Genomic DNA, 288,358 nt, shown 5'->3' on the forward strand with positions numbered 1-288,358 from the left:
AGTAACCTGGCGTTGCAGCACACTAAGGTGGCATTCGGCCACTCCTGGTGGGGCCCGATGATGAAGCATGTCACCAACCAGGTTGGTGAGTGAGGGCTTTCAAAACAACCTAATAAGGTTTCCTTAACAGTCAACCTAGACTGTGAGCTAGGCTACTTGCTTACTCTTATTGTAGTCATTATTGTTGTGACGCTCCTCTGTTGTTCTTTTGAATATTTTCATACACAATTTTTGCACCATGGTGGAAAGGTGTGGTAATGATGTCTAGTATAGGTTTTGTACTGGAAGGGTACCCTTCCCATATAAGATACTTTGCTTAGACATACTTTATAGGTTTTTCCACATTCTAGCGTGGTGACAGTGCAGCACACATGCAATGTGTGAAAAAGTAAGAGATATGAAAACAAATCTCCTAGTTAGGGCCTACCTCAAGGAGGCATTACTGATTGGAGCAAATCCCTATCTTCCATTGATAGTGGATAGGACTTTCAGTCAGAAACCATGGGTGGGAGCATAGGGAAGCCAATGTACCACCCATAGTACGCCCCCCTTGATGCAAAGTGATACGAAGCAATGCAAAGGGGATCAAAGCTTAAGGTTTACTTTGAAGGGTTTGCGCTGGAAGGTGAATTCTTTATCAACACTTTATAGCGATTTGAGTCACTTTTAGTGACTTTTCACTCAGTCAAAGTGTTGATAAATCTGACCCCTATTGTTTCCGGTAGCCATTCCATTTTCTTTTTGTGTTCAAAAAGGCTTTTTTTGAGAAACTTACATTACATTGTGAAAAATACACAGTACATTATTTCATCTATAGCAGGAAAAAAGGAAATTAGTAAATCATGCATTGCAAAGGTAAACTATCAAATGTTTGAAGTAAAATGACCTAAAAAGCCATTTTTAAAAACACTCTTGGATCTTTGAATACGAGGAAGAAACAGGAAAGAGGAGTGTGGGTAGGAAATACAAGGATAAATGTAAGAAGCATGCATAAGCTTAATAATACCTATAGTCTTTAATACCGTAATACATTGAGGACCCTAAAGAAAGGTTATCCAATGTAATCTAACCATGCGTTAATATATATTGTGAAAATGAAGATATATCATTTATCATCAGAGAGTTCAGGGTGGTTTTGAGTTCTCTGATAATACACAAGCAGTGGCTGGTAGTTCAAAAAGGAAGAAGTAATGTGTAAATGGTTATAAATAAAAAATAGGGTTTGTGTTGTGTTAGCCGCTCTAGATGTGTTATACATTTCCCCCCAAAGCTTATTTCAAAGCATACTGGACCAAGTAAAACCCAAATCTGCTTCCAAAAGTAGTTCTATTCTTGATTTGTTCCTCAGAGAGTTAACACTGGAAAGATATTTATAGATCTGAGAAGCTTTTGTAATAAAAATGAAAGGACCTAACACATCCCGATCAGAAGAAAAGAAAGACATCACATATTATATTTATCAAAAGGGCAAAACGAGACTGGAAGGTATTAGAGTATTTAAAAGACTGCTGAAACTATAGGAATACGATCAGCATATTGTCTTGAAGCAAACCAGTGACCCAAATGATATTTTGTTCTCTCCAAGACTTTCAGGACAATGATTCATTCCCATGATTGAGCAACTTGTTGTACCACAAAGGGGAGTGCAAAACGGTATCTAGAGAAGTTTCCCAAGGGCAAGAACAAGAATTTAATAAATGATAAGTATGTTTAAAAAGTGAAGATGTCATTAAATGAAAAAGAGATCACCTCAACTGGAGTAAAAGGGAGGATCAGTGACTGTTCCATTCCCAGTCAAAGTGGAGAGAAATGGGAAGAGCAAGTTTGAAGTCATAACATTGCATGTCGTAAACTAAAGGGCTGATTATAATGACAGAAATCCAGAAGTTCACTCCACCCTCAAATTTAGATTTTTTAGTTTAAATAACGATATCCTAGACTTTACATTTCTCCCTATAAATTTGGAAATAGTAGAATAATTTTTTTAAAACACAAATTGGGAACATGCACAGGTATCATGGAAAGAGACTATAACAACATGGATTATATCATTATTTTAATCGAATACCATCGGCCCCACCGAGATAAGAACAGCGGACTCCATGAGGCTAGTAAAGACTTAATAAAGAGAATTTTACTCAAACTCTCTTTTAAGTTGATATGCACTGTGTCAGGGATAGCAATGGTAAACCAAATACCTAGTTATATAATCTTGGAGGAAGTCCACTGAAATCCAGAGGAAGTAAAAAAACATTCAAAGCAATAGCTGTGAAGGGGCAGTACCTCAGATTTCTCAGGATTGATTTTATAACCAGAAACTTATGAAACAGCTGAAATTTCCATTGGAAGAGCTGGCATACCACTATATGGATCTGAAATGAAAAAAAGAATATAATCTGCATAGGCCGCAAATTTCAACTGCTTATCACCATAATCAAAATCAGATATCAATGTGTTGTGTCAGGTACAGAAATTAAGAAAATGTTCTAGTGCAAAGATAAATAATAAAGGCGATAAAGGGTGACCTTAACACACTCCTTGTTGTGGAGCAAAATATGGGGAAGTCGGTAATAGAGGGTCTAATCATAATACTAATACTTTAGCTAAGATCTTATAATCAACATTAACAAGAGATATAGGTTGATGATTCTTACATAATATGGGATCTTTACCTTCCTTTGAGATCAGGCACATAGTAGCCTCCTGAAATGTACCAGTCTCCATATAAGATGTATTGAAAAAATGAAAGACATGTAGCAATAAAGAAATCAGGAGGCCAGAGAAGTGAAGGAAAAATTCAATACTAATACCTTTGACCAGGTATTTTCACTTAAAGGAGAGAGAGTGCTATAAGGATTTCTTGTAAAGAGATATCTGGTTCTAGAGCAGAAAAGTTCAGCTGGGTAGTTCTTACTTTTGGGATTTGGTGTAAATATGATGTAATACGAGATTAACAGGGTGAGGCTCTGGTGTATAAAGATCAATGTAGAATTTTGCACATTCTTATAAAATATACTCCTCTTTAAACAATGAAACACCTCCAGTACCAGAAATAGAGGCAACATGAGAATGCTGTTTCCTAACTTTGAGAAAAGTTTCCAATACTTTCCCAACTTTGTTATTGTGTACTGCTCTTAAGTAATAAAGAGGAATACTGCATTCATGGAAATCTCATTTACATGTAATTTGGCTTTGATAAACCTTTGTAAGGTATCTTCGAATTTTTAAGAATAAAATTGGACCTCTAAAATTTTAATAGAAGACAATAACTCTTTATGCTCTTCATCCTGTATACAGTTTTTCGGGCAACAAAATAAACAATAAATCTCCTTGCAGCTGCCTTAAATTTTCCCCATGAAATATGTAGGTAGATGTCAAGGGTTCTATTAAGGAAGAAGAAAATTGTGCATCTTGCACTAAATAATTGTTACATCTTCACCTATTTAATTAAGAAGTATCAGAACTCAAATCCATATATGTGATCAATGTGACATGATCTGAAAGCACAATGGTGCCAATACTAGCAGTGACAAGACATTAAGACAAATGTTTGTTCAAAAATATATAATCCAGCCTAATGAGTAATCAATGAACAGGAGAGTAGAAGGAATGATCTCTAGAAGTAGGGTGACATAACCTCCAAGAATCAAGTGGAGCGGTATGGAAAATAGTAGAACAACATTGTTTGTGCATTTCATGTGGTATACATCTAATTTAATAGTGTTGGTCTCGAAATGCGTTGATAATCTGATTTCAGTCTCCTCCCAAAATGAAGTAAGGATCATCATACTGAAGACATTTTTTGGTATAGTAGCCTAAAAATTATAATCTACATGAGTAGGACATTAAACACTGTTTCTGGAATTTTTATCATAAGGAAACATACTATAATCCATCTACACATTTGAAATGGTATGAGCCAGTTAGGCGCTTGAGATCTGTTCATGCAAAACTTTTACAGGTACCTAAATTCAAGCAGGTTAGGTGAGGGGGGAGAAGATTCTTGTGGCAGACAGCCAAGACATTGAACCTTCTCCCAATTACTATAAAAAACAGCCCCTCGCTTATGTCTTTCAGAAAAGCCATAAAAACTTGGCTTTTTATCTCCTCGTCAGATCACTTCATCTTCGGCAGTCCTTCTTACATCAACCCTAGCGCCAAGACGCCTCGGGGCATTTGCGCGCTCCATACATTTTCAAATCAATCAATTAAACTATAATCCATCTGAACTCAGTGTAAAAAATCTCATTTTTTACTACAAAGGATAACAACTCCATTTTTCTTTTGCAAAGAAGACAAGATAGAACGTACACATCCATGTTGAAGTTTCAAAGCTTCACTTTCTGTGATGTGGATTTCTTGTAATAGAACTATATCAGAATTGTATTTAAACAGGTGAGATAAAAATCTCTGTCGCTTCAAGGTAATTATAAAACCTTTACCATTTCATAATAATACTCTGAATGATTTGAGAATATACAATCATAAAATAAAAACAGTCCACAAAGACCATATGTATGAATTATAGACGAAAACAGGAAGAATACACTGAAGAAGCAAGGTATAAGGAAAAGAAAGGCTAGGAGAGGAAAACATAGGAGAGGACCTAAAAAGAAGGAAAAAGGAAAGAACAAGATAAATAAGATAGAAAAGATAAAGACAATGCATATCGAACAAGGGATGATTGCAATAACGTACCTTGATAAGTTGACTAAAAAGAGGAGGATAGAGACAACACAGAATGAAAACGGCACATCTGCGGAGCAAAACACGCTAACAAAAGAACATAGCAGAAATGGAGAAGACTGAGAGACAAAGACAAAAAGTAGGAATTAACACACAAACATATTATCAGGAAAAACCTAGAAAAAAACATTGACATAAAAAACATTTAGTAACCGCCGTAATCAAAGGAGCAAAAGCCAGCAAATACTAAAGATACGTATGACCCAAAGTCTCAATTATGGGAAGGGCCTGCAGTATCCATTGTGCCAGTTGCATGAGATAGGAAGAATTTCCTAAGCTTAATGGGGTCTTCATACATCATAGTGTTATTTTGATATCTCACTTTTAAGGAGCAGGGATGTAAAATCCATAGCGTGCACCCAAAGAGCGAAGCACCTGTCGAAATTCCAGGCACTCTTTCCTTCTAGCAGCAGTGACTTTAGAGACATCTTGAGAATTAAAAAACTTTTTTTACTGACCAGAGAAATTGTTTCTTAGATTTTGCAGCATTAACTACTTTCAAGAGGGCACACAATTTCAGAAAGAAAACAATAACTTTTCTAAGCTTGGTAACAGCACATGTGGCAGATGAACATTGTCCATTGTCTGCGTGCTCTCTGAATGTTAAGTATAGTAGAAGGTGGCATATCTAAGAATTGTGGTAACCACAAGACGAAAAAGGAAATAGGATCCTGTCCTTACAGGCCTTCTGGCACACCATAGATATGTAGATTGTTTCTTTGATCTCTCCAAATCCTCCAATCAGCACTTCAAAAGAGCAATTTTCTTCTTAAAGGAAAAAAGTTTATTTGTTGCATCTTGGATATCACTCACTCATTGTTCAACAGAAGACACTCTGTCCTCCATGACCATTTGTCATCAATATTTTGAATATGCTTATTGGTCTCTTCGACAAAAGGTCTCCGTATGCGTATTTTCTCAAGTAAAGGTTACAGAGAGATGGGTGATGACAATTTATAATGTGAGGGAGGGTCATGCTTAAGTTTCTTGTTGGCAGAGGAGGCACATGTAGGTTTTAATGTATTTGAAGGAGGAGAGGGTCTGGAATGGCAGAGGGATATACTCTATTTGAAACTTGTGAATCCATTATTGAGGAATTGACCAGTGAAAATGTGAAGGGGACAGACCTGGAAGAGGCAGGTGGTAAAGGCTTAATAGACACTTTAAGTTTTCTGGATTTGCCCATACAAGATAGCGACGCATCACAATTAAGTAGTGCACATAAAGGAGCACTACCACTGTGCTCCATCAGTTTAAAAATGCAGGGATGTGCCATATTCACAACAATGCGGTGCACCTCTTCATTTTCCCTATTGCTGGCACAAAATCTAGCTCAGACCAAAGTCATAAAAAGAGTCCCCATCGGGTAAATTTCACACTCAACACATCACTTTGCCACATAAAGCCATTATAATGTGACTCCTTGTCTGTTTATCATTGTCATTGTTTTTAATATTATTACATATGTTAGGGAGGGAGTACAAGAACCCTATAAAATACACTGCACACTGTGCTCCTTTTGGTTTTAACGATTTTCTGAATAAATTTGTATTTTTTTCCACCTATGTTTTTATTTGTTTGATTATATTTCCTCTTTGTTCATTTTCATCTTACTGGTGTATAATGGCTGTATGTGGCAAAGTGATGTGTTGAGTGTGAAATTTACCCAAAGGGGACTCTTTTTATGACTTTGGTCTTTGCTGGTACCCTTCCCCTTTGGTTGTCGGGTCCCTCTCTCTTTCTTTGAGACAAAATCTAGCTGCCCAGCACCAACACAGGCACCCTTGCACCAAAGTACAAAAGTGTCTGTGTTGCAGGCAATGATTGTTCATGTGTAGGAAGGTATTTCTTACTGCACATAAACAATAAATTATGGTGATTTGTAACGTCTATGTGTGTTGCTTTGTGCAGCACACATAGAAGTTGCAAATCTCCTTTATTTAATGACGGTTTAAATGCAGGAAGGAAAACCTTCCTGCACATGAAACATCATATGATTTGCTCTTTCAATGTATGCTGGATAATGCAGCACACATAGAAACAACAAAAATTAATCATTTCTCCTTGTTTCACCAGGTTTAGACCAGGTTTTCCCTCGGCTTATGTTTGATGCTGCCCCATATTTATGCCACCCTTCTAATTAGGGGGCTGCATCAAAAGCAATGGGTGTTGTGGAAGAACTGAAAAACAACTATTTAAGGAGGGTCAAGGGGAATATATTTATAGACCGTCCAAACTCAAATACCCCTAATAGAACTGTGAAGAACAAGAGGAGTTGGAGGGCCTGTGAACAAAAAAGCCGAGTCTACAAAGTCCTCATTAGAAAACTACACAAAATCACTGTCTGCTTTGCTGTGTTGTTAAATAGGCCTATTTAACAACACAGCAAAGCAGACAGTGATTTTGTCACACTGTCCTACATTTCTTTTTAATCTGGCGTCTTGGTGAATATTATTAAAGTTTTTCTTTTGCCTCGACCGTCATTTTAACATCACTCTTTCACTTTCTTTGTTTGCACTGCACTTTACCAGCACCGCCCAGTGGCGTGGACACTTTGACTGTATGAACCAAATTTGTGTGCTGTCTAGCCAATTCATCTAGGCTTGGACACACCATCCTGGTTCTAGACGTCCTACATGACGAGGCTCCGCCAAATGGGTGGGCTGATAGGATATCTATCATGCGTTTAGTGTCTTATGACCACTTTGGTCTGGTTCAGTGCAATCCAAAAGTGTAGTTTTCTAATGAGGACTTTGTAGACTCAGCTTTTTTGTTCACAGACCCTCCAACTCCTCTTGTTCTTCACTGTTGTGGAAGAACACCCACTGCAACACCCAATGCTCGCCCCTTTCATGCGTAGTGCCGCATGAAAAGTGTCCTTATTTAGAAGGCGGCATTAAGCCACCTTAAGTGGCTTAATGCTGCCTTGTAAATAAGGCAAAGGGGTTATCGTCACGCGAACGCCATAGAAAATGACATCCTGGTGGTGATAAGCCCCTGAAAATATGCCCCATGGTTCTTGAAAAAAGAGATTTATTCCTTCATGGTTGATTGCGCTACATATGATACGAGAAAGATGCTCAACATGCCCCCCACTCCTCTCACAGAACACAGGAGTGGGAGGCAAAGCAAGAAAAACACATATGTGCATGTAAATACGTCAGAAAAGAGAGGCTATCTCACCTCCTACATTAAGGAGTCTGCAATCCTCTCTTGCCAGAAGAGGGGTTCCTCACCGACTTTGGCGAGGAAACTGGCATTCAGACGCGAAGCAGAGCTCTGCAGTAGGCAGCCATCTTTCCCGGTGCATAAACCACACCCCCTGGTCATTCCATTTCTTTGCAGACATACAAGTATTGTTGTCTGCAAGGGTTTAATGACCTTGAGAACAGTGGCAAACCCGGGAATATGTATAACCTTTACTCCAGAAATATCACAAAACATCTTTTCCAGATTTACAGAACATGTTTCCAAACTACAGATAGATAATGAAGTGAATTTTCACAAACTAAATAGTTTTCCCACATCCAGTACAAAGTGCCTTTCTGCCTGCTTAAATACCACTGTGTGTAGCACTGCATGTAACCAGTTGAGAATGGGATTAGTAGAGTTAACTGTGAGCTCTAGGCTTTACAGAATAATGAAATTACTCATACCACACAGTGAAATGCTTACAGCGTGTGGTATTACCTCACAATTCTGATTTCCGTACCTCAGATTTGGCACAAAACAGTAAATCTTAATATTCTGTAATTACCTGCAAAAAATCCCCTAGGTTTGATATGGCAAAATATGTGCGGTGAAAAAGTATGATACTACACCTTAAATTGTAGTCTTAAATTGAGCACCAACTCCAGTTTGGTCATGAATCTGGATTACAAGGTAGTTTGTAAGAGAACATTTTGGGGTGGGAAAGAGGAGAGAGTCAGGTATCAATGGCTATGACTCTACCCTTCTAATAACTGTTCAGCCACTGGAGACATGTCCAATTTTGAGAAACTGGTAAAGGCAATGGATGAGTATAAAGGCGAGTGTCCCAAATATATGTCCAAAATATACAAACTGCTACTAGAAGGACTAACATTCCAAGAATGAAAAAATATGAAAACATGAAAATAATTACTAGGGTGAGACACCCCAAAATAAATTTGGGGGGATTTCTAGTGAGATACAATAAAGTGTATTTCACAAGGAATCAATATTTATGTAGAATGACATACTGATATTGACTCTGGATATACTCAAGCTATATAACGGAGTGTCTGATGCAGGCACGGCCCGTGCAGGGCGTTATACCGGGATGGTGACGTCAGGCAGGGGAGGGTCAGGGTGGTGGGTTGTAAAATGCGGGATATGGACCATTACAGGTAAGTACCGAAAAAAAAGTAAAAACGAATTTCGTTGCCCACGCTGCATCGCCAAATGTGATGCAGCGTGGGCAACGAAATTCGTTTTATTTAGCCCAAGAACAGTGCATACCACCTAGCCTATCACCTACAACAACCACTGAGATCCCAGACAAAAATGACTTGGTATTTACCGCCAAACTCAATCCCCAACTGACCCCTCTAGATTTGATCATCAACCCCCATCTAAACATGGGGACATAGGGGTAACTATTTAATACATTAGATTTCCCTGCTAAAGCACTGCAATGCCAATTCAATAAGTTTGACATTCAAATATCCCAGTACATCACAACCACAGACTCTTGTTTCGAAAGGCTCAACACAACCATAAGAAGCCTATTCCAAGAAGCTCAAACGCCACAAAACATATTCAGGCTTCTCCTCCCTCTCTTCTAATAAAAAATAACAAAGACTGCATATGCTCCATCCTTATGACAAAACTGACTGCTCTACCCTCAATAGTAGACAATCTACTACAGTAAGTCAAAGTGACCAGTTAGACGCAACCCCAGATTATAAATTCCACTAATACAACACAACCTCGGGCCTTGCCATAATCATCAGAAAGCATAGGGTCAGTCCATATATTTTTTTATAAACATTTTTGTGTTTTTATTAGATCTGACATTTCATCAATACAAACCATTCAATAAATATGTACATCTGATTCTATTCTGTTGATAAAATTGATGGGAAAAGGACATTCATGTGATTGATTGACCCCCTGGACATATGAGTGTATGTGAAAGACTCTTTTTGTTGCCCAGGAGTGTACGGAACACGAGTATTTATTAAACCCTCTGAAATTTATTGTCCTTTTCCCATCAATTTTATCAATGCTTTCTGATGATTATGGCTCTGACACATAGTTAACGCCACCCCTTTTATAATTGTTGTGGATCCCTCAGGGGACCTCCTTGAAGTATCTAGGCAGGGTCTCTGTTTTTCTATTTTTACTATGAACCACAGGGAAGTCATGCGAAAGCATATCTTTAACATGTCTCTCATGCTCCTGGCCTCCCCAGCCCCCAGACAACATAATGACTGTCTGTCTGTGATGCTGCTTGCCGTTCTTCTTTGTTCATACCCAAAGAGCCTACATTCCCCATACATACCGCTTACACATTTCTTTTATGGCTAAAACTTTGGTTAAACTTTGCCCGTCCTCTGTACTACGTTCTCAGAAGCAAAACAGAGCCCTGCTCCAGCTGGGAGCATCTGCCATCCTGACACCACAATAATGAAAAGGTCTGTAAAAAAATTATCATGTCCCATTAACAGCAGCACTGTGCATTTGTTCAGAGGTATAGTTTTCACCCTTTGACCAAATATTTACCTCTAATTATATTATTATCCAAATTGAGTTATATTCTTAGTCTTAATGAGTCACACTGATTTTAATTGGTGACTACTTCTGCAGCCCTCAAGAACGTTATACATTTTGGGTCTGTAAATGAAAAGGAATGTTGGTGAAAGTTATTGTCAAAAGCGATCTCACTTTGCACTGCCATCTATGGGTTATGAGAGATGCCGAAAACAAGAATAAGCCATGAAAAAATGAAACTTGCACGAAAAATGATATTAGGAGCTGTCTTTATGCATCGTTGTTATGTTTCTTTACCGTTCAATTCTGTCATGGAGTAACTGTGGGAGTTCTATGCTTTTATTAGCAGAGTAAAGCAAGTTTACTGTTGAGGTGCATTGGTATAGAAGCTGCGCGTGTGTGCCATATTTTGAATCTGGATACGAATAAAGTGCATTGTGTTCAATGCTTATTTTGTAAAAATTTTAAGTGCAGGAGCCTCAAGGATTTCTGGGGCCTGTCGGCGCAGCCCAATGACAAACTTGTTTAATTTCCCTCATTCCTCTTTCTGCACCTCGCTCCACTTCTTTTCATTTTCTCGCACTTTAAAGATGCTCTATTCTTCGCTGGCAGCGCTGGCAGGGGTAATGGGTGGTGCAGGCTGTCGTGATCTCCCGAAAAGGGCCCTGTCACTTATTTTTATTTACAAATTAAGTACTGGGGTGGAGTAACTAGAGTAAGTGGGTGGAGCCACTGGTGGTAGTGGGTGGAGCTGAGAGAAGTGGGTGTGGACTCCTAAAAACAAATTGAGCGCCTGCACTTCATATTTTACAAATCAAGCACTGCAGCCTGGGATATTCCAGACCCATTAAAATATCTGCACTCCACAAGGTCTGCCGAGCAAGGATCATTGAACAACCTTATCTGGCTGAAAGTTGCGTGTCCCTACAGCACAAACCACTCAAATGCTTGGTCACATACCCTCTCCAAAGCATTGGTGCAAACACGCTCAATGGAGCTGTGGAATTTAAAATTACCACACTTTCAGTTCAAAACAGCCCTGAATAGAAAAGTAAAAATTACATCTCTCAAATCTGACCAAAGAGCATTTGCCAAAGGAGAACATGCTCACTTGGACTTAGCAGTTATGATAGAAAAGGACCAAAAAAATACATAATTCTCCTCCTGTTATAAAATGAAATACCTGCAGCTGCAGAAGGGCTCTTTTTCGTCTTTAGATCTGACTCCACCATGTGCGGTTAAACCAGAGTCGAAAACATGTTGACTGTGCGGTCTATTCCAGGATTCCTTAACTTACTTGATCTGCATATGTCCTATATTCCTGGAATATCACAGAAGATTGCTCCGGCATCTGTGGACTAAGGAGGGGACACGGACACTACCATCTGCCGTTAGCTTCCTGCTGAACAACACGCAGCCGCAAGTGATTACCAACTGGTAGAATTCTTGAAGAGCATTGATAAGCAACTAAGAAGCAACACAGAAGCCCAAAATGAAGAAGGGGAGGAACCTTGAATCCCAATAGCCTCCAAGACTACCTTCAATAGATATATAGGGGCCCATTAGGATGGCGGTCGGAAAACCACACCAACCGCCATGGACGCGGATAACAATCGTCCGCCGAGACCGTGGATAAACCGGCAGCCAAATTAGGATCAACCGCCAGAAAAGACTGACCGTGGTGGTAGCGGGCAAATAAAAAAAACGCCCGACACGGACAGTGACGTCCAAAAAACGACTGCGGTGGTCAGAAACACAGCAGAAAAGCTACAACCCGCTGCAAGCATAGCGGAGACACCGCAAGGGAAATTAGGATATCCCCAATGGTCACGCGGTATGACCTGCTGTTTCAGACCGCCGTGGTTGCACACTGGAGTGAATGGGAGAGCCAGTGGAAGAGTTGCAGCATAGCTACCACAGCGGACGATCCATACAAAATATGGCGAATTATGCAAAAACACCACAACAATGCTAAACATTCGACAAATAAAAGTAGCCAAGCCCCCCAAATACACAAAACACATCCCAATGACACAAATAAATGCCAAACAGAAACATACAAATCCCAGGACAATTCCCACAACACACCTGACAGCAAAACCCCATTTGGACACACCTACATAGCTGAGTATAAAACCTGCCTCTTCACTGATCACAATCCTTTGCAAGACTCCAGAAGAGAAGGGCATACACCAGACCTGACAGGAGAGGCGAGAGAACACAGCACACTCATTACCACCACCATCACACCAGCAACAACAATCTCCCAGCACATAACACACCTCACACACAAACACCACAGCCACCACCCACACCCTTGCACCCACAAACACTTTGCACACTACACACCATGGCATCACAGAAAATGCCCAAATTTACAGAGAGTGAGTTGATAGTCATGGTAAATGAGATGGTCAGAGTGGAACCACAACAGTTTGGTAGCCTGGTCCAACAGACACCATTAGCCACAATGACTCAAATGTGGCAAAGGATAGTCCAAAGGGTCAATGCAGTAGGGACCACCCCGCGATCCAAGAAGGAGACCATGAAGTGGTGGCATGATCTCAAGAGGGTTGTCAAAGAGAGGAGGAGCAAAAACTGGGAGATGGCTAACCGGACTGGCAGAAGCCCTCCCATCCCACAGAAAACATTCACACCATGGGAGGAGAAGGTGCTTGCCATACTGCATCCCGAGAGCCTCACAGGAGTATCCGGGGGAGTGGAGGCTGGTAAGTACAAACAAATGCTAACCAACACACTGATATGTACTGTTTAGCACTCTAAAAAACACACACCACCCCAAACAAATCACATCCATCTGTACCAGACACCCACAAAAGCCTGTCCCACAGATCCAACAGTCACTCACTCCCATTTACCCTAAACGTAGCTAGCAATATTACCATGGGAGAATGAGCATAGTGACCCTGCACTACTACTCCCACCATGCCCCCTGTCCCACACCCCAGTAGGATGGAGAACTCCCCCACCCGCAAGCATTTGGAAGCCATTGCATTGTTCACCTTCACCTAACAGGTAGGCAACCATCTTCTCAGTGAGGGTGTTTGTGGGTGGGAGGCCTGCACTACTACTCCCACCATGCCCCCGTCCCACACCTGAGCAGGATGGAGCACTCCCCCATCCACAAGCACTTGGAAGCCATTGCAGTACACCAAACGACCTAACAGGTAGGTAGCCATCTTGCTTGGGAGGCCTGTTTGGGGAGGGAGGACTGTACCACTACTCCCACCATGCCCCCTGACCAACAGCCTAACATGATGGAGCACTCCCCCACCCGCAAGCACTTGGAAGCCATTGCAGTACACCAAATGACCCAACAGGTAGATAGCAATCTTGCTTGGAAGGCCTGTTTGGGGTGGGAGGGAGGCCTGCACCACTACTTTCACCATGCCCCCGTCCCACACCTGAGCAGGATGGAGCACTCCCCCACCCGCAAGCACTTGGAAGCCATTGCAGTACACCAAATGACCCAACAGGTAGATAGCAATCTTGCTTGGAAGGCCTGTTTGGGGTGGGAGGGAGGCCTGCACCACTACTTTCACCATGCCCCCTGTCCCACACCCCAGCAGGATGGAGAACTCCCCCACCCATAAGCACTTAGAACCCATTGCAGTTCACCAAACAACCTAACAGGTAGGTAGCCATCTTGCTTGGGAGGCCTGTTTGGGGGAGGGAGGCCTGTACCACTACTCCTAGCATGGTCCCTGTCCCACACCCTAGCAGGATCGAGCACTCATCCCACCCACAAGCACTTGGAAGCCATTGCAGTACACCAAACGACCTAACAGGTAGGCACTCCTACTGCTTGGGAGGCCTGTTTGGGGGAGGGAGGCCTGCACCACTACTCCCACCATGCCCCCTGTCCCTCACCCCAGCAGGATGGAGCACTCCCCCACCCACAAGCACCTGGAAGCCATTGCATTGTTCACCTTCACCTAACAGGTAAGCAGCCATCTTCTCAGTGATGGTGTTTGTGGGTGGGAGGCCTGCACTACTACTCATACCATGCCCCATCCCACACCTGAGCAGGATGGAGTACTCCCCCCACCCACAAGCACTTTGAAGCCATTGCATTGTTCACGTCACCTAACAGGTAGGTAGCATGTACGTGCACCCACACATTTGTCACCAATGAAATGGTGCCCGATGGCAACATCAGCCCTCTAATTGCACAAATATGCGCACCGACCCCGCTTGACACGCACAGTGTGCACACAGGTAAGCAAAAGGAACTGTCACAGCTCCCAAAGAGTCACACACCAATGCACATGCACAAGGAAGACTGTGCACAACCATGCACAGCCCACACTGATGAGTGCCTTGCCATGTGGCACAATCAGCAAGGGCCTTTTAAAATTACAGAAAGCATGTGTGGGCTTATAAATCCAAATATATATATTACAGGACAAAGTCATGCATTATAATACATTGGCTACTCCACGGCCAGATTTGATGTCAGCCAGGTCATACGAATCAACAATGAGAGAACCATGAAATTCATTTGTGCTTGCCCCTACATGGCAACTGGGACCTGTGAACATGATCACAGCACGATTTGCATGATATGCATTGATACCTGACAACATGTACGAGTAATGTATGTACCTCTGCATCATGTTATGAGGCACAGTATTGCACATAGAAAACGATGTGAAGATCAGTCAATTGTGTAGTGTACAGACACTGGATGACACACAGCTAACATAATTCTTGCAGAGTGCACAACACTGACCATTCCCATCTAATCCATAGGTGACCAAGAACTCACTGCTGAGGACAAGATCAACAACCAGCAGAGCCAGTCTCCACCCCGGTACATGAACTCTCGGATGTAGACTTCCAGGATTCTCAGGACGATGAGCTTGAGGCAAGCCCATCTGGTGTGCCAGGGAGCACCAGGTCCCAGGACCCCATCCTCCCCACCACAACATCTGCTGCAACAACATCTACACAGCTGAGCCCCGCTGTTACGGCCTGTGCGTCCACCACCACCATCACCAGTGCCACCTGCAACACCCTCCCTGTCCCAGGGGATGACCAGCCCACACCAACAACTGTGGATGGCAGGAAGAGTGTGCGTGGACCAACAGTGGTGAGGCAACAGGCCTGTGGTAGCAGGGCAGGTGGGAGGGCCAGGGTCACCCCCAGACATCAGGAGGTAGGGACCCCATCCCTGGACAACTTCACAAGAGTCATTGGGGCCTACGAACAGGTCCAGGGACAAAGTGGCGGGTCTGACAAACTTTTATGCGAGCTCATCCTGCTGATGAGGTCCATCGACACCCGCATTGGAAAAATGGTGGACCTCATAGGCCAGCAAGTGGCATTACTGAGGGACAGGCCTGCGTCCCAACCAACACCTCCACCCCCCTCTGTTGTGCTGCAGGATGACAGTTCCCCATCCTCCCCTGCGGCCACTTGAGTGGTGAGTCCTCAGACGCCGCTGGCACCACAGCAGGGCCAACGCTAACCACGTCCAAAGAAGAGCCTGGGAGTCTCTGAAGGTAAAACACCAGCCAAACGCCAGTCACGGAGCCAGCCCTGATGGCAACCCTCTTCCCCACTGCATTGACTGTTTGGACTGTCCTTCCCCACACTGCCTTGTAAATGGCACATGTCTGTTGAACTGGGTCACCACATCAATGTGGTGTCTACTCATTCATCTCATTTACCATGACTGTCAACTTACTGCTCCATCACCACCTTTATGTAAATCTGCCCGCCCCCTCACATGTCAACTTTGTAAATAAATACCTTACACACTTTCATTGTGTCAGCTTTGTCTTTAGTGCAAGATGTACAGTCTTCTAAACGTCCATAATGTATCAGGAAGATGTACTGTATGTAGGTATGGATACTTTTGAGGCACTTAGGGAAACACAACAGAACAACATTCACTGGTGTGAGTGTGGCATCACAGGCATTACTCTACACCAACCATCTACATAAGCCAACATGCAGACAACACAATGGGCAACAAGTGTCCACAAACACGTCCCATATACGTTCACATATGACATGTCACTGTCACATATCCACACACAGGTGACTTTACATCTGGATGTCTGTACCATTCACACATAGCCCTTCATGACAACAGCAATCATACCACACAATGTACATGTTGCACTTCATCACCCACCTTCAAGTGAAGTAGCGGGTGATGAGATGTCACCTCCTTCCTCATCTCCACTGTCCTCATCACTGGACTCAGGTTCTTGTGCAGGAGGTGGCCTTGGGTCCTCATCATCATCCAGGAGCAGGGGAATATCCTTGTGAATGGACAGGTTGTGGAGCATGCAGCATGCCACTACGATCTTACACACCTTCCCAGGAGAATATGACAGTGCACCTTCAGTTTTATCAAGGCAACGGAAATGTGACTTGAGCAGGCCAAAAGTACGCTCAACCACGCAAAGTATCCTGTCATAGGCCTCATTGTATTTAATTTCAGCCGGCGTCCTGGGATTACGCAGTGGGCTCAGCAGCCATGGACGGCTGGGATATGCAGAGTCACCTAGGAATGACAAACACACATTGCAATGTTGCACAGGCAGAGGGCAGCAGGTCACACACCCAGCACATTATATGACTAGGCATACTCACCCACAATCCAAGCACGCTCTGGAAGCAGATTAGCCATCACCTGGGGCACAATGCTTTTCCTCAGGACGTATAAGTCGTGGGCAGAGCCGGGGAATCAGGCACACACATGCGAGATGGTCATATCTGCCAGGCACCCCACCTGCACATTGATCAAGTGGTAATGTTTTCTATTCTGAAAAATGTGCTCACTTGCCTGTGGTGACAAATGCAAAAACAACAGGTGATGGACAGAATGCAGAACAATGTCATACATTCACCCCAGTACAGAGATCTGGGCCTAAATCCATTGTTTTGTTGGTCACCATGCCATTCCAGTTTGAACCGAGCAATATGCAAACCAGTCTTGACCCTGTGCCCCATGGGAACAGTCCAGCCTGAACTGCCAATGCCAGGTCCTCCCTGGACTGGAAACAAGCATCCAAGGACCGGTTTCGGGCTTTCAGCCCTCATCAGCCTGGATAGCTTGATTCCAGTGGCATGGAGAGCACGGGACTCACGTCTGAGAATACCCGTCTCACTCGGGGTGACAAATGCAAAAATAACAGGTGATGGACAGAATGCAGAACAATGTCATACATTCACCCCAGTACAGAGATCTGGGCCTAAATCCATCGTTTTTTTGCTCACCATGCCATTTGCGGAGGGTGAGGAGGAGCCTAGCACTTCCGGGCTCGGGCGGACAGGTCAGCGTTTCTAGTTGCCCCTACTGCCTATAAATGTGTGTTGGCCAGCGACCGCGCAGCGGACGCGTGCAGCGGGCGCGCCGGAAGCGCGCCGAAGTCGAGCCAAAGTCAAGCCCGTCTGCGCCCGTCCGCGGCCGGACGGGGCGCGGGGCCATACACCCTGGTCAACCAAAGCCCTCTCACATACGGTATGATAAACAAACTCTGCTGAATCTCCGTCCTGCCATAACTCTACCTTGCCTACATTCTATGAAGGCTCTATCATTACACAACTGTTCTATGTGCCCTTTTACTCCAGAAACTGGCTCTTTAAAAGATCCCCCTAAAAGCCTGATAAAAGCAGCACTGCTTAACTGTAGATCTCTCAGTAAACACTGCATCCAAATATATCATTTACTCAAGGATGAAGCACTCGAGATTTTACTATTAACTGAAACCTGGCTTGGCGAACACTCTGACCCTGACATCATAGAGGCGTTGCCTCCAGGCTATTCTCTCGCCAGGCTTGACAGGCAGGACGGGAGGGGCGGAGGAATAGCTATCGCTGTTAGAGCCCCACTGGAATGCTCCTTATCTCCCCTGACAATTGATCACTGCGAAGCAGCCTCATTCACTATCACACTGGGGCCCCAACACTCCCTATCAGGCATTCTCATATACAGACCCCCAGGCAGACTGTTTGATTTTACAGCTAGCCTAGTAGAGGCTACAGCACATCTTGCCTTAAGGAAATCTAGACTCCTGGTGCTTGGTGACATGAACATCCATTTTGACGATGACCTAGATAAAGATGCCTCCTGCATAAAAGCAGTATTATTCTCCTTGCAGTTAGCTCTTAAAAACCAGGACCCTACTCACAGACAAGGTCACCTGCTCGACCCTATATTTGGTAACTGGAATGGAGTAAAAGCGCTTCCTCCAATACCCGTTCCCTGGTCTGACCACTTTGTAATTCCCTTACAAATATGGGTGTCTGAGTCTGAAACAAGGAACGATAGCACGCAGATCTACCAAAGTCGAAAGTGGAAAAACTTTAACTTAGACACTTTCATGGACAAACTTGAAGCGGCAGGACCTCTTGGAGGGCCCGATTGTGAGACCGCCTATACTTGCCTTAAGAACTGTGTCCTAACTGCCCTAGATAATACTGCTCCCATTCGTAGGTCAGTAATTAACAAGAAAATGAGAAAACCCTCCCCATGGTTTACATCAGAACTTCAGGATGCAAAATCTGCATGCAAAAAATTGGAACGCGAATGGCGCACCAACTTCTGCCCCACAGCTAAAAGCCACTATAAAAAAACGCAAGCGAGCTACTACAAACTAATTCGCTCCGCTAAAGCACTTTATTATAAGACCCGCATTGGAGAAGCGGAGAACTCCTCAAAGGAGCTATTTAAAACTTTTAAAGAAATCTCTGTGGTAACCAATGAGAGCACTGCCCAGAATGACTCTGTTGAAACGTGCAATAATATTGCTAAATACTTTGCCAGTAAAATCACCAACATATACGCAAACTTCTCTAATGAGTTGCCCTCTGGCTCTGACTTCACTGAGAACTTGGAGATCACTCATGCCAAGACATGCCTCAACTGCTTCTCAGTTCCTCCTACCACGATTTTAACTAGTATCTGTAAAAGCATCAAATCTGGCTCCCCTCGGGATCCTGCCCCTCCCAAGATACTAGCAGCTAGCCTTAAAGTCTTAGAACCACACTTTAGACACATTCTCCAACTCTCCTTTTCTACGGCCACCCTCCCTGCGGAGTGGAAGAAAGCCATTGTACTTCCGATAAAGAAAAAACCTAACATCAGTCAGGACATCCTAGAGAACCTACGCCCCATCTCGTTGCTACCATATCTGGCGAAGGTGGCCGAGAAAATAGCTAACAGCCAACTCATGGCCCATCTAGAGTCTAATAATGCCTTCCACAATTCCCAATCAGGGTTTAGGTCAGGATATTCCACTGAAACCGCCGTTCTGAGAGCTACCGAAACCTTACGGGCAGGTGCTGATGAGGGCCAGACCATGGCACTGATTATGCTGGACCTTAGTGCCGCGTTCGACACTGTGGCACACTCCATCTTGCTGCAGTGTCTGAACAAAGCCGGGGTCACCCAGGAAGCATTGGGCTGGCTGAAAGCTTTCCTCACCAACCGCGGCTTCCAGGTTCAGAGAGGCATGTACCTCTCTGATAGCATAGCCTTAGAACAGGGGGTACCTCAGGGCTCGGCCCTGAGCCCCACCCTGTTCAATCTTTACATGGCCCCCCTGGCTGAAGTGGTCCAATCGTTCGGCATTGAATTAGTTTCATATGCCGACGATACCCAACTTCTCATCTCCCTGTCCCAAGCCCCCTCCATTGCTGCAGACAACTTTAAAACCTGCATGCAGGCTCTGGCAGGATGGATGACCCAGCACTGTCTGAAACTAAATGGCTCAAAAACGGAGGTTCTGGTAATTGGAGGCAGGGACACGAGCTGGACCAAGGAGTGGGAGCCATCATGTCTGGGGCCGTTACCCACCCCCTGCAAAGCAGCCAAGAACCTGGGGATCTGGGTTGATCCCAGACTCTCCTATGACAGCCATGTGAACAAAGTGGTAGGGAAATGCTTCGGGGTCATGAAGACCCTAAACCGTACCCTAGACCTCCTCCCTCTTGAAGCCAGGCGCACTATGACCCAAGCTCTAGTGACCTCGAGGATAGACTACGGCAATGTGCTTCTGCTCGGAACAACACAAAAAAACATCAGGAGACTCCAAGTACTCCAAAATACAGCAGCACGCCTAGTCCTTAGACTTCCAAAAAGAGCAGCCTCCAAACCAGCCCTAGCCACTTTGCACTGGCTTCCCATAAAAAAGAGAGTCCTATTTAAAGCACTTCTAATGTGCTATAGGATCATCTCACAAAAAGCTCCCCCCTACATGACTGATCTGGCTATCCCCTATGAGCCTAACAGAACTCTCCGCTCTGGGGGAACTGGACTGCTTAAAATTCCCCGTATCAAGAAAGCCAGAATGGGTGGTCGCTCCTTTCGTGTAATGGCCGCCAAAGAATGGAACTCTATCCCCATGAGCATCAGACTAGCGGATTCAGAGACCACTTTCAGAAAACATCTGAAAACCCATCTGTTTTCCCTGTAAGTCCCTCTCCTGGCCCTGACTTTTCTCCACAGCGCGGGGACACGCCGGGATGGCGTCACCATGCGCTTTACAAGCCCCTTTATTATTATTATTTTATTTATTTCAGTTTGAACTCAGCCATATGCAAATCAGTCTTGACCCTGTGCCCCATGGGAACAGTTAAGCCCGACTTGCCAAGCCAGGTGCTCCCTAGACTGGAAACAAGCATCCAAGGACCGGTTTCGGGCTTTCAGCCCTCATCAGCCTGGATAGCTTGATTCCAGTGGCATGGAGAGCACGGGACTCACGTCGGAGCATACCCGTCTCACTCAGGGTGACAAATGTAAAAACAACAGCTGATGGACAGAATGCAGAACAATGCCATACATTCACTCCAGTGCAGAGATCTGGGCCTAAATCCATCGTTTGTTTTGCTCGCCATTCCAGTTTGCACCCAGCCGTAAGTTAGCAGGGTATGCTCAGACGTGAGTCCCTTGCTCACTTTGCCACTGGATTCAAGCAAGCCTGGCTGAATACTGCTGTAATGGCAGAAACCGGTCCTAGGAAGCTTGAATCTGGTCCAGGGAAGGCATGGCTTGGCAGTTCGGGCTGGACTGTTCCCATGAGGCACAGGGTCAGACTGATTAGCATATGGCCATGTCTGAACTGGGGTGGCAGAGTTGGCTAAAGAACGGTGATGGATTAAACCCAGATCTGTTGCCTAAGTGTGAGTGTTTGATTGGTTCAGATGCTCCCTCCATCACCACCCCCTTTTGTACCGCTTTGGCCGCCATAAGTTGGCAGGGTATGCTCAGACGTGAGTCCCTTGCTCACTTTGCCACTGGATTGGAGCAAGCCTGGCTGAAGATGGCTGTAATGCCAGAAACCGGTCCTAGGAAGCTTGAATCCGGTCCAGGGAAGGCATGGCTTGGCAGTTCGGGCTGAACTGTTCCCATGAGGCACAGGGTAAGACTGATTTGCATATGGCCATGTCTGAACTGGGGTGGCAGAGTGGGCTAAAGAACGGTGATGGATTAAATCCAGATCTGTTGACTGGGTGTGAGTGTTTGATTAGTTCAGATACTCCGTCCATCCCCACCCCCTTTTGTACGGCTTTGGCCTACCATAAGTTGGCAGGGTATGCTCAGACGTGAGTCCCTTGCTCACTTTGCCACTGGATTCAAGCAAGCCTGGCTGAAGACGGCTGTAATGCCAGAAACCGGTCCTAGGAAGCTTGAATCCGGTCCAGGGAAGGCATGGCTTGCTAGTTCGGGCTGGACTGTTCCCATGAGGCAGAGGGTCAAACTGATATGCATATGGCCATGTCTGAACTGGGGTGGCAGAGTGGGCTAAAGAACGGTGATGGATTAAACCCAGATCTGTTGACTGGGTGTGAGTGCTTGATTGGTTCAGATGCTCCGTCCTTCACCACCCCCTTTTGTACCACTTACCTTTGGTGGCACAAGACCGACATGTGTGCAATCTATGGCCTCAACAGCATGGGAGATGTGCCCAAGGGGATAGAAGTCTCCCTTCACACCTGCCAAGTCTGCACCCCTGGGGAAATGTATATATCTGTCCTTGTAGATCATCATGGCCAACAGAACATCCCGGAGCACCATGCTAAACATGGGTTGAAACATCCCTGCAGCGCTGGCCACGGTCTCCTGGAACGATCGAGTGGCAACAAAATGGAGGGCTGCCATCACTTTGTAAGTTGGGGTGAAAGCTTTTGGGTATGTGCGGTGAGGCTGCAGGTGGGGCTCCAAAAGATCACAAAGGGTCTTCAGAGTGGCTCTATCGATACGGAATTTGCGAATGATCTCCATATTCTTCATGTCCTCCAGCAGTGTCAAGTGACTTTTCAGATTAGGCCTCCTCCTAGTTGAGATGAAAGTGGACACATGTCAATGACATCCATCATGAGATGGCCACAGCATATCCCGTTCAGTATGACACAGGAAAAATAAAGACTGACTTGAGGAATGCTTGACACACCAGGTCACATGGGTGGACGTTTGAGCCACACAGAGGGCACACCTCTCTATTTACGATACATAAGTGCCTCAAATACCACATAGGTCAATGTGAATGCACATATTTTCTGGCCCACATTTCACATGTGCACGCCTGGGAGCGTGGCAGCCAGTCATTGTGCGACAAATCAACAAAACTGTCTCCTACTCATCTGCTGTACCTGTCACACCTCAATGCATCAATCGAACTTTGCACACATCCACAACACAATGATCACAGTTGCAGGTGAACTGACAATTGCGTGTATGAGCAGACAGAAAAGCACAAGTAAGTAACAACATCATGCAGTGAGACAAGCCTTGCCGAGGTCATCACTGCCCCACAACACATTGATATGTGTACACATTGTTGAGTCTACTACAACACTATCCTGCCTCATCAAGCATCTACTGCATTCGTGAATTGGTAGGGACTACAGACTAATGTACATCACACATACACAACAATGGCACGCAAAAGCACCTCTGGAGTCAATGGGACATTGGCATTGTGTGCACGATGACGTGCCCTTCACCATGTGGCCATTGTGTACTGTTGAAGTGTTCCCGATGGACATTGCCATTGAATGTGCCCCAAATCGCGGTAGCTACTGCCTGACCCCGGCGGTGTGTCACCAGCACCCCCTCTGACACAAATGCAGTAGTCATTGGCATGGAGACATGCCCAAATGGTGGTAGGCATGCTCCACCACCCAAATCGTGGTAGCTACCGCCTGTCCCTGGCAGTGTGTCACCAGCACCCCCCCGACACAAGTGCAGTACTGATTGGCATGGACACATGCCCAAATGGCAGTGGGCATGCTCCATCACCCAAATCGCGGTAGCTACCACCTGGCCCCGGCGGTGTGTCACCAGCACCCCCTATTCACACAAGTGCGGTAGTGATAGCAATAGAGAAATGGGAAGATGGTGGTTGGCATGCTCCACCACCCAAATCGTGGTAGCTACTGCCTGGCCCCGGTGGTGTTTCACCAGCACCCCCCATTCACACAAGTGCAGTAGTGATAGCCATAGAGAAATGGAAAGATGGCGGTTGGTATGCTCCGCCACCCAAATTGCAGTTGCGCACCCCGGGCCCCTGCGGTGCATCACCACCATGGACATTGCCTACAGCCAATGGGAACGATGCTTGCGGTGGCATGATTCAATTTTGAAAATCGCAGTAGGCGTGTTCCGCCACCCCGGAGGTGGACATTGATGCTTTTGTGAGATGCACCATCACAGTAGTGCACCCCGGGCCCCTGCAGTGCATCACCGCCATGGAGCATTGCCTACAGCCAATGGGAACGATGATTGTGGTGGCATGATTCAATTTTGAAAATCGCGGTAGGCGTGCTCCGCCACCGCATAGGTGGTAATTTGATGCCTTTGAATGAGGCAGACCTGGACAATCAATTGTTGCAGTTTGGCACCTTTGAAACAACTCCAGGGGGCTATATATGTGTGGGAGTGAACCTCACATTTCCACTGGTCACAGAGCGTTCTGCCTGAGACCCTCATCTGCTGCTGCCTCCAGAGCCTGCTGCCTGAGACTCTCATCTGCTGCTGCCTCCAGAGCCTGCTGCCTGAGACACTCATCTGCTGCTGCCTCCAGGGACAGCTGCCTGAGACCCCTCACCACCCACTTCCACCACAGGTGTTCCATGTCCACAGGGATGGCAAGGACAGGAGCTGGAGGTCCTGGTGGACGAGGTGCTCTCACAGTACCCAAGCTGTATGGTGCCCCAAATGTCGTGGTACGTGATCAAAGACGGAGGTGTAGGGCAGGGGGGCACACATGTAGTTGGACTGCTGCAATATATGCCTGGGGCTGTGGGGTTGTGTCATGCACTGACAAACATGCTGTGTCCAGGGTGAAGGAGTGTATCTCCAAATGTCACAGATTTACATGCCTGCAGTTGTATATACGAGTGAAGTGTGTGACATAGTCAGCCATACAGAGACATAGTATGTTGGACATGCAGGTGCCAGGTCAGTGATTGCTTGGCTAAATGGCTCTGTGTGCACCTGTTGTCTGTCTCAGTGTGTACCCAGATGCTCTGAACAGTGCCCGCCCACCAAGACGAGATCACCTCACTGCACTTACTGCGTCCTTACTCTTGTTTCTTCACAAAGAAAGCCAACTATGCACCATCTCAGCCCTGTATAATTGTACACAACCACACTTGTGTAGATCTATATTTTGTTGGTGAGTCCCCCGAAGCCACACACATGACATACAGATATGTTCACAGGACATGCTCATTGAATGCTGCACAGTAATGCACACAGTGAGTCTCCCCACAGACCCAGGTCGATATGTGATGTATGTTGTGGCCAGACATGCATAGGACTGGAGATGTGTGCAAGCCACAGAGGGGGTTCAGTGCTGTCATCATGCATGTGTGTGAGATTAGCAGGGACTCTGTATGCCCTCATAAATGCATGCAATCACATCAGCTTAGCCCAGGCAGAGTGTCCATGTGAGATGTACCCCAGGGTGGGATGGGCAGAGATTACATTTGGTAATGAGTCTGTGTCTTGCTACTTTACTGATAGATATTGGTACATGACTCTGTGTCACTGATCATTTCCCCCTCTTGTCTCCCATACCTGCAGCTCAAGGTGCACCAGCGTAAGGCCATGTGGAGGCCATTGCAGCAAAGGTGCGAGCTCTGGGGGTATCTAACCGACGATGCACCCACTGCCACAAGAGGTGGGACGACATCAGCCGGCTGGCATAGAACGTGGCAGAGATGACCTTAGGGCTGCTTCCACGCACTGGGCGTTTAGCCCAGCACAGCATGACACCACTGATGGGCCGCATTTTGGCAGTGACTCATCCTGAGCTGGATGCGCGTCTGAAGGAGCATCGGCAGCAAGGCAAGGGTGAGTATTTGGGGAGGGTGACTTTGTCTGGGAGCGGATGTATATGTACAGGGCCTGTGGCAGTGGTGGCCTATATGTTTGTGGCGTGGTGCAGTGCTGTGTCATGTAAGTGGCTGCTGGGATGGTTGCCAGTGTTAGGCATTAGCCCAAACTGTTCTTACAATGGTGATCCTCCCTGCTGTGCATTCCCATGGCCGTATGTGTTATGATCTTCATAGTTATTCAGCATTGGGATAGTCTGGGGAATGTATTTGGGAGTGAACAGCAGTGTTCACAATCTGAGTGTGACTACATCTATGCGTACATTGCATGCACCATGAATGTTGAGGCCTACACATCTGACAACAATGTGCTCCAGAGTACAACATGGTGTTTGGCATGGGCTATTTGCCATTGTGAACTGTCATGGTGTAATAGGTGTCTGTGTTGTCCCCTCCTGTTCCCTCAAGGTCTGTCAGAGGCAACAAGTGGTATGCCAACATCATGTCCCTAGGTGTGGGAAGAGCAAAATGTGTGTCTGGTAGACTCCAGCCACGGGCAGGGTATTGTGCTGTGTGGCCTTAACATGGCTCAGTAATGGCAGATAATCAGGGTTACATGCACTGCTATGGTCTATGTAGTGAGTTGCTGCAATGTGATTGCAGAGTGTGGTATGCAACAGGTAGATTTGGGCATCTTTTGTACTGCATTGATTGCATAGCTGTGTCCTGTTGATGCCACTAACCTGACCCTGCATCTCTCTCGCATGCAGATTCGCCAGTGTTCAAAGAGGGACAGGATCCGGACACCAGTGGGGGTGAGACTAGCACTACAGTTGCACAGGAGCCCAGTGACACAGAGGTCACCAGCACCTCAGTGGGGGATCAGAGTATGCAGGAGGAATCCCTGCCTGAGACACAAAGTACCACATCATCTGATGCCAGCGGGGATGCAACCATGTTTTCAGGCACAGGGAATGGGGACTCTGCTTCATCTTCTACCACACAGCGGCCAGTGCCCACCCTCCCATCCACTTCCTCTGGTGCTGCCCGTGTCCATGTCAGTAAGAGGGGACGTGTTACATTCACACCTGGCACTGCTGAACCTGCACTTGTCGCCCCTGCTGCCCTCAGTGCTGAGTCTGTTGAGCTTCTGAGCCAGCTTTGTGTGGGCCAGACAGCCTTACTCAATGCCTTCAGTGACAATGACAAAAAATTAGGCCAGGTCGTTACCTACATGGAGGGCATACACTCTGACGTGGGTGGGCTGCACCGTACTGTCCAGGCTTTGTCGTCCACAGTGATGTCTGCCCTTCAACAGGTGCTTGATTAGCGCACAAACCTTGTTAGTGCGTCCCTGTGATTGGGCACATCTTTGGGTTCGTCACAAAAGGACAGATTCCGTTGTTTCTGTTTATGATTATTTATTGTTGTTATAAATTTAACATGTTCATTTGTGTTGTATTTCCATAAGGCAAATATTTATTTCATATCCTTATAGCTGAAGAAATCAACAGGCACATACTCCCATTCTTGCTCCAGGACTTTTGCCCACCCCCAGTTAGTAGCCACATCTGATGATAGTGACCACGCTTCACATGCGTCACAGTCACGATACAGCACAAGAAGCACCCAGCACAAACAACCCAAGCGGTCCCGCCCGCAGGCACCATCCCCACAGAAGAGCAAAGCCACCCTAAAATGAAAAGACAAGAGCCCGTCAGGAAAGAGCAAGGCCGAAAAAGTAAGGAAGCAGACCTCAGGCTCACATGCCTCAGAGGCATCCCCAGCGAAGGACTCTCCTCTCCCTAAAACTTCACGCAAAGGTAGGCAATACGTTTCTGTGCCCACTTAGGAGGTGTTGTATGGCAAGGGTACACCTAGGAAGGACTCAGACCCACATTCCCCCACCAAATCGACTCAGATTCCAAGCCCTGTGAAGCAGGGGAAGGAGGGCACTGTAGGGGGCACACCTGGCAAACAGGGGAAGAAGGTTCAGAGGCGTAGCCAGATGAAGCGTTCCACAGGATCCAGCACGTCACCAGAGGGAGTGCCAGTGTCTGCACCTGATGCGGCTATGTTGGTGTGTGTGCCTGTTGTGTCATCAAAGAAAACCCAAGGTATTGGGTTTTGAGACCTAGTTTAAGAATGTGGCTCCTAACCAGTATGATCAGGAAAAAAACAGAAAGAAATAAAAATTCCTTTCTTGAGTCCTCTCACTCACCAGGGTTTCCCCACGGTGACATGCTTCATCATTGATGCCATCCCAGTTCTCTACGAACGTGGGCGTGCTACGACTTGAGGAGTTACGTAGGAGCACTTTATTGTGGAAGACTATGTGTGGTGCAGTGTGTGGTGGAGTGGGTAGAAAGTGATTAAAAATACCTTACTAGTGGGCCTAAACAATTTTATTCTTACTCCTAGGTTGGTATGTCTAGAAATGGGGTTGACACTGGGAAACCTGACCTAATTGAGAATGAATTCTGTGTATGACCACATGTTTCGAGCTTCCCCTAGCTCTTCGTCAGGACCACACAGGGACCAGCCCTGTGTTTGCCACTCCTAAATAAACCTTAATAGGAAAATAAAGATGGTGAAAAAATAAGATGAATGCTGTTGCTAATAAAGCATGCGTAATTAATACATACGAACGCTAATTCTCGTTGTATATCTGCAATGGTAGAAATGGAGAGAATGCGTTAGAAACAAAAGAAAAACCTCCATCGAGTGGGGGTACCCATTATGTTCTTCCATACTGCACTCCTAATGGGTGGTATGCTCCATACTGCTGAGTGCAGGATTCCAAGGCAATAGTGGTTGTGCCTAGAAGGTTATCAAACATGCCGGATAAATGAGCGGCGTGAATTATATACATATTAACACAAAACTCAAGTGGTGACTCACAAACGACACACATTACACTCAAACAGGTAAAAAAGTGGTTAGAGTACTTCCAAATCTATACCAAGTTATGTACGTGGTTGCGCTTCATGATCTCGGGGGAGGGAGGTGTCTCCCTGTGAAACAAACCTGCCGATATGAGAGGGTAGGAAAAATTAGCGTACATATTTAGAGGTCCCAAAATAGCGACTTATCTTGACTCTTGTTGCGTTACAAAAAGGTGCATCTGAATGACACCCTTTTTAACGAGACCTGTGGGAAAGAAATCACTTACTTCAAAATAGGGGACACCGCGTCTGGGCACCTAGAGCTCTCCCCGCCGCACCGCATCTTAGCGTGTCTCCGGCGACGAGTTGGTTATAAGGCTTCCGGGTTTCGCTGCGTAATGGTCTACCGTGACTAGACCGCGCGGAACCTTCAAAATGGCCGCCGATGTTAGGACAGAACGGTGGCCATGTTGGAAGGATACTCGGGTGGGCTCCGCGGTATCCTATTCTAGAATATTAGTTTGGCGAAAGGTTATTATGGCAGAGTTCGAGTGTGAATAGGAAATCTTAATTTATGGCCAAAATAAGTTCATGGCAGGGCTAGTTTTAATTTTATGTTTTAAAAGTATATCAGTTTTTGAGGCTTTTGTTGTTTAAAAATAAATAAAAGGTAGTGCATTGGGCGCAGAGTATTTTTATAACCAAAATAGTTACTCCAAACCGATCCTTCGTTTATTTATTAATGACGCCACCTAAGGTACATTACTTGTCTGTGCTTCATGTTTTACATTCAATGGTAGGTTTTCTTCCATTAATTGGAGGCTTGCAGCCTTCTGTATCTGGTGATGTCTTCAAAGCCCGTAGAAGACAGATAAAGAGGGTTTTTCTATAAAACCAATCAGCGGGGGTCACCACTACAGTGTCTGGGCGCTTTTAGTTTAATTTGTCTCTGCCTGCATTCAGTTTTTGTATCTGGCGTAATTAGTAAAAGTCAGAAAGACAGATAGAGATGGTTACTTTTTGGGCCCTCGGTGGGTGTTGCATACTGCAGCTAGATTCAAGCCCACACTTGCTGGCCCAACAGATTATAGCTGAAGAAATCAACAGAATAGACCCCAGGGTATATGGTCATTGAGACCATTGATGTCAGTGCAGAGTTTAAACACCAAGAGTTGTTCTCTTTTGCGTAGCCTCTTGTCTAGGTTATCCTTGTTGCTAATGTGTTCTAACACCACCCATCTCAAATTGTTGGGTGTGTGTTGTTTTTCAAGGAAGTGGGCTGTCATCCTTGTGGTGGCACGTTTACATTGTATGTTGCTCCTGTGCTCCACTATGCGAGTGCTCACTTTTCTTGTGGTCATACCCACATAGTGGAGGGTGCATGTAAATGTGATGAGGTATACTACACCTACTGTGTTACAGTTTGAAAACTGGCGTAGTTCCCAAATCGTGATGTTATTCAGTGTGACTGATTTTGTCGCTGCGGTTACGTGGCAAACGCTGCAGTTGCTGCAGGGGTAGTGCCCTGTGGGTAAAGGATATAGCCTGTGGAGGCTGCCATCATTGGTATTATTAGATCTGGGTCGTGTGTGCACTAAGTGGTTCTTCAGATTCATGCCACGTCTGTGGCTGAATATGGGTGTGGGTATGTTCAGACCCCCCACTATTCAGTGTGTGCCAGTGTTTCTTCACTATTTTGGTGACTTTGTCGGAGGCCATGCTAAAGATGGTTATGCAGATTGGTCTTTTGGTTTCTGAGTTGTTGGTTATCTCGGGCTCAAGTAAGGCCTCCCTGTTATTGTTGGCGGCCCTCTTTTTTGCCTTGGATACAAGATGTTTTGGGTAGTTGCGTTTCAGGAGTTTCTCACTGAGATCCTCGGCCTGAGTGTTGTAATCCTGTTTGTGGGTGCAATTTCTTCTCAGACGGCGAAATTGTCCAAAAGGAAGGTTTTGTTTTAGGTGCTAGGGGATGGAAACTGTCATAAATCAGGATGCAGTTCCTAGCTATTGGCTTGAAATTCGTGGTGGTAGCGAAAGAGCCCTGTCTTGCTAAAATGTTAAGGTCTAGGAATACTAGGTGTGATCTGCTCATGGTGTGCATGAATTTTAGGTAAGGGTATTGTGTGTTTAGCCATTGTAGGAATTCATTGGCTTCTTCCTCAGTGCCATGCCAGATCAATAGAACATCGTCTGTAAATCTTTTCCACATTTGGACATGATGTAAGTAGGGGTTGGTGTTGTTTAGTATTTTGTGCTTTTCCAGATGGTGCACATAGAGGCCGGCCACACTCGGTGCAAAAGTGCTCCCCATGCAGGTGCCATGTTGTTGGCGGTAGAGGTTGTCCTCAAATCTAAAGAAATTCTCAGTCAACTCCAGTCTGCAGCATTCAAGCACTACGGGTCTGGGTGAGTGGTAGGTCCAGTCATTCTCAAAAAGGACCTCGTCTAGTATCCCATGTTTCTTTGTGAGGAAGACATTTATAGAGACTCTCCACATCCAAGCCAATGAGTATGCTAGATGTGGGATCAAATTCTAGATCTTTCAATAGGCAAAGGACTGCCTTAGTGTCCTGTAGATAGGTGTCGGTTTTCTGTATGATGGGCCGTAAGAATGCGTCTGCAAACTTAGACAGTGGTTCTAGAATGGACCCTATCCCAGACATTATGGGTCTCCTTGGTGGCTTATCCAGATGATTATGGATTTTCGGGATGTTGTAGAAATAGGGAGTGATGGGGTTGGTGTTTTCAAGAATGTCTGCTTCTTTCGTACTCAACCAGTCGTTGATTTCTGATTCTTCAATAAGGAATGCAATGTCAATCCGAAGTCGTTCAGTTGGGTCTTCGTTGATGCGACGTAATTTCTTTCGTCGGCTAATAAGCGAAGGCACTCATTTCTGTAGTCCGTAGTGTCTGTTGAAGATTTGAACCCTGTGTCAGCCCGTGTGTTGTGTGTTGGATTTGTGTAGTTGCGTACCTGCGGCGGCGTCCGCGGTGGCCCATGAGTTGATAGTGCTGTAGCAGGTACAGCACCGGGAACATGTGTAGGGCAGGGTCCATGGCGGTCGTGACCGGGTGGTGTGGACCGGGACTCTGGTATCGCGCTCCGATGTCGTGTTTCCGCCGTCTTTGGTTGGGCGGTGTCTCCGCTGCGTCTGCTTGTGTGGGCCATCCTAATTTGTGGAGCAGGCGGACGTCATTCCACATGGCAGTGACTCACCATTGTCTCACACCGCCGCAGTGGTGGGCGCACTTTGATGGCGGTGCGCTTCGCACCACGGCGGGTGGAAACATTTGGTTTTCCGCCCCGCCAGCACCACGGTGGTGCCACCGCCGGATATCCTAATGGACCCCCTAGTGCTGATTCTTAAAGTATTGGTTTCTATTCAAGCTGACTGGACAGCAATAGCAAGCTATGCACTGAGAAATTTTAACTAAAGATTATTTTTACCAAGTTATTCATTGTTTATTGAATTGCATTTTACAGTGTTTAACCCTACCACCATTGAGGAAACCTGCTGATGATCTATCAGTTATCTGTCGAATCACCAACATTTTCGAAACACACTTTGATAGACTTCATTGTCTAAATAAAGTATTTGTATTGTTGTTTATATCAGGCTGTGTAAAAGGGAAGGGGAGAGATCAAGAGGCCTCCTCCAAAATGGGGGAAGATATTCGGATATGGGTGGCCTACTGTTGGGAATCCATAGGGTTACTTGGTAAAATCTTTGATGAAAAAAACCTTAATAACAGAAAGAAATGGTTAAAATTTGATTAAACCTACTAATTAAAAGAGAACATTCACTGAAGTTATGGTTAGGATCACAATTCATAACCATGTAAACCATAACTTTCACATGAAATGCATTGCTTATGTCCTCACACTTTTTAAACTAATACTTAAAAACACCTAAAAGCTCAAGGCAATTTAATATCATACTCAGACCAGTAAATAATAATACATTTATAGTCATCTCTTTAATAGTATTGGGGTATGTAATGACATATGTAGATTACTTACAACAATTGTAATTGCAACTGTTACATCAAGTGTGAGATCATGAGCATTGCATTTGGCGGGCACCTTACTTCCCTTGGATAATGCATTAACTGTCAGGAATGATCTCCATGAAGACAGATTTGGTTTCACCAGAACCAAAGTAAAAAAAACGATAGATATAAAAATTTAAGGATTCAGAGCAGAAACAAAAATCCATCCTTGAAGCATGACGCCTACAGCGGTATTGACTGTTCTACAGACCCAGCAATTCCAGTTCTTACACAGCATCCCATATTTGCTAGCTCCATTTGCCCCTGAGCACATTTTAATATTTGAGGCATCTATGATTCTAAGTGTAAAAGAGGAAAACTTGTGCTTAACAATGACCCAATATCCTAATGGTATTGTGGTGGATGTATTGGTGGAATGTGCATTAGTGATCATGATTTTAGTGTCTGTGGTACTATCAATAGGGGTTACAGTGAAACGTATAATATGTTAATGTGGACCATTTCCATATCACTAGCATGTGGCTGTCTGTGAGAGGCAGTGTCTGGGACAGACGTATTCCCTAATTAAAGCAGCTTTAATTCTAACCCTTACTGAGGTGCTTGAAACAGACTATGAGCATAAAGTGGAAGTTAAGAGATTGATTTGGCCTGGTGACGTGACAATATATTTGTGAAACATGTGTTTTTGTAGGTATAGGACACCAAGTTGGATTGGATAACTGTTCAATAATATCAATAAATCACATCTGAGATAATATCAAGGACTTGGAATATTATTTCTGACCTTATGCCCAAACTGATTGTTTGGAAATATAGGAAGGATTTATGGATTACAGCAACTCTCCACACTGAAGTACGGGTCTACATGTGGTCACCAAAGACTTGACTATTGTCAGTATTTGAGGTGGTATTGGTGATGGAAGTGGTGATGATATTGGTGGTGGTGTGGTATTGGCAACATTGGTATTGGTGGTGCTTTGGTAGTGATAATGGTGGTTCTGATCAAGTGTCCAACATAATAATACATCAAAGTCTATCATATTCACCTTCTAACTACTTTGTATTTCCCTTATCACTATGCCCTACCCCCAAGATTTCTCTCTGTCATAGTAAACAAAATGCAAATAGGAGACTATGTTAGGTTCAGGCTTTCTCTTGCGCCATGACAAAAGCTTTTAAAAATGTGTCTGCATTGAGTAAAAAATGTTGTTCTCTGTATACAATGAGTAAATAAAGATAAAGAAATGAATGTGATAAAAGTGTGATGACTTAATCTAACCTTAAATGTAAAATAGTCCCTCATGCATTGCAATACAAACACTCTAAAGGAGGTGGAATGATTCACCAGAGAAGCCAATAGCATCACAGTGAGAGACAAATACTCCTCTTGGTTTATATAAGATGTGGCTAACAAAGTCTCATGCTTATGGGTGAAAGTAGCTAATGTAAATAAGGTAATGGTTGAAGGGACATGCTCCAAAGCCCACTCTTTGTATGTTGCAAGCAATAAGTCTTGTAGACAGGTGCCTCATCCTAGGCTCAAAACATTATATGGGATTCGCAAGACTGCTTTCCAAACACAGCATACAAAAAGGCTGGTAGATTCTTTATGAATCTGATTGCTGGAGTGCATTATTAGATAATCTGATTTGTCATGTTCCTGTGGACACCTTCCTGCACACAAATAATCCTGAGAGGCATTGTCCTTTTTCTGTGAGTGTTGCAGAATACAGCAGACATAGAAAGAAGAAAAAAAGAAGAGAAAGAAGGATATTTCTCCTTGTTAATGCTGACCTGGGGAGGCGTAGCATTTTACTGCATTCCCAGGTCTACCGGTAATGTTAAATCTAGGAATGCACCAAAATCCAGTGGTGGATGTGTGGGAACACCCCCATTCCACCCATGGAAAGCCTCCCTGGGGCAGACTAACCCAATGCAGTGATTTGCGCTGCCTTACTTTACTCTAGATTTATCAAGCCGCACAGGACCACACAAGGTAGCCTTGCGTGGCTTGATAAATCTTACTTAGTAGTTATGTCGCCGTTGCGCCCCATTGTGTTGTGCAAAGGCGAAGCAACTGCTTAATAAATCTGCCCATCGGTGTGCACTGACAGAGGAATCACTTGGATGCAACAGATTGCACTAACCCTCAGCATCTGGGGAGCAAGAAAGACAGTGTGAAATTGCAGACGTATAGCTCTAGTTTATAAAAGAAATGCTGTCAGCCATAAAAGGTGGCTAAGTGCCACCCAGAAGATTTCTTATAAAGTGATTTACAGAGTTGTGTGTACTAGCTGGATGCCTTCAGGGCAGACTCCTGCTCAGAAAGCCACACACATAACACCGTAAATGTTGTGCTATCAAAGGAGCTAGATAAGCTAATATTTAAACCAAATTGTTTAGACTTTCGAAATATATGAAATCATAAGGAATATTGCTGTTTGCCTCTTTAGAAAGATAGATGATTAGCCATGGTAGGTAACGACTGCATACAATGCATCGGGCTTTTCCATCTTTATTCAGGTAAGAAGATGGTATTCAGGTAAGAAGATGGTATTCAGGTAAGAAGATGATATTTGCCTCTTACTGTACTACTTCAATCATTGAAGTATTTGGAGTGAATTTTCAAGTTACTGCAACAACACAGGCAAAAGAGAGAGGAAAGTACAATTATGGATGCCTAATATGAAAGTGACACCAGCCTGGGGCTGGTCCAAGTAGGTTTTCAACATAAAGAAAGAATGCATGACTAAGCCTAGAAAGCTGGAAATAATACAGATGATGTTCCACTGCTGGCACGGAGTGTTTTATTTGAGCTAACAATTTCTAAGGGTTTACATTTTGTTAATACAGCGGAAGTGATCTAGTATATGTACAGACCAAATATCCTCAGGGGCTTCATATTTTAAAGTAATTGGAAATCGACAGTAGTCATTCATCAAAGTATATAATAAAAACAAGTACCTTTACTAAGAATTTCCATGCAATGCTCCATTTCTCTTTAGATGTCTGCTATACTGCTCTTCTGCAGGAAAGGAAAGAATTCACAACTGACTTGAAATAATATTTTTCCGAGCCTGCAACGTTGTGCAGTCCTCATTTTGTTCCAGCATAAACTTGAAGAAGCTGCGCTTTGAGTACAGACTGATGCTCTTGAAACAACTAAAACCTGGTAGATTCATCATGAATCTGATAGATTTGATGCATTATGGGAATCTGATCTTTTATGTTCCTCTATGGTGGACAGCCTGCTGGGGTATAGAAACAGCAGCTATTGGATAACAGATTGTTGATTCAGATTGCAGTGACAGAAGAATCCCCTGTCTGGAGCATATGTGTGCTAAATGACAACGTGAGAGTAGCATGAAACTCTCTACCCCTATCAGGGATTAACTTGGAATGTCAGAGATGAGACCTAAAGTGAATTCACAGCATAAACGTGTGTCAAGTGGGTTTCTCAAAGTGATAAATGTGTAGGGGGTTGTGCAGTACCATAATATCGGTATGCTGTATTCTACATTGTCAGATATGAGCTATACATTTTACCACCATCTTTTCTCCTACAATGGTCAAAGGGTATGTGGAAGTTAGATTTATAAATAATAATGTCCTTTGCAAAGTGAATGATACAAAAGTCACCCTTACCCAATTAACATAGCATCACAACATAACATAACATAAACATATGTTATTGTCTGCATAATGCAATCTCTTTACTTTCAATGGCAGAGTTTTTTGTAGCCTTCTTTCAAGATCAGGTCTAATATGGGATCATCAGTGTTCCCAACAGTGTTCGTTTTTTACTTTACGATTTACTATGTGATTGTTAAGTACTTCTAGAGGAGGACATTGTCACTTTTTAAGGAAGCGAAAAATGTCAACTACCCGTGTACTTACTTTCTGCTGGCTGTGATAGACTCCCACGTTTCAAGAAGAATTGGATAAGGAAAGGTTGAAACTTGTACATATATTCTTTGCAATTGGATGCTGCACAATGCACAAAGACGGAAGGCATATATAGGAATGCGTGTAGAAAAGAGAGTGAGAGACCTCTTAACACACCAGGGGAATAGGGTACTAATCAACAGTGAAGTAACAAGATATCCCTTGATGAAAAATATAAGCCCATATATTGGTACCAATACCTAACACATATACTTCATAAACAACAAGATTTAAAAAAAAAAGTTTTTCACAGTTTATTAAGATCACATTGACAATACAATACATTTGTTAAAAAATGCAGCAGAACAATTTGTAATTTCATTAAAAACATCAGCAATGTATATCACAACTAAACAGTTTTTCATAGATCAACTATACACCACATTGGATTTAAGAGAAACAGTACATTGAATTTCAAAACACAGACTAATTATCGTGCTTGTCAACTAAATACAACAAAAGAACATAATGAGAGAGACAAACATAGACACTATTGTCATCATGATTGCACATCAAACATCGACCAATATTTGACTAAAACCTCGACTTGCTTAAGGCGTCTTGTCTAAAGGAGTTAGTTTAGTCTCGTGATTGTGCTGGTAAAAGCGTCGACGCGTTTCGATGGTTCAATAGATAAATACCATCTTTTTCAAGACTATTCGATGTGTCTCTCGTGTATAACGGCACTGGCTGGTTACCATTTAGATAATGTCCTTATTTCATGTTATACTAATAATTCACTTTCGTCCCTCCTCTTTTTGTGAGTATCGACATCTATTGTTTGTTAGGACTTAAGAGCATGTTCTTACTTGTTGACGGCCGGTACGTCCGCAAATGTATTATTCATATGTATCTTCCTCTTGGTTAAAATCCACAAAGTTCTGGAAACAGTTTTTCTTTTAACACCGCCGTGTCACTTCCTGGGTCACTTTGCTCTCCTAGAATTGTCTGCAAACAGAGCTGACACCAGAAGATTACCGGTTGTGGAGAGACGAGGTACCAGGAACTAAACGGTCCAGAATAAAAGACCCACAGACAAGGACTAGGACCACCATCTATTATCCACATCTGAGACTCCTCAGTTAATCTAAATTGAGAGGAAAACCTGTAATGTGACAGGCAGTGACTAATCTAGGAGAAGACGAATAGTCTTGAAAAAGATGGTATATATCTACTGAACCATCGAAACGCGTCGACGCTTTTACCAGCACAATCACGAGACTAAACTAACTCCTTTAGACAAGACGCCTTAAGCAAGTCGAGGTTTTAGTCAAATATTGGTCGATGTTTGATGTGCAATCATGATGACAATAGTGTCTATGTTTGTCTCTCTCATTATGTTCTTTTGTTGTATTTAGTTGACAAGCACGATAATTAGTCTGTGTTTTGAAATTCAATGTACTGTTTCACTTAACCCCTTCGGGGCTTGTGACGGAACCGTTCCGTCACGCGCCTCGGGTGAGCTGTGCTAGTGACGGAACGGTTCCTTCACGGCCCGCTCGACGCGCCTGCGCAGCGCTGATTTCGCACCTGTGCGGCGCGTTCTATTGAGCGGGCGCATTCGTGACAGAACCGTTCTGTCACTAGCACAGCTCACCCGAGGCGCGTGATAGAGCGGTTCCGTCACAAGCGCAGGTGAGCCGTGCGACCCCCCCCCACCGCCTAGCACTGCGGCGGAAATGTCGCCGCAGTGAAGGGGTTAAATCCAATGTGGTGTATAGTTGATCTATGAAAAACTGTTTAGTTGTGATATACATTGCTGATGTTTTTAATGAAATTACAAATTGTTCTGCGGCGTGTTTTAACAAATGTATTGTATTGTCAATGTGATCTTAATAAACTGTGAACAACTTTTTTTTAAAAACAAATCTTGTTGTTTATGAAGTATATGTGTTAGGTATTGGAATCAATATATGGGCTTACATTTAAGTTGTTTTTCATCAAGGGATATCTTGTTACTTCTTCATATAGGAATGCCACAGCACCCCACAGGATGAGTACTACACATAGTTGCCCAAGGGCTCATAGGATGGCAACTGCTTTTTACCCATATGTTATGCACATGGACTTTATGGTTTATAACCTCTTCACAACGCTGTCCCGAGGAGGGTTGGAAAATCAATAAAAAGGCCAGCCGGGTATTGCTACCTGGGACCACTAGAAGAGGCGTCAAACGTGGAAATGCTGTGATGCTCCTTCCTCCTCCTTTATATTTTTTATTATTCCAATGTTGTATTAATTGCTTTTTACTGCTGATCTGCTAAATTCTATATTGTCCTTTTGTCTTAACCGTGTACGTTCTTTTATATCAACAGGTGTTTTTTATAGCTTTTATGGCACGAGTTGTCGAATAAAAGCTTACACAATAAAAACAATGTGCAATGCAGTGAGCATTGGTTGGCATATCAATGTCAGTATACTAGGAAAACAATACTCGCCCTTTTATGCTAACTATAGTACCATACCCACTAAGTTAAAGTGGCAAGGTGTGTCTCTGCAATAACTAACCTACTTTCTGGGTTCACATTGTGGTTCATCCTTTTTAATGCTGACCAGCCTCTTCTAGATAGTAAAGTTACACAATCTGGATTTCTAAATGTAGGCAGCAATTAAAATCAATATTCTTATTTTTTCTAAAATAGATAGTGCTATTTGGAAAAGCAATTGAATCTCACTTCCATTTAAATGAATCATAAATGGCCATATATATTGAAATAATCTTTCGTTAAAATGTAAAGTTTGTTTTTAGCACTAACATGAAAAAGTCTACCTCTATTTTTTAACAAGACATTTACTATTGGTCAGGGAACTCCTAAGTGTGACAACTAAGTTGAAAGCAATAACAATGAATATGTTGACCAAGAGTTTATTTCTCTGTTCCAATATGTCCCTCCTTACTAGGCAAATATAAAAATTCTTATGAAACTAATACCTTCATGGGCTAGAGATAAATACTTCTAATGGGTACTGAAATTAAAAATACTTAAAACAATTTATGACAGACACAATGCTGTCCCAGATCAATCTTTTATCGTCTAATTGATGAGAATGAGCAGATTGATGTCTATCCTCCAGAGGAGAACTGGGGTGGTGTGGAGTGCAAAAAAAACGATGGATTTGGGCCCAGATCTCTGTATTGGGGTGAATGTATGACATTGTTCTGCATTCTATCCATCAACTGTGGTTTTTGCATTTATCCTCCAGAGCAGCAATTTTACGAGAACCTACACGTTCAAGCATGGGAGAAGCCCTTACTAATCTCAAAAGATCTGCCTCAGAATACTCACAATTGCAAATCAGATAGCAGTAAACTACCAAATGCTGCATTTTGCTTAGCTCCTAACTGGCCAATTTATACCCAGGGGCATCATTGCTGGTACCAGATACAAGGGTCATTACAGCATCAACCCACATATCACTAAACCATGTTCCCATAACAACTGCCTGAGATAAACACAAAGTACTAACAAAAAAAACTAGATATATGGGCCAGCACTGGGAGATATGTAGCCAGTAAAGTTGCTTTAAAATAATTTCATTTAGTTTTCTAAGCGGAAGACTAAATATGTACATGAAAGTGGTTCATCTCTGCTGCTACAAGTTTCTAAAATGAATGCGCCCCCTTAAGCAATCCTTTCTATTTGTTTTCATTATATACTTAAAACGCTCCCAGTCTGTAAAAATTGACCTTTGAATGTAGGTATTTGTAAGGTATGCAGACGGACAGTTATGTACTACACCATTTTCTCATATTTAATTATTAGGAATTGATTGAACATTAGTGGATTGAGATGCAACTACTGACACAAGGAAGTGTGAAAAAGGAAAGAAAATGTGAAAAGGCTGAACAGTAACCTCTTTGAAGGTGTCACTACTATACCTTAGCAACACACATCTGTTCATATTAATATTAAGATCAGTTTGCACATAGTATCTTGTACCTCGATATAATCTACTCAAATGCATTTAAATATAAGTATTAGGAAAAACTTCTATGCATTCCAAATTGTTGCTATTTACAACTAAGAATCTAATAATCAACACAGAGTATCAGTAGTCCCAGGAAACAGATGTGGAGTTTGGTAGGGATTATTTTCATTAATTCTTTTTAGCCCTTCAAACATACTTTAATGTCTAAAGGGCTCATTAGGATGGCGGATGGCCCGCCACCGACAGCCAATAGCTGCTCCCTGTGGGTGAGAGCAACGCAGGTTCACCCAGCATGCGGGGAGCTGGCTGGGGCTGCGGGATCCTTGGGGCTTTTCTCATGGACCACAACATTGTGTATGGTGGGTGTTGCAGGTGGGCACCAGGGCACTCACCAATTTAAAATAGAGGACCCGGGGTTTAGGGTTAAGGTGCCAGAATATGCTTGGGAGGTGGGTTGAGCGGCCCACTCCCCTTAACAAAACACAGTCCTGTCGGATGAGGTACAAAGTCCTTTTTAAGGCATAGGGAAGGGGGTTCTATGGCCCCCTTTCCATTAATTAAAATATTGGGCAGTGATGGATGGAGTCCCCTAGGCAGAAAATGGCAGTGAGAAAAAAATATGGCCCTGGGGTTTGGAGTCTCCAGGGCCTAATGAGGTTGGGGGGCCATGTGGACCCCTTTTCACATAAAGTAGCTAGGGCTCAGGGATGTGGTCCTTAGAGCCAAATAAGATACAGGGAGTTAGAGTTAGGATTGATAACTTTAGTGCCGTTTGACAAATCATCAAGCAACTTTAAATAAAAAAGCAAATTCACCACAGCTCCTTCCTGGAAAGTTTAGGATTATCTGGCACGTGAGTGTCAAAAAAGGGGGGTCCCAAAATCAAATGTCCCCAAGCATATTCAATAGACTTCTTTACGCAGCGCAACCGCAAAAACTGCTGAACAGAAGTACACCAAAAACACATACTGTGCCTGTGATTTGGTATTAATCTGTTAAGTAGTTATTGAGAAATTAAGGTTAAAAATAATTGTGTATCTGGACAGTGGGGTCCATCAAACTCACCCCTTAAAAAATAGAGTATTCTGGTTGGCCCACGTTGATTTTTCCAGTTGAGCCAATTCACTCCTGTTGGAGCCAGACTCCAGCAGGAGCAAGGACTCTGATTGGCTGCCAGCAAAATGAAAAAAATTATGGCAGACATTACAGGACGTGGGGACTAAGGTGCTCATTATGATGGCGCAAAAATAGCCACCGCCGGTGGCGATCATTCCGCCATCGTCATGAGATTTACCCCGCCACATTATGATGGCGGTGGGTATCGCGGCGGATGGAAAGTCCATCTTCCGCTTTTCCGCCGGTAGCAATCGTCACGATTGCCTGACGGTGCAGTCAGCATGCTCACAATGGCAGCGCAGCCTAGCAAGCTCTGCCGGCACAATTATGATGTCGGTGGAAGCCAGCCTTTCCGTGTCGGTTGAACCGTCGTTGAAAGGCTGGCGGAGAATGTCTTCAGGGGCCCATTGCGGGCCCCCCTTGTGCTGGGAGCATGTGTGTGTACACCCCTTACATTTTGCTACATAATGCAGTGAAATGCGCAATAGGCTCTTTTTAACATCGCGGCAGTGCTGCTGTCAGCAGCCAATGCTGCAATATTAAAAGTGCAGAATCTGACTGCAGTGGTGGCGGTCCCATCATAATTGTATATGTGGGACCACCGCACGCATGGCGGTCGGACCCAATCACCACCTGCTCACCATTGTAATGAGCCCCTATATCCCCTGTCCTGAAGCAATAAAAGAAAATATGTTAGTGGGTAGGATATTGATACCCTGCTTCCCTAGATCCTGTGTGTGGGATGCAGAGGGAGCCCCCAGGGCCAAAGATTAAAAAAATCAGCAATTCGTGCTGCAATCCTGTTTTAGTACCTAGGGATGGAGTTACCAGGGCCTAATAATGCTCAAGGAGGGTGGCTGTGTGGCCTTTTTTATCCAAGCCAGGCCCAAGGGATGGGGTCCCGGGGCCTAAAAAAGCTCGGGGAGGGTGGCTAAATGGACCACCTCTCTTTTTAATTAGAATTTGGTCCCAAGGATGGGTAGCCCAGGGCCCATGAAGGCACAGGAGGAGGGACGCACATCCCTCTCCCATTAATTATGGAATTTGGCAAACGGGTTATTGAGCCCCCCATTAAAAAATAAAATGCCCCAGGAATGGGATTCCTGTGGCCCGAAGTCCAACTGAACACCAACCAAGCCTGCACGGGGTTGGCTGCCTGTAGGGGTGTTGGCCACAGGGCCTGGCCATGGCCAGTCTCCCGCAGTGCATTGGGCAAAGGCCATGCACAGCATCTGGTTGGCTGCCTCTGGGGGGGCGGTCACAGTGCTTGGCCACAGGTCGTGCGGCCTCAGTCTACTTTTGATTTACTTGTGGACCCAGGAGATGGGGTCCCTAGGCAGAAGAAGGCTTGGGGAGGGTGTCGGGACACCCCCTCTCTTTTTTTTAATTAGAGATCTAGCTCAAACTAAACCTAACCAAGCCAAAAGTACTGTTATAGTCTTCCAACAAATGCCAAATCACTAGGATTTGTCATGGACACCAGCCTCTTCCTCAAGGATCACAATGCCAAAAACCAAAGACAGTCTGGTCCAGTTCTCTCTTTTAAAGAACGTTACACAGTTTATTCAAGAAAGTAACTTCAGAACTGCTGTTCAAGCCCTGGTACTCTTGGCATAGCTGCAGCCAAGACACCAGCAGACGTCAGACCAGAATGTGTACAAAACTAGAAACAAGACTGCCCTCTGGATCTGGAACAATTCCCATATCCATCTGGATCTGCCCAATGAAGCCCCAATTTAAGAAAGAGTTGCAGATTCACCTCTTTAAAGAATACTACATCACAATGCAATAACCATCCACAACCCCTCTATGGGCCTGATTCTGATGCGTTTTGGAAAGCTTCCCAACCGAATGGGTTTGGGAATGGTTTCTAACTAAATCGGATCGGGGGAGAGTACAACCAACCGAGTACGGTGCATCCGGATGCTTCCAGATAAGATTTGGTTGGACTTCCATTGACTTCAATGGAAGCCTTTGTTCCGACCGAATGCATAGGAAGAAAGGGGTGGCTGGAGATAATCGGGCACTCAGTGGCGGACACCCCCTGGTGCCTGCCATACTGTGCATCGCTGGTAAGGGAAGACACATGAGTACTCTCACAAGGATGATTGGGAAGGCTCCAGGTGCAGGGAGGCCCACTACAGGCCCCCAAAGTTTGATTCTGACTGCTGATTCGAGTTGGACGGCATGATTCGGAAAGACTGTCCAAACACAGCATCGTACTAAGTTCTTTAGAAACGCGGCCCATAGAAACGAACAATTCTGCTCCGTAAAGCTGGGTCATTCCAAATGCTGTTGCGTTTAGATTGGGATATTCCTAACGCCTAACTTGCATCGTACTCGGTCAGTTGGAAACCTTTCCGAGTCGGTTAGAAAGACACATTCCCGATCTGATTTGGACGGACCAAATGCCTTGAGGAGGCCTTCCAAGCCGCATCAGAATCAGGCCCTATGTCTCTTATCACTTTTAGACTTTAACTTGCTTTATCTTTGCCTTTTGGCTAAGGTTGCAGTATAGACATATCACGCACGTCGGGGTTGGCTTTATGATTGGCAAGAAAATATTGCTTACTTTACATTAAAAAAAATTAGAAATGCACAGAAAAAGCTAAAGTAACGATATAGAGCCTAATTACGGTGTCAAGCGGACATCGTATCGGTTTGGAACCACCCGACCATATGTCCTGTGGCAGTCACAGACATGCATTTTACACAGAAGCTTGTGAAGTAGGCAGAAAAGGCCTAGGCACATGCATCCATTATAAAATCAGGCAGGCACCTACGGTGCAGGGATGTTTCAGGGGGTACCATGGGTGCCTCCCAGGCCCCATAGCAAAGGGCCAAGTGGGGCCCAAAGTCACTTTCCGCCTGCTTTTTCATGGCGGGCGGACTATGTTTTTTAAAACTAAAGGATTCCTTGCTACCAAGAAAAGAGGACACATTCAGCAAGTGTAAATCACTGCCTGTGGTTTCTAATTGCACTTACCTGCCATCAGATAAGTTTAAAAAACAGACAGAGCATAAATACAATGACAGTTTATTTTGTTCAACATTTCTGTGGTCACTGAATTTGGCATAAACTACTGCATATATTTTCCAGCATTATTAAAGTGGCACTGTCCCTTTCAAAGCATTACATTCATACAGTAATTGGCTAAACGCTCTTACAGGCTCCACAACTTTGATTTTCACAAAAAATCTAATTTGTTTTAATTAGATAAAGTCTGTTCCTGAATTGGAAGAAACAACTTCAGTCTCCAGGAGCAAGTAAACATTGCTGAAGTCTTTGGCAGGGGCTCATAAATGGAGAGCCGCAGAGCAGCAAACATGCACTTTGCAGACAGATGCCAGGCCACCATAAGTGCCTGGCTAAAATCAATCTGAGAGAGAGGATTTAAATGCGCCGATTATGGTACACTAACAATCTAAATTGTGCAGTAGAAAGTGAGAAATGGCACACAGAAGCAATAGTCCATGGCGCCTCAACTGAATTTTGGGAGAGGAGTTGGCCTAACAGCTAGGGCGGTCAACCTCGAATCTGGGGAAGTGGGTTCGAGTCTCGGCAATTTTATTTATTTTATTTATTACATTTGTATGGTGCAACAGCTACCCTGAGGGTTTCCCAGCGCCTTGGATCCGTACTCTACCAGAAGGAGTAATATTATTGGTTGAATAGCCATGCCTTGATACCCTTCCGGTATCTTATGTAGCTTGGTTCTAGACACAGTTTCAGCTGGATCGAGTTCCACAGAACAGGCCCCAGATAGGCGAAGGAGCGTCCGCCCATTCGTACCCGTTTAAACTTTGGGACCACAAATCTTTCCTGATGTAGTGATCGAAGATTTCAGGAAGGGGTATATTTCTGAACCAGTTTACATAGGTAGGCTGGGGCTTCCCCTTTGTTTATTCTGAACATGTAACACAGTGCTTTAAATTTAGCTCTATTGCCCATTTGAGCCAGTGTAATGTACGTAAATGTTCAGAAACATGCGACCGCCTAAGGAGATGGAGGAGTACCCTGGCTGCCGCATTTTGGACGACCTGTAGCTGACGCGTGATCTCTTTGTTGGCGCCTAGATATAAGATGTTCCCATAATCTAATCTAGAGCCAATCAAGGCCTGGACTATGTTTTTTTTCACCCCTTCAAGGAGTTGCCACAAGATTTTTCTCAGCCACTTTACAATAGCAAAGCAGATCAATGCTGTTTTGGCTGCTTGCCCGTGCATGGACAGTTTGTTATCGATTATCACTCCTAGGTTGCGAGCAGATTGCACCGCTACCGGGGTAGGGCCCATTTCCGTAGGCCAATGGGCTGGTCCCCAAAGCTCTTTTTGTTCTCCAAAAATGAGCAGTTCAGTTTTTTCCCCATTTAGTTTTAATTTCTTTGTGTGCATCCGATTCGCCATTCTCTGTAGCCCAGAGCGGAGAGAGGAGGTGTTAGCTTTATCTGTTGTTGACAGTTAGAACACCAGCTGTGTATCGTCCGCATAGGAAAATATTGTGAGGCCAGTTTCTTCTGCTATTTTCGCTAACAGGTTTATATAAATATTGAAAAGTAGCGGGCTCAAGATTGACCCCTGGGGTACTCTATATGGGGAGGTTAGAATATTGGAGGTATTATTTTGGGAGAAAACCTGATAAGACCTGTCTGATAGAAAATCTTCTAACCATTCCAACGCTGTACCTCTCACCCCTATTCCTTCTAGGGTCTTAATCAGAGTTTCATGGGATATGGTGTCAAAAGCGGCACTCAAATGTAAAAGAATGAGTGCCACTGTGCCACCATTATCCAGCTCTTGATAGATAGTTTCCGTAACTCCTAACAGGGTGGATTCAGTGGAGTAACCAACTCTGAAACCCGACTGAGAGGGGTGTAACAGCTTGTTGGTATTGACAAATTCCGCCAACTGTCTATTCACATGTTGGGGTCTAATGGCTGCCAGACTGTAAGCAATTACCCTGAAGTACCAATCAGCTCGCTTGGCCCGCTGGGAGTTGGTGCCAATATCGGGATTGGATTTGGATCATCTCCTCCACTAAAATCCGAATAAATGTTTCTCATTAAAATAGTTTGCAAGGAGATTACATTGTGTGGTGGACAGTGTTGGGGGTTCCGGTTGATGCGTTGCTCCCGCTAAGTGCTTTAATACTTTAAATAGGGTTCTGGGATTCATTTGTGCCTCTAAAATGGTGTTCTTTGTAAAATCCCCCTTTGAGATTTTACATAACAGATGGTAGGCCTTTAAAGCTTGTTTGTATGCTTCCTTACTGGCCGCATCATAGTATTTCCTCCACTGTCTCTCCAGCTTCTTGCACTTGCTTTTTTCTATTTTTAACTTTTCAGAGAACCCCAGGACTGGGGGTATACAGGACTTCCGCTTACTCCTCGTGAGAGGAATAACTGTATCCACGGCTTCAGATAGCCAGTTATTGATTTTATTCTGATCTGTGACTCTAAGGTCATTTAGATTTAGATTGGGCCTTGAGTTTGTTAGCTGGGCGTTGAGACCATCTATATTAATTTTTTTCCAATTTCTAAACCAGGCAGGCTCGGACCTGTCTAGACCTTTAGTGGCTAATATCCTGATTTCAAAGCTGATCAGATAATGCTCGGACCAAGGTATAGGCAATGCAGGCTCACACATTAGGTTACCAAAGTCTAATGGGTGGCCTGCTACATGTATGGGACCCCTATTACATAGGTGCACATTGAGGGCTTCTAAGTCAGATAGACGGTTGAGAACCATAGGGTAGTATCGGTCCTCTAAATGCAAGTTAAAATCTCCAAGAATAGAGAAAATGGATGCTTCCAACAGGAGTGGGGTGATAACCTCTAGGAGAGCCACCACCAATTCTCCTACCGCTCCTGGTTGCCGATAAATCAAAATCCCAGTGAGGGTTAATTTAAAGAGACCAGCTTCGCAATTGTCCAGTGTTAAATATTCCCATTTACATTTTAAATCTTTTTTTTAAATAATTCCTATGCCTCCCCCACTTTGATTTATCCTATCTCTTCTGACTAAAGTATAATTTGGAGGTAAGGCTGTAGCAATGTCCGGGCCCGAACTGGCATTAAGCCATGTTTCTGTGAGAAACAGCGCATCTGTTTTAAGATCCATTAGTAGGTTAAAAATATCATCCTTATGCTTAGGAAGCGATCTACAGTTCGTGCTAATGAATTTGAAGTGTCTGAATTCACCTCCATTTGTCCTGGTCTGCACCTTCTAAACCATCCGTTCTCCCCAGTTATTCCTGACTCTAAGTGAGAGTAGGAGAATTTACATTCAGGGCAGCGGGACTGTGGGTCCTCAAAGTTCAATATTTTACAGTGCTAGTGACAATTAGTTCTTAGGCTGTGCAAATCTCTATGCTAGTAAGTAAATGATTTTGGGATTTGGGCAGGGGGGGTGACCCCTGGTCCTGGCCGGGCGCGCCCGCTGTGCACATCCGCTTGGCGACGTACACATGAGCCGACTAGGTAGTGTTCCAGCAGTGTTCCCGCCCCCTGACCTCTAACCTGGAAGAATGTCGCTGTCGCGCCTTCACTCCCTCTACATCAAGCGGGAAAACCCGTGGTGGACCAGGGAGCCGGCGGACAGGTCTGCGGGTGTTTGGAGGATTCGAGCGAGGCAGTAAGTTGTTTTAAAATACTGTTAAAAACAATGCAGCTAAAATCACAATCAAATATTAAAATTAGGCGTTTCAACCATAGTGCAAATAGCAATGTCTAACTCACACCATCTATTCCTGGCACCTGGTAGACGAAAATCCAGCGAGTGTCTCCTCCGAGCCCACTAAGTAGTGTTCCAGCAGTGTTCCCGCCCCCGACCTCTAACCCGGAAGAATGTCGCTGTCCCGCCTTCACTCCCTCCACATCAAGCGGGAAAACCCATGGTGGACCAGGGAGCCAGCAGACAGGACTGCGGGTGTTTGGAGGATTCGAGCGAGGCAGTAAGTAGTTTTAAAATACTGTCAAAAACAATGCAACTAAAATCACGATCAAATATTAAAATTGGGCGTTTCAACCATAGTGCAAATAGCAATGTCTAACTCACACCGTCTATTCCTGGCACCTGGTAGACAAAAATCCAATGACGCTGAACATCCTATGAATCTGGGCAAATCACTTAATCTCCCCTGTGCCTAACAAAAATAAATGTGTCCTCATATGATGCACCTGGTGCTATCTAAAGCGCTCTAGTAAGTTTGCGCTATAAAAATTTGCAAGAGGTAGCAAGGTGCTGCTGGATATGTATATACACATGAACTCTGCACTATAATGTTGGTGCACAATGATAATGCTTTCCATGACATACTGGTTGACTCTGTCAGCTTTCCTATATGTTATCCCACCAGACTTAGCCAGCATTATTATAATAAACCAGTTTCACAGGCGGTGTGGAAGTGTGCATGTTCGATAGCCACGATCACATCCTGAGTGAAATTTGCTGTAGGTTGTGCCTGGTTCTCGGATTTGCATTGTGCCATGTGCAGCAGCTTTAAAGTCTGCTTACCACGTAAACAGTGAAGTATTACTTATCGGACATGATATGATACAGAATATTACAACTATAGAAATGGTAGCAGTTGGTTTGTTAACAACACATCCAGTGAAAAGTAAGACGGTGAGGCCTGAAACACATTATCATAACACAAAGGGCTAGCTAATTGGGGGATACATGTACAAGAAACAGCAGCAGAAAAATACCTGCATATGCCAGTAGACCAACCTGATGCAAAAACAACACAGTTACAGAGAAAGTCCATACTAAGAGGCACGTTGACAATTCATTTCTTTATTTGCAGAGTTTTACATAGCGCAGGCTAGACTCGGAGGTTTCAGAGCGCTTTACATGAGGATTAGCGAGATATAATTTGACATCAGTTACAGAAGCCTAGTTTCACATAGGAAAACAACAGTTTTACACAGTAACAGAGTTACTATGGCATGGAATACCATATACGCACATCATATGGGGAATAGAAGGTAGAGGGGGAAAAGTAAAAAAGGGGTGGGAAGAAGATCAGGCCAGGTAGAACCGGTAAAGGGGAAAGTACTTCGGGGAGCCAAAAGTCAATGTGAAAGTCAAACAAACCGGCTAGGAGATCAGGAAACATAACATCCAGTGTTGTGGTGACTTAGCAAGATGTGAGGGGTGTATGTGACCCAAGGGGGGTCAGCTCAGGATAAAGCAAGTCAGGCGAAACAGAGCATAGTTCAGCGGCATGTTGAATCGGATTGAAGCATCCAAGATGGAGGACCTGGGTCACGGGCACCAATGGCATTAACACAAAATGGCGAGACATGCCAAAATCCAAACCACAAGGGAGCTGGCTCCACAGGCAGGGCAGGGCGGGGTGGGGGTGCAGCCACCAGAACAAGGAGGGAGGAGGCTGCATGTCATTTACATGCACATGTTGGGGCCGCAGGGGCAGCAGACTCGTCGATTGGTATGCCGCAAAGTCAGCTCGGGCGCCCAGGCTGAAGCCCCGGAAAAGGGTGGGCAGCAGCGGGGACCAAGAGCACGCTCCTACCCCGACTTGAGAAGTGAAAAACAAGCTCGGGGCAATTGGATCGTAGTGCTGTGGAACACCCTCAGCTGCACCCATGATGGGGAAAACAACACTTGCTTGTCCCAGTCGCCATTCCAGAAGGTAAAGCAGGGTCAGGCCACTGCGGTTAAACCCGGGAAAGGCAGGAGATGGCCGGAGGGTTGATTCCCAGCCCATCCGCTCCAGAGCCACCCCGGAATCTCCATCAGACGTCGGCCACTCTGAATTGCATCCGTCATCGCAGATCCTCGGTGAGCCGTCGGCAGGCGGGGTGAAAGGAAACCGAACGGAGAGACGAAAGAAAGTGTGCCCAATGTCCGGCTGGGTAGGTGATGGTTGAGGGGATAATCCACAGCCAGTCTCCCGTATAGCTACCTCGGTAGCTTCACTGGGCATTGGACAATAACGCAAGGTGTCCGCGGTCGGTGGCACACACATGGTTCCTCAGAAGTTGCAGAGGCAGGTCTCGAAAATAATACCTGGGAAATAGGAGAATCGGAGGAAAGCAGTCAATAGAAGCCCAGGTGAGTAAAAAGTTCCATGGAGGGGGAAGTTTCCATGGGATATGAGCCAAAAAGGCAAACCCTAGCGGGGGAGCTCCCGTCCGGAGCTCCTCACCTGTCGGCCATCTTTTATGAGTGAAAACAATAGCAGCTCCCAAATCATTTTCCAATCTGAAGATACGCTTTGCCTCTACAAATGCTACAACGAGGTGTAAAATCGTGGAGGGACCAAAAGTTGTAGGCCACCCTAATGATTGGAACTGGTTGGCGACAACCCAAGGAGGACTCCACCGAAGCTGTTCCTAGCACAAAGGGACCACGCAGGCCAACAATAGGAGGGGAAGATAACAGTCTTAAAATAACATCTTGGAATGTCTGGGTTGAAAACAACGCAAAACAACTCTGATGCTTTTGAACGACTGCTGACTGGGGATTTACTTTGCTTACAGAAAACCTGGCTAATGTCATCACTGTTGATCCCCGGATTTGTGGAGTTCCAACACCCAGCCAAGAAGCACAATTTATTCAGGAGGCCATCAGGTGACCTTTCCATATATGTAAGTCTGACTGCAGCATCAAAAGTTGTAAAAATCCACATATGCACAGATATGGTACAGGCGGTGTACTTAAAAGGTTTAAAAGTGAACAGCAATCCAACAGTGACCCTATTATTAAATGTGTACTTCAACTGCAACGAAACAAGGTAAAATGAGGGAACTGGTGGGTACACTTGTAGATTTACCCACTAATTACCCAAATTGTGAGATAATCATACCTGGAGATTTTAACAGACATAATCTGGCATCAAACAAAGATACCAACTTCCTAGGGACACAGCTGGTAATAAGTTAAACACATTTTTAAACACACATCACTTGAGGTCTATCTAAGACATAACACCAGCCAGATTAACCTGCACCCTGTACGGTCAAAAATCAACCATTGATTACGACTTCATGCGTAGTAATCCTTAGGAACAAGTTGTGGACTTCTGCCAACCCTGACAGCAGATTAGTGATCATCTGCCTTTTTTATTACAATCTTATAACAAGTAAGAAGCCTTCAGCACGTAAACATGTTGGGCTCATCTACCGGGGAAGAAATCCACAAATTACTACGAAGACTAAAATGGGGAAACATTGACACACTGTGCCTGGCCAATTGGAAAAACAACTTTCAGTCAATTACCAACAATAGCTCAGGTAATCCACATTCTTAAAATGGCCAACTATGTCTGTAGATCTGTACCACCTGTTGCTTGGCAGATCACCTAACCTATATTCAAGATATAAAGAAATGGAGTGCTGTGGCCAGCAATAGAATTGCACAACGATACCACAAAGCAAAAAGACAATGAGGGAAGCAAACCATCATTACAAACGACTAGGGGAGACACATAGCATCGCAGGAGGCTCTCAACCAGAAATACGCACAAGAGAAACATATGACAAATCAAAAAAGAACAAGAATGTCAATGGTTATACGTCCACAGTCTTTTAAAGCAAGGTAAGCAAACATAATTTTGGCATTTTATTAACACACTTGAGGGGCATCGCCACAACAGGCGCAACGGAGTTTCAAGCCACATATGGATCAAGCATGTGAAAAAATTGTATTGCAAGTCATGCAGTGAAAGCTCAGGAGCTATCACCCAACAGAATATCACTGGAACCAAACCCGGAGTAAGTGGGACAATGTATACAAGCCTACGGACGTGCACAATCGTGTGATAACAATACTAAAGAATATTAGACTAAATGGAGCCCCTGGCCAGAATAGTCTACCAGGCCAACTATTTAAAGAGGAATATGAGTTCTGGGCGACTATATTCACCCAGTTATTTCAGTTTTGCATTACTAACACCACAATCCCAAACGACTGGAAAGGATCCCTACTACAACCGATCAATAAAAAAGGTGATACAGCGGATCCCACTAACTATGGGATGATTGCCCTGTTGAATGTTGAGGCAAAGGCATAGACAAGTCTCCTACTACAAGAATTACAACATTGGGTCAGAAGGAAAGGTTTGCTCCCGGTGTACCAATCAGGCTTTATGGTCGGAGCCTCAACACTAAATAATTCTATAGCCCCGGCTCATTTAGTCGACTGGGCCACTCTTGCAAGACAACACCCTCTTTTTGCTTGTTTTGTGGATTATACTGTGGCATTTGACTGTGTCAACAGAAATCTACTCTGATCAAAATTACAAAACCTGGGAATCCCAAGTATGCTGGTGAACACCATCACTGCTCTCTATACAAAAACATGGGTACTAGTCAAACTCACGAACAGTACTGCAACAAAAAATCTGTATATGGATCAAGGGCTTAAACAAGGCTGTGTATTGGCACCTTTACGTTTTAACTTATAAACTGCAGACCTGTGTAACTCCTTATCATCTGCTAATTTGTTTATCCCAAAAATCGGATGGGCTGAATTTTTTTTATATTGTTTTATTTGTACACAATATGATATACAACCAACAAACATTTGGCACATTGAAAGTCATCCTGCATTGCACATCTCTCCATTGTTCACACAATCCTTGCAAGTCTGAGCACAAGAATATACACACCCTTGGGAGCATGGCAGTGATTCCCACTGAGCATCTCATCTCTCCTCCCCCACTGACACATGATCATTAGTATTCTTTTCCTCCTGAAGTCTATGTGGGCTCGCAGACCCACCCTGATCATCCTCCAGCTCCGCTCCATAATATCTGAGCCAGGGTTGCCTGATCTTGAAAAACTTTTTGGGTCAACCCCTCATTTTATATGTTACACGTTCCGCCTCCATGTACATATCCATTCCTGCTCTCCATTCCGTCAAAGTAGGGAGTTCTGTTGCACCCCATCTCTTAGCTATTTCCCTCTTAGCTACCGCCAACCCTAAGTTACACAAGGCCAGGCTCCGCCTGGGCAAATCTATATTGGACGATATGCCTAACAGCACATACTTAGTTTCCTTTGGGAGCTGATACCCCAGTATTTCGCTTAACTCCTTCAGTATCTTAGCCCAGTATATGTGTATGTGTGCACAGTCCCACATTGTGTGTACAAACATACCAGTTACTGTCTTACATTGTGTACAGTTTGGGGAGTCTGCTCTGCCCATTTTTCAGAGAAGGGTTCTTGCTGCGTATGATCTATGAAGAATTTTAAATTGAATTAGCGGTAACCTCAATTTAAAGGCTACCTCTCTCGGGGACATTAGTGCCTCCTCCCAATCTTTGTCTTTCAGGATGCCCAAGGGGGTTTCCCACATCTTCCTCAAAGCTATCAGATTATCTGGGATGTTAATAATAAGTGTTGTGTATGTTCAGGATATTGCTTTTTCCAATATCTTTTCTTACAGGAAAAGATATTGTAGCGGCGCAAATTCAGGGATATCCTCAATGCCAATCTTTTCTGTATTCCAAGCATGTCACAATTGCACATATTTACTGACTCCCATCCCCCTATATATGTAATGTAAATGTGAGCGTGTCCCAAATTGTCCCTGCTCCAATGCGTATGTCGGATGAGTTCTCAGTAGATGTCCTCACTCATTGATGACTATAAGGTGTGCAGCACGATACTACGCTCTAATATCCGGGAGTGCTATGCCCCCGTTATATGGAGTGTGCTTTAGAGCACGAAGCGATATGCGTGGTTGTTCCCCGTCCCACAGGAGAGTGCAGATCCCTCATCTATAGCACTAAATACCGCCTCTGGAATTTTATAATGCGTATTCTGTAGAATATATAAAAGCTAATGGAGTGTGATCATCTTGTACATTGTCGCTCTGCCCAATAAAGTTAGGGGTAACCGTCTCCATCTCTCGAAATCCGCACAGAAGTCTGCTACCACTCTAAGAATATTATGCATGAGACATTGCACGGCATCTGTGGATATGTACATCCCGAAGTACTTGAAGCCTTCCATAGACACCTGCAGGTCCTTTGGGAGGTCATACATCTCATGGGGCCCGCCCACCTGGGATAGGACTGATTTCTTCTAGTTGGTCTTATAAACCGTATGTTCTCCATATTTTTCTAGTGTATAAAAAAGGGTTGCGATCGTAGATGAGGGGTTGGTAATGTTCTTCTACATTATCTGCGTAAAGTGATATACGCTCTTCAATCCCATGTGCTGATAATCTCTGTATCATCAAATTTGATCTTATGATGCACGTCAGGGGTTCCAAAGTCAATGGAAAAAGAATCGGCGATAGTGGGCATCCCTTTCTGGTTCCCCTTTCTATTGCAAACTCTGCAGACATCGCACCTTTACCCGCAGCCTAGCCTTCGGTGCCCAATAAAGTACCTTGACCCATGAAATGAAGTTAGGGCCTTACCCCAGCCTCTGTAATGTCTGCCAGATGAAAGGCCAGTGGACAGCATCAAATGCTTTCTCTGCGTCCAATGACAGCAATTTAGGATTTTGTCTTAAATTAAACTTACGTTTAACTTAAGTTTGCCTTAAATTTAACTTAAATCAAAATCCTAATTTAAAACAAAATCCTAATTTAGGACAAAATCCTAATTTAAGACAAAATCCTAATTTAGGACAAAATCCTAATTTAAAACAAAAACCTAATTTAGGACAAATACCTAATTTAAGACAAAATCCTAATTTAGGATAAAATCCTAATTTAAGACAAAATCCTAATTTAGGACAAAATCCCAATTTAAGACAAGATCCTAATTTAGGACAAAATACCAATTTAAAACAAAAGCCTAACTTAAGACAAAATCCTAATTTAAGACTACTAAATGCTTTCTGTGAATACCAAAAGTAGTAAGTTTAGGATTTTGTTGTATGTTAGTTCTGTGTATCGCCCCAAAGTTTTAACGGTTCGATTGTCAAAATATTGTAATTGGATTAGTATGAAGTGAATCAAATGAATTGAAATGTGGACATTCTTAGTAATAATACGTAAAGAATTGATATTATAAATTGTGTATGTCTTTGTAACCATTCTTATTAATTGAAACAAATACATTCATTCACTACCTCACAAGTATGTTGAGAAAGGAACTGTGTACTTTCGGGTGCTTCATCAGGCTGCACCCTTGTTACCCAAAGAGTGCAAACTGAGCTTGGTTAAACACAATCCTCAAAGTAATTATGAAGTAGCCTGGAGCACTCCAGATTGGCTAAAGTTCAATGTAATAGTATCAGTAATTTAACAACAATGTAATAGTGTCAATAGCTTAACAACCATCCACAGGAAATATTGTAAATCCAGTATTTATTTTTATTAAAGTTCTTAGGAATTCAAAATTGAAATAAAACCAGTGTTCATGTTTGATGTAATAGCATATATGGTGAAGTCCATTTACATACGGAAACAGCAATATGATACTACTGACATTAATTGTAGATTTGATTGAAGACTTGTTAGGTAACAGCATGTGGTTCTGAGATGTGATATATATAGTTGAAGAATGCTTAAGGAGATAATACAGCTGACATGTGTTTCTTCTAAGCAACGTTTTGAAAGCTTCCGGGTACACTACTCTGTTTTCTTTTCTCCTAAATTCTTTCTCATAACCATCACAAGATAAAATTGATAGTTTAGTGTGTTGAAGTTTATCATATATTATTAACTTTAATCACAGAGGCTTTAATGAAGGTGTTAAACCACATTTCTTCAGGGAGGACCCACTCCTGCAAGTTGGGCAGAGGCAGCTATGTTGGTTATTTCTAAACCTTTTAAAAATGTCTTAAATGGGAAAAATTAGCTGCTAACACCTATTCTAAATATTGATGCAAATTTGTGTGCTACATTTTTATTCCTATGCTAATTAGGGTCTTATTTCAATGTAGGGCGAACTTGCGTCCGACCGACACCTAATCAGTATCGGAACCACCCAACCATGCGCCGGCTGTTCCACATACAGAATGAATGAAGGAGGAAGCACTTGTAAAACGTCTGCTTACCCGAAGGCATCCCAGCGCTAAGGAGTACACTAAACCAGATTCATAACATATCAGGGAACAAGAAAGATTTTTAACTGTTTACGAAGGAGCTGGTGATTAGATTGAGAGCGTATGTGAAGGGGGATAAGATTCCAAAACTTGGCACCACTATATGAAAACAGGCGGCCTCCACTTCTTGTTCATTTGATTTTTGGGACTGTGAACAAGCATTTACCCTCTGATCTTAGGACTTTTTTAGGATGTTAGGGAAGAATCAAGTCCTGCATCAGCGGAGATCCTTTTCCAGCCAATGCTTTATGTGCAATGCACATAGTCTTAAATTGAATCCTCCCCTGGATTGGAAGCCAGTGTAGTGAGGCTAAAGCAGGTTTAGCTGAAGATCATTTGGAAACGTTTAAAAGCTGACGAGCTGCAAAATTTTGGGCCGTCTGTAATATTTTGGTGGTGGACAGTGGAGCTCCAAGATAAATAGCATTCACATAACCCAGTCTCAACAGGATTAATTCTTATACTAACAGTCTTCTGACCAAAAAAGGTAGAAGGGGGAGAATTTTCCTGATCATCCGCAGAAGGCCGTAGCAGATACCTGCCACTTTTCGCGCAAGTTCCTTAAAATCTAAGTTGGAATCCAGTACGACTCCTAAGCTTTTTATAGACTTTTTCGGAGTCGGGAGGAACCTAGGCAGTTGGGCCACCAGGAGTCTATATTGAGGGGAGGGGGCACTTTGCAGAGAAGCATTATTTCTGTTTTACCTCCATCCATCCAGCTAGCCACTTTTTCTAGACAGGATGTGTGAGCCCTTCCTGAGTTATCATTTTTATTTAGAGAGATGACTAGCTGAGTATCGTCTGTATAGGTGACGATCTGCACCCCAAATGGGGTGACCATATGTGCCAGGGAACTCGGGTTGACGTTAAACAGGGTGAGGCCTAATGCATATCCCTGGGGGACTCCGCAAGTAAGGGGTACCAGTTTAGAAATACTGTCTTCCTCAAAGACTGAAAAAACTCTGTCTTCTAAAAAAGACTACAGCCATTTCAGTGCCATTCCTTTAAATCCAACATCTCGAAGTCTGCTGATCAGGAGTGAGTGGTTGACTGTATCGAAGGCTGCACTTAGATCTAATAAAATAAATGCAGCACAGCCTCCGTTGTCAAGAATCTTCCTGGTTTCCTCCACTACCCACAGGAGAGCAGTCTCAGTTTCCTACTGCGATCTCAAACCTGTTTGTGAAGAGTAGAGCAAGTCATTATTTTCCAAGAAGCCCGATCAGGAAAAATTTACATGCTTCTCAGCAATTTTACTTATGCCAGGAAGCAGGGAGATAGGTCGATAGAACGCCCAATCTTTCGGATCTAGGTTGGGCTTCTTTAGCAGAGCCTTGACCATCACCGCGTCCACAAGGGAGGCACAATTCCTGTTAGAAAGGAGGCATTAATCAGGTAAAATAAGGCGGGGGAAATGGTCTTACTGATCTTATAAAAAATAGTAGGTGGGGCTGGGTCAGAGGGTGAACCCAATTTAAAATGGGTTAAGATTTCTACTAAGAAATTCTGATTCAATAGGGGGAATTCCTTCAGTGAGACCAGTTCCTTTATTGGATCAGTTTGATATACCAGGTGCTTGTCATTTTCCAGAGGGAAATTATAGTTTGTATCTTTGCTGAAAAAATTCCGCTAGCTGATTACACCGAGATTGAGGGTTATCTGTGATCAGTGAGGGTACAGAAGGAGTCAGAAGTGATTTAGCAACAAGAACATTTTGTGCTGAGAATTTACCGCTGATGCTATTTTCTCTTGATAATAGCAGCTTTGTGCAGATTTTATTTCTAATTTACAATATTTAATAGATTCTCTATATTTGACTTTATTGCTAGATGAGAAGTCTTTTCTCCACTTCCTTTTCAATACTTTGCATTCTTTCTTAAGTTTCCGGAGTCCCACGGAGTACCAGGGATTTCTCTTAGTACCAGTTTTTATCTGTATCCTTTTTTTGGGAGAATAGTGTTTAGCGAGGACTCTAGCCAACTATTAAAAGAATCATTGGCAATTATAGGATTAGGATGAGATATAGGTCTTGTGGTTTCCAATTCATTCTGCCATGCGTTCCATGGAAGTGTAGACCAGGTCCGAAAAAGTTTATTTATTTCCTTGGCCGGGGGACTTATTTCCTGCCTAGCCCAAGTGAATGGGAGCAGGAAGTGATCGGACCAAGGTAGTGGAATAGGTTGAGAGGCAGTCAAAGATTGAATATTAGAAAAAAATGGGTCCAATAGATGACTTTTATTATGTGTTGGCCGTGGAACTTTTTGATTGAACTGAAGGCCGCAAGCCCCTTGACAAAGTCTGCTATTTGGGGGAGTTGAGCATTATCAAAATGTATGTTAAAATCTCCCAATACCATAAAATTAGGCAGGGAACTTGCCAGATTAGCTCTTAGCACTTGCCGCTGTATTCTAGATCCCAACAACGTTACTATCAGGAAAAGCGCTCCTGCGCGGTCGCGTCGTCGGCTCCTAATGAGGCTGAGTGAGCGTGATCACGTGAGGAGGCTCTGGCGAGTGTGTGGCTTCAACTAGAGCGATAACCTAAGCAGAAATTGTCAGCACTAGGAGCATTGAACACAGCTCCGAAATCTAACAAGTAGCTGAGGCAATGTTTAAAACAATTTTAAAAGCAAATTCTCATCAGGTTAAAATCAATTGTACATGCCATCCCCTCTTAGCGCTTGCCGCTATATTCTAGATCCCAACAATATTACTATCAGGAAAAGCGCTCCTTCACGGTCGTGTCGTCGGCTCCTAATGAAGCCAAGTGAGCATGATCAAGTGAGGAGGCTCTGGCGTGTTTGTGGCTGCAACTAGAGCGATAACCTAAGCAGAAATAGTCAGCCCTAGGAGCATTGAACACAGCTCCGAAATCTAACAAGTAGGTGAGGCAATGTTTAAAACTATTTTAAAAGCAAATTCTCATCTGGTTAAAATCAATTGTATATGTAATCCCCTCTTAGTGCTTGCCGCAGTATTCTAGATCCCAGCAACGTTACAATCAGGAAAAGCGCTCCTGATGGTGTGGTCGCAAAATCACATTTACCTATGGAAGCTTGTGCTGTGGCCATAAACCAGCCGTAGCACAAGCTCCCATAGAGAAATGGGAGTTTGTCGGAATTTCTGCACTGTGTGGCAGGCACCTCACGGTGCATGCCACACAGTGCAAGAATTCACATGGGGGCACCATAGGACCCAGAGGTCGCAGGGTTAATGGGTCCTGCTAGGGGTTTCTGGGAAGCCATACATAAAAAGCCTGTCGGAAACCAACATCATAATCGCAACGGCGGAAACGCTGTCCTTTGGGATTATGTGCTGGTCTCTAACTGGTCGACGAGCTCCTTAAGCCCGTCTGAATCCAGCCTGAATAACAGGCCAGTTTCAGTTTCGACTGCCTGCATTGTAATGCAGCGGTCAAAACTGAAACCGCAATGAGGCTTGGACCACAGTTCTGAGGCTTTTGGAGCCTCATAATAATTGGGCCCTTAGTGTTCTGCCCACCATTTAAAATAAATGACTAAAGACTTTAAATCTGAGAGATATATATTGGACTTAATCCATAATTTTATTGGGGATATTGCCGTGAGCCATCAGCCATGTAAATGAGCTGCCTTTGGTAGCGATGGTCAATGATTCTTCCAAAGCTTTTGATCATGTAAACTCATTTGGCACCAATAAAAACACTTTTTTTTGTCCAGGCAGCAGAACAACAGCAAAAGTCTCTCTCTCAACTTCAATAGTGATTTACAGGTTCCTCAAAGATATTTTGTGTACCTTTTACCACAAAATATGGCAAAATGTTGCAATAATTCCATTCTGTTTCACTGACTGCTTCAGTAAGATTGTAATGTATGTGGATGGTATTCTAATTTACATCACTAACCTTGCCTCCCTGGTGTTTCCTCGAAAATCAATAACTGATGTACACAGTTAGCCAGAATTCAAGCCATGAAATAAATAATGACCAGTTGACGTTCAATGTTTTGCATCCTCTTCCTAAATCAATATTCAAATTCTTGGAAATCTATGTCACTTTTAAGAGATAAGAGATAAATTGGAAGCCTAAAATTTAAAAGCACTGACATCAGGGCTAAATTATTACATTAGAATTGTTTCCCTTTAACTATCACAGGAAATGTCAACATCATGAGAATTTCATTCCTTGGAAAGATCATCTTAATAGATGCAATTCCCTTGTAGTTTGATAGATCTGTTTTACAAAAAATATGCAATCTTATAAAATACACTATTTTGGCCCAGTAAGAGATGTTTGCTTGCTTGCATTGGAGAAGTTGTAGATACTTATGGTTAAAGGGGATTTGGACTTTCAATATCTACAGTTTTACTTTTGGACACCTACGCCCAGGTCCGTTTTATGCTCTCAGATACATTAAATAATGTGTGACTATACATTAAACTGAAAGGTGTCCCAGTGAAAAAGGGAACCTAGAAAATTAGTGACATATATGTCAAATATATACAAGGTTTCCAATGCTTCATATAAACGACCATTTACAAATATATGTACAGTATACAGCGCTAGATACAGTGATCAGTGCTGGTAAACAATGGTTCGTTTATGCACTGTTCACTCAGAAATATATGTTCAAATGTATTACTTTGTAACAGTATTTCATTTCAAGGATTATATAAATATTTATGATTCAAAAACAAATCAGAGTTGTAATTGCTTCCTTCTCTCTCCAATATCACTATAAACCAATATATTGCCATTGTGCTCATATACATTGAGATTACTTCATTAAGTGTCCATAGGAGCCTTTGTCTTTTGATAATAACTATTGGGCCTACAGCACTCAATGTGCCACCCACTAAAGTAGCCCTTTAAAACATGTCTTCTGGCCTGCCTGCCACTGCAGCGTGTTTTGCAGTTCTAAACTGCCACTTCGATGTGGCAACAGAAACCTTTTGCCGTGCCTAAACCTTTATTTTTAACACTTATAAGTCATCCCTATGGTAGGATCTAACAACTCTTAAGGCAGGATGCACTGTATTTGAAAAGTAGGACATGTGTACTTACATTTTACATGTCCTGGTAGTGAAACCCCCCTAAAGTCATTTATCACAATTGAAAGGCCCATCTCTCCCATTTACTAACTCTGAGTTACATTACTACAGTTAATAATTGCTATCTTTAGTTTGGGAGAAGATAGTGCTATATTCTTATGCATGTAACATCAGCAGCCCCCAATGTGTGAGGTCAGAGGAGTCTAGAACACTGGAGAGAGACTGTTAAGGAAGTGGAAGGACATGGTGCTGATACGGGGTGTGTACACTGCTTCTAAGAATAAACCCCTTTCCTCAAGCTTTTTTTAAATTTTATTTTTTATTAAGATCCATCAAGAGTTTACAAATTCATCCAAATAACACAATACAAATATCCAACAAAAAAAACCTTACACAATAGCCATATTGATCATAAAACGTCAGTTAAAAACAGGTTACATAGTCAGAAGAAAAAAGAATAATCTTGGAGTAGACAAGCCATTAGAGATATCATTAACTAAGGCTACTAATGGTGTTTTGGAGTACTAAAGATCAAATGGAACGTCGCCTGCCAGATCTGAAAAGAGCTAAGGTGCCCATAGTGCACTAAGTCCAATAAATTATGCAAAATATCAACATATAAGTCATAATTCATATTTTTGTCCTGTTGACTTAAACCATTTTTAAAAAGGGAAGCTAAAGTGTCTATGGTGCAATAAAGTTATCAGAGAGATGTAAAGAAGGGTCATAGCCAAGGACTTTCAGCCACTTATTGGAGTCTATTGTGATGAAACATTCAGCCTCCAGATAACGAAAAATCTCATTCCAGAACCCCGAATTGAAGGGAACTGTGATATAATATGCGTCCAATTGACTTGGATGATTTAAGCAGCAAAAACACTGACCGGATTGGCTGGGGTAAACCCTGGGTAAAAAATGTTGGGTTCTATATAGAAGCCATTTGCTGAAGAATAGCACCAGCACCAATTCGCTCCCCTTAATGTTGTAAAGTTACGTTTATTTTATTCGGACCAAATACTTGCTGTAACCTCCAAATCTCAGTGTTTTTCCTATTTTGTTATTGCTTTCTCAGAGAGATCTGAACCCCTGATAGTGGCTATAAAAAATCCATTCCACTGCTTTCCTGACTGTGATTTCCTCAAAAAAAGCATATACCAGATTTTTATCTTCATTTGTCTGTATCAGATCCATATTGTTAAGGAACCTGATAAGAATATTAAATGGCCCGAGAAGAAGTAAATAATTCAGAATAAGATTGTGCATTACGGAAATGTTCCGCCACCTATCGATCCTTATAAAATCTGAGATCTTACGGAAGCCGGCCTCAGCCATTTTTTTGAATTATTTCGATCGATTCTCTAGCCCCAAATACTGAAATGAGTTTGGATAGCAGGGTTAAAGTGTTAATAATTGGAATTGTGTATCTTCAATAAAAGTCCTGACTTTATAAAAGAGCCACTGCATGCACCTATAACGCACTAATTTTTGGGATTTCAAAAATTGGATAGCGAATCTGATGCTCCATACAGATTAAGTTCATAAAATAATTTATGAATAGTCCTGTATTTAAATTTGATTCAAACCTAGACATATATTGTGCAACATATGCAAAATAGGAATACCTGAGATTAGGGAGAGCTATCCCACCATTCTCCACCTCTTCATGTAAAGTGCTTAGTGCAATCCAGGGAGTTTTCTTCCCCAAAGAAAGGATGTAAACATGGACTCTAATTTGGCAGAGAAGGGTGCTGTTAAAACCCACAGAATTGCCGGAATAAATATTAAATTACGGGAAAACACCCATCTTAATCATTGAGACCCTACCCATAATAGTTAACGGGAGCGAGTTCCACCAAAGCAGTAAATCTTGGACTTCCAGCAGAAGGAGAACAAAATTTAAATCATACAAATCAACGATTCGAGGCAAGAAATAGACCCCCAGATAACTTTTTGGTTTAGAATTTAGACAGGACAAAATGTTAGAATGTAACACATCAGGCTTGCATTCACACTGGATTATTTCCGTTATCAGTTTGTTGATTTTATACACTCTGAGCAATTCAAACTGCTCAAAAACCTCAAAGACTTTTACTTGGACCCCCTTACCACCTTTAATTATAAGCATGATATCGTCTGCATACAATTTTTGTTTCCCCATAGTAGGTAAAGGGAGTTGAATATATGTATTGTTTCGAATAGCGATAGACAAAGGTTCAATAAAAAAAGCGAATAAAACGGGTCACACCAGACACCCTTGCCTCGTCCCTCCTTTTACACTGATTTGTCCTGCCTCGGAGGCATTAACAATATTATTGGCTTCTGAGGATATGGAATAAAGTCTCCCAGAACACAAGGTCAAACAAATTCTCAGCATCTAACAGAAGAACCAAGGCTGGTATTTTCTTTGTCTCGAAAAAATACAATGCTTCTGCTAGATAATGGGTGTTAGTCCCAAGCTGTCTTCCTGCTATAAACTCATTTTGGGCGGAATTTATCAAATTCTGGGCTATAACATTGAATATATTGGCTAAAGGTTTGGTGATGATCTTATAGTCAGAGTTTAAAAGTGTGATTGGGCGATATGAATTGGGGTCTACGCAGTCTTTTACCTTTTTTTTAAAAACAAACTACATTCCCTTTTTGGAATGAAGGCGGAATCGGGCCTCCCTCTAAGATTAAATTAGCACCAGCAAAAAATATTCTAAAACGACATCTGACATTTTTTTTCAAACTCAGCAGGGGGACCATCTGGTCTAGAGGCTTTGCCATTTGAGAGGTTTTTTATGATATCCCCAGCTCTTCTCTGGAGAAAGGGCACATCATTCTACTTTTATCGGTCTCAGAAAGTACCGGAATTTCCCGTTCTTGGAGAAACTTGTCCAAGGATGCCTTATCAATGGGTTGACCATAAATATTCTTATAGAGTTGAAGCAATATTTCTCTATAACTGCTAGATCTTCACTTCGGGTACCAGTTACAGGACATCTCAAAATACTAATCCGGTTACTTGCGGCCTGCTCCTGGGCATGCCATGCAAGGAACCTCCTGTTGAAATTGCTCTCTTCATATACCTTTTGCCTATGCTTGCTATTAAATGTTTCACATTCTACATAATAAGCTTCGGCAAGATACTGTTTGGCCTGATTGAGATTCCGTTGATTGTCATCAAGCTTGACAAACAAAGGAGGACAGCACAACTGGGAGGACGTTCGGGAACTAAGAAACCCCAAAAGAATCATTGTTCTGTTGGTTGGGGGGTGCAATACTTTACAGCCTATGTTTGTGGCAGTTCTTTTTAGCTGCATGCCGGTCATAAACCACTTGTAAACCTGTACTAATGTATGATGCAAGCAAAGCTATCCCACGAATAACCATTTGGTTGTATTGGTTACAGGAATATACATTCACCATTACATATGTTCGTGGCACCAAGACTGCCAATGCTGATCATCTCTCCAGGTTACTTTTGGACGATTCTCAACAGGACGAGGCGGATGAGTGGATAGTGGTAGAAATAGCGCAATTGTATAGAGGTGCTATTCTAGAAGAGGAATGGAGAAATGCATTGAAAGATACAAAATTAATACAGAGATTGGTTTAATTCTTACAGGAGGAGTTACCCATTAGTGTTATGAACGAGGAAGGTTTGAGTGTTTTCAAAGTGTTATGGTCAGAATTGTCAGTACTGGACAGAATTGTGAAAAATTGGTTGGCCAACTGGGTTTGTATCAAAGACTATTGCAGTATTGCATGAAGTTCATGGAGGCATGTGTGCCATGAAGTTGAGGGCCTGTGTTGAATTTTGGTACCCAGGAATGGAAAGGGAAATTGAAAGATTTGTGCAAAATTGTATGAATTGTGAATTCAGTGACAAATCTCACATGTCGGCTGAAACTCCCATAGTACCATTGTGAAAAAGTGGGAATATATATGTATGATTCATTTGGGTTTACTGGTGTGGAACGGACGTATGGCATGGCTATGGTTGATTATTTTTTCTTGTGGCCCAAGGTACCCTTTTACTAAAGAGGTTAAAGCATCTAATGTAATAGGTTTTTGCAGTTAAATATTCATGAGAGAAGGGTGGCGATAAGGGACAATGGACCACAGTTTTTGACTGAAGAATTTCAGTCTTTTCTAAAGATGTATGGAATGACATATACAAGAAAAGGGAGAACGGATTAGTAGAACGATTTAATTGTGTTCTTACTGAATGTTTGCAATTAGTGATTTGTAATGTATTAAGAGGGAAAGTGTGAGGTCTGAATTATGCTTTGGAATTATGGAATAACATCACACTCAGTTGCTGGCACGTCACCGTTCTATTTGTTGAGAGGTAGGGTCCCTTGTACTATGGTCACACCTGCTTGGATGGAAAGGCAGGGAGGTGGAGATGTTAATTGTTGGCACAAAAGATGGGACATTATCAAGAGCAATATGTTCGTAGACATGTGGAAAAGTTGAATTACAGTTACTCAAGGTTTAGGAAAGATGATTTTGTTAGAGTGCGTGTTTGGCATGTGGTAAGAAAGGTTCATTTAAATGGTCAGTTCCGAATGAGGTGAGTGGAGTGAAAAAACGTTATGGTGTACTGAAGGATGGTAAAAGATAGAATGTCACGAAAGTATCTAAGTGAAACGATTTGGAATGTCAGGCATGGTTTGGAAGTTGTAGGGCAGCACAAACGGATGGGATGAGTGGCAGTACAAGGATAAGGAAATGCCCAAAGAAGTTTGATGATTGCATATGTGATTACCCATAATGAAAATGAAGCATTAAGCTTATAAATGTTTCTCCATTTCTTTTCAGTTTAAAACAATGAGAACTTTATAGTTTCCAGTGCTCATTGCATGTTGGTGTTTTCATTTTACAATTATTTGTTGTGTTGTATCGATTACATCTAATCCATTTTTTTTAATTGTATCTGTTGAAAGAAAGGGAATATATTACAGTCTTTTGTATGTTACATCAGCAGCACCCAGCGGGTGAAGTCAAAGGGATCTAGAAAGGTGGGGAGAGACAGCTGAGAAGGTGGAAGGAAATTGTGCTTCAAAGGGGTTTTGATGCTGCTGCTAAGAATAAACACATTTTATGTGAAAATCTTAAAGTTTGGGCTACTCGTGATCGCGAACAGGTCCATTCATGCCAAAGCTGTGCTACCCGCATTGACCACCTATTTTATAGCTGCAGTGAAACCTGATCTTCAAGCTGACAATGACCATCAGTGATGAATGGCAATACGAGACCTGCATTTTGTGCTACAACAATGACGCAATGACCGCCAACACGAAGTTCCAGACACAACTGTATCTTACTCTATAGCAGTGACCGATCGTGATGCTCCACCTGCTCTTTGCATTAGAAAGCCTCCTCCTCGCGGTCTCCTCAACTGCGAATGGAAATCTTCATGCCTGACTTGAGAAGGTAACTCTTCAGTGGGAATAACCTAGTCCCTGTATTCGACTCACGCTACAACGCTTTCTATCTTAACTTGTGACTTTCGCCTGGTGTAGCGCAACCAGATGACCCCGAGAGGTGCTGTATGCTTTTCGGCGGCATTTTCAATTAAAAATGTAAAACTTAATATCTCTGATTCTACTAATTCAATTTTTTTGTTCTGATATTATTTTATTTATTAAAATGTACTCTATTTTTCTAAGTTGGTTTGTATTTTCTTTGTGTTGGGTTTTCACTCCATTACCGTTTGTGTGCTACAATAATATTTTTCACATTGCCTAAAAGTTAGGCCTGACGGCATTGTGCCAAGCTACCGAAGGGTTAAGCACAGGTTAATTTAGCAACTTTTTTTGGTTCAGCTGTGTTAATGTATCAAGCACGTCCTATGTGTGTAAGAAATTGGTTAATCTAATTATACCTGCAAAATCGATATACAGGTTACAACTTCGAACTCAGGCAGTGTCAGTCAATCAAGTTTCTTTATTTCGGTCAATAAAAACCATAAAAGCAATACAAAATTAGTTGTTATACATGGTAAAATTATAAAATTATACACATGATTGCAGTTCAATGGTTACACAATAAAATAGTTATAATTAAAAATAATTAAAATCTATGATACAAGAACAGGGTAAAATGAATATCATGAGACCATAGACCAACCCCAATTCTAGACAATCCACAGTGCATTATTAAATAAATAGGATTGGTTTAGGGGCAATATAGCCCTACAAACAAATTCAGCTATGTGAGTCTCATTTTGTTCAGGCGCGCTGCCCCTATCAAAAAGCTGGCTACGATATAGGTGACCTGGACAGAATCAAGCATTTGTAAGTGTAGAAGGGCAGGCCTCACCTGTCCAAAATTTAGTTCCTTCAGGATTGGGTTTAAGAATTGTTTACGGGGCACAGAGTAATGCTCGCAGAACATTACTAGGTGCAGCGCATCCTGTTTGGAGAAACTATCGCATGTGCATGGTGGAGTATCTTCAGGAGTCCCCCATTTAGGGTAAATGCCCAACGTAAAGTGAATGAGGTTAAACCTGAATCTAACCAGAAGGTAGCGATGGTAGGGCTTAGTAACTCAGGCAGTGAAAACCTAGGGGATCTGCTGGGGCAGTGGAGACACCGCCTCTGCCCAACCTATGGCAGGCCACCCACTCAATTTTGAGTAAAACATATGGTGGTAGGCCATTCCTGCTGAAATTGCTTCTGCAAGCATGGTAGCAACACTTTTGTTAGAAATGAAGGCCAGGTGGGCTGTCATGTCATGGAGGCTTGTTCTGCGTTCTTTTTGTTTTTAAGAAACAAACCCCAAATCAGGACATTTCTCAAATACATAAACACATTGACCTTGAAATGCAGAGAGCTTTCTTCCTTACTTTTTACCCCACCCCCAGTCCACTTTGCATCACATTGTAGACCCATGCTTAGAAAATATGCATTGGGAGGATGCCTTAAAGAGGGTGTACCTTCCGAGGCTGGGACGCCAAAGGAAGCAGATAAACCACTGTTCATGAGTGTGCATCAGTAGAGGCTCCTCTGGCACACAGTCAGTGGTGCTCACTTGCAGAAGCTATGCTGATCTCTGGCTGGTCCCCGCCTCTTCCAAGCTGCTAACTAGGGCCCTTAACATTTCTTCATTCTGAAGTTGAAGACCCCAGTACTATTGAGATTGGTAAGGTAATTACAATGATGAGATCAAAAAAGCAATTGAACTTTCCAACAAAAATATGAAGGTGTCTCTTAATAACTACAAGCAGATCCATCTGTCAGGTGTTTATGTCACCAAGCTATTCAACTATTTTTTCTTGATGCAAATTTAGAATTACAGTTCTGGCACATTCACATTGCTTTATATAAATAAGAGAATATGGTTCAGTTTGTTGAAACTATAAACAGTATGATTTGTAGGATTTATTTTTTAATTAAATGTCTTTATTAATAACGTACTTAAAATCTTTAATTGAGTGCACTCTGGTAATGGCTTTTTTTTAATTTTATTTTTTAATGCGATTTTTAGAGCGCGCAAATACCCAAAGGGTGTCTCGGCGCTATCGTAACAGAACTCTCATTGTGGAGGAAAGTGAGTTATGCTGAAAACAGCCAGGTCTTGAGTTTTTTTCTGAAATTGAGGAGTGTGGGAGCAGTTTTAATGTGAAGGGGCAACGTGTTCCAAAGTTTGGCTGTCTCAGTGGAGAAACATCTGTTACCCCAATTGGCCCTTCTTGTACGTGGGACCCTCAGCAGATGGGCTGATGATGAGCGTAAAGTTCTTGAGTGCTCAAGCAGACAGAAGGTTTGCTTTAAGAATAGTGGGCCTTGGTTGTGGATGGCTTTATAGGCTATGCATAAAGCCTTGAATTTAATCCGACTCCTCACTGGAAGCCAGTGTAACTGTCGGATGTATGGAGAGATAGATGTAAATTTGGGGATGGTTAGCAGAGTCCTGGCCGCCGCATTTTGCACCGTCTGCAGTTTGTTGAGGACCTTTTCTTGGGCATTTAGTAAGAGGGCATTACAGTAATCTGTTTTTGAGAAAACCAATGTACTGATTAGGGTTTTGCCCGCAGACGGAGGTAGGTATGGAATTAGCTTTTTGATCCTTTTTAAAATGTGAAAGGATGAGGAGACCACAGAGTTGGCATGCTGTTGGAAGGTCATTTTGTTGTCAAATATGACTCCTAGGTTGCGTACTTTAGCAACCGGTTGGGGGGGGTAGTCCCATCCATTGGGGGGATCAGATAGGTTGCAGCCTCCCGAATGTCATCATAAAATAAATCAATGAGCAACATTGATTAAAATATTGTCTTTGTTTAAATTGGTGGTGGTTACCAGAATGTAATTTGTTTTTTAAATGTGCAAAGCTCCCACACATTTATTGGTCACAAATGAAGAAGTGTTCAATTTATATTTATCAAACCCCAACCCGCACCTACCGACCTCCTCGACAAATACACCACCACCCTAACTACTGACCAATCTCCCTCCTCCCATTCCCAGCGCAGTTACTGGAATTGATCATCAACAATCAGCTCATGACACACCATGAGCAATATCGGATACTCAACGCCTCCCAATCTGGATTCCACAGCAATCACAGCACAGAAACCAGCCTGATCACAGCCACCGACGACATCCGAACCCTCCTCGACGGAGGAGAAACAGCAGCTTTGATCCTCCTTCACCTCTCGGCAGCCTTCAACACTGTATCCCATCGCACACTGATCGTAAGACTCCACCACATTGGCACCTAAGGGGATGCACTCAAATGGATCACCTCCTTTCTCATCTTATGAACCCAGAGTACCCACCTACCACCTTTCACCTCTGAACCCAAGGAGGTCACTTGTGAGTTCCCCAGGGCCAATCCCTCAGCCCCACGCTCTTCAACACATACATGACCCCACTGGCAAGCATCGTCAGATCCCCTGATCTCAACATCTTTTTCTATGCAGATGACACCCAAATCATCCTCTAACTCACCAACAACACCACCGGAACCATCTTCCACAGATGCAAAACAAACATTGCTGACTGGATGAAGACCAACTACCTGCCGCAGAACACAGACAAGACTGAAGTTCTGAACTTTGGCAACAGCAGCAACACATGGAACGACTCCTGTTGGCCATCAGAACTAGGACCCATGCCCACTCCCCCCAACCACGCCAGAAACCGTGGAATCATCATTGACAATACGCTCAACATGAAATCACAGATCAACGCTGTCTCCACTGCCTGCTTCCTCACTCTGCACATGTTACGTAAGATCTTCAAGTGGGTACCTCTACACACAAAACGCACCATGAGACAAGCCCTCATCATTAGCAGACTAGACTACAGCAATGCCAGCTACGTAGGAATCGCCTCACACATTCTACAGAGACTTCAGACCATACAAAACAACAAAGTCAGACTCATCCATAGCCTTCCCAGACGAACCCACATCACACCCCACCTCAGGAAACTCCACTGGCTCCCCATACAGTAGAGATACTAATTCAAGCTGCTGACCCATGCACACAAGGCTGTACACAACCAAGGACCTGCCTACATTAACCACAGTCTGAACTTCCACGAACCATCGAGAAGACTATGCTCAGCCTCCCTTTCACTCGCCCATGCTTGCCGCATCTACTGAAGCAGAAGTGGAGGATGCTCCTTCTCCTACATTGTAGCAAAGAGCTGGAACAGACTCCCCAAGCACCGCAAGACCATCACTGTACTTTTGGAATTCCGAATGTCCCTCAAGACCTGGCTGTTCGAATAAGCCTCAGGATCCTGCAAGTGCCTGGCTACCCTATCGGGTGATTAGCAGCACTTTATAAATCCGGATTGATTGGCTGATTCAATATACATCTCCAAAAGTCAGAGGACGGGTGTTTCCCTCCTATTATCACATTCATGCTTTTATTTCCCACGAGAGATCTAAATACAAATAAGGCAACTTTTTTCACTGCAGAAAATCAAAAGAAGGCACCTTACCAAAATAACATACATAAATTACATGGAAGACGCTATACTCTATATCAAAAGTGATGTACTAAGCCCTGTTTGCAAACTGTTCCATGCTAATTGCACACCGACTGGTCTTCAAACAGGGCTCCTTTTTTGCGATGTGACTGGGGTACTAATCAATTGCATAACAAAAGTGTTTCTACAACACAGTTGGGTCCTTAAATAAAAGTAATTATAAGGTACGTAGTCCTTTCTTTTACTTTATAAAACATGATGCAATGCCCAACATCCAGTTTTAAATACGTTTCCCTACTTTCCCGGTTGTCCTGCAAAGAGTGCTGACCTGCAGTGAGTTTATGGGAGTCTGACAACCTAAAACTTTGGATTGCTAGTAGAGGTCACTGAAAATATACAGCCACCACACTGGAACAATTTTGTGAAATTAAAGTCTGACAGGGAGTGCTGAAAAAGAGAGGTGTCAAGAGTACCCCCTGCCCAGACAGATTTTGACATGACTGCCTCACCTCCTGCTGTCATTTTGTCCTCAGCTCAAAAGCAAGTTGAAGATAATGGATGACATTTCAGCACAGGCAGCTTCCCCTCTCCACCAGCTCTCTCCTGAAGATTCCCAGAGCCACGTCGCCTTTTACTTGCGAGCAATTATTCCGACTTAATCATGAATTGTTCAAAGAAAGGATAGGGAAAAAAAACATTGTTATGAAAAAAATCCTCACCCAGAAACATAAAACATGTATTTTTCGTCTGTGAGGGGAGCACACTGTCTGCCATGTAATACAAGTTTTGTTCTTTCCTTCAGGTTAGAATTACATATGTAAACCCAGATTAACAAAGAGTTTGCACAGGGTTTGCATATAAAAGTGATTCAAGCCTGCGCAAAATGTGTTTTTTTTACTTTCCAGTGTATAGCTTTTTGTTCTCTAGAAAGTTTGGTGAAAGTAACGCAAAGCAGTGCAAACTGATGCTTTACATCACTTTTCATCAAGGGGGTGTTCCATGGGTGGTACATGGACCACCCATGGTTTTTGATGCAAAACAATGAAAACAGTAGTCCGGGTTTTGCGCCAAAAAATAATGCCACTCGAAAGCAGGCATTAAAAACGAGAGATGCATTTATTTCTCCTAACTTTTCCTACTTTACATGTGTGCTGTGCTGTATTGCACTCTTCCGAAGCAGGAACAGTTCTAAAGTTTGTCTAGGCATAGTATTGTGTACTGGAAGGCTACCCTTCCAGTGCAAAACCTATGCTATGCTCATGCAGATAGCCATTGTGGTGCAAAAGTGTGTGTGTGGCATTCGCCAGCCTAAATGTGCGCCGGCACTAAGGAGAGGTGTAACAAACAACAATGTCTCAAAGGTATTATTCACAGGTCAAGTATATGTGGTACAATTAATTGCGATATATTAAATCCAAAGGGGGAGAAAACCAGGGAAACATTTTTATGTAAATGTAAAGTATATTTTGGTTGACAAGCATGTTGGACATATTAAACTTCATATGGCTAAAGAGCTTCCTATCCGACCGCACCCAGAGTGTCACCATGGGTGCATATCGGTCAGCGGAGGTAGAGATCTCCAAAGGGGTGCCACAGGGCTCTTGTCTGAGCCCTACTCTTTTTAACTATGTGGCACCCCTGGCAAGAGTGATGCGTAAGTACGGTTTCATCCCCGTGTCTTATGCTGATGACACGCAGCTCCTCTTCCCGTTCAAAACTATCTCCGCTGAAGTGAAGAGCTCTTTTTCAGCTGGTATGAAGGCAGTGGCACATTGGATGTCGGCCAACTGCCTTCAGTGCAACGTCAGTAAAACTGAGGTTATGTTGTTTGGGGAAGCTAAACTGCTTTGGTCTCCGGATTGGTGGCCCAACGACTTGGGTGTTGTTCCCGAACCAAATCAATGGTAAAGAACTTAGGGGTCCGTCTGGATCAAGATCTGACACTCAAGCAACATGTTAATTATATCTCAGGTATGTGCTTTCATACCATCAGCCTACTGCGTAAGGTTTTTCCCCTTCTGCCTGATTCGGTGAGGAGAACTTTAGTCCAGGCACTTGTTCTAAGCAGGATTGACTATTGTAATGGTCTACTGCTTGCTGCCAATGAAGGGGTATTGGATAGACTACAAGTCATCCAGAATACGGCGGCCCGCCTGGTTCTTAATGCCCCTCCTAGAACAGCCTCCAAACCCCTTCTTGACCAATTACACTGGCTTTCTGTCCGGCAGAGAAAGAAATTTAAAACATGTTGTTTGATTCACAAGTGCCTAAATGGCCAAGGACCTGCCTATTTGAAAAATAAATTTATCCCTTACACCCCCATTCGATCTCTTAGGTCCAGCAACGATTTTCTGTTGCAGGTACCACGGGCTAAGAAAGCCAGACACAGGAGTAAGGCACTCTCCATAGCAGGACCTACTCTCTGGAATAAACTCCCTTTATTACTCAAACAATGCACAGATCATTTAAAATTCCGGAAACAATTGAAAACAATATTGTTTAAAAATGAAATTTAGCTTCCACCCACATTTATTTCTTGATGCTCTACAGGTGTCAAAGCGCAGAGATACTCCACTGAGAGTTGATTCCAACGCTATATAAACCAATAAATAAATAAATAAATGTACAGGCGCATGGGTCAGTAGCACTGCGTTACCAACAAAATACTGTGCACAAGTGCTAGTGAAGCATAGTGACGCAGTGGCGTAACAAAACGTGAGGGGGCCCACCTGCAAAGTTCATGAAGGGGTCCCCCTCCAAGCACACTCAGGAGCTCTGCTGACAGGGTACTTGGCAGAAGGGGCCCCCTGGAGCTCAGGCCCCCCTGCACCATGGGAGTTGCGGGGGCCTTTGTTACGCCACTGTAGTGACGGAGCAAGTGACATGTGACTTGGTATATACAGTGAGGGCGGTGGGTGCAACAAGTGACAAGTGAGATTTTAAAACAAAGGTTTACATATTTAGGATACTCGACAATTATTGGTACATGAATACAAATTTCCAGATGAGTAGGGTATCCATGAGTAGGGGCCCCAAGAGTTCCGCTGTGGAGGGCGACGGCGTTTCGGTCTGCAGAAGTGTTACATGAACATATTTCCCTGGTTTTCTCCCCCTTTGCATTTAATCCATCGCAATTAATTGTTTCACATATATTTGACCTGTGAATAATACCCTTTTTTGCAGCACACTCACAAAAAATACCCGCTCCACTGTAGTCAGGTGTCGCAGCACACCCGGATGGCACTCGGCTGTCCGGGTGGGACCCCGAGATGAAGCATGTCACCAACCAGGTTGGTGAGTGAGGGGTCTTCTAACAAAAGAATAATTTTCTTTTGTGCACTCCATCTCCCCACACCCCATTAGGACCTGTGCTTGGTCTTATGGTGATACTCCTTCCTTTGTTTATACAGTTTCAGAGTCCAGGGGACCAGGAGTACCCCCCTCCACTTCGTGGAAAATCCCTTACTCTCTACTTTGTTATCACATACCTTAGCACTAGCAACACATTTTAAAAATCACACACCCACTATAAGTGTAGATCTCACACTCACATAGTTTAAGGTCCTGAGGGAAGCCAGTTATTAATGAAAGGCCTGGCTGAAACATGTAGACCACCCACTGGATGCAGGAGTTCCTAATTACCCCTCCACCTCCATCCATCGCCTTGCTTTTAGCACTACCACAGGCTCAGATATTAAAGGTGACCCCGAGGGTACTGGGACCACTGGATAGCTTTTAAACTTTCACCTTCACCCCACTATCAATGCACACTCAGTAAAATACCTGCTCCGCTGTAATACAGACATTGAAGCATACCCGGGACACATTAGGTGTCACTGGGTGGGCCCGATAATGAAGCATGCCACCAACTTGGTTGTTGGGTGAGGGCTTCATAAGGAAACCAAACAGTTTCCCCTTCCTTCCCATACAGTCCTGAGTCCTGTATCACGCACAAATAGGCTAGTCCCTTATGATTACATATATTTTGGTGCCTGGCCACCTCACAAACTTTGGTAACTTTGTGACAGGACGTGGCACCCCAGGGAAGAAGGTTTTGGTGTTTTTTTGTCATGATCACAGATCTTTGGTGAAGAGGGGGAATGGGGGCTAGCATCCACAAGGGACCTGGCCCACTGTGACACTGAATCAAGCCAAGAGGCAGATAATCACAACCATCATTAGCCCAATCTCACTGGTCCTTGGTGATTGCTTACCACTTGAAAGCCCTTACATCATGAATCCCAAGCACCGGTCACTCTCCAGATCTTGGAACTGAAATTTGACTGAACAAGAACCTATGCCAATAATAGGGCAGCCCAAAACAACATCCCATTGACTCTGATGTTCAGAGATATTCAGAAGAACTACATTTACAGCATTTGCAGAATTCCATGACAGCAAAGGCCCACGTGTACAGGGCTTGGCACTATACTTATTAATATAGATCCATCTTCATCCACCAGTCTCTACAGCCTCATTTTTCCATTTAAGGAATGTCTGTGTCATGAAGTAGAGCAGAGTGAATAGCTGGGGCATCGTCCACGGAAGTAGGGTAGAAACGTCAATTGGGTTTATCAAACAAATGTCTGCCTCCCAGTAACTTTGCATACTTTTTAAGCCCATAGCTCAAAGCGCTGGTATGTGATTCATCTCTGTGTCAACATTAATGTCCTCTTCCCCACACATATTCCTCCTGGAACAGATTTTCTGCAGCTGCAAAGTGAACTAATTAATTCATTCACTGTCATCACTACTTCCTTATTCACTCTTTGCATCAACAAAGGAAGTTCCCTTCATACAACCGGAAGAGGTATGCTGTTCCAAGAGACACACCTGCAGGGTCCTGTTCTCTATGGCTCTATTAAACATTACTTGGCAGAGATCTTCTTGCATACCCTCTTCAACACTGTGACTCCTCTCTCGACCCCTCGATACCATAAGGTATGAAGCATGCATGTGGAGCGCCCACGCAATCTAGAAACATTCTAAAATGTGGGCTCAGATTTACAAATGATTTGCATTGGGTTTGCGTTACTTTTTTAATGCCGACCAGACACAAAATCCTTTTTTTGAATTTGCAAATCAACATAAATTGGGTTTTGCATTGGTTTGTAAAGAAAAGTAACGCAAACCATGGCAAAGCGTTGCTTTGGATTACTCTTCGTCACATGGGTTATACATGGACATTCCCGTGCAACTAACTATGGGGCATATTACCAACAACTAGCGATAATTTTTGTCTCTAACTTGTTTAGAGACAAACATTATCGCCGCACATCGGCGATTTTTATCGCAGATAAACCTTGCTATTAACAAGGTTTATCGCAAATGCGATAAAAAACGGCCGAAATGCATGAATATCGCTGAAAAGTCAGCGATATTCATGCATTACCGAGCAAATGCTCTTAGCCATGTTATCCACCTACCATTGGATAACATGGCTAAGAACTGCTCAGGGGCAGGTGTTAGCTTTTGGAGATATTCGCGCTTAGCGCGAATATCTCCAAAAGTTGGTAATAGGAGATAGCGATGTTAGGGACTGTTTCCAGTCGCTAACATCTTGGCACGCCCACTTTGCATGTCATTAGTGATAAATATCACTGACATGCAAAGCAAGGCCCAAGATGGTCGCTATCTCCTATTAGCTGTCACTAACTGGTGTTAGCGACAGCTTGGTAATAGGGAGATAATTTTATCTCTGCTTTCTTGGCTTTTAAAGCCAAAAAAGCGGAGATAAACCCCCTTGATAATATGCCCCAATGCTTTTTGACACAAAACATATCTGCTGACAATAGTAGACATGGTTGTGTGCTAAAAAATAATTCCACTGCTAGCCTGGCATTAAAAGAAGAAATACTTTTATTTTTCATTTCTTTTCCACTTTGTATGTGAGCTGCTCTGTTCAGCACACACACAATGTGGGGACATTTTTAAAGCCTATCTAGACATAGTATTTTGCACTAGAAAGGAACCCTTTTGATACAAAACCTATGCTAGACTCACACAAAAACCCTTTCGCCAAAGTGCAAAGGTGTGTGCACAGCGCACGGCTGCCAGATTGTGCACCAGTGCTAGGGAGAGGGGAGGAGAGTGTCATATCTCTGTACATGTGGTTCTCTTCTGCTCTGGCCCTGTCATGCAACGCAGTGCAGCAACTTAGACTGATGTCCACTCTCTTATTGTGGGTTTGATAGTCCGACATGTTTGCTGCTTTCAAGTTCACACGTGAACTGTATAGGCACTCTGCTTTTTCCACTTGTACAATGAAATGTACTACGAACAAGACACAGAGTAAACCAAACACACACAATCTCTCTGAAGGGTGCTTTGACAGCTAAACTTCCGGGTGTCTCGGGACTAAACTTTGATACTAATGAGAATGAAAATAATAATCACAAAACCTATACAGACGGAAAATGGAAACATTTTTTCCACTAAAAAGTCCAGGCACACAAATCAGTGAGCATTTTCAAATATCCTGAAACATTTTCTGCTGAATTACCTCTCAAGGAAACTCAATTTAAGGTGAAACATCAACCTCGCAGGGCACCATTAGCTATTTTAATATTAATAATAGCTTTCTGGAATGTCAGCATCACTGTGGGAAGAAGGGGCCTTATTTGCACATGTAGCCGGAGGAGTGCAGACATTTTCAGGATCACTAGCGACTACAGTGTCCCTGTATAAATATATACCCTCAATCAAAGCTACAATATAATACGATGTGATGCCTGTTGGATCGACCGCAGGAAGGAAATAAGTCCCAAATATGAAGGAAAATTCACTCTGCAATTATTTAAGGCAGAAAGAAATTCGAGAGAAGAAGAGGAAAACCCTCTCAATTCTTGAGTGATTTTGGCATGAGTTTTTTCAAGATGGCCAATATAAATCAGAATTGAATGAAAATGTCTACGTCATTCTTTATACAAAACGTTTCTGTGGGATAACAATACACAGAAAATTAAAAGGTGTATAGATAATTGCTCTTAGAATAAGCAACATCCTGCACACTTGAGAGGGCAATAGTTCACTTCGTAAATCAATTAAAGCAAAATTAGTCTTCAAAAACACTTTAGTAGTTACAGCTCTAGGGGAACACTGTGGCTATCCATAGAAAATGTACAGCTTTGATAGCCAATCGTCCATTGACATATTACTATTCGCTGAATGTTGGTACAGCCACTGGAACGCCTTTGTTTTATCATTACACATGACTTTATTTTTTCTGGAAGTATTTCAACATTTAGTTGGATTCCATCTCTTATTCACCTCGAAGACTGTTTGAGGGAGTACGCTCTTATTCCATGCCTTTGACTAACGTGAATCTATTACAAAATCTTGACCTGTGTTGCAAAAGTGGCAAAATGGTGGAATCACAGTTTTTGCATAGTTCACGCAGCGTGATATTGCCGAAGATGTCATGTGCCCATTCTGCATTAGCATGCAAGTGAATTCTCTAGTTGGCCTGCCACGTCACATAACATCACATACAGAAGGGCATCACGCTTTCCGGAAGTTGTCTTAATGTCTGTGCTTCTGTAATAGAGGTCGTTGAAAGAGGCTAAGAGGTTCTTTCACACACAGCAACAACCCCAAAGTAAGGACATTCGAAAATGTAGCTGTGGTGCTGACATTATAAGCACCACTTTATGTATTATACGCTGAGGGGGCCTTTGGTAGTAACACAGAGAGTGGAAGGTGAAATAACCACTCTCTGATGGTGAGAATGTTATCTGACATTCAAATACAGACTGGCATGGTCTTGACTGGAGTCTTTATAGCACAGATATATGCACCATTCTTGATCCTTATAACTGTTTTCTTCTATTTCACCTATTTACTCTTCATGACAACAGGATAGGACCAACTTCAGATTAAATGAAACATCATTGTTAGACCAAGCATCCTAAGGGTGGTCTTCCCCCAATCGTTTTGCTTTTTACCTCCACGTTTTGCTGTATCTTTTTGTTTGCCTTCGGACTCTGAGCCCTTTTCCACTGCTAATCAGTGAAAAGTGTATGTGCCTCTTCCCTAAACATGTGTGTAATTGGTGAAAGCCTGATTGACTTATTTAACTTACTTATTAGTCCCTTGTTTGGGGTATCCCATACACACAGAGCCTGTAAGGTAAATGCTACTAGTGGGCTGCAGCACAGGTTGTGCCAACCACAGAAGTAGCCTTTCAAGCCTGTCTCAGACTTGCCACTGTAGTACCTGTGTGTGCAGTCCTAATGCCACTTCGACTTGGCATTTAAAACGACGTGCCAAGCTTTAAACTCCCCTTTTATTACATATAAGTAACCCCTAAGGAAATCCCTAGGTAGTCCTAAGGACAGGGTGCTATGTAAGTAAAAGGTAGGACATGTACTGTTATGTTTTGAATGTTCTAGTAGAGAAAAACAACTAAATTAGTTTTTGTTTTTCCAGTACTGTGAGGTGCACCAAACACATAGGTTAGCATTGGTAATTCCCTTATAGCTGTTTATGCAGTAATTCCTTTTTTTTATATATTTTTTTATTTTTCAAATTAGTCACACTTTATACATTATACATTATTCATCATTAATTAAATTTCCATTAATTCATGCCAACCAAAGATATACAGATATACAGATATATATTATTCAATACATTTCACTATTTTATACAACATTATATAAAACAGAACAAAATAACCACTCAACCTAATCCATCCTTCCATCTCCTTATAGGGTCCCATATTCTCAAACCCATCAGTCTCCCCTCTTCCCTTTTCGAGCATATATGTCCTTCTCTATATTGTACGATGCTAATAAATTAGCCAGCCAATCAATCAATCAATCAGTGACACTTATAAAGCGCGCTACATACCCGTAGGGTCTCAAGGCGCTGGGGGGGGGGGGGGGGGGGGGGGCGTGCCGCTACTGCTCGAACAGCCAGGTCTTCAACTTCTTCCTGAAGGAGAGGTGGTCTTGGGTCAGGTGCAGGTCGGTCGGGAGGGAGTTCCAGGTCTTGGCGGCCAAGTAGGAGAAGGACCTTCCTCCTGTAGTCGCTCTTCGGATGCGGGGGACGGCGGCGAGGGCGTGGTTGGCTGATCGGAGGTGGCGTTTGGGAGCGTAGAAGTTGACTCGGCTGTTGAGGTAGCTCGGGCCTTGGTCGTGTAGGGCTTTGTGTGCGTGGGTGAGGAGGCGGAAGGTGATTCTTTTGTTGACGGGGAGCCAGTGAAGGTCTCTCAGATGTCCGGAGATGTGGCTGGTTCGTGGGATGTCGAGGATGAGTCTGGCTGAGGCGTTCTGGATCCGCTGGAGTCTCTTCTGGAGCTTGGCGGTGGTACCGGCGTAGAGGGCGTTGCCGTAGTCCAGTCGGCTGGTGACGAGGGCCTGGGTGACGGTCTTCCTGGTCTCGGTGGGGATCCACCAGAAGATCTTCCGTAGCATGCGTAGGATGTTGAAGCACGCCGAGGAGACGTTGTTGACTTGCCTGGTCATGGAGAGGGAGGAGTCCAGGATGAAGCCCAGGTTGCGTGCATGGTCTGTCGGTTTGGGTGCGGTGCCCAGGGCGGGAGGCCACCAGGAGTCGTCCCAGGTGGAGGGTGAGGTTGAGGGTGAGCCAACACTGTACTGTCGGCGGGTTCTTGTCCAACCAGGACCTAGCTATCAGTAGACTGTATACCGCCATTGCCCAAAATATAAATTCCTGCTGCACACCAACATTATCCCTGCCAACCCCTAATAAGATCCAAGACGGAGTAAGCTTAATTTGGATCCCAAATGTACTACCCAGAAACCTCTCAATATCTCTGAGCAGCGTATGGAGTTGCGGGCAGGTGGCAAATATATGTATATTGTCAGCTTCGGCGGCATTGCATCTCGAACAGGTAGTTCCCGTAGTGCCTCCCCATTGTGCTATCCTGGCTGGAGTAAAATATAGTGAATATATAGTTTTGTAATGCTGAGATTGAAGGGAGGATGCACACAATATCGATCGACCTAAATCTAATGACTCCTGAAACCAGCCTATTTCTCCCCTTATTTTATCCGCCCATTTATTACTATATTTTTCTAAATCATCAGTTTTCTCTTTTGCCAGACTCGCATACATAGAGCGTATCGAACGATCTCCTGCTATTCTTATTTTCTCCAAAATTCCATTCTTATTAAATCCCCCTGGTCCTCCTTGTTTATTAGCTAGATAGCTCCTGATCTGGAGGCACTTAAAGAAATCTCTATTGCTCAAATCATATTTATTCCTAAGATCCATAAACTGCACCAACCCCTCCGGTTTCAGTATATCTACAATTTGTACAATCTCTCTTTTCCGCCCAGTTCAACATGATTTGGTCTCCATATATTTCCAAAGGGAATGACTTATTTTTATACAGTCTTACATACCGATTATATCTCCCCAATTTAAACTTTTTCAAAAATGCATTCCATATTTTAACAGCAGCCAGAATTGTCTCAAACCTTGTTCTTTTAAAGTATCCATAATCCATACAATTTAAAAAACAATTTCCCGCATCCACCTCTACTACCGCTGTGTATATTTTCGTAGAAAAACTATCAACCCTTGGATCACAGTCATTTCCACCTATCAATCCCTGCATATGTTGCAGGGCAGCTGCCATATAATAAAGTCTGAAATCCGGAGCACCCCACCCTCCCCTCTCTCTAGGTAGGGACATAAACCTATAAGCTCTACGCGTTTTGCCATGTGCCCAAATAAACCTATTACAAATGGCCTCCAGAGTATTAAACCAACTAACCTCAAAGAATAAAGGGATTGATCTAAAAAAGTAAAGAAACTTGGGAAGGATTATCATCTTTATTACATTGGTACACCCCACCAGTGACAAATGTAAATTATTCCTTCTCTCCAGATCCCCTTTTTCTTGTGACATTAACGGGGTCATATTATTACCCACAACCTGATCTAAATTTGCTGATATTGCCACTCCCAAATATATTGCTGAGGTAACAACTCTGTCATCATTACAATTCACGTAACTATTCTCAACAATCTGTGTTTTACATCTATTCAGACTGTATCCGGAAACCTGTCCAAAATGTTGAGCCTCCTCCTCCGTCACCCTGATTGCATCTCTGGGATTGGGTGTCAACATAGCTAAGTCATCCGCGTTTGCCAGTGTTTTTACTCTACAACTATTTATACTCATTGCCGGTATGCCTGGATTTCTCTCCAATCTGCGCAGATAGGGGTCCAGATATAACGCAAATAGCAGGGGAGATGAAGGGCAACCTTGCCTTGTCCCTATCCTGATTCTAACAGCTTCCGAATGTCCTCTATTAACTCTGATCTTAGCTGTTGGATTTGTATAAAGAGTTTGTATAGCTTTTATGAAGCCTTCACCTATTCCGCTCCACCTCATAACCGACCAGAAAAACCCCCAGGAGACCCTATCAAATGCCTTTTCAGCGTCCAAAAATAGCGCTGCCATACGGTCTCCTAGGGTATTTGCTGCATCAAACATTGTTATTACCTGTCTTATATGCTGTGTTGTTCCTTTTCCTGTGATGAAGCCATGTTGGGAGGGACAGACCAGACTTTCTACAACCCTTGATAATCTTTTAGCCAGCATCTTGGAATAGATCTTTACGTCTGAATTCATCAATGTAATTGGTCGGTATGAGCCTGGGGTGGTCATTGGTTTCCCTTTCTTTGCAATTACTATAATGTCAGCTCCTCCCCAGGATTCTGGTATTGACTCTCCCTTCTGTGCCAATAGCATTTGATTAAACATATCCCCCAATAGAATTGTTTGAAATGTTTTATAAAACTCCAGTGGTATCTGATCTGGGCCTGCAGCCTTCCCTGAGGGTAGGTTACCTACTGCTGCAACAAACTCATCTAGCTGGAATGTTGTTTCTAATTGAGCCTTATCCTCCAGTGATAGCTTTGAGGGGAGTATTTCACTCAGATAGCTTTCTACATCCTCCATATCTGCTGCATTATCTGCGTCATAAAGAACTGAGTAGTATTGCCTAAATACTTCCCTTATCTGATCTGATTCTTGAACCATATTTACTTGTGCATCTATGATCTCCCTAATATCTGCTGCCGCTCCTTTCTGTCTAGTCCAAACAGCTAAAATATGGCCCACATGTTCACTGAGCTCGTAAACACTCTCCTTCCTTGCCAGGTACTTTTCTATTGTTTTCTTGGCAATCCCTTCTGCTGCCTCTGCCCTGAGTGCTATACCTTCGAGCAGTATCCGATCTAGCGGGGGGTGTTGTCTAATAGCCAATTCTAGCTCAACTTCGACTCTCGAGATGTTTCTATGCATCTCTTCTACCTTCAACTTTTCCCTCTTTTGTTTCGAAAAGACATAACTCATTGTCTCCCCTCTCACCCTAGCCTTAAATGTGTCCCAGACTACTCCCGGGGATGCTGTATTCCTATTTATATCCCAGAAACTCGTAATCCAATTTGTCATAGTTATTCTATATTCCTGATCCTACAGCAAAGCCCTTTCAAACGTCCATTGTATCTCTTTCCTCTGAACTTGACCCAGTTTTACTGTTAATACTAGCGGGCTATGATCTGATATGATACGTGGGTGTTTTTCTATTCCTGAACCTGTTACCAAACTATTTGAGATTGAAAAATAATCCAGCCTAACTAAGACCTGATGTGGGGCTGAAATGAAAGTACTACCGTCCAAATTCGGATGCCATTTTATCCATGGATCTATCAAAGCATTATTTAGCACCATTTCCGACAGAGCTCTATGTGTTTTTTTCTTTCTACCTTGATACTGGGTCCCCGGTTGTACAAATGAACTAACTGGGTCATGCAAATTAAAGTCACCACAACATATGATTGGTTCCGACCATTGTGCCAACTCCACATCCAGATACTGAAAGATATCCGGATCGTCCTCGCTGGACCCATAAACTGAAACCAACGTAATTGTCTCCCATTTATGCAGTAATTCCTGATCAGAGAGGAATAGCTTTTTCACGTTTTATATCTTTGGATTGGTAACGGTAAATCGTCCTTACTAGTGAAGTTGGATTTAACCTTACTGGTTTAGAAATGTCACATTTAGAAAGTGCAACAAAATATTCACCTATGCCTCCAGCCTCTGAGTTAGACAACACTTCGTTATGGATAAACAATAGTTTATTAGTTTACCCTTTGACATTGATTTATGTCTTTGACTTATGCTTTAGTTAGCAACAATTCTTTTCATTGTTTCTTAAACGACAGACATGAGATCACCATCAACTTCATATCCAGCCATATTGAATTCATACAGTGATTTGTACATATATACAGTGCAAAAAGAACGATAATGAAAACAATCAAACACAATTAAGGAAGAATATTCAACATCATAACATGGACAAAGATTGTCATGAACAGAACTCAAAGAATAAACAGTTCCAAGAACCAATCACAATTCAGAAGCGAGCGAGAGGAAGCAATTTTATGTAAAAGTTCTACTCTCCACTCATCTCAAACACAATCAATATGTGCTATTCACAAGAGAAAGCTCAATTTGTGCAACAGTCGTGTTGCTAACTAAAGCATAAGTCAAAGACATAAATCAATGTCAAAGGGTAAACTAATAAACTATTGTTTATCCATAACGAAGTGTTGTCTAACTCAGAGGCTGGAGGCATAGGTGAATATTTTGTTGTGCTTCAAGTGTGGCCCTACCTACCCTCTCTCCCATTGGGCCCAACCACCTTTTTGTGTGTAACATTTAGAAAGTGGACATATCCCTGCACTTATTGCTCTAAGTGCCTGACAGTCTGTCTCCAATACACGTCTGGGTTGGGCTGGGTGACAGTTACATTTGTGCATTCCCTCTAGACAGCCACAACACAATACACTCAACTGTATCTGCATTCATTGGCATATTGATGGGTCTTCCTGGACAGGGAGGACAGGGAGAGGCGGGCACTTACACTTCAATAGATAGAGTCCTGTCCACACACAAAGGGCTGGTTACCTCCCTCTAGTAGCCTGCAAGGCATGACTGGGTGGAAAGGTATCCTTGTACACTCCAGAGGGCTCTTTTGAAGTCACCTGCTACATCAAAGGCACTTTTGGATATAAGTAATGGGGCTCTGACCCCTTCAAATCAGCCCTTTCTTTGGACCTGTAAACAGACATTGCTGGCTCTACAACTGCACATTGCCAGAAGGACTGCTGAGCTGCAAGAGAGACTGCCACTTTGCTGCCTGCTACCTATTTGCTGTGCTGATTAAAGAGTGTTTTCCGTGGGCTTGCTGGCTTGTCCTTGTTCTTGAAGTCTCAGGACCATCAAATACATTGTTTTTTCATCGCTGCTTTGGGACTCTGCCATGGTGAGTCTGGCAACTACCATTTGACCCAAGGAGACCATGCTAGATCACCTGCCTGTGCTGTGCAACTCAAGCACCTAGCTGGGAGAGAGATTAGGCATCTTTCTGACTGATTTCCAATTCTGTGTGTGCCCTGCTTCATCCGACTACACTGCAGGGCCGAGAGAAGACACAAGCCAATCCGGATTGTTGCCCGGCAGTGCTGTGTTCCCGCCTCCTCTTTGGCAGCGCCGCACTTTGAATTTCCCAGTGTGGCCCCCGAAAGGAGACTACCACACCAAGACCTGCCAACGCCAGCGGCTCGCCTCTTTTTAAGCTCCCGGCGCAGGTACTGTTTCCCATTGGTTCCCTGAGGTCACGGTAGATCCACGCTCCCACTGAGAGGTGGCTGAGACTGCCTTTCCAGCTCAGTCTCGAAAGACCATCCGAGGGCTTATCACAGCCGTCCCCGCTGGGGATTGATGACTGACTTGGTGGTAGCCGTGTTATTTAACATTCCTTTAAATAAGGCAGAGTAAACGAGGGAGACAGTAGTTTCCCGATCCAATGTGTTCCTTCAACACTCTAGAACATTTATACTCTGCAATTTGTCTACCTTTAAAAAGCTTGGATAACTTTAGAAATACTTATGTGATTTTTATAATTCGGGTCTTGTTTTGTTCAAAATATAATATGCTGTTGTTACAAACATGTGTGGAATCTTTTTTGGGTGCATTCATTGTGATACTGTGTACATGTGTGTCTGTTGCACAAATGTTTTACATATTGGCTCTTTTGATAAGCTTCCCTGCTCTGCACCAAGCTACAAGAGGGTGAATACAAGTTATCTGAGGTGTGTATCTAGCTTGGAAAAGAAGCGTCTAGGCACACATAAGAGAGAGTAAAGTTCGTGTAATCACAATATACAAGAAACACAACAAGAAGTATCTTCCAGATGAAAGGAAAAGGTCTTGAGTTGATGTCAATGTATGGTTAAATCAAGTTGAATCTTTTATTCCTTTTCAAACGTAAAAGCACGGTGGAACAAGCCAGCCGACACGAGTTTCGTCGCACAAAGGAGAATTGCTCCGCGACTTCTTCAGGGCTGTAGCAAGGTCTATCGATCTGTATGAGCGCTCAGCCGGAGATAATTCCAACCCGGAATTAGGGGCATGCGAAGTATTTCTGATATGCAGCGTTGCTGGCGAAGATATATAGTGCACTGTTAATATTCAATAATTTAATTCAAAAACGGTCTTAAGTAGGTTGTGTTTGTAAAAACTCGGGTAGTGGGTAAGTCCTCAGAAAAGAAGCACCATGTTTCGGTTCGAAGTATTCGGTCTTGTCAATGTCTATGTATGCGGACCCACGCCACACCACTCGGTACCAGGTAGTGTGTATCTAGCTTATTCTGACTAGCATGGTGGGTTCTTCCTGGCCTGGGTGTATACCTTAGCCAACCAGAAACCTCATTTTTACAATAATTTATTCTCAGATTTGGCTTTTGATTAAAAGGGGATTGATGAAGCCGAGATTGGCCTTAATATATCAAAAACACCTTTCTTTAGTCACCACTTTCTCTGGTAATTCACTATCTGCCTTTTCCACTGCTGTTTATTGGTGGGATATTAGTTTGACTGATGGTGAAGTAGGACTTTCCGTTCGATTATCTAATGCTGTGTTTATGTGTATATGATGTCTCCTTAAATATTGTGTTCCTTTTTTCTACAAAGCAAAAATAGCTTGTCAACGTTGATGATGTAGACAGACGTATGTTGTTGTTAGATAATTGCCTTTATTATGAAACCTTTAGAAATTTATGTTTTTGAGGGCATGCACCCATGATGTTTGAATGACATATGTGAGGTTCAGTGAGCACATTATACCAGGGAACTGCAATCATAGTTGTAGTCATCATTGCTAGGGCTGTGGTAGCTTAGTGGTTCTTAAAGCACTTGGCATCAGATTTTCAACAGGTACATGAAATGCTTTTTAGAATTAAGGAGAACATTTGAGTGGATAAATATGGAGGACTTATCCTAAGCCTTAAACCCTTAAGTGCTGCGCACGTTCACCGGCCGACTGCACCACTACCGCCGTAGTGCTGCCGTCGGCCATTGAACGTTCGAACTGCACCTGCGCAATGGAACGTCCAGCACTGGAGCTGGACGTTCCATAGCAGCTATGAGGTTAAAGATGTTCTGACAAATTAAAATGTGGCGAGTGTGCAAGCTCTGTTTGATTACATAGTTTTCATATAGGGCACATATGGCAATTAACTTGCCCCTTAATACATATTAATAATATTGCTGGAAAAATTTTCAAACTGGGGGTGCTGCCATTAATGTTACATCACTGAACTGAAAGGGACTGTAAAAACTCCAAGCATCACACAAAGAACAAGTGTCACAAACAAGCCACACCTATTTGGCAGGAGACTGGTAAGGCAGAAGTATGTATCTTGTGTTGCATTTAGTATCACAGTGTAAAAAATATATTACTAAAGGATGGTGTGGTACCACACTCTTATTTAAATATGGCACAATTTCCATTGAAGTGAGCACTACATTTGCACAGACTTACAGTGTTACTTATAAAACCATATAGCGCACAAACAATAATATGTAGAATTTAGGTTTCAGTAAATATTTGTTGTTTGCAAATCGCCATGTAATGTGTCTTGATCTGTTTTCATCCTATTAAAATCAATGGGCTCGATTCACAAAGGTAAACTCAGACCAAAGTCTAGATTTACAACTTTCAATATTCACAAAAGACATTTACGAGCTGTAAAGTTAGACTTTTGCATCAGTTTAACTTAGGTTTTGGTCTTAAGTTAAACTGAGACTAGATTTCTGGTCCCAGTTAAACTTAAGACCAAAAATTAGTTAAACTGAGACACAAATCTAACTTTACTACTCATAAATGCCTTTTGTGAATGCCGAAATTCGTAAAGTTAAACTTTAATCTCAGTTTACCATTGTGAATAGGGCCCTTTGTTTCCATTGTGCTTGAGAATTATTAAAAAAGCGATTCATTTGTGCTTTCCTAACTTTTTATTTTATCTGAAATATTTGTAGAGTTCATTTATAGTGATTCAATTTTGTTTAGTGTTAAAAGAAAACCCCATCCTACAGCCTTTCCTTTTGCACTGGCAACATTGTCTCACAGGAGCCCATTACGATGCAGGGCAGACTGTTGTCCACCCAACACCATTGTGGTTTGGAACCGCCTGATCTTAGGTCATCAGTTCCGACCGCAGGATTAGGTTGTGACCGCCCATAGGGTGGTCGCAAAAATCAATTTTTCAATGGAAGCTTGTGCGGTGAGCGGAGACGGCCTGCAGCATAATCTTCCTTTGAAAAATGTATGTTTGTAAACATCCATGTACAGTGTGGCAGGCACCGTGCTGCAGGGAAGTTTAGGGAGCACCATTGGTGCCCTTCCAGGTTCCATAGTGGAGGGCCAGGGGAACAGGGGCTCTGCTAGGGCCCCAAAAGGCAGTTTCCAACATCCTTTCCATTTGAAGGCCAACATGGAAAGGCTGTTGGATATCCACATCGTAATCCCAACAGCATAGCCGAGGCTGGCTCTGCCATCATTCAAGGGATTACAATTCCACTCCTCTTCCGACAAGCTCTGTGAGTCCATCAAAAGAGGTGCGGAATCCCCCTGCAGGTTTCCCTCTGGTCACCATCATCATAATATGGCAGTCAAATGGAAACCCTGAATGTTGAGCGGAAATCCTCCGAAAGACTGTCAGATGGTTTTCTGCCCAACATTCAAATGGTGTTCATAATTCACTTCACAAAATCCGCACACTGTGAAGTAAGAGAACGAAAAGCAAACACCAGTCTCCATATTAAAAGAATAAGCAGTACTTTTTCAGAAGACTAGGCTGAAGCTTGACCTCTGTCTTTGAAAGCACAACAAATGTGAAAAGATAAAAACAAAATGTAAAATCTTCTTTATGGTTCAATCACCTTTGGAACTCCAGCATATGTATGTTAGGGGTGCTGCTGCACACCACGCAACTCTATTTCCAGCATCTTTGAGGGTGGGCATTAGGCCAATAGAAGTTGCAATGACACAAGCATATACCCCAAGGAGAACCTAAGCTACAGCAATAAAGCACAGGTAACAAGACTACACAAAGAAAATATGGGGGCATAAAGACCAGGCTTGAAGGAAACAATAGAGATGGGGAGCAATTCCAGCATACAGCCAAATGAGATATAAGGGCCTTTTGTAGAACACTCAAAGCAGGCCCAGTCTAATCCAAATGTAAACAGGGCACATGGGCAGGCCCACCTATAATCCCCACACTAAACAAAAGAAGTAGGAGTGCAGGAAGAGCCACAAGGCACAGAATGGACAGGGAGGCAAAGCCCCCACCCCATAAAAATCCATAGAGGTGTGCACAAGGGAACACCTCAACCAACACCACCATGATTAAAAATCATATTGGTGGAGCAAGGAAATCTGAAAATGCTATGTCCATGCAGCCCCAGACACATAAAGAGCACAGGGAACAGTCCACCACAAACCACCATTCCAAACAGAAGGTGAACGAACAAAAAGGACCATAAACTGAGACACATAGTCATAAAACCCCACATCACAAGCACGTCACCCAAAAATGGATGAAAGGCAGGCAAGACCAAGCCCAGTGTGTCACCAATTGCAGTCACAAGTTAAATCCTTGAGGCCATGAACAAAAAGGTGGAGCGGCATGCCGGAAAACCTAGCAAGTGAGAGGCAGATCCAGGACACACATTTTACAGGGCCATGAGGAGCTGTACACACATGGAAATACCCAAATCCAGGAGGCATGCTGTCCAAGGTGCATTATTTCAAACCTGCTGAAAGCCAGGAAACATAGGAACGCTAACTTATTCTTCAGTGAAGGAGGCCCAAGCTCCCACATGGGGTAGGGACACATTAGCCCCAATCTTGAAAGATTGCCAGGGAAGGGCAGGTTTTAAATGGGAATCGGTACCCCACTGCCCACTGGAAGCTGGAAGCAAAGGCACACACATAATAAATCCAGCCCCTTCATAAAATAGAGACATGGCACATACCCTACAAGCCTCCCCATCAAACCCACCAGGGAACAGTGAAGAAGCATGCTAAGCACCTGAACTGTACCAGACAGCCAGTAATATGCCCACAATTGAGGTTAAGGCACACAATTGCCAGACAAGAGGCAATGAGACAGAGAGACAAATGAATATCCTATAGACATTAGAGAACATAGTGAGAAAAACATGCCCTGCATTAAGACCAAGAAGAGAAAGTGCCCGGGGAATTCACCTGTCGGCCAGTAAAAGGGTATCTAGCACTGATCATTGAGAAGGTACCTCCAGTCAAAGTCCAACAGGGAGCACAAGGGGGAGAGCCCATGCCCATACCAAACACGTCTGTTTGAGGGTAATCTATATCAAATGACAGAGGCCAACAGCAACATCAGGGGCAGCAACCACAACCTCAGTCCCAAGCATAGTAGGGAGACAGGCAAGGGGAGGTGAAAAACCAGAAGCAGCGCCACACAAGCAGAGAATGTGCGTGCACAGATTCCCATCAGAACTCAGGCCACAAACGTAGCAGTGGCCCAGGAAGGCAGAAAAAAAGACCAACACCCACATAATAAATACACTGGTAGCATCAGTCTGAAAGGCTGAATGGTCTTGAAGTAAGGAGGAAGTTACATTACAGACAGGAAGCACAGGGTGGCTGCTTCTCAGAAGGGAGAGATAAAATAGAAGGTGTCTGGAAAGAGTTGGTCCTTTACAAGTAAATTTGAAGCGGTAGAGTGTAAACCTTTGTGTTTTAGGTAGGTAGGAATGTGTCTGTTTCCATGATGGGGACACACCACATGATGTAAGGAAAAGAAAGAAAGAAAGAAAGAAAGAAAGAAAGAAAGAAAGAAAGAAAGAAAGAAAGAAAGAAAGAAAGAAAGAAAGAAAGACAATGCAGGAAAGAGAAGGGATGAGAGATGGAAGAGAAGGAAAGAAGGATTGAAAGAAGGCAAGAAAGAAAGACAGCAAGAGAAAGAAAGAAAAGAGAAAGAATAAAGGAAAAGAAGAGAAAGAAAAAAAGAAAGAAAGAAAGAAAGAAAAGGAAAGCGAAAGTAAAAAAGAATGAATTGCAAGAAAAGAAACATTCAAACAAACAAACAAAAAGATAAAAGGAAAAAAGAGCAAGAAAGAAAATGAATGAAAAAGAATGAATTGCAAGGAAAGAAACAAACAAACAAACAAGCAAACAAAAAGATAAAAGGAAAAAAGAGCAAGAAAGAAAAAGAAAAAAGAATGAAATGATAAAGAAACAAAAAAACAAACGCATAAACAAAGAAAGACAGAAAGAAAGAGAGAGAAAAAAAGAAAAAAGTAATAGGAGGATTGCTTAAAACAGAACAGTTCCAAATAGACTCAATATGGTGTGCGGCGAAAGGAAAAGGAAAACGCCTTAAAAGGATTTTACAACAGCAATGTCAGGAGATGGGATCTGATAAAGATGGAAGGCGTACCAGAAGCATCCGGCTATCACACCCTGCTCTAAACAAAATGGCAATATTAAAGTAAAAAACATATCACTGGCACTGAAGGAACTAGCTTGTGTATGGGTATGATCCTTGTGAAAGAGCAAAATGCAGTCGATCAAAGTAAAGTTAAGCAGTAGCTTAAGTAGGCTGGCCTGTTGCCCCATGATGTATGTTGTAGTGGGCGGAAGCAAAATGTGAATGATACAAGAACAGACAAATAGATGAAGAGAGGTGGCTGAAAGCCCTGTATATAAGTATATTCTTCATATTTTAGTAAAATCAAAGGGCCTGATTTCGAGCCCGGTCTTCTTACCAGCAGACTTGCTGTGGCGGTCCATCGTCCGCCACATTATGACTTTGAAAGTTGTTGCGGCTGCACCAGGGAACAGTTGTTCCCTGGTGGTGGCGCAGCTGTGTCACAATGCAAGATGTTCAGTGGGACTGGTGCAGTCCCGCTGACCATATTACAAATACCAACACCTCCAGCCATTTCATGGCAGGAGCCCCAACATGAAAAGGCTGGCAGTGGAGGAACAAAGGTGGCCTTACAGGGCCCTCGTGGCCCCCCTGCCATGGGGATACATTCAGGGGGCACAACATGTGCCCCCCTGTCTGTATTCCCTCAAAGTTCCAGCACGGCATAGACACAGGGGCGGATTGGCAAGGCGGGCATTCGGGAATGGGCCGAAGGGCCGGTGCCTCAGTGCCCTCTGTGGGCCGTTTTTTTTCTCCCAAATCCCAGTCCACAGAGAGTGGACTAGGAAAGGGGAGAAAAAAAAACGGCCCACAGAGTGCACGGAGACAGAGACTGAGAAAATGAAAGCAGCCTCGCTGTGCGGCCAGACAGCGATTGTCAGCTGTGGGCTCTCCTTCACCCCTACCCTGCCAAGCAATCAAGCTGAGGCTGGGCTGGGGAGGGGTGATTGTTTGCATTAATCGGCCTCCCTGGGGGCCAGGTGTTTCTCAGGCCTTTGAGCCATTTGCACCTCGGCCCCCTGGCGCCCATGCAGCCCAGAAACGGTGTTAGTCTTAACACCTCGCCCACAGCCCTTCACATTCAGGGCATAGTGGGCGAGGAAGAATGGGTCTTGCTGTGGGGGCCTGGTGATATTTGGAATTTTTTTGTTTTATTTATTTATTTATGCGATTTTATATAGCGCGGACTTTAGCCGAAGGTGTCAGAGCGCTTCACACTAGGAACATATTTACAACAAGGGGTGGTGAGGGACAGAGTCTCTGAATTAAACAGAATACTCTCACCCAGTCAAGAGATCAGGGCTAGATCCAACACCGTTTTTTAGCTCACTGCACCATCCCAGTTTCAGAACCTGGCTGTATGCAAATTAGTCTGTTCCTGTCCCAGTGCATGATGGGAACAGGGCAAACCAAACTACAAAAGCCAATTCTTACACTGGGAAGGAAACAAGCTACCGGGGACCGGTTTCTGGCATTTCAGCCTCTTCGGCCCGGCTTGCTTGAATCCTGATGGTGCAATGAGCAAGGGACTCACATCTGAGTATACCCTTCCACGCTTAGGGTGGACAAAAATATTTACAACAAGGGGTGGTGAGGGACAGAGTCTCTGAATTAAACAGAATACTCTCACCCAGTCAAGAGATCAGGGCTAGATCCAACACCGTTTTTTAGCTCACTGCACCATCCCAGTTTCAGAACCTGGCTGTATGCAAATTAGTCTGTTCCTGTCCCAGTGCATGATGGGAACAGGGCAAACCAAACTACAAAAGCCAATTCTTACACTGGGAAGGAAACAAGCTACCGGGGACCGGTTTCTGGCATTTCAGCCTCTTCGGCCCGGCTTGCTTGAATCCTGATGGTGCAATGAGCAAGGGACTCACATCTGAGTATACCCTTCCACGCTTAGGGTGGACAAAAATATTTACAACAAGGGGTGGTGAGGGACAGAGTCTCTGAATTAAACAGAATACTCTCACCCAGTCAAGAGATCAGGGCTAGATCCAACATCGTTTTTTAGCTCACTGCACCATCCCAGTTTCAGAACCTGGCTGTATGCAAATTAGTCTGTTCCTGTCCCAGTGCATGATGGGAACAGGGCAAACCAAACTACAAAAGCCAATTCTTACACTGGGAAGGAAACAAGCTACCGGGGACCGGTTTCTGGCATTTCAGCCTCTTCGGCCCGGCTTGCTTGAATCCTGATGGTGCAATGAGCAAGGGACTCACATCTGAGTATACCCTTCCACACTTAGGGTGGACAAAAATATTTACAACAAGGGGTGGTGAGGGACAGAGTCTCTGAATTAAACAGAATACTCTCACCCAGTCAAGAGATCAGGGCTAGATCCAACACCGTTTTTTAGCTCACTGCACCATCCCAGTTTCAGAACCTGGCTGTATGCAAATTAGTCTGTTCCTGTCCCAGTGCATGATGGGAACAGGGCAAACCAAACTACAAAAGCCAATTCTTACACTGGGAAGGAAACAAGCTACCGGGGACCGGTTTCTGGCATTTCAGCCTCTTCGGCCCGGCTTGCTTGAATCCTGATGGTGCGGCAGGGTATACTCAGACATGAGTCCCTTTCTCACTGCTCCATCAGGATTCAAGCAAGCCGGGCCGAAGAAGGCTGAAATGCCAGAAACCGGTCCCCGGTAGCTTGTCTCCTTCCTGGTGAAGAATTGGCTTGGTAGTTTAGTCTGCCATGTTCCCATGATGCACTGGGCCAGGGACAGACTGATTTGCATATAGCCAGGTTCTGAGCTGGGATGGGGCAGTGAGATAAATAACGGTGATGGATCAAGCCCTGATCTTTGGACTGGGTAAGAGTGGTCTGTTTAACTCAGACACTCTGTTCATCACCACCCCCTTTTTGTAAATCGTTTTTGGCCACTATAGGTGTGGCAGGGTATACTCAGACATGAGTCCCTTTCTCACTGCTCCATCAGGATTCAAGCAAGCCGGGCCGAAGAAGGCTGAAATGCCAGAAACCGGTCCCCGGTAGCTTGTCTCCTTCCTGGTGAAGAATTGGCTTGGTAGTTTAGTCTGCCATGTTCCCATGATGCACTGGGCCAGGGACAGACTGATTTGCATATAGCCAGGTTCTGAGCTGGGATGGGGCAGTGAGATAAATAACGGTGATGGATCAAGCCCTGATCTTTGGACTGGGTAAGAGTGGTCTGTTTAACTCAGACACTCTGTTCATCACCACCCCCTTTTTGTAAATCGTTTTTGGCCACTATAGGTGTGGCAGGGTATACTCAGACATGAGTCCCTTTCTCACTGCTCCATCAGGATTCAAGCAAGCCGGGCCGAAGAAGGCTGAAATGCCAGAAACCGGTCCCCGGTAGCTTGTCTCCTTCCTGGTGAAGAATTGGCTTGGTAGTTTAGTCTGCCATGTTCCCATGATGCACTGGGCCAGGGACAGACTGATTTGCATATAGCCAGGTTCTGAGCTGGGATGGGGCAGTGAGATAAATAACGGTGATGGATCAAGCCCTGATCTTTGGACTGGGTAAGAGTGGTCTGTTTAACTCAGACACTCTGTTCATCACCACCCCCTTTTTGTAAATCGTTTTTGGCCACTATAGGTGTGGCAGGGTATACTCAGACATGAGTCCCTTTCTCACTGCTCCATCAGGATTCAAGCAAGCCGGGCCGAAGAAGGCTGAAATGCCAGAAACCGGTCCCCGGTAGCTTGTCTCCTTCCTGGTGAAGAATTGGCTTGGTAGTTTAGTCTGCCATGTTCCCATGATGCACTGGGCCAGGGACAGACTGATTTGCATATAGCCAGGTTCTGAGCTGGGATGGGGCAGTGAGATAAATAACGGTGATGGATCAAGCCCTGATCTTTGGACTGGGTAAGAGTGGTCTGTTTAACTCAGACACTCTGTTCATCACCACCCCCTTTTTGTAAATCACACTAGGAACAGCAATAATACATGAGGAGAAAATTATAAGTGGGCAAATTACAAAAGCAAACGTTAAGTTACATGAATCAAAAGTGACAATAGTAAGCAACCAAAATACAAGAGGAGCAAACGATACATTACAGGAGGAAAAAGAGATATGTGTGCAGGTTACAAAAGCGTACAAAATACAAGTAGAGGTATAATACTGCAATTAATGGCAGACACTCCAGCACAAGAACAAACGTTACGTAGGCAATGGTGGCACTTGTGCAAGTATCTAAAGCAAACAAAACTGAGAGGTAGCAAACAGTGTGTTACAAGAGAAAAGTGACTTGTGCAAGTTACAAAAGGGTACCATACACAGGTACAAGGGTAATACTACAGTAAATGGTAAACACTCAAACTGCCAGAGCACACTGGGAAGGCACTTCCCATGCACCAGCTTCACTTAGCCTCCCCCCTGGCTACCTGGCTACCTTGGATGACCCAGAAAGCTGTGTTTTGTGCTACCCTGCCAGGACATTTTCCCTAGGCCTGGAGGGTTGATTAATTTACTAATTGCAGGGGCCTTACCTCTGTTCATGTGCTCCTGAGCTGAAGGTCTGGGGAGGGCTCAGTAGGTTAGTAATAGCAGGGGCTTTGCTGCTTTTCAGGTGCTCCTGTGCTGGAGGGCTGGAATAATTTTGTGACAAAAAGGGGCCTTGCTATTTTTTTTAGTTGCTCAGCATGTAGACCATTGTCACCTTGGCCCTGTGTCGTGTGCAAGAACAGTATCCTCTCACTTTCATTCCTTGTCTGTGCAAATGGTGTTTCATGAAAGGGCACGTCCCTTGAATGTGGGCCACGCCCCTTAAATATGGGCCACGCCTCTTGAATGTGGGCCACTTTTTTCGTCAGTGCCCGGGCCGAATTGTGATCCCAATCCGACCCTGCATAGACATCACTGTCCATGCCGTGCTGGAACTATTTTGCCGTCCTATAGCGGTGCCTGTATTTCAGTCTCCACCATGGGAAAGGCGAAGGACTGTTCGCCACATGAGCTCAATCCGTAGCACAGCATGCGGTCCTTGTGAGGGTTTGGTATAGCTGTGCCGGCGGCGAGTCAGTGCAACTGCGCCAAACTCGTAATCAGCCCCAAAGTGTCTTGGCTAACACCAGCCCTAAAAAGCAAAGGCATTAGCCAGACCTACTAAGTGCAATGGCTTAGCATGCCTTTTAGATGCCAGGGCTACTAAATAGTGTATTTGCCGAATAGCAAGGCTGCCTCTCTGTTCCACCATCCTGCATTTCCTATATCTTTATCTCACTCTTGGGGTTTGTTGATCCCTACTTCCTCCCTTTGTCGCTGTTTGCCTGTCTTTCTCACCCTTCTTCTCTCGCCCTCTTCTGCCTTTTTCTCTCTAGTGCTGGTTTAAAGTATGGAAATGATAAATAATAATTGGTCCTAAAAAACGAGCTCTGGTGCCCACCATCTGCAACCACCAGCACAAATGATGCCATGTGAATAATGCATCCTGCATTCACTATGCTTAAATTAACCTCCTTTACTGTATCTTATGCACTGATCTGTATGTATGTATCTTTAAAATAATTATATTATTTGTGGGTAGAAAATAGGAATCAGTATGCTTAAGCCAATTCTTCCTAGTGCACTTTAAAAACCGATGTGCATATATTTTCATGCATTTTGAATGGGATTTTTTGTATTAATCGTAACAATTTGTCATTTTGTGATTTAGTGCGTGTAACTGTCGATGGAAGTCTTTATCTGAACTGACTAAAAAGATAAAGCTAAAAAAAACACTGTACTTGTGACATCGACCACTCTCCTTTATCATCGCTCGGTTACTTTCGTCCTATATAAGTACCCGAATGCATAGTGCCCCAGCAAAACCAATGAGCAAGTGCAAATGGTAAACACACTCCTTCTAAAGCATTTTAGATGGCAAATTCCTTACCACTATTTGTGATGGACAGGATGTGACCGGCCGGACCTGGTAGCTTCCCTAGCTGGCTTGTCTAAACCATGTTGTCATTGGTTAAGTAAGCTGGGTACTCTCAACAAGTTGCAAGATTGTTCAAGGGCGTCCACACTGGCGCCTGTTAATTGCATTTTTTATATCACTTTATTAACAGTTGTCGTATGCAAGCATCACAATTAATAAGCATTATTTTTAGTTACATCAAAGGTTTCAACGTTCCAGTGTATTGGCCCACTAAGGTCGCCCATCACAATATAGGTGTTTTATTATTATGACAGGATCAACAAGGGCCTCAAGAACCTTGTGAACAATCTAGTTAATATGATAAAAAAACAATGAAAAAGAGAACATTCAACAATACAACATAAAAGGAAAATAAAGACGAGCAAGGAGAGAATTTAGGGCAGAGAAGTCAGGGACAAGCTGTTGAGACAAGGCACAGAGGTTCAATCGAAAAGGTGGAGAGCCTTGAGCCTAGGAGGGGCGAAACATGAGCGTTCCAATCTCCAGAAATAAAGAATGAGGGGCTGCCAGAGGTGGGTGAATTTTCTATTGTAGTAAACTGGTCGTATATATAGCTGTTGCTCGTGGTAAATAATACATGTTTACACTACCCAGCGGAATAGTTCTTAATTTGCAGACGTGGGGCTGATGATGGAAGGCAGAGTTGGGCTGGATTTGGACTCGAAAATGTGAACCGCCTATGTGAACCGCCGATGTCAGCGGCTGGCTTTAACTCAAAGAGTCACCTTTCTGATACATAGTGCCTTGCATACTTCCTGTCCATGCTGTTTGGATTGTCCTCTAGATGGACAGTTCATCCTCGATATTTAACAAGATTCGGTATTTGAAAACGTCACCTCAGTGGGTCCGGACTACCGTTTTGGGTAAAGTTGCTTACCCGAGCGGAATGTCGTGGAAACTCTTGGCCACATCATAGGCTCCCAAATGGAACGCATTGAGCAGAGACAGAAAGCCTGTGAACAAACAGTGGACACGCGCCAGTGTAAATACGTGTGGTTCGGGCGCTGTGGTCAGAAATGTCTCTCTGTCAGTTTGCAGCGCAGAACCTCTGCCAACATTTGCCATAAAGTTATTACACAAAGCAGTTTTCCTCTCAGAAACTCAACCTCAATGAAAGGCCGCTTCTAGTCGGGCAGGCGCGAGCTGGAGTTAGGGGGGAGGAGGGACGGCCATGAAAATGGGTCACTGTGTGCAGTCGCAGTGCCTCGACCTGCACGCGCCATGTTAGTCGGGCTTTCTGCGCAGAAAGTCTCTTGCAGATATCACCCCCACTCCACCCCCCCTCCCCCCACTCCACCCCGCCGGAAAAAACATGTCCGACATGGGCATGTGTGACGTGTTACTTTCCAAATTCGAATTAGTTCCCCAGCACTGCTCACTTCAAGAACAATATTATTTTTACAAACTCTACATAAGGCATTCCCTTTTAACTGATATTGTACATTCCGTGGACCTTTACGTACACGTTTTAGGTAAATAAATATTTTTGAAGGGAGTCAATGGTTTAACGGTTTGCTTTGCATGTGTTGGTCTGGAAAACCGGATACTACCAGTATAGGTGATAATCTGTCTCTGCAATGGGCCTCCATTTGTGATGCTTGAATGCCACTTGAATTCCTTCATGTAATGGTGCTCTAATGTGTTTAAGGTATTCTATTGCAGGTATTTCCAACGCCTGTACTGTGCTCCGAAGGGTAATGGAGTGCTGTAGAGAGCAACAGGATACATAACCAACACATGAGAATGCAGAGATAGTCAGTTCTGTATAGTATGAGAAATCAGGACAATTCATGCATACTAATGTTTTATACGCAATTGGATTCAAACTAGCCTAGCTGATGTTCACGCTGATTGCCAATTGGGGAGTCACCGCAATTTCCTACGCTGATGACACCCAGTTGGTCTTCCCGTTCCATGAGGTTTCTGAGGCAGCCTTTTCCAACTGTAAGGGCTGCCTTCGCGACGTGGCCTGCTGGATGAACACCAACAAACTGAAATTAAACGCGGGCAAAACGGAGGTGATCTTCTTTGGCACAGGCGCCCACCCCCCGCTGTGTTCTGGTGGCCGGACAAGATGGGTCCCACACCATCTCCCAGCATAAAGGCAAAAAATGTGGGGGTTACATGGGATAATGGCCTGTCTTTTGCCCCCCAGATACAGAAGGTTGTTGGAAGATGCATAGGTAAACTGAGGAGCCTACGCAGATTTCTTCGACTGCTCCCGGTGAGCTGCAGCAAAACGATTATTCATGCCACGATCACTTCAAGGCTGGATTATGCCAACGGCCTTTATTTAGGCCTCCCGAAATTTCTGCTGCAAAAGATGCAAACCGTTCAGAATTCGGCGGCCAGATTACTCAGGCAGGTCCCTTTTAGACACCACATTTCTCCTCACTTGCACATGCTACACTGGTTACCTGTGGTAAATCGAATAAAATTCAAGGCGCTCACCCTGGCCTATAGAGCCCTGTATGGGACCTGCCCGAATTACTTAAAAAAACGACTGCCTAGATATTCTCAGGCCAGACTTCTAAGGTCTAACTATAAGGTCCATCTCCACGTCCCTCGAGTGAAAAGGGTGCGCTTGGGTTGCCGAACTTTTTCCGCAAGTACGGCACTGCTCTGGAACACCTTGCCGCAGGAAATCCAGCAAGCACCCTCTGAACCCTGTTTTAGGAGTCTACTGAAAACATGGCTTTTCGCACTATGACTTTCACTGCTCACTCCAGCGCTGGGACACTTCCTCCGGAGGTAGCTGTTTGCGCTTTACAAAATTCAGTATTATTATTATGATGAGGGGCGGTGCCGGAAGCCGGTCCCGGGATGCTTGTTTCCGGTCCAAGGAGGATATGGCCTGGCAGTTTGGGCTGGACTGTTTCCATGAGGAGCAGGGCCAAGACTGATGTGCATATGGTTGGGTCCTAACTGGGATGGCATGGGAAGCAAAAAAAAACAATGAATTTAGGCCCAGATCTCAGGACTCTGGGCCTGACAATGTTCAGCATTCCATCTATCATCTTTTGGTGCTGCTATAATCTACTTGAGTGGGCATGGTATGCCCATACATGGGTCTTTTTGCTCACTATACCATTGGATTCAAGCTTGCCTGGCTGATGAGGGGTAATACCCTGAAACTGGTCCCAGAATGCTTGTTTCCAGTCCAGGGAGGATCTGGCCTGGCAATTTGGGGGTGGACTGTTCCCATGGAGAGCCGGGTCAACAGTATATGGTTGGGTCCTAACTGGAATGGCATGGTGAGCAAAAGAACGACAGATTTAGGCCTAAATCTCTGTACTGAGAGTGAATGTTTGACAATTTTCAGAATTTCATCCAGTCATTATAATGATGCACATCCACCCGGTGGGCATCTTGGCGCTTTTACTCAACTCAACTCAACTCAACTCAATGGTACTCATTTCATTGGCTTTGGGAGGAAGAAAAGATCTGTGGTCCCCCTGTGCCTCAAACGTCTGATCATGAGGTCACACCGAGATTCATAGAATGGAAGCATAGTCATTGTAGCTGGCTAATGATGGTGTTTAAAACATCAATAGATCCCAGTGAAGAGACCTCACCTTGTGCACGGCACACTTATTGAAGTCAAAATCCTTCCCAGTAAATTACACCATTTCTGATCCTTCATATTGTGAATCTGCCTTTGGTTATAGGAGTTAGCAGCAAGGAGGCTTGCAGGGAGTAAAAGCAGGGTTTGGTAGAACTCAATCAGTGGGAATCAGTGCTTCTCTTATTTAGAACTGTGCAATCTAGAGGAGTCAATCGACATCAGTTGAATTAACGGCTAGAGCGGAATACCTTTAAGCTGAGGAATCAGGTTTGAGTCTGGTGTGAGGCTCAAACACCCTGTGATTCTGGGCAGATCGCTTAATCTCCCTGTGCCTAAAAAGGAACGTGCCCATCTGTAATGGAACTGGTGCTCATGTAAAGTGTTCTGATACCTTCTGGTCGGGTTCGCGCTATTTAATAACGCCAGCCAAGGCTGGGAGTTGTGCCTTTATATACTTTATGCATAGTGTTCATTTCATTTGGGCGTTAAACCAGAATCATGAACTGTAGCAAGCCTTGACCAGGTCACCATCTGCAAACGTCGTGTGGATCTGGTTATCAACTGCAAACACTGCACTGATTGAACAATGAACTAACAGCCAAAGGACTGAGATGAAAAAGTATAAAAGGATTGTAAGCTGCGGAGTAAAGCAGCAGCCTCCGCTGTCTTGTTTCTGACGAGCTTTGGAATCTGTTCCATAGCCCAGGCTATTTGAATAAATCTACTTTCCTCCTGCAGACGAAGGTTCCTGTGTCTCCTTTTACTACGTATGAAGGGTATGGAAGGCTGGAGCGGTTCCCCCGCCACAGAGACCCAGTAAGTGAGTTAATCCGGTTCTTCACTACCCCTGCACTGCTGCTTCCCCTGCACTGTCCCAGAGCTGCCTCCGGTCCCTACCCATGTGCTGCCATTGCATCAGCGCAGTCCTTGCTTTGTTTGCTGTCCTTACCCCTGTGCTGCCGCTCCCTCTGCACTGTCTGCTGTCCCTACTCCTGCACTGCTGTCCCCCCTGTGCTGTCGCTGTACTGCCTGCTGTGCCTATCCCTGGGCTGTCTGCTGTACCTACCACTGCACTGATGCTCCCCCTGTGCTGTCCCTGCACTGCCTGCTGTCCCTCCCCCTTGATTTAGAAAGTTGTAACTCAAGGGAACCTCTTTCTACTTTTGAACCTCCCCCTGTGCTGCCACTCCCCCTGAGCTGCCTGCTGTCCCTACCTCTGCACTGTTGCTCCCCCTGTGCTACCTGCTGTCCCTACCCCTGCGCTCACCCTGCCCTAACTGCTGTCCCCACCCCTACGCTGCTGCACCGCCTGCACTGTCCCTGCACTGCCTGATGTCCCTACCACAGCGCTACCACTCCCCATGCACTGCTTGCTGTCTCTACCCCAGTCTTTCCACACAATCTACAGTGCTTGTTGTCCCTATTAACGTGCTGCTGCTCCCCCTGCGCTGTCCCTGCACTACCTGCTGTCCCTACCCCTGTGCTGCCCCTCCCTCCTGCTGTCCCTGCATTGCCTGCTGTCCCTGCCCCAGTGCTGCCGCACTCCCTGAGCTGCTGCTCCCCCTGTCCCTACACAGCCTATTGTCCCTGACCCTGTGCTGCCCTCACCAGGTCCGTGCTTGGCACCCAGTGCCACTAGGGCCACCCACCAGGACCACCAATGGAGGCTGCTACACAGTCACACAGTAGTTTCAAACAGTGGACATGCAGGCAATGTATTGGCAGTTGGAGAATGCCCAGCACCAAGATCCCTGGTTCACCTGCCGTCCGACAGTATAACACCAATAACTTCTCGACCTGGACCCTGGACACCGAAACAACATCTGCATCTTCTCCTCCCCACTATCCAAAGGACGCTACCCCTGCTGCCACTGCCATTTCTCCTGTGCCACAACCAACAAAAGATCCCGAATCACTCCTGTTCACAAGACAAAGAATACCCCGCAACTGCTCCACTTTATCCTGGTTAACACCCGCTCCCTTTAGAAACATGTCACAGAAATCTGGGACACGATCACTACCCTCACCACAGACGTTGCCTTCATCATTGAAACATGGCTCAACCCTTCCTTGAATCCCCACCACTCCCAAAGGCAACTAGATGATACATCAGACCTCACCAACAAACAAGGTGTAGGCATTGGCATCATCTTCAAGGATACCATCAGATGCACCATCACCAATGACGAACACACGCATCTCCTGGAACACCTTACCTTCCTACTACAAACTGAGGTGAAGACCACAATAAGAGGCATCCTTGCCCACCAACCTCTGGGGCTCTAAGCAACATTCTGCACTGTCATCCCCAACCTCATCGCCCCCTAGTAATCAACTCTCACCACAACTTCTACACAGCAGCCTCAACTTCCAAATCGATGACCCCAACAACACCAACTCCATCACCCTCCTGGAGAACCTGAACAACATTAGCCCCACCCAACTGATTACTGATTCCACGCACAGAGTCGGACACACACTTGACCCCATTTTCACCTCCAGCGACAGAATCAGTTTCAGCCATACAACAGAACCTATCTGAACTGACCCCTCCATTGGGTGCTTCACCATCCCCAATGTACAGCTCACCATCACCAGGCATAAGATCCACCTGGACCGCAGCTGGAGCAAGGTCACGAAAGTCAGTGGTCACAGTCCCTCACCACCTCCCAAACAGAGGCCTCTATAGACCTCAACCAGGTCGTCTAGAACTCCGCAGCCTGGATCAATGACAATGCCAGCAGTCACCCCACTGAAAGCTAAATCCAACAAGACCTACTAACATGGCAGCTGGTACACCCCAGAACTCAGGACCACCAAGTGCAACTGCCACCAATTGAAGAAACAATGGCACACCACTAAGAACTGAGCTGACAAAGCAGCTTACAAAACAGCCTCAGCAAATATCAATTGCAACTCAGGAAAGGCAAGAAAGCAGCCATCACCACCTGCATCAACTCCGCTGCCAATTACACAAAGGAACTCTTCAAAATAGTCAAAGAATTCTCCAACCCAAAAGCCATAGAGAACACCATCCACCCCTCCCAAGAACTCTATGACACCCTCTTAAAGTACTTCCAAAGCAAGATCACCAGCATCTACAAAAATGTCAACCTCCAACCCGCCATCCTCAACCTCAATGACCTCAACTCAACCAACTAGCGAACATCAGCCAAACCATTACCAGCTGGCCTCCCTCCGCTCGTTGTCCTGACCACCTCAGCCATCATGTCTTCCATCCACTCCTGGGCGCCCACCAACCCCTGCCCATAATTCACCAGCATCCTCAACACCTCCATCTTCACAGCAACCTTCCCAGGAAGATGGTAACACGCAGAGGTCAGACCCCTTCTAAAGAAAGACTCCACCAACCCCAGCAATCTAAAAAATTATTGTCCGATCTCCCTGCTCAAGATCTGGCTCTTCGACGGAGACACAGCACCCAGATATCCCTAGGGATGACAGTGTTGCACTTTACAAATGCTGATTGATAAAAAATGAAGTCACTTGTAGGCTATATCTGAAAATAGTAAATGGAGGAATAATCAAATCTATTAATCAACCCCTCAATGTAAATTGTGGTTACGGCCAAGAGTTAATTAGAATAAACAGCAAGTGGGGGGATGTGACAAAACCTAAATTGTGACCTACAGATTGGTATAAGTTATGTATATGTGACTCGTGCCAGCAAAGGAAGCATAATAGCACTCATCCACAAATGCAGATGGGTTAATACAGAAATGATAATTGTAAGAAAAGTATTATGACGCGCAAGTTGTATGCTACAAAATAATCTTGAGTATTTTTGACATTTGTCTTCCCAAGAGTGTAATTGTAAGTTAGTACAAAGGAAAAATATGTCAAAGATTTAGTTCCTAAGTATTGTGTGGGTCACATCTAATCATTGGTAACTGGAGTCTCTGCAGATACTAATCACATTTGTAAGGCAATCGTAGAAGCAGTAGGGCTTCCATTTTAGGGATAGTAAAGAAAAGGACACCATGTTTTATTAGGCCCGTCCTAATAGTAATTGTAAATGGTATGTCATACAATGAGCAATGCCAATTAGAGGGCGAATACATGGTTAAGGTATTGGTATCAAAATGTAATCCACTCAGAAAAGTGGTTGTGATCCCTAAAGTGATCGGGAGCACACAGTGTTGTTTAAATGCCCCTCACACACCAACAGGCCCCTTGGTGTCATGCTTCATCATCGGGGCCTTCGCACCCCTCTACGGAGTGTGGCGTGCTATGACTTACGGCTACGTAGGAGAACTTGGTTGTGAACTACGTGAGGGTGTGTGTTTAGGGAAGAGATGTGAGTTCGTGAGGTGAGGTGAAAAAAGTGAGGTTTAAAAAAATACATGGCTCGTAGGAAAAAAAAAAATATTTATTATGCCCTCGGCTGGTATTATTAAAAAGGTGCAGAGTGAGGTTGATTGTATACGAATTAGGGTATATCAACCGGAAAGTGTCAACATGTTTCGGAGTGCCAAGACTCCTTCTTCAGGACAAGGATATGCACGTTATCCTCACCTTACTCACATGGGATGTCAAAGTGTATTCTACAAAAATATGAACTAGGTGAAATGTACCTATCAATGTTATTTATTGGATAAGTTCAGTTGCACCCAATTGGCGTTGAAGAAACCTGTGGAATAGAAAGACATAATAAACATCACAGTCGGATGTCCAGGAACTATGGAAAGAGCAATGCTTTCAAAGTAAATGGAGGGTAAAAAGAACCCAAAACCAGGTTCAGGGACCCTGTAAAAAAAGACATTGAAAAGGACACACAATAAACACAGATATATATCTACATAATGAATTGTATTCCCCCAGGATGGTTGAAGGGGGGAGGCTTAATTATAGTTCAAAGTTAGAAGACCTCATGAGCCTTAGCGTGGTATTGGGGGATTCCTTCCTCACTGCTCAGTAAAGCAACCTAAAGGATATTAAGATTGGGTTTTAGGTTGTATAGTAGTAAGGTAAACAGAACCTAAAAAAGTTACAGAGTGCTCCTCCTAGATGTGACCCAACTCAGTGTTACTGCATAGCCAAATCGCCTGCCTTCCCCTCAACGCTGCTCCGATGAAGTGAGGAGTGAGGCAGCCGGTTATCTATTTTATACTCCCATGTAGTCAATTAAGGGAACTAAATTGGCTAGTTGACCACGGAAGTACGCCCAAATATAGGTGTATTGGGCATACGAAACCGGTGTTGCGCGGTGGGAAGGGGTGCGGTTACTGGAGTGGAGTACGCACGCGTAGGTCGCTAGTCTAGCAAGATCTGAGCATGCGCGTGTGTGGCACCCGGGATAATAATAAGACGCGCATGCGCTAAAGATTAGCGCAGATGAATCGCGCCCCCTGAGTCAGTGCGCATGGCTAACAGCAGTTATTGCCGGCCGAGGCTGATGTGTTACCAAACGTGTGAGATTGTTTTAAGGAAACTGGGACCATGAAGTGATCGCGCCAGTTAACGTGGCGCTGGTAGTCTTGGCTGTCTCACTAGAGGGGCAGCGCCGTAAGTGCGCTTCTATCTTAATAGGATGTAAGACCCTGCATAGTGAAATTCGAAGGGGGCTACACAATAATCGCTAGTGTTCACATGATTTTGACTCATACTAATGGCTGGCAGTTATTGAAGTTCATCAAGAGACCAAGCTTCTAACATTGTGACTCAGGTGTAAGTTGTCACTATGTACTTAGCGTAGCTGGCTCCAAGGAATAGAGTCATTGAGCCCAGAGGTGTCAGTCCCAAGGCGGAACACCCACCGCTGTTCTTTTTCAATTAACCCCGACTCTGTGGGTAGCTGTTCAATCACTGTCCACTGTAAATCATTCACACAATGTTGGTTTTCAAGGAAATGGGCTGCCATTTTAGTGGTTGACTTTTTGCATCTAATAGTACTTTTATGTTCGTTGATCCTTATCTTGACTTGTCTCATCGTCATTCCCACGTATTCCTTTTTGCAGGGACATGTGATCAGGTACACTACATTTTTGCTGTTGCAGTCGGTAAATGTACGTTGTTCCCAACTGGTACAATTTGCAAAGATTAGAGTCTGGCTTTTTTTAGTGAAATGAAAACTGTTATAATTGCCACACGGGTGATGGCCCTGTATTCCTTGTAACCTCGTCTGTTCCACTTTGTGTGTAGGAGGTCTAGTATGGACAAGCATGTCCTTTAGATTCCTCCCACGTCTGTGGGCAATCAACGGTTTCTCCAAATTCAGTGAACCACTTGTCAGTGTCCGCCAATGTTTGTTGACTAGTTTCTGTACTTGGTTAGTTACTGGACTATAGGTGGTGACACAGACAGTTCTGCTCAGCTGGTCGTCTTTTTTAGGCTTATCTTCCAAGAGCGCTTCACGGTTGTTATTCCTGGCTCTTTTCATAGCTTTGTAAATGACATGATTTGGGTATTTTCTTTGTCTCAGTTTTATGCTTAGGTCTTTAGCCTGAGTTTTGTAATTGGCTATGTCACTACAGTTCCGGCGTAGGAACTGTCCATAAGGCAAGTTCTCCCTCAGGTGACGGGGATGGAAACTGTCAAACCTGAGGAGGCAGTTCCTCGCCGTGGGCTTAAAATGGGTCTCGGTTTTCAAGAAACCTGCTTCATGGTAGATATTGAGATCCAGGAAAATCATTGACCTGTTAGACATTTGGTGGGTGAATTTTAAGAAAGAGTTCTGGTCGTTAAGCCATTGCATGAACTCGGTGATTGAATTGCCATCGCCTTCCCAAATCACCAAAATGTCGATATATCGTCGCCATGTATGGATTCTTCCCCTGAAGGGGTTGCTGGGGTGGAGAATCTTGGAGGACTCCAGGTGGTGGACATAGAGTCCCGCCAGGCTCGGAGCAAATGTGCTCCCCATGCTGGTACCATGGCTTTGCCAAAACAGGGTGCCTTTGTATTCGAAAAAGTTTTTGGTTAGGGCTAGTGAGATACATTCCATGACAACACCACGAGGGGTTTGGTATTTCCATTGGTCAGAGTGGAGTACTTCTTCAATAATCAGAAGTGTCTCATCATGTGGGAGGCTCGTGTAGAGACTCTCCACGTCAAGGCTCAGAAGCATTTGTGAGTCAGGGTCAAAGGGGTGGTTCTGTAGTAGTTGCAGCACAGCTTTTGTATCCCTTAGGTACGTGTCAGTGGCTTGCACCAAGGGTCTTAAAAAGGCATCGGCGAACTTTGACAAAGGTTCGAGGATGGATGAGATGCCGGATACAATTAGGCGACCTGGTGGGTTTTCCAGGTTCTTATGGACTTTGGGTATAGTGTAGAAATAGGGGGTGCGAGGATTTTTCTGCACCAGGAACTCAGATTCTTTCTTGGTAAGCCAGTCATGTGCCAGGGCTTCCTCAATCATTCCCTCGATCTGTATTCGTATGCACTCAGTGGGGTCTGCTACCAAAACCTGAAAAGGTGCCGCATTACCGCGCCGCGGTTTGTTAGCGCTTAGTTTTTAATAATACCTGCTTTTGAATTATTGACCATTTTATTTTGTTTCTTCAGCTTTTATTAGTGGAACTAGCTGGGCTCTCTCCCCCCCTCATACCTGCATATAATTTTGGAAAATACACCACCGTTTTGGTGGGCCCGGGTTCTGAGGGTGGTCCGGGGATCTTCGATCGGCGCCATTTTGGTTTGGGACGCTGGTCTTTCGGCGGGCGCCATCTTGGAGCGTCCTTGCGCTCCTCCCACCATTTCTCCGCCTATTTAAGTCGATTTTAGGCAGCGGGCAGCCTGGAAAAGGTGCCGCATTACCGCGCCGCGGTTTGTTAGCGCTTAGTTTTTAATAATACCTGCTTTTGAATTATTGACCATTTTATTTTGTTTCTTCAGCTTTTATTAGTGGAACTGGCTGGGCTCTCTCCCCCCCTCATACCTGCATATAATTTTGGAAAATACACCACCGTTTTGGTGGGCCCGGGCTCTGAGGGTGGTCCGGGGATCGGCGATCGGCGCCATATTGGTTTGGGACGCTGGTCTTTCGGCGGGCGCCATCTTGGAGCGTCCTTGCGCTCCTCCCACCATTTCTCCGCCTATTTAAAGTCGCTCTCTTCCGCGCAGCGGGAACGCGCAGCCGGACGCCGTCGCTAGCCGGAGTCTTGCCAGAGTCCTGCCCGTCTGCGCCCGTCCGCGCTAAGAACGCGCTGGGCGCAGCGGGCCCCTCCCGTTTAGTACCTATTGGGAGGTAGGATGATTGTTTACACCAGTGCATTGCTCCGGGCGATTGGGCAGTCCCTCCCGCGGTGCGTTTTTGCACCGAACCATCCCTTGTGTGGCCCCTATCAATGTGCCTGCAAAGGATGGTCGCTCGACCAGCCAGCGGGTATTCGGGACTATGACAATTCTGCAGCTCCACGGGAAGGTATAAGTGTGCCTCAGCTGAGCAAGTGTCGTGTTCATGGTCTGCGGATATTAAACCTTAATACCAGATCTCTGGTTAAACATCATCTGTCTATCATGGACCTTATCACCGACGAGGAGCCAGATCTGTTTATCATCACTGAGACCTGGCTCCAGGACACAGACGCAGCCATAATTAATTTGGCCTGCCCCCCATGATATTCACTTTTTACGTGGAACCGCCTGTCCAGAGGTGGAGGTATTGCCCTAGCTATAAAATCTACTTTTGCGTGCACTTGGACGGGTCTGCATATTGCTGGGTGCGAAAGCGCCCTGTTTAAGATCACCATCAGTCCCCAGTTCACGCTGTCTGGGATGGTCGTGTACCGCCCCCCCAGGCAGTGATGTAGCATTCAGGGGAGCTTTCCCTGAGGCGGTTAGTACGCTAGCTAGTGACTGCGCCAATTTTTGCATCTTAGGTGACCTCAACCTCCATTTTGACAATCAACAGACCTCGGCTATCAGTGGTTTTCTGGCGGATTTGGAGGCCCTTCAGCTGACCCAACTTGTCACTCAATCTACACATGTGGCTGGTCACATTTTAAACCCGTTTTTTACTAACTTACCGGATGTCCAAGTTTTGGCTATTTCTCCAGTGGGCTGGACCGATCATTTTTTGGTGTCCGTCTGGCTACCTCTCCCCGAAACCCCCATTATTCCATCTCCTAAGCGGATCCCTCAGCGGCACTGGAATAAGCTCAGGCTAGAGGACCTACATTACATCATGGCTGAAGAGCTACTAGGCCCTCTGCTCAACGTCACCTTGGGCTACGACCAATTCTGCAGCTGGATTACCAAGGCGCTCAACATATTGGTGCCCATCATCTCAAGTAAATCCAGCTCCAGGCAGTCGAGCCCTTGGTATGACAGTGCCCTCCGCGCTCTAAAGGGTTCATGTAGACGGGCAGAAAGGGAGTGGCAGAAGACGCATGATGTCGTAAAAAAAAACGCGTATTTGGCTTCCGTCAAGCTCTACCATCAAGCTAGTTGTAGAGCCCGTGCGGCGTTCTATGCGACGGAATTCCGTAACAGCCACAATCCATCGAAGACCATCTTCAAAGCCCTTAAAAATCTGATGGCTAAGAGAGCGGTTCCGCAAGTGGACGGTTCTACCTCCCATTGTGAGACCTTGGCCGCTTTTTTCTTGGAGAAAGTTAAGACCATTTATCAGTCGTTCCCCAGTACGACGCTGCCACTCATTCCTCTAAATGGCCCTCGCAGCTGCCCGGCATTACACTCTCTCCCTACTCTTTCCTGGGATGGGTTTGTCAAGTTGGCACAATGAGTCAAGTCCGGTTCTCTTGCGGACCCGCTCAGACCTGCCCTCTTTAGAGATCCCTCTTTTCAGGGGCGCACTGTAGTGTGTTCGCTGATTAACCTTTCCTTGACTTCAGGGACAGTTCCTCCCAAGTGGAAGCAGGCGGTGGTTTCCCCGATCCTGAAAAAAACATCATTGGATCCTTTAAAACCGGAAAACTACCGCCCGATTTCATTGCTTCCCTGGCCGGCCAAAGTCATGGAGGCTCACGTCAACTTGGCTCTATCCGAGCATATGGCCCGGGCCAATGTCCTCGACCCTACGCAGAATGGGTTCCGTGCTGGTCACAGCACGAAGACCGCCCTTCTGGCAATGGTAGAACATCTGCGCAGTGTGTTGGATGCAGGTCAAACGGCAGCGCTTATTTTATTAGACCTTAGCGCTGCCTTTGACACGGTGTCCCATCGCATCCTCCTGCACCGCCTGGAGGACATTGGCATCTGTGGCTCTGCTCTGCAGTGGTTCCGTTCCTTCCTTAGCGATCGCTCCTTCTGCGTTGCCACCCCTCCTTTTCAGTCCAAATTCCATCAGCTGGGGAGGAGCTACGCCAGAGACCGCGATGGCCGCCTGACTCCTCGGCTCCGCTAACCTGCCCGCTTCCTGTCCGAAGCGCAGCGGATCCTGATATCTATCCTGCTTGAAAACCGGCGCTTCGGAGCCGCGCTGGGCTTCTGCCTCGAATGGTGGGCTCCCCGCCGATCAGCTCGTTGTGGAACCGGAGATTTGCCCTGGACCTGCCCTGCCTCGGCGTGTGAGGGATCGGATCCTTTGTTCTCCGGTGAGGCTGCCCCCTGACTCAGCAGCCGCGGACGCCTGTGACGAGAGGGGCCGGAGGCTGTTGTGCTACTGTTGCAAACGATTGCTACAGTGTGCCGTCCGGCCCGCTCTTCCCTGTTTGGTTCGATACTGCCTCAGGAGATACGTTGTATCCCACACCAGTCCCAGGATCGGCGCTGGGTGATTCCACTATCCTTTGGCGCTGCAGCGGACGCCATTTTACCGGGCGCCCTTCATCTTGCCTGGTACCCCCCGGGGGATCCACGAGACGCTTTCCTAAAGGCAAGTTGCTTACGGCAGGACCCTGGACGGCGGGAGTTAAACTTTCTTCGTGGCTTAGTAGTGATTGCGCCCACTGCCTACACTATCGGCTTCGCCTTTGAGATGGGCTCCGGCAGCCACTACAGTGGACGACAACATGGCGACCCCCTTTGGGTGCGGGACTCGGCTGCTGTGGAGTCCATCGCCCTTGCAGATGTCTACATTGCCCTGCACGAGCTGCGGACATCTATGCGGGCTCGCGCCCGTGATCTGAGGGACCGTCTAAATGGAGTGATGCCCGGTGGGCTCCCGGACGACTGTGCTGCTGGCGGTTCCCCGCCGGATCTGCGATACCCGGCGACCGGCGGGTGGGACCCGTGTACCCCGCCGTGTGTTGTGACACGTTACACCCCGGATGATTCGGCTGCTGGGCCCTCTACTCTGGAGACGCTGGGGAGGGCGACGCTGGATCCTGCCTACCGGCTGGAGAGCGCTTGCTGGTCGACTTGCCCCGTGTCCACCTTGGGGTCCCCCGGAGGGCCCCCCTGCTCCGCCAAGATGATGTTGCAACGGCCCTGGCCATTCGGCCTTCAGGTACTGCTGCTGGGTTTCCACCTTTGCTGGGTAGCTACTGAGTGTTCTGCACTACGTGGGACGGATTTCTGCGAGGGGCTTTTGGACTGGTGGTGGTCTTTACATCTGCACCTCATGCCCAAGATGGCCGCTGCCCGCCTGGACTTCGTTGCTGGGCTGGATCGACGGGGACAAGGCTAACACTGTATGTGTTTTAAACGTGGTTGGATGCTACATGGTTGACGGGAAAGTGGAACTGTTGGGATGGCGTATGCTATTATGGTGTCGGGTCGGGATCCGAGGAGAGATGGCCGAGGGTGGTTTTATCGACTGTATGTGCTGGAGGGCGCTACGTTCTCCTGTTCTATTGTTACCATTATGGCTGTGTGTTGGATGGACGTTTACGGACACCCCCCCGCTCTGATGTGGACACTTTGCTCGCTCGCTTCATCCAAGATGTCTACCATGAGGCTGGACTATGCTGCTGCTTCGCATCGAGGGGGGCGGGGCTGGGGTGGTTTCCTGTTGTGCACGGTCTGTTTCTGCTTACACAGCTGGGATACTGATGGACTGCCGGGGATAGTGATTATGGGTATTGTATTGGTCGCGGGGCCCGGGATCGGGCGGCTGGGGATATATGATGGTGGTCTTGGGAATTTCTACTGGTCCTCGGTGATTTCTTAAGGGTAACGTATGTATTGTTGGGCGGGGACTATGATGTGACTGTTCTTTGTTTGATTTATTCGTTTACTTGAGATTATTCTCCCCACCTACATTTCGGATTGCTACTACTCTTAAGCTGATGGTAATTTGCGTGTGTGATGTTAATAGGACCGGTGGTGACCGAGATTACGTCGAATTTAGCTCCTCCCTGCCTTCTCTGAGAGTTGGTGGGTGGGATGGCTCTTCTCACTCTATATACTCTCTTTCCCACTTGTGGGTTTCTTGGGGCGACAGGCATGCCTATGGGGGGGGGGGTGGGCCGTGGCCTTCCGCTGGTATGCAGGGTGGGGGGATGGGATGTGTTTTATGTTTCTCTTTGTTTCTATGGCCCTCTTTCTTTTTCTTCTCTTCTTCTGTTTCCTTTTTCTATATCTCTTCGCTTCCTTTGGGGTCGGGGTCCGGTCTTATTAGGGAGTTTACTATATCGTCTCTTCATATGACATAGTGGTTGATCCTGGTTCCTGGATGGTGGTCACTTGTTTTCTGTCACATGCTTCCACTATCACGCCACCTCCCGGATGCTCCCTAAATTATAATAACTATCCTGTTCAGTGAGTGGCTTTGACTCTTTTTGTAGTTTTAGGCTTGCATTCGACAAAATTATAAAATTAAACCTTTTTATATCCTTATGCTATTGTTCTATGCCACATACATTACTCTTCGCTCATTGACAGCTCTAATGGCGTTCTGTTCCATTTATACTGCTTTATTCTTTTCCCATATGTCATAGCGGCCGGCCCCTAGGGGTTGTAGGCAGACGCAGTGTATTGTGCATTTTACAAATAAAGGTTTAAAAAAAAAAAAAAAAAAAAAAATTCCATCAGCTGGACCTGGGGGTACCTCAGGGCTCCTCGCTGAGTCCCACGCTTTTCAACCTGTACGTGCGGCCGCTGGCTGATGTCGCCAGGTAATGGGGCCTAACCATGGTCTCGTATGCCGACGACACGCAGCTAGCGGTCACGATCAGCGGGAATGTCGAACAGGATGCCCCCAGGTTCCGAGATGGGCTGAGAGAGGTGGCCAGCTGGATGAATAACAACTGTCTCCAGCTGAACGCGAAAAAAAAAACGGAGGTGATGATCGTTGGGAGGGGAGCGGATCGCTGGGGGGACATCTGGTGGCATCTGTAGTTAGGGCCGGCCCCTACACCAGTGATGGAACTTAGAAACCTGGGAGTGTGGCTAGATCACACCCTTTGCTTCACTACCCACACTAAGAGAGTGGCGGCATGCTGTTTCGGTGTCCTGCGTGGGCTAAGGCCGGTGCTCAAATTTTTTGATGCTCCGACGAGACAGTTGGTTATCCAAGCGACGATTATCTCCCGGCTGGACTATGCCAGCTCGCTCCTGCTGGGAGTTAACCAATCTGAGATTGTTCGCTTGCAGTGCGTACAGAACGCGGCTGCGAGAGCAGTGGTGGGTCTGCCGAGGTCCTGTCCCATCTCCAATACTCTGCGGTCCCTACATTGGTTACCGATCAAAAGTCGAATCCACTTTAAGGCCCTTAGCCTTGCCTTCAAAATTTTAAAAGGGTCGGCACCTGAGATTCTCAATAATCTCTTATCCGCCTATGTCCGACTCGCTCTCTCAGATCTCTTGGGCAATCCCTTGCGGTTATCCCGCGGTTCAGGCTTAGCCGGATGGGCGGTCGCTCTTTTCGTGTGAGAGCTGCGGCTCTCTGGAACTCCCTCCCTTTGGAAATCCGCCTGTTAGAGGATCTATTAGCATTCCGTAGGGCCGGAAAACTCACCTGTTTTAATTCTTCTTATACTGACTTTTTGCACTTTTCTGTTTCCTTTTGCGTTGTGTTATGTTCACCTTTTCCTTGCGCCAGGACGCTCCTTAGCTGGAGCATCTGTGCGCAAAATAAATGATAATAACATAACATAACATAACATAACATAATTCCTTCTATCAGAGAGGAGTCTCCGACATTCTTTGTCATACCCAGTGGTAGTTTGGATCACTACTGCCCCACCCTTGTCTGCAGGTTTTATGGTTAGGTTTTTGTTGAGTCTCAGCTCTCTGATTGCCTCATTCTCAAGTTTACTCATGTTCTGGAACACCTTCTGCCTAGTGTCCAATTTTTTGAGTTTGTGCATGATTGCTTTCTCAAATGCCAGCACCTCCACAGGGAGTTGATTGTCTAGGGGTGTGAAATTAGACTTGGGTTTCAGACCTGTGTCAGAGGTATCTTCAGAAGGTTCTTTGTCTTTAAAGAAGGCCCTTAGTTTAATGGTTCTTATGAAATCTTGGATTTCCTTGTGTAACAGAAAGGTGTCAGGTTTATTAGTAGGGACGTACCCTAAGCCTTTATTCAATACCCTCTGCTGTAAATCGGTGAGGGGCCATGGGGTTATGTTGATAACTAGGTCCCCCTCTTGATCGTTGACGCTTGGTTTGCAGTCATACTCCTTGTGAGGACCCTGGGGTCGTTTCGTCTGCCGGTTGCCAGTTCACATTGTTGCCCTTCCTGTTCCTCCCTCTGCGGGTTCCCTGGCCCCAGGATAAAAAAGTCTGAGCATTTTGGGGTACACTGGGTTGTTCTGAAACCCAGTGGGGATACATTTGTCCCATCTGTGGTGGGCCAAATTGGTATTGTGGGAACTGAAAGGGGTTCTGGTAAGGGTTGAATTGAGGACCCTGGAAACCTCGCCAACCTCTCTGGCGGGGGAACTGAGATCTCTGTTGTCGGAAACCTCCCCTCTGTTTTCTTTGCTGGAAGACACCTGAGTTGGTGCTTGTAGTACTGCCATCAGAACCTACACTGTCTGTGTCACTCACGTTGTCTTTCATCGCATAGTCAGCTCTTGTATATGGATAGGATCTCTCAGGAGTGAAGCGGTCCTTATCCTTTTTTAACTTGTTAAATTTACTTTGTTTTAAAGTGGCCTCAAACTCCTTCATCTGCTGGTTGAGTTCTTCCAACCCTTTCTTTATGTCTGCTGATGAGATGAAGGCTTTTAACTGTACTTCAAGTTTCTGGATTTCCACTTTTAATTCCAAAGATTTTCTTGTGGCGGTCTGTACTATTAATACCAGCCAGTCTCTGGTGCAATGCCAGAAGATAAGAGACCACGCTTTTTTAAAAACGAGGTCATCCTGGAAAATAAAGGGTTCATTCTTTACCAATAGACCCTGCGGGGCTATTTTATTCCATAGGTATTCCCTCATCAAAAGGCCGTGCAGGGCAGCCCATATTTGAATTTTTCTCGTGTTCATTAATTCATCCCAGTCTGCTACTGCTGGGCTGGGGTCACTGTTGCTTAGCCCTTCAAAAGAATTGACATCTGCGAGAATTCTGACGATGTCGTCCTCACTGAAAGTCAGGCCATAATCGTCCTCCATGTTGGTATTTGGAGGTTGGGAAGGTATTCGGGGTGTTCAATGTAGTGTATGTCAAATTGTCTTAGTGTGGTCCAAAACAATTGGGAAGGGGCTCCCACAGCTGTGCGCTGTCTAGAAATTAAATACAACAAAGAGGGGGGAGAGAGAGAGAGACAAGTGGATTCGGCCTTCCTTGGCAATATGATTAAACAAAATGGAATCCACTCAGAAAAGTGGTTGTGATCCCTAAAGTGATGGGGAGCACACAGTGTTGTTTAAATGCCCCTCACACACCAACAGGCCCCTTGGTGTCATGCTTCATCATCGGGCCTTCGCACCCCTCTACGGAGTGCGGCGTGCTACGACTTACGGCTACGTAGGAGCACTTGGTTGTGAACTATGTGAGGGTGTGTGTTTAGGGAAGAGATGTGAGTTCGTGAGGTGTGGTGAAAAAAGTGAGGTTTAAAAAAATACCTGGCTCGTAGGAAAAAAATATATATTTATTATGTCCTCGGCTGGTATAAGGGATACAAAAGCTGTGCTGAAACTACTACAGAACCACCCCTTTGACCCTGACTCACAAATGCTTCTGAGCCTTGACGTGGAGAGTCTCTACACGAGCCTCCCACATGATGAGACACTTCTGATTATTGAAGAAGTACTCCACTCTGACCGATGGAAATACCAAACCCCTCGTGGTGTTGTCATGGAATGTATCTCACTAGCCCTAACCAAAAACTTTTTCGAATACGAAGGCACCCTGTTTTGGCAAAGCCATGGTACCAGCATGGGGAGCACATTTGCTCCGAGCCTGGCGGGACTCTATGTCCACCACCTGGAGTCCTCCAAGTTCTCCACCTCAGCAACCCCTTCAGGGGAAGAATCCATACATGGCGACGATATATCGATGACATTTTGGTGATTTGGGAAGGCGATGGCAATTCAATCACCGAGTTCATGCAATGGCTTAATGACCAGAACTCTTTCTTAAAATTCACCCACCAAATGTCTAACAGGTCAATGATTTTCCTGGATCTCAATATCTACCATGAAGCAGGTTTCTTGAAAACCGAGACCCATTTTAAGCCCACGGCGAGGAACTGCCTCCTCAGGTTTGACAGTTTCCATCCCCGTCACCTGAGGGAGAACTTGCCTTATGGACAGTTCCTACGCCTACGCCGGAACTGTAGTGACATAGCCAATTACAAAACTCAGGCTAAGGACCTAAGCATAAAACTGAGACTAAGAAAATACCCAAATCATGTCATTTACAAAGCTATGAAAAGAGCCAGGAATAACAACCGTGAAGCGCTCTTGGAAGATAAGCCTAAAAAAGACGACCAGCTGAGCAGAACTGTCTGTGTCACCACCTATAGTCCAGTAACTAACCAAGTACAGAAACTAGTCAACAAACATTGGCGGACACTGACAAGTGGTTCACTGAATTTGGAGAAACCGTTGTTTGCCCACAGACGTGGGAGGAATCTAAAGGACATGCTTGTCCATACTAGACCTCCTACACACAAAGTGGAACAGACGAGGTTACAAGGAATACAGGGCCATCACCCGAGTGGCAATTGCAACAGTTGTCACCTCACTAAAAAAAGCCAGACTCTAATCTTTGCAAATTGTACCAGTTGGGAACAACGTACATTTACCGACTGCAACAGCAAAAATGAAGTGTACCTGATCACATGTCCCTGCAAAAAGGAATACGTGGGAATGACGACGAGACAAGTCAAGATAAGGATCAACAAACATAAAAGTAACATTAGATGCAAAAAGTCAACCACCAAAATGGCAGCCCATTTCCTTGAAAACCAACATTGTGTTAATGATTTACAGTGGACAGTGATTGAACAGCTACCCACAGAGTCGGGGTTATTTGAAAAAGAACAGCGGTGGGTGTTCCGCCTTGGGACTGACACCTCTGGGCTCAATGATGTAAGGCTTGGCACTCCGCAGGATTCACGTGCAGCAACAATGCTCCACCTCCGGACCCTCCGAACACCCTGAAGTATAAACACAGGGTGTTCAGACGATACGGCGAGGGAAAAACCCCAAAAGGGGAAAAAACCCAAAAGAATAAAGAGGAGAAGGAAGGGGCAGCAGGGATAAAGAAACTGGAAGACAAAAATACACAGATTAGTACACGGCTAAACCCTATTCTCATAAAGTCTTACTAACACACACCAACATGTATTCACCTGAATGTAATTGGCACTAAACCTCCCTTTTGCTGTAACTCCCGTCTTCCTCCCTGATCAACACAAAAGAACAGAGTTACAATCAAACCTATATTGTGAAACCTAAAGCCTAAAGATAACAGACATACACATACCCACTGTGATAACGTATGAGCTTGGAACACGGACCCAAATAACGTAAAAATGAAAAGGCACTTCCTGTGCTTGGATGAAGGCTGTAGTTTATACTATTGTTTGTATTACACAGCAACATATAAGTTCCTCCGATATATATCAAATCCCCCACAGAATACCCAAACACGGTAGTGTGTAGTTTCCTCACTACTACACTCCGCTTTGGTAATTGCTTTGTCAAACAGTAATATATGCCACTGAACCATATGCCAAGAGTTCGTAACGGCAGTGCGGAGGTCCAACAATACCCCCCTACACTCCGCTACTTGAAAACTGCACAGCTTTAATTACCCAAATACGGCAGTGTGTAGTTCCATCACTACCACACTCCGCTTTGGTATTTGCCTTTTCTGGTGACTACACCATGCACTGTTACCCTCTGTCTTAAGTTCGTGACGGCAGTGCGAAGGTCCTTCAATACCCCCCTGCACTCCGCCACTGGAAGGGAATGAGTCCTTTAATCCTATGCTCTCCTTCCCAAGAAGCTTGTTCCCGGAGAGCGTAGCGCTGGGTAACAACAAAGTCTTCCCTTGCAGCCGTGAGGAACAATACCACAATCAACAGACTCGGTTTCCGTGAAAACGAGAAACCCTCAAAGTACAGCAAGCGCAGCACGCTAGCCAGCGCGCTTAAACCGGCACCCGCCTGACCTGAACAAAGACCAGCCGGTCAGACGACAACCTCCAGCCACGAACAGGAGCAGTAGTCGAGGAGCAGCCGCGTCCTCGAGACCAACAAAGAATCACTGGCACCGGCGTTCCTGGGCGGCCGGCAGATATCCGGAAGCCGCCGGGAACTCTGGGTAATGTAGTTCCGCGCCCAGGACCGCCGGTAACCGTAGTTCCATGCAGGCGCGTCTGTCTAGATCCCGACAGTACGCCCTCCTCCCAAGCGCCTCCTAGGCCCCGGCTTGGCGGGGTTTTTTACATGAAATGTTCTCACAGCTCTGGGAGCATGGACATTGTGCACGGGTTCCCAGGAATCCTCTTCCTCCCCGTAACCTTTCCAGGACACCAAGTACCATAACACACCCCTGCGATACTTGGAGTCTTTTATCGATCTCACCTCATATTCCAGATTCCCATCCTTGGCCAGCACCGGAGGTGCCGTTCTGCGTGAGGTAAGAGCCTTTTTTAACAACTGGACATGAAAAACGGGGTGGATTCGTAACGTGTTTGGCAACTTCAATTTGTACGCCACAGGATTAATGCGGCGCACCACAGGATATGGTCCAATGAAGCGCGGATGAAACACGCTTCGGAGCTTGAAACGTATATATTTGGTTGAGAGCCACACTTTATCTCCTACCTCGAACTGAGGACCGGGTATTCTATGTTTGTCCTCCCACCTTTTGTATGTTTCTTTGGCCTTTAGCAGATGTTTTTGCACTGCGCAGTGTATTTTCCTCATCAGAATCACCCGCTCCTTCACCGAGGGCTGATCGTTCACCTCTTCTGGTATATCGATCGGCAAAGTACGTACATCATACCCATAATTGGCTTTGAATGGGGACATACCTATGGAGCTATGCCAAGCGTTGTTGTATGCCATCTCCGCCATCCACAACAGCTCCACCCAAGACCCATGAGCCTCCTTAGAGTAACACCGCAAGTACTTCTTTAGAGTCTGATTTAGACGTTCAGTCTGTCCATCGGTTTGTGGGTGGAAGCTAGTAGATAGTGCTGCTTCTATGCCCAAGGCACTACACCATGCTCTCCAAAAACGAGCGATGAATTGCGGCCCCCTATCGGATACAATGACTCTTGGAATGCCATGTAAACGAAAAATTTGTGATGCCATTATCTGTGCTGTTTGACTAGCTGTGGGGAGGTTCACACAAGGTACGAAATGGCCCATTTTTGTCGAGTTGTCCACAACCACCAGCGCTGCGGTATTCCCTTGATCTTTTGGGAGGCCCGTGATGAAATCCAAACTAATGTTTGACCATGGGCGATCAGGCGTGGGCATTGGCATTAACAACCCTTTCTTTCTTGATGTTTCCCCCTTGCTTCTAGCACAGACGTCACAGCTGCCTACCCATTGAGTGGTGTCCTTCACTAGAGTTTCCCACCAGAAATGCCTTCTAAGCAAATCCACGGTCTTTGTGATCCCTGGGTGTCCAGCCGCAGGCGCTTCATGACACCAACTGAATGCCTTCTTCCTTATCTCCAAATTAGGCAGAAACAAGCACTCTCCCTGGAAGGGTAAACCATGCCTAATCTTCCTGCCTGGTTTGGCGGAAGCCCAACGAACCCAACATTCCATGGACCTAGAGTCTTTGATGTCCTCCAGAAACCTCTCAGCTCTTACTACACAAACCACCTTCGTGGAAGGAAGTATGGACTGTTCCTCTGCATTGTGTGTGGTAGGGATTCCCTGTCTAGAAAGAGCATCCGCTTTTCGATTCTCCGAGCCAGGACGAAATGTCACAACAAAGTTGTACTCGGAAAAGAACAACATCCACCGCATCTGCCGTTGTGTAAGGTGCCTAGCTGCGGACATGTACTGGAGATTCCTGTGATCTGTGTACACAGTTACTGCCTGTCTTGCTCCCCACAGGTACGGCCTCCACTCCTGGAAAGCCTTTTTTATCGCCAGAAGCTCTTTTTCTGCGATTGAATAATTAACCTCAGCAGGACTCAGTTTTTTCGACAAGTAGGCCACAGGATGAAGCTGACCTGTTTGTACATCTCTCTGAGACAAGATTGCCCCTATGGCTTCATCCGAGGCGTCTGCTTCAACAATGAATGGATGTTCCAAAACTGGATGGGCCAACACAGGAGCTGTAGTAAAAGCCCTTTTTAATGCCTGGAAAGCGAGCTCAGCCTCCACTGTCCACTCAAAAGACCTCCCTTTCCGTAATAGCCTGGTGATAGGGACAGCGGTTTGGGAGAAATGTACGATAAACCTGCGGTAATAGTTGGCAAACCCCAAAAAGCTCTGTACCTCTTTTACATTCTTGGGGGCTGGCCAATCCCTCACCGCCTGTACTTTCCTCTCTGACATCTGTAATCCTTCAGGACTTAGATTCACACCCAAAAATTCTACTTCATGCACCCCGAACTCACATTTACTCAGCTTCACATACAGATGGTGTTCTCTCAACTTATCCAGAACCTTGCAGACATGATTGTTGTGGCATGAAACATCCTGAGAGTAGATCAAGATGTCGTCTATGTACATCACCACGAATTGATCCACGTATTCCTTTAGCACATCGTTAATAAAAAACTGAAAAGCTGCAGGGGCGTTACAAAGCCCAAAAGGCATCACTAGGTATTCATATAACCCAAACCGTGTTTTGAACGCCGTCTTCCACTCATCCCCTTCTCTTACTCTAACCAGGTGATAGGCCCCACGTAAATCTAAACGGGTGTAAATCCTGGCCTCTCTCACCTGGTCGAGCAAGACTGAAATGAGCGGAAGAGGGTATCGATTACGAATGGTGTTCTTATTCAATGCTCTGTAGTCCACACACGCTCTCAAGTCCCCGTTGGCTTTTGATATAAAGAAAAGAGGGGAAGCTGCGGGAGAGCGAGAGGGGCGAATAAAACCCAATCGAGAATAATGTTCAATATACTGCTTCAAATGGGAGGTCTCAGGCACCGACAAAGCATACACCCTACATGATGGTAATGATGCCCCCTCCACCAAATCAATTCGACAATCGTATTCTCGATGAGGGGGCAGAGTTTCTGCCTTCACCTCACTGAACACATCACTGTAAGTAGCATATACTAACGGTAGCTTGACATCCTTTTCTGCAGCAGTGGCAGCCAAAAACGGTGTGGCTAACACGGTGACATTAGCAGACATACAAGGAGTTAAATGGTCCCTACAGGTCTCTGGTTCGAACGTAATAGTTTTTTCCTGCCAATTCACCACAGGGTTATGCTTATGCAGCCATGGCATGCCCAAAATAATCTCGTACTGAGGGGCATCGATGATGTTTAATGTTAACACCTCAGAATGCACACACCCATGCGTCACCATTGACAGCCCCAAATCACCAGTTCTCTCCGTTATCTGACCTGAGGTTAAAGGCTGCCCATCCACTGCCAACACGTCTTCGGGCGTCTCCCTAGGAACTCGAGGCAATTCTAGACGTCTTACCAGACCTTCATCTACAAAATTACCAGTCGCTCCTGAATCCACCATCACCATTACCTGACACCTCTCTAACTCGTATTCTAGCGTCATCACCACCACCAGGTGAGGCTCTGTTTCCTCATCACCCGAAGAGGACAGGGAGGTAAGTTTCCATGCTTGTTCTCCATCCCCTCCCGATAAGCGGTCCTCCTTCTGCTCGGTATCTGATACAGTTTTAGACACCGCAACTTTCTTAAATCTACTGAAAGTACCTGACGCTTTTGGTTTAGAAGGACATTCCCGGACATAATGCCCCTTCTTACCACAGTACATACATAAGCCCTGTACCCTTCTGGCTTCTCTCTCTTCTCTGGACAATGGTGCTCTAAGAGCCCCTATTTCCATTGGTTCCGACGTAGCGTCCGTACCCCCAGATGCTTTCTTAGGGTTCCTTTCAACAAAGTACGCTCCTCTTTCCCACCGTCTTCTGTTACTACCCCTGTCCGTTAATCTACTGTCTAACCTTAACACCAGGTTTACCATGTCCTCAAAGGTATTGGGCTGAGGATCCACCTGCGCTACAACATCCTTTAAATCATCATGTAACCCCTGATAAAACAAAGATAGTTTTTTCTCCTCTGGCCATGATGCTTCTACCACCAGCCTATTGAAGGCCGTTAGGTATGTTATCAACTCTCCTCTACCTTGTCTTAATGTCAACAACTCACGATCAGCACAGAAAGTAGTAGCTCTTCGGTCAAAGACCCTTTCAAATTCTTTTTTGAACTAGATAAAAGAGCATCATCACGTTTCACCAAGGGTACCACCCAATCAGCTGCATCCCCAATTAAATAAGAAATTAAAAATGCCACTCTTGAATGATTAGTGGGGAACGAGGATGGTTTACAGGAAAAGTGCATGAGCACCTGTGTCATAAACACATGCACCTTACGTGGATCCCCTGAAAACCGTTCAGGAGTAGCCAAGGGAATGGGTGGGGGTACAGTAACCTGAACGTTAGAAGAAGATGCGGAAGCGTTGAATGGGTTACCACTCAAACGCTCCACCTTCTCACGCAAAGCTGCGGTCTCAGCCTTGGAGGAGGCCAGCTCCTGTTGTACCAAAACCAAGGCTTGTAACACATCCTCCATGGACGCCATTGTGGCTACATATGAATCGGGCAGAGTGTATTTCGTGGGCCAGTGATTCTGTAAGGCTTGGCACTCCGCAGGATTCACGTGCAGCAACAATGCTCCACCTCCGGACCCTCCGAACACCCTGAAGTATAAACACAGGGTGTTCAGACGATACGGCGAGGGAAAAACCCCAAAAGGGGAAAAAACCCAAAAGAATAAAGAGGAGAAGGAAGGGGCAGCAGGGATAAAGAAACTGGAAGACAAAAATACACAGATTAGTACACGGCTAAACCCTATTCTCATAAAGTCTTACTAACACACACCAACATGTATTCACCTGAATGTAATTGGCACTAAACCTCCCTTTTGCTGTAACTCCCGTCTTCCTCCCTGATCAACACAAAAGAACAGAGTTACAATCAAACCTATATTGTGAAACCTAAAGCCTAAAGATAACAGACATACACATACCCACTGTGATAACGTATGAGCTTGGAACACGGACCCAAATAACGTAAAAATGAAAAGGCACTTCCTGTGCTTGGATGAAGGCTGTAGTTTATACTATTGTTTGTATTACACAGCAACATATAAGTTCCTCCGATATATATCAAATCCCCCACAGAATACCCAAACACGGTAGTGTGTAGTTTCCTCACTACTACACTCCGCTTTGGTAATTGCTTTGTCAAACAGTAATATATGCCACTGAACCATATGCCAAGAGTTCGTAACGGCAGTGCGGAGGTCCAACAATACCCCCCTACACTCCGCTACTTGAAAACTGCACAGCTTTAATTACCCAAATACGGCAGTGTGTAGTTCCATCACTACCACACTCCGCTTTGGTATTTGCCTTTTCTGGTGACTACACCATGCACTGTTACCCTCTGTCTTAAGTTCGTGACGGCAGTGCGAAGGTCCTTCAATACCCCCCTGCACTCCGCCACTGGAAGGGAATGAGTCCTTTAATCCTATGCTCTCCTTCCCAAGAAGCTTGTTCCCGGAGAGCGTAGCGCTGGGTAACAACAAAGTCTTCCCTTGCAGCCGTGAGGAACAATACCACAATCAACAGACTCGGTTTCCGTGAAAACGAGAAACCCTCAAAGTACAGCAAGCGCAGCACGCTAGCCAGCGCGCTTAAACCGGCACCCGCCTGACCTGAACAAAGACCAGCCGGTCAGACGACAACCTCCAGCCACGAACAGGAGCAGTAGTCGAGGAGCAGCCGCGTCCTCGAGACCAACAAAGAATCACTGGCACCGGCGTTCCTGGGCGGCCGGCAGATATCCGGAAGCCGCCGGGAACTCTGGGTAATGTAGTTCCGCGCCCAGGACCGCCGGTAACCGTAGTTCCATGCAGGCGCGTCTGTCTAGATCCCGACAAATGACTACGCTAAGTACATAGTGACAACTTACACCTGAGTCACAATGTTAGAAGCTTGGTCTCTTGATAAACTTCAATAACTGCCAGCCATTAGTATGAGTCAAAATCATGTGAACACTAGCGATTATTGTGTAGCTCCCTTCAAATTTCACTATGCAGGGTCTTACATCCTATTAAGATAGAAGCACACTTACGGCGCTGCCCCTCTAGTGAGACAGCCAAGACTACCAGCGCCATGTTAACTGGCGCGATCACTTCATGGCCCCAGTTTCCTTGAAACAATCTCACACGTTTGGTAACACATCAGCCTCGGCCGGCAATAACTGCTGTTAGCCATGCGCACTGACTCAGGGGGCGCGATTCATCTGCGCTAATCTTTAGCGCATGCGCGTCTTATTATTATCCCGGGTGCCACACACGCGAATGCTCAGATCTTGCTACACTAGCGACCTACGCGTGCGTACTCCACTCCAGTAACCGCACCCTTTCCCACCGCGCAACACCGGTTTCGTATGCCCAATACACCTATATTTGGGCGTACTTCCGTGGTTAACTAGCCAATTTAGTTCCCTTAATTGACTACACGGGAGTATAAAATAGATAACCGGAGCAGCGTTGAGGGGAAGGCAGGCGATTTGGCTATGCAGTAACCGTGAGTTGGGTCACATCTAGGAGGAGCACTCTGTAACTTTTTTATGTTCTGTTTACCTTACTACTATACAACCTGAAACCCAACCTTAATATCCTTTAGGTTGCTTTACTGAGCAGTGAGGAAGGAATCCCCCAATACCACGCTAAGGCTCATGAGGTCTTCTAACTTTGAACTATAAGTAAGCCTCCCCCCTTCAACCATCCTGGGGGAATACAATTCATTATGTAGATATATGTCTGTGTTTATTGTGTGTCCTTTTCAATGTCTTTTTTTACAGGGTCCCTGAACCTGGTTTTGGGTTCTTTTTACCCTCCATTTACTTTGAAAGCAGTTCCTGGACATCCGACTGTGATGTTTATTATGTCTTTCTATTCCACGGGTTTCTTCAACGCCAATTGGGCGCAACTGAACTTATCCAATAAATAACATTGATAGGTACATTTCAACTACTTCATATTTTTGTAGAATACACTTTGACATCCCATGTGAGTAAGGTGAGGATAACGTGCATATCCTTGTCCTGAAGAAGGAGTCTTGGCACTCCGAAACATGTTGGCACTTTCCGGTTGATATACCCTAATTCGTATACAATCAACCTCACTTTCTACGAGCCAGGTATTTTTTTAAACCTCCCTTTTTTCACCTCACCTCAGGAACTCACATCTCTTCCCTAAACACACACCCTCACATAGTTCACAACCAAGTGCTCCTACGTAGCCGTAAGTCGTAGCACGCTGCACTCCGTAGAAGGGTGCGAAGGCCCCGATGATGAAGCATGACACCAAGGGGCCTGTTGGTGTGTGAGGGGCATTTAAACAACACTGTGTGCTCCACATCACTTTAGGTATCACAACCACTTTTCTGAGTGGATTACATTTTGTTTAATCATATTGCCAAGGGAGACCGAATCCACTTGTCTCTCTCTCTCCCCCCTCTTTGTTGTATTTAATTTAAGGTATTGGTATCAACATTAACAAGAAGTCCTGGCAAATAAATTGATAACACTGAGTTATTCTATATTTCCTCTTCATAATGTTAAAATGCTATCTGCCGATATATTAAAAAGTAATTCTAAGAAGGTGCCCATTAATGGTGAATTACACTGTTAATTGGGCGCAATATTCCTGTTTTCAAATTTCTCTGAGAACCTTCTGAGGCAAACATTAGTTCCTTGTTAATGCCTCCTTTCGAAATTACTGACACTTGCTGTAAGGATAATTTATGTTGCTGGAATACCAATTTGGTATTCCTGACAGACTTGTGACGAGGCCCTTTGAGTAAAACACATCTATAATGCCTAAAATATATCATCTTCATCTAAGGGTTCACATTAAATTTCCTCCAAGTTATCCATTGTCATTGATTACACAAATATGTATTTTATTCAGAAAATGATGTTTGGGTTTTAAATTAAGTCAAAACGTTCATGGCTTCTTTACTTATTTTATTTAATATTGTGATTGTCCATGATTTGACATTTTGTATAAGACTTCGGGCCTAATTTAAGTATGGTAGATGGACTTCAATTTGTCAGTGTGGCATCCTTCCATTAACCACAGATTCTGTGGTGACACTGTGCCTTCAGATGATTCACCACTACAGCGGCTTGTATGAAGGCACAACACGTTTGGTACATATCTGCCATGTTTCTGCTGGCAAAGCACCAAACCTTTTGTTTTTTTAGAAACAAACTCCCAAAGCTGAATGTGTGTCTCCAAAAAACAAAACATCTGATTGTCCCTCCCCCTCCGTCAACCCCGCCCACACTGGAAGTTTTCTCCCAAGGTGTTAGGAGTCAATATTTATTTTGCAGGTCGTGACAGACAGAAAAAAAGTACACCAGACTATCTGCTCTAACTGCCCTTACTTCGAAAGTCCCTACCCCCTCTACCCATTGAAGTATGTTTTCTGACCACAGAGCCAGCAGGAACACGTCTATCGGTTCATCCAATTTGTAACTGAGTGGGCGGACTGTGAAATTGGCGAACAGGGTACTCCAACATGTTTGTGACAGAATAGTCTGCCAAACTCAAAATTAGGGCCTTGTTCTTGATAAACTACTGATACAGAATCTGAACATGCTCATAGTCATCCAACACTGACTTATGATCCTCATATGGGGCAGACTATTAGAGTTTCAACGCGACCATCCCGACAAAATTGCAATTGTGCCCCTTAAAACTCTGTTCAGTTGTCATTGAAGCCTGCATAACCTAGAGAGCCACTCACCCCAACACTCATAACTGTGTGGCAAACAAGTTAGCATTTCATGTGGTACTTATACTTTAACAATATGTAGGCCTTTATTCTGAGTTGAGGGCAAATTATAATTTTCCTAGGAGAAAACTCACAATACTGGGTTCATTTTGCATTGCGGAAATAGCGATCCCACCTGAATCCATCATTCTTGGAATGATGGCATCTGAGTCCAGAAAATCCAGAGTTCAGAAAAAAAGTTAATTATTAATTAGTGTGCTCTTTGAAAAATCTGTGTGCGCTGCTGTCTGTGTGGCGTATGTTAGCTGCAGTAGTTTGCTGCATTATAGGAGGCTATAGGGACAGCCGGTGACAGAGTGATACCACGAGGACCAGGTCACACTATATGGACAGTAATCACAGGCTTGTGCACTACCTGTACTCACTCTCCAGGAATATGAGTCCACACCCAGGAGTATCCATTTGTGGAATACCAAAGAATTAAAATGCATATAGGAAGTGGCAAGAAAAGATGCCTTTTCAGGTCCCATCTCACTACATTTGTGTGTTAGCTTTTTTCCATTACGCATCATACTGCTGCACCCCCCACCTTTGGCAACATTTAGGGTCTGATTACGGGGTTAGCCGTCTGTACGCCAACCTGCTGCGGTAGCTGTCCCAAGTACACTGTCAAGTCTGCGGTCTATAACGATGTCCCCGCCGGCCCTGCGGCAGTGTTTTTCAGCAGGGAATATTTTTTCATATTCTTCGATGCAAGTGTGTACTTTGTGACTAAACAAGTGTAAAATGTACACATATGCATGACGCATGACACATGTGAGAAAATGCCTTGTGCGAGTTCTCCCATCACTGGAGTCTTGACCATATGTGCCAGACCAGTCAATTGGTGATAAGTGCAAAATGGACTTACCCGGATTTAGGTTTGTTTTCTTTGGAGTCAGGTTGCTGCTGTGAAAGGGGCACCTTGAGGAGAGGATCCAGGTGGGAGACTGCATGGAAAGAAGGAAATAGGTTACCTTGCACACCATTTCCTTTGATTCCGCTGTCTCGAAGCAGATGGTTTTCCTGCCACAGCCTTGGTGGAGACATACAAAGGGGGCATGACAGGCTGGCTCAAGACGACTGGCCAAACAATCATGGGCACTTAGAGAGTGCCACCACTCCTCCTCCCTGGGCTGCCTAGCTTAACCCTAGCACGAAAACTAAAATGAAAATAACCTTGCATTATTATCAATATATTTTTCCTTTTTTGCAGGGCTGAAAGGCAGTAGGTTGAAGCTCCTCCGCATTAGCGGTGGAGCTGCCCCTGTTTGGACATTATGAGGAGTGCTTTTCAAATCATTTGGGATCGTTTTTGAGTGTGGGGTCGGCAGAGATTTACGATGATGATATTGTGATGCCCATGAATGGTTTCACTTCTCATCTGCTTTCTTATAAATCCATGTACTCACTGTGTTGCATCACACTAATATTGTGCTTACATCTTGGTGAGAACGTGGGTTTCTGTTGCAGTACCCCCTACCCCTCCTTTTTGCTGGATTTCGGATGCACTTTGAATAGATGTGCCCTGGGTCCCTGCCAATCAGGCTTTCAGGGCCTGCGTTCCTTCCCCAAAACCAAAATCAATATTGGCATCTCTGGCCATAGATCAGCCCCTGGTAAATGGTACCACAGGTTCCCAGGGCACTGTGACCAGGGAAAAACTTTAAGGGCTGCAGCACTTTTTGTGCCACCCTTAGAGGCCCTGTACCCTGACACACACACCCTGCACTCTTTACAAAAAGGTTCACAAATAGATTTCATCTACACTTGGAAGACGTAAGGAGATAGTTCCTCTGAATGACTTCACTTTAAAAACATGCTAGGAAATGTAAAGCAAGGAAACGCAACGTCATGTCAGGAGAGACCAGGGAAGGAAACCAACTTCAACAAAGGGAGTTAAAATCAACTTGGAAGGAAAACTTCAATCAAAGATTGTAGGAAAGTGTCTCTGTATATACTGCACCAAAGTAAGGCACAGTGTGCACAGAGTCCACAGTCCTCAGAGGTTTGGCAGAGGCTAAAGTTAGATATAACATTACTCTCTAAAGTGGTAGCTTGGTGGAGAAGTAAGGCAGTATCAGAGGACAATGTAAAGCATGTGTTGTACACGCTCAGTCAGCAAATGGTCTCAAACACTCGAGAACTGAACTCTAGGCCAATCGTTTTGTATTTAAAAATATATTGTTTTATTTTATAACCGCAAGTAGGTATAAAAATATTTTCTCAGAATGAGATGCTACAGTTGAATACTTTCAATGAGCAATAGACCTTTAAGGACAATAGATACAGTTGTTGCAATATGCAACACAAATGTCAACACTATAATAACATTGAGCTCAATGAGAAGTTTTAAGTAAATCCAATAAAATCACTTCACAAATGTTTTTCTTACTCAGGGCTGGATCCTGGATTCAGCCCTGGTGCATTTTCTGTAAACAGTGGAGACGAATCGTTTTTGTTACACAGGCGATTTTTAAGGAATATTTGTATGTTTTGAAAATCGACACTTGGAAGACATTTTGGTAAAAAACAAGAAATGTTATCCTATGGAGGAAAATTAGATTAGCGATAAATCACAGTTGTACTTACTTTTCATGGTCAGTGCTGGGCACAAAGATCCAGCACTAGGATCTCTCCTGGTAACAGGTGAGTAATTTCGTTTTCGTTGATATGAGGATTTTTTGTGCACTAGGATCTCTCCTGGTAACAGGCTGAGTGTCTGGGTGCAGAACAAAACAGAGAGTCAACATGGCACACATCCCTGTGTACCATGCCCACAAACACAATGCACTGGCAGTCACCCCTCTAGCTGGGTGCACTATGCCAGTGGTGTGGGTACAGGTGCATGAGCCCTATACCCCTACAGTACCCAGGTCCATTCCTGGGCACTGTAAGTGCAGTGTTGCCATTAAGAGTGTATGGTGCTGGGAGATTGTCATCGCAAACTCCACAGCACCATGATGGCTACTCTGAAGACTGAGAAGTCTGGTATCAAACTTCTCAGCACATTAAACCCACACTGATGCCAGTGTTATATTTAATGTAAAATGCACGACAGAGGGCAACTTAGAGTTGCCCCCTGAAACTAATCCACAACCCGGGTCCGGACTGAGAAGCTGCTTAGGCTGCCACCCAGTAGACATGTTGCTGGACCCCTGGGCAGAGAGCCATCCGCTCTCTTGGGCCTGCAACAATGCACATCCTGGGACGAGGTGCTAGATCTCCTACCCCAGGATGGGCAAGGGAGGCTTCAAAGGCATGCCGCCTTTGTGAGCCTCTCCAGACCACTTGCTGTACTCAGCAACTGGTCCCCACCGGTTCTGACCCCCAATCTGGCGGGAAGACCTGCAGGAAAGCCTAAGTGAGGAAAGGGGTTGTCCCAGCCTCTGACAACTCCACCCCTCAGGTGGGGGAGGCGAGGTGAAGCACAACTCCGGGCTGCCGCCATCTTGAGGATGCAGAGCACTACCCAATCAGGACTAGGCTCCTGCCCACTTTCCACTGAAGAGTGGCAGGATAGGTGGTGTTCTCCCCCCTAGGAAAGGGACCCCTTGGTCCATGACCTTTCCCTACCTGTAACGCCCCTAAATTTAGTATTTAGGGGTACCCTGAACCTTCCTTCCTCAGATCCCAATTCCAAAATAAGAAGAAGAACAAGAAGAAAGAAGACCAGCCGTGCAGCTGCTAACAAGAGGACGACACCATCTGACTTGGCCCCAGCCCTACAGGCCTGTCGATCCTTGAACCTGCTCCTGCTAAACCTCGGCTTCTCCAGTGGTCAGCAACCTCAAAAACCCCAGAGGACCTGACTGCCTTGCTCATCTAAAGCCTGGGACTCCACGAGCAGTGGTTCTGCTCAAACAGCAACAACCCCTGGTGCTAGCCAGGAACCGCGAATCCAGCACACTATGCACCAGCCAAGCCCAGCCTGTGCCTGAGTAGACAAAGACCACAAAGACGTCCCCCCCCAGTGACGGTGACCCAGAATCCAGCACCCAAAGACCCTCCTCGACACTCCTGACGGCGCTCCTGACGACGCCTGCAGCCTCACAACAAGGGATCCCCTCCAACTGCGACCAGCTGAGGGTAAGATTTCCCAACACCAAAAGACACCCCTGCACCCGACGCCCTGCAGCCCCTGTGCCCTCCTCAGGGGTGCCTACCTAACCTACAGCTTCCCAACTTACCTCTCGAAATGGTGGTCGCACCTGAAGAATCCTGGTCCCTGAGCTTGCAGCCTTTGCTCGTTTTGAAGCTTTCCTATTGAAAACCATTGGGCACCCGACGGCCCAAAAGCACCCTGCACCCAGCCGCCTAAGTGCCACTGGAAGTGCAGCATCTGTTCTAAACTATTTCCCCACTTGCCCTGTGTGAGTGACCAGGAGCCCATCTCCCACAGCCGAGTGGTCTGCCTGCTAGCAGCCAGCAACTAAAGCCCACCTGCTGCCATCGGCTAACATTGGGCCAACACTCTCTGCACCCGGCTGCCCCTGTGCCGCCGAGGGTGTAACAACTGTACCTACCTGAACCTGGGGGACCCCTCATTCTACCCCCAGAACCTTAATTCAGCCAGTCGAGTACTTACCTGAAAGCCGATAACCTACATTTTCTCCATAGGGTAACATTGACTGGTTTCACTTGGAAATTCTTTTGTGTTGAATTTTGAAACTTTAAAATATTCACAAAAAATCCTCATATCAACGAAAACGAAATTACTCACCTGTTACCAGGAGAGATCCTAGTGCTGGATCTTTGTGCCCAGCACTGACCATGAAAAGTAAGTACAACTGTGATTTATCGCTAATCTAATTTTCCTCCATAGGATAACATTGCTTGTTTTTTACCAAAATGTCTTCCAAGTGTCGATTTTCAAAACATACAAATATTCCTTAAAAATCGCCTGTGTAACAAAAACGATTCGTCTCCACTGTTTACAGAAAATGCACCAGGGCTGAATCCAGGATCCAGCCCTGAGTAAGAAAAACATTTGTGAAGTGATTTTATTGGATTTACTTAAAACTTCTCATTGAGCTCAATGTTATTATAGTGTTGACATTTGTGTTGCATATTGCAACAACTGTATCTATTGTCCTTAAAGGTCTATTGCTCATTGAAAGTATTCAACTGTAGCATCTCATTCTGAGAAAATATTTTTATACCTACTTGCGGTTATAAAATAAAACAATATATTTTTATATACAAAACAATTGGCCTAGAGTTCAGTTCTCGAGTGTTTGAGACCATTTGTTAACTGAGCGTGTACAACACATGCTTTACATTGTCCTCTGATACTGCCTTACTGCTCGACCAAGCTACCACTTTAGAGAGTAATGTTATATCTAACTTTAGCCTCTGCCAAACCTCTGAGGACTGTGGACTCTGTGCACACTGTGCCTTACTTTGGTGCAGTATATACAGAGACACTTTCCTACAATCTTTGATTGAAGTTTTCCTTCCAAGTTGATTTTAACTCCCTTTTTTGAAGTTGGTTTTCTTCCCTGGTCTCTCCTGACATGACGTCGCGTTTCCTTGCTTTACATTTCCTAGCATGTTTTTAAAGTGAAGTCATTCAGAGGAACTATCTCCTTACGTCTTCCAAGTGTAGATGAAGTCTATTTGTGAACCTTTTTGTCAAGAGCGCAGTGGTTGAACTACACCATTGGGATTTAAAGTTATTGATTTACAAAGGCGAACCAACCTCTTATTATTGCTGCATCTTTTCACTTTTGCTTCAAATGTCTTGCAAAAATGTACTTTTTCTGTTCAGTAGATTTTTAAAGATGCCTCCACGCTTTGCACCATGACATTGTTTTTAATTTAAACCACTTGGCTAAACACACCAACATCGTTTCTTATGTGAAGCAATCGGCCTCGTGCATTGACCCTTATTTTCTTTATTGGTATTTATTCCCAGCCCTTGATTGAGCGTCTGGCACGTCATACATCTCTTGAACTGGGTAACTTGGAATATGGGATTCTTGTTATTTGCAGAGTAGTGTGTCACCTTTCAAGACTTCAAAGCTCTTTGTTTTCCTTTACCCGCTGAGCATCTCTTAATGAATGTGCTGTACACTGAACATTGTCTTAGATGAAGATCAGCTTTTAAAATGTAAGTGCTGAATACACTCGTGCGTTTCAGTCAAATTGTACATAATGAGGTGATTAGGTTTTCGAATTAAAAGAAAGCCTGCCAACTTCTGGGAAACAATGGCAATTGAAGGCAAAGTAACAACCAAAGTTTCATAGGAAGAAAAAATGAAAACTAAAAAAGCGATTTATAAACTTTATGCATCGAATACACTTTTCGATGCTTTTAACTTAATGAGTAATTGTGAAACACTCAGACGTGTATGAACCATTGCAGCGGTCGGAGTAGCATGTTATTTGCAGATGTGGTCAGAGTGTCAGCCTTCAGCCTGCACATCAGCTCCTATAGACTCACAGTCGATCGTTAGTAATGATGGGGGAATTCAGTTGAGCCTCATTGAGTCAGATGTTCCTGCTAAATATGTACCTATGGTTAGACCAGTGTTACAGATAACACCACTTCTGTTCTCTGAGGATTGACTTTTGAGGTGTTGGCCATTGCATATAAGCAGAATACACACAAGCTAACTGGTTGTAGACATTAGAGTGAAAGTATTTATTGGAAGAGATGCTGCTCTGTGATATATGGGTGTGCGCCTTGGGTAAACCTCACTCAAACTCAGCACATGATCAACACGAATGACCCGAACAGAATTGTTGTTCGCAGCACTTGTGGTTCTTAAATATTTCTTTTCGTGCGCAATGCATTTTGGTGTCCAAAATGAAGGCAAGTACACGCTTATCACTAAAATATATCAACATGGGCAAGCTTTCACCTTTGTGTACTTTTTCTAAAATTGTGTGTAATTACTCAAAAAGAAATTATGTGAATTTCACGAACCTCTATTGCTGACCTGTACACTTCACTCACTACAAAAACATGGATTTGTTACCTTTTTCCATAAGTGAATCCCCTCAATTTTCATTTTATGAATGACCACCTCGCCAAAAGTCCAGCATTTTACTTTTTGATGGTCCCTTACCAGAAGTCACCCAGGTTTGAAAAATAAATCTGCACACATGCACATCTGGACACCACAAATACGCTTTTGGATACATTTCTGGTTACTTCTTTTATTTGCTCAATGTACACATTTTATGTCTTATTTTTGGGCTAAACCTCTGCAAGGGCAATTACCCTCTTATGTCAGACAACCACGGCTGAAATTATGAGCCTGCCCAGAAGCCTTCTCTGGACATCTTCAATGTTACAGGGCCTAAAGGCTCTTAGAATGTCATGCCAAGCGTTTTCTGATAGGGAAAGCTAACACTGTCTGCTTAGTTGTTGATACATCATATTGTTTCTCAGTTCAGTTGTAATCTAAGGGCTAGGAATTCACATATTTGTTTGGATCGTGTGACGTTATTAGATATAGGTGGCTGGTGCCATATGCTGGTAGGCTTACCCCTAGTGATCTGTGTTAGGGAGAATTGTTGGTAAAGGTTCTTGTTTTCGGAAAGTATCAGTGCTTTTCAAATTACAGGGAAAAAGTCTACCCTGCATAATCTGCCATGGCTTCCGTTTATGATGGTATAGAGATGGAAGTTGAATACAAACCAGTGGAGTGTGCGCTGTGTTCTTTTAGATTTTGATAAGCCTGGTTACTCTGTTTCAAGATGAAATGGTGCGTTACAGCACGTAAAGTGTTCTAGTATAGCGTATAGCCTATTTTATCCCTCGTCACAGTGCGTCTCAGACTGGCCTCCAGGGAAAAGGATGGAGAGGATAAGGGCGTCTTTCAAGTTTTGGTATGTCCAACATGATCCCCCCCACCATATCTACCCTCTGGGGACCAAAACCACCTTCCCATGTCACCCTGTGATCTCCTGAGACACACCTGTAGGTAATAGGAGGAGGAGCACTTTTTATTCCTTATTTTAATCTGGCCTTAACCCAGGTCTGACTGTTTGCAGAATGGAACATATTGTAACACCTGTTACTTTGTACATTTTTGGTATCACTTGCTGGTCCTGTTAGCTCTGTACTTTCTTGTCGCTCAAAAAAAGACAGCATTTCTTGCTGAAGTTTGTAAGAGCCCCTTCGTTCTCCTTTTTGCAGCCTCTGTTTTATTCTGTCTTCTGTTTTGTGCTCTTTCTCTCCTTTTCAGACGCCCCCTGTGTGATCCCACACCCCCCTAACCATACCCACGCGGCTCAAGTCCTAGAAAAAGAAGTGGGGGGACTAACATGGTTAACCAGTATGCAAGTGGCATCACAGCGCGTGACATCACAGCGCGTGACATCACAGAGTGTGACATCACAGTGCATGACATCACCGGAACTAGCATCGTACGAAGTGTCATTAGATCTTAAGCCCTCGCATATATGTTTAGCAGGTGTATCATGAGTACATTTGAGCACATTTCGAGTATACTTGCAAACCTTTTAGGTAGAAGATTCACACTTTTGTACGCTACACATAAAACAATGTTACCTTTTCTCAGCATTAAGCTTTCTATAGACATAGTGTTTTAAAAGAAATAGTGATATTTAAATTATTACAACCCCTCCTCAGGGGTAGTAAGCGCTATATAAATGCTAATTATTTTGTGCAAATACTTGGAAAGATCAACACATCTTACATTCTTACAGTGAATGCATATCCCCTAAACAGGGCCTGAACAAAGTGAAAAGCTGTAAGTGTTAGCCAGGTGTGAGCCTTTGTTTCCCCTCCTCTGCATTTGCATCAGGTGTGAGGCTCCTGACTGCTGCCAGCCAGGAAACTCCAACAAAAGGAGGCTTGATGACCCCTGAGATTCAGCTTTTGTTATGGGCCCAGCAGGAGTCAGAAATAAGAGAACCCCGTCCTCACCTGCACACTATTGCGACCGAAAGCAGATAACAACGTGCAGGCACTGCTGAAAGAGTCCTAGTGTTTAGAAATTACACCGGGACGAATTCAGCATGGTTTTAAGTGGGGCCCAACTCCTTGACAGGGTGGACGGCGTCCACCCTGTGAAATAAGTGGGGGATGCCGTCCACCCGCGTGTACCCTTGACTCGTGCCCTGCATATCCATCACTTACTGACACTGCTCGCCTTTCATTGTTCTGCTTTCACTCTGTGTAGCCTACTTTATTTCTCTCTTCCGCTCTGCTGCCTGTCTCTCCTTTCGTCTCCCCTCACCCTTTGTGATCCTGAGCACTTTGACTTTCCCCCATGCTCTCTCTTCCCCGATGGTTCCACCTTCACAGTCTCCACTGACTACCTGAGTCTGCCTTTCAGTCCAATAGCTCGGTACCTCTTTCACTACAATCAAAGGAGCCCCTAAGGCACCCACTGAGTCACAGCAGAAGGAGGGGGATATCAGCTTTTGTGACAAAGTGTGCTCCTGTTAACTATAAATGTTTGTGAATCTTGTGCAAATCTGCCTGCCTGTTGCTTACAAATCTTTACAGGTGAAAGACGTCGGGCCCGATTCACAGAATGAACTTAAGACTGAATCCTAAACTTACTACTATTTTGGTATTCACATAATGCACTTACTACTTTTGGTATTCACAGAATGAACGTACCACTTTTGGTATTCACAGAGGTTTGGATTTTGTCTTAAGTTTGTCTTAAGACAAACTTAAGACAGACTTAAGACAGACTTAAGTTAGGATTTTGTCTTAAGTCTGTCTGAAGTTTGTCTTAAGTCTGTCTTAAGTCTGTCTTAACAAACAAACAATGTGCACTACCTCCTCTCTGTGTGCGTACACAGAGAGGAGGTAGTGCACATTGTTTGCGTTTCCAACCTCCCACACTCCATTTTTAATAGGACCAGCCCTGGGGCCCATTAAAAGTTTTTTTGCTACCCCATGAGCCAGGTACTTTTTAAACTTCACTCACTTAGATCTAAACCCCACCATACACTCACAATTCAATACCCCATCCACACCACACATAGTCATCTCAAAGTGCTCCCGCGTATCCGTCGGTCGCAGCACGACGTATCCCGTAGAGGGATACGATGACCCCGATGATGAAGCATGACACCAAGGGGCCTGTTGGTGTGTGAGGGGACCAAAAACAACAAAGGTGTTCCCCAATTTTGGAGGACACGCCCTATACCGAATGAGTGGATTCTTTTTGGTTATTAACTTTGAAGATAGGCGTCAACTGAATTATTTTGGGTAAAAGATAAGTTCTTAATGGATTGTCCTATACATTGCTTTCAAATCTATTGTTGAAATGTATATGATTTAGCACCTCTAAGTCCATTTAAATAAGAATCCATCTCTTCATGTAAGAGTGTTATATGTATGGGATTTGTAGGGTTACAACATTGACCTCTGATGGTATTTTTATAAGTGTAACTCATTATTCGTTTTGTCATAGCCATACTTCAGAAATTTATTTTTGGAGTGAGTTTTAGCCCCATTAAAAATACTAGACAAAATTGTGCTTGATATGGGATATATCTTGATCCAGAGGAAGTTATTATTCCCCAATGTGTATAACATAGCCAAACACACAGACTTCAATTAAGGTCATACTGTAATCAATGGGAAAGACTAACTTACTGATATCTGAAGAATTTCCCAAGGTAAAAGAAACGTGCAAAGTTTTTCCTATACAAAATAAATGACTCTCTTTTGTTTTTTAAGTGCAGGATTTGCAACTGAGGTGAAATTAGCAAAGTATTAATTGTGGGTTCAAAATTCTCATAATGCAGGTTTTGCACATAAAATTACTCAGCAAACCTCACTTTTATTTAATAACTCTAATGAAAAGAAGGTTTTTGCATGTAACTTCTTCCACATGCAAAGTTTTACAAAATCCACAAAACGTTGTCCACTCACCTAAAGGCAAAGTTAGTAAACACTACGAATGACATTTAAATTTCAAAAACTTTTAAATATTTAATAAACGTGGAGTACATTTGTTTCTCATTATGCCTCATATATTTTGGAAATGGACTTTTTTTCAAGGTGAGAATGAAGTGTGATTTTTCTATTATAATTTAATCAAGTGAATGGCCATATAAGTCAGTGGAACACAAAACATGATGGAATATTGTCTATTCTATCAGCATTTGTTGACGTTATGTAAATTTAAGGTAAGGGTAATAGCACTGGGCCTAATCTAAACTGTGTTTCTGTTAGAATATTTTGTTTTTTAAAGACAGAATATCTGGGCCTTTGCTTTTTTGTGTCTTTCGAGTGTTTATTTTAACTGCCCAGCACTGTGTATTAAAGCAGAACAGCAGCATGGGTGTCAGACTAGTTATAAAAAAACTAGAATGCCAAAAGAGATGTAAATACAAATACAATTGGCACTTGTGAGTCATTAATCTTGAACTTATTTTGAAAACAGGTTTGGAGTGCATGACCTCAGTACCACTGTGAATATACAAGTCAAAGAGTTTTTAAAGAAAATACAATTTCTTTCTCTAGCAGTGTGTATGAGTCTAAGAGTGTTGAGGCATGAGGGCAGATGTTATATATAATCACTAAGTTCTGTTCACTGATAAACTATCTATAAGATGAAAATATGTGTTGTCATCTTATCTACAAGGAACAGGATAGTAATTAAAGAAGATGGGGCCCATGCGTAATTGCATTACTGAATAGTGACTCAAATATAAAGCTGGTATTGCAAACAAAATCCACTTAATTGTATTTCGTTTATAGGTTGGTGATGTCTATGGGAGGTATCAGTCTTAAAGTCAAGATGAACTTCGAATGCAATACTCTTACAATGATCCTTATCAAACTGGAATAATGTCTGGAGTAAACTGAATTATGCCAAGGTAAACTCCCCAAGATGAGGCAAGAAGTCTGCTCAAACTCCTTTAATATTATGTATTACTCTCACACCAGAAGGAATCATTTCAACACATTGGTGAGATTTCACCACAATGTGGTGGAAGCCATGTAGAAAACAGGGAGCACCCTAAAACACATGAATTGCATTGGAGAGTTAATGGTAGAGGTCCCATAAAATAGGCCTTACCTTAATAAATAGCCCACTGACTCAAAATCTTAACTTCCTCTCAGAATCAAGCCACATTCTCAAAGATCCTCACGGTCAGCCAGGATATCACTCTGATGAAGAAGGCAACACGAGACCAAGAGCATCTTAACAGCTTTTTCCCAATCATCTAATTCAAGATCCTTGGAAATACCATTGAGAAGAGTTTTATCTATCAGGCCAACACACTTATCATAGAAAGCAAAATACTAGGGGAATACTAGGCAGGATACAGAGTGGACTGCAGCACTGAAATGCCACCCTATAGATCATAGATGATTTAATGCACTTTCACGACTAAGGAGAGGTTTGCCTGCTCACTCACTTGAAGCCCACTTCAGCATTTGATACGGCAAACCACAAGACCCTCATCAAAATAATTCAATGAGGCATAGGAGAAGAAGTGTATTGCAAATATGGATGCAAAAGGTAAAACTCAAAGATTCAAAATCACCACATATACCAATAGCCCACAGAGTAATGGTAATAACAGTTAACAAACCCACATTGTTGAATGTGAAGAATTTGGAGAATTGATTTGCAATCTGTATCTAACAAAACCAATACACAGACGAGACTCAAATGGACCTCATGATTTCATAGGAACAAAATGTTATATTCCTTGCATATAGTTAAATGTTCTAAACCGTGACACATTAAATCTAGAATTTCTATTCCTGACTTGATCCACATTCAAAAGAAAAACACATAATTGTTTGTCAGTTCTGATGTTAATGAGGATAGCGCGGTACAAAACAGCCTAAAATCAAAAATGCTGGAGATCCCTCTGGTAAAAAAAAAGCTGCAGGTGTACCTACACATATAGAGCGAGAAAAGTAACCCAATATAAGTCATAACTTGAACTATCAATATAAAGGTATATCCTAGGGTCAGATTCATAGTTATTAGTACAAATGGTGGTACTATTAAAAGTGAAGCAAACACATGGATTAAAAGTGAACCATTGAAGCTCCCTAAAGACAGATCATAGGGATCCACCAACAAACACACATACAAACACTTACACATGGGGCAGCCTGATTTACCTCAGCCCACAGAGAGTATGACCACACATTCGAATTCTTGCTCTATTGGCTTTCTAGAGAAACACAATATGTATGGAAGACTGCCTAGTTAACATGCAATACTCTCCTAAATATCTACTGGTCATTGTGGGTGACCGTGGGCATTGCTCACCAATGGAAATCCGAAATTTCAAACAAATGCAAACTCTAAGACAATATGTATATTGGAGATGGTCCATGAACTTGAAAAACCATCACTACATAAAGACTGGTATAACTTGTGTTGTTGTTTGAGAAGGATGAAACCCTGCTCAAAAAACAGCCACAATGCTTGTTGAAGTGAACCACAAAATAGTCACTAAATTAACCTGTGTCTAACCCCCTAGTAGCTTGGCACAAAAGTAGTCAGGCTTAACTGATGGGCAATGTGTAAAGTACTTATGCAGCACACAAACAGTAATAAGGTGAAAACACAACACAAGAAAAATCCCACTCTGTTGGGATGGAAAAGTCCTCTGCATTGTAAGAGATGTGCACCCATGCCCTGAGTGCTCAACAATACTTGTGTCTGTATCCCTAATATTGATTATTTTGTCATAAACAAACATGGATCATGCGTGTGTGCCATGACATAGGCCTGTCTCACCGATTGCAGTCTTGTTGGGCGCCCAAAGCGATACTCTCATAGTGGTGGTAGGCTACCGCATTCACCAGGAGTTAAGCTGCACACACTAGGTTATGGCAGCATACCGTGTAGCAGGAGTGACCAGGTCCTGTTTACCCTGCGTCATTGGAGTGAGGCATATAGGGCCGCACTAACTTGACCCAGTATTCAAAACCTCTTGTGTGCGTCACTATATCTTTACAAGACTAGTCCATGTTACTGTATGCTAAACATAAATAATTTAGTGCATGCCATGAACTATGAATAGCTGATGGAAGAATTATGATGATTGCACTGTACAAGGAAGTACTATTGTGATGAAGGGTTTTTGAGGTATTGGGTAAGATTTGCAAGAATACACAAATAGAGGCTTGTTTTTTGAGTAAGACAAATATGATACTTTATAATTAAAGATGTAACCCTGCTAATCATAGGTAGGAGAATCTGTATTGGTGTGTTTGTAAAAGCAAAAACTAATTAGACTTTACATGTTCCTACTAGAGCAGATCATTAAGCAAATTTATAAAAAATCTCTATTGTGATATTTTATGAGTATTTTTGGATGTGTTTTGTACATTTTTCATAATGTCTTAGATTATCGTTATAATGTTATTTTGATTAAGATTTTGTCATTTGTTTACAGTATTTCCAAAGCATATTACAAAATCATTATTACTTCTTGATGACAGTGTCCTAAGGTTCATGGCTTGCCAAAACCTCGACTGAATCATTTGGAAATACTTCCATCATAGTTAAGTATTATTTATGTGGCTCTCCTTTTTCAGGTCTGGCCTTAAGACAGCTTTAGCTGTATGCTGGCTTCATGTTTTCCAAACAATTCATAAGAAAAATGCATGCCTATAGGTGACTTTTAGTTAACCCTCCACATCCATTGTCAAATGTCACTCAAATGATGTTTCCTTTCACTACAGCAAACAGTAACAGACATCGTGTCAGCTCACTTCAACCAAGGGTACTTTCACTTTGTATGACTGCGTTTTGATTGTGCACATGCAGCAGCGGCCGGTAGTGGGAGTACCGGCCGGGCGGTGACGAGGGGAGGGGGAGGCTGGGTGGGGGGTAGTAATGTATGGATTACGCAGTTTAACAGGTAAGTAAAAATATAAATAAATAAAACTAATTTCGTTGCGTGCACTGAATCACCAAATGTGATGCAGTGCGTGCAACAAAATTCGTTTTTATTTGTTTATATGTTTACTTACCTGTTAAACTCCGTAATCCATACATTACTACCCCCCACCCAGCCCCTCCCCCTCCCCACGTCACCGCCCAGCCAGTACTCCTACTACCGGCCGCAGCTGTGCACATGTATACATTCAATAAAATATAGTTCCCCAATCAGTGGCGTCTCCTCGGCAATGGCAAAGGAGCGTCGCCCCACTCCCTTGCTCAGAGCCAGCAAATGTAAAATAAAAGGATGTTCTTGCATCCTTTTATTTTACATGTGCCGGCTCATAGCTAGCGGTTTTTGAAGGAGCCGGACCGAGGCATGGTAGTGAGGAGGAAGAGTTCTTAGGTTTTCTCCAGCCCCGCTGCATTGAGCAGCTGGGCTGGAGAAACCTCACAGACTCCCTGGTCTGAGCAAGGCGCCTTTCCTGCCGGATCAGACCAATCCCCGCACTGCTCTGCAGCACGGGGATTAGACAGGGAGTCTGTCCTAGGGGCAGCTGGGACCAGGAAGAACAGGAGAGGCGGCACAATGAGACGCAATGCTGGAGGCAGCCGGCAGCAAAAGGTAAGTTCTGTTTTTTTTTTTAAATATTGCATTCCTGCCCGCGTGACGTCTCCTGTGCAACCCCACCTGTCCCACCACCCTTTACTTAAGACGGCTGCCACTGCCACCAATGTTACATATTTGAAGGCACTTTTATTACCAGTGGCTGCTAGTATCTTCACTTAGTAGGGTGCCATTCCAATGCTTGTTGCATTATTGTTATTGAAAGCCTACCAGATCTTCCTCCAGCTATTTTGCATGAATTAAATGCATTTTAACAATGGCGCCTTGATTTCTTTGGAACACAAATGTGCATTGTTATGCACATTTGTGTTCCAATACAGTTCGTATCATTTTCGAAATTGTTTAAATTACAGTAATCATTGTGATACATTATGCGGATGTGGTGTAACAACGTAGTATTGTGTTTCTACCTCTTTTTTCTCTGTATAGCTGTTTTTGAAAACTACTTCTTAAAGTTTCAAATCTATTAATAATTTCTTTTATTTGCGTGTTTACATATTTTTTAAATCTTCATAGGAGTTACAATAAATATGACTGCTGGTAGGTAGTGGCAGTGAGCAGGTGTTAGTTGTTTGAGGCACTTGGTATAGAGCCTAAGAAAGGGTTTCAGGAGACAGTGCTGCAGTCCCTGCAGGTCAGATGGGGAGAACCATGCTCAAGCCCCCTTGACCTTTAACCTCCTACCATTAATAGAGGTGGTGAGCAGCCAGAAGGTCGTCCAGGCATGGAACAGGGAAGGGCTGTGAACTGTTTCAGCAGGTAGCCTGAGGATCTCACCAGCCGTTGTGTTTACACACCAGAAGATGAATGAACATAACCACACTATGGAAAGAAGAAAACAAGTGAAAAGAGGTGAAAACCTAGGCAACATACAGGTTCCCCAGAAATAAAACAGGGTGCTTTCTGGCCTTTGATAGGTTATGTTAAATTCAGTGCCATGTATTGTCTCCAGTGTTGGCAACCTTTGGATGGAGGATTGTCACTATTACTTGACGACAAAGATTGTGAGGGCGAGCCCTCAATGGTAGGGTTGTGAGATCTCAGAAGGGCACATGGTAGGTAGGATGACAAAGTTCAATGAAGAAAGTTGCTCTTGGAAAAAAGTTTGCTCTCCACTCACTTGTTAACTATATATTTATTTGCCTTTGAACCTGTACAGAGCTTCAATACAATCGGTTGGTTAACAGTATACAAATACCGCATACATACATAGGTAGAAATATGGCTCCCACCATGGCAAATTGAAAGGGTCTCAGACAGCTGACTACTAGTGAGAAGAGTAATGAAGAGTCAGAGCTTAGCAGAGAATTCGTGCACGAAAGTGCTTCATAGTCTCTGCCACTCAGCATTGTAAATCAGTTGTATGTCAAATAAAGTATGACAGTTCTTGAAAGCTCGACTCTCCAGATAGTATTCAGCTGAAGTCATCTGATCTGTCTAAGAAGTGAAAAAGATCTCCCCTTTCATTCAGCTAGATTTCTCCTAATACAACAATGTTAAAAATGTATTCAGAGCTGCACATCCCTTTTCGGTAACCCTAAAGTGACATGTAGCTTCACAACAAACTCCTCAATAAATAAATACACTCTAATACAAAAAATCAAACAAATAAAAAATTTTTTAAAATAAACAAACTGCAACTAGTAACAGAAGCTGAAGTGACTTCTTCTGCGATTATTAAATACATTGCAATTATTCTAACTGTTTCACAGGGCAAGTGATATTACACTGTTGCTAAAATTAAAGGTCTGGAACATAGAGAAAATCTGAATCTACGTACAAGTTCACTATCCAAAATCATGAGTCCGTGGTGTAGCTCTAGAACAAGTAAGTAACGAATTGCGTGTAACTTTCAGAAATTTTCAAAAATATTTACTCAGGGTACATATTTTAAAACATTACACAACAAACAGATGAAAGGAAACAGATACAAGCTAGCATACTCATTGGCACAAGTTCACAATTGCCTTTAATCTTTGATGTTTTTACTCTTCATTAGAAGGCGCAGTGGTGAGTACCAGTCCCGATAGTCAACCAGGTGGCTTGATTTATGGAAACCACTGTGATTTGCCCACTCAGTAAGCTTTCTGTAGCTGCCAAGTCAAGGTTTAAGAGGTGGGCCAGTGTGGCCTGCTTCCATGCCTTCTACCAGTGCACAAACCATGTCATCGTGACCTTCCTGTGTTTTTGTGATGATAGGCCTCTTTCACTGCCTCAGCGCATGAGCCCCCCTAGGGTGTTTGATGCCCTAGGCAACAATGAACAAGTATGGCCAGGGTTGTTTTAGCTCCGGTGGCTTCAAGTGCAACAGTCTTTGATGGTGCCCCCAGTGACTTCCGTTTCTACAGATTCCCTCACCACCACTCTACAAGTATGCCCCCAAGTGTATAAATCAATACATAGAAAGTGTTGCATAAGACAATGAGGACTGCAGGGTGTTGGAGTCACATACCATCCTTACTGGTAGGCAGTATATTTTCAGCATGAATCCGGAGAAGTACAAACTCAGAATTTAAAAGGTAACACAGTGATTGGGGTTGGCTTTACTAATAAGAATGTATTTCTACCCCAATGAGCCCCTTTTAGCAGCATCAAGATAACGAACTATGGGGGGAAAACATAATGTTCGAAACTTATGCCTAGCAGTTTCCATGCAGCTCTTTTCTGCCAGTTTATAGCTCACTGTGCTATAGTAAAAGGATTATAACTCATGAATTGCAAATAACAAAAGATTATCTGAGACCAATGCATTAACCCACTGCGTTACCTACATAAATTACAATTCTGTGATCTGCATGTTTTATGTTCTTTGCAGCAGGCACATTAACCCTCTGTGGAACACTATGATGAGCCAAAGCTAGCCAGGATAAAACTCACATCTCTCCAATAGATACATTAACCACCAGAATTATCGTGACATTTTTATTATTGCCTGAAAATTGCTGGGCACAAGGAACTCTACAGAAGGCGCTTTTATTCCCATAAGATATTTCAAAACGCAGCAACCCTGGGGCGTCAGCAAAGGTTGCACTGTCCTAAAGCCAGGACTGAGTACACCTAATCACACCTCCCATTTCCTGCATAGAAATACACACAATCAGGCTCAAAACCAACAGATACAGACTCTATTATATTACCAGCTACTTTAAATCACATGTATCTCTTTCACGTTTAAATGAATAAGTGTGCTAAGAACTCACTCAAAGTAAAATATTTTAAAAACAAACAGTAAGTTACAGAAGTTAGTAAATGTGCACTGTGCACTGTCATGTACTACTTGGAATTGTTTTCAAAATGTATGTATTCTTTTGTGTATTCAGAGTGAAAGATGGAACAGAAAATCACAACTTAAAAAAAAAGCTGTGCATACCCAGTGACAGCTCGCTGAAGGCTGCTTTTCAGATGCATATAAGCAACTTGATAGCAGCCTTCAGCGTGCTGATCACCCTGGCATGTTCTTTGAGAACCAGAAACTTTGAAAATAAAGCAGCCAGGAAATCACTTCCTGGAAGCAAGAAAGAATTGTAGCCCTTCATCTTCTGTTCCCTGAGACAAATGTGTGAGTGTTCCATGTTGTAAGGTCGGCCTGCACAGCACTTCTGAAATATGCTGACGGGTGGGTCTTCAGTCCTGTTGTCGGGGGTGGCTCAAGATTGAGGCAGAAGGTGAGCACCAGATATCACCAACAGTCCTTGGCCTGCGGAGGATTTACAGGCAGAATTAGGACACTGAACCCTAGCAAACAGCAGTTTATTTTGGTGCTGGGCAGGGAGGATCAGCAGATAGAGGTTTCTGTGTGAGTGGTGCCAGGGTCACGGTTGAGCTCAGGGGGAGGGGTGGCTTTTCAGCATTCTTGATTAGTGTGTAGATAGCCTTTAGTAGCGGAGCAGCACCAGCTATAGATGAACATTCCCTCCTTTTGAGAGCTCACATGTGGGAAACAGTCGGAACACCGTGGCCTCATCCATTCGTGTTCCGAGTACGCAAGCACTACCACCCTTGCCATGACCAGTCAGCGTGTATTGTTTGAGGGGTTCAGGGTAGTATTCAGGGAAGGGGGTTGGGTAGTTTTCAGGGCTGAGGAGGTTCGGGTAGTTTCCATGGCGGGGGTAAGGTGGTGGTGGGGGGGGGTTGGGGTTGTTTCTTAAGGATGGGGGTTCGGGATGATTTCAGGGCTGGGGGGTTCAGAAAGTTATGAAAACAAGAGGGGAGTATCACCATAGGAACGATGATGAAGCATGTCACCAACCAGGTTGGTGAGTGAGGGGTTTTCTAAAAAAGGAACAATTTTCTTCTGACTTCATTCATCTCCCCACTCTCCATTAGGACCATTACCTGGTCCTATGGTGATACTCCTCTCTTTTGTTTTCATATATTTAGGTCTAGGGGACCAGGAGTACCTCCCTCCACACCGTGGAGAAACCCTTACTCTCTCTTTGTTTTTTACATTACGGGTACAGAAAGTTGTCAGGCTGGGGTGGGTTCGGGGTAGTTTTCAGGGCCAGGGGATCAGGGTCATTTTCAGGGCAGGGTGGTAGTTCTCAGGGCTGGGGGGAGGGGGTTGTTTTTTTAGGAAGGAGAGGGTAGTTTTAGGCGTCAGGGTGGGGGATTGGGGGCGTTTTATGGCTCAGGGCGGGAGGGGCAGAGAACGCAATACTTTTTTGGGCTTCAGGGGGCAGGGTAGTTTTAGTGCTCGGGGGTTCTGAGTAGTTTTGAGGGATTAGGGGAAGGTGGGGTAGTTTTCAGGACTCAGGGGGTGGTTGGGGAAGTTTGTAGGGCTTAGTGGATGGTGGGGTAGCTTTTAGGACTGGAGGTAGGGAAGTTTCTAGGGCTCAGGGTTGGTTTTCAGGAGGGAGGGGGTAGTTTTAGGACTCAAGGGCAGGGGCAAGGTCGGGGGGTTAAGACTTACCTGTCAACTCTTAACCAAGGATATGTCTTTACCATACATGCCTTAAGAACAGAAAATTCGTTGTTAAGGCATGCATGGTAAAGGCATATTTGTGGTCAAGACCTGCATTCATCAGACTGCGTGGAACAGGTAAACGCTTGGTAATCTTATGCGTGGTTCCATCACACAACCCTCACATGTGGTGCAGGTCTGTTATTGAAATAATAATGAATTACCAGCTGGTATTTCCCAGACCTGCCGGCAACAGCACATAATGTTGTTCCAGTTCTTAGCAGCAGAGGAAATTCAGAACATCAGCAATTAAAAACCAGGGAACGCTGGCAACCTAATAGTACTTTTAGCATGCTAGCCCCAGTCTGTTCTGCAAGAACTGCAGCAAACCCACTGCCTAACACAATGACTCACTGCAACCAGGTACCACAGAAACGAGCATTTCACCTCAGCTAAGGGAGTATGCGTCCATAACCTAAGCCTGGCCAGTGAACGCGGGAGCTACTAAAGCCAAAACAAAGTATACACACTTCAGCAGACACTGCCACAGTATGCATGCCACACCAATCTCTTCTGTTAAATGATTGGATGGCAGCATATCAACTCCAAACATATTGTGCTACAAAACTAAAATTGCCAGAATAGTGACTGCCACAATACCAGGAAGGTGAGTTTATACAGGGATATATAAATTAACTATTCATAACTCGACCTGTGTGTTGTTAAACACTATCAATCTATACCTACTATTTATATTTACCTTCCATAACAAAAAATCAATATACTGGCTACAATATTTTAGCAGCACAATATTTAGAACTCGATTTTCTGCTAGTATACCTATGTGGATCCCTAATGCAATATAAACAATTATAATAAGCCATAACTGCTCAAATACATAGTCGTTGTGTTTCTGAACTTGCATTTCACTCTTATTTGTGTCTGTAATGCTTAGATGTGAGGCAAGCAGAACTGTCACAGTGCTTCAGAAAATCTATGCATAAACTCAATCTGAGGAACATTTGTCTGTTTGAAAGGTAGGGTAGAAACATAATTCCCAGGCTGTGCTAATCAATGGATTACACCTCTCTGGCACAGAGCGTGTGTCAGGATATCTGGAAACTGTCAGCAAATTTTAGAACATTTCCGAAAGTGACTTTTGTTATAAGAAACAGTTTCACTTTGTGCTCATTTTGCAGCCTTGAGAAATTTCCACATTAAAAAGCAATCACATCTTTCAAAGCAGAAATGATTGTGTTTGGCATGGCATTTATAAACCCTGTGGTGTGGTGAGCATAGCTTGTTTTGACTTAAGCCAAATTAACTTTTGAAAGAAATAATCTCAAAAACATTATATTCCACAAATCTTATAATCCTATTAACAAAGTGTATATATTTTTTTCTTTTTCTAGGGCACCGACTAGATTATCCATGTTTCAACATGGAAAAATTTGAGACACTGAATGCGACCAACTAAATACAAAACAAACCTGTTTTTTGTCTTTTCACTCTCTGTGGTTAGCCGCTAGTGTGACTATTGCAAGATCTGCTTATAATCATTTAACTTCCACATCCATCAATTCTGTTTCATATCTGACAGATTACTCTGCTCTCAAACAGTGGTTTAGCTAAATAAATAGAACAGGTTTGCACTATACAAATGCCAAATACATACATTCACACATACCTACCTGATCAAATAAATGTGTACAACGTGAGGAAGTTAAAAAACATTTTTCAGCAGTAGAGACCTGTGGCTGATTTCCAAGAACAGCTTCCTCTACCCAAACAAAATACTTGCTGTTAACCTGCAGAGGCTGCATTTTCCATCACCATAGGGGCCATCAAGGCCCCGACTGTGATGCTGAATGTACAGCAGCTGGTTCTTTGGCCATCCAATCTCTGAGAGGAATATTTGAACAAGGACGTGGCTCATTGCAAGGTTATATCTTACTGACTGACACAAATTCTCATTTTACAAAGTTCTGGGGCAAACCCCACATCATGGATATACAAACTATACCCCACAACCAGAGCTCTTTAATTTCTGAGTACTATGGGAACTGCAATGAGGGTTCAAAGGATTTTAATATTTTGGATTTATATAACTTTTGATGGCCCCGCGCATCTCCACCTGAAGAATACTAGAAGCCCAACTGGTGTAAGCGGAAGATTCCTCAAAATAGGTGTTGGCTGGCTGTGACATCAATTGCGATCTAATGGCCTACAAATAAAGGATTGTCTAGAATCCAATGGCCTATAATTGAATGCAAGGACTGGAATAGAGGACAAAATGTGGTGTAATCAAAGGAAATATTAGTGACGCAATTTTGAAACATGTTATACTCTAGAAATTAAGGCTATGTAAAGTGATTGGGAACAGATGAAAACAACAAATGGAAAGTGTATTTTCTAATGATTTTTATACCATAAAACTTTTTTTTACTTTTGTAATATGTGAATAAAACACGTGTATCTTTTATATACAATGTAAAAATAACAATTTTTGCTTCTGAAGTAAAACCCTTTCTTTTTGAGTGTTCAAAGAATCGCCCAGCACCCACCCCTTCAGTGTTGACAGGAATACACTTTAGCCTATTTCCATAGGGTGAACTTGAGTCTTCTGAAATTTAGACTAGGTATTTCCCAATGCTTAACCGCGCCACGAGAAAAGGGGATCAGGACCTGCTTCAACATCTATATGGATCTGTATGTGGGTCAGCGGGGGGCTCCAGGAGAAAATCAGCGACGACACCCACACTTGCAGGTACTCTTAAGCTATCATCTCGAAAGTAGTGAGTAGCCTTGTGCACCTTGAACGTATTAGTCTGTCATGGTGCCCAACAATACCTGCTGCACAGCAGGGGTAACAGTGACTTGAGTGAAATAGCCCCTGTGCCAGTCATAGTTGCCCATACAGCACAAGTGTACATAATGTGATCTCTATATTGCATATGTTTGGCACACAAAGCCAAAACATTAACTAAATTAACAATAGGTAAGCTTTCTGGATGCAAATCAAAACTTTAATAGTCTTGTAAGAAAATAGACGGATAAAAGAAAGCAATTGTAGTGAGTATGTAGCATGTCTTGATTATGAGCCCTCACACTACACGCAGACTTTGCAATAGAATGAGAGTGGAGATCAGGCAGGGAAGACTTTGGAGTTTGCAGTCACTCATTTCAATATGGGGGAAGTCCTGGATTCTCATAGATTTGATAATCTCATTATTCCTCCAAGTAAATTGCATACAGCAACAAAGCACTTTTGACAAGAGGAAAGCATATTTTCCTTTCTGAAAGGAGAAGTCCCTGGCTCAAGAGTGGCTAATCCTGCCAAAAGCATGGGAACAGACAGATGATATTCAGGGAGTGACAATCTGCTTCTTAAAGCTATTGGAATAAAGATGTTCAAGAATGCAGCAAGTAAGCATAACAACTGGGAGACAGTTACTGCCCCCAGAACACTAAAAAATAAGAAGGAACCACCAAACTACATTTCTTGACCATTTAAAAAAACTCCTTAAATACCAAGGATTACTGAACAAGATTGGTTTCATTTTGGAGTTGAACTTGGACCTTTTACTTAATGAGACATTTAAAATTTTGCCCATGCCCACGCTGGAGGCAGATCCCTCGACTTCTAGGCGCAAAATTGTGGAATTGCCTCCCTGAGTCTCTGAGACTAACCACAGACCTACTCTCTGTAAGAAAGAAGTTAAAACGCAGTTTTTTTTAATAAAGGATGGGTCTTTTACGCAAGTTTTCCTGCCGCTGTCATGTGCCAGGATACTCTAGTGTGAGTAGCTACGCGCTTTATTAAATACACTATTACATTTCATTAGGACCCTGACAGTGCAAAGGAACACTCGTTCAAATTATAAGGGCCTTATTTACGAGGCCTTGCTTTACTTTTATGCCGCTGGTGCGTCACTTTTTGTGACGCACCGTCAGCGCAAAAAATATGCCATGTTGCGCCCTATTTACAAAGTGACGCATTTAGGCAGATGCGTCACTTTTTAAACCCCTGCACCACATTATACCTGCTCCAGGTATAATGTATGCAAGGTGGGTGTTGCCCCGCAAAAAGCCTCATAGAAGTGGTGCAGTGAAATCTATGAGAACTCAGTGCACCATTTCTAGGACGCCATTGCGTCAATATCTTACACCTGCCTCACAGCAGGTGGAAGACTGATGCAGGCCCTTTCACATGGGGCTTGCCCCATGTGAAAGGGCACATTGCTGGAGTTGCGTCTATTTTCTGACACATCCCAGCAATGCATCACTTTTGTGCCTACAGATACGTCAGATACCTACAGATACGTCAGAAATACTGACGTATCTGTAACTCCTTGCGACATGATGCGTCATACAGTAAATATGACGCATCCATCATGTCGCAAGGAGGGTGCACTAAGAAGTGACGTATTCCTGTTTTCACAGCGATGCAACACTTCTCATAAATAAGGCCCTAAATGTGTTTACATCTAATATTCAGGGATAGTTAAGTGTGTTTTCAATATTATAACACAGCAGCAGCTCACCAATATTACTGCAAATAATCTCTGTGACATCCTCCCATTTCTTATATGTTAGGCCTTGTTTTGATCTAAAAGAAACTCTTTTTATGTATATTGCATGAAACAAACACAACATCTCTCTGCAAAATGGCTGTACTAGACTCTCACACAACTGGTACATAAATTAAAGGAAAACAGTATTTAAAACAATCTGTTTAAGAAATATTCAAGGTCATTAGGGCAAAACTCTGGAGAACAGAGCTGACCCTGTCAGGCGTCCCCCTGAAAGGCTGGTGCCCTAGGCCAGAGCCCACTTTGCCCGTGCATTAAAACGTCTCCGCGTGGGACATGGAATTGTCAAGGCTCTGCAATCCTTGGACAGTGACTGGGCCCCTGACTTTTTAATGTACCATGAATTGTGCATGTTCATAGGTAGTTGTTATACCACGAAAGGAACTTGCAACTAGACATCTTTTCTTAGGTGCTTAATTTGAGCCAGTACTTTCCGGTGATCAGCACCAGCACTTAATTGTCAGCACCGGTGCTTGCGACAGCCTGCCACAAGGTGGCGCTGTCTAGCTCATTTCGAGATGACCACAACAACAGTTAATTTTGAATGCTATATTAATTTAAAAAATATTATTTTCTGCCATTCTTATACCTTTGGGGGCCTGAAATAGTCCAAATTGTCACACATGTAGGAGAGTGATTGTTAGTAGTTGTGTTGTTACTATCATTGGCTGCATAGCATAGCACGGGCAAAGTGTGGTGGAAGGTGCAGTGGTCTGTTGACCAGAGCCCTGGGGCCTCATTTATGAAAAGTGACGCATCGCTGCGTGAAAACAGCGATGCGTCACTTTTCAATGCGCACTCCTTACGACATTCCTGATGCGTCATATTTAATGTATGACGCATCATGTCGCAAGGAGTTACAGATACGTCAGTATTTCTGACGTATCTGTAAGCGCAAAAGTGACGCATTGCTGGAGTGTGTCACAAAAGTGACGCAACTCCCGCAATGCGTCCTTTCACATGGGGAAAGCCCCATGTGAAAGGGCTTGCGTCAGTCTTACGCCTGCTGTGAGGCAGGCGCAAGATTTTGACGCAACAGCGTCCTAAAAATGACGCAGTGAAATCTCATAGATTTCACTGCGTCACTATTATGAGGCTTTTTGCGGGGGAACGCCCCCTCTGCATACATTATACCTGGCGCAGGTATAATGTGGCGCAGGGGTTTAAAAAGTGACGCATCTACCTAGATGCGTCACTTTTTAAATATGGCGCAACAAGGCGCATGTTTTACGCCACCGATGCGTCACAAAAGTGACGCATCAGCAGCGCAAAACTGACGCAAGGCCTCATAAATGAAGCCCCTGGCACTTATCTGTTTTTTTTTACAAATTAAGCTCTGTAACATCGCAAGCCCTTTTAGGACCTTTGTCAGCCTCCTACAGCAGACCAGAGTTGAAGTTTGTTGAATGGAGCGCGTGATTCATCTTTTGAAAGATTTCAGCTAACAAGGTAGGAACTTCAGATATGCTGATCTGATTATTACAGAAAATATAACAGGCGGCATTCCTGTACGATATCCGCGATCAATGCACGGCACGCGGCCTTCCCACTGTTTTACGCTCGGTGTGAATTAAAACCATGCCGCCTGCACTCTGCTGCCAATGACGTGGGGCTCACGCTCAAAGCGGGGCAGCCAATCATAGCCTAGGTCCTTCGTGAGATGAGGCTAGACCGCAGTTTACTAAAAGGGGTCGGACATTCGATGGCACAAATGCTTTCACGTTTCATACCCCTCCCTCCTCCAACCCCCCCCCCCCCCCTCCTCCTCCTGCCGTACAATGACTTCAAAGGGCTGGCGATGAACAATATGTGTGCACGTGAGACTACTGGTCACAGTTTATTGGCACTCATTTATTTGCGGTAAATATGAGGTAGTTCGGCGGAGGTAGTTACCTTGAGGTTCAAACACTTTTATGCATCCTTTCTGTGACACAGCGCTCCTTCTTAAGTCTCAGCTTTGAAGTGCGCACAAACCTAATAAATACGTAAAGGGACCCATAATGCCAGAGAAAATTGAGTTTTAAAAAGGGGAAACTAGCTGGAAGTATTTTTTGACTTCCTTTACTACAGCAAGGACTAATATAAAGCTGACACAAAAATGCAAATAAAGGCCTATATTTTCCATGTTACGTTTTTATGAGTTTACTGTAGCTACAGCGGATCTCCTGTGTTAGAGATAAAACAATAAAGATGTCGAGCCTCTTACACCAGGGAAAGAAATTTGCACAAGAACTTCAAGATTGTGTAAAGAGGTTTTGATGTAAGGCATGGACTGAAAGGTAATAGTAAAGGATTGGAAAGGGGGGGGGGGCAGCGTTTCATACTTTGTCAGAATTCAAGCATCCATGTTGTACTTATTTTTGTTTACATTTGTAAGTGATAACCATGTGTGAAAGAAGTACTTATGTGAAGGTTTCCCTCTTCAACTCAGGTCTAGGATGTTTCAAAAAGGCTCCAATAATTAATGTAGATGCAAGTATGCTTTCTCTAGTCACTGGATAGTGGAAACAGGTTGAACGTTCGAAACACACGTTTCTTACTAAATCAGAGAGGCTGCCTACACCTTGGACCCACTGTAGGCCACTAGTCACCATACAGTCAGTCAAGCTCCATCTGCAATTACGTTTTGCAACGAACAAGGTGTTACGGGGACCCTCAGCATGCACGTGGGCCGAAGACTGCAGGCAGGAGCTACTGATAACATTAACTTAAGAAAGCTGACATGCGGTTGCAGACCCATTGGGTGGATGCCAAAGCAGGTTCTCGATGCCCCAGGTAGCGTCTAACTAGGTTGAACATATATAGATTAAATCTCAAGATGTGGCCTGGTGACATCATAGATAGAGTAGTCACAGTACAGAATGCTTCCTGGGGCGCTTCACTGTCCCTTCTTTCTTGTGGGCAAGTTCTCTGGGTGCCTACTAGTTTGTAGAGGTTTGCAATGACTGCACAAGCACTCACCGCTTTAGTGCACATACAAACATAGTAATCAAAAGACCAGTTCAGCTGCAGTATTTGTTAAATATAGATCAAAAAACATGAGTGTCGGTGCCCAAAGCAGTATTCAAAAGACAGCATCAATCTAGTGCCTTTGTATTTGGCATGTCCCCACACCGAAAACAATGGCTCCGTAGTCCACAATCCACTTCAGGCTTCTTTAATCCACTTGCAGACATTCTCTGCTTCTCTAACTCAGTCTTGCAAGTTCTTGCTTTCTCCCTTGTTGATAGTTTTTCAATCTTCTTTGTCTTTTTCTTTCTCATTTGTGTGTTTTTCTCTCTGTTGCTTTGGGGAAATGTCTGATAGGGAAAAATAAGTGCCAGTGGGCCCTACCAGCCCCCAAAATGAGTGCCTAAGGACCTCACTGGCAACCACCAGCTCAAATTAAGCACTGACGATTATGTTGCATGGAATTTTGATTGTCAGACACAACCTCACAACATTACAATGTATAAGCACAGTAATATTATATGTGAAGATAAGTGAAGCAAATGCCCACACATTGGCAGAACATTGGTGAACAAGGAGGTTACCAATCTGCTGATGGGGTGCAGATCCGGTTCCCCTAAGGACCCCAGTCCGGCTGTGGTCATGAAAATCTCCTTGAATGTTATTTCTAACACCCTAACCTCCTTACTCAAACTCATAATGGGGGCAGGCCACTACCCTATAGCCTGGAAAACAACCTCAATCCTGCCACTTATTAAAAAACCCAATCTAGAGCCCAGCAATCCCATTAGCTATAGACCCATCTCCCGTCTCCCCATACCTGCTAAAACTATGGAGAAGGCCATGAACATGCAATTAAGCTTGTTATTGGAGAAAAACAACACATTGGACCCTTCTCAATACGGGTTCCGCGCGGGACATAGTACGGAGTCAGCACTGAGCAAAACCACGGAAGAGGTTCGTAAGGCGGTGGACCAGGGAGGCTCAGCCATTCTGATCATGCTGGATCTGTTGGCGGCTTTCGATACGGTCCATCACAATGTGCTGATGGGTTGTCTATCGAAGGCTGGGGTCCAGGGTGTGGCCTGGAACCTACTGAAATCCTTCGTGGCCGACACAGTACAAACAGTAGATCTAGGAGGAGACAGATCAAAACCATTCTCCCTCTCCTGTGGAGTCCCACAGGACTCCTCCCTTTAGCCTAACGATTTTCAACATATATGTGAGACCGCTGGCCGCCCTTATAAGATCTTTTTGGCTACTTTTTGAGAATCAATCATTTTTATTGAGCAGTATAACATCTCATGACTCAGCTCAGCTGCCTACATCCACTGGCCGGCAGAGCAAGATCCAATGGCTTTAGACACAGCGTTCGGGCCTACACCCCGGAGGGCGACCCCGCAAGGGAGAATGCAATGCCGTGATGAGCAGGCCGTACAAACACCAATCTACTGCATTTAAGTATAGGAACGAGAACGACAAAGACAAAAGAAACCCCCCTCACCCCCCCCCCAGACCTCCCCCTGCCGCCCCACCCCCTCCGCATTAGTCTCATCCACCCCCTTATACCCTCCGCCGCCCCCACACCCCCCTAGCAGCGCTCAAACCACTCAAACTACCTTGGCAGGGTCCCAAGGCTTCAAAGGAATAAGTTGAAGAATCTGCAAATACTTTGGACACGTGACCTCCCTTAAGTCCCTGGATAGAATATGTAAGAATGGGCCCCACAATTCCGCGTATTCCGCCCCCTTTCCATCCATTCACAGCGATAGCCGCTCCATAGCTAGAAGATGTACAAAAGGGGGTGGTGATGGACGGAGCATCTGTAACAATCAAACACTCACACCCAGTCAAAAGATCTGGGTTTAATCCATCACCGTTCTTTAGCCCACTCTGCCACCCCAGTTCAGACATGGCTATATGCAAATCAGTCTGACCATGTGCCTCATGGGAACAGTCCAGCCCGAACTGCCAAGCCATGCCTTCCCTGGACCGGAAACAAGCTTCCGATGACCGAGTTCTGGCATTCCAGCCGTCTTCAGCCCGGCTTGCTTGAATCCAGTGGCAAAGTGAGCAAAGCACTCACGTCTGAGCATACCCTGCAACACTTATGGCGGCCAAAAGCGGTACAAAAGGGGGTGGTGATGGATGGAGCATCTGAATCAATCAAACACTCACACCCAGTCAAAAGATCTGGGTTTAATCCATCACCGTTCTTTAGCCCACTCTGCCACCCCAGTTCAGACATGGCTATATGCAAATCAGTCTGACCCTGTGCCTCATGGGAACAGTCCAGCCCGAACTGCCAAGCCATGCCATCCCTGGACCTGAAACAAGCTTCCGAGAACCGTTTTCTGGCATTCCAGCCATCTTCAGCCCGGCTTGCTTGAATCCAGTGGCAAAGTGAGAAAGGGACTCACGTCTGAGCATACCCTGTCACACTTATGGCGGCCAAAAGCGGTACAAAAAGGGGTGGTGATGGACGGAGCATCTGAATCAATCAAACACTCACACCCAGTCAAAAGATCTGGGTTTAATCCATCATGTGTGGACATGGCTTGGCAGTTCGGGCTGGACTGTTCCTATGAGGCACAGGGTCAGACTGATTTGCATATAGTCATGTCTGAACTGGATTGGCAGAGTGGGCTAAAGAACGGTGATGGATTAAACCCAGATCTTTTGACCGGGTGTGAGTGTTTGATTGATTCAGGTGCTCCGTCCATCACCACCTTCTTTTGTACCGCTTTTGGCCACCATTAGTGTGGTAGGGTATGCTCAGACGTGAGTCCCTTGCTCACTTTGCCACTGGATTCAAGGAAGCCGGGCTGACGACGGCTGGAATGCCAGAAAACGGTCCTCGGAAGCTTGTTTCCGGTCCAGGGAAGACATGGCTTGGCAGTTCGGGCTGGACTGTTCCCATGAGGCACAGGGTCAGACTGATTTGCATATAGTCATGTCTGAACTGGGGTGGCAGAGTTGGCTAAAGAACGGTGATGGATTAAACCCAGATCTTTTGACTGGGTGTGAGTGTTTGATTGATTAAGATGCTCCATCCATCACCACCCCCTTTTGTACCGCTTTTGGCCGCCATAAGTGTGGCAGGGTATGCTCAGACGTGAGTCCCTTGCTCACTTTGCCACTGGATTCAAGCAAGCCGGGCTGAAGACGGCTGGACTGCCTGAAACCGGTCCTCGGAAGCTTGTTTCCTTTCCAGGGAAGACATGGCTTGGCAGTTCGAGCTGGACTGTTCCCATGAGGCTCAGGGTCAGACTTATTTGCATATAGTCATGTCTGAACTGGGGTGGCAGAGTTGGCTAAAGAATGGTGATGGATTAAACCCAGATCTTTTGACTGGGTGTGAGTGTTTGATTGATTCAGATACTCCGTCGATCACCACCCCCTTTTGGACTGCTTTTGGCCGCCATAAGTGTGGCAGGGTATGCTCAGACGTGAGCCCCTTGCTCACTTTGCCACTGGATTCAAGCAAGCCGGGCTGAGGACAGCTGGAATGCCTGAAACCGGTCCTCGGAATCTTGTTTCCGGTCCACGGAAGACATGGCTTGGCAGTTCGGGCTGGACTGTTCCCTTGAGGCACAGGGTCAGACTCATTTGCACATAGTCATGTATGAACTGAGGTGGCAGAGTGGGCTAAAGAACGGTGATGGATTAAACCCAGATCTTTTGACTGGGTGTGAGTGTTTGATTGATTAAGATGCTCCATCCATCACCACCCCCTTTTGTACCGCTTTTGGCCGCCATAAGTGTGGCAGGGTATGCTCAGACGTGAGTCCCTTGCTCACTTTGCCACTGGATTCAAGCAAGCCGGGCTGAAGACGGCTGGGCTGCTTGAAACCGGTCCTCGGAAGCTTGTTTCCTTTCCAGGGAAGACATGGCTTGGCAGTTCGAGCTGGACTGTTCCCATGAGGCTCAGGGTCAGACTTATTTGCATATAGTCATGTCTGAACTGGGGTGGCAGAGTTGGCTAAAGAACGGTGATGGATTAAACCCAGATCTTTTGACTGGGTGTGAGTGTTTGATTGATTCAGATGCTCCGTCGATCACCACGCCCTTTTGGACTGCTTTTGGCCGCCATAAGTGTGGCAGGGTATGCTCAGACGTGAGCCCCTTGCTCACTTTGCCACTGGATTCAAGCAAGCCGGGCTGAGGACAGCTGGAATGCCTGAAACCGGTCCTCGGAATCTTGTTTCCGGTCCACGGAAGACATGGCTTGGCAGTTCGGGCTGGACTGTTCCCTTGAGGCACAGGGTCAGACTCATTTGCACATAGTCATGTATGAACTGGGGTGGCAGAGTGGGCTAAAGAACGGTGATGGATTAAACCCAGATCTTTTGACTGGGTGTGAGTGTTTGATTGATTCAGATGCTCTGTCCATCACCACCCCCTTTTGTACTGCTTTTGGCCACCATTAAGTGTGGCAGGGTATACTCAGACGTGAGTCCCTTGCTCACTTTGCCACTGGATTCAAGCAATCCAGGCTGAAGACAGCTGGAATGCCAGAAACCGGTCCTCGGAAGCTTGTTTCCGGTCCAGGGAAGACATGGCTTGGCAGTTCGGACTGGACTGTTCCCATGAGGCACAGGGTCAGACTGATTTGCATATAGTCATGTCTGAACTGGGGTGGCAGAGTTGGCTAAAGAACGGTGATCGATTAAACCCAGATCTTTTGACTGGGTGTGAGTGTTTGATTGATTAAGATGCTCCGTCCATCACCACCCCCTTTTGTACCGCTTTTGGCTGCCATAAGTGTGGCAGGGTATGCTCAGACGTGAGTCCCTTGCTCACTTTGCCACTGGATTCAAGCAAGCCGGGCTGAAGACAGCTGGATTGCCAGAAACCGGTTTTCTGAGGCTTGTTTCCGGTTCAGGGAAGACATGGCTTTGCAGTTCGGGCTGGACTGTTCCCATGAGGCACAGGGTCAGACTGATTTGCACATAGTAATGTCTGAACTGGGGAAGCAGAGTGGGCTAAAGAACGGTGATGGATTAAACCCAGATCTTTTGACTGGGTGTGAGTGTTTGATTGATTCAGATGCTCCGTCCATCACCACCCCCTTTTGTACCGCTTTTGGCCACCATAAGTGTGGCAGGGTATGCTCAGACGTGAGTCCCTTGCTCACTTTGCCACTGGATTCAAGCAAGCCGGGCTGAAGACGGCAGGAATGCCTGAAACCGGTCCTCGGAAGTTTGTTTCAGGTCCAGGGATGGCATGGCTTGGCAGTTCGGGCTGGACTGTTCCCATGAGGCACAGGGTCAGACAGATTTGCATATAGTCATGTCTGAATTGGGGTGGCAGAGTTGGCTAAAGAACGGTGATGGATTAAACCCAGATCTTTTGACTGGGTGTGAGTGTTTGATTGATTAAGATGCTCCATCCATCACCACCCCCTTTTGTACCGCTTTTGGCCGCCATAAGTGTGGCAGGGTATGCTCAGACGTGAGTCCCTTGCTCACTTTGCCACTGGATTCAAGCAATCCAGGCTGAAGACAGCTGGAATGCCAGAAACCGGTCCTCGGAAGCTTGTTTCCGGTCCAGGGAAGACATGGCTTGGCAGTTCGGGCTGGACTGTTCCCATGAGGCACAGGGTCAGACTCATTTGCATATAGTCATGTCTGAACTGGGGTGGCAGAGTGGGCTAAAGAACGGTGATGGATTAAACCCAGATCATTTGACTGGGTGTGAGTGTTTGATTGATTCAGATGCTCTGTCCATCACCACCCCCTTTTGTACCGCTTTTGGCCACCATTAAGTGTGGCAGGGTATGCTCAGACGTGAGTCCCTTGCTCACTTTGTACTGGATTCAAGCAATCTAGGCTGAAGACAGCTGGAATGCCAGAAACCGGTCCTCGGAAGCTTGTTTCCGGTCCAGGGAAGACATGGCTTGGCAGTTCAGGCTGGACTGTTCCCATGAGGCACAGGGTCAGACTGATTTGCATATAGTCATGTCTGAACTGGGGTGGCAGAGTTGGCTAAAGAACGGTGATTGATTAAACCCAGATCTTTTGACTGGGTGTGAGTGTTTGATTGATTAAGATGCTCCATCCATCACCACCCCCTTTTGTACCGCTTTTGGCCGCCATAAGTGTGGCAGGGTATGCTCAGATGTGAGTCCCTTGCTCACTTTGCCACTGGATTAAAGCAAGCCGGGCTAAAGACGGCTGGAATGCCTGAAACCGGTCCTCCAAGATGCTTGTTTCCGGTCCAGGGAAGACATGGCTTGGCAGTTCGAGCTGGACTGTTCCCATGAGGCACAGGGTCAGACGGATTTGCATATTGTCATGTCTGAACTGGGGTGGCAGAGTTGGCTAAAGAACGGTGATCGATTAAACCCAGATCTTTTGACTGGGTGTGAGTGTTTGATTGATTCAGATGCTCCGTCGATCACCACCCCCTTTTGGACTGCTTTTGGCCACCATAAGTGTGGCAGGGTATGCTCAGACGTGAGTCCCTTGCTCACTTTGCCAGTGGATTCAAGCAAGCCGGGCTGAGGACGGCTGGAATGCCTGAAACCGGTCCTCGGAAGCTTGTTTCCAGTCCAGGGAAGACATGGCTTGGCAGTTCGGGCTGGACTGTTCCCATGAGGCACAGGGTCAGACTCATTTGCATATAGTCATGTCTGAACTGGGGTGGCAGACTTGGCTAAAGAACGGTGATGGATTAAACCCAGATCTTTTGACTGGGTGTGAGTGTTTGATTGATTCAGATGCTCTGTCCATCACCACCCCCTTTTGTACCGGTTTTGGCCACCATAAGTGTGGCAGGGTATGCTCAGACGTGAGTCCCTTGCTCACTTTGCCACTGGATTCAAGGAAGCCGGGCTGAAGACGGCTGGAATGCCAGAAACCGGTCCTCAGAAGCTTGTTTCCGGTCCAGGGAAGACATGGCTTGGCAGGTCGGACTGGACTGTTCCCATGAGGCACAGGGTCAGACTGATTTGCATATAGTCATGTCTGAACTGGGGTGGCAGAGTTGGCTAAAGAACGGTGATCGATTAAACCCAGATCTTTTGACTGGGTGTGAGTGTTTGATTGATTAAGATGCTCCGTCCATCACCACCCCCTTTTGTACCGCTTTTGGCTGCCGTAAGTGTGGCAGGGTATGCTCAGACGTGAGTCCCTTGCTCACTTTGCCACTGGATTTAAGCAAGCCGGGCTGAAGACAGCTGGAATGCCAGAAACCGGTCCTCGGAGGCTTGTTTCCGGTTCAGGGAAGATATGGCTTTGCAGTTCGGGCTGGACTGTTCCCATGAGGCACAGGGTCAGACTGATTTGCAACTAGTCATGTCTGAACTGGGGAAGCAGAGTGGGCTAAAGAACGGTGATGGATTAAACCCAGATCTTTTGACTGGGTGTGAGTGTTTGATTGATTCAGATGCTCCGTCCATCACCACCCCCTTTTGTACAGCTTTTGGCCACCATAAGTGTGGCAGGGTATGCTCAGACGTGAGTCCCTTGCTCACTTTGCCACTGGATTCAAGCAAGCCGGCTGAAGACAGCTGGAATGCCAGAAACCGGTCCTCAGAAGCTTGTTTCCGGTCCAGGGAAGACATAGCTTGGCAGTTCGGGCTGGACTGTTCCCATGAGGCACAGGGTCAGACAGATTTGCATATAGTCATGTCTGAACTGGGGTGACAGAGTGGGCTAAAGAACGGTGATGGATTAAACCCAGATCTTTTGACTGGGTGTGAGTGTTTGATTGATTCAGATGCTCCGTCCATCACCACCCCCTTTTGTACTGCTTTTGTCCGCCATTAGTGTGGCAGTGTATGCTCAGACGTGAGTCCCTTGCTCAATTTGCCACTGGATTCAAGCAAGCCGGGCTGAAGACGGCTGGAATGCCAGAAACCGGTCCTCAGAAGCTTGTTTCCGGTCCAGGGAAGACATGGCTTGGCAGTTCGGGCTGGACTGTTCCCATGAGGCACAGGGTCAGACTGATTTGTACATCGTCATGTCTGAACTGGGGAAGCAGAGTGGGCTAAAGAACGGTGATGGATTAAACCCAGATCTTTTGACTGGGTGTGAGTGTTTGATTGATTCAGATGCTCCGTCCATCACCACCCCCTTTTGTACCGCTTTTGGCCACCAAAAGTGTGGCAGGGTATGCTCAGACGTGAGTCCCTTGCTCACTTTGCCACTGGATTCAAGCAAGCCGGGCTGAAGACGGCTGGAATGCCAAAAAGTGGTCCTCAGAAGCTTGTTTCCGGTCCAGGGAAGACATGGCTTGGCAGTTCGGGCTGGACTATTCCCATGAGGCACAAGGCCAGGCTGATTTGCACATAGTCATGTCTGAACTGGGGAAGCAAAGTGGGCTAAAGAACAGTGATGGATTAAACCCAGATCTTTTGACTGGGTGCGAGTGTTTGATTGATTCAGATGCTCCGTCCATCACCACCCCCTTTTGTACCGCTTTTGGCCACCATAAGTGTGGCAGGGTATGCTCAGACGTGAGTCCCTTGCTCACTTTGCCACTGGATTCAAGCAAGCTGGGCTGAAGACGGCTGGAATGCCTGAAACTGGTCCTCGGTAGCTTGTTTCAGGTCCAGGGATGGCATGGCTTGGCATTTCGGGCTGGACTGTTCCCATGAGGCACAGGGTCAGACAGATTTGCATATAGTCATGTCTGAACTGGGGTGGCAGAGTGGGCTAAAGAACGGTGATGTACTAAACCCAGATCTTTTGACTGGGTGTGAGTGTTTGATTGTTCAGATGATCCGTCCATCACCACCCCCTTTTGTACCGCTTTTGGCCGCCATTAGTGTGGTAGGGAATGCTCAGACTTGAGTCCCTTGCTCACTTTGCCACTGGATTCAAGGAAGCCGGGCTGAAGACGGCTGGAATGCCAGAAACCGGTCCTTGGAAGCTTGTTTCCGGTCCAGGGAAGACATGGCTTGGCAGTTCGGGCTGGACTGTTCCCATGAGGCACAGGGTCAGACTGATTTGCATATAGTCATGTCTGAACTGGGGTGGCAAAGTTGGCTAAAGAACGGTGATGGATTAAAGCCAGATCTTTTGACTGGGTGTGAGTGTTTGATTGATTAAGATGCTCCATCCATCACCACCCCCTTTTGTACCGCTTTTGGCCGCCATAAGTGTGGCAGGGTATGCTCAGACGTGAGTCCCTTGCTCACTTTGCCACTGGATTCAAGCAAGCCGGGCTGAAGACGGCTGGAATGCCTGAAACCGGTCCTCGGAAGCTTGTTTCCGGTCCAGGGAAAACATGGCTTGGCAGTTCGAGCTGGACTGTTCCCATGAGGCACAGGGTCAGACTGATTTGCATATAGTCATGTCTGAACTGGGGTGGCAGAGTTTGCTAAAGAACGGTGATGGATTAAACCCAGATCTTTTGACTGGGTGTGAGTGTTTGATTGATTCAGATGCTCCGCCGATCACCACCCCCTTTTGGACTGCTTTTGGCCGCCATAAGTGTGGCAGGGTATGCTCAGACTTGAGTTCCTTGCTCACTTTGCCACTGGATTCAAGCAAGCCGGGCTGAGAACGGCTGGAATGCCTGAAACCGGTCCTCGGAAGCTTGTTTCCGGTCCAGGGAAGACATGGCTTGGCAGTTCGGGCTGGACTGTTCCCATGAGGCACAGGCTCAGACTCATTTGCATATAGTCATGTCTGAACTGGGGTGGCAGAGTGAGCTAAAGAACGGTGATGGATTAAACCCAGATCTTTTGACTGAGTGTGAATGTTTGATTGATTCAGATGCTCTGTCCATCACCACCCCCTTTTGTACCGCTTTTGGCCACCATAAGTGTGGCAGGGTATGCTCAGATGTGAGTCCGTGAGTCCCTTGCTCACCTTGCCACTGGATTCAAGCAATCCAGGCTGAAGACAGCTGGAATGCCAGAAACCGGTCCTCGGAAGCTTGTTTCCGGTCCAGGGAAGACATGGCTTGGCAGTTCGGACTGGACTGTTCCCATGAGGCACAGGGTCAGACTGATTTGCATATAGTCATGTCTGAACTGGGGTGGCAGACTTGGCTAAAGAACGGTGATCGATTAAACCCAGATCTTTTTACTGGGTGTGAGTGTTTGATTGATTAAGATGCTCCGTCCATCACCACCCCCTTTTGTACCGCTTTTGGCTGCCATAAGTTTGGCAGGGTATGCTCAGACGTGAGTCCCTTGCTCACTTTGCCACTGGATTCAAGCAAGCCGGGCTGAAGACAGCTCGAATGCCAGAAACCGGTCCTCGGAGGCTTGTTTCCGGTTCAGGGAAGACATGGCTTTGCAGTTTGGGCTGGACTGTTCCCATGAGGCACAGGGTCAGACTGATTTGCACATAGTCATGTCTGAACTGGGGAAGCAAAGTGGGCTAAAGAACGGTGATGGATTAAACCCAGATCTTTTGACTGGGTGTGAGTGTTTGATTGATTCAGATGCTCCGTCCATCACCACCCCCTTTTGAACCGATTTTGGCCACCATAAGTGTGGCAGGCTATGCTCAGACGTGAGTCCCTTGCTCACTTTGCCACTGGATTCAAGCAAGCCGGGCTGAAGACAGCTGTAATGCCTGAAACCGGTCCTCAGAAGCTTGTTTCCGGTCCAGGGATCACATAGCTTGGCAGTTCGGGCTGGACTGTTCCCATGAGGCACAGGGTCAGACAGATTTGCATATAGTCATGTCTGAACTGGGGCGACAGAGTGGGCTAAAGAACAGTGATGGATTAAACCCAGATCTTTTGACTGGGTGTGAGTGTTTGATTGATTCAGATGCTCCGTCCATCACCACCCCCTTTTGTACCACTTTTGTCCGCCATTAGTGTGGCAGTGTACGCTCAGACGTGAGTCCCTTGCTCACTTTGCCACTGGATTCAAGCAAGCCGGGCTGAAGACGACTGGAATGCCAGAAACCGGTCCTCGGAAGCTTGTTTCAGGTCCAGGGAAGACATGGCTTGGCAGTTCGGGCTGGACTGTTCCCATGAGGCACAGGGTCAGACTGATTTGCATATAGTCATGTCTGAACTGGGGTGGTAGAGTTGGCTAAAGAACGGTGATGGATTAAACCCAGATCCTTTGACTGGGTGTGAGTGTCTGATTGATTCAGATGCTCCGTCCATCACCACCCCCTTTTGTACCGCTTTTGGCCGCCATAAGTGTGGCACGGTATGCTCAGACGTGAGTCCCTTGCTCACTTTGCCACTGGATTCAAGCAAGCCGGGCTGAAGACAGCTGGAATGCCAGAAACCGGTCCTCGGAAGCTTGTTTCTGGTTCAGGGAAGACATGGCTTGGCAGTTCGGGCTGGACTCGTCCCATGAGGCACAGGGTCAGACTGATTTGCATATAGTCATGTCTGAACTGGGGTGGCAGAGTGGGCTAACGAACGGTGATGGATTAAACCCAGATCTTTTGACTGGGTGTGAGTGTTTGATTGATTCAGATGCTCCGTCCATCACCACCCCCTTTTGTACCGCTTTTGGCCACCAAAAGTGTGGCAGGGTATGGTCAGACGTGAGTCCCTTGCTCACTTTGCCACTGGATTCAAGCAAGCCGGGCTGAAGACAGCTGGAATGCCAGAAAGCAGTCCTCAGAAGCTTGTTTCCGGTCCAGGGAAGACATGGCTTGGCAGTTCGGGCTGGACTATTCCCATGAGGCACAAGGCCAGACTGATATGCATATAGTCATGTCTGAACTGGGGTGGCAGAGTGGGCTAAAGAACGGTGATTTATTAAACCCAGATCTTTTGACTGGGTGTGAGTGTTTGATTGATTCAGATGCTCCGCCGATCACCACCCCCTTTTGGACTGCTTTTGGCCGCCATAAGTGTGGCAGGGTATGCTCAGACTTGAGTTCCTTGCTCACTTTGCCACTGGATTCAAGCAAGCCGGGCTGAGAACGGCTGGAATGCCTGAAACCGGTCCTCGGAAGCTTGTTTCCGGTCCAGGGAAGACATGGCTTGGCAGTTCGGGCTGGACTGTTCCCATGAGGCACAGGCTCAGACTCATTTGCATATAGTCATGTCTGAACTGGGGTGGCAGAGTGAGCTAAAGAACGGTGATGGATTAAACCCAGATCTTTTGACTGAGTGTGAGTGTTTGATTGATTCAGATGCTCTGTCCATCACCACCCCCTTTTGTACCGCTTTTGGCCACCATAAGTGTGGCAGGGTATGCTCAGATGTGAGTCCGTGAGTCCCTTGCTCACCTTGCCACTGGATTCAAGCAATCCAGGCTGAAGACAGCTGGAATGCCAGAAACCGGTCCTCGGAAGCTTGTTTCCGGTCCAGGGAAGACATGGCTTGGCAGTTCGGACTGGACTGTTCCCATGAGGCACAGGGTCAGACTGATTTGCATATAGTCATGTCTGAACTGGGGTGGCAGACTTGGCTAAAGAACGGTGATCGATTAAACCCAGATCTTTTTACTGGGTGTGAGTGTTTGATTGATTAAGATGCTCCGTCCATCACCACCCCCTTTTGTACCGCTTTTGGCTGCCATAAGTTTGGCAGGGTATGCTCAGACGTGAGTCCCTTGCTCACTTTGCCACTGGATTCAAGCAAGCCGGGCTGAAGACAGCTCGAATGCCAGAAACCGGTCCTCGGAGGCTTGTTTCCGGTTCAGGGAAGACATGGCTTTGCAGTTTGGGCTGGACTGTTCCCATGAGGCACAGGGTCAGACTGATTTGCACATAGTCATGTCTGAACTGGGGAAGCAAAGTGGGCTAAAGAACGGTGATGGATTAAACCCAGATCTTTTGACTGGGTGTGAGTGTTTGATTGATTCAGATGCTCCGTCCATCACCACCCCCTTTTGAACCGATTTTGGCCACCATAAGTGTGGCAGGCTATGCTCAGACGTGAGTCCCTTGCTCACTTTGCCACTGGATTCAAGCAAGCCGGGCTGAAGACAGCTGTAATGCCTGAAACCGGTCCTCAGAAGCTTGTTTCCGGTCCAGGGAACACATAGCTTGGCAGTTCGGGCTGGACTGTTCCCATGAGGCACAGGGTCAGACAGATTTGCATATAGTCATGTCTGAACTGGGGCGACAGAGTGGGCTAAAGAACAGTGATGGATTAAACCCAGATCTTTTGACTGGGTGTGAGTGTTTGATTGATTCAGATGCTCCGTCCATCACCACCCCCTTTTGTACCACTTTTGTCCGCCATTAGTGTGGCAGTGTACGCTCAGACGTGAGTCCCTTGCTCACTTTGCCACTGGATTCAAGCAAGCCGGGCTGAAGACGACTGGAATGCCAGAAACCGGTCCTCGGAAGCTTGTTTCAGGTCCAGGGAAGACATGGCTTGGCAGTTCGGGCTGGACTGTTCCCATGAGGCACAGGGTCAGACTGATTTGCATATAGTCATGTCTGAACTGGGGTGGTAGAGTTGGCTAAAGAACGGTGATGGATTAAACCCAGATCCTTTGACTGGGTGTGAGTGTCTGATTGATTCAGATGCTCCGTCCATCACCACCCCCTTTTGTACCGCTTTTGGCCGCCATAAGTGTGGCACGGTATGCTCAGACGTGAGTCCCTTGCTCACTTTGCCACTGGATTCAAGCAAGCCGGGCTGAAGACAGCTGGAATGCCAGAAACCGGTCCTCGGAAGCTTGTTTCTGGTTCAGGGAAGACATGGCTTGGCAGTTCGGGCTGGACTCGTCCCATGAGGCACAGGGTCAGACTGATTTGCATATAGTCATGTCTGAACTGGGGTGGCAGAGTGGGCTAACGAACGGTGATGGATTAAACCCAGATCTTTTGACTGGGTGTGAGTGTTTGATTGATTCAGATGCTCCGTCCATCACCACCCCCTTTTGTACCGCTTTTGGCCACCAAAAGTGTGGCAGGGTATGGTCAGACGTGAGTCCCTTGCTCACTTTGCCACTGGATTCAAGCAAGCCGGGCTGAAGACAGCTGGAATGCCAGAAAGCAGTCCTCAGAAGCTTGTTTCCGGTCCAGGGAAGACATGGCTTGGCAGTTCGGGCTGGACTATTCCCATGAGGCACAAGGCCAGACTGATATGCATATAGTCATGTCTGAACTGGGGTGGCAGAGTGGGCTAAAGAACGGTGATTTATTAAACCCAGATCTTTTGACTGGGTGTGAGTGTTTGATTGATTAAGATGCTCCGTCCATCACCACCCCCTTTTGTACCGCCATAGCTAGAAGATGCCAAAGCCGTCGGACCCAGTCCCTCTGGTCAGGTGAGTCTGGGGACCCCCACTGCGCAAGAATGACTAGGCGAGCTGCCAACAAGGCCAAAGCAATCTGTCTATCCCTCAGCGAGCGCAAGGGATACGATTTCACATGTGGAAGCCCTAATAGTGCATGCTCAGGAGCTTGAGGGAACGTGATGTGAAAAGCATCATCTAGGTTGTCATGGACCGCCTTCCAATACCGCTCTAGCTTCGGACAGTGCCACAAAAGGTGTGTCAAGGTGCCCGGGGAACCATACCCCCTCCAACACAGGCCTGAGTGTTTCTGATCCCAAGTTTTAATACGAGCTGAGGTATGATACCAATAAGTAACCGCCTTATAGACTGACTCTGTACCTACTACATTGGCAGTGGTGTGGTGCATGCGGTAGAACACCTGCTCCCATTCCCTACACGACAGTGGGCGACCAACTCTGTCTCCCAAAGAACCTGCGCTTTTGTATGTGAAGCTTTGGGGCGTGCCATGATCATAGCATACAAGTCAGATATACGTTTGCGATCATCTTTCTTGCAGACTACCCACCTTTCGAAGGCCATCAAAGGACGGGACATAGCCGCAATGTTAGGGGGTTGAATAACCCAACGCGTTACTTGTGCATAAGGAAATGCATTGACTCTAAAAGAGAGTAGTATCCTGGCAAAGCAGGGGGCACGGAATTAGGCCATCAAGATCAAATAGAGAACCCACTCTCTTGCAACCTTCTTCCCTCCAGTGCTGGAAGATCGGGGACGAACAGCCCGGCGGGAAGTCCGGATTATCTACAATGGGCGTCATAGGGGACGGGAAAGTAGTCCAGCCTTTTCGCTGCACTAATTGGTACCACGCCTTCAACGTCGGTGACATCACCGGGGAAGAGTAAAAACTCCACGCTCTATGTTTTCGTGGGATCCACAACTCGCGCCAAATGTTGCACCCCGCTACTGTCTGGTCCATGAAATTCCAGTGTTTACTGGACCATGACCTATTCTGTTCAAGGATGAATCGCAGGGAGGCGGCCTGAAAGTACGCCTTCAGCAAAGGGAAACACATCCCACCGCTGGACTTAGGAGCCGTAATCAGTGATAAGGCAAGCCGTGGCCGTTTGGGGTTCCATAAAAACGTATTAAGAAGCCCTTGTAGCTTCTGAATGGAACCCGGCGGAGAGCTCAGCGGGAGCATTTGAAAGAGGTACAAGATACACAGGAGCACCGTCATTCTAACTGCCGCCAGTCTACCGAACCGGGCCAGTTTGAGACGGGACCAGTCAGACATCGATTTGGCTGTCTGATCCACTAACAGCTTGGAATTAAGGGAAGCTGTCCTTGCTATAGATGAGGCAAGACAGATTCCCAGGTACGGGATGTTGGAGTGAACCCACTGGAAGGCAAAGTTCTGCTGCAGATCCAGTACATCAGCTGCAGGGACCGATACATTGAGTATCTGCGATTTGGAGAAGTTAACTTTAAATCCCACTACCTTACTAAATTTGTGCAGTTCTGCCGACAGGTGCCGCAAGGAGGAATGGGGCTGCGTAAGTGAGAGAATCACGTCATCCGCGTACAAACTGATTTTGTGCATATCCGCACCAAACCAAATCCCCGCTATACCTCCGTTTGACTGTACCCGCTGAGCAAAGGGCTCCATATAGAGCGCAAAAAGCAGCGAGGACAAGGGGCACCCCTGCCTCGCCCCTCTAGTGATAGGAAAAAGGGTACATCTGCATCCATTCACCCGTACCGCCACCGTCGGAGCCGCGTATAGACAGCCGACCCATCGCACAAAGTTATCTTCCAAACCGAAGACCTTCAAGTACATCAAACAAATATGTCCAATCAAGACAGTCGAAGGCCTTCTCCGCATCTATGGATTAGAAGAGGGCCTGTGCATGAGAACGGTGGACTAAATCTGTGAGGTGCAAAAGTCTTTTAGTATTATCTCCCCCCTGTCGCGTCAGAATAAATCCCGCCTGGTCCGGATGTATGATGCCATCCATCAACGGGCTGAGTCGTGCGGCCAAGATGCTGGCGAAGAGCTTGGCATCAATGTTAAGGAGCGAGATCGGGCGATACGATCCACACTCCGCAGGGTTCTCCACGGACTTGGGGATAGCTGTGATAGCAGCCTCCGACATGGAGGGGGTCACCTCCCCCACCTCTAGAAAGGAATTAAAAAGGCGCGTTAAAAAAGGAGCCAGCTCCACACAAAACGTCTTATAAAAGATGGCCGAAAAGCCATCCGGCCCCGGGGATTTGTCAAGTTTCAAACGCGCAATCACAGATATGACCTCCTCAATACGTATCTTAGCATCCAGAGCCTCTGCCGAGACCTTAAGAAGAGGAGTGACGCCGCAAGATGCCAAATTATCAGCTGCGCCCTCTCGGGGTCTGAAGGTTCCCCATTATATAAGGTTTGATAAAACTGCTGAAAGGAGTCTACAATGAGGGAATCAGTAGTATGTTCCACTGCTTGAGAATCCCTAATGGATTGGATGATTGACTCGTGCCCTCAACCTGTGCGCCAGCTTCCGGCACCCCTTGTCCCCGCTAAGATAAAACTTGTGGCGCAAGTGCAAAAGGGCATATTCCGCTCGGTCCAGGTCAAGGTGCTTTAGCATGCGTCTCTTCATTTCCAACTCCCTCCATATGCGTGGAGCCCCTGTCCTCTTATGTATCGCCTCCAGGTCACCCACCTCCTTCTCTAGCTCTGCGCGTTTTTCCCTATGCATCTGAGCATATATCGCAGACAGCGCAATAAACTCTCCCCGAACCACCAGCTTTAGGGCCTCCCAAACTGACTCTAAGGACATACCATCTTGATCATTGGTGGCGAAGTACTGGGTGATAGTGTCCCTAATGCGAGTGAAAGCAGACTCCGAGTGGAGGAGAGAATCTCGGAGACGCCAGCCAGACGACGGTGGCCGCTGCCCACTACAGGTAAGCTGAACAGAAATAAGTGCATGGTCTGACAAAGTGCGCGGGGTGATAGTTGCTGCGGACAAATGGGGCAAGAGAAAGGTCGTAGCCAAAAAGTGATCTAAACGAGCATAAGTTTTATGAGCTGAAGAGTAAAACGTGAATGTATGACGTTACTTAGCATACTATTACTTAGCATGCCTTTTCTACGCATTTTTTACTTCGCAAATGCCTATACTTAGCCGTTTTTTACTACGCATACCTTTACTTCGCAAAATCAATTTAAAGCATTAAATTGGCATTACTTGGCAGTACTTTACTTCGCAGGATTTTGCTATGCATTAAGATTTTTTGAAAAAAAAATTCCCTACACACCAACACTACCCTCCACGCCCCCTACACTTCCCAAAACCCTAAAACACTACCCTACACTACACATACACTACATCACTACCCTAAACCCTAAAACACTTCCCCTACACTACACATACACTACAACACTACCCTAAACCCTAAAACACTTCCCCTACCCTACACATACACTACAACACTACCCTAAACCCTAAAACACTACCCCCTACACTACACATACACTACAACACTACCATAAACCCTAAAACACTACCCTACACTACACATACACTGCGACACTACCCCAAAACACTACCCCCTACACTACACATACACTACAACACTACCCTAACCCTAAAACATTACCCCCTACACTACACATACACTACAACACTACCCTAAACCCTACAACACTACCCCCTACACTACACATACACTACAACACTACCCTAAACCCTAAAACACTACCCTACACTACACATACACTACAACTGTACCCTAAACCATAAAACACTACCCTACACTTCACATACACTACAACACTACCCTAAACCCTAAAACACTACCACCTACACTACACATACACTACAACACTACCCTAAACTCTAAAACACTACCCTACACTACACATACACTACTACACTACCCTAACTACACTGCCCCACTTACCTCTCTCTGCCCGTGGTCCACTCTTCTCCTGCGAAGTAACGGCATATGCTAAGTAAAGGCATATGCAAAGTAAAGGCATGCTAAGTAAAAGCATGCGAAGTAAAAGTCAATGCTAACTAAAAACTGCTAAGTAACATACCTGCGATGTAAAAGATGCGAAGTAAAGGTTGTTTCCCGTAATACGTATAGTCCCGATCAAGGGGATGTTGAGCACGCCACACATCATGCAGCCCACCGTCTTGCAACCATTGCCTCCCCCCTGCAACAGGGCCCCTGTCTGTTGTGAGCACACAGTGGACCTATCCAGCCCCGAGTCCATTACTATATTCAGGTCCCCCCCACCAGCACAAACGTATCTGGGGAAGCTAGCACTTCGGAGAGAGCCGCCTTCAGGAAGGGCTCTTGGCGTTATTTTGGCGCATACAGTGAGCCTACTGTCAAATGTGTGCCCCCCCATTGAACCCAGAGCGCCAGAAACCACCCTCTAATATCAACAACTTGGGATAGGATCTTGCAATGCGCCTGAGAATAGCCACCCCATGTTTCTTCGCTGGGCCCAAAGACCATAGCTGCACAGGGAATCGCCTGTCTTTCATCCTCCTAGTATCTTTGGGGAGGAGATGGGTCTCTTGCAACAGACACACATTACCGTCTGCATTCTTCAACAGAGAAAGGATGGCTGCACGCTTAACAGGGTTATTTAGGCCCCGAACATTCAGGCTTACAATTTTCAAATCTCTACCCATAATCTCTAAGGGGGAGGGAAGCGCTAGCCCGATTATCTAGGACAGGAGCACTGAGTGAAGCGTTGGAAGTGAACAGCGGTCCCAACCTACGCCTAGCCCCCCGGAGAACTGATTTGCAGCCCCAAAAACAACCCCCTTCCCAAAACCCGCCCCCAACATCCCCACAAAAGGACTGAACCACAAAAAAGAAGAAATATAGGAAAAGCCTTGTGAAGTGACCAATGTTCGTCAGAAGAATCACACCGTAAGGAAAACATGGTGCCATTCTGGAACCTTACCCAAACCTGATAGAGGCACCACCACCCACCGAGGACGAAAAGAAGAGCAGGAGTCATAATCTTACACTCCCATGGCCCCCCTCCGACGCTGCTATGGAACCCAGCATGGGCCAGGCAAGCAGCTTTCAAGGAGCACTCTCACTGTCGGTCACCTACGCCACTGAGTAGATAGGCACCTCCCTCTCCAAAAGGCTTGTAGAAAGACCTGGCTTCCCCAACAGAGGTGACATTCCCACTCTCCGTGGAGTGCCTGCGTCGCCGAGGGGGTGACCCGGTTGATCCAGCCTGAGCATCAGACCTCTCCAAACCTAGAGCCTCATAAGCCGCCTCCAGAGAGCAGATCTGCAGAAGTTTACCTTTCAACTTAAAGATGATGCAAAATGGGTGCCCCCTTGAGTAGGGGATGCCTTGTTCCCGTAAGTAGGTAGTAATAGGCTTGGAGCTACTACGTTTGATGAGAGTAGAGGCCGCCAAATCTTGAAAAAGAGCGGGCTGGTGCCCACAAAACTGCACTGGGTTGAGATCTCGCGCTTTGCGAAGAATCCGCTTCTTAATCTGGAAATCATGTACGTGGACTAAAATGTCTGGTGGAGGAGCCTTAGCACCCCTCGGCAAGCCAACACGATGCGCACGATGTCCGGGTCATCCCCCATCCAGGTTTCATCTGAACAACGCCGCCACATACTCCCGCAGGCTATCCCCTTCCCCCTTCCAGTGGACCGCTTGGATCCTGATGTTGTTCCTCCGTGAGCGGTTTTCCAGGTCTTCAGTGTGCGCCTGCAAGTGCAGGTTTTGTTCTGTCAGGCGGAGAACCTCTTGTTGGAGCTGATGGATCTCCTCGGCAGCGCCCCGGTCATGCTCCTCCAGAGTCGCCACTCTCTCCCCTACGGCTGCGCCGCGGGGGAGTTGGCCCCAGAACCACCAACCGCAGACAGGGTCTGCGAGGGCCTCCGCTTGCACACCTCCCTGCTGCTGCGGCCGTCACGGCAATCCACTATCCAGGGCCCCCGGGCCCCACAAACGTCCTCACAGGCAGTAGCGACTGGGCCCAGGCTCCACAAGCTCCACAAAAGCCCCGTCTCAGGCAGGCTGTCGCCCCCCTCCAGCTCTCTACTCACAAGCTCTCTCCCGGGCACCTCTGGGGGCCTTTCAGAATTCTCTCCACCTTGCCATGCCCCGACCTCCACGAAGGCCCCGCCGTCAACCACTGTCCACTACCCTCGAGGAGGGCCCTGCAGGGAAGCTTCAAAGCAGAGAAACGCTGAAAGGAGGCCCCACGCCTGCCCCACGTGATTGCGCCCTCCATTCCGTGGGGGGGAAGGGCCCCATCGATGCGCCGCCCGCCGATCTGCGGCCCGTGACAAAGCTCTGCAGGGCCACAAACCGGGAAAGCAGCACAAACACATGCAGCACGGTCCAGGGGGGAGCCAAGACCAGGGGGGGAGCGCACTCAATACCAATACTGGGGCCCATTGCTGGAAACGCCCGCGTGGGCCCCACGCCATCTGCCGACTCGCGGACCTCCGGCCGACTGCCACCTCACTCCTCACATCCGGGATGTAAGCAGGCCCCATCCGGGGAGCTCGACCGCTGCCTACGTAGCGGGAGCTCGCTCACCACTCCAGCCTCCCCGGGGCAGACCTCAGCGCCGCAGAGAGGCGCCGCACCAGACCCAGCAGCGGCTGCTTCACTCTCTGCTCCTCTCGTAAGCCCCGTATCCAGGGGCAGCCGCACACAGCATGCGATGCGCCGCACCGTGGCGTACCGGCATCCGCTGCGCAGGCCACGAGGCATGTCGGGCACAGGGGATGTCCGGCCCGCTCTGCACCAATCGGCTAAATGCCCGCACCTCGATCAAAAAGAAGGGCACCTCCAGAACAAGGATAGCAAGAGGGCATAGATGCACCCCGTCAGTGGCGTGGATGGGCACCAGGTAGGGCGCTACACAACGCTAAAAGTTGGGCGGCGCCGGAGGGACTGGGAAAGACGTCCTAGTCCGCCGCCATCTTAGCCACACCCGCATGGGCTACTTTTAACCTCCTACGCAGATGACACGCATATCGTGCTATCTCTCTGCAGAGAGGCAAAGAAGCAGAAAATGACCCCAGCTGCCATGACTGCATGGTAGTAATAACCAACAGGATGTCTGCCAATTGCCTGAAGTTGAGTGCAGGCAAAACAGAGGTGATTATTTTTGGGAACAACCCCAACCTCTGGTCTCCAGCATGGTGGCCCAGTGAGATGGGCCTCCCCCAGCACCTGCACGTAAGGTTAAAAATGTGGGGTGATCGTGGATACACCCTCGCATTTGGGGACCAGGTCAGCGGAGTGGTGTCAACCAGCTTTTTTCCCCTGAGAACACTGAAGAAAATAAAACTCTTCCTCATGGAATAAAGCTTCAGAATAGTTGTCTCAGCCCTCATTGTGTCCCATCTGGATTATTGTAATAACCCTGACCATTAATAATAAACATCTTAACAAATTACAGATGGAACAGAATGCGAGAGCCAGGCTGCTTAATGGCACCCCGAAGTTTGTGTCGGTCAGAAATGGCCTACATCACCGTTACTGGCTCCCAATCAAACAACGAGCCCAATTCAAGGCTCTCTTCATGGTCTTCAAGTCCCTGAGGGGGACTGGCCCGGAAGACCTAAAAAAGTGCATTCACTGCTATGTCCCCGGAAGAATGCTGCGCTCAATGGAAGCAAAGCGGGTGGTTGTTCCTAGGGCGAAAAAGGCCAATTAGGGAGAGAGAGCTTTGTTCTTAGACCCACCAATGCAGGAATGACCTTACGTTTTATCTAAGGTCTGCCACGAAATTCCTTTCATTTAGGAAAGGTCTGAAGACATGGTTGATTTCAGCTTAGTCTCAGTCGGGGCTCAGGGATGGAGGGTTACAGGTAGACATTGATCAGCGCCAGGACACCCTTGGGGAACAGTATGCTTTATAAACTCATATAACATAAAATAACATAACATAAGATAAAACAATTTCTGGAACCGGCCCTTTACTCCATTCTTATCATACTGCACAGCTAAACTGTTATTGGATGCCTGGAAATAGATCAGATGTCAAACCCACACTACATCTCAGTGCATTGGCCTAATCACAAAATATTTTTGACTGGCTCTATTTCATATCCTTGTTGGTAAGTTAAGGCAGTGCTTGGTCTAACTACCTTTTACCAAAATCTTATGAAAACAGGATGATGGAGATGTCAATGTGATATATGAAGTTTGTGCATAGTTGGTGTGTTGCATTTTGTCGTGGTGGTGATGTGTTCTGTTGCTTTTTGTGTTGCTGGATATTTGTGCTGTATTGTTGCAATGTAATGATTCTGTTTTAGGTGTTTTGTTGTGATATGGCCTGTGATATTTTCATTGTGCTGTTCTGGTGCTTTGTGTATGCTATGGTACTATGTTCTGTTGTTTAATTTAGATATGTTATATATTTTTCAACAAATGCTGCTACATTTTCAGACAAATTCAGCACATGCCTTGAATGTTCCCAGACCAAGCAGCCATTTACTACTTTCTAAGGTGGTAAAACATCTCTACTCCAGCTCTTCGTCTATTTAAGACAGCAGTCAGCCCAAAACTGGCAGACACCGTGTCCTAAATGGGAGCTCCCAGTGCTCGCTTCATATAACACGGCCCATTGACTCCACATTACGATTTCACAGGGACTGATTGCTCCGCTGGGCACTGCTCGCTGGGAAATTGGATGAAAGACAAAAGAAAATACCTGAGATTAGTGTACGAATGATCGACTGACTTGCAATTGTTCTTTTTAACTGCGCTCTCTGAATACAATGCAAAGCTTAATAACTAACAAACAATCTGGAAAAAAGGGGTAAGAACATGTATTTTCCCATTTAGAGACAATTCTTTGATACTTTGAGAAACACAGTTCTTCTAAGCTCTTTCTCAGGTATGAGCCGCTTTCTTTTCCTGTGCAACTGGTAGAGGAAACTAACAGCCTGCCTGCTTGATAAACAGGATACAATATAGATCCTGCCAACTACTACATATTTCAGTATCTTCTTCTGTACCTTCTATTGTCTTAACCTACAGAGCAATTGATGGCATGTTCTTCTTCTTTATTATTATTTGTATAGAGTTTGACGTCTGCTCTTCTAAGTGCTGTAAATAACCAGTGTTACCGCGGCTCCACTGTATTCAATTTACTGACTTTCAAAAGAATGGATGGCTGAGTTGGATTTGCAGAGACTCAAGCTTGTTCGCAGCACGCTGTAGCAGATATTGGTACAATTAGAACTTAGAAAATATGAACATTTTATTCTGGATAAATAATAATAATAATAATCCACATTTGTAAAGCGCACAATCACCCGTAAGGGTCTCTAGGCGCTGGGGGCCGTCGGGAAGATTAAGCAAGCTATTGCCCAGAGTCACATGGTCCTGGGCTAATCTGCCGCCGGCCCTGGGGATCGAACCAGATTCCGGAGTCAGTCACCCTGGCCCCGGCGCCACACCTCTCCCTTAAATACATTAAGTAGGAACCATCTACAATATCACTAAAAAGATGAGCTTCATAAGGTTATATTAAAATCCAAACTCAACCGAAATAGAGTGACCTCATGAATATGTCGCTATTTTTTGCCAATAAGCTCTTGAATCCCTCGCTCTAGACTTACTATGCAGAGTGCAGGTCATTTAGAGGTAATTAGATCTTTTTTTCGCAGTAATACCATGATCATATTATTGCATTATCACTGGTAGTCATAGCATTACTACAAATATTAATTTAAGAGCTTCTGTCTTTTTGCTGGGGCATATGGGCAGGGATTACCTATGCGGAGAAACAGAATTACTGCACTTTAGTTCTTGCATTAGCCAAGAACTTTTGATTTACTAAATCCATATGTTTAATATACATTCTCAATAGGGCTTTCAGCCAGCCTTTTCATCCATTGGAATGGTATTGTGTAATCCAAATGTTTCTTCTGTCCACTACAGGTCAAAGACAACAGGGGTATACCCAAATGACCCTTATATACCTGGGTATAGGACGTAATTATAAGTAAAACAGGTGGTCTAAAGGAATAGATACAAAACAGTTCTTCGGAAGAGTACATTTAATTTACCCTCACCGCACTTATTATTCACAGTGAATATATCAAACAGAGTTATATCCCATATGGACAATAGCACCTAATCAATGAAAAACACCAAAAATGACATATATCACACCTTTCTAAACATGAAGAACAACATGTGATTATAACAAAATAACCCTACAAATAAATCTTTACTAGTGTCTTCCATACAATTCTGGACAGACCACTAGAAGGTAGTCCAGGTGACACACTTCAAAGTTAGTCAACTGATCCAATTTATTCTAGTGTGACACCCAATAGTTTTAAAGCATCACAATAGTTCTATTGACTCCTCCTTATCAGTGTCGTCGACGTGACCACGTTTCTGCCTATCATCTTCTTAGGCCTCCTCAGGACAGGGTTAATACACTACTGTACAAAACACAAAACCAAAGCATTGCTACCATCATACGCCATGCATTGAGCAAGCTGGCCGAGAATCGTGACTGCCCAAAACCACAGGAAATGCACCAAGTAACTGACTCTATAGTATAGAGACATCGCGATTATGGCATTGCCTGTAAAAAGTGTATTGAAACAAATTTGCGGCCGAAACTACTAACACAGCTAGTTGTAGACAGCGGAAGGGAGTTGTTTATTTCCATGCCCCTGCTGCGTACCACGCACGCTCCTCAGAGACGTCATTAGATGAGGAGGCAGGCTTGCGTATGTTGCTTATCTCATGTACATGCATATGGAGCGCGAGCGTTAGTGGACATAACAATTAATTTACAGATTAAGGTGAGTGTATAGAATGGAGCACTCACTTAGTAGTGAAATCATTCTGTTCCTTGTCGGATGGAAGGAGGAATAGTGCCTGAATTTTTTGTGTTCACGATTTAAGGAAGACCGTTTCGTATGTAGGCCCACAGATAGTTAGAATGCGAGTATTCCCGCGGCGGGTGGCCGCCTTTTGAGGATTTCCCTTGGAGTGCGGCCATGAAGTAAAACCCAATGAAGAGACTTTTGGACTGTGGTGAGTGTAAGCGTACAAGTTAAATAACTTTACAATGGGAAGGGGGACTACTTTTGAAGCCCTCACACTTTCCTTGTGTATGATGGTTTGAATTGAGATATACTTGTGTATTGGTTTTTCCAAACGTCCTGGTTCCAGTAGAGTATTTAGACACTTCTGTGGCGCAAGGTGCAAAGGACATCATGAGTCTGTGTTTACCAGATGCAATACAGATGTAGGTTTTTTAGTGTGTCGAATACGGCAGTTGTGTAGGGGGCTATAAGGTGTTTATTGTTTTTGTCACGAGATGACTACACAAGATATTTGCGTAGGAGAGTCACCTCATAAGGAGGGTGTAAGTGGTAGTGTGAAGTTGTTGTGTATAGCACTCAGTGCATGTTTGGTTTTTGCACTTTGGAGTTGTGGGTATTAAGGTATTGATAGGACTTCTGGTTTTTATGTGCATTTCCCGTGGTTTTGGGCAGTCACGATTCTCGGCCAGCTTGCTCCACACATGGCGTATGATGGTAGTAATGCTTTGGTTTTGTATAGTAATGTATTAACCCTGTCCTGAGGAGGCCTATGAAGATAATAGGCTAGAGGTTTTATGGCATTACAACGCAGGCTTTTACCATGCGTGCCATTACAACGCTGTTTTTACAACGCAAGTCGTTACAAGGACTTGCGCTGTAAGCGCTGGATAGTGGAATAGTTTTCTATTCCAACTCCAGCCCACGTTACAGTAGGGAAGGTGTTAGAATAGAAAATTAAACTATTCCCTATCCAACAGCGCCCTCCAGCGCAAGTCGTTGTAACGACTTGCGTTGTAATAGCAGCGTTGTAATGGTAGCGCGTGGTAATACCCGCGTTGTAAAGGCTGTTCCCCAGGCTGAAACATGGTCACGTCGACTACACTGACAAGGAGGAGTCAATAGAACTATAGTGATGCTTTAAAACTGTAGGGTGTCACATTAGAATACATTGGATCAGTTGACTGACTTTGAAGTGTGTCACCTGGACTACCTCCTAGTGGTCTGTCCCGAATTGTATGGAAGACTCTAGTAAAGATATTTGTAGGGTTATTTTGTTATATTTACATGTTGTTCTTGTTAATGTATAGAATGGTGTGATAAATGTCATTTTTTGTGTTTTTCATTTATTTGGTGCTATTGTCCATGTAGGATATAACTTTGTTTGATATATTCACTGTGAATAATAAGTGTGGTGAGGGTAAATTAAATGTACGCTACCGAATAACTCTTCTGTCCACTACAGCATACAGCATGAGGCAGTGGGTCAGTACACTTTAGCTATTGGCTTACTTCACTGTAAGTGATAGAACCCTGCTTTTTCACAATGAGCACATCCATAAACAAAGTAATTCTTTTCAGTGCCAGGAGGAGTGGCAGCTGGTGACTTTTCAAAGTAGTGGGGTGTAATAGATGGGGCAAATTTGATTTAGTAAGTTAGTATGTAGAGTAGGGAAGTAGGGAAGCGCTCTCCCCCACAAAGAGTTTGAAAAATGAGGGGCAAATGAAAGACTTTAAAGGTAATTTAGTTAAAGCATTGTGCTGAAAAAACAATAAGGCTCCTAAAGCAATTCTAAAGGTATTGTCCTGAAATAGTTCCAAAGGTAAACAAGTGCCACGTTATCCAGGAGCATTAAATAGTTTACAGTAACTGTTGCAAAGTGCACAGTGCCACAAGTCATATTTTGAATTCTCATACCTGCTCTCTGCACTGGATGCCGTTGGTGAAACCGAAAGTTCTTCATAGCATATAGATGATCTCATAACAAGAGTGGTCATTTCAAAATGTAGATGTATTTTAAGTATTAGGTAACATCTGATAACAACATTGAGCAAATTAAGTTCTATTCATAAAATAATAAACTATGCGAGTACATTTCGTAAATGGCGAATGCCTCCATTGTCTCTATGAAAACTAAGTCTAATTCTCTTTTTACAGTCTGGTTGTGATAAAAATAAACATATGTTATTAGAAAGTACGTGCTCCATTCTGTTATAAGAATACCTCATCATTAACTTGGGGAAACAATATTTAGCATCTGGTAATTATTTTTATTTGAGTCCATTTGCCAGTAGAGACACTAAAAGGTCTAGGTATTGTGATTTTTCCGACTGAACACATTTAACCCCTTGTCATGTGGTTTATGTTAAACAACTTTTTATACGATTTCACTTAAAAAAAACAGCAATATACCTTACAGGTAAATATGTAAATTGAACAAAGGGTATAAATAGTTTATACATTAAACTCTGTGATACTCTTAAGAAGGTCTCTATATATTGAGACCATCGCTAATGCATTTAGGGCCTGATTTATATATTGGCGATAAGCATACTCCATCGGAATGTGACGGAGTACGCTTTCCATCAAGAGGAAGGCCTTCCCACTCAGTTTAGATGCAATCAGATCATTGGTTTGGTTTCAGCAGTGACTAATCTGATACCGCCATATCCACTCTTCTCCGACGGCCCAATGGTGTAAGGGCTGTCAGAGAACTGGCTATATGTCTGCCCACCCAATTAGGATGGGCAGACAGATAGCTGTTATTTAATGTTCATCACCACCAGGCAAACCCTGCACGTGAGGGACATTAAAATATGAATAAGTTCCCCCCTCGTCAAGAGAGACAACTCCCTTGACAAGTGGAGCATTTTCTTTTTTATTTTCAAAAAGAAAATCCAGTTTCCAGATTTTCTTTTTGAAAACAAAAAGCCAACTGCCCTGCTCCGCACAGTGAAAAGAATTGACAGGAACCGCCATGACCCCTGTTCCTGACAGTGCTTTATAAATAACAACCAGGTTGGCAACCATTTATAAATACGGTGGACATTCCCTCTACCAGAGGGATGGAGTAATCCACTCCACCCCCCCTTGCAGAATAACGGGCTATCTGCCAACTTATACATTGGGCCCTTATTTTTTTTTCTCAAACATGGTATTCCTCAAAAATATTGTAGTTCTGTTTGAAGTTGAAAAATACCATTCTGACTCTTCTGTTGCCATAGAAGTGGTTATGTATATTTTTAATAGTCACTGGCTCTGTAAGTGATTTTTCTATATTAAGTATATTGAATTAAAGCATGCAAGCAAATGACACCTGTGGCCTGCCAAAATACATGCATTCCATTCAGTACAGAGAACTCACTTCTCAGGTTCTTTTAATGATGCATAGGGTAAGCTTCTACATCCTCCTTCAGTGCTTGTCCGGGGAAGGAAACATCGTAATGTGCATACTGGTCACTATGCATTAATGTGACAGTCATCAAATGCTGAAATTTAGTGTCTCAAATTAGGTGTGTAAAAGAGGAATCACAGGGTCATCTACTGTCTAAGTTGTTAAATCCTTCTCTAACTTTCTTAATACTGGTTACAAACTGAATTGTAGTTCTTTGCTATTCGTTTTTGAAGTTGGTTGTACAAAATATAAACACAAGGCATTATTTCATGACACAAAAATAGAAATAATTAGAGCTCCCTGCCTTCTAGTGGTATGGCAAAATCACAGACTCCATTTCGGGCTTTGGATACAAAGTTACCACTGACTTCTAGAGTGTCAAAGAATTTTTCAAGCTCATTTGTATACATCGTAGAATATCTAGATTCTACCTGAAAGTTCCAATGAGTTGTAGATCTCTTTGGCCACAATGTCTTTAATAACTTTGCTTCTTTTGGGTGAACGAGAGGAAACTACTGCATGCAAGCTATTTGAAAAAACATTTGGGCTTTGCAAAACTTTTCGACTGCTTGCTAGATAACAAGATTCAATTGGTGGCCATAGCAGTGCTCATATTGGGCCTTTGGGTATGCAGATCTAATTATTTTTCGTACTGCACCAAAAATTCCACCAAAACTGAAGCAATTTGTTTTTGTTTTTGAGGGTGCGCTGGAAAATCCAAGTTTGGTAAGTGAGTATAGTTTTAGCAATACATCTGCACTACGGTCTGTGGAATGTGTGAATCAATAGAATCTCTCGACCACTTTACTGTCATTGTCAGTATACTGTAAGATTACCATAGAGGGGTTGATTCCGATCTTCTTCGGAAGGACACCGAATCGGGTTCGGCATTAGCGGATCGGATTCGGAGGCTGAATTTCCATCCGGTTCGTACACGGGTCCGAACGTCGAAGTATGATGCGAACAAGCGCAAAATCTCCGTCCCAATCGTTTCCGGGTCTGAACCGCTCTGTACGTCTCGGCCGTAAGCTAACCATGGCGCGCAATGAAGTCAAATTCTGACCGAGCCAGTACGATGCTCGATTCTGACAGCCGGATCGAGTCGGAGCTTCCGGCTCGCAATAGCTCCCAGAGTTGGGCTTTGGTTACCCGCAGCCTTACGTCTCAGACACAGGGGGAGACTCATGGGTCTCCCCAACACAGGCATGTATGGTGCGGATGGCACGTGTCCACAACGTACCAATTCAGTCAATGGGAGCCCATGTATGTGTCGTACGATCGGCTCCCATTGACTTCTATGGGAGTCCGACCGAATCAAGTCTGACAGCATAGGGCCGCATCGTACTCACTCGGACAGACTGCAGGAGTCCGGATCGGTCGGAAAACACCCCAGATCTGGCTCGGTCGGAGTGCTTGCCAACCAAGATCGGAATCGGCCCCAGAGTGTTTGAGTGACCACATCAGTGGTGTCATCAGCCTGTATAGTCCCAAGATCAGTGGTTCACAACTGTTTAATAATATAGGTTCTTAATATCTCTAGCATGTGTTCAAATAGGACATTTTGAATGGTTTTAGAGGTACCCATGGATACTGCTGCACTTGCTAAAGGTGTATATATTTCACTGTCTATGCTGGCAATTTAGGCCAAGTTGACAAAGCCCTTGCATTGCTGTTGCATCATGCAAGTTGGCGTAAGCCAATGCAAGAGCTTCAGTGAGATTTCTCAAGCCACACAAAGCCTCATTGTGTTCTGGAACTTTCCCTGCAGTGTGGAAACAGGCCTTTCTTCTGAAATCCTCGTAAAATCTGCTGCTGGCACTGCTGCTTATAAAAATGTTAGACCCATTTCTCTTTTACCTGCACCAGCAAAAATTCATGAACAAATAGTCCAAGGGCAACTCTCCAATCATCTGGAATCTAGAAATCATTTCCATGACTCTCAATCTGGCTTCAGAGCAGGATACAGCACAGAGACTGCCCTCTTTGAAGTTTCTGAGAGTATCTGCGAGAGTATTGATTTGGGCAAAGCAGATATGCTTGTTCTACTCGATTTGTCCACAGCTTTGGATACGGTTGCCCACCCTATTCTTAAGGATAGGCTAAGAGACTTAGGTATTCAGGGTACGGCCCTGTCCTGGATCCGGTCCTTTTTGGGAAACCGGTCTCAACAAGTCTTTCTTCGTCCTTTCATCTCTGATGAGAAACCCTTGCTCTACGGGGTTCCAGAGGGTTCTGCCTTGAGTCCTCTCCTTTTTAATGCCATCCTCATGCCTCTTGCGGCATTGGTAGAATCTTGCGGAGTGAGGGTGGTCTCCTACGCGGATGACATCCAACTGGTATTCTCCTTCGAGGAGCATTTTGAAGCTGCTTTTGCCAACATCTAGGCCTTGATGTTATTGAACTGTCTCAATCTTAACTCAGACAAAACCGAGGAACTCTTTTTTAACCAAAAATCACCGCTCCACCATGTGCTTTGGTGGCCACTGGAGATGAATCCTACTCCTTAGCCTGTTGACTCGGTGACAAATCTCGGTTTCAGATTCGACAATGAACTCTCCTGTTAGTCCCAAATCAGGCACGTCTCCTCCTCATCCTTTGGGAAGCTTTGCACGTTACGGAAATTCCTTCACTTCTTTCCCCTGGAGTGCCGTCGAACAGTAGTCCATGCTCTAATCACATCCCACCTGGACTACGACAACAGTCTCTATCTGGGTGTCCCCGCCTATCTGACTCGGCGTCTGCAGATCATACAAAACGCTGCTGCCAGATTGATCTGTCAAATACCTTTCTGCCACTCGATTACCCCCTCCACCTAAGGAATCTTTACTGGTTACCTTTGATCAAGCTCATTGAATTCAAGGCCCTTACCCTGGCATTCAGAGCATTCCGGGGACTAGGCCTGGCCTACCTGAGAGCTAGACTCCAGCCCTAGCATCACGACCGGACCGTGAGATTTAACCACCACTGTCTCCTTGCTATTCCACTATTTCGTAAGACCCGGACGGGTGTCAGAGCCTTCGTGGTTAGAACCACTAAACTTTGAAATGCCATGCCACTCTCCATCCGCTCATGGGAGTCAAAACTAACTTTTCGGCATGCCCTGAAAAGCTGGTTATTCACCAGCATCAAGTTTTTCTTCTCTGCGCCTGTCATCTGCCATCTGCCATCTGCCATCTACCTCAGCACCAGGACACCCCCGTTGGGGGTGGCTGTGCGCTCTACAAACTCCATAATAATAATAATAATAACTGGTGTGGCTCTTTGTGGTTTGGCAAATCTGAAATAAAGCAAGGCAGTATAAATCATTGCCTTACATTACTCTGCCCTAGGAAGGTGTTACATGAGTGGAGAATTGGTGTTCCCATGCATCCACCTATGGATTTTGTTGCATTCCCAAATTTATCAAGACTAGTAAACCTGGAAATAAATCAAAATGCTATGCCTTCCAAGGCCAGGCATAACAAGGAGGTATATTTCTCCTAACTTTTTCCTTTTTCTACATGTGCTACCTTATGTACCACACAATTACGGAGACAAAGTCCTGAGAGGATTGTTTTAGTGCAGCAAGGCATCCCTTCTTAAACAAAAACAATCTTGTCTGTAACAGAGGCACCCTTGCACCCGAACAAGGGTGCCTGCATTGGCACTGGGATGCACTACGTGCACCAGTGCAGAGAGTGGGCAGGAATGTGCCATATGTTAGTGGATATGATGCATTCCTGCTCTCTATCTGTAACGCAATGCAGTGCTTCAATGATGCCGAAAAGTAAAAAGTAACACACTTCTTTTAGACACATTATCATCACGCATAACATTGAGTTGGTTGTTACTTGAAAAGTGCAAGGGCTACACATTTGTATTAAAGAAAAAAACACACATCTCTAGGCTTGGTAATAGAGTGATGTATATATTAGCCATTCAAAGCACTGCAAAGTGGTCGTTGTCTGCTGACCACAATGGTTCAGCTGATTCACTTGACTGTGGCACAACATACCTCTAAAGATGGTTAGATTGTTAGTGGTTAGAATACCTCTGATGTTCAGAGATTGTTTTTGAATCTGTTATAAACAATGCAGTGCTGCACCGCCAATGTGTTTGTACCTAATAGCTCCAACTCTATAGAAGGTGCTTGGTGGAGTGACAGGGAATCAGCTAACTTAGAATATTGCTTAACAGAAAAGGTTTTTTGTTATCATATTTCAAATATGATGTAGCATTGTTGTGTGCCCTTAATTGAAAATGTCTCATTATGAATCTGAATATTTTATAATGGCCTAAAGCTTCTACTTAGAAATCCTATAGTATTGCATGTACTCAATAACCCCCAGAAGGAGGCTAGGATTGTTCAGTATTACAAATATTGACATACATATGTTTGAGGGAATCCTACTTCACACAGTGTTGCTGAGGCATAGTACAATGGACCCTTGTATTGGAGACCGAAACAACTCTAGGTTTCACATCTCACTTACACTAGCCCAACACTGAACTGTGAAACTACAAATAATCTCACTTCACTCTGCATCAATTTTTCTCTTTGTGGGCTGGTGGGAGAAGCACGTGGCCTGGGCAGAGGACAATGAGAGGTGGGTAAAAAAAAAAGATATATATAGACAACCTCTTCATTGTCTGGGGGGCACCTTCAAAGAAGCAGAGGAGGACATCAGCATTCTAAATAACAACTTACTGAATCTCAAGTTCACCAGTTACATCAGTAAAGTAGAAGTACCTTTTCTAGATCTCTTAGTGTTTGTTGCAGAAGACAAGATATGCATGAAACTGTATAGTAAGCCTACTGCAGGGAATACGGTTCTGCACTCAAAAGCCAGCAGCCCCGAAGCATGAATCATAGTATTCTCTATGGGGAGTTGTTGCATTAAAACGAAACTGCACACTCCCAGATTACACTAAAGCTGCAAGTGAATCTTTGAGCATATTTAGGCAGAGGGGATATCAAAATCATTTATTGCATGAAACAGCCATGAGGGCACAATCTACGGAGAGACAACCACTATTAAGGCATAGAGCAACTGCAGAGTCTGAAATTGACAACGACACGGAAGTTGTGACATTAATCTCGGGCTTCTAATCTGAATCATCTAGAACAATCAGAGAGTTGGTTGAAAGGAACTGGAAAGTACTACAGACAGATAGTGTTATTGGTAATCTGTTACCTACCAGGCCCGATATTACCTATTGAAAAAGTAAATCTTTGAAAGATATGCTAGTATGTGGTTACTTTGTGGAAACAGTGACTAAAACACCAGCAGTAGGATTTTTTCCCTGCACCTCCTGCAAGGCATGCAGAAATAGTGTCAAAGTGAAGGAATATTCAATCCCTGGGAGCAAGCAAAGTGTACTATTGAGAAACTAATGAATTGCAACACTAGTTTTGTGGTGCATTGTTTGGTATGCCCATGTGGTCTCTAGTATATTGGCAGTACAATCCATCCTGCCAAAAAGAGGATACTGGAGCACACACAGGCAGTATTCAATCGCGACAGTGCCTATCCCGTAGCCAGGCACTTTGCAGGGATGCATGAGTCACGTATTGATAGGCGCAGTTATTTTTGTCTGTATCATGTCCCGATAACTGAATGAGGAGGAGACAGGGTGAAGGCGCTGCGTCAACTGGAAGCGAAGCACATTATAGAGCTGCAAACTGGTGCACCCTGGGGACTTAACAGTGAAGAGGAACTGTGGTCATTTATATGATAATATGCTGTGGTAATCACAAATGCATTAAGGGTAACGCTGATTAAAAGTAACCCTGGAATGGCCGCTTCAGTTTGACTTCCTTTTCTTTCCTTCTCTCCCTCTTTTTCTACATCTTGTCTAGATCTTCTCTTTTCCCTTGGTTTTCCTCTCTTACAAACAAGGGAGAATGATGAGAGAATATATGTCTGGCAGGTCTTTTAAAATGAAATTGTAAAATATCTTTTTTTCGAAAAAAATTCTTCTACTTTTTGTTAACAGCACCATTTTGTTTTGAAATGTAAAATTGTAATGTTTGATTGCAAGCTACGATGGAATAGAGTGGCCCATTGATTTACGGCTGAGACAGTCACAGTATCTCTATGATTGTCTAACAGAATGAGTTTGCCCATACTGCTGGGAAGTTTTGGGAGGAGTTTAAACACAGAGTTTTCCAGGCGGTGGAGGGATCGCACTATTCAACAGAATGGAATGAATGCTTACAAGGGGAAATTATTTCCCTTTGTGATAAGGCACACAAGGAAAGATTTTGACAGGCAGAGTACGATCCGGGGGCCCAATGGAGGGCTAGAAAGACAATCCTAAATTATTTTGGATGATCGGACCCCACTGGAGGGTGCAATTATGCTGCATTGAAACTACAAGGACCAGCATGCTTTGTGTGAACAACGAGGAGTAAAAGGCACACCTGAGGCCAATGTAAAATGTTTAAAAGCATGCAGGGAACTCGTGTTTAGGCATGAATTAACTTTTTGTCCGAAAGCCTCTGAGGAAGGAGGGCGGTGCCCTCTGAAACGTGTCAGGCTGGCAGGATTGGAAAACGGGATCGTAAGCTGGCTGTTACTGCAAATAAAGGAAGTTCCTTACTTGTGTGGTGTGCGGCCTCATCTGCTGGGAAGTTTTGGGAGGAATATATATATATATACATATATACATACATATATATATATATATATATATATATATATATATATATATATATATATATATATATATAGAGAGAGAGAGAGAGAGAGAGAGAGAGAGAGACCTAGCTGGTGTCGTATATATATATATATATATATATATATATATATATATATATATATATATATATATATATATATATATATATATATATATATATATATATATATATATATATATATATATATATATATATATACTCATCTGCTGGGAAGTTTTGGGAGGAATATATATATATATACATATATACATACATATATATATATATATATATATATATATATATATATATATATATATATATATATATAGAGAGAGAGAGAGAGAGAGAGAGAGAGAGACCTAGCTGGTGTTGTATATATATATATATATATATATATATATATATATATATATATATATATATATATATATATATATATATATATACATACATATATACATATATATATATATATATATACATACATATATACATATATATATATATATATATATATATATATATATAGAGAGAGAGAGAGAGAGAGAGACCTAGCTGGTGTTGTGTAGGTAAACATTATTATTAATGTCTTTATGTTATTTTGTTTTTTATCATCTTCTCTGTAGGTAAGTCACAGAACAAGAAGAGAATATGATGAACCATTGCCAGGTTAGTGCACCAGCAGGGGGTCTTCAAGTGCTGAAGGACGACCTGAGGAAATGGTGGAAGGACCTCCAGTGGTGCAAAACTAGGAAGGTCCTCCTAGCAACAAAAGCACATGCAGTGCTAATTAACCCCAATGATACAATGCATTCTGGTGGTGGCCCACCCTTACTCAGATGGGTAGGTGAAGCCCGGGGCACAGGAACAAGGGGTTAAGTGTATGCATCTGAAAAAATATATATGTTGTTTTTAACCATTCATTTAATTTTTAAGGTACAACTTCATAATTGTAAAAGTTTAAAAAAAGTTCCTATTACAGTTACCATCAAATATATTAGACTTCGGATCAGGTTTAGGGTTTGCTTGACAGCTATCACAAATGTGGCAGATATCCTGTCACAAATGTGGCAGATATCCTGTCCAACCTTTTGCAAGTGTAGTTATATATAATGCACTTGTAACAAGACAGATGAGATAGCTGTCAAATTTGTGAAGCAGTAACATAACAGTTTTCAATGAAGCACAGTTTTTTTAACTTTACTATAATATGTGTTACTCATGGGCCGGGCCCCTGAAATTACACATTTTTTTTATAGTTGTGGCATTTTCATCATATGTATGTATGTGTTACATAATGTATCATTTGCTGCACAATCTGCACATTTTAACAAACAAAATGTAACTAATTCAAAAAAATCAAAACTTTACTGAAAACTCTGCAACAAGCGTTGCAATGCAGATAAAGGCCCTTCGCAATGGTTGACTGATCATCTTTCTAAAACCTTGGCTACACGTGTTGCAGTGCAGATGAACACCCTTCACAAAAGTAGACTCGTCACTTTTTTGTTGTTTATTACTGTGTTTGTGAGTTAAACTGGTACTAATAAGAGAAAACCTTCACACAGAGAGTATTAATGTACAAAAATTATAAAATGATTAAGTAATACTATCACAAAATATGCCACATTTGATATTTTATTCAACCCTGCCATATCATTTGTTACTCCACTGCTGTATAATTTGGGTGGACCAGTATATGGATTATACTCTCATACATAAATCCAACCTGCCCTTTCTGCAATTGATTCATGAGCCTCACAGTTATGTGGTGCATGTAATGCCTCGTCGGGGCTAAGAAACACTATATAAATGTAAATGGCACTACAATTTCAATATCTTGATTAAACATGATGTGTTAACCCAATTGTGTTTTAAATTATATTATGAAAATAAGCAATATGTCAATTGACAAATATAGTCCCAATTCACACTGAAGTGTTAGGTGAAGCCTAAAACCAAGTAAATACAAGCCGAGGGCAAGTTATAACTGAAGAATGATTGTTCCTTCTTCATTTAATTGTAAACAAGTTACAAAGTCCAATTCCATAGAAAAAATGCAGTTAGTAAATGCAGACTATGCATGGCATACAACACAATGTGGTGAATCTTTTCTTATATTAAATGGCAACCCCAATGCCTTTTGGATGCAAGATCCTTTGTCTGGGGGAATGTGAGCCAAATCGGTATGCCATGTAATTCTATGAAAAAATGCAAATTTCTTGTCAAAAGTGGAAGCACTAATGAAAAATGAGGTTAATACATGTGTCAAAGTGCTGCCAGAAAACAAACTCTGAAATCACTGTGAAATCCAATAAAAAAAAAAAAAATGAAACTGCTTGAACAGCAAGACAGTGAACGTGCCACCCGAAGTGATGTTTGCGCAGTGTGTTTAGTGCGTTTAGAATACAAATAGAATCAGTAAATATCATCATCCATGAATTTGTTGACATATCCCTCATCTCCATTGTACATGCAAAATGTATTTTTACGTAAAGTCTGGCGCTTATCCAATGTGATGAATTGTGCCGGATGTCACCCAACGTCCTTCTAAAAAACACAACTTATTTGTAACAATACTGTTCACATGTTTTTTATGTGACTAAAATAGGCATCACATGAGGTACACTAAAACTTTTGTGACTTAGTAGAAAATGTGGTAGCCATCTTGGAATGTAAAACAGTAATAAGAATGAACGGAAAACTTTGAAAATACTGCACAACTGTTATGTAAGTATTAAATATGGTTAAGAAGCGCATAAACAATGATGGTGTGAGAACCCGAGGAATGTCTTAGCGAATGACGCTGTATCGATGTTGTAGTGTGAAACCAATAGTGTGCGTATAAAAATTATGAAACACCGAGTAAGTTAATGAGATGTGCCTGGGAAATAACAACCAGTGATGTATGAGTATGACCCTAATGGTCATCTTTGAGAAGAAAGCAAAATATCTCAGAAAAGTTAAAAGCAATCTATGTATCAAACTAACAGAAACATACCTAACACATCTTCTAACTGAAGTAGATGTTACACATGTGCATACATTAATTAAACAAAAAATGTGTTTGAATCCGGTCATTCAACTCATGTGGGCGCAATGTACCAAGCCTTTGGATTCAATATAGTTCCTTTTGTTACAAGGCATTTTTGGTATCTCTTTCTGGATTATTTTTTATTTAATTATCTGAAGCTTCAACAATAAGATATTGTGGTTCAAGTTTTCAGAAAGTGAAGTTTATCAGATGTGTTACAGATGTTACTTTTGTTTTCAGAAATTCTTAGCTTGATCTTCCTTTCAGTCGTGCCAATATATAAAAGCCTGAAAGGACATTTAGTCAAGAAGATACAATTGTTGGTGTTGTAGTATCTGCCGCGTCAAAATTTTATTGGGATACCTCTATGTAGATATAGTAGAGTAGATCATTGTATTATAATATTGCAATGTATGCATTAGTGACAGAGACAACCTAGGATGGTTGACCTGACTTATGAGTGACCAATTGCTTGAGATTCTTCTTTCTTTTATAGACAAAAAGTGGTGGATTTTTGAATAAAGTGCCGATGTCTGCTTCAAGCTGTAACTTCCCCCATCTGTGTTTGGTGACACATTTGATTCCTGGACTACTGGTGGAAAATGTGGAAATGAAAGTAACTCTGGTGTGTCTTGGTCTCCTTTGTTTTTTGAGTAGTTGGTATCTGGAAAATTATTAAACCATGTTGATCATTTAATTACTGTTTATGAGTATCCTCTGCACTGAAATCTCATATTTTGTTCATGAATTGCTTTGTGCAGGGTCTGTGAAACTGAGATGATTCTTTTAATGCACGTTAACTGTGAGTGTGGCAGATGTTGTTTCAAAGATTCAGGATGAAAACTTTTGAAATGAAGCCTGTTGTTCTTGCAAGGAGCTTTTCTGTAAATGTTGGTTGTAATGTTGTCCTTTTGAAGGGTTACGATTACATCTAAAAATGACACTTTGATGCATCTGATGGTGTGACTGAATTTAATTATTTCAGTCTGTTAATTTAATAGCTTAATGTTGTTTTCAAGTTTCTCAGCTGCCTAATTAAAAATATGTTGTTGCTCTACTGTAAGTACCTAACTAAAACATCAATCCAATTTTGATCATAGTAAATATGTTGATCTTCAAACAGTGCTATGAAGCCATTCGCATAGGATGGCGTGCCTGAGAATCCTATTGAAGCACTGGTATTTTAAGAGAAAAATGTTGTAAATGAGCTATGTTATAATGTAAAGTAAAGAACAGGATGAAGATTCTGCTGGAGTATGCATGACAAAAAAACGACTAGTATGTTCCATTCCTCTCTTGCAATTTCACTCACTGGCACTTTGCATGAGGAGAAACGCATCACCATTGAGTCACCTTTGAAGAAACATGACCCGTCCCTTTGTGGCTTCAAAACAACGGCACAGATTGATTGGTCATGTTTTTAATCATCCCTTGCCTGCACTGTCTTGTAAGCAAACCTGACCTGAACTAATCCAGACTTTGCTCTGATACTTTTTATACTTAAGGCTCCATGAGAGCAACACAAGGATTAGTTGGAGTAGGGGAACCCAGTGCTCCAAAGGAGATCATAAGGCTGTGCTTTGTTGCCTCAGGCACAGGGCCTGAAATGTGTATGTCACGCTGGCCACAGTCAGACTTTTCCAACCTGATATGCACACAAAATGTCCGCCCACCTGCCTGAGGTTGCTACTATCAGTCAACAGGATTGGCCCGGACCTGCCTCATTGTCCCACTCCAGCCCCAATGGAAAAATGCAGTAACCTGAGCGCAGTTCTTTGGACAGTCTGGGACCTGTAAATCATACACACGTGGAGGCTCGAGGTGGGGGGCAACCCTCCAATTCTCCAGTGTAGAAGCTGCCACTGGCCAGGATTTACTATTGAAATTTAATATTTTTAGATAAAAACCTACAGTTTGCTTTTAGCCAATGTTTACTTTTTTATACTGGGAAGAGCCCACAATATGGGTGACCAGATTTTGAGATGATACCTTCATTGCACTTACTGTGAATGTTTGTTTGGTCTATGCAATTCGACTGTTGTAAAGCGCTCCGATACCCCCGGGTCTGGCTAGCGCTATATAAAACTTCATAATAAATAAATAAAATAAATAAGTAAAAACCGAGACAGGGCAGACATAAAAGTAGAACTAAAGGATTTAGCCTTACTTTCATGTCTGACCTGTCCCAATGCTTGCTATATGGAGAGGGACAGAAGTGGGTGTCTTTATATGTGTGTGCGTGTATGTGAGTGTGTGTCTATTTATCTCCACTTTAAGTAGGTATATACTATCCTTAAGTAATTTCTCTGTTTCTTTCATGAAGTGCAGGGGGAAAACAGCTGCATGCTTCCAGCAGAGGGGAGACAGAGTGGGGAGAAGGGCCGGGGTATGAAAATCCCTGCACTCCTTCCCTCTGCTGGGGCATGCAGCGGCTTCCCTTTGCACTGCCTGAAAGTAACAGAGAAATTACTTAATGAATCTATAACTTTCAAGTGTCCTAATCAGGCTGTTTTGACCTTTGTCACAAAAACCGGGACATGTATTTATAGTTAATTTAAGAGTCGGGAAACCTGGACAGTCCTCAGTAAACCGTGACTGTCCGGGGAAATCAAGGATGTCTGGTCACCCTAGCCCACGACCATTTCAACAATAAAGTTTTGCAAAAGGTATGAGAAAACAAAACACTCAATGACTGTCGTTCACCTTTTCTCTATACTTGAAATTGTGCTAAATGCAAAGAATACTACTTTCCGTACATTTAGTACAATTTTGTATCACATCCTGGCAAGCCCTAAGTGTAAGTGAGCGTATTTAAAAGTATTAGTTTTCAAAAGGTTCTTGGAAATAACATTTTAAACTTAATGTTTCCATTTGTGGGCCATTTACTTTTTGTAAGGCTGAAATTGCTGTAATAAATTGCAAAAAAGAATACTGCCATGTAATCTACTGTATGTATTCTGTGTGCATTTTATGTGCATGTGAAAAAAGAAGAAAAATTCACAAAAGCATTTACCCACTGTTGCTATATCATAAAGGACTTCCCGGATGCTCTAACAGCACTCTCCGAGAGCCTGCCAGCGCAGAACTGGCTCCTCTTGCAGAGGGTACAGCTGATGTGGGAGATGTGGTGGATGGCACAGAGGGCAGTCGCAGCTGGCATGGCTTACTGGTGGGGGGGTGGGCACAGGGGGTGTACGGGCAAGTTGTCACACGGGGAGGGGGGTTTGCGCAGGGAGGGGGGGTTATATAAAAAAGTACCTTTACCAGGTTCCACTTTTTCCAGGCTCTGTCTAAAGCGCCTGCTCCTGCTTTCCTGCCTCTGCAGGAAGAGGAAGCAGGCAGCCTCCCTCCCCTCCTTTAAACCAATCACAACGCTACAATGGAAGCATTGTGATTAGCTGGGAAGCCGACCGCACAGGCGTCTTTGGGTGTTGCAAGGATTTCTGCTCATACACAGAACTGTGCATAGAGACCTAGGACATTAGTGAATTGTGGTGTACCCGAAACTCACCTTAGTACCTAGAAACCCCAACCAGCAAGCAATCAGTGTCACATTAGCTCTTCGTCCTATAGCAAAGTAACCAATGATTAGACAACCTAGAACATGCGACGTAGGACCATCTCAGGAATCGTGGCAAGTGAGAACACTCTTTTGTTATACTCTCATACCAGTCCACAGCAGGATTAAAAAAAAGACAGAGTAAGGTTATTATATATATATTTATTTTAATGACGTGATCTCATGCGCAGTATTTTAGTCAACATAAGCAGACATATGATTAAAAATAATATGGTCAGCATGGTTACAGCTCCATAAAATACAAAAGGAGGAATCATATTACAATGATAGTGCAAACACGTGATATAGCGCCTAGTTTTAACACTCTCCCTATATAGGAACTATGTATTATATACTAAAAAAGGTCTTGTGAGCTTGTTTTGGGGGACCCCATTACCTTTCCGCTCAGCAAGTGTAAATTACATCTGGATCAGCAAGGCTCTCTGCATCCCTGGAATCTTCCAAGTGTGTGAAATTATGGCAAGTGTGCTATTATAAAGGTGCCAGAATCTTGCTTGGCTTGCAGCTACCAAAATGTTGTGTCTAGAATGTGTTACACGGACATGCCGATAAACAGGCTCACATGTTATGATAACCTTGATGGCTCAGCACTCAGTGCACAGACTGGGGGCACGATGTATGTCTAGAGATGTCGAGAAACACACATTTTCTCATGTATAGGCCTTCGTGAAAGCTAACTTGCAAAAACAACTATGCAGGGTTGTGTGCAAAAAGCAGCCAAAGGTAAAATGGCGTTTAAACTTCTAATAAGCCATGCTAACATAACATGCACGCGAAAGGAGGCCCTAAACCATACTACATAGGGAGCCCATTTTCTCCGTGCAGCCTGCACGCAGCCTACATGGCGAAAATGGAGAGTGCACATGACTGGTTTGGTCGGCCCCTGAGGGTGGACCAAACAGGCAAGGCCTGCAATATCGGGCTAGTCACTCTTCCCTTATCCTGTTGCAGGAACATCCACTCACCCGCCCTCAACCAAACCCTTCTTCTGCCTTCTCGCAGTGCGAGAAGCAGAAACATAAAATGGTATTTAAAATACCATTTAATGTTTCTGCTTCTCACAACACTCCTCCGCACACATGTAGGAGCCGCCCCTGAGAGATATGGATAGGTAGCTGGAGATCAGTTATTGTTCTTTTTTTATGACAGGAAGGAATGTCCATGTTATGAAAGGCTCCCCACTACTCTTCTGCCCCTGCATAGCCGTTGAAAGTTGGGGCAGATGTTTTTGAAGGCCATACAAAAAAGAAAAATATAGCTGGCTTAAAAAAGAATTAGATGGACGGTTTTCACCTGGGTTTCTGAATGACATACCAGGGAACTTGAGCTTGGCTCTCGATGTCTATTTGATGTCTATCAGAAGCCCTCAGTGAAAAGCATCCCGTAGTTCATAGCACCTTCTATAGTTCTATATATAGAGGATTGAACATGCATCTTTGAATGTATTAAATGAAGCACTGATACTTCTCTTCATAAAAAAATCAGTTTGATGAAGCCAAGTTATTTTTAACGTGTAATTAATGTTCACGTGCCTGGCTTTCACAGAAGCGTTTATTGTAATACTACTTTGGCACAAGTGAGACATATTATGTAACATTTAAAGGGTCCATGATATTTATAACCAGGTAACTGTAACATTGTGTATGTGGTATCTATCATGATCTGAATAATAATGCGTCACATGTTCGAGTATGCGAAGATGGGCGCAGACATCATAAGGGACGCATAGACAACAGGCGCTGGTGCTACTAAATGCAAGAGGGGCTCATGGTACTGCATGGGGGCAGACAGCCTCACGTACAGCCTCACACACCGATGAACCTCCCACGAACACAAAACTGCAGAAGGGGGACTTGGGGGGGTCGCCGACCGCAGGGAGGCGTCCCCCCCTCCCGCCCCCCCGGGCAGTTTGGGAGGGGTGGCGGGGAGGGGTTTTAGCAGGCAGCAAGCAGGCATTTTGTTTTTGGGCTGGTTTTTTGTAGCCCAAATGTAGCCCAAGGTATAAATGCCTTGGGCTACTGCTCCCAGCCACCATTTTAGGTTTGGTGACCTGGTGGCTGGGAGCTTTAGTTAGGAATTTTTTTTCAGGTTTAGTCAGTTTGTTTTGCATTTACTAGCGAGTTTATAACTTCATAAGTTATGGCGGCAGATGATGTTAGAGTGTTCGAGGTCATTGGGCTGCTGAGTGAAGCTGGGCATCTGGATTTGGTAATTGGGGATGTGGGTGGGCCGCCGCATCCTGCGGGCAGGCCTCGCAGGGTGTGGCAGCAGAGGTAGCTGTGTGCACTTCTCCCAAATGTCCTCGGTTGAACCCTGTGACCGAGCGGGGCAACCCGCGTTAAAGGTAGGCCGCCCGGCGCTCCATGTGCAATCAGGCAGTGAGGCCCCTGGTAATGAGGTGAGCGCGGGAGGGTCTGCAGGCGGGAGGGGGGCCCCGGGGGGAATGCGGCTGCTCTGGTATTAGGGGAGCCTGATTCTGCTTTGTTCGCAGGACAGAGGGCGTTGTCTGCCCCCGCACGGAGAGGAAAGCGCGGGGCGGGCACGGCAGCAAGAGCCACTCGGCCTCGTTGTCAGCTGCCCAGGAGGTGTCGGTGGTGTTTGCGAGCGGGCGGGAGGAGGGTTTCATGCAGGAAGCCAGCACGTGGCGGACACAGGCGGGGGAGTCAGACCAGCAAGACTATATCACTCCTTCGCCTGCAATGAGGGAGCACTTTAGTTTTGGCCGGTTAGGGGGGGAGCAGTTCAATCTTTCTGCTTCCTCATCTGGCAGGTTTGGGCAGTTAGAGGATGTCGGTGTAGTGGGCAGGGGAGAGGGGGCCATACAGGGGAGGGTTCTTTGGGGGCATTTTCCTCTTCTTCAGAGCACTGCAGGGATGGGGGCTCAGTTGGGTTTGCAGGCTGTGGGGGGGGGATACTTTCAGCCCCCTTCTATCTTCTCCTTCCCATTCCCCTAGGGGTGAGGTTTTTCTAGGAGTGGTAGCTCGGCGGGTGAAGGGGAGTGGGCACAGGTTGGAGGGTGGGGTGGCGACATTCTTCTGAGGTTGTTCAGAGGCAGGACACTGGGGCCAGGGGAGCAGTATTGGAGTTTTAACACAGGTGGGTGGGGATGAAGCATGGGAGGGCTTGGCTGTTTTCCCGTCCTGGTCAGAAGGGGTGCGGGGCATGGATGTTGAGGGTCGCAGTGAATTTTGTAGCCCCCCCGGAGCGGGTTTGGCAGAGGAGGTGTAGGAAGGTCAGGGGACCAGGAAAGGGGGAGGGTGGGCTCCTGTGTGGGTGTCGGGGGAGGGAGGGTTAGCCAGATTGCAGGTCCTTCTTCCGCGGTGGTATAGGCAATGTTAGAAGGGAGTGGGGATAAGGTGGGTGGGGACCCCTCCCCTCCTCCATCCCACAGGTGAGTACAAGAACACCATGCCCAGGGCAGGGCGCATTTAAGGTGGGGGGAGCACATTTTTGGACAGACAGGAAAGTAGGCCAGGTAGTGTTTTTGGAGGTCCCAGCACACCAGTCCAAACTTTTTCTTTTCAGGGTAGTGAGCGTCGCTGGACAGCAGACTCGGTAGGGAGAGGTGCGGCCCAATTGCACTGAGGAGAAGGGAGGGTGGAGTCTTGCGCGGCACATACCGTACCGGCGGGGGATCCCGGCGCGGCCAGCATACGAAGGTCAGACACGACCTCGCTGGCCCCAACTACAAGCGGGTCTCCGTGGTCAGCTAAGCCATCGGACAAGGACTCTCTACAAGGTCAACGCAAGGGGGAGTATTGTCGAGTACAGTCGGCTCCCCCACCAGGATCGAAGACAGGGGCCAATAGGGCTGGTTCCAGCAAAGTGGGGTTTGAGAAACCCCGTGGTGTTGATTTTGCTATAGATCCTCTACAGATAAAGGAAGCAGTGGTACTGGATTATGATGAGGACAGCCCCGAAGAAGGGGAGTGGAGGGAAGATGAGGAGGGGGGGTGCCTTCTCATGTGTCTCCTAGGGTTTTACAGGCACCAGAGGCGGTGCAGCCCATGAGGGCAGTACCGTTGGGACCCAGAAGAAAGCAAGGCCCCTCGGTGAGGGCTCCTCGGACGGTGGACCCTGTTGAGCAAGTGGCATTGAGATCGGCACCTCATCGGGCAGTCTTGTTGGAGCCAGGTGAGAATGTTGTCCCACGGGCCAAACCAAAAATGGTGACAGTGGGGACAGGGGGTGAGGAAGTACGGGAGGAGCTGGGTGGTAAGCTCCATAAGTGTAAATATGTTAAAGATCAACGTATGGGGACTGGTGATGTGGTAGCACCGGGCACTAAAGTGGAGAGTGGAATGAATACGGAACCAGAAGTGCCAGGTAAAGAGCCTTTACAGAGTAAAGAGTTAAAGTTTAAAAAGCTGGCCTACATGGGTGTGACAAAGCCCCTGGGTGCGCATTTGATGTTAGCCACTAAAGAGGGCATCTGGAAGGGGGAATACGTTGAAATTTTGAAGCTACTTCACAGGGAGGTGCGGTCCAATTAGGGTCTAAGGAGGAAGAGTATGAGCTGGCCAAGCAGCCTAAGGTGCCGTTGACAATTGAAAATTGGACGGCAGCATTTTTTATATATGCTAGTGTATATTGTGAAAAGTTTCCTGAGCGCTGCGTGGCTATTTTTAAATCAATGGATGTAATTCGGAAGGCGCAGATCACGGGTAGTGGGTATGCATGGGCGCAATATGATGAGGAGTTCAGGGCCCGTATGGCTTGGGTTCCGGAGGCAAAGTGGTGGGAATTGGACTCTGATTTATGGCAACCCACAATGGGGGCACCAGCGGGGGGTAAAACTATATTTACAGAAAGTGGTTTACCTTTAGTGTACCGGCCCTTTCAGGGGAAACCCACCCGGTGAAGGGTGAGGAGTGCAACAGATACACAATCTGGGTCAGGAGCGTGCTGGGAGTTTAATATAGCCATTACTGGAATGGGGTAACCCAATAAGGTTCAAGGACCTGGGTGAAACGTTATATAGAAAAAACAATGGTCCCAACCAAATAATTTCTTTCAAAGAACAAAATCTGTACTAAGTAAATTGTTTAAATGAGCTTCTTCAATCAATAACGCTCTATTGAATCAATCAATTTTAGCAAAAAAGCAATTTTCAACACATTAATTATTGTCGAAAAACCTGACACAAACCAAAATATTATTCAAAACAGTTCGGAGTTTAATGTTTCACTCCATTAAAACTCAATAATTGAATATATACACATTTTTACATTTATATACAATTCGGACTAACGGTAAAAAGAAGAGCAGTCAGCTTCTAAAAGAGGTGCAGAAAAAAGAGAAAGAAATAGTGATTGTGATGAGAAGGGTGCAAGCCTCAAAAGAAAATTAGTGACAAGTGAAATAGAAATTCGGAATTGTTTATGCTGTACTCAGAATCCAGCTAGTTATTTTCTGAATAGGCCACAGATAGTTGTTATTATCTCCACTCATTTATACAGTCACAAGTGACATGTATAATGGTTTCCAGCGTGGTCCTATTTGTATAGCTTTAAAGAAAGGCGTCGACGTTTCGACCTGTCTTTTGGTGCGTGGGCAAGTTGGAGCCTCGACCTGCGGGTCTTCCTCAGGACGGATGTTGCACATGCGTTTTTACTGTAGACTTCACACAACAGTATCCTAAGTTAAAATTCATAAAAAGATTGGTGGTCAGGATTTTGGTAGCGTATATGGATTTTAACTTTCCATAACGGATATGTTTCTTACCCAATGGTTATTTATGGGCTGCCTCCATCATCCTATTTCGGATATGGACGAATGATGTAATTCGATCGTAGAAACCCACCTGTAATTAATAAGGCATGGGTGGTCTATTACTGAATTTGCATGTGAATCGACTTATGGTAACATGTTTACCTAATTTACCTAATGCTGCCTAATGTAAAACTAGGAATGCTTACCCTGAACTGGGTGGGATGACGTCTATGTTGATTATCCAGACCTTGATAGTTAAAATTCAAGCAGAACGTCCATGGACACTGCATAGGAGACAGCAAGATAAGGGGTATATTGAGTTTCTAAATTTCCCACTGCAACAACCGTGTGGACACTATACGTTATTGAATTGGTGCATACCTTCCGTGTCCGGCGTTGTGCATATCAAGTGTCAGCCAGTTGGAATTTTTGCAATTGTTCCGAAACAGTTCCCGATTGAATAAATTACCAGGCGCTGAAAAAAGATCATACGCAGTAGTTCAGTATAGTGAAAAAGGACGTTTAAATCGTGTGCGGTAAGGGATAGCGAGTCGTAAAGTAAGCCTACCTCTCTGACTCGCGTCTGTTGCCGCAGAAAATGCCGAACTGCCGTGTCAAGTTCAGGCGCGACGTGATGGCGTCACACACACGTGTTGTTTTAAAGCCTTTCAATGGAAAGGGACAAAAGACTGCCCAAAGGTGATATTCAGTCCTACATGGATGATTGAATTAATTTAACAGATTCATGTGGAGTAATCGGTCAGCCATTATTCAGGATGGACACTTGTTTGTTGATTTCTTCATATTCATTGAGTCCCCGCTTGATTGTGTCGAAAAAATGTATAAAACGACACTCCCGAATACTTAGAATTTGGCTAAAATCTCCCCCCCTAGGGTTCGGAGACACCTTTTCTAGGATACACCAAGTCAAGCTGTCTGGGGCATGGTCAAATCTCATAAAGTGTTCAACTAACGGTGCTCCTTGGGTTTTGCATTTTATCCGGCTGATGTGTTGTAGTATCCGACATTTGGCTTTTTGGATCGTTTGCCCGATATATGCAAAACCACATGGGCACGTGATAGCGTAAATAACGCCAGAAGAGTTGCAGTTACTATGATCCCGCATCACATGTGTGTGGTTGTTATATTTGAACTCTTTGGTTTCTTGAGTAAGCGGACATACCTTGCAATTACCGCATTTTACGTGTCCTCTTATTGGTGGAATTCCCCACAGTACTGTTTGGCTAGGTTGACTTGCTGTAGGGAGGAGAGCCCTTACCACATAATCCCTTATATTTTTAGCCTTTTTGAAGGCATGCAGGGGCGGGGGAGCATTCCCTATTTCATCTGCAATCATGTGCCAATGTTGGTTTATTATCTTTTTAATTTTGTTGCTCTTGGTTGAGTACGTGGTTACGCAAACCAGTTTTTCATCAGTGGCCTTTTTCTTTGATGTACCTAAAAGGTGCTCTCTGTGATTATGCCACGCTCGTTTTCGTGCCTGCTTCAGGAGCCTAATGGGGTACCCTCTGTCATGGAGTCTTTCTAGAAGGCATGAAGATTCATTGAAAAAATCTTCTTTCTTTGAACAATTCCTCCGCAACCTCAGGAATTGACCAAAAGGAAGGTTATCGCTGAGGTTGCGGGGGTGGTGGCTCGTATAGCGGAGTAGGGTGTTTCTCTCACTGCTTTTTCGGTAAAGACCAGTGTATAGTGTTCCTGATTCAGCATTGATCGTTATGTCCAAAAAACGTATTTTCTGTTTATCGAATTCTACAGTGAATTTTATATCATCAGATACTGTGTTCAACCACTGATGGAAAGAAGTTAATTGCTCTGAGGTGCCATTCCAGATAATCAAGACGTCGTCTATATATCGACGCCATAACCCTATATGATGGTAATATGGGTTATTTTCATTGAGTATATGTCTATGTTCGAAGGCATCCATGAAAATTATTGCTAGGTTGGGGGCGAAACTAGCCCCCATCGCTACTCCCTTCGTCTGGACATAAAATTTCCCCAGAAACGAAAAATAGTTCTTTGTCATGGCCAGAGTAAGGAGTTCGATAATGAACTCCGTTGGTACGAAAGTGGTTGCAGGACGTGAGTTAAGCACTGTTTCAATTACAGTCAGAGCTAGGTTTTGCGGAATGTTTGTGTATAATGATTGAATGTCCATTGTGGCCAGCAGATTTTCATTGGGATCATGGGCACGGCCATCCAATAGTTGTATTGTTTGTAGTGTGTCCTTTAAGTATGTCGCAGTATTTTCAGCCAAAGGTTTTAAAAAAGTGTCGATATATTTACACAGGGGTTCGAGCAGAGAACCGCAACCAGAAATTATTGGTCTGCCCGGCGGGTTCTGCATTCTTTTATGGACTTTTGGGAGGGTATATATGGTAGGCATTCTGGGGTTGCGATTATTCAGATATTCAAATTCATGTTTGTTTAGAAAACCTAGCTCTCGCCCTCTTGTTGTTATTGAAGTGATTTTCTTAGAGAGTTCTTTAGTTGGATCACTCCTCAATTTTTCATAGTTACCCTCCACATTCAATTGGTCCAATATCTCTTTTGTGTAGTCGTCATAGTTCTGAACTACGATCGCCCCACCCTTGTCTGCGGGCTTTATAACAATCTTTGTGTTTTCTTTCAGAGTAGTAAGGGCCTGTCGTTCTGCCTTTGTGACATTATATTTCACATAATGTCGTTCAGATAATGTTTTTTCTACATCTCGTAGAACAACTTGTTCGTACGCCAGAATTTTTGATGGCATTTGGTGCGCGGGAGGATTGAATTTGGATGGTGGCCTCAAGCCACTACCCGTGAGGATGGGGTTGTGTGGAACCTTTAGAAAGAAGTGCTTAAGTCTAATCTTTCTAAAAAACTGATGTAGCTCAACTTTGAGGTTGAAGGAGTTTGGTATAGCTGTAGGGACAAAGGAAAGACCCTTTTCTAGGACACTTTGTTCATCCAAATCTAGTTGGTAAGTTGAGAGATTAATTATTGGGTTTTCGATTCTATTCATCACCACCTGTAGTGCTGTCTCCTGGTTTGTATCTCTCCATGGGACGTCTGCTGGAATTGTGTCGGTCGTTTGCTTTTTCCTCTCCCTCGGTTCCAAGACTGTGTTCGTGCCCCCCTGGGTCTCCCCCAGGGGCGCCCCTGCCTCGTGGTTCCCACCATTGATCCTGTTCTAAAAAATCAGTTTGATCTGAAAAATTGTTGGAATTGGCAGTGTTACTACTGGTGCCTGGTTGTTCTGAGTCACTATCTGTGTTACTGCCAAAGGATGATCCGGAGAAGGTAGTGTATTTCCTATACCCTCGTCTTCCTCTGCTTGAATATGTACCTGACTGTTCCTTTGTGTAGTACCCTTCCTGCAGGTATGGGTATGTTAGTTTCTTGTCATAGAATTTAATGTCTTTTGCAACTTTGTCCAATTTTGTGGCTTGGGTATATAACTCAAACTCACGTATAGTCTTCTCTACTCTCTCCAGAGCCTCTTTGGCATTAGTTAGAGCTTTGTCTTCAATAATTTCCTTTTTCAGCTCTGCGATCTCTTTTATTAGTTTCTCAGCCTCTACCACAGCGGTCTCTACCCCTAACACCATCCAGTGGCGTGAGCATGTATTGGAGACAAAGCTGAAACTCTCCTTAAACTTGGGGTTGTCGATAAAGATTGCTGGCTCGTTTCTGACTCTAAGTCCCACCGGGATCACATTGGATTTAAGATATTTTGCTAGGGTGTGCCCGTGGAGTCTAGTTCTTATTAATTTCTTTTCCAATCTTTCTAACTTTGCAACCTTTTCATTGAGAGTAATGTCAATATTTCTGGTGTCGTTCCCTAGGAGCACGCCTGCTCCTTCATCACTTAACAATTTGTCAATATAATCTTCACTGTATGACAGCGTTTCTTTTTCGGACATATTACAATACGTCACGCACGAGTATACAACATACAAGACTTCTCAAACATTCAACACTCAGTTTATCAACATGAAAAACCCTCGCAGGAATCCCTGCACAAGGTAGCCATTACTGGAATGGGTACCTGCACAAGGTAGCCATTACTGGAATGGGTATCCCATTCCAGTAATGGCTACCTTGTGCAGGGATTCCTGCGAGGGTTTTTCATGTTGATAAACTGAGTGTTGAATGTTTGAGAAGTCTTGTATGTTGTATACTCGTGCGTGACGTATTGTAATATGTCCGAAAAAGAAACGCTGTCATACAGTGAAGATTATATTGACAAATTGTTAAGTGATGAAGGAGCAGGCGTGCTCCTAGGGAACGACACCAGAAATATTGACATTACTCTCAATGAAAAGGTTGCAAAGTTAGAAAGATTGGAAAAGAAATTAATAAGAACTAGACTCCACGGGCACACCCTAGCAAAATATCTTAAATCCAATGTGATCCCGGTGGGACTTAGAGTCAGAAACGAGCCAGCAATCTTTATCGACAACCCCAAGTTTAAGGAGAGTTTCAGCTTTGTCTCCAATACATGCTCACGCCACTGGATGGTGTTAGGGGTAGAGACCGCTGTGGTAGAGGCTGAGAAACTAATAAAAGAGATCGCAGAGCTGAAAAAGGAAATTATTGAAGACAAAGCTCTAACTAATGCCAAAGAGGCTCTGGAGAGAGTAGAGAAGACTATACGTGAGTTTGAGTTATATACCCAAGCCACAAAATTGGACAAAGTTGCAAAAGACATTAAATTCTATGACAAGAAACTAACATACCCATACCTGCAGGAAGGGTACTACACAAAGGAACAGTCAGGTACATATTCAAGCAGAGGAAGACGAGGGTATAGGAAATACACTACCTTCTCCGGATCATCCTTTGGCAGTAACACAGATAGTGACTCAGAACAACCAGGCACCAGTAGTAACACTGCCAATTCCAACAATTTTTCAGATCAAACTGATTTTTTAGAACAGGATCAATGGTGGGAACCACGAGGCAGGGGGCGCCCCTGGGGGAGACCCAGGGGGGCACGAACACAGTCTTGGAACCGAGGGAGAGGAAAAAGCAAACGACCGACACAATTCCAGCAGACGTCCCATGGAGAGATACAAACCAGGAGACAGCACTACAGGTGGTGATGAATAGAATCGAAAACCCAATAATTAATCTCTCAACTTACCAACTAGATTTGGATGAACAAAGTGTCCTAGAAAAGGGTCTTTCCTTTGTCCCTACAGCTATACCAAACTCCTTCAACCTCAAAGTTGAGCTACATCAGTTTTTTAGAAAGATTAGACTTAAGCACTTCTTTCTAAAGGTTCCACACAACCCCATCCTCACGGGTAGTGGCTTGAGGCCACCATCCAAATTCAATCCTCCCGCGCACCAAATGCCATCAAAAATTCTGGCGTACGAACAAGTTGTTCTACGAGATGTAGAAAAAACATTATCTGAACGACATTATGTGAAATATAATGCCACAAAGGCAGAACGACAGGCCCTTACTACTCTGAAAGAAAACACAAAGATTGTTATAAAGCCCGCAGACAAGGGTGGGGCGATCGTAGTTCAGAACTATGACGACTACACAAAAGAGATATTGGACCAATTGAATGTGGAGGGTAACTATGAAAAATTGAGGAGTGATCCAACTAAAGAACTCTCTAAGAAAATCACTTCAATAACAACAAGAGGGCTAGAGCTAGGTTTTCTAAACAAACATGAATTTGAATATCTGAATAATCGCAACCCCAGAATGCCTACCATATATACCCTCCCAAAAGTCCATAAAAGAATGCAGAACCCGCCGGGCAGACCAATAATTTCTGGTTGCGGTTCTCTGCTCGAGCCCCTGTGTAAATATATCGACACTTTTTTAAAACCTTTGGCTGAAAATACTGCGACATACTTAAAGGACACACTACAAACAACACAACTATTGGATGGCCGTGCCCATGATCCCAATGAAAATCTGCTGGCCACAATGGACATTCAATCATTATACACAAACATTCCGCAAAACCTAGCTCTGACTGTAATTGAAACAGTGCTTAACTCACGTCCTGCACCCACTTTCGTACCAACGGAGTTCATTATCGAACTCCTTACTCTGGCCATGACAAAGAACTATTTTTCGTTTCTGGGGAAATTTTATGTCCAGACGAAGGGAGTAGCGATGGGGGCTAGTTTTGCCCCCAACCTAGCAATAATTTTCATGGATGCCTTCGAACATAGACATATACTCAATGAAAATAACCCATATTACCATCATATAGGGTTATGGCGTCGATATATAGACGACGTCTTGATTATCTGGAATGGCACCTCAGAGCAATTAACTTCTTTCCATCAGTGGTTGAACACAGTATCTGATGATATAAAATTCACTGTAGAATTCGATAAACAGAAAATAAGTTTTTTGGACATAACGATCAATGCTGAATCAGGAACACTATACACTGGTCTTTACCGAAAAAGCAGTGAGAGAAACACCCTACTCCGCTATACGAGCCACCACCCCCGCAACCTCAGCGATAACCTTCCTTTTGGTCAATTCCTGAGGTTGCGGAGGAATTGTTCAAAGAAAGAAGATTTTTTCAATGAATCTTCATGCCTTCTAGAAAGACTCCATGACAGAGGGTACCCCATTAGGCTCCTGAAGGAGGCACGAAAACGAGCGTGGCATAATCACAGAGAGCACCTTTTAGGTACATCAAAGAAAAAGGCCACTGATGAAAAACTGGTTTGCGTAACCACGTACTCAACCAAGAGCAACAAAATTAAAAAGATAATAAACCAACATTGGCACATGATTGCAGATGAAATAGGGAATGCTCCCCCGCCCCTGCATGCCTTCAAAAAGGCTAAAAATATAAGGGATTATGTGGTAAGGGCTCTCCTCCCTACAGCAAGTCAACCTAGCCAAACAGTACTGTGGGGAATTCCACCAAAAAGAGGACACGTAAAATGCGGTAATTGCAAGGTATGTCCGCTTACTCAAGAAACCAAAGAGTTCAAATATAACAACCACACACATGTGATGCGGGATCATAGTAACTGCAACTCTTCTGGCGTTATTTACGCTATCACGTGCCCATGTGGTTTTGCATATATCGGGCAAACGATCCAAAAAGCCAAATGTCGGATACTACAACACATCAGCCGGATAAAATGCAAAACCCAAGGAGCACCGTTAGTTGAACACTTTATGAGATTTGACCATGCCCCAGACAGCTTGACCTGGTGTATCCTAGAAAAGGTGTCTCTGAACCCTAGGGGGGGAGATTTTAGCCATATTCTAAGTATTCGGGAGTGTCGTTTTATACATTTTTTCGACACAATCAAGCGGGGACTCAATGAATATGAAGAAATCAACAAACAAGTGTCCATCCTGAATAATGGCTGACCGATTACTCCACATGAATCTGTTAAATTAATTCAATCATCCATGTAGGACTGAATATCACCTTTGGGCAGTCTTTTGTCCCTTTCCATTGAAAGGCTTTAAAACAACACGTGTGTGTGACGCCATCACGTCGCGCCTGAACTTGACACGGCAGTTCGGCATTTTCTGCGGCAACAGACGCGAGTCAGAGAGGTAGGCTTACTTTACGACTCGCTATCCCTTACCGCACACGATTTAAACGTCCTTTTTCACTATACTGAACTACTGCGTATGATCTTTTTTCAGCGCCTGGTAATTTATTCAATCGGGAACTGTTTCGGAACAATTGCAAAAATTCCAACTGGCTGACACTTGATATGCACAACGCCGGACACGGAAGGTATGCACCAATTCAATAACGTATAGTGTCCACACGGTTGTTGCAGTGGGGAATTTAGAAACTCAATATACCCCTTATCTTGCTGTCTCCTATGCAGTGTCCATGGACGTTCTGCTTGAATTTTAACTATCAAGGTCTGGATAATCAACATAGACGTCATCCCACCCAGTTCAGGGTAAGCATTCCTAGTTTTACATTAGGCAGCATTAGGTAAATTAGGTAAACATGTTACCATAAGTCGATTCACATGCAAATTCAGTAATAGACCACCCATGCCTTATTAATTACAGGTGGGTTTCTACGATCGAATTACATCATTCGTCCATATCCGAAATAGGATGATGGAGGCAGCCCATAAATAACCATTGGGTAAGAAACATATCCGTTATGGAAAGTTAAAATCCATATACGCTACCAAAATCCTGACCACCAATCTTTTTATGAATTTTAACTTAGGATACTGTTGTGTGAAGTCTACGGTAAAAACGAATGTGCAACATCCGTCCTGAGGAAGACCCGCAGGTCGAGGCTCCAACTTGCCCACGCACCAAAAGACGGGTCGAAACGTCGACGCCTTTCTTTAAAGCTATACAAATAGGACCACGCTGGAAACCATTATACATGTCACTTGTGACTGTATAAATGAGTGGAGATAATAACAACTATCTGTGGCCTATTCAGAAAATAACTAGCTGGATTCTGAGTACAGCATAAACAATTCCGAATTTCTATTTCACTTGTCACTAATTTTCTTTTGAGGCTTGCACCCTTCTCATCACAATCACTATTTCTTTCTCTTTTTTCTGCACCTCTTTTAGAAGCTGACTGCTCTTCTTTTTACCGTTAGTCCGAATTGTATATAAATGTAAAAATGTGTATATATTCAATTATTGAGTTTTAATGGAGTGAAACATTAAACTCCGAACTGTTTCGAATAATATTTTGGTTTGTGTCAGGTTTTTCGACAATAATTAATGTGTTGAAAATTGCTTTTTTGCTAAAATTGATTGATTCAATAGAGCGTTATTGATTGAAGAAGCTCATTTAAACAATTTACTTAGTACAGATTTTGTTCTTTGAAAGAAATTATTTGGTTGGGAGTTTAATATAGGCATGTGCACAAAGGAGTATTGTAAGTTCAGGCACGAGTGCTCCCAGTGTGGAAAGAAACACCCTTTGGTCAAATGTTGGGGAGTTAAGTAGCAGGGAGGCCATCAGTGGCAACAGTCAAGTGCTAGCATGTCTGGGCCCACACAGCAATTCCAAGGTGGTAGGGGAGGAAAAGGATCTCAGGGGTCTGGGCCAAAGGGCTCCTACGCCAATTAACCTGGAAGCTTTGACGACGGGGTTGAGGGAGTATGGGGACTTGGAAGCCAGACAGATACTATTGGGCGGTTTTGAAGAGGGTTTTGATCTGGGTTACAAGGGGTCACGGTGGAGGAGGCGGGCATGGAATTTGAAGTCAGCACAGGAGCACAGTTAAGAGGTGCAGGACAAATTGGATAAAGAGGTCCGAGAAGGAAGGATGGCAGGTCCTTTTGATGATTGGCCAGTGGAAGACTTGATTGTTTCCCCAATAGGGGTGGTCCCCAAAAAAGAGGTGGGACAGTACAGACTGATACAATACCTATTGTGGCCTGAGGGATCTTCAGTCAATGATTTTATTGATGAAGAAGCAGCATCAGTGTCCTATTCCTCAGTTGACGTTGCTATGTCACTAGTTGTGACCGCGGGCGCAACTGCAGAAATGGCGAAATGCGGCATAAAATCTGCATTTCGGTTGCTTCATGTCCTTCCGGATGATTGGAGTCTTTTGGGAATCCAGTTTGAAGGTAAATGGTATCTGAATAAAGCCCTACCGATGGGTTGTTCAATGTCTCGTGCTTTGTTCGAGTGCTTCAGCACTTTTCTACAGTGTTATTTTACACAACGCACTGGTCATGATGTAAATGTAAATGTAAATGTAGAGTATTTATATAGCGCACTTCTACCCGAAGGCCTCGTAGCGCTGTATTCATACCGCTGTGGAACCCATCCTGGCTTTCCTGTGAAATGTCCACTCCTGGGCACCCCCAAGGTGAAGCCAGGCATCCACAGCGCTGCTGGGGCCGTTGTGGAGATTAAGCAAGCTATTGCCCAGGGTCACAGAGTGGGACCCATGATTAGAATAGGCACCGAGGCGAGAATTATCAGGTCCGGGGAAATTGAGTCCAAGAGCCACCGAGGTGGGAATTGAACTCTGGTCCCGGGCCAGACCTCTGCATCAGGGTCTGCCCCTCTAACCATTGAGCCACGCTTTTCTCTTCTCATGAGTTGGTAACACACTATTTGGACGACTTCTTTTTTGTCGGTCCCCCGGGCTCCATGGAGTGCCAGGCAGCGCTGGACACATTCCATGAGCACATGGGAGAGTTGGGGGTACCTTTGGCACCTGAGAAAACAATAGGCCCATGTATGATCATGTCATTTCTGGGAATTGAAATTGAATCAGTGGAGATGCAAGCACGGTTACCTGCGGATAAGAAAGCAAAGCTGTTGTACCTGTTGGAGGAAATGTTAGCAAAAGACAAAGTGATGGTTAGGGACATCCAAATTTGTTAGGCCATCTTAATTTTGCCTGCAGGGTTGTCAGAGCAGGGAGAACTTTCTGTAGAAGACTGGGACGAGCATGGGTGGGACACTACTTACCTCAGCACCATGTCTGTTTGTCCGCTGGAGTCAAGGAAGATTTACGGATGTGGAATGTATTTCTGCACTCATTTAACGACATACCATTGGCCAGGGAGGACGACTTTCAGTGGGATGTGCAGATTTTCTCCGATGCGGCAGGCAGTGATGGTTTTGGCATATTCTGGCAGGGTATGTGGTGTGGGGAGAGGTGGCCTGAACAGTGGAAAGATGGTGGGAGGAGCATTGCCTTTTTGGAGCTTTTTTCGGTGCTCTTTGACATTGTGGGGTGAGGAGCTGGCACATCGGAAGGTCTTGTTTCGAATAGACAACATGGCGGTGGTGGAAATCATCAACAGGCAGTCAGCAAGAGATGACCAGATTTTAAAATTGTTGCGGGTGTTTGTGCTTGGGTGCCTTCGTCATGATATTGCATTCAGGGCGCTCCACATCCCCAGTGTGGACAATGACATTGCGGATGCTTTGTCTTGTTCGCAGTGGGAGAAATTCCGTGAACTGGCCAAAGATGCGGACAAGACACCAACCCCAATGCCGGAGCATCTGTGGTATGTAGGCAACGTAGGATCATACAGCTGGTGGTAGGTTCTTTGTTGACTTCCACACATGCAGCATATGCGCTAGCATGGAGGGAATTCATAGCGTCAGGTGCATGTCGCCGGGAAGGGGGATGGGGGTGTTTAGAGGACGTGATACAGTTCATGTTGGACCTCATGGAGAAAGGCCGGTCAAAAGTCACTATCGCAGGGAAACTGGCAGGTATCTCGTTTATGGGGAAATTGCTGTGGGGCTACTCCCCTTCTGCAGGGAAGGTGGGGAAGCGGATGTTGGAAGGTTGGGCTAGGGAGCTGGCAGGGAGCGTTTAGTTTGTAGGCCTTTGTCATGGCAGACCTTGGCGCGTTTGTTGGAAGCCTTACTTGTTGTTTGTAGGGGCATTTTTGAGTCATGTCTATTTTCTACCATTATGGTTTGGATGTTTTTTGGGGCTTTCAGGGTCTCCAAACTTTTAGGTTCCAGGTCAAAGAAGGGTATCACTTGGCAGGAAGTCTTTTTCGCGGAGCGAGGGGTGCATATTTGGTTGGCCAGCGCAAAAACCGACCAGAGGGGCTTAGGGAAGGATGTATGGCTGGAGGCGGCGTCTCCGGTATCTACATGCCCCTTACATTGGGCTAAGCGTTGGAAGAATCTGTCAGGACGAGAGGGGAGTGACAGGGTTTTTCGTCACGCTGATGGGAGTCGGGTGACAGATCAGCTGCTCATGATGCTGTGTAAGGCATTGAAGAACATTGGTTTGGATCGGGTACAGTTTGGGACGCATTCTTTTAGAATTGGGGCAGCAACGGAAGCATGCAATCAGGGCTGGTCTAGGGGAGAGATTATGCGGGTAGGGCACTGGTCATCCAACTGCTTTCAGCGCTATGTGAGAGGTAATGCGAGGGAAGCGCTTGCGTCACCCTCGTTGCCTTGAATCTCAATTTCTTTTTCTTGTTATATGTTCAGTAGTGGGCCCTCGCTCCTCGGAATTGAACATCTGGATAGTGAGGCAGTCTTTCGTCAAATGGGCTCATGTTCAAGCTTGCCGTTCTTATTTTGGAGAATTGTTGAGTTTTAATGAGCGCTGTTTAAAATTGTTTGGAAAGGGAGGGGTAGAATGTTGTGGAAGGAATTGGTACCTGCTTTGAATAAGTGGCTTGTTGGGGGCCAGTGCCCGGACGTTTTGTTAATACACTTAGGGGAGATTGATCTTTGTGGGGTAAAAGGTGTGGTGCTATTAAGAGCTATGAAGAGAGATCTGGCTCTTTTGAGGGATCAGTGGTCGGGTTGCCACATTTTGTGGACGGAGCTGGTGCCACGGAGAGTTTGGAGGGGTGCTCTGAAACCTAGGGCAATTGACAGGGCACGTAGAAAGCTGAATTTGGAGATTTCAAGATTTTGCAGGAGTCTAGGTTTTGGGGGAGTGACTCATAGAGATATTCGGTTCGAGTCAGTTGAGTTTTTCAGAGGAGATGGGGTTCACTTATCCAGGATGGGTATGGACCTTTATTTGCTGGAGGTTCTAGAAGTTTTATCGAGGTGTTTGAATGTACAAGAACGTTCAAGAGAGGCATAGCTGAGTTTCTTGTGTTGGGGGGCATAAAGGGGGGGTAATTTCTCCCCCCCCCCGGCTTTCTGGGTGGCGGGAATTAGTGGAAGTTTGTTAGGGTTGGCAGAGTTTTTGGTTGTTTATTTTAAAGCTGGGTCATCAACAGGGACTGTTTAGGCAGGTTGATTGTTGGGGTAGTTACAGAGGTTGGGTGAGCGTAAAGTGGTGAAGGGGCAGGCAGGGGAATTTTGTGTAACAGATGGTTTGGTTTTATAGATTTATATGTTATGCATGGAATTATAGTGTTTATATTTTTGTAATGTACGGGTGGGTTAAAACAATGTTTAGGGGCGGGGAGGGGGTGACGAAGTATCTGTAAATGTTTTATTTAGTGAGGTTTCATTTTGTAAGGCATTGGCCGAGGATTTTTATTGTTATTGTGCACCTGTTCCGGGCTTTTTCACACAAAAGCTGGTCGTGGTCTGCTCCCCTCCCCACCCTTCCCTCCCAAAAGGAGCTGGTGTCACACGAGACAAGCTCCAGTGGCGCGCTCATAACAATGGCGGTGTTTAGAATGTTGTTCCTCCTGTAATGTCCTCCAGTATTCTGCTGGGTATGAGAGTAAAAGCACAGGTTACTGTCATCCACATGTCAAATGCAAACAGAGAACCAAATGACTTTATGCACCGGCATTGCAGGTGCACGCGCAGAAAGCTTCAGAAATAAGAACTTTGAGTGACTGGTCATTTTAAGCTGTTGGCTGCAGAGCACTTGTATATGGTCAGTTATATTCTTATTCATTACTATTCCTTTAAGTCTACTGCTGTGGTCGCATGCCTGTGCATGAGACATGTTTATCTTTGAGAATGTTCTTAGTTCTAGAGTTTGTTAGTTAGTTCTGGTGTCTGTTGAAGCTCAGTACAGGTTGGTGTTTGATACTGATGGATGTCATTCGTGCTGCTACTAAATCAAGACCTTTTCATCTTAAATCTGACTAGATTATTACTACAGTGTGTCTCACCCATCTCTTGTTTCTCAGGTAACATATAAGATTACAAGAGGGAATTTATGTTACAGTGCAAACTCCTGCGGCAAAACGTCACAAATGACCTGGCTGTTATGAAGAGAAACAGACCAACATCGTAATTCAAAAACTTGTTTATTGACATAAATAGGCCCACATACAACAGTACTGCCTGAGCATTCAGTTTCGCATGAATTCCGTCTTCCACCTCCCTGTATATTCCATGACCTCATATAAATACACCTACAACGTCCTGCATTCTTTGTGTTTACATCAGTGTTTATGCTAATTGAGTGGAGAGTGTGTGTAGATCAGTAAGTAAATGTATGAATGGTATGTATATATAAATGTTAGAATGTGTGTATGTATGGTAGTATGAATGAGGTGTATTGTGAAAGAGTGTTTAGGATTCATATAACTATATGTAACAATGGCAAGCGTTTTCTGGGTCTTGCAGCTGATTTACATATCAACACAAAAAAGGCAAATAACATTAACACAACGTTTTGGCGTACATGTTGCATGCATCAATTCTAAAAATTTATTCCATGTGCGCTCGCAGTTACCACTAGCTAAGCAGGTAAAAGGGGGGAATAATGGCAAATGCAAACTATGAACATGCACAATTTGTGCTGGAAATTGGCTATGGTGTTACAACAGATGCATGTATAGTTTACATTCAGTAATAATACTGTCAGTATGGTTTAAATATGTCTTTAGGGATTAAGACGAAGCGAAACAGTGCACCACCAGTACATTACTCGTTTTACTCCATCAGGACTTCTGCCACCGTGACTTCGGCTAGTAGAAAGTAACTTTTACATTGATTAGATTGGAGTTAAGGCATGCAATGAGCTTGTTCCATGCAACTGTAAGTTTTAGTAAAGAACGATTGTGTAAAAAGATTGAGATGATTTTCGGTGAGTAATGGTAGACATCTGGGTCGGTATTATGTGAAAAGGCATGCTGCCGCTTGGGGTGTGGTCACCACAGACAGGTACAGGGTGGCATCTTACATATAAAAAGCAATATCCATAGTATAAGCACATATGCCCCTACACTGGGGCAGCACAGCATAAAAAGCCAGACTGGGGATTCGAAACAGGTGTCCATCATTCAAAGCAGACAGACAGCCGACACTTTGAGGAAAAGACAAAAAGGTGTGGCTGCACCTGCTGCTGGGGATAATCCACGAGGGATATCTGGGAACCCCACGCTCCACTACCAAGGGATTCCCTTGGAAGTACCCAATAACTGTGTCCCTTCAGGTGTGGTGCACCCTCGGACAGCCTCCTTGTCCCTGCATCTGAGTCTGCAATAAAGCACATGTGTAGTGGCAAGGGCACATCATCATTTGCCTGGGGCAACAACTCAATGTACATGGCAAAATGCCCATTTGGGTCCTGTGGGTATAAAACACACACACGCAACCCATATAATGGTAGGCGCTCCAGAAGCGTCTGTGGTTCCTTCTGTATTACGAAAGTGCTGGCGGATGCAAAAATAGTCATAAAAACCCATTTCTATCCCAGGAGTACTTATTGGAATACGACTTCTGTGGTAACATATTGGATGAGTTTGATTTCAACCCTCTCCGAGCCAAGATGTGGTCAAATAAATATTCATGCAAATTGACTCCCCTCATACATTATTGGATCATGTTGTGTTTTTATGTTTGATTTAAAAGCTCTTCTTACTTCCCATTTCTATATATGAAAAATGCTCTCCTACACATTTGATGTCACTTTGAACTAAGGTGTAGCCAGCAATTTATTGACATTTCCAATATTATAACTGTAGCATTCAGCGTTTCCTCAACTTAGTGGAAAGGATTGTGGTTGATTTCCACTTTCTACATTATTGGTCTGAATAGGGCCAGCACATATCTTCGTATCATATCACAGGTAAGGCACCACTCTGAGTCCCAGTCTAAAATTGTTTTGGGTGCAAGCAAAAGTTTTAACCCAAATTGGGATTTCAAATGGGGCAGTAAAACTTCACTCTTTCCCTGCACATCTTTCACCAGGTAAAACCTGGCTCAATTGGTTGCATGATTTTTTGCCTTTTTTGGCAACCCATTTTTTGCTATTTCTTGAGCTCTTTACCCCTGTTCAACAAGAGTAAAGTGCCTGTGCTATACCTTTGAACATGGCTAAATTGGCTTAATCCTGATTAACATACTTAACTTGCCTATATGTAGCTTGTACAAGGTGCAAAGGCCTGGAAGTTAAATTGTACCTATGGACTGCAGCATCTATTGTGCCATTTACAGGGCGGGCTGGTAAAACAGAGCTTCAGTCTTGCCACGTGTAGCTAGATGTAGTGTAGGAGAACAAGGGTACCCCGAAAAGCAAACCTAGGGTTGTAGTATGTTTTAAGAGTACAGTGGTTCAGGGGTGGCCTAAATAGGTCCAGATCCAGAACATATATATATAAATCTGTGTGTGAACCGGGGTTTTAGTGCGTATACTTTAGACTAGACACTTAATCAATATGGGAGCAGCAGTAGATGTAATGCGAAGACCAGGAAGGTGATTATAGGCCCCCGTTCACGGCGATTGATGCCCGGTTCGTAATGCCACTTATCTTCACACTGCAAACGCCCCTTTAATGCATGGCAAGATAGTGTGTGTAGACAGTATCTCCTAGGGTACGTTCAGCCCTTGATCCACGGGCCACGCATTGTGCCTGCCAGCTCCCTAATCCAATCATTGCTCCAAGCGCCTCGGAAAGCTGTAACCTCCGACTTCCAGGGCCAATATACAGTCCGCAGAGACACAGCTTGGACGACCAGCTGACCGCGCAATTGATTTTATTATGACAACATTTGAAATACTTATACACCACCTCCTCCTTGAATAGCCCCAATAACAGTACAAGTGATTCATCTACCTGATTGGTTACAAATTGCAGAAGAACTCCCTCTACCTGCGAATTTATAGAAGTGAGCAACACCTCCCTACTACTCATCTGACAACCACTCTAGCGTCCATCCTCCTTGGCCTATTCGCCATTCCCAGGCTTGAGATTCCACGCAACCACTTGAGGGACCAAGTCGCATCCTTCTTCCCCTCCCTCATCATTGTTCTGATCCCAAAAAAGAGATTTCAGACCGCTCACTCTATCCTGATAATGATCTGAACTAACTAAAAGATCAAAACATCGTCGACCCTCCCAACAAAAATCCCTCAATTGTATATAATTTTCTGGAGTCCCTTTGGTTGTTTATGTGAGGTTTTTTCTATGTCACTTTCACTCAGTCACAATACACACCTTCCCACTTTTGTGAGCACCTAAAAGTATTCTTAAAATACCAATATGTTAAAAAAGCTAAATAAAAATTATTCATGTATCCCTACAATTCTGCTCCCATATTGATTAAGTGTCTAGTCTAAAGTATACGCACTAAAACACCAGTTCACACACAGATTTATATATATATATATGTTCTTGTTCTGGACCTATTTAGGCCACCCCAGAACCACTGTACAACATGTGTAGCTAGACTACATCAGCCTAAAAACTTGCTGTCCGACCAGTCAAAATATCCTTTTTTGACAGGATGGAAACACTGCTTTTAAATATTAATAATTCACCCCTCGGCGCACCTTTTTGCCTATAAGGTGTTGTGCATTATATTTAAAAGTGGGACAAGAGAATTTAAAGCTGTCATGTTCCTCCAGGGATTAGCCTCCAAAGCAGTTTTCACTGGCAGGGCCATAGGTAAATCCTAGAAAATGCCTACGTTCAGATAATAAACTTTATTCTGTAACTTTTGAAAGAAAAAATCTACAAAGCCATTTAAAGCTATAATTCATATTTATTAAAAGTAAAATTTTATCGTAAAATCAGAATTTTAATAAATTATTAGGAAAAAGTAATTTTGGGAAATTTACCTATTACCTGTCTGAACCACCAATGGCTAATTAACAATCGCCTATTAGTGAGCTTGTCTGCCATTGCTTGACCGCAATGAGGTCTGAACTCTGCTCCAAGAGCAGAAACAATTGCCTAGGTGTAGAGATATGTTTTTTCCCCTTGCAGGAAGGCTAGTTAAGATGTGACCAGGCTCTTAATTAACTTGTAAAAGGTCTGTCCTTTCACAAGAAAAGAAAATATGAAACCGAGGGAAGGCAAACCTTTGTTCTTCTGGCTAGGCTGACTCCAAATCAAGTAGGAGGGAAGCTATCACCAGAGGCAGTTTTGAGTGACCACAAAAGAAAGGGAGTTTAATTTCCATGGGCACAACTCTGTTATGCACAGGTTATGCACAATTTTGAAAGGGTTTACCCATTTTAGATTTTGGGTGTAAGGTGCACTGGGGATTGTTTGTAGTAGGGCAAACAGGAACTGTAAAAAATGGGGTAGGGTTGACCCTTGGAACGTCTACCCCATTGGCTAAGGAGAAGCCACTAGTTAACCCCACCCACTAGCTGAAAAACCACATTTTCTTAGATGACCAGTTGCCCAGTCACCCCTGGATCTGCACTGGACCCTGCAGAAGGCATTTGCTAAACCAAGCACTGAAGTTTTAAGAGCGGCATCGAAGCCTCAGCGAATCAAGTGAAGAACTGAGGAAAAAGGAACTTACCACACACAGTTTTGAGGCTTGCAAAAATTCTGCTTACCACTCCACAGTTTTTGGGACTTTGAAAATGTCTGACTTTCAGCTGCTGGAGAACCAGGATAAACCACCAGAGCTGATCCAGTGAAGGTGAGATTTTGCTGGGCTGAAGAAATAGTTTTCTCCCACTTGGATCTTACTGGCAGAAATAAATCTGTTTCAGAGGGCCCTCTGAGAACCCATGGCCCCCCCTTGGATCCAACCTACAACACTGTCACGCAGTAGAAATCTGATTTCCATTTAAGAGACTGAGGGTTTTGATTTAGAGTTTGGTGGGTGAGTAATTCATCACAAATGTGACAGATATCCCATCTGCCTTATTACAAGTGCATTATGTCCTATAGCACTGTAATAAGGCAGATGGGATATTCGCCATGTTTATGATGGAGTATTCATCCTCCAAACTATAAATCAGGCACTAAGTCTCTGAAATGGAGCTCAGTTTTCTTCAGCAGGACAAGGCCCTTAGTAACAACATGAAAATCTTTACTGGTTGAAGACAACAAAAGTATCTAACCAACGATGGGCATTAGAGCAAAGTTTGACATTTCCATCCCTGAGCATTTCCCTCAGAAATCGATGGCTTCAGCAGGACCTCGCTCAACACCTATCAAACTTCGGTGAGACCTTCCTGGATAACACCTGCTATCCTAAAGAAAGATTTTGACTTCCATTTTGCAGACTATATTTGAAGTCAAAATTAAGCATGGGCGGAAAATCCGTTCCGCTCGCGGATTTTGTGGATTTTCGGTAAATTCGCAATCCACGAGATTCGCGAATTTCCCGCAAAATCCGCAAATTCGCACGCAGCGGAGTTTTTTTTCTTGGTGATACAATTTTGTGGCGTGCGGCGTTCACTTACTGTCATTCAGCGTTTGCCGAGTTGTTTTTCTCGATATTTTGCGAGTGCTGCGCCATTTTGGATCTTGCTGCGGGATCCCGCGGGAGTTTGGCGACGCATCGCGAGAGTTCGCAATTGCGAACATGTAGGTGCGGCGGGCAGCAACAATCTTGCACTCGCGAAATTACAAAATTTGCAATTCTGCACAAGAAATCCACTAGCAAGCAGCATAGACCTTCTGAAAATCATGATTTTTATCAGAATAACTCCTCTGGTTGACATTTGCCTGCACTATTTTGGATATGAGGCCTTTTGACTCTCTTTGGATCACTTTTGGATTAGAAATCAACTTTCATATGTAAGTTTGTTTGGGGCATTACAGTTGCTGTTCTGCAGAAAGCACTCAGCAGGTGCAAAAGTTCACTCATCATTAGTAACCATTCCCTGTAGTACTTCCTGAGGGCCCCCTCCAGAGTTCAGTTGCCTATGTTTGTTTGGGGCATTACAGTTGCTGTTCAGCAGGTGCAAAAGTTCAAACTCATCATTAGTAATAGTAACCATTCCCTGTAGTGCTTCCTGACTGGGGCCCCTCCAGAGTTCAGTTGCTAGTTGCAACAATTGTATGACCCTGCTCTGACCCTCACAGCAGGCTCATAGAATAGCTACAAGTAGGCCACAAAGGTCCTGGAAAAAAAATTGCACTGCAACAGAAAGCAAATTACAGATAAGGAAGCAGGTGGCAGACTGGAATTTTAAAACAGTGACACATTAATAAATCAACCCCAAATTAATTCATGTCAGTTGAAGCAGGGCAGGTGTGCTTGCTTTTCACCCCCATAATCTACAGTGATGATGAACCAGAGGGTGGCATTGATGTACCAGAGGGTGGCATGGGTGAAACAGAGGGTGGCAGTGGTGAAACAGAGGGTGCTGTAAACCTGTGATGATGAACCAGACGTAGAAACAACATAGTTGCGACCATTGTGAGCCAACTAGTAAGTTCGCAATTGCGAACTGGTACAAAACCCTCGCGAACTGGCAGAAACTCTTGCAAACACAAAAAAAAAATACGCAAATTCGCGAGAATTCGCGGATTTTGCGGACTGTGAGTTCGCAAATACGCAAATTTGCGAACGCCAGATTCGCAAAATTCGCCAATGCTTAGTCAAAAGCCTTGGCTGGGCCTTAGCACTTTTTGGCAACATGTTCAGTTAAAACTTTAAAAACTGATATCTCCAATTCCCATTATTGGATTTTTGTTGCTTTATGGTCATTGTGGTTAATACAATCTGTTATGAGTTTCTAATTCAGTTCAGTTCAGGATTTTCATTGTTTAGTGTTTTGCCTTTATTATTGTTTTGATATTTCATAAATACTTAACACATTGCCAAAGTAAGTCTGTCTGCTCTGTGCCATAGCTGCCTTGGGCTTGAGGTCAGGTTAATTTACTGATTTCTGAAGTGTGGCTGGAGGGCCAAGGTGGCAGTCATGCACAGCTGAACTCCTGTCAATACTTGACCTATGAGGTGATCATTTTGGTGCTGGAGTACCATAGTCAGCTCTCTACAGAGACCCACAGCCCAGAATGGCAGCGGGGGTAAAGAACAGTGCGGAGTGCTGCAGGAGCGCTGCGGGAGCACCAGCAAACTGATCGAGATGCACGGGCTGTATCGTATCCAAGACGGTGGCCCATGCTTCGAGCACTGGATTAGAGCAATCATGGCCACCCGGAGGGAGAGCGGGAGAGCGGCTGAGGTCTCCTCAAACCCCAGGCAACTCAAGGTGGGGCAGGAGGCACAGAGTTTGGGTGGTCCTGAGCAGGGGGCCTATCGGCAGCTGCTGGGGTGTAGCTACGGGGTCACATGGGAGTGGGTGGGACAGGCTGGCCTGGCGCAAGCACTACAGTGAATGAGCCCTGGGACGGTGCAGAGGCGAGGCCCGATTCTGTATGGCGCTATGTACCCCCACAAGGGTACTTGCTATTGCAACCACCAGGCAAACAGGCAGGAAGGCGTGGGTGAACCCAGGGCCACTGTCCCTCTGCTCCAATTTAGTGGGATGAGGGTGATTCCCTCTTGAGGCCCAGGCAAGGTTTCACTCCATGAGTGAGTGCAGGGGGGCACAAATACCAGTTTAATTATATGGGGGGTGGTGAGGACCCACTTGGTGCACCCCTGGGACAGAAGAGGCTGCTCCACTTGATCATCTGTGGAGGCTAGCTCATCCCCCCAGCTGTCCTATAGGAGCATTCTGAGTCTAGTGACTTACATTTGATCTGTGGGCAAAAGGGGGGGGTGCTTTGGGCTGCCTGGGTTCTGACTGCTAGTGCTGCCTTGTCCGACATTCACTGGAGCAGGTGGGTCAGACCCCCTGCTTGGCTAAACCCCGGGGCACAAGATGGGGAGTGCAGTGGTGAGATGGACATTTCCTTCTGTGGGGCCTTTTCTAATTCTCCTAAATGCCTCCTAAGTCTGCAAACATGGGCTGCAACAAGGGCCCTTAGCCAAAACTAAAATGTACAAATACACGGCTCCCATAGGAAGTGCGAAGGACACTGCTGGTGGGGACTCCCAAGAGTTGGGCCAACCCAGGGGAGATTGAGCATCCAGTATCCTCCAAGACATCCAGGAATCTAAGGAGGCTCTGGAAACGGAGACTGAAGACGTGGTGGTAGATGTGGCACTGTTATACAAGGATCTCCGCTCTGCTGTGGACCGGGTCACAGAAGCCGAAGGTAGAAGCACCGAACTGGAGGACACAGTAAAAGGTTTGCCCACAGAGGTTACCCACCTTACACAATCAACCAAATCTCTCCAGGACCAAGCAAAAGATGTTGAAAACAGGACCAGTAGGAACAACCTTCGCTTTATTGGATTCCCGGAGGGGGTATAAGGCTCCACACAAAAAACCTTTTTGGAGCAGTGGATCCATTGCTGGCTTGAGGTGACTCATTGATCCTCATGTTTTATCATCGAAAGGGCTCATAGACCTTTGGTCCAGAAGCCCCTCCAGTGGCCCCACCTTGCTTTATGATAGTGAAATTCCTAAACTATAAGGACAGGGATGCAGTCATGAGGGGGACTAGAACTGAGGGCCACCTCACACACAACTCTGGTGAGGTTATGATCTTTTCAGATTATACCCGCCATGTTCAAACTCAGTGGAAATTCTATGACCAGGTGAAACATAAGCTTTACAACTTGATGTTGTCCTACATGCTGCTTTATCCAATGCATCTAAAAGTACTGCATGATTCAAAATCACACTTCTTTGACACACCGGAGGAGGCCTGGACTTGGCTCATAGAGCAGGACCCATTGAAGGCGTATGAACCACCTGGATGAACAGCTCCCTGTGGCCAGGGGATGGGACCTGAGACAGCAACCTGGAAGTAAGCAAAATAGGAGGCCTAGACGGACCACCCGGGCACGGCAGACAGGAAGACCACCACAAATTCAGATGGGAAGCACCAGGAGATGGAGGTCCTAGGCCCAGGTCCCAGGGGCCCACCCAGGGGCCCCGTAAAGAAATCAGGCTCTGGGAGACTGGGTCAGAAGCATAGGCTGCAATGCTGCCACTGATGAGTCCGCCATATTTCTGTTGTTTACACAGCATCACCAGCGCATCCAACTACTGTAGTTTTGGCATGTTACCCCTGGACAGAGGGTGTCTGGGCTCACTGGCACTGGGGCCTTGAGTCAAAACCCAAGTATTCTCCCAATTTGAGTTCAGGGTGGATGGGCCCCATACTTACCCCCAGCTTCTGCTGGGAGGTAAGTATAGGGTGGGGGTAGTTATTTTCTTTGGTTCTTTATTTTGTATGTATGCTGTCACCATCAACATCCCTTACCATGCCCATGTTTCTCATGTGCTGTGTGTCCCTGCCCAGGGCCCACCTAGGAGGACACCCTGTTGGGTGGGGCCTGGAGGGGTATGACCATGCTCTCGAGTTGATTCAGCTAATACATCACCATGGTAGCTTTCAATATCATGACTTGGAATTGATTGATCACATTAAGCGGGCGGTGATGCAATTCATGCATAGGCACTTTCCAGCCATGTTGCTGCTGTAGGCAACCCTGCTCGAGGGTACTAAGAGCCCTTTCCTGGCCTGCAATAGTTATGGCCAAGTCTCTTATGCAGGACGCACCTGGGGTTCCAGGGGAGTGATCATACTCTGGACCAAAACCTGCTCCTGGTGATATCTAAGGTCTACCAGGATGAGACAGATTTGTGACCCTGGAGGGTATAGTGCCTATGTCCTCCTGCTCTAGGCCGCTCTACGATGACATGCCTTAGGGATCTTGTTCTAGCCCTAGCACATGGGACCATGATTATCAGGGGGATTTCAATTACATTATGGTGGAGCAGGACTGGCAGGGGACTGTTGGGGCAGCACAGAGGGTTTTGTGGGGTCTGTCCTGCATTGATAAATTATTTCTGCTGGCACCCAATTTCCTACACACCACAGGCTTATATGTACTCCTGTTTGGGATATCTGATCACACCCTGGTTACCCTGCAACAAAGGAACCATGGACTCTCTGGGTACTCTGTGGGGGAGGGGGGGAGCAAGGAATGTATGGATCTATCCAGGGCCAAGAACAAGAGAAACTTGTGAGGATTTTGGAACTTGAATCCTTTATATTATCCTTAGAAAGGGGGGCACCTGACCAGCAGACTGAGGGTGTGCACCACCATCTAGCGCTGAGGAGGGCATCCTTGCTCAAATTATACCTGGCTCAGAAGTGCTGGATGACCTCCACCTGATGAGTATATGGGTGGGGAGACAAGTCTTGCAAGCTGCTTATTTGGCTAGCTACCAAAGATATTGCAACTAGGATAGTCCCCAGTATTCAAAAAGGGAGCAGGACGGCAGTGTCAATGGCCCCCACAATTGTTTCTTCTTTTGCCCATTTTTACGAGGATCTCTATGCAGAGCACCCTCGCAGAGCGTGTGAATCAAACACCCCCCTAGTGATAGAAATCCTATTGCCTAGGCTATCAAAAGAGGACATGGATGACTTGGACCAACCTTGTAAAATCAAGGAAGTGGGTAGCACGTTATCCCGCCTCAACTGTGGCAAAACACCGGATCTGATAGCCTCCGAGTGGAGTACTATCGCAGACTTCGTAGGGACTACTGGCCCCCAAGCTAAACATGTATGTAAAGGTGGTTGCTAACGGATGCTTCCACCAGAATGTGGAACTGGCCACACTGGTGGTCTTGCATATGCCAGGCCATCATCAGGAGTGGTGTACCTCATACTGCCCAATCTCACTTATAATACAGAGGTTAAAATGTATGCTAAAACATTGACTAACATACTGCTGAGGATGCTGCCTGATTTGGTTCAAGTGGACCAATGATGATTCCTTCCCCACCGCAGTATGCACCACTGTATTCGGAAAGTCCAGTTAGCTCTGGACTGCATTCGCTTCCTGGGGGTTCAGTGGAGCTTAGGCTGATTGATTTCAAGAAAGCATTCAACACCCTGCCCTGGGCATTCCTAGAGGAAACGCTGGCGAGACTGGGGCCCTAGTTCCAGGCCTATGTCAAGCTACTTTATGCATCCCCACAGGCACAGGTGAGAATAAATGTAATAGTCTCCCACAGGTTCCCCAGTAGGAGAGGCACTCACCAGGGATGCCCATTATCACAGTTCCTCCTTGCGCTGGTGATTGAGCCAATAGCGGCCTGGATCTGGTGTCATACAAAGATTTGGGGCTATGATTGCGGGGTGGCAACAGAAGATAGGATCGCACTAGACATGGACAACATCATTCTGTTCCACTCATGGCCCGCTGAAATGGGACCATGGCTGATACACATCCTCTCTGTTTTTGGCACAGCCTCAGGGTCAACTGGGACAAATCCCTCTTGATGCCCACCAAAGGAGGCCAGCTGGCATCCAGGAATCCCTATACGCCGCCTTAGCTTCTATCTAGGGGTAGACATATCAAGGGGTCCTGAGCTCACATAGAACCTCAACTTCCATCCCGTGATGCAGAGGACCAGGGAAGATCTGCCCTGGTGGAGAAGATTAACACTCAACCTGATTGGCAGGATCAGCTTATTTAAAATGATGAGCCTCCATCAGATGCTTGACGTGCTACAGAATTTCCCCCTTCACATTCCACAGCTCTGATTCAGTGCACTGACCTCTCTAGTGTCTCAATTCTCTGGTCTAGCAGGACACCTAGGGTGGCATTTAACAAGTGTATCCAGGCCTCATATGATATGGGGTAGCCATGGCGGACATTCACCTGTATTATTGGGCAACACAAGTGTAATAAACAACTGCCTCAATGGGTGCTGGGAGGACCTGGTGTTTCTGTGGGAAGTGGTATTGATTGGGCTGGGCAACATCACACACATTCTCGATGGTGCACCAATCCCCACACACTTGCCCGAGCCAATCACGGTGGTCTTTCAGACTTGGAGGGCAGCACTGCGCTGCACTGGCCTGGGATCACAAACTTACTATGGAGGCTACGCTGAGGGCAGGCAGGTGGCTGGCATAGGTAGCATGGCTGAAGAGATTCCACGCCTGGCACCACATTGGTTTATCACATTTAGGCGATGTCTGGCCCAGGTCTGGTATTCGCTTCTTCAGAGAACTGCAGATTGAGTTCAATATGCATAAATCCCATTGTTTACAATATTTGCAACTCTCTCATAAACTTGCCACATATCAGGAGGCCATTGGAGAAGTCCCGGAGTATAGACCTCTTGAAGCCCGAGTGCTGATGGCCAGGCTGGACACTGTATCTGTGGGTCGGAATGGAATGGGGGGCTAACGGGATGGAATATGTGTTTACTGCGTTGATCTGGTGACAGCAAAGAATGTTTTGAAAAATGTCAATAAAAATTGTTCTTATAATGTAATCTTTTTACTGATTTCTTGGGTTCACTCTAATAGAATTGTACTATTACTCCTTGAGGTGGGTGACAACATACCCCAAATAATATTTCACTTTTTTACAAGATGTTATACTGCACTTGGTTGTAGCAGTATTTACATGGTGTGGTATTAACTCCTATAATATTAGGGCACTAATAATGAGGCCCAGAGGAGGACTGGGAGCCGGGGCATGTTCCCCACCAGGCTGTGTAATGCAGTCTGGTGGGGAACATGCAAAGTATGCATGACTGTTTGGCCGGGCCAGGACTGCTGGCCAAGCAGTCATGCCCACTTGGAGTGTGCAAACCACTCTTCCCCCTGTGCCTCCTGCCCCGTCCCGCCCTAACCCAGCCCCAAACCTACGTTGTTATCATTTATTATTTCTCCTGCTCAAAGAGCAGTGGGGCGTCGCTCCTCCACCTTAGTGGAAGAGCTGCACCTGTAGATGCATATCTCTAGTGCAAACAGGAAAAAACCTTGTCTTCTAAATCAGTGTTTGGTGTAGGAGAGGAGTGCCTTTCTACTGACTTGAAGTTGAGTTCTTAGAGCTGATGGTCTTTCTTACCTGCAGCATGCAGCATGCATCATTGCATGTCTCTAAAACAAGCTGACAAGGGACTGATGCCAGGTAGGCTGTTGCCTGATGAGGTACAAAGTAGACTGTTGCCTGGTATCATACAAGTTAGACTGTTGCTTGGTGTGGTATAGGGTAGACGTTGGCCTAGTGTGGTATAGGGCAGACTGTTACTTAGTGAGGTACATGGTAGACTATTGCCTGGTGGGGTACAAGGGAGACAGTTGCCTGGTGTGGTAAATGACACACTGTTGCCTGGTCTGGTACAAGATAGATTGTTGTCAGGCGTGGTACAAGGTAGTCTATTGCCTGGTGTGGTACAAGGTCGAATGATACCTGGTGTAGGAGGCTTAAATATGAGGATATGATGTTATGCCATCTGATGCAGCCTGCATCAGTGCATGACCTGACAGTAGGCAAATACCGAGGGAAAAAAGGATTTGAATTGCAAACACTCCTACACCTTGAACCTGAAAAGCCCCAGAATCCAAGAACCGATAAGCCCTATATCATACTTTTTCTGGGCCAGAATCCTATATCTCATTAACTACATTGTCCCCTCCTTCATTATATCCCTAAGGAGCTCTAGGCAATGGCCCTTCAGGAAACACCAAAGAACCTTTAAATATCTCTCACGTTGAGAAAGCTGCTGCTTGTGTTGAGAAAGCTGATGCTTGAGTAGAAAATCTACTTGAGTGGCAAAAAGAAGCAGCACCCACTGGTGTGGTACGTGGTGCTGTTCGTGCTGATTTTACAGTGTGAGACAAGTGTCTGGCACTAAAAATCAGCATGAGCAGTGCAAAGTATCAAACACCGCTACTCAGGGAATTCCATGGCATCTTGTGGAGTTTTTAGGTAACTTTGCGGAATTCGACAGAGTGAACTCTGTGAGTTCCACCCACTCCTAATCTCAATTGCATTTTCTAATAGGGCTTACATACAGTGAATGAAGAACAGAAAATGTGACTCGTCTTCCACCCACTCAATGTTGCTATGGCAACTTCTGGAATGACCAGAAGAAGAACCCCACCCATTTCTAAATGATGCGAGCAGCAGGATCCTGACTGGTAGCTTTATATAAAGGGCCCTAGTCAGGATCTGTATCGCCTTATCTAAATAATGTTCAAAAGCTGGTATGCTGTTGACAGCTAAAAATGAAATTATTAGCCACCCCAAAGCCAAATCAGACCGCTGCTTTCTTATTAGTTACTCCCAGTAGGTGCACTTAACAATGGATATGAATCTATGAGACATTTCCTCGGACATTCTCTTCTCAACACAGTGGCCAACCCTCAAAGGAATCCTACAAACCACAGCACATCTCATCAATGACCCTAAGAAATAGGACCATACCACCTTTATCCTGAAGGAATGCCACTGAATCCCTCACCATCTTCACAGCCATGTGCATCATTTTCAAAGACATCAAGACGACCTAGTAGGGTGACAAGCTGGCCATCTGTGTTGGCTCTCGGAAAACCCACAGCCAGAACACCATCAGACTGGAGGTGAAGAAGTATAGAAAATAAAAAGAATACAACAGTCATGTCCCATCTATCATCCAGCTCTGTAATAGCATCTCTATATTCATCAGGATTGTCCTGGGCTTGAAAGAGCTGCACACGAACCTCTCGAAAGAGCACTTCATCACAATAGAGTCACAGCTCCCTCCACTTGTGCTCCCTGAACCCATCCAGAGTTCCAATAATGTATTGACTTTATCTTTGCTTGTGAAGCTGCAGTGTGGTCCACTGCCTTTTGGCTAGGTTCTCACAATGTAAGTAACACACATATAAAAATACATACATGCATACCATTGAATTTCATCTATGACAGAATCAATCCAGAAACAACTATGAACACATCAGACTTATTTGTGATGAACTGAGTGATTTTAACTTGGTTATTGTATGAAAGTATACCGTTTTGAGTTGTTGTCAGATTTACATGGTTAGCATTTGCTGGCACTTTTGACTCCCTAGATCACTTTAAGGATGTTAGTGGCTACACTGGAGCAAATGTGCTCATTTTGGGTGCATGGATTTTTTCCTTGGTAACTAGCACTTGAAGAACACAAAGGTGATTGATATGGTCTGCAAGGTAATCGTAATGGCCCCTTTATATATTTTTAACTTGGTGTATTATAAATGTTGCTGCTGAAGCTGTGTGTGGTAGGTCTAGTTTGGATGTTGCATGAGTGATGGACCCAATGGGAGAGAGGCTGCAATTCCCAGAGAGTTTGTCAGGAATGCTGCGATATCAATATTATACATATGTTCTTATCCTTGATCCTTGCAACGGTTGGTTTGACGTCCTATCCAAGAGGGAATACGTTCACTAAAGATGGAGCATACCACTTAGCAAGTTCCAAGGATGTCTTTATGACATCATTGGGCAAGGTTTAGGGTTTAGGGTTTCTGTAACTTCTACATTTGAAGTGTGTTAGGTTATGGTACACCTATTTATAAAGCAGACATTCTGCCAAGGCCTTCCAATCTTTTGCGGAATGATATGACCCATATGAGGTCTTAAACAAGTACACATGCGCCGCTCCATCATGGTCATCCCAGTCACCGGACTTAGGAACATGGCTTATCATATAACGCTGATGAGGAACAATTTTGTTATAAGAAACAATGGAGCCTAGCTTATTCAACATATGTACAATGTAGTATAGAAACACAATGGAAACTATACAGATCAAGATATCCTGACCCAGCCGGGACAGGAATTTATTCTCAAAAATCAATGTCAAGTATACAGTACAATAATAACAAGACACAAGCCTGTGCCGTACTGACAGAGAAAAGGGAAGATAGAGGTAGGGTGAAAAAAAGGGTGTTTTTCAGGCAAGGAAAAAGAGCAAAGACAGGGCACTGCAGAAAATTCAAAGATCAATAGCAGTGTCGCCTGGAGTGGAATGTACACAAGCTTTTTAGACAATAATGTGAGTGTCAACCCACTCTTGGGTGTCGACGTTTCGATCCCTATAGCTCTACTAGATGCATGGGATCATCATCAGGACTTATGCAATAACAAAACATGCCTGAATGTTCATACTACAGCTGTTAGAACTGTGTCTCACTACAAATTACTTTGTCTTTGACGGTGTGTTCTTCCAGCAGATAAAAGGCACCTCTATGGGAGCAATTTTTGCTCCCCACCTGGCGATTCTGTACATGGACGCACTAGAGACAGGCACTATTCTAGCTGACACCAACCCATTCAAGACAAGCATTGGTGTCTGGCGACGCTATATAGATGACATATTTCTGATTTGGAATAGTGACAGGGAAATTCTAAATTCATTTCTACATTGGTTGAATAATAACTGTGACAACTTACAATTTACTCTCTCACATCACAAAACTGAGATAGCATTTCTTGATCTCACGATTTACCATGAGGAAGGCGAACTACTGACTCGCCTATACAGGAAACCAACTGAACGGAATACCTTACTAAGATACGACAGTAACCACCCCAAAGCCCTTAAAGATTCTTTCCCTTACTCGCAGTTCCTTCGGATTAGAAGGAACTGCTCTTCAAAGACTGATTACTTCAGGGAAGCAGGTGTACTTTGCTCGAAACTCAAAACACGAGGTTATCCGAACAGGATAGTAAGAAATGCCTCAAAACGAGCATGGTACTGCCCGAGGGAGGTGCTACTCCAACCCAAGACTAGACCGAGTTCAGAGAGAATAGCCTGTGTTACAACCTTCTCTCCAATTTCAAACAAAATAAGAAAAACAATTCTCCGTCACTGGCCTACCCTCAACTCAGGACTACTAACGTTTGATAAACCTTTGTTTGCTTTCAAAAAGAGTAGAAACATAAAAGACCATCTTGTCCGTGCAGCCCTCCCAGCACCACCTTCAAACAGCACTATTGAGTCAAACTGGGGACTGCCACCTTTGAGGGGTCATGTGAAATGTGGAAACTGTATTGTTTGCGATCTGACACTTGAGGGGCGCACTTTCAGTCACAATAACATCACAACCCACATGAAAGACTTCACGAACTGCAACAGTTGCAATGTGATTTATGCTATTGTATGCCCTTGTCCTCTAATGTATGTGGGGCAAACGACACAAAAAATAAAGACCAGAATAAGCCAACATCGGAGCCGCATACGCTGTGGAACCCTGAATGCCCCATTGGTTGAACATTTTGCCAGCATGAACCATTCAGCAGACGACTTGAAATGGACCATCCTGAAAACTGTCAAATTACCACAGAGAGGTGGTAATTTACAACAACTGCTCAACAGGGAGGAACTAAAATCCATTATACAATTCAACACAATCCATACAGGTCTTAATCGAAGCGAGGATTGGACAACACTGCTATGATTGAACGTCCGATTTATGTAAATATATTCCAGGAACAAAAAAGTTGGTTACAAATACGTCATGTGTAAAGATGTAAATGATCACAACGTGATGATGAGACATTCTGGATACAATTTGACATCTGGGCTGAATGAATGATAATAATTGTTTTTGTAAATAACCAGTCACTTTTTCACAATTGTCACTCTTGTTTTGTCACATTGTCACTATCAACCTTCTTTAGTCTAGGCAGCCTCACAGCCCTTTGACTAGTCCATCCCACCCTCCACTCTAAGATGGGAGCTACATAAGCGCCATAGCCGTTCCAAGATGGCACCCACATTAATCAACAAGTGACCAGTTTAAGTATACTTCCCACCCTCCACTCCAAGATGGCTGCTACCTAAGCGCCATAGCCGTTCCAAGATGGCACCCATTTTAACAGCACGTGACCGGGGCTAATTATACAACCCGCTCCAGCGGACATGTTCCTACACTGAAACCGGCATTGTCCGAGCACCCCTGGGAGAGGCGTAGTCGCATCATGACTAAGTAAGTAATGCGGTATTGATTGCAGGCTACATGGGCCCCTTATCGAGTCATGCGTTATGCTGACTCTCCACGCGCTAAGCTGACACTCAACTCTTTATTGCAGCGCGTGATTTCCACATTGTTGAACCCCAGGGCGAGGCAAGCCACATTTGTGACTTCGTAAGTAGTTTTTTTATTTATAAGTCACGTCCAGTATTGGCCCCTGCCCTTAGCATCGCACTAAGCCGAGTTTCCTTTTTTTCCTCTCTCCTTATTACAGCGGACACTTGTCACATTGCTGACTTCCGAAGTATAGAGCCATTGTTTCCGTTAACTTCTGATTCCGGCCCTCGCTCGCATATGGAGGGTGAAAGGTAACCGCCTACCGTTCCTACTCGGAACAGCTATGCCTTAGCTTCCATTATCCCACCTTAATCCTTGACCCATTTTTTGTTTTCAGTGCGGCCACCCGACTCAAACATAGACGGGCGCTGAGATTTTAAACTACCGAAATACCACAATTACTGAACTCCACCTTAAACTACGTGGACACACAACCGCTTGGTATGTTTCATATTTTGCAGGCGGTCTATGCTTCACTATCGTTGTAGAAAAGGTATAAAAGGTTGATTTTCCAACAACAGGCTGTTATTTTATCCTTAGCCTGGCGCTACTACTTCCGCCTCTTCCTAGAAGTAAAAGAGACCTCCATTGTGAGGCTTCCCCTCGTACCATAGAGGTATGGTTTATTTTTTCATTTTAATTATCTAGCCCCTCCAGGCCAATCTTTTTCCGGTTTAAAAAGACAAAGTATTAAAGAAGTGCAACTTTGCATTATCACTGCACTTGTTTTAAGACCAGTATACGAACTGAACAATCACTTTCACCACACAGTCCTGTAGACAAATCAAGTTCACGCATGCCACTGCGATTCCGAATATTGTGAAAATAGCAATGTGAAGCTTTTCTACTTGGCACAAACACCGTGCACTGGTTTACGCACTGCGATTTCGAATGTGTTACAACGTGGGCGTCTAGTTTTCAAACTACTCCTTAGTGTTTAACGGATCTTTAAAGAATTTTTCTTTCTTTGTTTTGTCTCCTAAACAGGCTTGTCTCATTCAGGCATGTTTTGTTATTGCATAAGTCCTGATGATGATCCCATGCATCTAGTAGAGCTATAGGGATCGTAACGTCGACACCCAAGAGTGGGTTGACACTCACATTATTGTCTAAAAAGCTTGTGTACATTCCACTCCAGGCGACACTGCTATTGATCTTTGAATTTTCTGCAGTGCCCTGTCTTTGCTCTTTTTCCTTGCCTGAAAAACACCCTTTTTTTCACCCTACCTCTATCTTCCCTTTTCTCTGTCAGTACGGCACAGGCTTGTGTCTTGTTATTATTGTACTGTATACTTGACATTGATTTTTGAGAATAAATTCCTGTCCCGGCTGGGTCAGGATATCTTGATCTGTATAGTTTCCATTGTGTTTCTATACTACATTGTACATATGTTGAATAAGCTAGGCTCCATTGTTTCTTATAACGAAGTTATACCCATGGTCCTTAGCTATCCGTTGGGTTCCCCTTGTTTCCATAAAACAGAGGAACAATTTTGGTCACCAGAGAGTAGGTGATATTCAGAAGGGGATATTATGGACACACAATGGAGTAGTTATTTTACAGAAAAATCTAATATGGTGTATCTGTCTGATCCACCCATTTAATCATTGTAGGTGAAATATTTAGAAGTGCAGGAGTAGAGGAAAGTCCTTTCTGGTTTGGGAGCCGGGTTTATCTAGGTAGCAGTGGATGGCGAGTTTTGTTCTCTGGCTGCATCTTCCAGGGCTGTGTGGTCTGCCACTGCTGATCTCGTGCAGTGCAGTAAACAAAGTAGTGCAATAGACAAAGTTGGGCTTGCATGTTACTTGCAGTTAGTTGTTTTATTAGGTAACAACTGGATTTGGGTGACGAGTCTCCCATTGATGGGTCTCTCTAGTTGAAGATGGAAGTTATTTATACTAAAGATGTGGCGTGGTTTTCACTCCTGGAGGGGTGATTTGCCTTAACTTTCCAGGCGGATTGCCTGTAGGAGGTTTTACATTTATTTTAAAATGAATAAAGATAAGTGATATATGAATTACTTTCAGGGTAAACATATGGCAAAGCCCTGTCAATATATTTCATCCCTGAGCTCTTTCAGAAGCTTATTCATAAAAATGCTGCGAAAAACATGGAACGTTCTTTTATATTTTTTGTTTTATGTTTATTAGAAATTTGCTGTTGTGTACTATGAACTGAAGCATGTTTTGACTAGAGCCAGACTCACTGCACTGGCTCAGTGACATTAGTGACCAGCTCTGGAAGTTCATTCTTCAATGCAGGTGATGTTGTTCAGCCATAACTACATTCCTCACTTAACCTTCACACTTCGGAATTGCGACCTTTGACCTTTTACATGCCTGCAGGATGCAGCAGGCCACAGAACAGGCTCCTTCCCCTTGTGATCTGTCCTTTTGTGCACGCCCAGTCCACATAAGTACCCCTAATCCATTCCTTCGGGCGCATTTCATAGACGGGTGACTGTGGGTTGGCCTCGTTGTCTTAATACCTTGCTCTCTCCATCCCTTTAGGATTATGATCATGCCTCCTGTGATTACGTGGCTCACGGTAGTACAACTTTCAAGCAGCCAGAAATGTACTCCAGCGTTCTTGTCAGCGAGCCACAACATTACAATTCAAGGTTTTATCCAAAGAATTTCTCGAACTGCTAGTTACAGATAGAAAACCTATCTAAAGAATGTGTTTTTATGAAAATGCCCAGGAACGATTTATTTAAGTAAAGTACAGTTTTAAGTAAATATACAGAAAGCAATATTTGACATCAGCAGCATCTGTTTCTTTTTTTTTTTTTATTTCAAAAGATTTTATTAAAAAATGTTGTATGTACAGTACAGATATAGTGAAGGCAATACTGGTGTCGTTATACGCCGTTGGGGTTACAGTAAGCATATCGTTGACATGATTGGCCACGTGTACATTAGATAGGCAATCACGACCTTGGCGTATGCTCTATATCTACATTTCCCCAAGCTCATTCGCTTTTTTAATCCATGTCCTATGCTGTTTAAGGCAGTTAAGGTGATCACTCCGAAAGTCTTATGCAACTGGGAGGGATTAGCAGGCAAAAAGAGGAGAAAAGAGAGAAAAGCAGGGATCTACCCGCACAGTCTCCATTACATTAATCTTTTATATTGAAAAAGGACGAATGCAATAGTTGCAACCTGCAGGGATAGACTATATCACAGCGCTCCAGGATGCAAGCCATAAGTTAGACATCTCTTCGCCATTATTTGTCTATCAATTTTCTTACTGAGTGAATGATATGAATGTATTGATAGTGGTTTTCTCATGGTATAAATGTATCTCACAGCTGTTCCAGTATGTAATGAATGCTGTTGGCCCTGAGAGGCGTGGCTACAGCCAAACATGGCGGACGCAAAGTGAGTGAGCTCCGCGCCCGGACCAACGGATCCTGCTTAATCCTACGAGACTGGCTCACTTTCACACCTGAAACGCTGGCAGTGAGTCAGAGGAGGGGCTGAGGTGCAGATTGACCGCTTTGGTGCCGACTGATGACCCACTAACAGCTGAGCAATGCCTGGGATCTTGTGCCGGAGGAGAACCGCATGTGCTGCCGGTGTCTGGAGGCGGTGTACTTGTGCTGGACTGCGGGGGTGACGTGCTGTTGGGGTGGCAGAGACCATCTGCAGTGCATCGTCCCATACTCATCCCCCCCCAGCGGCCGAGACTGGATAGCTGACATGAGTATGTGGCCGAGCGGAGGCGGAGCGGAGGCTTGATCCGGGCCTGGCTGCTCACTCTGGTTTTCCCCATATCTGCATGCAGCGAGACAACAGAGGGCCCCCTTCACATCTGACGGACGACCTCGTGGAGCACAGGCGGTGAGTGCAGAGCGCATAACTGTGGTGCACTGATGCATCGGGTCGGGTCAGCCTGGGTAGAGGGCGGCCATTGAGTGCTGGCCAACCAGGATGGAGCATAATACCCTGGCGGGGATGCCTGGCTTCAGATACCAGGCCTGGTGGCCGCACTGCAACACTTGGAGCCCCCCTGAGACGCCCAAGTCAACTGCTGGGCCTTCTGCCTGGGAACGAGTGGAGAGCAGCTGTGCAGGAATCCTGACACAGCCCTGGCCTGCATTTGGAGTCACACAGGTACTTATTAGGGGCTGATCGGGTGAGGCACTGGGATGCTGTGTGCGCCAGGTCTATTCGTCGCAACAGAACTGGCCCATGCCCTGACTCCGAGCCGGGTGGAACCGTCCAACTCAACTGCAGACCTGACGGCAGGCTGACGCTGCATAGGGCGCAGCATTTACTACTCTCCACACAGAGGGCCTGATAAACAAATATCGGGGCCCCTGCTGCCCCCCCTGGCTCCGCGGTGCCACTGAGAGTGACCTAGATTCCCAAGGAGGAGAAAGAAAGGCGCACCGAAGCGGGGACATCACGCCAACAATGTCGGCCTGAGGCTTCACACCAGGAGTGGCGCCAGTGTTGTGCAGCATGCTCCGCCGGTAGCAACAGAGATCCTCACCCCCCACAGATCACTTGGGTTCAGTAACCCACATAGGAGTGGCATGCTTGAGGAGAACAGGGGGAGAAAAACATGCACCAACTGGCATACTTACCCTGCAGGTATAACAGACTACTACTTAGTGCTATACAAGCAAATACCACGAAATGGGGTGCCCCAAAGGCAAAGTGCTCGAAGCCACCACCACTAGCACGCAGCACCTGGAGGAAACAGATACTCTCTCCCAATCATCCTTCTTGAACTGTGTGCCACCCACCACTATGCAGTCACCCCCGGATAAGTTAGACCTTCTCTTACAGGAGGTGAGAGACTCAAGGAAATGCAAAAAATACCAAATTGGCTCCCTAACAACTGGCCTCACCCTTCTGAAAGCAGATCATGACAAACTGGCTACTACTGTCAAGGAAACCAAACTCACCCTAGCAGAAATAATACCGCAACAAAATAAGGATGCAGAGCAAATAGTACAACTGCAATGGCAGGTATCAGGACTACAGGATAGGGTCAAGGACGCTGAATGGAACAATGTCCTAGTCATAGGCATGCCAGAACGATGTGAACGCCAAAACGGCACTAAGTTCATGGAGCAGTGGTTTCGCGAACATGTGGCCCCTGAAGGCCTCTCAGACTTCTGAGTATAGAGGGCGCACAGAATACCCACCAGCTCCGCCTCGCCCCATGGTTGCCAGGATATTACATTTTAGGGACCGGGACATGCTGCTACAGAAAGCTAGGGAACGATCTCAAATTCACTACGAAAAGCAGCGGGTGTCGCTTTACCCCGACTACACCATGCCGGTAAACGCAGACGCTCTTTGCACCAAGAGATTAAAAAGTAGCTCAGATCTCTGACCCTTAAATATGCACTGTTGTTCACAGCCCTCTTGAAGGTCATTCATGACCAAAAATGAAATTCTTAGACACCTCAGAAAAGGCAGACAAATGGCTGGAAGTCATGTTCCCCTGATGACGTCCGGGACTTCCTCGTAAAGCATCCTTCGGAGCTCACAGAATATTACGAAACGATGATCATGCCACAATAAACTCATCAACAAATCCCAGGCCAGTAACCCCACCCCAGAGCAGGCCATGCAGGGGCATGCGGAGGCGATAATAGCGGCAAGCACGCTCAGGGATTGCAATCATCACTCAACCTCTGACTCCTCAGAGGATAACACTGCGCACTCTGTTTCGTGGAACAGTCTAGCACTATTCAGAACAGTCACTCCCCAGACTGGAGATGATTTCCTGGGATAGCATGGTACCAGAAGAAGGGACCTGTAGGGCACAGACTGGACACTATGCAAGGTAACCCAAGGTTGGCTGCCAATTGTGATGTTTGTATTCTTTTTCCAGTATCGACTTGTACATCTTAGAAAACTAACTTGGTCCAGGCCACAGTGGGCTCGTACGCTACTCACCTAACCACTTAGGTCAGTAGAAACCACCCCCTCAAGGCGAAAGCAACTTATAACCTGTTAATTGTTAATTGTTCTATTATCTTGGTTCCCACTGATGGTACAGTAAAGCTGCTTTTTCAATTGTTTTTATTGTTTTTAAATATATTTTTGTAAATGCTTCAGGAAACAAGATCATAAAAACTTGACATTTTTACATATATATGAGTTCAGTGTGGTAGAAAAAGTGAGTACATCTGGGGGTACATCAGCTGACTTATGGTTGAACAGATCCTATATACGTGTCGTCAAGTAGGAGATCTTCTTTTGTTGTAATAGTGTTTTTAGTTTGCTGAGCGCAGCGTACATAAATACAAAAGCACATGCTGGACACATATAAAATAATCACCTAGAGCGTGAGGGGGCTGGGCTCAATAAACAAGTGTAATAGAATACATGCACAGCTGAACAGATGCAAGGCACACAAGGTGTTCTTACAGGAGTCACACCTCACTGGATCCGAAGCAACTAAACTGCGTAAGAAATGGAGAGGCCAAGTATTCTCCATATCATACTCAGCCTTTGCCAGGGGCGTGACAATCAGGATCAGGAATGGGTTCCTGTTTAAGGCACTAGAAAAACGGACTGACCCACTAGGGAGGTACATTCTACTACAAGGCACAGTGGATGGTGCACAGGTGGTATTGGTTAGCCTTTATGCCCTTAATTTCGAACAAGATAAGTTCCTCATGGGTCTTAACTCCAGCTTATCCGTGGATACTAGGCAGAGATTACAATGCTGTCTTGGACGTTAGTATAGACCGCTCACATCTCCTAGTCCAGGGTGCAGGATCCATTAAGCAAGCGGAGGCACTATGTGGTTGGCAGATGGGTGGGCAGTGGGGGACGTATGGCGCCTGAAAAACCCAAATAGGCGAGAGAACTCGTTCTACTCCCCGACCCACCAACTCCACACCCGCATATATAGGATACTCTGCTCTATTTCCCTTGCTGCACAGGTTACACATTCCACATACGTAGGGAAGACTTTCTCGGATCCCAGCCCCCTGTAAATTACCCTAGCCTAGGGTAGAATCCCCATCCCGGTCCCCACTTGGAAACTATGGCCGCAAATGCTGGCTGAATCTGTCTTCTGGAGTATGCTGGCAGAGGGCATCACAAACAACTTCACGGAGAATGCTAATTCACTCTCCACACGTCACATAGAATGGGATGAGTTTAAAAGTGTAATATGTGGAGTAGCCATTAGCACCACAGCAGGAGCTAGGCAGGAGATACACAATAACCTCATAGCAGTTGAAGATACTTTAAACAAACTAAAACAAGAATCAGCCCGCATTAAAGATGCTGAACTTCTGGAAACCCTCAAATAGATTACAAATCATATACCCAGATAAAACACACCGAGGCTGATAAGTCAGGCACGCTCTTGGCACGTATAATATGAGACGGACCCCCTACTGCAACAGTATATAAAATAACCGCACTGAGGGCAGACACTGTGAACACTCAACAAGAAATTAATGAGGCATTTTGCATATATTATGAATCATTATATCAGATCCCTCCCAGATAGTTGACAAACCATTACACGCTTTTCTAGTGACCTAACATTTTCCCAGCTGGATCTGGCAGACCTGGACGATCTGTCGGGCCCCATCACTAGAACAGAAATAAAAGAAACCATACGAGAACTGCCACGAAGTAGGGCCACTGGCCTTGATAGCCGACCAATAGAATTCTTTGCCACCTTCTTAGCCCTGATCCCCCAAAAAGAACAGCTGTACAAAACTGCACTGGAGGTAGGGACCCTCCCCGCCACCACAATGCAGAACCAACAGAGGTCTTGGGGGGAAGTTTGGAAGTTCAAGAGTTATATAAATGGACTTGCAGTTATATCTAGTTATTGTCTTGTAGATGCTTACGGAATGTATATTAAGCATCCGTTCCGCTCGCGGATTTTGCGGATTTTCGGTAAATTCGCAATCCGCGAACTCTCACGAATTTACCGAAAATCCGCAAATTCGCACGCAGCAGATTTTTTTGCTTGGTGATACAAGTAATATAAGTTCAAACTCATCATTAGTAACCAGTCCCTGTAGTGCTTCCTGAGGGGCCCCTCCAAAGTTCAGTTGCCTACTTGCAACTATTCTATGACCCTGCTCTGACCCTCACAGCAGGCTCATAGAATAGCTACAAGTAGGCCACAAAGGTCCTGGGAAAAAAAATTGCACTGCAACAGAAAGCAAATTACAGATAAGGAAGCAGGTGCCAGACAGGAAGTTTAAATTCAGTGACACATTATTCAACCCCAAATTTATTCATGTCAGTTGAAGCAGGGCAGGTGTGCTTGCTTTTCCCCCCCATAATCTACAGTGATGAACCAGAAATTAATTCATGTCAGTTGAAGCAGGGCAGGTGTGCTTGCTTCCCCCCCCCCATAATCTACAGTGATGAATCAGAGGGTGGTAGTGATGTACCAGAGGGTGGCATGGGTCAACCAGAGGGTGGCAGTGGTGAAACAGAGGGTGCTGTGAACCTGTGATGATGAACCAGACGTAGAAACAACAAAGTCGCGACCGTTGCGAGCCGACAAGTAAGTTCGCAATTGCGAACTGGTACAAAACCCTTGCGAACTGGCAGAAACCCTTGCAAAGACAAAAAAAATTCGCAAATTCGCGAGAGTTCGCATATTTTGCGGATTGCGAATTCGCAAATACGCAAATTCGCGAACCCCAGATTCGCAAAATCCACCCATGCTTAATGTATATGCACATTGTAATATGCCAAAAGGTACTCTCAATGTGACAACTAAAAAGCATTGACTAAAATGTAATGTATCTGGAATGCATTCTACTATAACAAATGTACCAAATATGCTTATTTTTGTATAAGATCAAAAACTTTGAAAAACCCAATAAAGTGTGTTAAAAAAAATGCTGCTGGCCCTACATGCTGCACATTGCCAGGGGACTGTTGTGCTGCCAGAAATTACCATAATTGGGACTGCCTACTGTGTTGTATGGCTTGCTGCCTGTGGGACTATAGGAGGTACTACTATACTGCCTGATGTGCTGGCCTGCCGCCTGTTCCCCTGTTTGTGTGCCCCCATGCTGTCCCAGGAGCTGAGCATGTGGTGAGAGCTGTGGTCTGCTCCTGGTATCTCCCTGTGACTGCTGTCTTGCCCGAGAGGGAAATGCGTGGTGAGCGCTTCTCTGTCCATCAGTGTGGTGAGTGCTTCCTGAAGTTGTTACAGTCTGACAAGAGCAACATATGGGTCTGAATTGTGTGGTGAGCACTGACCTAAGGCACCCAAGAAAAAGCACTGGGAGCTCATAGGGATTCCCCCTCCTGCATGTTTACTCACTTTGCGCCACCTCCCTCGCCGGAGAGAGAGAAGCAGGGTGAGGCAAAAGTATGGCGTGACCTGACCCCCAGCGCCCCGCTCTGACCGAGGACAGAGTGTTGTTTGGAGCAAGCAGCCCCTCACACTGTGATAAGGAGGAGTGGTGAGTGTTGCGAGGCACCGGCATGTCCCTGCCCTGAGACACGCTGCCCAGACGCACCTCTGGACCTGACGACTTTAGGCTACCAGGACAGGTTGCCTGGCAGCTGTATAGTGTCCACACCACTCCTGGAGGCCTGGAGGATTGGGTCATGGCACCATGAGACTGGCCGAGGTCTCCAACATGCTACCTGAGGAAGAGGGACTGAGGCAGCTGCACCGCACATTCACGGTCACCTGCTACTTGGCAATTCGGCAAACAGGATACCTCTGCACCTGCCTCTCCACCATTCCTGGCAAAGTGCATGTCCCAAAGGGGACTCGCTTTGGGAGTATACTTTGAAAGTCTGGCTAGACACGGGGGAGCCAGCGAGGTTCTCACACTGAATTGGTGTGTGCCTCACCCCCTCTCCATTTGCATATACCTTTGAGGGCATTGTTGGCCCCACTAGCCGAATGGGAAGGATTCCTCAACTGAGGTACCGCTCAGCATTTCCCCTTGCTGCAAAGTACTATAATACACATAGTAGATGCAAAGGTGTTCCTGTAGCCTACGGTTTATAACTACATACCTTGCTAAGTACTTACTGGTGATGTTTTGGGAAACTATTTGTTTCTCTTCTGAACCTAATTTCTGCATTTCATGTCCTGCTATTATGGTTTCTGTTGTTTTATACCTTGTAATGATAGGATAACAAGTATCATTTCCGGACTTGCATAATATGTACAGTGATGGTGTAGGATGTTTTCCTGATGTGTACAACCTACAAGTATTTACTTTATTGCACTAATTACTATGTCATAAATCAATCAATCAGGTTCTGGAGCAGCTGATGATGCGGCGAAGCTCTGGGGCATGTTATTACAACTGCCTAGTTAGCAAAGTGGTTTATGTTTTATGTGATTGTCGTCTATGTGTTATGTACTATGTCTAAGATATTTTTATATAATAACTGTGCGGATTCTCTTTTGTGGTGTATTTATTGTGTCAGTAGTGTGTCTGTGTGTTGCACAAATGTTTTACACATTGCCTCTGGGATAAGCCTGACTTCTTGTCCCGAGCCACCAAGGGTGTGTGCAAGGGTTATCTTGCATGTGTATCTCCCTTACCCTGACTAGAGTGGTGAGTTCTGGCTGGCTTAGGTGCATGTTTATGTTTATATGTTTTAGAGCGCTCGATTGCTGTGGCGTCTTGACGCGAGAGTGTGTGGACAGGTTCAGTGCCCTATATTAATCGGGGACCTATGTGGAGGTGAACAACCATGTTTTCAGGTCCTTCCTGAAAACATACCCTAGTCAACCAGAAAACCCATTTCTAACAATATCCTACACAATAGATTATGTGTCCTATTGTCCACATGGTGTAAAAAGATACTTTTTGTAATTCCATTAACATGTGGAGACAGTCATAGGTTTGAGCCCATTATCACTCCCAGGTTTCTTCTCTTGATCTTGCTGGCAAATTGGTGATTGTGTCTTGGTCCACAGGTCATGATCTCAGTATTTTCAGAAGGCCTACAGACCTTGCATAATGTAGTGTACTCCTAACAAATCCTAACATGCATTAATTCAATCATTCATTCAGTTAAGTCTAAGATGCTTGGTTATCTAGAGCACTTGTAGTTCATAGTGTGATCCTAAGCAGGCTAGATTATTGTAGCGCCTTGCTGGTAGGAGCTCCAGATTACCAGCTGAATCTGTTTCATAGAGTTCAATTTGTCCAAATTGGCCCTGAACAGACCCAGAAGATAGATCCTCAGTATCTTTCTCTTTGAAAGATTTACCTGTATATTGCTTTTAAATCTTTACATGGATTTGGTCTGACCCCCTGCAAAAGAAAATAAAATGGCACGTCACCAGTAGGAGCTGAGGCTCCTTTTCAGCCAATGTGGTCTGTGTGGCCAAATTTAGAAAAAACATACACAGGTATGGGCCTTCATGATTGAGGCAGTCCGGCTATGGAATAACCTTCCTGACACCCTGAGACTCTCCTCTGATTTAATGCATTTTAGAAAGGGTCTCAAAACTTGGGTTTTCCCTAAAATCATTTAAAATTGTACTACACAGTTTTAGGACTGTCACACTGCACAGAACTTATCATTCCTCCTCCCCAGTAAGACAATGGTGCCAGTGTACCTGTTAGGTGGCAGTAGTGCTTTACAAATGATATAAATAAATAATTAATAAATACATCTTTGCAAAGTAGATGGCATGGAGGCACTGGAGGCACTCTCCGAGTCTAGATGGGTTTATGTAGGGTTTTCCAGGTTTGAGAAGATTGGGTGTAGAGATTGAAAATCAGTGGAGAGATAATTGTGCTTTGTGTGACAAAACATTGTGGGGTGGGAAGGTCTAAGGTGAAACGTGTCTACGTTACTAGGCTTTGTTGATCTTTAAGCTAAGAAAAGATATTTTAATGGGCTTCAATTGGTTCCAAGCTTTTCAAGTTTTAGTGGAAATGTTTGACGATCAACATTGTTGACTACCGCTAATAGATCCTTAAGTAGCAGAGCTTCCAACAAATTTTTGCCAGTGGTTAGTCTATGATCATTCAATGTAAATAACAGAGCAGACTACATGCCTCTACCTGGGAGGAAACTGGATTTTTGTCTTCGAGTTGAACCTTTTCCTAAGTATAATTAGTGATGTGGGTGGGGACTACTCTTGCAATCACTTTTCCAAGAAATAGACTAGTGGAGATTAGCATGTAGTTCTCTCAGATGACATGTCTTGGAGCCTAATTTATATGGTAGTGGAAAGGGTGCTCTGTCGCAACGGTGACAGAGTACCCTTTCCGCTAGCATAATCGTCCACCCACCCAATTTTGCAGGAGGATCTTTGGTGTAATAGCAGCAGAGACTTTTTCGTCTCCACAATGGTTACACCCTCAATGGCCCAATGAAGTAAGGGCCGTTGGAGGTTGACCTGTGTCCACTCACCTAATGTAGATGGACAGATATACAGGTCAGTTTTCACTGCCCGTCACCGCTAGGAAGACCCTGGCAGTAAGGGGCAGTGAAAACTGTAAAATACCCCTCTCCCCATGGGAGATAAGGCCCATGATGAGGGTTGCAGTGCATTTTCACTTTCAAAAATAAAATCCCGCTTTGGGGTTTTGTTTCTGAAATTTAAAAAAGTTGAAAGTTTCATGTACAGCTCTGTCTTGAGGACAGAGCTGCTCATCAAACATTCAATGCATTTCCATGAACCACTGTGAACGCGGTGCCTAGCAATGCATTCTATGTCCGCTGGCTAGACTGATATATCTAAATATGGCAAAGTACCCTGGCATGGCGGTCATAAGGTACTCCACAATGCCAACGGATAATACTTCATCTGCCAATATTAAATTGAGCCCAAAGTTCCATATCTGTAGAAGTGGTCTGATATAGGGCTTCAGTTAGGATCAAAGGATCCCTAATCTACTAATTCTTGAGACTAGTCCTTGTCATAAATCTGACACATGGGTTTGGGAGAAAGGTTTGGAAGATTTTTACTGGGCCATTAGATATCCAACTTCAATTCGCTCATGAAATTCTGCATTAGAAAACATGTGGTATCACTGTGGTGGTCGAATCGGGGTTGTGGAATCCTGCAAGAATCCTTAGCATCTCCTTTGTTAATGTTAATGGGATTTCTAAAGCACACGAATACTCTGGGGTGTCTTGGCGCTGAACTGGAACGCAAACCCTGAGGAGATCTGGAAGGGGGTTGGGATTAATTGAAAATAACCAACTTTTCAATTCTTTTCTGAAGGAGAGGAGAGAGTTAGCCTCTCTCATATGTGCAGGGAGTGTATTACAGAACTTGGCCGCACAGTAGGTAATACTACGGCCTCCCCAACTCGCAGTTTAGATCCTTCGTATCAACATTAATCTGCCATTAGTAAAGCCGCTTTCAGGGGCTGTCTGCATTTGCCACTTGCCATGAGGGATTAAGTCTCTTTGCAGATTTGATTGCAACATTGTATGCTCTGTTGCATCAACCTGTCTGTCTATGGAGGTCTCTACCTGCCTCAGTTCAAGATGGTACCATCGGTGGCTGGGGAAAGAGCATATTCACTGATCATAAGTCATTATCAGAGAAGCCATCTTTTCTGCTTGAAGCTCCCCACTTCCTTATCCTGAGTCTTGAAAGGCCTTTGTGGTGGCCTCTATCTGACTGAAGAATTGACTAAATCGAGTAGGGATATTCTTCTGTTCTCTGCTAATGATAACAATACACTTCAGGTAGAGTTGCATGAAAGTGGGAATTTGTCTGATATCAAAACTATAGCTGGGGTGCAATGGCAATGGGATGCAGTGGGGTGTTACAATTTTGTGACTTTTGTAGCCACTATTAGATTATCACATTATTGTAGTACGATGAATGTATTATTAATATAAGGTAAGATTTGTAGTGTGTCAGCTACTTCAAAGAGTGTACGGGCGATAAATAAATATTATGGCATGATTGACATTATATTTTATTATTACCATCTTCTTCAAGGCAAACAAAATTACTCCACTTTCAATTAAGTCATTTGTGGTGACGGTCTAGCTTTTCCGGAGCGAGTGCCGGAACCGGAAGGGGTGAAACGGAACCGGAAGGCGGCCATTTTTGTGAGGCGCCGAGCCGGCAGAGAGCAAAGGCGCGCTGCCCCGGCGCTCCGAGAAATAAACCTGTAGAACACTTATTCTGGCTCCGTGTATACTTTGAGCGGCAAAGGGCATTCCTACAATGGCGACGCGGTGAGACACGGCGAGGAAGTAAAAGAAGCACTTAAAGAAAAATTTGAGGTGAAAACGCCGAAGAGAGCCCACATAAAAGAAATAAAAATATAAAAGAGGAAAAGGAAGCGAACCGCCACAGAGACTTGGGGCACCCTCGGAGCACGGCAGAGGACAAGCAGTAGCGCATAAGGCCGGCGCTAAGCAGAGGCCACGAAGCGTCCCACCAGCCAGGTAGGCATCACACACACACCTTCCAGAAGACACAAGGGTGGCACACCCCGCAGCAAGGGCAGACTCGGGGACAAGCGCTCACGACATGCGCAAAGCAACCCATAGGGCCATAGACGAGGCCCAACCCAGAAAACAAGGCAGGAAAAAGGTGCGGGCTCACAAGAACACCGCCACCGACCCACTGCCGCAAAAAGCTGGCGGATCAGCTGGGGCAAGGTGAGGAGCCTAGCAGAAGGCACGGGGCTGGTCGGCAGGCAATTCTGGACACCGGAGGTGCAGCGGGAGGCGTACACAGCGGACAAGACCAAGAAGAAGACACGGACGCCAGGCAAGAACCTGGCAGCCCGCCCAGCCGCAGCATTCCCACCCAGGTGGCCCCAAGGGGAAACGAGAAAATGGCGACACCGTCCACTTCCCTCGCAATCATGATGCCCTTCCTCCCAAAGAGAGGAGAACCCACAATGCCGTGGGAGGACTGGAAGCGATACTTCCTGAATTATTTGGAGGCTCTGGAGGAAGAGAGCGAAGCAGAATATTCCAGCCCGAGAAGGAAGAAAATTCTCCTACACAATCTAGGACCGGAGGGCTTAAGGGTATTTGACAACCTGGTGAAAGTCAAGAGAGATGCGACGGACACGGTTGTGTTCCGACATGCAATAGAGGACTTCTATGCGCACTACAGGCCTGTGGTAGTGTGACCATAAACCGGTGCAATTTCTTCCAAAGGAAGCAGGAGAGTGGAGAAACCATAGACAATACGTCGCGGCATTACAAAAACTGGCACTAACATGCAAATTTGGCGACTTGCACGACGAACTGGTAAGGGATCAAATTATCATGCATACGTCGAACACGACGATACAAGAGAAGCTATGGGTGAATGGCGATGCCCCCGTCAAGGAAGTTTGGGCCTTAGTCAAGAAAGCAGAATTATCAAAAAGATGTGCGCAAGCAGCCAGAAAAGACACAGGGAACACTCAGGCTGTGTGCAGAGTAATGGTGCACAACAAAGGAGACAAGCCAAACAACAGGGACCACCTAAGTACCAGCACAACCAGAGAGGCCAACAGAATACAAGTGCGTTGCCCAAGACCAGTGGGGAAAGAAGGACGAGTTGTTACAGGTGCGGGAGCACCTTGCACTTACGAAATGACAAAGTGTGTCCAGCGTTTAGAGCGAAGTGCGCATTCTGCAGCGTATTTCGACACTATGAGAAAGTGTGCAGGCGGAAGCCCAAAGGAGCGGCTGTTAAATATATCGACCAGTCAGTCCAGAGGAGGACGAGGCGCAAGCTGAGGAGGAGTACCTCGAAGAGGTCTTATATATAGTCGCCCAAGTCCTGGAAGTGGATTGCAAGGGGCCCAACTAACCAGTACTCAACATGAGCATAGGAGGTGTGAAGATCGACATTGTAGCCGAATCAGGAGCTCCAATCACGATTGTACAGAGAAAAGTGTGGGAAGAGAAGTTCTTGAAAGAAATTAAGGAAGAGCTATGCCCAATGGATTTGAGACCAGTCACCTACATAGGACAAAGAATACCCATGTTGGGGTATTGCCCGTTGCTATTCGAATTCAGAGGGCGCTACGCAAACTGTAAGCTGTATGTGGCCGAAAAGGGGCCCTCAGTACTGGGATGGAAAGACCAGGGCGCGCTAGGAATTCAACTGAATCCCGGTGGTATAGAGAAAGTACTACTGATGGACACGTAAAGAGGACAAGAAGGAGAAGCATGGAAGAGAGAATACCCACAGGTGTTCAATGGGAAGATTGGAGAACTGGCTAAATTCAAGCACATGATACGCCTGAAGGAAGGAGCCACACCGGTGAGCCACAAAGTCCAGAACATTCAGTTACTCTACAGGGAAGCTGTGCAAGAGGAGTTGGACAGATTGGAGAAAGGAGGCGTGATTGAGGCAATCGAAAGTGCCGAGTGGTTGTCTCCCTTAATGGTAGCACAAAAACCCAATGGGAAGGTGAGGCTATGTGTGGACCTCAGAGAACTCAATAAGAACATCCTCGTAGACAAATTCTCACTCCCACGAATAAATGAGATGCTCGCAATGACTAAAGGCATAAAGTGGTTCTCAACGGTGGATCTGTCATCGGCATACCATCAAGTGGCACTCCATCCCACGTGCAATCACCTCACATCCTTTATAACACCATTCGGGTGTTATAAATTTGTAAGAATGCTGTTCGGATTGGCGTCAGCGGCAGCTGTGTTTCAAAAACTAATGCACAATCTATTCAAAAATGTGGAAGGAGTACAATACTTCCAAGATGACATTCTCATAATGGGGAAATCGAAACCAGAGCATAACGAGAAATTGCACACCGTGCTAAGGGTGTTACAAAACATTGGTCTCACCGCAGAGAGGGCGAAATGCAAGTTTGGGGTGTCATCAGTGACGTACCTGGGACATGAGATAAGCGAGAAAGGAATTGAACCCAAGAGAGAAAACATGGAGCTGATAAGGAAGGCGCCAAGCCCCGGGAAGAAAGAAGATGCCAGGTCGTTCCTTGGCATGGCGGAATTCTATAGAAAGTTCATTCCAAATTTCGCCACCAAGACACACCACATGCGCCAGCTGTTGAAAGAAAGGAACGGATTCAAATGGGGCAGAAAGGAACAAGGCAAATTTGAGGCCCTGAAGAAGGAAATGAGCGAAGCTATACCACTCAACGGCTTCGACCAAGAAGCGAAATCCATACTCACCACGGATGCCAGCGACCGAGGCCTAGGAGCTGTGTTGATGCAAAGATCAGGCAGAGGGGAAGTATCCACGATCTGTTCAGCATCCAGAACCTTGGCACCGAATGAAGAAAAATTCAGTGTTATCGAGAAAGAAATGCTAGCGGTGGTGTGGGCGATGGAACGCTTCCGACAATTCCTATGGGGAGCCGAATTCCTGGTTCGCACAGACCACAAGCCGTTGATAAAAGTACTGACATCAAGTGGTCATGCACATGCCACCCCGAGGATATCAAAAATGACCTTGAGACTCCTGGATTACGTGTACGAGGTGGAGTACCTACCAGGACCCAGGAACAAAGTCGCAGATTTCTTGAGCAGAGCGGCTGCCAAGGAGAAAGCAGAGGACCAAGAAACCCCGGGATGGGAGGGGTACATGGTAGCGACTATGCAAGACATGGAGCAGGTCATCAGCGAGCAGGAGTGGGCTGAAGCGTACAGAAATGATGAAGACATAGAAGCTATAAAGGGATACGTAACACAAGGGTGGCTGGAGAAAAGGCACCTAGAAGAGAAAATGAAGAAATACTGGGAGGTGAGAGAAGAATTGTCCCTAGGAGAGAACCCCATGTTTCTAATGAGGGGAGACAAGGTCATTCCTCCCCAAGGACTAGTAGAACACCTGTTGGCGATTCTGCATGAGGGACACCAAGGGATCACAAAAACAAAGTCCTTAGCGAGACAAGCATACTGGTGGCCGGCCATTGATGCCCAGGTGGAAAGGTATGTGAGGAACTGTGACTCGTGCTCCAAAGCGGACAAAACACAAACCATGTTGAGACCACAATTGGGAAAATTTCCTGTACCCAACGACCCATGGGAAATGGTGTCCATAGACATTATAGGACCCATCTTGAACATTGAAGGGGTACAGAAATATGCCATAGTGTTAGTGGACAGGTACTCCAAATGGCCTGAAGTGGAGGTGTGAGAAACAGTGGACACTGAAGCGGTGCTGGCGTTCCTAAATGCGATCTTTGTGAAGGAAGGAATCCCCAAGATAATTACATGTGACAACGGGCCACAGTTTATCTCAGCCAAGTGGGAAGCATTCATGTCTAGAAACGGAATAGAAGTCAAGCACACTCCCATATACCATCCAGCAGGGAATGGACTGGCTGAACGCTTCAACTGAGTCATAATGGGAACTATCCAAGCGGCCATAAGCGATGGACAGGATTGGGAAAAAGAGCTACCCAAGATGCTGTGGGCATACCGCATTACGCCAGGGAGTACAGGTTACAGTCCCTTCAAAATACTAAGGGGAAGAGAGCCGTTCACAAAGGACAACACCGCGTGGAGACAGATGGTAATACAGAGCAAGTGGTCACCTGCGACAGTGAAGAGGAATTTGGAGAGAGCACAAGAGACATATACTGAGCACTACAACAAGCGACGGAATGTGCATGAAGTGAGCCTAGAAAAAGGAGACTGAGTGAGAGTGAAAGTAGCCACATTGAAAAGGAAGGGAGAAAGCAAGTTCACGCCACCACTTCAAGTCCTGCAACCATATGCCAGATCAGCGTTGTTGAGCGATGGCAAAGTGTGGTCGCAGGACAGGATGGCGAAGTGCAACAAAATCCTGAGATGGGAAACAGAAGGTGAGACAGTAACAGAAGTGGAAGGAGCGAGATGTGAAGTCAGAAGTAGGATACAAGAGTATGCTGGAAGAAGGGAAGAGCAAGTAGAAGGAACGGAGAGTGAGGAGTGTGGAGTAAGAGAGGAGAGTGCAATGGGAAGTGATACAACGGTGAAAAGAAATGAGGAAGAAAGGAACAAAGAGAGACAGGTGCCAACAGGAAGTGACAAGAACGAGGGGCGAGTGCAACATACATCCCCGAGCACCCCAGGTGGTAGAAAGGAAGCAGAGGGTATGAGAAAGAGAGCAGGATATATGGTGAGAGTACCTAAGAAGTTCGAGAACTTTACCATGAGCATCCAGTAAGACTATTTAGAGCAAGTAATTGTGAATTGTTTAATGTTTAAAGGAGGGAGATATGTGGTGACAGTCTAGCTTTTCCCGAGCGAGGGCCGGAACCGGAAGGGGTGAAACGAAACCGGAAGCTGGACATTTTTGTGAGGCGCCGAGCCGGCAGAGAGCGAAGGCGCGCTGCCCCGGCGCTCCGAGAAATAAACCTGTAGAACACTTATTCCGGCTCCGTGTATACTTTGAGCGGCAAAGAGCATTCCTACATCATTCTGTCAACTCACTTACTGGACTGACTTTTCAGTCCCTCTGTTTAGATAGTTTGTTGTCAAATCAAGTAAGGACACAAAAAAATCCTAGACAATCCGAAAATGTCCATGACATTTGTAACATTTGAATGGATTAAATCAATTGAAAAATCATGATGTTTCCACTATCAAGTTCATACTAAAAACTAGAAAATAATTCTTTGGTGATCTGATTTCAATTGTAAAAAGAAATACACTTCTACAGCCTTATGCAACTAGCTCTTAAATATTTTTTTTCTGTAAATGGTCCAACTTCCACTTGTACCGTGGAGGAACCAAGAAAGCACCATTCCATTCCATCACAAAGCAATTACATATATTGCTGTTTGTAAGATTCACTATAAAAGTACGGTCAAAAGTCAAATGTTGTAAAACAGAATGGAGCTTGGTCATTCGCTGATGTGCTATTCTGGGGCCAGCCAGCTCTACGCCCAACAGCTATGCAAGAGGAGTACATATTTGCGTCAGCGATAATAGCTTACTTACGTTTCAATTGCTTTCCTAATTTCAAAGGAGTTCTCTACAAAACGCACACAAAATAATTGCATTTGGTTAAACATGAGCTTCAGGCCAGAGCCACCTGCACCAGGCATTTCATTCCAGCGAGTTGCCCTCTCGCCCCCAGCCCCCTTAGTAGGAGGCTCCATAACAAAGTGTTTACGGCATCCATTAAAACAAATAACCTGTCAAATTGCAAACGGGAAATCTGCGAGGTCTCATTGTTTTCTTGAGGTAAAGCATGCCACCAGCTCTCCCCAACAGGAAGTTTCCCATATACAAATCACATTTCACACTCCCCTTGAAAGCCTGGAATTCCTGTAAATCTTTGCACACTGTGGAGGTTTAGAAGCAACTCGTGGGACTTTCTTATCGCATTTAACTCTTATAATCCTAATGTAATTTATCGGATTTAATTCTAAAAATGCTTCTTTCTAAAAGCATGGAACTTTACAGTAATACAATTCCAGATGCTGGCAAACTCATTTTGCATTTGTACTTGCATTTCTCAGTTTCCTTGCAACTCATCTAGTTTATCCAAATAACTTGGACTATGCCTGCTTTTCTATAATATCCCTTGGAATTAATTTGCACTTTTCTAGTCTCCTCTACTGAATCTGCATGAATTGAATTAATTGATTTGCCAATTTGTAAAGGGCAACAGATAATTCAATAAGGAAGCATGGTACTAGCCAGCAAGGAAAAATTCAGGCATCTTAGAAATCTGCAAAAGAAGGGCCTTTGGCCTTTTTTAAAAGAGACATGCCTTCTGAAGTCAGCATTCTTTGATCAATTGGCAATTCGTTGCATAACTCCTTTGTAAGTCGCAGAAAGGAACGGCCACCCATCTTAGCGTTACTGAATCTAGAAACATGAAGAAGGCCCTTTTTACCAGGGTGAAGGACTCTTGATGGATGGTATCTGTAGGACCTATTCCTGAGATAGAATGAGGATTATTTCTGAATTACTCAGTGATGTAACAGCCAAGGTCCGAGACGGGGACCCCCCTCCTCAATCCGGACCCCACAACAAGAAAGACGGGCCACACAACGGAGTATAGGGATCCCTAACCCGAAACGGACGCCCTCCTGCCTGATCCCAACATGGCATCCACAATGGAACACAGACCGTGAAGCTCCCACTGGACACAACCTAACTCAAGAATTCCTCAAAGGGCACACAATAAACCATGACGATCGACCACTACCCTCTGTCCTCCCCTCTCATTAAACGTCACGGACCAAACTCCTTCGCTATCTCCCCCCCACACAACATCTCACCCAACGCAAAAAAATCTCTTAAGCACAAACTAATTAGACAATTCCCCGAATTCCTCTTCGCAGATGTCTACCACTGCCCCTCCAAAGGTCAAATAAAAATGGACCTCATCTTTCACACTGCCAGACCAGGATACTGGATCTCGATCCTTAGGGAAAAACGCCTAATCACAAAGACAACGAAGACATTACATAGCTGCAAACTCTCCTTCCTCACCCCGAACCACCCACCTAACCGCGGGATCACCTCTATGACCATTTACTCCAATGGCACAGTCCTGATCCAAGCCAACAACGCCAATCTGGAGACCTTTGACCGCCTATTCCCCTCTCTACTTGCTAACCCTATCACACCTGACCCAGACCAAGCACCCCAGCCCACCAGGACTCTCAACCAACCCACACCACCCCCCAGGTACACAATCACCTCCTCTCACCCCTTACCTCCCTTAAAGACCACTGAAAACAAAGACACAACCCCGCCACACACCACGGCCCTTCCCCCAGATATACCCTCGATACAGAATACCCCCCCAGCAACCCGAGCGCACTATAAGGCCAGCCCCAAGGCACCCCACACCCAACCTACACTTTACCCCCTCAGGAATAACAACCCTGCGCAACCCAACTTCTCCGCCCATCCAACCCAGATCATGACACAAGCCGCCATCTCAACCCAATCAGACATCCCATCTGACCCCAAAACCCAACATAACCACAACACCTCCGTAAGCCAACCACCCCCCACACAAGAGGTCCCTCTCGACCGCCTCACCCGCATTGAAAACCAAATCAACACTATAATTCTAGGCCTGAATCTCATCCTCACCTCCCTCGCAACTCCCCATAACACCCACCCAAAAGCCCAACCCGCACCCCCCGACACGCACGCCCCCCCAAGATCAACCACCTCAGCACCCCACACGGACTCACACCCCCTCCCACCTTCCAAGGCCAGGAGACCTAGCAGAGCGGCGAAAGACATGACCACGGACGAGGCGCTCGAACTAGCCGCCTCTTACACTACATACACCTCCTTCCCCAGCCAGTCCTCCATACAGGTAGTCACTGGTCTCAGAAACGAGCACCCCCTCACAAACCCCCGAGACCCCCGGCAACCCTCATCACCATCCCCACCGAACCTAAGGAAAAAGAAGCTCCCCAGACCAACTGCATGCTCATAAACTGCAGATCCGCCACCAAAAAGTCGACGGAGCTAGCGGAGACCATCCTCAACTACAACATAGACGTAGCATTCATCACTGAGACCTGGCTAGATGACTCCTCCCCACCTATCCTAGACATGCTTGTCCCCCCAGGTTACACCATCGTCAATAAAGATAGGAAGGGCCATAAAAAAGGCGGAGGTGTGGCAGTTATCCACAAAAACAACCTCGCAGTGCTCGAATGTGACACCTTTGGCTACAACTCCTTCGAATGCCTCACTACCAACATCAAAACCAAGGACAACAACTCACTCCAATGCCACCTAATATACCACCCCCCAGGCAACAACACTATATTCACAGAACAACTTTCAAACCTAATTGCCAACTGCTCCCTCAAAGAGTCCAACAACATCATTCTAGGGGATCTCAATCTGCACTGGAACAACGAGAACAATACCACAATAAAATCCCTAAACGAACTTCTCCAAGCAAACAACCTATAAAAACACTGCGCAAAAGAGACCCACAACAAAGGGGGAACTCTAGACGCCATCATCGCCAGGAACAATGCAATCTCCATTGAGCACATCCTCCCGGTAGACTGGTCCGACCACCATCTAATCCTATTCCACCTCACGCAACAGATCCAACCCCATACCACAAAAGCAGCCCCCTGTTCATGGTCCAGGAATCTATCACAAATTAACTCAATGGAACTAGAAGAAAGAATAGCCTCCTCCCTGTCAATCCCCACAGAAGGTCTCTCAACTACAGAACTCATCTCACACTACAACACCACCACATCCGCCATACTAGACCAACTGGCTCCCCTAAAACGAAAAAAACCCAGGAACATCCCATCGAGAACATGGTTCAACAAGGACATCAACGAGGAAAGGAGACTCCTCAGAGCCACAGAACGACATTGGAGAAAGAACCCCTCCTCTAACAGTCTGGAGGAACTCAGAGCAATGAGAAAAAGGTACAAGAACCACATCAACAACGAAAAAACTAACTTCTTCTGCAATGCACTAGAAAAGGCAAAGAACAGGCCAAGAGAACTCTTTGATATCATCAAAAAACAAACCTCCAAGACATCCACGGCCCTTGCGCAACCCTCCAAAGCCCTATGTGACAACTTCGTCTCCTTCTTCAACGAAAAAATAACCAAGATCGAACTATCCCTAGACATCAACCCGACTCCGATCATCAACATCAACCTAACCACAACACTCACCACCTTTGAAGCTTCAACCTCCATCACCTGGCCCGCTTTCGACCACATCCACGAAGCCGAGATCCTCAATCTAATAGCATCCTCCAAACCCTCCTCCCACAACCTTGATCCCATCCCCACCCAAATGGCCAAAGACCTCAAACTCACCCTTGCTCCTATCTGGTGCAAAATCATCAACAGCTCCCTAAAAACAGGCACCATCCCGGACTGCCTCAAAGTGGGCCAGGTCACCCCCCTCCTGAAGAAACCAGGTCTCGACTCCAACGACCCTAACAACTTCAGACCAGTCTCAAGTCTACCCTTCCTAGCCAAAATCCTAGAAAAATGCGTGCTTCGTCAACTCAACAACCAGCTTGACAATATCAACCTTCTTGACCAAAACCAATCAGGCTTCAGAAAAGGCTACAGCACCGAAACCGCAATCCTGAACATAGTTGACGACATACGCAACTCCCTTGACTCGGATCAGTGCTGCCTACTCATCCTCCTAGACCTGTCAGCGGCATTCGACACGGTTGACCACAAGCTCCTCATCAAGGCCCTCAAAGAGCGAGTAGGGGCGGCTGACATGGTCCTGAAATGGTTTGACTCCTTCTTCCAGAACCGCTCCCAAAGAGTAAAAATAAAAGCGTTCTCATCTGATCCTCTCCCTGTGTCCAGAGGGGTCCCACAAGGATCCGTTCTCTCCCCTCAACTTTTCAACATATACATGGTCCCCCTCACCACCATACTGAAGAAAGCCAACATCCCTTTCCACCTCTACGCAGACGACACACAGATCTACATAGAAATAACGTCCCACAATGACATCCAAAGACTCAATAACACTCTAAAAGAAATCCAAGTCTGGCTAGGAATGAATCACCTCAAACTCAATCAAGGAAAAACAGAGATCCTCCTCATCTCTAACAAAGACAACAACCCACAAATAATGGAATGGCTGAAAGACATTGACGCCCTCAGTGGAAATCTCACCTTGACCAGCTCAGTAAAATCCCTGGGAATCACCCTAGATCACAAACTAACCATGTCAAATCACATCAAGAACTCCGCGAAAAGCGCCTTCCTTAACCTGAAGCTCCTCAATAAAATCAAACCTCACATCCCACAAAAAGACCTCATACAAGCCACCCAAGCTTTGGTCCTGTCCAGACTGGACTATGGAATCGCAACCCTAACCGGCACAGCCATATCCCACCTAGCGCCACTAAAAACAACCCTCAATGCAGCAGCCAGAATGGTCTCAGGTGTAAGGAAATTCAACCACATATCCCCCGCACTCAACGACCTGAAATGGCTCCCAGTGGAAATGCGCGCAAACTTCAGAACAGCCTGTCTCACACACAAAGCCCTACACACAGGGAAACCGGAATATCCAGCCTCCAAACTCAAGAAAGCTGGTCAATCCAGAAATCTCAGAAGTTCTAACTCCCTACTACTCATCCCCTTGAAAACCCGGAAACAAAGAACCGCCAGCCGCTCTTTTGCTGGCAACGCCCCGAAAATTTGGAACTGCATCCCAGTGGTCATCAGAACTACCCCGTCCTTTACTGAATTCAAGAACCGCCTAAAAATCCTCTACCTCAATCGTGCATTCCCGAACTCTACCTCAATAGCGCAATCGAGAACCTTAACTACCACATAAACACTACCTCAACAACGCGACAGGAACGTTGAATACCTCATAAACACTACCTCAATCCCGCCCCTCATGCGGCTGTTAAGTTGCTGAACTTGTATGATGTCTGTCGATTTTTCACTGTACTATTTCGCACTCTTTTCTCCCAATCAAATTGTGAAGCGCTCCGATACCCTTGGGTCTGGCCAGCGCTATAGAAAACTCCAAAAATAATAAATAAATAATAAATAACCAGGTCTTTAAACTTGACTTGTTCTTTGATAGAAAACCAATAAAGTTTTTTAAGCCTGTGCAAATTGATTAAGTCTTGTGGTCTTAAGAACTGCTCTGGTGGCCGTCTTTTGGACCAATTGCAGTTTTTTAATTTGGCGAGCAGGAGCAACCAAAAAAAAAGAGAGTTTGAGTTGTCTAGAAGCTCCTAGTGATAGCCCAATCAGCATGAGCAAATCTGTAAAGTGGACTTGCCTTTTCTTCTAAGTTCCTTAGGGCCAGATGTAGGTAAATCTAATATACCGACTCATAAATACCGCATTTTACCGATTCCGTATTTATGAATCGGTAAATTAGAAGGAGGGAGATGTAGGTAATTTTTTATTTTGAATTACCGAATCTGTAAGATTCGGTATTTACCGATTCGGTAAATACTGAATCGGTATTCCCCATTGATTCCTATGGGCTTTTGAGCCCATAGGAATCAATGGGAAATACCGATTCGGTATTTACCGAATCAGTAAATACCGAATCCAGCAAGGGTGCAGGGGGTGTCACTTTGACACCCTCTAGCACCCCAAGTGCAGGCTTGTGTGCCATGTGGCACACATACATGCCCTAAGGGCATGTCTGTGTGTCACATTGCACAGGTGTGCATGCACAGATGTGCATGCATACCTGAATTCAGTATTTTACCACCCAATAGGACTGGGTGGTAATATACCTACTCTTAAGGGCCTGTGCACTCTGTGGAGTGCCACCTACATCTTGATTTACCGATTCGGTAAATTTACCGATTCTGTAAAATAATGGCCCCTTCATCTCAATCACCAATTACCGGTCGGTAACGGCCGAATTCGGCCGTTACGGACCGGTAATTGGTGACCTACATCTGACTCTTAGTGTGAAACTGTATTTTTAGATTCTGCTGGGGCTGATCTCTGTTTTTCAGGCCCATAAGATGGATAACAAACTAAGACGCGGAATCAAGGACCTCTAGGATGTTCTCTGGTGCAATGCAGGTGATGCAGCATGATTTTAAAAATCATAATGCATGACATGTTTATACATAAAATACACAAAAGGTGGAAAATGCACGGTGCACATTTCAGACACAGTGGCACATGATACAGAGACAGGTGTAAAGGCGTGCTTTAAAAAATGAGATAAAGAAAACACATTTATAAGACAACACTAATACATTTAAACGAGTTGCAATAATGAATTTTTTATGCATATGTTGCTTATTAATGTATATTGATGAAAATCGAGATGCTAAATGAAGTGGCCTAGTGTTTTTCATACTCTTTGCAGAGAAGGCACCCGTTAGAAAAGTCAGTGCAAAAATGTGCAGCAATGAAGTACAATCTTGATATTTTGTAAAATGATATCAAAGATTGTTTCGTTTATTATATATTAAAAACAGATTTAGAAGGATAAAATTAGAAAAATGTGCATGTATATGAATATCGTAGAATTTTGTGGAAGCAGCACATTAGTAACTTTAGTCATTTCCATGTAATAATAATTTGTGCCATTTTATGCAATCTTCATTTGAATTTAATTTCATTATATTTGAAGTAAAGTTAGAGCTCAGTTTATTTAAAGGTGTGATGCTAACATAAAGGCCTTCTCGAAATGCTTTTTTCTCTAGTGCTGACCTTTCCCCTGATTTAATACAATGGGTCTTTTTTTATAAGTGAAAAGTTACTTATTTGTCCTGGACATGTGTTTCCTCTGACATTCCTGAATGTTTCTTCAATGTACACCGTGAAATATTCCTGTGATAATAAAATTTCAACTATGCCTATGGACAGACTACTTTGTATCTTTTGCATTTGATATTAGGCTTATGTTGACTCACAATGTTTCATTTCTCATGACTAGCATGGGAAATCATCTAGATGTTTCAAGTGCCCTAGGTGGCACTATGTGAACAAGGACATGTGATAGTCTTTCAGAGGTGGTGTGATGCCACACCACTGCACATTGTTAAAAACTCTACAAAGGAAGAAACCTCAAAGGCGGAGCAACACATTTGATTTTTGTTTCTTACCCGAAGGCAATACTTTTTTCTTTCCTCGTGAGAGAGGATGTTATGCTGATCAATATTTTACATTGGACTGTTTGTCAATGCTACACTCGGAAGCTGATGGACTGAGACCTTCTTTGTCAATATATCAAAGAAAGGGAGGGACCGGGAGCTGTATGTAAACAGGTCCCGCACACTTGCTCAGACCGTGACTGTGTATCACAGGATGTGCAGTTCCTAGCAAGGAGTACTGGGGACTGGGCCCTTTAGGAACATTGCACCCACTTAGGGCTTCAACACATTTTAATTAATTTGGAACTATCTTAGTGAATACATTATATCTGACAAGGACTGCTCCATACTTATTTTAAACTCACCCTGTGCACTGCCCAGCCCTCACACCCGCACGCACCCTACAACTTCTTCAAAAGATCTCCGGCAAAGAGCCCCGTTTATGGGAGCCCGCCAGGCATTGCAGCGCTGGCTAGATAAGGAGCATGGCCCAACGATGAAGCCTGACATCCCTTGGGGTGTGTGAGGGCATCACGAAGAAAGAGCTCCCTCTCCCCAGTACTCCCTGCTAGGAACTGCACAACCTTCTTTGCCAAACCATCTCTATTTTTCAATTTTCCATTATATCTTTAGGTCTAAGTTAATGGAATCGCCCCTACTGGACTTTAAGTCTGAACCTTTCTCCATTTTTCCTTAGGACTTGAGCTGTTAGAAATTTTAACCAGCCTCCTGCCCTAAAGGGTAGTGGGACTCTGTAACTCTCCAAACGGAACTTTATAACCACTCAATAAAGATTTGCATGCTATTTGGTGCTTTAATGCAAGTTGTGATATTCTTGACCGAAGTCCTTAAGAAATTGCTCCTTTTAATGATTTTTGATTCTTTAATACAATAACCAACTAATCTAAATCTGTCTGCATCTAATATTGAGTCTTGTTGGTTCTTCCATTTAAACTGTGCTACTGTACTGATGTGTTAAATGTGTTGTAGAGAGAATCAACAAGCTCTATCAGAACATCAGGTTTTACTTCTTTTATTCTGTGTTGCTATTGCAGAGCTTTTGGTTTGTATAATTTTAATTTGACTGAACTTCTTCAGGAGGTTGGGTCTCCCAGTTGCTATTCTTTATTTCTAAAGCATGTGTACCTAAATTTGATCTCAAAGCTGTGTGTTGGCTCATTCGACAGCTAGCGTGGAGTTTGGTCACCCTAATTTCCACCCCTTCTATCGACAGAGAAAGATTCATCAGAGGATCACTACCTCTGTGGTAAATTAAATTGTTGAAGTTTGTCTAACCGTAAAGGGCCCAGTAGGGTTAGAGGAGTAAATGAGAGTAAGAGTATGAATAAAAATATTATGCATGCTTTACACTGCAACACAGGCAAAACAAAACAAGTAATGTTTCTCTGCTTATGTAATGCAGTCAAGGAAAGAGGGAGTCTCCGGCCCTGATTACAAGTGAACTGGTAAATTGTGGTCCCTGTGAAAACTCCTGTTTGTGCAGCTTTCAGAATCCCAAATACTGAGGTAAATACCTCATGGTTCATCAGTTTTCTTCTGATAATTTTCAGCAAACTAAACCAGCCAAATCTGACCAGGAGAAAATGTGCATCAATTTCCATTATGTGGGGAATTTGGTGTGCCAATAATAAATTCTGTGTGTAATTCCTATTTTCCATCAGGAAAACTCAGAATAGAAGGTTTTCACTATTCACAATAAAAACTACAATTGGATGTGGTAAATACCCTACGTTTTCCAAGTCCATTATAAACAGGGCCTAAGAGTGTAAGACCTTGATTTTGAGTCAGGAAGAGAAGATTTACCGTTTGCAATTCCTTTCCACCTAACTCTGAATAAGCCAGTGTTCTACCACCCGGTTTTCCCAGGAGTTGGAATACTGGACCCGATTTTACTCCCTGGAAATTCTGTCTGGACAAATCGCATGAAGCTTTGGCTGCAGAAGCAGCTAAGGCTTTTTCTATGTATTTCTTATGGCCATTGATAGCATAAAATAATGCTCCCTCTGACAGAGCTTTTCATTTCTTGCCCTACACCCCACACCCCACACCTCTTGACCTCTACCCACACCCCCCCAAAGAGCATATATCAATGCATTAAATGTATGAATTAAATTCCACAAATTGGAAATATTATATGTGTTAGGGAATATAAATCAGTTCCCACACAGGGGGTTTAACTTTTCTGACTACTATTTACCCCCAAATTACTTCTCAAAATGTCTGCTCCTATTTTTGTCCATGTCATGCAACTAACAGACATTCACAAACACTAGCTACAAAACAATTTACTACTCCCCCTTTCAAATGTATTCCCATGACCCTATCCGCTCTCTAAACCCTTCTAAACACACATGGAATCAAGAGTGCAAACCTAACTCAACTAATTCAAATATATATATATATATATATATATATATATATATATATATATATATATATATATTCACTGAAAAAAACATAGGTTATAGACCATATATAGTTAGGGATTAGCATTTAAAAAACCTTATTTTATTTGCACAAAACCATTGAAATTCCATATATAGTTAGTTGCACTAACTATATATCGCGGACCCGCAATCCACTGCTAATGATGTCACATATTACATCATTCATGACATGGTCAGTGACATCACTGATGACATCACTGATGACATCTCAAATGACATCACTGATGACATCACTGATGACATCTCAAATGACATCACTGATGACATCACTGACATCTCATTTGACATTACTGATTACATCACTGATGATATCATTTATGTGATAATACATCTTCAGACTCTAATATAACCTTTGATACACTCAGTGTAAACAGGCACTCACAGACTGTCACACATCCATGGAGTTACTCACACACCTATTCAGTCATGCAAAGAATCAATCACATCTCCATTTCCTTAACTATACAGTTATACACACCTTACTTATTCAAACATATACTAACACATATTTACTCTCTTATACAATCCTTGATACAAGTTCACAATGATTCATACAGCCACTCTCACATTCACTGACTCTTATGTTCAGTTATTTATATATGTCAACTCTCACATGGAGTGTGCTTTACATATGTACTTACTTTGACATGTAGAACTGAGATATCCATTCACTCACCAATATACTCATGCACACAGTCAACTGTCCATACAGCTGTTTCTACATGCACTTTTGAACCCATACACCTAGGGAATCAACCGCTCACACATCTATGCACAGAGTTATACACCTCCCAGCCACCCACACACACACTCAGTCTCCCATACAAATACTTGGGCAACCATTCAATAACCCATATAGTTACTGATATAGCTACTGATTTAAACATGCAGCAGTTTACAGAAGAACATAAATATTGATTGCCAAATTAAGACACTTTAATCACTAACCCATGCACTCAGTGAGACACATTTAATCATTCTCTCATACAGTCAGTCATGCACCTACTAAATCCTTCATCCAGACACTTATACATCCACTCATTCTTCAATATGTAAGACATATTTTAACTTTACAGAAACATACAGTCACTGGGTGTTGTCATCAGTGATGTCATCAGTGATGTCATTTGAGATGTCATCAGTGATGTCATCAGTGATGTCACTGACCATGTCATGAATGATGTAATATGTGACATCATTAGCAGTGGATTGCGGGTCCGCGATATATAGTTAGTGCAACTAACTATATATGGAATTTCAATGGTTTTGTGCAAATAAAATAAGGTTTTTTAAATGCTAATCCCTAACTATATATGGTCTATAACCTATGTTTTTTTCAGTGAATTTTCAAGGTTTTGTAAATGCAAATTCCTAACTATATATGGTCTATAACCTATGGTTTTTTCTGTGAATTTCATTGGTTTTTTAAAAGCTAATATCTATAGCTGTAAAATATATTCTTTATTAAGTGACGTATCACGTAGCCCGTGAGACGCCTCATGATGCATCGCATAACCGTGACGTATCGTCTCTGCAGCGCAAACCAAACCCAAAACGTAAGCGCGCCAGAACACGCTTAAAGATATATATATATTTTTTAACCTTAATTAGACAAAATCCACACGTGCACATATCACAAACGTTCAAAAAACACAATATGTCGGACTCCCGTTACGCTGCCGGTTAGCTGCCCGGTTAACGTACCAGGAAGCACCTTTACCGCGAAAATCGCAAATTTTTTTTTTTCACCCCCCAGGGAACTTTAATAGCCCCCTCATCAATCCTAGGGGTTCAGGAGGGGTCTGCCTTACCCCTTTCATTCATTTACACCTTTTTTTTTTCCACCTCTTGTCTCTCGATCCCACAGAGAGACAAGATGGCGGCCGCTCCAGACTGTTTACAATGATAACAGCCAATCAGCTTCTCCTCAGACTCCCGTTACACTGCCGATTAGCTTCCCGGTAGCTGCCCGGTTAGCTGCCCAGTTCGCGTACCAAGGTGCGTCTCTACGGCGAAAAAATCGGATTTTTTTGTTTGTTTTTTTTTGGCCCCACGTGGTTTTATAATATCCCCCTCATAAATCCTAGGGGGTCAGAAGGGGTCTACCTTGCCCTCTTTCCTTCATTTCCCCCTTTGTTTTGGCCTCCTCTTGTCTCTCGATCCTACCGAGAGACACGATGGCGGCCGCTCCGGACTGTTTACAATATTGACAGCCAATCAGCTACTCCTCAGACTCCCGTTACACTGACGGTTAGCTTCCCGGTTAGCTGCCCGGTTAGCTGCCCGGTTCGCGAACCAAGACGCGTCTCTACGGCGAAAAAATCGGATTTTTTTTTTTTTTTTTTTTGGGCCCGGCGTGGCTCTATAATATCCCCCTCATCAATCCCAGGGGGTCAGGAGGGGTCTACCTTGCCCCCTTTCCTTCATTTCCCCCTTTGTTTTGGCCTCCTCTTGTCTCTCGATCCTACCGAGAGACAAGATGGCGGCCGCACCGGACTGTTTAGAATGTTGACAGACACCGGAGAGCCAATCAGCTTCGCTTTGCAAAGTTCCGATACGCGAAAAGTTCGCTAACCGGATCGCTGCCCGGAGCGCTGTTACAGATATATATCTTGATTTAAACGTTAATTTCTCAAAATCCACTGAAGCACATATATTGAGACCTAGCAAAGGCACATCGGGCTAACAGTCCCTACAATTTTGCCAAGTTTCGTGAAAATCCATTCAGCCGTTCGGGCTAAAAGTGAGTCCAACCGCCCTATGGAAATTAACATGGGAAAAACGCGTTTTGGGACCCCCCTTTTTTCACGGCCCCCCCTTGACGAACCCCCCCCAAATTTTCAGGAGCTGCTCAGAAACAAAATGTGCCATTTTCCTGAAAATTTCAGCCGATTCCGTCCACAAACGCCAAAGTTATTAGACATAGAATTTTCAAAAGTCCCATAGGAAAAAAATCCTAACTATATATACCTACTGGCTATCGCCAGTAGGTAATATATATATATATATATATATATATATATATATATATATATATATATATATATATATATATATATCACTAATCTTCTAACTATTAATCTCTCATCTTGGGTTTTGGAGTAGCATGCTACTCAGTGCCTCTTTAGGGGTAGTCAGTGCTATATAAATACCATTTCCATTTACAATTGCAACTCATAATTGCACTGTACTGGTGCAAAGCTACCACACAGTAATAATATTTTCCCTTTCCAATTTAGAACTCCACCAGTACTGTACAACTCGTAATCTGCCACTATACCTAAAATAAAGACGGGATGAAGATGACACATCTACCTATTTAGATTACTGTGCATTCTAATCACCACAAGAGCAACCCATAGACCAAGGAAGGATAGGTGTATTATAGATATATGCAACAATGTCCAACCACGTGTGAATAACACACTGAATTCCATTTTGAAAGATAGTTGGAAAATCTGTCTTAAAACAATCGATGATTTTTGCACGTGAGTAATTATTCATAAACTAATTCCTGGCGACTATTAGCATGTAAAAAATACTTTTTATATGCATTAAAAACAACACATTATGTAGTAGGACATAAATATACTGTCCTCAAATTTTGCAATTAAAACTGATCAAAACTGTGTGGTTATCACATTGCTGAAGTGAGAAAGAAAAGTCCCATATAGAGTGATCAAATTTAGTGATGGAAGACAAAATAACATTAGCTTTCTGAAGTATTTCCTTGGAGCATCCTTTGGGGAGTTTATAAAGGTATCAAGTTCTGAAGCTCCAAGACAGCTGTTTTATTTTAAAAAGAAAAATCTTTTTGCCACAAAGCAATGAATTGTGGGGTTATCATCAAGAAGTACGGTGCAGCGGGAACCGAAACGATCCTATGTCAGCTAGCTCGTGATAAAAAGCAGACCTAATTAAAGATGGAGCTCCTCACGCGAGGCCAGATGTTGAAACAAATCCAATTTTATTGCAGGACCTTTATGCAAAGAGAAGCACAGGAAACAAAGGGGTGGGCTGCGCTGGTGCCCTGCCAATGCAGTGAAGAGCATCGTCAGGAGAAGCCAAATGGATGAGTGGGTATGCTTGTAGAAGAGTTGTTTGTGGCCCTCAGGATGTCTCGGAGTATGATCCAATCTCAGGTTAATGTATGCGATTACCAGCAGCCTCAGGAAATGTACTGGAATCAGAGACTGCTGGGTCAAGGTAAATCTGTCAGAAGATCTGATCAGAAGTCGTCACAAGACTGACAGGTGTTAAGGATCCCAGTTAACCCTTTAATCAATACGGGATTGATGGGCAAGAGTCACGCATTCTGCAATCGATGTACTCATCAGAGGACCAAACAAGGGTCGACATATTCCTCTGGCTCAGATTTGGTAATTGGACATAGATATATCTCTTCAGATATATGTGAGGGGTTGAGGTTAAACAAAACTTCCAGCAACAATATAGTTAAAGAAATAAAGAAAGGTTCGATAAAAAGAAAAGTAAAAAATTTGCTAACGTAATGCTAAAAAAACGGAAGAAAATAGGAATACAAACATATTCAGGAGAGTTAGTCATTCCCATAGCAACCTAAAGAAAACAAAGGGCCTTATTATGAGTTTGGCGGTCCTCTAGTGGTGGATCCACTGCTACATCCGCTGGAGGACCGCCAAAGCTGTGGTACACCTGCCAGAATACCAGTGTAATCCTGGTCAGGCAGGAAGTGCAGGGGCAGTCTGTCAACGGTGGTGAGTCAGGCTCATAGAAGAAATCGATAGGGGACTGGATCCCTTGTAATCACTATACAAGGGTTTGTTAGTTAGTGGTTTCTTCTTAAAAAAAACTCATACACGTACGTAGCTGGAAATGGAAAGGGGCGGTATATCTTGGTTCTCCGCCTATACGTAGCATAGTGTTTGTTAGGTATGCTGACCTCCACCCTGAGGTTAAGCACTGGTATTTGCAGCAGTGTCCAGAGACAAAAAAGTTAAAAAGTGTTTGTAGTAAAGTGAAATAAAAATTCTTCAAACATCCTCAGTTGAGTGCAAATATTTACTGGTGGGTGGGAGTTTAAAGAAATTAAAATGGTGAGCGTGTGCCTTTAGACCATGTTACTATGTCTAACACACTAAAAAGTCAATTTATGTGGTCAACATGTTTTCGGCTTGTTTCCCCAGCCGGGTCTAGGGGGCTTTCTTCAGGACCGGAGAAAGTATATCTGTACAGATACAATTTGTATTGCACTTGTCAGCTGGGTTAATATTAGCCCACTGTGAGAATTAGGTCAATAGTACCTTTAAAGACACTCGTTATGGCATCTTCGGGGATCAACAAGTATGTCCCGGTTTGCTGCAGTTACAGGAGATTCTCTGCTTGTACTTTCTAACATTTTTGTCTCTGGACACTACTGCAAATACCAGTGGTTAACCTCGGGGTGGAGGTCAGCATACCTAACAAACCCTATGACTATGCTGTCACGCTATGTATAGGCGGAGAACCAAGATATACCTCCCCTTTCCATTTCCAGCTACATAGGTGTATGAGGGTTTTTTAAGAAGGAACCACTAACTAACAAACCCTTGTATAGTGGTTACAAGTGATCCATTCCCCTACTGTTTTTTTGCATTATGTTTGGAAGTTGAATGTATCATTGCTTCCCTTCTCTCTCCCTCCCCTTTACATGATTTAAACAAGGCTCATGAAAGAGCCTAACATGCAGACAGCCGCCATGAGAGCACAGACTGCACGTTCCTGCACGATGTGGCATGCATGCCACACTGTACAGGAACTGGGGGTGAAATACCAAGTGGTACAACATGTGCCCCCGTGCTTGCATCCCCTGGTCCAGGAGTGGCAGGGAACTCTGTTAGGACTCCTCAGTTGCTTGCCCACCACCTGTTTCATGGCGGGCTCACTGCTATGAAAGAGGCAGTGGAAGACCAACTCAGAATTTGCTTGGAGGTACCGCAACGGCACCACCAGAATGTTGTGGCTCCTAACCACTGCATGACCGCAACAGGACACTGGATCAGTGGCAGTCACAGAGGTGCAGTGGCGGTCTGACTGCCACACTAGTAATACTGCGGGCAGGCCCGCAGTGTGGCAGTGCTCAGGCGGCCACCATAGGCCCGCTATACTCATACATCTCTAATTCACTCATGAGAGTTTTAGCATGACCTATGACGTAGGGCTGGGTTGAAGTTGCTCTAGTGCCTGTGAAGGGGTTAACCTGCAGACCTAGACTGCATTTTTTCAGGAAAATCTGTTTGGAGGACCAGACTGAAGTATATATTAGACATGGCTTGGACATGCTCGATTACTCTCAGTGGGAGCATACTTTCAAACAGGAAAATCCAAATTCAAATGTTCTGCAATGAAGAATGCCCCTGATAATGGCCAAGGTGTGATGTAAGTCCATTGGAAGCTTAATCTCATTCTTCTCATGGATGTCCACAAAAATAAAATTTTCGCTAGAGTAAAGTTATCTTCATGTGGTATTGGAGACACGCTTTATACCTGCACTACTTGTATAAAAGTGATTTTATTTTCATAGTAGTGCAAACATATCTAGTCCACTTTGACACATAGACCACCACAGGCAATGTAGATTGTCTAAAATACTTTCCATGCATCACACTGCTGGTCTTGGAGCTATCACTGAGCAGTAGTTGTGGAGAAATATTCCATCAATTGGGACACACACCTAAGTATTTTGCATCTTTCCTGGATTGGTGGATGTACTACATATTTTAAGTGTATTACCCTTCCATCCATTCTGCTATCCAACACTTCATGCTACCATCCATCCATCCATCCATTTATTCTGCCATTCATTAACTATATTTCCCTGTCTAGTTGTATTGGGTTCAGAGGGTTCCCTGAGGGATGTTTGTTTTCTATAAAAAGGTCACCTATTAGTACTGCAGGGGTAGTAGCAAAACGATCAAGATTGTGTTTGCTATATCTTCATGATTGGTTCTAACATACCCATCCTACATGGGTACCATATCTGATGGGCAGTTATATGTTTCACAATGAGTCTCATAGTCTATCCAGACTTCTCACAAGACAAGCAATAGGAGATAATTTCTACTAGATTGCAAATTCCCACTACATTGAACAATGTCCAGATTCCAGACAAGGAAAGTAGGTCCCTAGTTGGTTTCTTTCATGTCAGCAGACCAGAGACCACCTTGGTCTTGTTGTAAGCTAGCGGTGGGTATATCTATTACCTGCATAACTTTCTTAGACCAGCAGGGAAATGTCAACAGAGCTCCTGTAGCTTTTCTGTATTGAAATGAGGTGTATTTCACTTCTTTCACTGAGACATGTAAAAAGGACAGTTGGTTTCAAATTGCCTTTTAAATGGTCAAGATATCAACTGGGTACTCCTGATTTAATCTATAGCTATCACTACAGTGCTCCTTGTCAATTTTCACTACATTTTGATATACTCCAATGTTTGTATGACTTGACTGGTGGTCAGGTAAAACGTATTTCATTTTCTGCTGCTCCAAGCATGGTAGGGTCTACTTGTAGTGCCGGGCTCCAGGAACAATATGGAACTCTCTGATCTCCTTCACCTTTGACAATGCTGAACACATCTAAGAATGTGCTCAATACTTATGGATAAGAGGGGAACCAGGGTGATAGGGTTATGAGAGAAGGCACACAAGAGACATCTACAGATTGTAGTCACACAGCTCATTGTGTGAAATGGAAGGTCTCTCTGGTGTTCGGCTGCAGGGGTGTCGTGAACCTCCCACTTTAGCAGCTACAGCGGGGGTGGGGTTCTTTATGTACCTCTTTAGTCTGCAACACGGCAGACAAAAGAACATCATTAACTCAGGAATACTGGGTCAATAGAAGAACAAGCAGGAGCAAGGAAAAAGGACAGCTAGGTAAACAGAACAAGGAAAGAAGGAAGGAATTTTGGAAGGAAGGGTGAAAGGAAGATGTATGAATGAATGAGTAGATGGGGGACTGAGTCGGTGAAAGGATGAATGAATGATTAGTGGATGAAAAGTTGACATGATGGTAAAGTAAAGGGATGGAATGATTGATTGATGAGTAAATGAATCATTTGGTGGATAGACAAAGTAAAGTGAAGGATGAATAGATGGAATGATGGATAGTTTGCTTAACAGGTGAAAGGAAGGCTGAGTAAAGGGATGGGTGGATAGGTGGATGGGCAGGTGAAAGGATGGCAGAGTAAAGGGGGATAGATGGATGGATGGATGGATGGATGGATGGATAGGTGAATGGACAGGCAAAAGGATGGCAAAGTAAAGGGATGGATGGATAGGGAGTGGCAGGTGAAAGGATAGCAAAATAAAGGGATGGATGGATGGATGACGATGCATGGATGGTTGGCAAGGTGGATTGATGCTAGAGTGCCTTGCATGGATGGCTGTATGGCAGAGTGGATGGATGGATGGCAATGCGATTGAATGGCAGGGTGGATTGATACATGGCAGAGTGGCTGACTGGATGAGTGGATAGCAGAGTGGATAGATTGATGGGTGACTAGCAGATCGAATGGATGGTAGAGTGGATGAAATGGATGGATAGATGGATGGGAGAGTAAATGATGGATGGATGAGTGGATGGCAGAGTTAATGGATGGGAGCATGAATGGATAGATGGCAGAGTGGATTGATGTATAGCAGAATGGATGAATGGATTGAAGGCTGAATGAGTGGATTGATGGATGAATGGCAGAGCGGATGGATTGTAGAGTGGATGGGTGGATTGATGGCAGAGTGGATGGATGAACGGCAGATTGAATTGATAGACGGCTGAGTGGATGGATGGATGGATAAATGGCTGGTTGGATGGATAGATGAAAGAGTGGATGGATGCATGGTTGGGAGTGTGGATAGTTGGATGGATTATGGAATAATGGATGGTAAAGGGGTGAATAGATGGATGGATGACAGAGTGGATAGCTGTATAGATGGATGGCACAGTTGATAGATAGATGTATGATAAATGGATGGTAGAGTGGATGGATGAATGGTAGAGTGGATGAATGGGCGAATGACAGTGTGGATGGATGGATGGCAGAGCGGGCGGATGTATGATGGATAGATGTATGAATGGATGGATGGCAGAAGGTAGTAATGGATGGATGGCAGAATGTCTTGATGGATTGATTGCACCATGGATGGTTGGCTGGATAGCAGATGGGAAAGACCGATGGATGGCAGAGTGGATAAATGAGTGCCAGAGTTATTGGATGGATGGCAGACTGGATGGTTAAATGGGTGGATGGATGGTAGAGTTAAAGAATTGATGGACGGCAGACTGAGTGGATGGATGGATGAATGGATGAAATGGGAAAAGATTGAATGATGGATAAAAATAAGAATGGATACAAAATGTAAAGGTGAAATAGTAAATATCAGCAGGTAGATGGAAGGGGGAAATAATTAATGGATATATGCACGGGTGGAAGAGACAAGGAAGCTGTTCAAGGGAGAGTTTGGCTCACTTGCCTCGCTTGCTAGGTGGCTGCAGCTATATTAATTTTCTGGATACTCCCTTGTTCTGTTGTGTCTCACTAGCTGTGGCTCTTTTGTATTAGAAATAACATAAGAATATGTTTACTCTCTCCTGTTACATCAATTTCAATTGTATGAAGTTTTTTCTTTTATATGTATTTGAAATCAATTCTAACGCACTAGAAACACTGATAAAATGACCAAAAATCACTTTAGCAAAGGGTGTGCAATGTGGAGACTAAATGTATCAATGGCAAAGTACCTTTATCTTGTTAGACTTGAGACTCTAAACAGAAACATTAGATCCATAAGGATTCATAAATAACTCTTTGAAAGCCCAGGAGACAGTTGTTACAGCACACCTCAAAACGCGAAGCAGAGTTCCAGTATGCAGGTGCAAGGGGCAGTTGAATAATCTGGGTTTAGTTTCACAATCTAGACAAATAAATCCAAATCTCCATAGCTAATCACTAAGTTCTCTGAAGACAGCACTGGAAGAGGTAAGAGAGTTATAAGGATATGAGGAAATTCTTAGAAGAAAAACTGCAGAAGAATTGTCAAGATGTGACACAAGCATTAAGCATCTGAGAAGATGAACTCAGAGTCGGGCTTGAAGATTGTCTCATCTGGAGAGCCAGGAACACAGGTGAAGAGTAGAACACATGCAAAGAACACACAACTGAAGAACAGAGTACAGTCAGAAGCTTTCTTTTATCAACAGGGAGGAAAGTCAAACACCTGACCACAAATTTAGGGACATTTGAGGGAATCTAGGCGAATTTGAAATCGTCTGAAAGCTACTTAGGTATATTTAAGTACTAAAATAAAAGTGGGCTTTTCTAAAAGTTACGTGAGACGACTTCATAAATAGCACATCTGATCCACAAAAGCATTACTGATGTGTGGAAGTGAGCAATTATGTGCCAGAAAACAGCCATCTTTTCTACTTGCTTTCAGCAAAAACATCATTGTACCGTAATTTATATTTCGCTTTAAGGATTTTGTATTTTATAAACCTGAATAAGCTTTAAAAACATGGAAAGAAGGTGTTAAAAGAATCATATGGAAAAGTAATAATTCGATAGTTCAAGCACACAATTATGTTACCTATTGTGTGTGTGTCCAGCAAATGAAATGCATTAAAATGCCAACAAGCATTTTCTTTGTTGCATACCCAGTGCCTGTAATTCTGAATGGGCAGGCCACTTCATTACTGGACTAAGGCATAGATGCATCAAGCTAAAAACCGGTCGCAAACGGGCAGATTCTCAAAATCTGCCCCTTTGCGACCGGTATTTTTGCATTTGGGATGCATCATCCCAAATGCAAAAATCGCAATTTAAGAAATCGCAAAATTTTGATTACTTAAATTGCGATTGCATTTAAGGAATCTCAAATTGAGATTCCTTAAATGCAGTGCATTAAAGTAAGGAAATTAGCGATTTCACTAATAGGGGGAGCAAATTACCATGAAGTTGAACTTCATGGTAATTTGCAAAAACTTTAGTGCATTTTTCAAAGTTCCATTTTACACACACACATGCCCTTAGGGCATGTGTGTGCAAGAGTACCCATATGCAGATTTCAGGGGTGCAACAGGGTGTCCTTTTGACACCCAAGCACCCTTGAAATTGCAATCTCAATTTGCGATTCTCTAATTGACAATCGCAAATTGAGAATGTCTTCCTATGGGCCTAGAGGACCATAGGAATGAATGGGGAGGTGTTCTTTAATTGCGACTCGCAATTCGCGAGTCGCAATTAAGGAATTTTAAGAAATCGCTATTTTTTAGCGAGTTCTTCATGCATAGCCTTTTGCTATTCCTTATTAGCGAATCCGTATTTTTTGCTAATAAGGAATCGCAGAATGGATGCTTGATGAATCTATAGGTTTGTGCTGGATTTTCATATAACAAAAAGATCCAACCTGCTCCAATATCTTGGCAGCATACTGATACTTTTTATGGCATAAACAGACTGCCTAACTTTCAATCAATCTGAAAATACGCTCAGCTATAGCCAACTTCGATCTGTATGGTATACTTGGGGATTAAAAGATTCTACCGAGGATTATCTACTTCACCTCAAACACCACCACAACAATGAAAGGATTTAGATTTTGACAGAGAGACAGAAAATAACTGACAGACTAAAGTACATAATGTTAACCACTTTCAGACACATAATGTACTCAAAACCATATTGAAGGGTCGAATTTAAATAATAATGTTTTGATAAAATGTGTCTCAAGAGCGTAGGCTGCACAAAGCACAAATCCTCAATCTCACGATGGACAAATTATGATCAGATGCAAATACATTCTCAGAGGAGAAATTGAGGATTTACTGTGAAAAATGACAATCAACGTCTTACTTCAAGTTGCCATAAACTGAATGAAAAACACATTAGTACAATACGGTGTTTACTGATCACACCAAGCTTGGAAAATAAATAACATATTTTTATTTAGCCACTATCAAGTTTCCCTAAATGCATTACTTTTCCTTCTCATGAAGTTAGGGTATTTATATGCTGATAACTTAAAAACATAAAGAGTTTGACAATCTGTGAATAGAAGAGCCTGCCTGTGTGGATCATAAGTTACTTAGGGCCGGATTTATTATATCCTATGGGATTTATATTTCGGCAAGACGGGATATCCGTCACCCTTGTGTTGGATTTGCCCATCCACCGAGATCTAAATCAGGCTCATAGCCGGTGCCAGTGCAGCGCCAAATAACAATGATCAACTAGGCGATGGCTATTTCTCAATGCGTAGAAAACTAAAGAACCAACACAAATAGCAGTTCTTTGTGTGTCAGCAGTAGGACTTGCAGGATGCGGTGTGGATTATCATGTAAGTGAGAAATGTGGCAACTCCCACCTTTACTCACTCATACACCTATATTTTCTTTCTATGGTTGCGAAAATATGTGGTGTAATTCCATAAGAGGGTTAGCTGCTTCTTTATGTTTATGTCTACAGAGGGTATAGAATAGCCCTTTAACTTCTCTCACACCCTGCATAGTGTGGTAGCTACCTATGTTGTACCTGTTCTGTATTTGTGGGGAATCATGTGACATTCATCTTGCTACTTCCACCTCTCAGTGAGTAATGCACCTGCTGCAGAGATCTGTCTGTAACCTGCAAATCACTCATACGTTAACTGTACATGTTCTTCACTTGCTGCCTTGTGTGAGAGAGGAAGGTTTGCTTTGCCACTGTCATGTCGTATCTGTTCTGTGAGGAAGCAAAGCTTGCATGGCTGCTGACATTATGTGGACATCTTGTGATGCTGCTGGCAAAGCTATCCGAGTCCTCTAAAGAAGGGAAACGGGCACTGTTTCTGCTAAAAGAATACAAAAACAAAGGAAGAGTGTCCGTCAGTAAGGCGTAAGTGTGATCGAGATAGCACGTATAGATATAAGGCCAGCTGTAGTTGGTCAGAAGGCTGGGCTGACTTTCAAGAAAAAACTCATTATTTCTTCAAGAAACCCTCACTCACCCTAGTGGTGACATGCTTCATCATCGGGTCCACTCGGGAGATCGAGTACCTCCCGAGTGTGCTACGACGCCAGGAGACTGCGGAGCAGGTTGTTGTGAGAGTGAGATGTGAAAAAAAGTGTGGTTAAAAATGTCAGCGGTTGTACCAAAAAATCATTTATTCGCTGGTCAACTTGACATATTAAAATAAAGACTATGTGCAGGGAAACTATCCAAAATAAATACAGGTGTTTCCCTGTTAGGGGAAGGTCAACATGTTTCTGCCCTTTAAGTGTGTGAGTTTACAGGGCTTTCGTCAGGACCAATAAGTGGGTGTTACCTCAACAGGTATAGGCGCGCTAAGGCCTACCCTGCTGTAGGTTGTGAATGTTAAAAACAGTGGCACTATGTGTAAAAATAAGTGCGTGGGAATACAAACCAAAAGGCTTGGGGATTTGCCTCTGTTGCGAGGAGCCCAGAAGTCTGCAGATTGGTAAAAGACAGACAGACAAACAAAACACAAAACATAAAATGAACAAATGGTCATTCATGATCACGGTTTGTTGCCATGCAACTTTAGATGTGGCGTGATACGTGCTAACAGACCTATCAATGGCCGTGGTCGGAAGGGATCACGTTGTAGAATGGAAGTTGTGCCCAAGAACCTTGGTGATGGGCCTCAACTAGAGCCAGGGTAGTGTGACCTGGCGCAGTAAAAATAGTGAGGTAATGCAACGGAGGCTTGCAGTGCTAAGTCTGTCCGTGTGGGAAGCCTGGTAGGCTGCCCATAATAGTAACATTACCTATGGTAAGAGTACGGAGACATATTCCCCGAAGAGTGATAAAATAAGACAGAGCTACGTAATGGTAAAGCGCAGCCCTGCTGGCCGTGAATTAGAGAGCTTAAATAGGCACACTAATTGAGAATATCGGTGGCACAGTCCTCACTTGTATTCAGTATGAACCACGCCCCATAGATTCAGAGGGGGGGTGGGAGCAACAATGGCACAACCTGTCAGGGTAAAAAAAAAAAAAAAAACACACACAAAGGAGAGTTCAAGGAGAGTAGGCAGAAGCTTACACACACAAACACTTAGCTTATTAAGATGTCAGGTCGCTTGTACATACGCCCGCAACGCTCAGCACCCTCTCGGCACCTAGCTGTCCCCGCTGGATCTCGTTGATCACGAGCGAGGAAACAGCCCGGCGCTAAGAGAGGGAGGCGTCGGGACGTCGGCCAATCCCGAGCGTACACTGGAACGAGGCTTGGGAAGCAAGCCTCGCGTCGAAGCGTGCACATCACTGTTGCACGCCGTGTCGAAAACGAGGCTTGGAATGCGCGTTGGATGCGCATGCGCGCACATGGACAGAGTTAGAACCATATCGAGGCTTGGCACGCAAGCTGCCGAGCAAGATTCTAAGAGAGGCTTGACAAGCAAGCCTGCAAAGGACAGGACCGACTGAACGGATCGTGTAACAGAAGTCGGCAATGATAAAAAGTATAAAACTCACGCTGAGAACAATTGACATTGTAGATAGGTGTAGGTTCATTGACAGTAAGGAGACAGAGCAATCAAGGTGTTGGGTTACCCATCATCGCAAAAGTAATATGGTGGATGATGGTTTAATCAATCATATTAGTGTACTGAGAGTTGTGAACACGGGAGTACACTAACCAGTATGAACAGCACACAAAACGATAGTGGTGAGTGCCCACCACCATGGATGATATATACAAGGGTCTGTAGTATTGGCATACTGAGGGCTGTGGCCAAAAGAGTGATATCACCAGTGAAGCACATACATCATTGGTAGTGCCCTGAAATGGAGAAAAGCACAATATTAATGTTTCAGAACGCTGGCCCAAGGTATTTGGTCATTTAGACCTTGATTGTGTGTGTTGAGTCTGTAGACCCAGCGCTGCTCTTTTTCAAACAAAATATTCTCTCTGTTCCTGGGGTTGTTGACCTGTTCTATTACTGTCCAGGTCATATCGTTAGGGGTATGATTTGTCTGCAGAAAATGTTCGCTGAGTTTGGTCGTTACTTTCTTGCAGCGAACATTGCTGCGATGTTCGCCAATGCGGGTCTTCACTTTCCGAGTTGTCATGCCCACATATCTCTTGGCACACGGGCAAGTAATCAAATAGATAACATGAGTGGAATTGCAGTTAGTATGGGACATTTGCGTCCATATTTTACCCGGTTCCAGATTTAACTGTTTTGTGTGGGTGGTTAAATGACAGACACTGCAGTCGGTACAAGGGAAGTGTCCGGTAATGGGGGGTAAATGCCATGGTTCAGTAACAGATCTGATAAGTGCTGATGGACATGCTAAGGGCCTTGTGTGTACCAGGGCATCCTTGATACTCCTGCCCTTTTTGAAAGAAAACAATGGTTTTTCCCAATTACCAATGCTACTGGTGATAATTCTCCAATTTTTGTTTATTGACTTCTTTACATTGTCGGATAGTGTGCTATATGTGGTAACACACGTCAAAGGGACCTCTGTGTCGATTTTTTCGTTCTCTTCCAGAAGGGCTTCCCGGGGTTGGTTCCGGGCCCTAGTTTGTCCTTTGTTGAGGATGCCTTGAGGGTACCCTCTTTGTTTCAGTTTGACAGTTAGGTCCTCTGCCTGGGTCTTGTAGTCCGTAGTGCTACTGCAATTCCTTCTTAAGCGGAGATATTGCCCGTAGGGCAGGTTCTCACGTAGTGGTCTTGGATGGAAACTACTGAATTGTAGAAGATTGTTCCTTGCTGTCGGTTTGTGATGGGTCACAGTAGTGAGAGCTGTCCCATCGATCCTTATCACCACATCCAAGAAAATTATTGATTCTTTGCTGTAGTTGTTCGTGAATTTTAGATAAGGGTCAAGAGTGTTGACCCAGCTTAAGAATTCAATGAGACTGTTTTCAGTGCCCGTCCATAGTATGAGAATATCATCTATGTACCTCCTCCATAAGCCTATGGAGGAGGCAAAGGGGTTGGAAGGGGGCAGGATGTGTTTAGTCTCAAAATCGTAAACATACAGCCCCGTTACGCTTGGAGCGAAGGTACTGCCCATAGAGGTCCCTGTGCATTGAAGGTACAGTTGCCCCTTGTACTCAAAGTAATTTTCTTTTAGTGCCATCCTTGCACATTGTAAAATAAATGCCTTAGGCGTGACATAATCCCAAGTCACAGTGTCCAGTGCTTGTGCCAGTACCCGTAATGTTTCTTCCTGCGGGATACTCGTGTACAGACTCTCTATGTCCATAGTGACCAAGATGACAGAGTCTGATTCAAAAGAGATGTCATTCAGTAGCCTAAGAAGGCTTTTAGTATCCTTCAAATAGGTGCTGGAGTTTTGTACTATTGGCTTTAGGTAATGATCGCAGAATGTGGATAGCGGTTCCAGTACTGAGCCAATGCCAGACACTATAGGGCGTCCTGGTGGCGGTAATCTATTTTTGTGTGTTTTTGGCAAAGTATAGAAATAAGGGATTGTTGGTCCCCCTGCCGTGAGATAAGCCGCCTCATGAGCTGAGATATGTTCATTCAACTCCGCCTCTCGTACCATTGTGGATATTCGTGTTTTCATCTCAGCAGTTGGGTCTATAGTGAGAGGGGTATAGTTGGTCCTGTCATTTAGGAGAGTTAAGCAGACTTCGTCATAATCCTTGGTATCCTGGATGACGATTCCACCGCCCTTGTCGGCGGGTTTTATGACGATGTCTTTATCATTTTTCAAGTTCTCAAGGGCTTTGTGTTCCGCCGCCGAAAAGTTGTTGAACCGTTTGGGGTTCTCAAGGGCTTCCAGATCTTTTGTGACCGCCTGTTCAAAGGTCGTGATTGCGGCTGGTATAGTATGCGGTGGTGGCATGAAAGTTGATTTAGGTCTGAATGTTGTGTCAAACTCCTGTTCGTGGGTTTCAGGCTGTTCTTTAGACTCAAAAAACGCCTTGAGTTTAAGTTTTCGGAAGAATTGTGCTAACTCGCAGTGGAGTCGAAATTTGTCCGGACGTGAAGTTGGGACAAATCCTAGGCCCCTCTCTAGGACTTTTGTTTCCTCTGGTGTGAGAATTTTCTTAGAGAGGTTTGTTACGAGACTTAGATTGCACTCGTGCTGGCTGTTGCTGTTCGACTGCGAGTGTGTTTCCCCACTGAGTCCTCGTCCTCCCAGGTCACTTGTGTGTTTCCTCTGCTCCGTCCCCGTCCCCGCCCGCCTCTCCCTAAAAAAGGCATAGGTGGGTGGTTCTGAGGAAAAAGGGGTTGCATGTAGGGGTTCCAGTTCATCATAGGGAACTGGGGTTGTTGGTAAAACATGGGTGGGGGACCATTGTTTGGTTGTCCATAGTTCTGCCACCTTGGTTGTTGTGTAGGGTAATTAAATCTGCCCCTACCCCCTCTTCGTCCTCTTTGTTTTGGGCTCTGGTTGCTCGTGGAGCTCCCACTGGACGAGTGGCTATCTGAATCGTCAGATTTGTTAGAATCCTTTTTTGGTATACTATAGTTAGGATCAGAGTAAGGGTATATAGTTTCAAATTTAAATTTTTTTAGATCCTTTTGGAACTTTGTTAGTTTAGCTTGCATCAGATTGTCTTTGTATTCTACAAGGTCTCTATTAATTTCATCCAACTTTTTTTTATATCCAGTTATTGTAGTTTTGAACTGGGCTTCTGTCTGTTGGATTTCGACTTGTAGGGTTTCTGATAGGCGTAGTGCTGTTTTAATGATCAGCACTAGCCAGTCTCTTGTGCAATGCCATGCAATCATGGCCCAATCCCTTCTAAAGGTGGCATCATTTAAGAATATTCTTGGAGCGTTGGTGACCAATAGCCCTTTTGGGGCCGAGTTAGAGGTGAGGTATTGTTTTAGAATTGTACCATGTAAAATGGTTCTAATTCTATCACGTTTTATTTCCGTCAATTGTTCCCATTCTGCTGTATGTGATACTGCTTGAGCTATTGCTGGATCTGCAAAGATGTTTGGGTCTGCCAGTAGTTCGTCTATCTCCTCCGTGGTGAAAGTTAGACCCAGGTTAGGCGTTGCCATTTTAGTTTCTATAGATACACGTTATTGTATCTATGAAATTTTTTGAAGGAATCAAAGGAAAGGGAAAGGTAGAAACTCTCACTGCTGTGTGCAGCTGAATATCGATCAACAAAGGGAGAGATAGGGTTCAAGGGCACTCTTAGTCCCCAATCAATAGATACAAAAACAAAGGAAGAGTGTCCGTCAGTAAGGCGTAAGTGTGATCGAGATAGCACGTATAGATATAAGGCCAGCTGTAGTTGGTCAGAAGGCTGGGCTGACTTTCAAGAAAAAACTCATTATTTCTTCAAGAAACCCTCACTCACCCTAGTGGTGACATGCTTCATCATCGGGTCCACTCGGGAGATCGAGTACCTCCCGAGTGTGCTACGACGCCAGGAGACTGCGGAGCAGGTTGTTGTGAGAGTGAGATGTGAAAAAAAGTGTGGTTAAAAATGTCAGCGGTTGTACCAAAAAATCATTTATTCGCTGGTCAACTTGACATATTAAAATAAAGACTATGTGCAGGGAAACTATCCAAAATAAATACAGGTGTTTCCCTGTTAGGGGAAGGTCAACATGTTTCTGCCCTTTAAGTGTGTGAGTTTACAGGGCTTTCGTCAGGACCAATAAGTGGGTGTTACCTCAACAGGTATAGGCGCGCTAAGGCCTACCCTGCTGTAGGTTGTGAATGTTAAAAACAGTGGCACTATGTGTAAAAATAAGTGCGTGGGAATACAAACCAAAAGGCTTGGGGATTTGCCTCTGTTGCGAGGAGCCCAGAAGTCTGCAGATTGGTAAAAGACAGACAGACAAACAAAACACAAAACATAAAATGAACAAATGGTCATTCATGATCACGGTTTGTTGCCATGCAACTTTAGATGTGGCGTGATACGTGCTAACAGACCTATCAATGGCCGTGGTCGGAAGGGATCACGTTGTAGAATGGAAGTTGTGCCCAAGAACCTTGGTGATGGGCCTCAACTAGAGCCAGGGTAGTGTGACCTGGCGCAGTAAAAATAGTGAGGTAATGCAACGGAGGCTTGCAGTGCTAAGACCTTGGGCCAGCGTTCTGAAACATTAATATTGTGCTTTTCTCCATTTCAGGGCACTACCAATGATGTATGTGCTTCACTGGTGATATCACTCTTTTGGCCACAGCCCTCAGTATGCCAATACTACAGACCCTTGTATATATCATCCATGATGGTGGGCACTCACCACTATCGTTTTGTGTGCTGTTCATACTGGTTAGTGTACTCCCGTGTTCACAACTCTCAGTACACTAATATGATTGATTAAACCATCATCCACCATATTACTTTTGCGATGATGGGTAACCCAACACCTTGATTGCTCTGTCTCCTTACTGTCAATGAACCTACACCTATCTACAATGTCAATTGTTCTCAGCGTGAGTTTTATACTTTTTATCATTGCCGACTTCTGTTACACGATCCGTTCAGTCGGTCCTGTCCTTTGCAGGCTTGCTTGTCAAGCCTCTCTTAGAATCTTGCTCGGCAGCTTGCGTGCCAAGCCTCGATATGGTTCTAACTCTGTCCATGTGCGCGCATGCGCATCCAACGCGCATTCCAAGCCTCGTTTTCGACACGGCGTGCAACAGTGATGTGCACGCTTCGACGCGAGGCTTGCTTCCCAAGCCTCGTTCCAGTGTACGCTCGGGATTGGCCGACGTCCCGACGCCTCCCTCTCTTAGCGCCGGGCTGTTTCCTCGCTCGTGATCCACGAGATCCAGCGGGGACAGCTAGGTGCCGAGAGGGTGCTGAGCGTTGCGGGCGTATGTACAAGCGACCTGACATCTTAATAAGCTAAGTGTTTGTGTGTGTAAGCTTCTGCCTACTCTCCTTGAACTCTCCTTTGTGTGTGTTTTTTTTTTTTTTTTTACCCTGACAGGTTGTGCCATTGTCGCTCCCACCCCCCCTCTGAATCTATGGGGCGTGGTTCATACTGAATACAAGTGAGGACTGTGCCACCGATATTCTCAATTAGTGTGCCTATTTAAGCTCTCTAATTCACGGCCAGCAGGGCTGCGCTTTACCATTACGTAGCTCTGTCTTATTTTATCACTCTTCGGGGAATATGTCTCCGTACTCTTACCATAGGTAATGTTACTATTATGGGCAGCCTACCAGGCTTCCCACACGGACAGACTTAGCACTGCAAGCCTCCGTTGCATTACCTCACTATTTTTACTGCGCCAGGTCACACTACCCTGGCTCTAGTTGAGGCCCATCACCAAGGTTCTTGGGCACAACTTCCATTCTACAACGTGATCCCTTCCGACCACGGCCATTGATAGGTCTGTTAGCACGTATCACGCCACATCTAAAGTTGCATGGCAACAAACCGTGATCATGAATGACCATTTGTTCATTTTATGTTTTGTGTTTTGTTTGTCTGTCTGTCTTTTACCAATCTGCAGACTTCTGGGCTCCTCGCAACAGAGGCAAATCCCCAAGCCTTTTGGTTTGTATTCCCACGCACTTATTTTTACACATAGTGCCACTGTTTTTAACATTCACAACCTACAGCAGGGTAGGCCTTAGCGCGCCTATACCTGTTGAGGTAACACCCACTTATTGGTCCTGACGAAAGCCCTGTAAACTCACACACTTAAAGGGCAGAAACATGTTGACCTTCCCCTAACAGGGAAACACCTGTATTTATTTTGGATAGTTTCCCTGCACATAGTCTTTATTTTAATATGTCAAGTTGACCAGCGAATAAATGATTTTTTGGTACAACCGCTGACATTTTTAACCACACTTTTTTTCACATCTCACTCTCACAACAACCTGCTCCGCAGTCTCCTGGCGTCGTAGCACACTCGGGAGGTACTCGATCTCCCGAGTGGACCCGATGATGAAGCATGTCACCACTAGGGTGAGTGAGGGTTTCTTGAAGAAATAATGAGTTTTTTCTTGAAAGTCAGCCCAGCCTTCTGACCAACTACAGCTGGCCTTATATCTATACGTGCTATCTCGATCACACTTACGCCTTACTGACGGACACTCTTCCTTTGTTTTTGTATCTATTGATTGGGGACTAAGAGTGCCCTTGAACCCTATCTCTCCCTTTGTTGATCGGTCTGCTCAAAGAATAACAGTTCTATGACAAAGGGGTCTTTCCACAGCTGTTGGCTCATGTTATGAAAAAGCAAAGGGTACATTGAAGATACCTGTATAACATACTCTTTGAACCAATTACTATTTCACAATATTTGATGTGAGATAACCAGACCTGTAGTCCTGTGTAAGGCATCTGAACATGTATGAGTATAATTGAGGTGCTGGAGCATGTGCATAGAAAAGAGAAGCAGGGTCCCTTGCTCGACCATCCTGTTTTAATCTTGTAGTTGTGAGACATGAGTAGAAGCCATTACTAGCTCAGCCACACACAATTTGAATGGAGGTATGACCGTTTAACAATGACATAAATGTCAACATAACAGACCTAACCTTACCCAGATTCTTGACCCTGTTGCTAGGAGACTGAAGAACCAGTGAACAGTAGTACTCTCAGATGCATTCCAGTGGAAAGATGGAACCTACTGTTGAAGCGTACCACACCATGTAGGCGAGGGTTCATCTTTCTATGTGAGTACAAGAATGTATGGTAATTCTGGAAGAGGTTTAGCTCTTTCTGTATCTTTATGCCTACAGAGGTCATACAACACTCCTTTAATTTCTCTCATCCCCTCTTTAGTGTGTTAGCTACCAATGTTGTACATGTTCTGTAATTGTGCGGGAATCATGCTCTTGTTTCTTTTACATTTCCTTTACTTCCTCCTTTGTCTTAATGAAGATTGTGCTGCTGCTGTTGAGGTTGTACCTTTGTTGTGTTGTGAAGCATGGTATAAAATATTCCAATACACCTAATATAAAATGATTATCATTGCAAATGTTTGTGTTAATGCATTATGTGAATGAATGACTGAACCCTCACAAAATATGTGAGAAAAGTTTACTTATGGATTTACATTTAATACAAGTAGTTTTCAAGTGGACTAGACAACTTTTTAAAATGGTAACAAATAGCTAGCAAGTAGCTTCGTGTCATGTTTAAAACACTGGGCCAATGCAACTATTTTAGCCAACAACACTTTTCCTGGGGTTTGAGCCCATGATGACAGTGTTAAAAGCAAACAACATTCTCCACAATGCATAGTGTCACTTGGCAGACTTGTGAAATTAAAATGATGTTCTTTACCTTCTGCCTCTTTCTTGTTAGTGATCAAATCAAGGGATAAACAGCACAGGGGTCAAGAGCCAGCATTTCATTTCCAATAATATTAATACTCCCTAGAAAAACAATTGGTATGCTAAAAGCCATTATCTACCACCACTTTGCAATCAGCTGCAAGCAGCAGCAACTGAATGTGTGAAGAGGCACTGAGT

This window comes from Lissotriton vulgaris, chromosome 10 (assembly GCF_964263255.1).
Source record: "Lissotriton vulgaris chromosome 10, aLisVul1.2, whole genome shotgun sequence".
Lineage (NCBI taxonomy): Eukaryota > Metazoa > Chordata > Amphibia > Caudata > Salamandridae > Lissotriton > Lissotriton vulgaris.